General features: G+C 42.0%; 2 protein-coding genes and 1 pseudogene across 4 annotated transcripts; all 3 read right to left on the bottom strand.

The window, feature by feature from the left end:
- Positions 1-93,233: 93,233 nt before the first annotated feature.
- Positions 93,234-189,232, bottom strand: LOC148032335 (antitermination NusB domain-containing protein). 3 transcript variants are annotated; one of them, XR_015691610.1, is made up of 8 exons: positions 188,829-189,229; positions 188,167-188,246; positions 187,086-187,211; positions 151,493-151,547; positions 151,247-151,334; positions 150,625-150,720; positions 93,629-94,006; positions 93,234-93,495 (listed from the first exon to the last, which is right to left on the bottom strand). XR_015691610.1 is itself a non-coding variant. In XM_087682964.1 (8 exons), the coding sequence occupies exons 1-7, from the start codon at positions 189,137-189,139 to the stop codon at positions 108,992-108,994; spliced, it is 807 nt and encodes a 268-aa protein (XP_087539090.1). In that variant the 5' UTR covers positions 189,140-189,232; the 3' UTR covers positions 93,872-94,006; positions 108,950-108,991. The 3 variants fall into 3 exon arrangements, 2 of the variants coding, with proteins under 2 accessions (XP_087539089.1, XP_087539090.1); XM_087682964.1 differs by lacking the exon at positions 93,234-93,495 and adding an exon at positions 108,950-109,042 and having other exon boundaries at positions 93,872-94,006; positions 188,829-189,232; XM_087682963.1 differs by having other exon boundaries at positions 93,234-94,006.
- On the bottom strand, positions 144,580-147,893 carry LOC148032337 (uncharacterized). Its single transcript, XM_087683845.1, has 5 exons — positions 146,747-147,893; positions 146,601-146,668; positions 146,023-146,517; positions 145,534-145,924; positions 144,580-145,448 (listed from the first exon to the last, which is right to left on the bottom strand). The coding sequence occupies exons 1-5, from the start codon at positions 147,891-147,893 to the stop codon at positions 144,580-144,582; spliced, it is 2,970 nt and encodes a 989-aa protein (XP_087539971.1).
- On the bottom strand, positions 162,163-162,830 carry LOC148032336 (1-acyl-sn-glycerol-3-phosphate acyltransferase 2 pseudogene; annotated as a pseudogene).
- Positions 189,233-223,825: the final 34,593 nt, after the last annotated feature.

The following is a 223,825-nucleotide window of genomic DNA, read 5'->3' as shown; positions in this document are numbered from 1 at the left end:
CATTTGATAACAGAGGTAATGTCATTACCCCGTGGGACCGTCGTTACCTCCGTTTCAACCCCAAGCCAGCAGATATGCCGTCTACTTCCAAATTTGGTCCTCAGAACTCTTTTGCTGTGTTGGCGGATTTCTTGGACGAGGGAGTCCTGGATATTCTTGCTGACAAAGTCAAATCGAGGCAAGCTGTGCCTCGTACCTGATTTGGTTTTAACTACACATGAAAATAGCCACGTGGAATGTGCGAGGCATTTGTTCTCGCCACAAGCAACATGCCATGTGGACGGTATTGCATGAAAATCATTGGGATGTCCTGTGCGCTGTTGAGCATAAGAGTCACGGTGAAGCCAGAAAAGTAGTGGATTGCAATGGCTTTCGACTGTTCTATGCAGGGACACAGGCCATGCATTATTCCGGAGTGCTCATGATTGTACATGACAAATATCAGCCTATGCTTATTAAAAATGATGTTCATGGCCGCTTTTTGGTGATTGAAATTTTATTCGAAGGGGAAATCTTATGGTTACTTGGCCTCTAAGCTTTGAATGATTCGTTATCTCGTCGGGAGCTTTGGCAGACTTTGCAGACCTCCTTGTCACTTGGCAGACGAGGCTTCTTCATGGGGGATTTTAATGTGTGTGGATTCTTCCCAGTCCACATCGGAGCATTCGGTAATGGACGTGCCCGAAAGTCGTATGTGGCATGAGTTGGCTCTTGCTGTTCTCAAGCAAGATCTCTGGTCCTGGCTACACCCGTCTTCTACAGGGTTTACTTTCCATTCGGCTCAGTATGCAACAACATGGTCGCGACTGGATCGTATGTATATTTTGCAGAATGATGATTTTCTTCCCGAGATACTTGACATCAAAGTGTTGCAGCAATATGCTTTGTCAGACCATTTCCCTCCGCAGCTTGAGCTGCTTGCACAACCCATTGCACCTTTCAAGCGATTTCTGGACCGACTCCCTTTGCGCTTCAACTCATCTTACCTGAAGCATGCACTCTTTCAGGGCTATATGCAGCAATTGATTGACAGATTCGCCTTGGACGTCTCTTCCCAGGGCACTGCGTCTTTTGAAAGATTGCTCTCTAATGTGCAACGGGTCGCTCGGCAGTATGGGATTTATCATGCCTCTCTTTGTCGGCAGCGTCGCAAGGCAGCAGAGGATCTGCTGGCTTTGGTTCGTTCTCTGCTGGTCGACACTCCGGATGATGCATTTCTGCTTGCACTGGACATGCGGGTGGCTGATCTTATTAAAGCATTCCAGTTAAAATCATATCAGCAGGCCAAACTGCAACATCTGACGGAAACTTTGCAAGATAGTGCATGTCAGACGCATAAGTTCTTTCGAGCTCTCCATGCCTCTCCTGCTCGAGAAAATATGACCAGACTCGAGGATGCAGAAGGCCACCTTATCCTGGATCCGCAGACTATTGTGCATATGTGCACGAATTATTTTCGTGACCTTCTCGGTTCCACCTCTCCACCTTCGGCCCAAATTACTCAGGCCCGTTCGGCTTTTTATGACCTAGTCCGCAATCAGCTTCTGCAGGACATGCTAAGTACTATGGAGTCCGATATTTGTGAAGCAGAGGTTATGGACGTCTTGTTACACTTGCCTAAGGATAAAAGCCCGGGTTGGGATGGTCTCACTAATGAGTTCTTTGAAGCTTTTGCTACCCAACTGGTGAAACCTTTGCAGGCTTTGTTCCAGCAGGTGTGGGAAATGGGGATCATGCCCTCCTCATGGAAAGAAGGCCTCATTAAGCTGCTTCCAAAAGCTCCTTCGCCATCCAAGTTGACACAGTGGCGCCCAATTTCTTTGATGGGTTCAATGTACAAAATCTTTTCCAAAGTAATGGTGAATCGGCTCCATAAGCATCTCCCCGCCATTGTGCACCCTCTACAGTATGGTTTTATTAAGGGCCGAAATATCTTACACAATGTATTGAATGCTCAACTGGCAATTGATTATGCCAGGCATTCCAATCAAGAGGTCGTATTGATTCAACTGGACCTGGAAAAGGCGAGAGAGAGAGAGAGAGAGAAAGCCTCGTATGTCCCTATCTGTAGGTAGATGACAAGAGCAATGGTTTGCATAATAACAGTAGGGTTTTCTATATCGATAAGTTGGAGGGCCTCAAGGAGAGAAACTTACACCAGCTTGTTCGTGGATTATGGAAATATGTCCTGTCTTCTTTGCATTCAAATTATTCTTGCCTTTTCCATTTCTTTGGATGAATAACCTTGTGGCATATTTGGCATACCGGGAATGTCTTTATTTTTGATGCAGCATTGGGCATCCACGGGCATGTGGCCCGTGTTCATGGTTTAGTGCTATGGCAGATCTCTCCTATGATGTTAGTTGACCTAGTTCTTCCTGATGTTGTTGCTCCCTAGTTGGCTGTTGTTTGCTCTACTCCCAGTTGTCCTTTTTATGTGATTTATTAGTGCTACTCATGTAGTAGGTTTTTCCGATAGCTCGTTGGTTTTATTATAGTTGTTTCCATCCTATTTGGTTGGCCCAAAGGCGTGATGTAAATATCTCCATACATTAAGATATTCTTATTTATGAAAAAAAAATAACGATTTACACCCTCGTATCTATAAGTTGGAGGGCCACCAGGAGAGAGAGAGAGAGAGAGAGAGAGAGAGAGAGAGAGAGAGAGAGAGAGAGAGAGAGAGAGAGAGAGAGAGAGAGAGAGAGAGAGAGAGAGAGAGAGAGAGAGAGAGAGAGAGAGAGAGGCTAGCTATTGGCTTTTAAGTGAACTCATCGTTGCATGCATTAGCACATGGAAACTAGCTTTGGGAGTGGTTTTTAAAAACCAGATCATGCAAGTTGCAATGCATTATGGCCTTTGGTGCACCAAAAGGTCTTTAGCCTCCCCCAAAACAACTCCCAATGTTGCAAACAAGAGGCTTAGGTGGCGGTCAATATTCTCTGGAAGAAGGGCGTGCAATAGAGCATTGCCCTTTTGTTTTGTTTTGAGATATATTTGTTTATTTATATAAACTCTTCTTTCTTGAAACACAAGATATCCACATATTTCAAGTCTAAGTGGACTATTCAAATGAAGTTAAGAGTAGGTGATTTTTTCGGGACTTGCACCTCCTTGTTGCCACACCTTTGTATAAGCATATGTCCTAAATGGCAATGCCAATAAACAAATGTAACATGGATAGAAATCACTTGAAAAATAAATTGGCATGCTTAGTTAATGGACTCCAAAATGTCGCTCTCTCGTAAACATTAGGATATGAGGTGCAATTGCTTTGCGGAAGGCCTTGCTTCTTGTTTGACTATGGGTGTCACCCGTAGAAATGGTTCTCATTTAATATTATAGATTGCATCCCATCCTTGCAAGTTGAGATGTTGCTAGCTCATGGTGATTACCTAACTAGAATTCTAGACAAGTAGGAGTCATGATAGAATATGTTGAAATCATGTATGAAATTATATTTGTAGAATAAGAGTTTGGAAATACATGTTAGAGAACATGCTAAAGCATATAAGAAATGAGACTTGTAGAACAAGAGTTTGGACACTTGTGTGAAAAATGTCAGAAATAAAAATGATTCTCATCCTTTATAGATTGCATTTGTGGCCTTATAAGTGTTAATTTTGGTATTTCAATGTAGTCACCTAACTAGAACTAGACAAGTATCAAGTCATGATATAGCGTATTGGAAGTATATGAGAAACAAGATTTGTAAAATAAGAATGATGGGTATGCTCGTTTTTTTGGGGGGAGAAAGGCTTAAAAATTTGCAAGAAGCCTTGAGGTATATCCAAGGTTTGAACTCATGTACACGTACACATGCATACACTCAAAGCAGTTGAGCTACAATTGTAGCAATGTCGACTAAGATAGGATTTCTTCTTTTGGCTCAACCCCACAAGCTCTATAGAAAGCGCGGCATGGAGCAATTTGCCACATGATCTTACAGAGAGCCTTATTTGCCAACACTACTTTTCTTGCAAGTGATCATGTGAATGAGTTGCAATAAAGAAGCTTCTATTTGATGTTCAATATGAGCAACTCCCCTGTTATTTGGGTTGTTAGAACAAATGCTTTGAACGTGCCCACATCCCATCCAAATGAAAAATCCAAATTCTTAAGCTAATTATGCTTTGGGATGAGAAGTTCGATCCATTTATTCCTAGAAACCCATAATAATCAAGTGTGTGGAGTATGATCCTTCAAAAGCTTGATTTTCTATCAACTAGGATGAATTGTGATGCTCCTATGTTTTTTAGTCAAGGAAGAAATCGTAGCCTATACTAATAAAGGAATCAAGCTGGGGAAGCCAATAAAAGTATTGATGTATTCTCTATTGTTGCATCACTAACATCATTGTGTGCTCAAGCATGTAAAATGCAACACGTTCAAGCCACTATTGTAGAAAGCTAATTTTCACCATTGCACCCTTGATGAGAAACAAAACAATGAACTTCTTCTAGACATTATAGACTATTTCATGGGTTAATCACACTTTTTAGCAACTCATTGTCATTGATGGTGATTGTACTTTTATCTATTGTATCATCCAAAAATCACTCACTTTAGTACTCTAGAGATATAATCTTGTCTCTACTATTGCCGCGTTGTCTTATCAAAGCCATGGAACTTTAGAAATAGATTGGTGTTGAAACATTCATTAGATTAATGAAAGAGTCCTCAAGCCCCCAATGGTGATGTAGAAGAAGGTACTAGGGTAGCCTTCATTAAATGAAAGTGAATTGTTTTAGATAACTCATATAGTTAAAAATTCATCACATTGTAGCCATAAGTCACTATGCAAAATGGGTTATGGGGATCTCCAAGGTTAAACGATGAAAAGACAATGAGGTAAGCAACCATTGGCACCATGGATTGACTTGATTCACTTGAAGTTTGGCAAGTAAACCTCATGCCATATGTCGAACTTTCATTTTCCTTAAAATCAAAACTCACTTTAGTTGCTAGATTTCAGGAGAGTCCGGTCAAGCCCCAATGTGGCATCAACCTAAACAAGAGTGTTTTTTGAGGGACTCCCATTTACAAGCAAGCCTACGTAACAATTGTCAGAATGACTTTTATCTCAATGACACAAGCATGTTGATGTTGTTGTTGTGACTATGATGAAATTTTTGAGTTGAAATGCATCCAACCTTAGATGTTGTTGCGTAAACTATTATGTTTGATCATCCTTGTCTTTTTGAGTTGGAATTAACCCAAGCTATGAGAAATATTCCTTCTCTATGGCAGAACACTACTATTTTTTATGGTTATTGGAGCTAGATAGATATATGAGTTAAACTACTAACAAGGGTGCATGAGTGTGTGGAGTATTGCCGTTTTATTATCACCACTTTTCTTTGACAGTGGGAGAGTCAATTCAAGTTAACTAGGGGTAATCTTTCAAACAAGTCTCATACCTAATGATGATTCTAACATAATGTTCACAAAAAACCAAGGTCTAATGTAAAATGAATCGCAAAATTTTGAGAATCACCTTTAAACATATGGATAATAGGCTTAATGAATTTCTTAAAAAAGGAGACAAAAATTACTTGCATGTAAAAGAAGATTTAAAGCAGTAAATTAGAAAATATTGATTGGATACAATTTTGAATTATTAATAGATTCACAAAAGATATTTGAATGACATGGAGCATAATTACGATTATAGTAATTATACAAATGTAAATCTAGAAATAAATAATAAAGGCTTATGAGTCATGAGTTATAACCGTTCATAAAGTGGCTTGATAGGTGTAATGACTAAGAGAATGATAACAATTGGGAAAATATGGGGTGATAGTTGCAAAATATCTAAATGTATTAGGTAGTCATAGGTGCTAATGGCCCAATGAGTGGGCAATGGGGCAAGCATCTCTCTCTCTCTCTCTCTCTCTCTACCATTGCTTCTTCTTCAAACCTGTATATATATATATCTCTCTCTCCACCAGTGCTTCCTCTTCAAACCTGTATATATACCGCAGAAGCTGCAGCGTGCGTTCTTGTTGGCATGCAGACTTGGTGCAATCTAAGTGTCATATTGCTTTCATCTTCCTCTTCTTTTGTTGGTGGCGCGTGGGTAATGGAAGCTCTGATGCTGTATATAGTGTGCAGGGATGCATGCAGCAGAGTAGTGTGGGCTGATGCTGCTGCTGCTGTGGGAGTGCCATCTTCGTGTTGCGTTGTGCAGTGGCGTTGTGTGTAACCAGCCGGCAGGCAGAGTTGAGCACAGCTTAATTAAGGTATCAATACTAGTCTTTCTTCTGAAACCTACGTGCGTGCGTTTCTGGCAACTTGCATGCGGAAGGCTCTCACACGACAACGGCGGACTTTGTCGTTTTTCTCAAACCCACAAAGGCAGCTTTGGATTGGAGTAGAGTGTGTGCTTTACCCCTACATACTTGTCATGTGGTAGCAATGTGGCATACAAGTATGTGGCTACAATCTAATTAGTATGGTAAACATCTTCCTATGGTCACTCTGGCTATAGTACTCTCTTACTCTCATATCATGCTATGCTTCCAAAAATTTATCCCATTTTAGTGTGCATATATACATATATATGTATCATAGGCTAGCTCTCTTTCATTGTTGTGTTTTCTTTTTCTCTTGCACCATTGTCGCATGCGTATGCGTACATGCACGCTAAGTTATATTTAAACTGAAGAGAATGGAGATGCAGATGCTCAATGTTAGAGCAAAACGAAGTTGCAAGCTTTTAAAGTTCATCACTAAGAGCTCATTAGTACCAACGCTTAAACTTCATTAAAAAGAATCTAAAATGACTTCCTTAATCTTAATTAATTGCTTATTCTAATATTACTTTTCTAAACATAAAGTTAATATTGAGTATGGCCCATCATTGTTAGTTTATGAACTTGCTTTGGTATAAACATCATTAATGGATTTTTGTAAAGGTAAATTGTTGCCAATCGCAAATTAATCTAAGCAGAAGTAGAGTAACAAAACAAGCATTCCATGTAATAATTATTAATTTATTGAAAATTTGAATATCTAACAATCGTAATTTGTAAGTTAATTATGCTTTATTTTTTGTTGTATTCAATTTTGTGCTATCTTAAAGTTGGCTTATATAACTATTGCATATATTTGACATGGCCTAATGATTATTACTGAGAAATGGGATCATTTGGTATTACCGTGATTGAGATTCCACATCACCATGACTATAGGCCATGACCAATAGGACTACATAATTATAGGCCTAAAATTAAATTCCTTCCTATATTTTGAGGTGCTTGAACATGGTGTGCATTTCCTAGAGTATAAGTTCAAATCATACTTTGCGAAAGGATCTCCAAGAGTGAGTTTACCATCTTCTATGAGTGTTTTTTGTATTCCATTAGGCTTTTTTGGACTCAATCTTTAGGCCCTTGGAATACCATAATCCTTGGAATAATAAGGTCTTGGGGTAAAAGCCAATAGCCATTAGCTGTGTGGGTACTGCTTGTATATGTATATACTCTACAGTCATGTAAATGAAGATAACAAAAAATAAGGGTACCATTCCTTTCATGCCCACATAACTCTCTTGTATTCCTCCCTCTTGCACTCCATAGCTTCTACCTTGCATTCCATCATTGCTTCCCTCTTAACTAGTATCAAAGTGGAGTTTGGTGTTCATGGCAGTTGGTGTTTGGAGTGGGAAGTGCCATGGGTGAAACTTTGTTGCAAAGGTTAAGGATTCAGGCTTCTTTTTAGACATTGATGCTTGCTTTCCACACAATGATAGAGGTGCTATTCTCATCACCAGGTTCTCGATCTTATTCAAGTAGGTGCTTGAGCCGTTGAGGCTTGATTTGAGGCTACAATAACACAGTTTGGCATTGATTTGGCAGTGTTCGAAGCAAAAAAACTTGGCTTTGGATAGTCGAGAGCAGAGATCTTGATACATGGTTTTGATGCATGCAAGTGCATAGAGGCTATTTAAGCATCAGGAGGGCAATTTGTTTTTTGAAAGCAAGGGGTCTGCCTAGATCTAATAGGGGGTCTCTTAAGTTCTAGCTTTGCTTGTTTTGAAGTAGGGGGTTTTCTTGTGTCTATAGAGAAACATAAATAGAAAGAGACTTCATGACTTGTTGAGATAGTGATGTCTATGGGCTCTGTACTACTAATCTAGATGGTTGGGGAAGCTATTTATATTAAAAAAGGCCTATGTTGATACATTTTTATTAGTCGTGATACTCCACACATTTTTTTCACTATTGTGGAAGCTATTGGTCATCCATTTTACATAGAAACCTTTCTTGCACTAGAAAACTACTAGATTACTCTCAACTTAGGATTGCACACAGATTTTGATGAATTTTTCATCTTGGATGATTTCCAAGGTTGGTTTATGCTCAATTTGCAAAGTTATGCTAGTTGAAATTGATTTGTGAAGGCAATTTGCACATACTAGGTCTTTGGGGATTGTTTTATGCTAAAAAGATAGACAAAATACTAAGGTTAGCTTGAAGAAAATTCATATGCCTTTGGAAGTGCCAAAATATCATTTTTTCATAATATTTATGTTGGTTTCATATTTAGATAGCCATTGTTTGGCTTTGTAGGGCACTTCATTTTGTAGTGTGTTGGTTTATTTTAAGCTTGGAATTGGGTATACCTTGGTATTTTTGGTGTACATACACACTTTTGTCACGATGGCTTCTTCATCAAGTTCAGAGAATGGATTGTTATTGTTTTGATTGATAATGGTACTTTTTGAGATGTGTGGTAGAAACCCAATTTTGTTCATTTTTGTCTCTTCAGTATATTTTGAAATTTTGAAACAATGGGTCCCTTGAATAGCTTGTTTAATACAAATTTTCGATATGGGTAACAAGATTATCCCTCATAAAGTTACAAATTTTGCGAAAAAACTCCAAGTTTTGGGAAATTTTGTGAAAAACTCCAAAGGGTTTACTTTTTTAAATCCCCCAAAAAGATGTAGCTTTTTCACTTTGATATTATGCAACACATCAAGCCTAAAAGGCTTTATGTGAAAAGCTTAGCTTCTTCTCTTAAACATTATGCATCAAGTGTCATGTAAAATTGTCTACAACAGTTCTATATTGATGCATCATATCAAGGCTCATTTCAATGTTCTTCTTCAGTTATGCATTGGAATGAACAATACAATTGAATTATAATCTTAATACATTCCATCCATGATATAAGAATAAAATGTGTTAACACATTTATAAATTCCAGGCATTAATGGTGAGCTAAAGTGAGATCATTTTCCATTAGGTCATGTGTGGCCAATACTTCACCTTCCTATTTTCACCCCTCGCCATAGTGGATCATACTCTCTCCTTTCCATTGTGATAGTGATCACCTCCAATTAGAATGTTAAGAGCCACTAGGAAGATTCTTGGGAGTAGATTTTGTTTGCCAAGAGGAAACTAGAGGGTTGATTGAATTGTGGATGGTATCAGCACAATAGGGCTATGTGTCAAGCCCCATAAGGACTCATTATCCTAGTCCCTATATGCAAACAATCCTCAAAAATCCCACAAAGGCCTACTATTTGTCAAAGGTGTACCACTAGCTCTACCCCACCAAATCATTAACAACATGTGTCACCTAGAGGTGATGACAATCCTATAATAATTTCAAGTCCCCCAATCCCATAATAATTCACCTACCAAGTGACGTTCCAACCTATTATATGGAGGAGTCCCTCAAACAAGATTCTTGCATGAGTCCTTACATCTTGTATGACAAAGACGACAATGTAGTCCTTATGGACTATAGACCAATTCCATGAATGTCCTTGGATGCAAAGAGTTGATTCTAAGTAGGTTATAGTTCTCTATTTTGCACAAGACATATCTATTCTAGTTTGGATAGTAGGTTTGGACATTAACTTGTAATCTACTTGTTACAGATGGATTACCTGACCATATGAGGTGATTAATGTCTTATTTTGAAGCTTATTTAGTAGGAATAAGTAGATAAGGTGTTGTTCTACCTTCATTCAATTTTGGACCATTGATACTATTTTAGCCATCATTTTGGATGTGGAAGGCACTTCTATTATAGCTATTTGGTCTATTTTGAGCTTGCAGTTGAGGATACCTCAAATATTTGCCGTACATGACATATTGTTGCCATTGTGGCTCCTTCATCTCCTTTAGAAAATGCATTGTTCAATATTGAAAAGCTTGATGGTACTAACTTTTCATATTAGAAAGAGCAAATCTACAATATATCAATCCAAATGAAGTAGGTAAAGCCCATCAAATGCAATGGAGTTAAGCTTAGGGCATGGTTGTAGATGTATGGAAGGAATCAGATGAGTTGGCATGATTCTCTATTATGGTGACACTCTCAAAAGTCTATTTGATTATGATATTTGAATACAAAAATTTGACCAAACTCCTTACTTCCCCCTTACTATATTATATTGCAATACTTGAGTCTCCACCCACTTGATGCAATAGTCAATAGACACCAAAATGTACATGTTCTTTGTGTATTAAGTAGCTAGCTTAATCACTCCCATAACTTCTTGCATCTATCACAACACAATTCCAACTATTGCAAATGATTCTCTATTTTACCAAAGACAAAAAAAAATCTAAGAGTGACATTCTCAACAATAATTTTCTTTCTTGGATCAATAGACATATCTTCCTTTGTTGATGATATATATCTCAAAAGTACTCCTCTCTTAGCAGAGCAAACATAAATTGGAATGGTTAAAGGACATATTAAATTGCTTTGCATATCTGAAAACACAATCTCAACTATTGCGAATGATCCTATGTTCCCAAAGACAAAAAAAATCTATGCTACTCCCTAAAAAAAATTGGCATCCATTTTTCAATACAAAGTTCATAACCATACTGAGAAAATATCCCCATTCAATCATGAATGTTGTTTTATCAAGATCTTGTGAGGCATCATTATCGTAGTATAGCCTCAAAACCCATTCAAAAAGCTATTCATTTGATATTCAACCACATCACTTAACAAGTGAATTCGTAAACTAGATAGGGAATGGATGTGTAATGCTAATTATTTGAGGGATACTACACTTTTTATTCAAAATGATCTTATTAGTTGTACACAATATATTTCTCCTTGTCTTGGGTAAGCTAACCCCATTAAATCCCCAATCTTGCTTTAGTTTGTCTAATTTGAACCATGATCTACCCAACAACATTTAATAGTACTATCCAACCTCATTCATTCTCAAAATGACAAATGTCATTTTAAAAGTCATTCTTGCTAGTTTAATCCATTGATTCTTCAAGATCCCCTTAGTTGCAACCTCCTCTAATCTACCATTTTCACCTGAAAAGAAGTCGGTGATAGCTCAAAAATCTGATTATCCAAATGCTTTTTGGGAAATAATGTTGACTTTCAAACCTCCATCTAAAATCTTATCATTAAGAACTTTTCCAACATATTCTACTTGAATAGTAGGGACTTAGTAATCCACCACTTGACATTGAGTAGCAATGACATCTTAGTAATCTGGCAATACCGCAATGCTTCATTAAACATCTTCTATTATTGTGACTAAATTTTTCTCAAGAGCTTCTCCTTGAATCATAGAATTAAGTCGAGCATTTGTTACAAAGATAAGTGCAATGAAGGTTTGGCCAAATGGTTGAAATAATTCCTAAGACGACCCACTAACTTCTTGTATGCCTCAATACCTCGTCTTCCATTTCGCCATTCAATGGAGCATCCAATACATCTTCTTCATGTTGCAATACATTATGCTTTAATCTTTGAACCTTCTCCTTCTTTTTCATTTTACTCATCTACTTAAGAGCCTCACTCCTAATTCTTTCTCAAATTTCCCAAATTATTTTTGCTTTGGCTTTGCTCTTGTCATCACCAATACATCCACTTCATCCTTGCATTCCTAAATGGCCATACAACTTGAATAATCACACCTCTCATACATGCCATCCCCTAATCCTTGAATTTTTTATAGGCTTTTTAGGTTCCTTAGCCCACAATCTCCATAGTTTTGAATGGACTACAATGCTTTCCCTCCTTTGAGGATAACTCTGCTAGAACAATTGCAACTAGAGTTAGATTGGTTTGTTATCATTGTATTCCATTAGTCCATAACTCCTCCTTATCACTAGCCTACCCCTCTCAACTCTATGTTTACCTATAATTCACAACTTAATCGAATACAATGGCATTGATTCCCACAATAATGACACAGTCCTCCTTGCACATTCTACTATTCCCATGTCCTATTCCAAGGTTATCTAGGAGTAAAAATTCCTTCGTCGTTGAAATCTTGCTTGTCTTTTATTGTCGTGAAACATGTGATTTACTTGAATAAGCTCTTGCATTATCACTCTTGGAAACATCATTGATGTTGGCTACCTACTTCTAACATTTGGATTATACCACCATGATGTAGCCTCATGCCTATGTTTATGACATATGGTGAAACTTATCCTTCTTGGCTTGATTGTACTTCCAAGTCAGCAAATTCTCATTAAACTTCTTTTATAGCTTGCTTTTATCTTCAATGGCTTTTGCTTTTCTTCTTGTCCTTAGATGACTGCATGTTTTTCTTTGCTCTTCTTTGTTTTTTGCTTTTTTCTTCTTATTGTCTTCATCATATGAATATTTTGACTCCTCTTTCAATTTTGATTTGGAACTCGAGTCCTTGTCTTCATCCTAAATTTTTTGGATTTGATTAATCCTCAGATTTTGAATTTTTCTCCTTAACTTTCTTATGTGAATAGCCCAATAATTTTGATGACATAAATAAGTCATTGGAAATATTTGATCTGATAAGATCATGGCAAATAAGTTAAGAACAGTCAAAAGATTCGAACAAAAGGACATGTTGGTTTAGGACTATGTTGCAAAAGTTTTTGCATTTAATGAAGCTTGTCTCTATTCCACAACAAGCTTCATTAAATGCAAAAACTTTGGAGCATAGTCCTAAACCAACATGTCCTTTTGTTCAAATCTTTTGACTGTTCTTAACTTATTTGCCATGATCTTATCCAATCAAATATTTCCAATAACTTTTTATTTATGTCATCAAAATTAGTGTAGTGGTCTACTCCATAACCATTAAACTGGTCCATTGGCTCAACATTGGATGGAAACTATTGTTTCTTCACACACACACACACACACACACACACACTCTCTCTCTCTCTCTCTCTCTCTCTCTCTCTCTCTCTCTCTCTCTCTCTCATAAGTTTTTTAAATTGGATATATAAAATAGTGTGATAGTTTAATGGTTGAACATGTGCATGCAATGTGTACATACTCTAAAAACATCCACAAATGCACATACACTATGAAAAAAAGAGTTGATTTTTCTTTTTAATTGAACAAATGGGACATGTTCAAACCACACATAAATACACATAGGCTATTAACTGCATGCACATGTACATGTGCACAATATACAAACATACACATCCACAAACAAATATATATATGTACATATATATGTAATACATACATCTTGCATACACACATGTGAATACACATATATACACATGTATATGCAAGCGTACATATGAGGTGAAGAAAGGTGAGAGATAAGAGTAAGAAAAAGAAACGAGAAAAAATAAAAATGATACAAAGGAGAGAGGGCACACATTATGAGACCATACAAATAGATACACATATATTAAAAAAAAAAAAACACACACACACATGCTTACATGCACGCATGCACACACACATACAAAGCATATGAAAAAATAAAGAAAACAAAGGAAGAATGTGTGTGTGTGTGTGTGTGTGTGGTACATTAATGATATCAATTATTTACGATTAAATGTTAGTATCTAAATTATACTTAACCTATAATCGATATATATATGTAGAGTTAACCTTTATATTATGTTCTAATACTCAATTATTGTGTAAAATTATCATTAATTTATTATATAAATTAACTACAGTTACAATATATCTATTGTAATGATCAATATGCATTATATATATTTAGATACATAATACTTAATAGGTGCACATATAATGTGTATTATTATATTAAATAAAAATAATAATAAATCATTAAAATTTTAAGTATCATATAATTATATATTAATTTAATAATATATTTATTAATTATAATTAGTAATACATTAATATAATTGATTTTAAATATATACACATACACACATTAATATAATTAATAAGGTGTTAATCATTAATTATTAATAAAAGATGTATAATTGTATTAATATAATGAGAGAGAGAGAGAGAGAGAGAGAGAGAGAGAGAGAGAGAGAGAGAGAGAGAGAGAGAGAGAGAGAGAGAGAGAGAGAGAGAGAGAGAGAGAGAGAGAGAGAGAGAGAGAGAGAGAGAGAGAAATAAATTCTCAATATAGTTTATGGGTTGTTAGAATTAAATGATGTCGTAGGCTCAATATGTGAGGACAATATGCATGCCATGATAGGCTCAATGAGAATAGAAATAAGCATTAAATGTGTTTGTCTTTGAGAAACTTTGAGAAATAGTCATAAGGGTTCTTTGGAGATATAGTTTAGACTTGATCCTATTAATTGAAAGGTGGAGATCGAGTGGGAGCACATAAACAAAAGCAAGAGTGAAGGAAGAGCTATGGCGAGAGAGAGAGAGAGAGAGAGAGAGAGAGAGAGAGAGAGAGAGAGAGAGAGAGAGAGAGAGAGAGAGAGAGAGAGAGAGAGAGAGAGAGAGATCATGTGTGGAAACTCCAACAGTCACAATGTGCGATCGACCTTCCCTTATTCAATAGTCACTAAAAGAATAAAGAATGAACTGATATTGATACATGCCCACCAACTGTAATGTACATGTGTGTGGATATAGTGTACGACGAGTAAATATAGGCAGCTAGGCACAAGTACCTTTACCCCCAATGACATTTACCATCTTGTATACTCAAAGAAACATTTTCAATGTGAGTAATAGAATGAGCTATATCATCCTTGTCTCCACATAGCCTAGAGACTCTTGACTACACATCTCTCTAAACCACTCTCCATGTGAAGTCATGAGTTAGAGGCACTTGAGTCTATATATTATACATCATTCTTAGATGAACCATCCACAGACATAGTATTCATAAAATGTTACATCACAAATAGCTGTTAACTTCAATGATTTATTTATACTAGTAGAAATACAGTTGCCTTATTATCTTTTCCCATATCTAATTTCAGCCTTCTTTTGACAATGGCTCTTAGGAAGGTAGCTTTTCTCACCATAATGGCAATATTCCTTCTTATCACCAGAAATCTACTATTTGTTGTTGAAACCTGTAGTGTGCCCTCTTTGGCTCCTCCTTTCAAGGAGCTAGTCCCTTTTATTTCACTGTGCATCATAATATTGACTACGACCAATACCTTTGCCTCGGCCATAAGATCTCCTTCTCAAGTATCAATATAGAAATCAAATCTTAAAAGTCACAGATATCATCCATGGCATTCATAGAGGACTTAAAGCTCTTATATTCATATCTCCAAGTATATCTAAACATATACTCACAACACCATCATTATCAATTGCTAGATTGATAGATCCAATAGCATCCAAAATATTGATGATATTTATGTATAATCATTGGTGGAAAATTTTTCTCTTTTAACTTGATTTAGCTTTGACTTGAGTTACAAATTTTTGAGATTTGTGTTTATTTCAAAAAATATTAATAGATTCTTCCATACTATAGTAGGGATTTTAGAATCCTACAAATATCCCACCATGCTATTTGTGATACTCATAGATAACCAATATATTACTTTGTGTCTACTCCCAATCCTTCTTAGACTTTATTTATTCAATGATAGCATTTCACATAGTAACTTTGGGTACCACCACATTCTTTTTGTCTATGTAATTCCAACCAAATTTGTCCTTTAAGAATTTTGTCATTTTGAACTTTTATGTAGGATAATTTCTTGTATTAAGATTCTCACTAATAATAATGTGGTTAAAATTGTTAGACATTTTAGCAAGACAAGAAACTTTGCAAAACTTGCAATTTGCAAAACCAAGACAGCCAATATACTACCAAGTGTACTACAACTAAGCATATTTTCAAGTGATTCCACAACAATAACTACAATTTGCAATCTGAATGTAGATGCTCTCTTTGTCTATAGTGCACTAAACACCTAGAAAATTATAAAACTAAAATTTGTAACCTTTACATCTTTAAATAGTAAACACAATTGAAACTATGATATAAACTATTTTCAATTAACTTCTAAGGTCAAAATGAAAGCCGAAACTATCCCAAATGGCAAAAATCATAGTTGAAAAGCCCAAAAGGACATTATCTTTAGAGTATGCACTACTCTTCACGCTCACTAGGTTTCATTACAACCAGAGACTATAGCCTTACCAATCTCAAGGGCCTCTTGCAACTGTATTCCAATTGAAAAAGATGAAAGAGCTTCTTAAGTGTTATTTATTTTGTTACTTTCACACTTTGTTGCTTTCACCTTAGCCTTCAATCAAGTTTTGCATTGTTGTGGGATGGTTCTAATACCATGTAAACAAAAATATAGGAGAAAGATAAAACAATCAAGAGCACACACACATACACACAATGGAGACTCAAGTACATGGAGAAGTAGGCTGAAATCTTCTTCTCCTTCTTTCTTCTTCTTCCACACAAAAAAATCGTGTCTACAACATGATAAAAGACTAATATACAAGTACTCAAACATATATATGTGTGGTCACTAACTATAAATCTACCATGGATAGATGAATTGGCACAATGAATCTTCCATAACCAAGAGTAGACAATGTGGTTGTAGTCTAGCTATAGACTCATTAGCATATCCTCCTTGCCTATCACCTAATGTGCTAATGAGTAGAGTCCTCTTACATCATTGAGGCATGTAGTGAATGCCAAGTCATGTAGAGCTCAAATCACAACAATTTAAGGCTCAAAGGGGCATCCTACATGCATCTAAGGTGATTGAGCACTTAAAGTTGTGTGATATATGCAAGTTACAAATATGAGTATTTGCCAATTAGATGACATACTGAGGCAAAATTCTACCCTAGTTTGCAATGTGTATTTATTTGATTTGGAAGCTTCTGCATAGATATTTTTTCCTTTTGAAATATTTAAATGGATACATCATTGCATCCTTTTCTTCAAGGGGGCTATGCACTAGGCTTCATTCAACCCATACTAGACTTTATTACCTTCTAACTAAGTGATTGTTGGGGATAAAGGTACATGTGCCTAGTTGCCCACATTTACACACTATACATTGTACCTACATACCTATACACTGTAGGTGGCGGGTGTCCATCACTATCACTTTATTCTTTATTCTTTTAGTGACTATTGAATAAGGAAAGATCAATCACACATTGTGACTATTGGAGTTCCCACATACAATGTCACTATATTGGTTGAAGAAACTTGCAGACCTTCGCATGAAGGAAGGTACAAAAATGTCTACTTATTTGAAGGAGTCAGTTTGAAGATAATATCAAGTATATGTTCTTGCTTGTTATAGTGCCTGAGTCATGAAACACCTTTTGTACTACTATGAGTGCTCATCCTCTTGAGGGTGGTTTTAAATGTAATGATGTATGAGTGCTCATCCTCTGAGGGTGGTTTTAAATGTAATGATGTAGAGAGTATTCTGTTGACAGAAGTGATAAATAGGAAGAACATTGATGCAACTCGCACTTCTTATGCATTGACTTGTTAGAGGTAGAAATGGTGGTAATGACAATGAACAGTGGTAGAGATTGACAAACAAACAAGGACAAGGCTCAATCTTGTGGGCAAGCTCATAGTAAGTCCCATGGACATAAGTCCTCTTTTACATGTCATTGTTGTGGACAACAAGGTAATGCACAATGATAGGTGCAATGAGAAAGGCAACCGAAAAGTAGAGGATAATGCAAAGTCTAATTATCATAGCATTGTCCATAGTAAGTCCAACATGAAGATTGCAACGATAAATGGAATGTAGCCTAAGTCTGATGATGACCGTATCTTGGTTACTTCATCTCTTAATGCTACTCAGTTGGCCAATGCTTCATCTACTTACTCTTGGTATTGGCTACTTGATTTAGGGGTTTCTTTCCATGTTACCCTACATCGGGACTAGTTTCATATCTATCGCAACATTGTAGGCTCTATGAGACTAGGGAGTGACACTACATTAAATATCATTGGCATTGGGGATGTTAGACCACAATTTGCTTCAAGTAGCTTTTTTGTTTATACATATAACATATGTTTTGTACCAGCTTTGACCAAAAGCCTACTCTTTGTTACATAGTTAATTAATGTAGGATATCATGCTCTTTTGGTGATTCTACATGGAAGATCACCTATGGTCATCTTGTTTTTGCTCAAGGTGCCAAGGTTGGTAGCCTCTATTCTTTGTTTGTATCTAGGTATGTTGACCATGTATTGATTGTGCTGGACTTACTACATGTATCTTTGTGGCAGCATCACCTTGGACACATGTCTTTGAAAGAAAATAAAGTCTTAGCTTATTTGTAGGATCTTCTCTCTCTTGATTAGTTGTATTTTTTATTCATGTGACCATTCTCTTTATGGCAAGCAAAATTGTAACTCACATAAGAAGTCTAGTTTTATGCACATGGGTGAGTATCTGGCGCTTGTGCATTCCAATGTATATGGTCCCATGCCCTGTTAGTCATTGGGTGGTGTGAAGTACTTTGTAATATTTATTCATGATTATTTACATAGGGTTTGAGCTTATCCCATTAAGTAGAAATATGATGTTTTGGCTACATTTTAGAGCTCTGTTGCTCTGGTTGAGAATTAGTGTGGGTAAAGATTGAAATGCCTAAGGTCTAAAAATGGAAGTGAATATGTCTCTAAAGAATTTGAGAAATTGTGTGATAAATGGGCTATTAAGTGTTAGTTGACTACCCCATACACTCTACCCTATAATGGTATTGTTGAGCGCATGAACATGACTATTTAAGAAAGAGTCCATAGTATGCTTAGTCAAGTAGGCTTATTGCAGTACTTTTGGGTTAGGCAATTGCTACTGCCATTCATCTCATTAATAGATCCCCATGCACTACTCTTGGTTGTCAGGTTGTTGTAGAGGAGGTATGGTTTGGAAAACCTCCGTCATTTGTTCACTCATTATTACAACATTAAGTAAAGCTAGAGTAAGAGCATTGTTGAAATTAGAGGAGAGAGCATGCCACAAATTTTGGGATTACTTTTTGGATCACAAAATTATGTATGACCTTTGTGATGCTGTTGAATATCAAAGTTGTATTTTGTGTCAGTTTGGTCTAGATGATTCAAGTGATGAAGATGATATCATGAGTACTACACCACTTGAATTATAGAGAAGGCTTCAAAGTTTGATAGTTGGGATAAGAACGCTTTTGGGCCATCTTAGAACCTCTCATCAAAGGTTGAATATCAATCAGTTGCCACCATTGAAGAGAAGAAAGTAAATAACACTTAGCCACATTGCTCCAAACCCCAAAATTTAGGTAGCAAAGTTTTTAGGGGAGAGAGAGAGAGAGAGAGAGAGAGAGAGAGAGAGAGAGAGAGAGAGAGAGAGAGAGAGAGAGAGAGAGAGAGAGAGAGAGAGAGAGAGAGAGAGAGAGAGAGAGAGAGAGAGAGAGAGAGAGAGTAAAATTCTCACTCACCATTCAAGAAAAAGCCCTCTTTATTTCTTAATACCAAACTCCTTCTCCTTGTTCCACATAAGCTCGCGAGCCTTATGGTTGGTTATGATGCCCAAGGCAAAATTTTAAATAATATATATGATAGATTTCATACGTATTATGAAATTTCAAAAATTTATCCAATGTACTGTTAATCAGCATATGTGCATATAATGTTATAGTCATTTTAGTTCCCTTATGCATGAATGTTGGTTGTATACTAATGTATTTGACCCTCCTCTCCTTCAACATTACTAAGATCTCATATTCTTATGCATGAGTGACACTAAGTACTCGCTTTTAAAATTAGGGTACTACAAGAATAACTTTTTTCTTTTTCAATTACTTATTTTACATAAAGACGAGGTAGTTGTCTTTTACAAACTGCACTATAAATTATTTTTCCTTGATATTCCTTTCAAGTTGAGTGTGTTGCCCAAAAAAAGAGAGGAAAAAAGGTTTGTTGCTTTGTCCAAAATTTATGATTTTACTACAAGGAAATAGGCATGTTGACAAGTAAATAAACACATTTTATGAACCAATGAAAAAACTACCATGGATATGCATTTATACACACTTTTATAAACCTTTATCTACAACCACATAAAATTTGCACACAAGTAAGCATGCAAATAAACACACTTATAAACATGCTTATTTTTGCAATTTAATCATGCATATAAATACAAATGTAGGAGTGACCAACTCTAATACAAAAGTTAGGTGTTGAAAGTTGCAAAATTGTATACAAAATAATATGCATTTCTAAAACCAATAACATTTTTTAAAAACCATATATTTCATGTGTTATCGATTACAAAAATGAAGAGTTAATTTCATAATATTGAAAAAAATTAATAACAACTTGTAAAATTCCAAAATGATCCAATAGCAAGATGCGAGATTATATATATGTGTGTCACTATAATAAACATTGTATACATCAATTAGAAGCCAAAATTTTTTGTAATATAGGCAAATCAAATCTTAAACAAAAAGTAATCTAAAATGTATACATCACTTGGAAGCCATTTAGTGTAGTTTTTAGTACAAAAAAGCCACCTACCATATGCATCTCATATACTAGATTATAGCTCATCTAAGAAGCTACAATAATTAGCCCTTCCCTCCTTATGAAAAAATAATTAATGTATGTATCCCTATGGTTGTGGCTAATCAATCCTTCCCCCTATGAGTCACTACTTTATATGCCCTACGAAAAAAGAAGTTATAATAATAACAATTCTCCTAGGGTTGGGGATTTGGCCTATTCTCAATAAGAACAAAGTCAGAACACAATTGTTATCTGAATCTCTCTCATCCTTAAGAGAAAACCCACGCTCATGTCTATAGCTTGGCTAAACCTCGTGAGAGGGAAGCGATGGTGGGATGTGAGGTAGAAGCTATAGAGTGCAAAAGGATTGAGAGAGAGAGAAGAACACAAGAGAGTTGTCTGGGTGCAAAAATGAATCGTGCCATTATTATTTCTTATATTCACATATATATGATTTTATAGTCTCTCTATATATAAGGGATACCCACTCAAATATTAGCAATTGGCCTTTACCCCAACACCCTTCCCCTTAAAGGCTAATGTACCTTTATGGGAGTATAAGAACAAAGTGAAGATACTATTTACAGTGTGCAAGTGCTTAGAAGGTAAACTCTTTGCGAGAATATCTATAGGGTTATCCATATGGATCTTTACTTGCTCAATGCACTTTTCTCGAGTGTCTCCCTAATGAAGCAATTCTTCACCTCAATGTTCTTTGTCTTTGCATGAAATATAGGGTTTCATGCCAAGTGAACGTACTCTGCCTCAATGGTAGATAAAGTTGTACATGCCTACAATCAAGAGACCCAAGATATTGCACCACCTATGAAAATGAAGATAAAATATGTAACGTACTCTGTCCAATGGTAGATAAAGTTATACATGTATGTCCTCTTTATTAAGGTTCAAATATAGAGGCAATGAAACACTAATAGCCTTCCCCCTCTCCATATTGAAATGCTCAAATACCTTGCCAATGTATTTCTTTTGAGACAAATAGAGTATTTGTTTGTCTCGATCTCATAGGATGAGTATACCAAGAATGTGACCAACATTCCCCAAGTCCTTCATGTTAAAGGTTTCACGTAACCTTTTCTTTAAAGCATTCACATCCATAATGGACTTCTTAGCAATCAGCATGCCATCCACATATACAATCAAGATCATAGGGCTACCATCCCTAGCCTTCCTCTTATATAGACAATAATTAGTCTCACTCCTACTGCACCCTTGAGACCGCATAAAGGCATTGAACTTATGATAACATTCCATGGGAGCTTGTTTCAAACCATTTAAGCTCTTATGTAGCTTACACACAAATTTCTCCTTGCCTTTCACAACAAACCCCTCAGGCTACTACATGTACATATCCGCATGTGAGTCCCAATGCAAGAAAGTGGTATGTATATCCATTAGAATAAACTCCATATCCTTCCTAGCAACCAAAGCAAGGACTATATGAAGGGTAGTCATCTTGACTAACTAGTGAAAATCTCTCATCAAAGTCAATCCCCTTCTCTTTCTTAAACCCTCTGACCACCAATCTTGCCTTGTACTTAGGCAATGCATCAGAGATACCTTCAATGTGTAGATCTACTTGCATGGCAATACATGTTTACCCTTAGGCAAAGAAACTAACTCCCAATTAGAATTATTTTTGAAAGAATCCCTCTCCAACTACATAGCCTTCTTCCGTTTATGGTGACTGTCATCCCTAGTCATTGCATTGGTATAACAAGAAGGGTCACCACAAGTCGTGACCATGACATAGTCTAGAGATGGAGTGTATTTATGTGGTGGTTTAGAAACCCTCATAGACATGCATAAAATTGGCTCAATAGAAGCCTCTAGCTATCCCACCTATTTATCTTATAAGACATGAGATTGTCATCTTGTGGCATTACTACCTCAACATTAGCAGGTTATCCAAGCCCTACATCATGTGAAATAGTTTGTACAATCTGCTCATGTGATGGCTACCTATCTTGTTGAAATACCACTTTGTGGATCTCAATTATTTTGATAAGCTACTTATGACTCTTATCCTTATTCAAGATGATAGTATGGTTACATACCACCTTCTTTCATTTAGGAGCCCACAAGCGATAGCCCATTTCACCTAACTCTCCATAGCCAAGAAAAATGCATTATAACATTTAGAATAAAGCTTTTATTTTGCTTGTTTAGGTATATGCATAAATGCCTCACAACTAAAAACACATAAGTAATCCAATGGCTTGCTAGGAGACCCGTTGATCAAATGTATTACTATCTTTACAACCTTAGCCCAAAATCCATTAGTAACACTAGCATTAGAGAGAATACTATGAACCCTTTCCTGAATGGTCTTGTCCATCTTCTCATAGCCACACCATTTTGAGTAGGATTCTCAAGAGTTGTTAACTCTCTCTTAATATCATAGCTTGCACAAAAGTTCATAAAGGCATGTAAGGTGTATTCTCCACATAAGTAAGGTGTATTAGTCCTCAAGCACTTAAGCTTCTTGCCTGACTAATTCTTTACAAATGCCAAGAACTTTTGAAATGCATCCAATACATCACTCTTCTTACAAAGAGGATAAGCCCAAACCTTCCTTGTGGGATCATCTATAAAGGTGAAAAAGTACAAATCTCCACCCAATGAAACGGTGGAAATTGACCCATATAGATCACTATGAACCAAATTAAGATATTTTGATCTTCTACTCTCTTATGTGACATTTTTTTTTCTTTTAAAAGAGACAATGCTCACAGCAACCAAGATTAGAAAAATTTAAACAAAGAAAGATAGCTCAAATGGTACAAAGCTTTCATTCCAGTGATTGACATATGCCCCAAATGGTGATTTCATAAAGAAACAAATGATTATTCAGTGAGAGCTACAACATGGCCTTTAACACCAAAAACATGCAAAGGATACAAAGTACTGGATTTCATTCCTTTGGCCACAACAAGAGATACCTTGTAAATCTTCCATACATGATCACTAAAGATCACTCTATAACCACAGTCATTAAGCTGTTCTATATTACTGATCAAAATTTTTGTCGAGTCTGGAACATGTTGTACATTCTACAAGTTAAAAGAAGAACCATTTGGCAATGACAAGTGTATATTCCCAATGCCAATAATGTTGCATGCATAGTTGTTTCCAAGATGGACATATCCTCTTTTTCCAGCATCATGAGTAGAGAATTGCTCCCTATGTGGAGTAACATGGAATGATGCTCCAAAATCTATAAGCCAATTTTGAGACATGGCATTATCCATGGCAACAAAAAGTACATCACCAAAAGAGAATACAAACAAGATATCATCATCATCATCATCATCATTGCCACATGCATTAATCTTCTTAATTTTTACCTTACTTTTCTCTTTTCCATAAATTTTATTTGCCTTCTTACCTTTTTGCTTGTTCTTCCAGTTGTACAATGCTTTTTTGATGTGCCTCTTCTTATTATAGAAGTAGCATTCCATATCCCTTTTACTACGTGACTTGCTTCTTGATTCACCTCTCTCACGAGAGTTTCCCCTACCATTTGACCTTCCTCTCACCATAAGTTCTTTGGAGTAGTTTAATCCAAAATCATTCTTTCTATCCACCTCTTCTATGATTAAACTACTTTGCACATTAGCACTCATAAGACTACTTGGACATGTGGAGTTACTAATGATAGTATTGACAATATCCCAACTCTTAGCCAAGGTGACTAACAAGAACATGGCCTTCACTAAATCATTAAAGACAATCCTTTGAGATGTTAGTTGGTTCAAAATAGTATTGAACTCATTGAGCTTTGAGGCTGTAATTTCTTTTTCATAAACACCATCAAGCTTTTTCCATATACTATATGCACCTGTTGTATCTTTCACATTAAAGTACATGGACTTTGAGAGTGTCAATATAATAGTGGAGCATGCCAACTTATCCAATTCCTCCCATACATCGACATCCATGATTTCAGGGTTATTCCCACTACATTTGATCAGTTTTACCTACTTCTTTTAGACCAATACATTGTATATTTTTTGTTTCCAATATGAAAAGTTCGTACATCAAGCTTTTCAATATTGAACAATGCATTCCTTGAACTCGATGAAGAAGCCATAATGGAAAAATTATGTCTATACACAAAAAACAACAAGGTATACCCAACTACAAGCTCAAGATAGACCAATAGACTGCAAATGAAGTACCCCCACAAAGTCAAGCAATGACTATCCAAATATTAAACTAATATAAATATGATGTAAAAATGCTATTTTAGCACTCTTAAGGGCATATATAAAATAGTCATCATCGAAGACCAAGTACATGCAAATTGCCTTCACAAATCAATTTCAACTTGCATGATCTTTGCAAAGCGAGTATAATCTAGCAAGTGAAATCCTCCAAATTGAGAAATTCATCAAAATATTTGTGTAATCCAAAGCTAGGAGTAATTTGGGAGAGTGCATTATATTTGTGAGCTTTCATTTTCATTCTCTTGCTATCAAAATTGGAATTTTCAAGATTTATAGCAAGAAATTTGTTTCATCATGTGAATACTATGCTCTACAACACATTGGGCAGTTAAGAAAATCGTATGTGGATTTGTCACATGTTTTGGAAAAGGACAATTTACCAAGGTCAATAAAAAATAAAAAGATAATCAACATTTAAAGTATTCATTACCAATGTCAATATAAAAATAAATTGTCCAATTGTGAAGGAGAGAGAGAGGTTGGAATAACCAAGGTACACAATGGGAAAGAGTTAATTGTGGGAAGTATAGATGGGCACTAGCATTACTTCTTTGCAAAAGCTAGGGTGACCCCTCAAAAACTATCACAATCCTCGAAAGTTTTCTTTCTTGGAGGGAGCAAAAAAGTCAATGTGAATCCAAATTGGTTCGATTCAGATCTATTTCTAAAAAATAATTTCTGGAGGTAGAGAAACACTTCTCCAGAAGGAAGTTCAAAGAGATTTGGCCTGTGGAGAGAGATATGAAAGCTTTAAGCCGATAGGGTGTTGCTAGCTATGGCTGCAATGGAAGATTCATTGAAGGTAGGAATGCAAATGAAGTTGGAGATAGGGTCCAATACTCAAACTAAGCTGAGGAGAGATGGAAAGGAGATGAGAGGAGTGAAAGGAGAGTTGGGCCATGCTCAACTGAGCTTTGATACCATGTAAAAATATGCGAGATCTAAAGCATGGCTATGGTGGCTTGTAAGCATAGACTAAACTCATGATGACATTGACTGAAGACCGCAACTGTTAAACAAGTGAATTAGGTTCCAAGATGGAAGCTTGGACTCATAAACACAATCTTGTGTAGGACTGACAAGTACAAGACTGACACTAACTAATAAAGAAAAGCATAATCATGTATTCATTCATCTATCAAAAGTGGTAGTCAAGTACAGTGCTTTATAGTTGTTGGATGGGTACAGTTTTCCCTTTTTGTGCATATGGGATTCTTGCAGCCTGCATGTCTTAATCCCAAACTGCCTCATACAAAGAGGCTACATTAGATGTGATTGCTAATATTTCAACAAACATGTGTCCTAATAGAAAACCTAAAAGGACTCCACTCCCTCAAGGTGGATGCAAGGCTGTTAGGTCGAGGCTATTCATAATATGGTCTTTTGGAACTTTGGCTACTTTGTCATCCCACAAAGGACTTGTACATATTTTGGTTGAAATTTAATCTTACTATCATTTGCATTTCAAAAAAGATCCCTATTGTAGAAAGAAGTATACTAAGGATAAGTCATATCTAAATTTGGAAATGATCCCAATTTAGAGTGAACTTAGAAAATAGTCATAGTGGAAAGTTTAGAAGTAAGCAGGATAGATAAACTTTACTAAGAATAAAGAGATATTTAGGTTTGGGATTAATTTAATTCAAATTGATATAAGAGGATCTTAGTGACTTATAAGCATGGCTCTAGATAACATTTGCTAATCTTAAGTAATGGAAAAAATGATGCATATTTCACTAAAGTAGGAAGTGTTGTGTAAGAGAATATTAAACATTGTTAACCCCGAGTCAAGAAGGCAGAAGAATGAATGAAAAAGCAGGAAGAGAATGGAAAAATAGCAAAGACACAAAGGCGGCCTCTAAAGCTAAGCTGGGGACAAAAGCATAATTTTAAAAGAAAGGCACCTCAAAAAACTCCAAAAGCTCGTGTAAAAGAGTGCCAGGCTTCCTCCTGTGCCAATTGTAAAGTATTAGACGGGTGTAGGCTAGAGGCATAAGGCTAGAAGAGGGAAATAGAGAAAGGACCTTGCCACAATGGCCGGTTATGTAAAAGAAAGGGATGGGTGCCCATGAGAATTTAGGGCTTTGTATATAAAGTTCAAAAAGTGAATGGAAGCTCATTCTTTGGTGTGTGGCTAACAAGAGCTCTTCTCTTCTTCTCTTCTCCTTGCTTGTGTGTGCTCTTGAGAGAGGGAGTGTGAGAGTGTAAGAAAGTGAGTGTGTGGGAGTGAGGGATCAAGAGGGTGAAGCTCTTCACCATCTCCTCTTCTCTTCTTCTCTTCTCTTGCGCGCGCAGCTATGGTGGATGGAGCTTGGAGATGGAGGAGGCTTGAGGATGCTTGACCTAGCATCTAGAATCGTGGAGCTACCGGTGTGTGCGAGAGAGAAGGCAACTCATATCGGCATCAAGGTAAACTCACTATACTCGTAGGATCGATGGCGCGTCGGCTAGGTTAGAGATAGCCATTAGAGCTCACTTCGAACGCTTGAAAAAATAAGCTGTCCGTGGGTCTTTGCAGTTAAGCGAAAGCTCCAACATTTTGGTTCTGTTGCCAGGACCAATGGATTCCAGCTTGAGTGCTTGCGCATCTCATGTTGAGCATCGAAGTAAGGGATTCATCCCCGAAACAGAGCTTGAGATAGGTAGGAAGTTTGGGTGTTTTGAACTTCGAAACAAGTAAGTATTTTGGGTTAGTTAGTTTGTTTCATGATTGGAAAACATGGAGAAATCATTTCATTTGTTGCTTTCGATTCTTATTGCATTTAGCGTAGGATAGGATTAGGAAATCGAATCGGAAAAGAGTAGGGTTTACTATTGCAAAATAGGGCAAAACATGGCATAAATCATGCAAAAATTGGCAAAAAGCTTACTTGGGATGCTTAATGTCGGCAACTGAGTGATTGGGAGCATCAAAACCTTACCCAAGAGGGGATTTAAGAGCCAAGAGGCCAAGGGAGAGCTCATTTGCAACCATTGCAGTGAGAGAGTGAGAGAGAAAGAGAGAGAGAGAGCCCTCGCAAAGATTCGATTCGATCTCGTGATCGGAGAGCCTACCGCTCACCTCAGGTATACCAATCACCTCCCTTGGTACCTTAGTTAGGATCTAGAAGTTTGTGCTTGGAGTGATTGCCTAAGTTGTGAGATGTTAACCCCAAGCTGAGAAGGCAGAAGGACGAATGAAAAAGCAGAAAAAAGATGGAAAAGGAGCAAGGACATGCAGGCAGGCTCCAAAGCTAAGCCAAGGCCAAAAGGGTAGTTTTAAATAAAAGGTGCCTCAAAAACTCCAAAAACTCTTGTAAAAGAGTGCCAGGCTCCCTCCTGTGCCACCTGTAAAAGAATAGTCAAATATAGGCCTAGGGCATGAAGCAAAAAGAGAGAATTAGAAAAATGGACCTTGCCACAATGGCCGGTCATGTAAAAAAGGATGGGTGCCCATGGGGTTTTAGGGTTTGTATATATAAAGTTCAAAAAGTGAATGGAAGCTCATTCTTTGGTGTGTGCCCAACAAGAGCTCTTCTCTTCTTCTCTTCTTCTCCTCTCCTTGCTTGTGTGTGCTCTTGAGAGAGGGAGTGATTGTGAGAGTGAGGGAGGGAGCGAGTGGAAGTGAAGGATCAAGGGGATGAAGCTCTTCACCATCTTCTCTTCTCTCCTCTTCTCTTTCCTTCTTTTGTGCGCACAACTATGGCGATTGGAGCTTGGAGAAGGAGGAGGCTTAAGCATGCTTGAGCTAGCATCTAGGATCGTGGAGCTACCGGAGTGTGGAAGAGAGGAGGCAACTCATATCGGCATCAAGGTAAGCTCACTACACTCGTAGGATTGAGGGCGCGTCGGCTATGTGAGAGGTAGCCATTAGAGCTCGCTTGGAACGCTTGAAACAATAAGCGGTCCGTGGGTCTTGGCGGTTGAGAGAAAGCTCCCACATTTTGGTTCCGTTTGCCGGGACCAACGGATTCAAGCTTGCGCACCCCATATCAAGCATCGAAGTAAGGGATTCTCCCCCGGAACGGAGCTTGAGGTAGGTAGGAAGGTTGGGTGTTTTGATCTTCGAAACAAGTAAGTATTCTGGGTTAGTTAGTTAGTTTGATGATTGGAAAATAGGGAGAAATCATGTCATTTTGTTGCTTTCGATTCTCGTTGCATTTAGTGTAGGATAGCATTAGGAAATTGAACTGAGAAAGGGTAGGGTTTACTGTTACAAATAGGGCAAAATAGGGCACAAAACATGCAAAAAATGGCAAATAGCTAGCTTGGGATGCTAAATGTTGGCAAGTGAATGATTGAGAGTGTCAAAGCCCTGCCCGGGAAGGGGTTTAAGGGCCAAGAGGCCAAGGGAGAGCTTATTTGCAACCATTGCACAAAGAGAGAGAGAGAGAGAGAGAGAGAGAGAGAGAGAGAGAGAGAGAGAGAGAGAGAGAGAGAGAGAGAGAGAGAGAGCCCACAAAGATTCGATTTGATCATGTCGTCGGAGAGCCTACCGCTCACCCTAGGTATACCAATAACTTCCCTTGGTGCCTTAGCCAGAATCTGGAAGTTTATGCAGGGGATGATTGCCTGACTAGAGAGATTCGATCGAAATCGTCATTGTGCGGCATTCATCGCGCCGCGTTCGGCTCGTCCAAATGGCCCTTGTTAGGTCGAGTCCCAGACTCAGCCCTTAGACCCGCCCATTCGGGCCTCGACTCGAAAACCCTACTCGGCCCTCTAACCCGATACTCGATTAGTAGACGCCCTCCAAACAGTCTTCAGTGCCCAACAACAGGCCTTCCTCAACACGTTATTGGACACGACCTGGCCAGAGGGAAAGGAGTCGTTGGAGATGGTGCAAAAGAAACTGAGCATCGCACGCAGGGCCCTGCATGCAAGGCTACAGATGCCACCCCAACCTGTGGAGGTTAGGCTGGGCTTAGAAGAACAATGAAAGTACCTACTATTGGCTGACCTAACCCCCCAAGAGTTGGACGCACTCGGCTTTGAGGAAGGAGCGCAACTAAACAACCGGCAGGGGGAGGAGGCTGACATTGAATTCGTCATAAGGAGAACCAGCGAAGAAATAATCCCAGAACCCCCCTCGCCGCATGATCAAGAACAGTAACAGATTGACCCGCCCTCGGACAGAGACAAACCGCGCTCAGGGAGTGACAGAGGAAATTAGTTGAAGAAATCAGGAGGCAGTTAAGAGCCAAACCAATTGTGTGGCCATCCGCACCCCTCCCACCGTGCCCCGATGGCCTCTCGATGGGATTCCACGTGGAGCTGGTGATTTGGGAACGACAAGAAAATGAAAAGGACCCTTTCACCTTCAGCTTCGTCATGCCTATCAGCCTGAGAAGGGTCCTACGAATTAAGGTAATGGAGGAGGTGATCGCGATTGGCGACCGACTGGGCCAAAAATTGTTGGAAGAAAGAGTAAAGACCCCCACTCTGTGGGACATGGAGGAAGCGGAGTTTTGGCAAGACAAGGTGTTCGAAATACCACACATTGTACAAGGCTACAACTGCCAACCTCTTTGGAGGAGGTGAGTGTGCGATATTAGCATGCTCGCTTGGATGGTGTTTTGCAACACCTTACCCTACGAGAGAAACAACCCCACATTCATGGCGTATCCTCGTAGGGTAGGTGTGGATTTTGTTGCCATCCTCCATGGGCGGCATGATTTTCCCATCATCTGCAACTCCAACGCCACCTCCTTCGAGCATGCCCTCCTTTTTGACTTAGGAAGCCTAAATGATTCCTTGACGCGCTTTCTCGCAGACTTCTCCTCCTATCCTGGTCCCGCCTTTATAACTACTTGTAATTACCTTAGGCTACTTAAGCTATTACTCAAGTAGGACCCGACCCCGCAAGAGCGTGGCTTGCCCCCCCCCCCCCCCCCCTTTTTTGACCCCAATGCTATTGATAGCTGTGCCATAGTGCACCTAATGATGAGAGCTAGCCTTCTTCCCTCCTTTTGCCTAGCTCTCCTAGAAGATATGAACAACAGCCAATTTACTAGGTGCAATCATCCCTTCCTCTCCACCACCTCTCTCCATGTCTGCATGAACCTCAAAGGGTACATGCAAAGCTGTCAATTTTTTAGCAAGTCCATACGACCCCCTTCTCCGCCTCAATCAGACAAGGAAGATTAAGTACAAGCTATCATTCTCCTAGTATAGCACAAAAAAAAAAAAAAAAAACCGCACAGGTGGATCCTTACGCATGGAATAAACAAAACAACTCACTTCCACAATCATTTAGCACCACATAAAGCACAATCACTGCACCTAGGGATCCTCAAGTTAGGCGTGTCCTGTGGCTTCGGTCAGCTGGCTCCACTCCTAACCTCCTAGCCCTTTTTGCTCCCCCACTTCACGTTTAGGGCCCATCAAGGGCAGGACATACCTAGGAAGGCCACTCACCTATGGTTAGACTTGTCACCCTGAGCCACTCGCACTGCACACTAAGATAGACATCCCCCTCCTTAGGTGGAGCACCACCCCCTGTCCTTCCAAGCACCACCAGCACGACCACCCACTGACTTCGGAAACCCCCGTCAACATCTGTTACTTCTCCAACCAACCTTACTACCACGCTTCCACGAGCACCCGAGTCTACATGCTGCCCTGCCCTCACATGACTGCTCCACCAACTGCCTCTCAAAACACCAACAGTCAAGAAGAGTGCCATGGGACTGGCACCCATCTCGGAGGGGGTTAATGTTAATCCCAAGCCGAGAAGGCGGAAGGACGAATGAAAAAGCAAAAAGAAGATGGAAAAGGAGCAAGGACACACAGGCAGGCTCCAAAGCTAAGCCGGGGCCAAAAGCGTAGTTTTAAATAAAAGGCGTCTCAAAAACTCCAAAAACTCTTGTAAAAGAGCGCCAGGCTCCCTCCTGTGCCACTTGTAAAAGAATAGTCGAATATAGGCCTAGGGCATGAAGCAAAAAGAGGGAATTAGAAAAAGGGACCTTGCCACAATGGCCAATCATGTAAAAAAGGATGGGTGCCCATGGGGTTTTAGGATTTGTATATATAAAGTTCAAAAAGTGAATGGAAGCTCATTCTTTGGTGTGTGCCCAACAAGAGCTCTTCTCTTCTTCTCCTCTCCTTACTTGTGTGTGCTCTTGAGAGAGGGAGTGATTGTGAGAGTGAGGGAGGGAGTGAGTGGAAGTGAGGGATCAAGGGGGTGAAGCTCTTCACCATCTTCTCTTTCCTTCTTTTGCGCGCACGGCTATGGCGGTTGGAGCTTGGAGAAGTAGGAGGCTTGAGCATGCTTGAGCTAGCATCTAGGATCGTGGAGCTACCGGAGTGTGGAAGAGAGGAGGCAACTCATATCGGCATCAAGGTAAGCTCACTACACTCGTAGGATCGAAGGTGCGTCGGCTATGTGAGAGGTAGCCATTAGAGCTCGCTTGGAACACTTGAAACAATAAGCGGTCCGTGGGTCTTGGCGGTTGATCGAAAGCTCCCACATGAGATTTGATCGAAATCGTCATTGCGCGGCATTCATCGCGCCACGTTCAACCCGTTCGAGTGGTCATTTTTGGGCCGAGTCCCAAACCCGGCCCTCGGTCCCTGCCATTTGGCCAGCTCGACCCGAAAACCCTAATCGGCCCTAGGCCCATAGTCTACTCGGCCCGTCCGAGTGACAACACTCAGCCTGGAGTCCACTGGGCCCCATTTACCAGTTCGGCCCTTGGCCCAAGACCCAACTCGGCCCTCGGCCCAAGACCTGACTCGGCCCGTTCGAGTGACAGCACTCGGCCCTCGGCCCACAAAAACTTCGATCCTCGGACCAGTGTGATTCGGCCCGTCCGAGTCACCCACTCAACCCCCTACAATTCAGACTAGTTGGGCCGAGTGTGAATTTGTCTCAACTTTTCAAAAATTTGACCTGACCCTGCTGGAGCTCAGCAAAGCAAACTGGCGCAAGCCCTCCTGACGCTCAGGACTTGATTCTGGCACGCAGAATAGACAAAATCATAAGGTGCAGCCGCTTAGCAACTTGAGTGGGCTGTCACGAGACCTAGAGACCTAAAGACCTAGAGGCAACCCACTGAGCCATAAAACCCTAGTTGGACCCAAAAATAAGCACGGCAACGTAACTGAAAAGCCCTAAATGCCATCAAGACATCCAAAGAATTGATCGACAAATCCTATCAGACCCAAAACGAAGCGAGGGTGTGTAAGACGCTTGGACATTGTTTGCCGCACTCACCTTGAATTTTCGCGCTTGAAGTGCACTTAAGGAAAACTGAAAGCCTGATTGAGCACAAGTGCACTGGAAAGAACACACACACTGAGTGGAGATAAAATGAGGATTGTATTTAATAAGTCAAGGAACTCACTTAGATAAACCACTCAAGGAACCCACCAATAGGAAAGAACCCAAGCTTGACCTAGACAAACCATCAACACGCGAAGTAGGACCAAGCAAGCGGCGCCAACGAAGTGGATTTGACAAACCCACTCAACCTAATCGATAGCTTGGTGGAGCATGAGAACTCGACTATGGCAGAAGAAAGCTTAGACCGCATGTCTAACGAGGAACTCGACTTAGGCGTCTTCGTAGAGGCTATTCAGCAGTAGCTATGGTGAGCAACTACGATGTGCACGCCCGGTATGAGCATCGCGGCCGGATAGCAAATGCTATCATCGCAGACTTAGAAGAAGAGAGAAAGCTAGCCCACAAAGCATTGCAAAGCATAGTTGAATACAATAGAGACTAGCAGGCTAGGAGCCAAAGGCAAAGCAAGGAGTTACGTGAGGTGCAGCGCGAGTACTGAACTTAGCCGATAGAAACCGAACGGATCATGAGAGAGCCCTAGAAGGAGAATTAACACTGAGCGAGCTTCTCATGAAGCGACTGCTAGCCAACACTGCCAGCAGAGTAAAGTGCCGCAACATTGGCAACATCACTGCTGGCAAGATTAGGAGCAACCCAAGGCTCTAAGAGCTAGTATAAAATCCCAATAGTCGCAAAGCAGCTTGACAAGTACCAAACCCACGACGATCCATACAACTTTGTAGAGCAGTTCGAGCAAGTCTGCGAAGCCAACGGCCTCAGTGACCTAACTTAGCACTCTCAAGCGTTTGGGCTCTGCTTAGGTGACAAGGGCATGACTTGGTATATAAGCTTAGATGCCACAGAGCGAACCAATTTCAATGGCCTCAAGAATCTCTTCATCAAGAGATTTGCCGAGCCTGGATACTCTGATAATCTGCTAGTACGACTGATGAATGTCAAGCAGAAAGAGAAGGAGGACATTCGCAATTACGTAACCCACGTGAGGAGTCCCTTCAAGAGAATCCCTACGGGTGAATGATCGACTGAAAGAGCAGTTTCAATTGTATTCATCAGCGGAATTCAAAACAAGGAACTGTATAAGGCTTTGGCAGGCAACTCGAGCTTGCACTGAGATGCTCCAACTCAAAAGAAACCAACTCACGAAGTTTAGAGAAAGTGTCAGCCTCTAGTGAACGGCTAGCCCCATCATCCCAAGATAAGGAGAAAGCCATTGAGACAAACCAAGACTTGGGTGATGTCAAGATGGAGATAGCCAAGCTGCAAGACATGTGGAGACGACCAACGGGCCCACACATCCAATGTGTGTACTGTGGCGGAAACCATTTGCCGGCCGAGTGTCAAGACCCTCGATTGAGACCTTGCACTAACTGCGGCAGGTTCGGTCACGACATCATGCATTGCAGATTGCCGAGAAGACTTCCGTACTCTCAACCATACGACCAGCCTTACCTAGCGAACAAGCCGCAGCCACTCTTCAAAAGTGGAGCCCCATTGGCCCTTCCTACACCTAACGACATTAATCCAGCTATCCCTAGGGTGGATATAAACCCTGCAGGCATACCTAGACCGTTTGGTCCTTACGTAACCCATCCATCGAGTGATGCCCTAATCCACTACGTGGAAGAGCCTAATGAGGAAGAGACTTAGTTATACCCTTATGTCTCTCACGACGACGAGGGCAACGCAGTCCTTATGGACTATCGACCAGTACCAGTGATGGTGTTAGGGAGAGGACGAGGTAGAGGCCTAGGAGGGTAGATGCAGGATCCAATCATGTTGGACTTGTGGTCACCCAGGTCATGTCTCATCACATTGCCCTGAGAGGGAGCAGCAGAACAGAGACAAAGCTGACCTAAGGTGCATTGAGTGCAGAATCACCCACCTCTTCGTCGATTGCCCAAAGCAGAAACCTTCTTCAAGTTCAGCCAATGTACCATCTGTCCCATTGGGGATGTTTGGTGTCGAGAACCTTGATGGGGAGGCCACACTTATCCCATTGCGGGTCATGACCCGGGCCCAAACGAAACAGGCCGGCATATCACTACCCGGACCTAGCAACCTCAATACAGCCTCGATAGGGAAGAAGAGCCGCACGTAGAGAAAGAAGAGATCAGAAGCTAAGATTGCACTAAAAACTGAGAGTGCTACAACTCTACCTGTTGGAAAGAAGGTCACGGACGCAAAAGCAGAAACTTCAGCCCCCAAGACAACCAAAAAGGGAAGTGCCAAGGTAGGGGAATAACCGCATCCAAAGCGCCAAATCGGGGCCATAGAGAAAGTGAAGGACTGGGTGAAAGAGACCCAAGAGCACTTAAGGGACGTTGAGCCCATCCTAGAGGACGAGGTCGATGATCTCCCCAACATAAGCACGCCTCTCACCCCCTCAACCAAAGTCAAGAGATGCAACCGCACCATAAGCAGCTCTGCGTAGGCCAAGCCTTGATGCTGCAGGCCCGCAAATCAGTCACAGCCATTGGCCAGGACAATCTGGTTTAGGAGAGAGATGAGTAGCCAACGACCTCCTCACTTTGTTAGTGACCACCCCGGTGACGTTAAGCATGGGAGACCTGCTTAAGCAACATCCCACCCTATGGCAAGACCTAAAGCAATGGGTTGAGGGGTCACGAGAACAAGCTATTGATCTGCATGACCATGATGCAGAAACACAAATACCGAGTCTAACGCTGCACTCTGTGCCAAAATCCTTGCATGTTAACACCTTCTGGGAAGGCACCGAGATGAATGTAGTATTACCGGTCCTAGCCTTAGTAGGCGAAACAACAAGAAAGGGAATCATTGACACGGGAGCCAGGATTAATGTGCTGAGCCACGTAGTACTTCAGACTTGGGGAAACCCACCTATCGAGACCACTCAATTTAATGTCACATTAGCAAACGGCATGAGAGTGAAGCCATTCGGGGTACTTAAAAACTGGCCAGTGAAAATTGCAGGTGTCCAGTCCTCTATCGACTTTATAGTCATGAAGGGGGTGGACACGTGGAAGACCTTACTAGTTGACTTGGATGCCATCTCCGTGATGCTCAAGGATGACGCTTAAGTCAAGAAGTCTTATGGGCCCTTGACCAAGTATATCCCACGCCCAAAGGATGAGCAAGATTGGATGCATGTCCTTGCTACAGTCAACCTTCCATTCTTGGATCATGAGGCATATGAGCAAGCCATCAAGATGAGGGGCAAGTCTGACGGCACACCCTCCATACTAGTTTGCATGATGGTAGGAACCCTTCGTCGGAGACCTAAGCCTATCACCTTCCAAGTGCCAAACAACAAAAGGTAACTCCAGGAGATTTTGGAATACTTAGCGAAAAAACTAGCTGAAAACCTAGCAGCAAACTTCAAACCACTCCAAGATCTCTTAGGCGAATCCAAGTGGCAATGGACCAGGGTGCATAACTTAAACCTTGCATACAAGTGGGCCCTAGTCCCCGATCAACGACAAGAGATATACCAAGCCCTAGGAGACGATGAGCAGTAGTCTGACGCAGAGGACTCTGATAACAAGTACGAGGACTGCCAATCCTTCAGTGACGAAAGTGAGGGTGAGATAGACACTGTAGAATACAACACTGAGGGACATGAAATAGAACAAATACGTGCGGACTCCAAGCCACAGAAAAGGAGTGTCTTCAGGATAGAGTGAGGGGTGATGTGCATGGATTGTGATCATGCTTGATTAGAACACGTAGGAGCCATAGATCTTGAGCAAGCAAGCCTAGCCCAACTGGGAGCGACACCAATGCTTAGGACAAAATTACCAATCTGAACTACAACCACCAGGGGAGACCACCTCTTCTAGCGAAGACGGCGAGTTCGACTTTGAGTCAGAGGTAAGTTCGGATAGCGACCCAGAAATACCTAGGCCACCCAAGACCTGACACACCAACGGGGACCTACCCGCCCACCTGAGGCACAGACGATTGAAGCAAAAAAGGGCGAAACAACCCAAGGACATACGAACAGACGAACAGCAAAAACCGAGGGACCTCTCTAAAAGATTTATGAAATTCAAGAAAGTAGATAGGGTAGTGATCCTATTGGGAGCAAGGGCAAATGAGCAAATCAATCGAGGGACAAGCCAAGGTCGAGGTGAACCTAGCCCAGGAAGGGGAGACACCCCGACCAACCTTCATTGCCGATGATTTGACTGAGGAAGAAGAAACGAGTCTTGTCACTCTCTTACGAGAGTATGTAGATGTATTCACTTGGTCCTTGAAAGAACTTAAAGGGGTAGATTCGAGTGTAGTGACTCATAATATACCCATGACACCAGACGCAACGCCGGTGAAGCAGCGACCGTACCCAATGAATCCAAAACATGCTCATGCTGTCAAGGAAGAGATTGATAAGCTGATGAGAGGAGGATTCATTTACGAAATTGAGCACACGGACTGGGTATCACCCATAGTCATCATGATGAAGAAAAACGGAAAAATTAGAGTGTGCATCAATTACAAGAAGGTGAACGCTGCTACTAAAAAGGACAATTATCCATTGCCATACACCAAGCACATGCTCGAAAGAGTGGTGGGCAAGGAGGCCTACAGTTTTTTGGATGGCTTCTCAAGATACAATCAGGTGCAAGTGCATCCCACTGACAGGCATAAGACTGCCTTCGCTACCGAGTGGGGCGTCTTTGCTTACATAGTCATGCCTTTCAGGTTGACTAATGCCCCTACCACCTTCCAATGCCTCATGTGCACCATATTTAAAGACATGCTTCGCAAAGAGTTGGAAGTCTTTGTTGATGACCTCTGCGTTCACTCGACTTGGATGGAACATTTAGACAAACTCCAAGCAGTCCTTGAGTGGTATCACCTATATCATCTCTCCTTGAACCCCTTGAAATGCCAGTTTTGGGTGAAGCATGGATGCATCCTAGTCCATGTGGTGTCGAATAACGGCATTGCCCTTGACTTCTCGAAAGTCAAGGTTATTGTCGACCTTCCATCCCCAATCAACTATAAGGGAGTCCAATGCTTCTTAGGCCATACATGATACTATCGGCGGTTTGTGCTGAATTACGCATTGATAGCTAGACCTTTATACAAGCTGCTACTTGTCTTTGAATGAACTGAAGCATGCCAACGAGGATATGAAGAGTTGAAGAAGGCTCTAACCACAACACCAATTCTATGAGCCCCAGATTGGACCATTACCTTCCACGTGCATATCAATGCTTCTAAATTTGATGTGGGGGCAGTATTGTGCCAACCTAGCAAGCACAACCTAGACTATCCGCTGAGCTTTGCTAGAGCAGACAACTCACTGAGATGGAAATGAACTACTCAACGACAGAAAGAGAGGGCTTGGCCATGGTTTTTTCCGTGAAGAAGTTTCGGCATTATCTATTAGCTACGCCCTTTATCTTTTTTGTGGACCATAAAGCCTTGCTATATCTAGTGAATAAACCTTGCGCTACAGAGGATGCATAGCTCGGTGGCTCCTTCTGCTTTTGGAGTTTGACTTCTCCGTGGTTGTACAGAAGGGAAAACAACACTACATGGCTGACCATATGTCACGCATCCCCACAGGAGAAACCGCCTGGAGAAGGCATTGCCAATGAATTGCCAGACCCCCATCTCTTTAACCTTTCCAATGAGAGAGATTTGTTCAAGGGTGATCTAATGCCATATTAGACAGATAGCATAGTCCAAGTTCTTGAGCACAAACTACCCGAATGCCCGATAGAGAAGGCAAGACTGAGGCAACTCATTCTTAATATCCAACCCTGCTGATTGATAGCAGGCCAGCTGTATTGCCTAGGGCAAGATGGATCGTTGCACAGATGCATGTGCAAGCATGAGATGCACGACTTGCTCTCAGAGCCACATAGTGGAATTGCTGGTGGACACTTAAGCCGAGACATGACGGCCTGCAAGGTGCTACAGTCTCAACTATGGTGGCCAACACTGTTTTTTGATGCAGCACGATTTGTTAAGCATTGTGATGAGTGTCAGCGGGACGAGGTCCCAATTTGCAAGGATCAAATGGAGTTGACCCCAATCATTGCACGACAACCCTTTGAAAAATGGGAAATCGACTTCATAGGACCCATCAGCCCCGCTGCACAATATTTGCAGGCCAAATACATCATTGTGGCCACAAACTACCTAACGAAGTGGGTAGAGGCGAGAGCAACATGAAATTACCAAGTTCTTGTGGGAGTAGGTGATCTCACGATTCGGCTGCCCCATCGAACTAGTCAGTGACCAGGGCACACACTTCATCAATGAAGTGATAGCGCATCTCCTATCCACCTTCCTAATTATCCATCGAAAATCCTCTCCATACTACCCTCAAGTAAACAGCCAGGCAGAATCCACAAATAAGATTCTTGTCAATGTCCTAACCAAGGTAGTCTCTGCCTCGCACTGTGACTGGGATAACAAGTTGATGGCAACCTTGTGGACTTACCACACAGCTTATAAAACGGCTATCGGCCAGACCCCCTTTAGGTTGACATACGAAACCGAAGCAATTCTCCTTGTAGAATTCTTTGTGCCTAGCCTACGAATTGCACTTCAGGAGCGATGGGAAGGAAATGAGGCATGGAGGCAACGTCTAGTTGAACTTGAACGCCTCTCGGAGACTCACCTTCTAGCCACTCATACACTCATATGTGAGAAGGTACGATACAAGAGCTGGTTTGATAAGCATATCAAGCAACGCGACTTCGAACAGGGCGACTTAGTGCTCCTATACTCAGTTAAGGGGCATGAGCAAAAAATGAAGTTTAGAGGTCTTGGACCTTTCAAAGTCCGTGCAATCAGCCAAACGGGCAACGTCAAGCTTGAGACTCTAGACGGTGAGGGAATAGGCTTCTTCAATGGCAGTCGTGTCAAGAAGTACTATCCTCCCACGCATCCTTTGCATGAGCCACCAATGTTGGAACCGCCTATCAAAGTACAAGTAGCCACCATCACCAAAATCGATGATGAGGATGAGGAAGCTGTAGAGCCCGCATACCTACACATCACGGTCACTACCAAGCAAACATGCGTCTTCAATGCCTTGATCGATGAGGGAGCAGACTTCAATGTCTTGACTCGTGATCATTGGACCCAACTTGGCAAACCACCACTACAACCCACTAACACCAAATTAAGCCCATATGGGGGCCGCTCATACGCACTTCTCGACAAGTGCAGGGCTTCCGTTTCTATCGAGTCTGAGACTATACCAATGATCTTCTACATGTTGCCAAATGCCAAAGGCGCAGGCATGGAGTCACTGCTAGGGCCAACCTTCAAAAAGCAAACTCGTTGCACCGTTGATTATGAGTTACAGTGCATCCACCCCACCATAGGCAATGTTCACATTGTTACAGCTTTCAGCAAGGGCTGCGCGACCTCACCACAGTCCGTAAGGCCACCGGTAGAAATATTAGCAGCCAAATCTAAGGAGGGGGGTAGTGCTCAGCCACCACCCACCAACTCTCTAGAACTGCTGCTCATGGCAGCAAAAGCTAAGGCCCAACAGCCTAGGTTTCAATGGAAGCCTAAACAACCGCAACCGTCGCCTAGGAGTCGACGCACACATCCTCATAAGACCCGAAGCTCTAAACCTAGGAAACCAAGGCGCAGTTTGGTGCATGATCAAGCAAAGGTGGATCCCTAAAGCCCTCTTGCACGCGCAAGGCTACTATGAGGGGAATGCTTGGATATGGATCCCTAAAGCCCACACGGCCAAGGGCACCACTCGTAGGCCGCCCTCAAGCTTGATCACCCCAAGCCCCATAAAACCTCAAAACCATAAGCCGCAGTTCTTCCCAGACCCATACCCATCAAGCTCATCCATGCACATGCCCAAGAGAGTTGAACAAGCCTATCACCCCAAATGACAGACATCGTCACATGAGCCATCACCTGCTAGAGCCAATCCGACTACAATGATCCATTCTGAAGGCAATAGTCCATCAGATGTAGCTGCTACTTCCCTAGCCCTAATCCAGGAGGTCCAACCGCAACCTCAAGCACACCCGCAACCACAACTATTCATTGTCAAAGGCTCTAGTGCTATCAAACCCCAACCACCAGCACGTCTCCTATGAGCGAAAATCATTTTTGACACTGGCCTTAGATCTAGCCAAAGATACAGGGGATGTCGTGGTTGATTGCATTAGATGACTAGATGCCACTTTCAGAGAGCTAGCTTTGAGCTACGACCGCTTGGACTTAGGCTTGTTGCCCGAACCTTTTGCAACCGAAGTTCGTACGATACCTTGTTCTTGGGAGACGTTTGAACTTGCCTTCGCAAAAGTAGCTAACTTCGTTGCTGAATTGCTCAACAGAGAGATCTCTAAAGAGCAAGCCCTCAAACAACGCCTCATCATGTCATATGATCAGCGAACCACTTCTGCCATCACAGACTAAGAAATTGCAGAATTATCCAAACTTGCTGAGACTAAATCCCCGTTCTTGAGACACTAGTACACTCTTAGGTTGCAATGGGAAGTAGAAGGGTGCCAAGTCATGACAAACGCTGATCAGTGCCGCGCAATCAAAACAGCGGAGTATGACCCCACTTATGTTGCGCTAACCTCGTATTGAGTGTTAACCACTCTTCGTGGCCAACCCCTGGAAGAGCACATCAAAGGACACCCTTACCTCGATCGCCTACTGACTGAGGAAGAGCTACATATTGCTAGCTGCCTCGCTTCCGGTGACTTTCTAACAGATGTTCTCACTTACATCACACACATGGGCACTCGACCTTTTGATCTAGACTGCGAAGCTCAGTTAGAATACAACCCCGAATTCTACACTTGGTTCCTATGCTCGGTAACTCCTAGACCCATTGCACAATACCCCTGACCTCCTAACCTTCAATCCTAGGAAGGATTCTTCTCGAGTTGGAAGGGGAGGGAGGTGAGGTCAAAACGCATAAACACATAAACAACGAGCAGGGTAGGAAAAATGGCACGAGAACTTTGAAATAAAGGGCAAAAAGTTAAATCTTGAAGGGAAGATTCTATATTGGATTAAATTTTTATGTTTTCATTCAATAAACATATAGAGTCTTTCTTTTTAATTATGACTTTTCCAGCGAATTATTAATTTGGAAGCACTAAGGGAAACTTGGGATTATGATAGGAACAAAAGATGTCGCAGCAAGACTGTGCCCACCGACTTCCGTTCATGGAGGAGGAAAGAGCACAATACCGCATCACTCTTGAAAGCCACGCCTACAACCAGCTCATGTTCCGAACCATTCATAACATAGAGGGGGTGGTGGCCAAGGAGGAAGCGGCCAAGAGAGTCATCGAGCAATGCAACCTCACCAAGTACCTCGAGAAATTTGCAGAAGAACCTGACCACACGAAGTGTGTGGAGTTTCTCAGGACATATGACCCTGACAATGAGTATGGCACCATCACGGTGGGAAGGGGAGAAAATGCTAAACAAGTACAAGTTCACTTAAACTCAGCCTTGGTGGTTGGGACCGGAGCCAAAGATAGAGAAGAAGCAGAAGAGGGATGTGTATACCATGTTGAATATGAAAAGGATGTGCTAACTAATGACGACATCAGCATCCAGGACATTCCTGATGCGGAAGCTAGACTGCAAGTGAAGTTAGTGCACACGCTCTTCTCCAGCCAGTGCTACAATGCCTTAATGCATCGAATCAACATGTCTGTGTTGGAGAATGTAGCAACTCACACCTCGCATGAATTCTACTGGAACGGATATGTATGCAAAACCATTGGCTAGGTGGCTAAAGCACTAGCTTTAGGAAGTACACAAGCAGGAGGGGAGTCCCCAGATTCCAAGGCCACGGAAAGAAAGAAGGCCTTGTGCAAGGCTTGGTGTATTGCCTATGGAAGAATTTTGACTACACTCTGCGCTCATCCAGGAGGCAGTGAAGGAGACACAAGATGCAAAAGAAGGAGAAGGAGAAACTCCTGACATGTCACCCCCCCACCAGGACCAAGAGAGGTCTAGTGATAGGACCGAGAGTGATAAGGAAGGGCAGGAACAAGAAGAACAATCGGGCAAAAAGCAGGCCAAGAAACCCAAGAAGAAGACGACACAAAAGAAAAAGAAGCCAGATGAAGGCCGCAAGAAGAAGAAAGAGGATTTGGAAAAGGCAAAAAGAGAATCCCTCAAGGAGGCCGAGGAGAGGGAGAAGAAGAAGAAACAGGAAGAAGAAAAAGTAAAGGAAGAAGTCAACAAGGTTAAAAAGGTGTTGAAACAGGAGGCCGAGAAGAGAAAAATGAAAGAACATGAAGAAAAAGAGAAATTGGAGGAAAAGTACAGGAAAATTGAAGAAGAAAGGCAAAGAAGAGCTGCTGAGGAAGAAGAGGAAGTGAGAAGGAAGAAGGAGGAGGACTTGGCCGACGAAGCCACATGTCGGTCCATCAAGCAGCAAAGCAGGGCCAATGATCTAGGAGCGTAGAGCCCACTGAGGGAAGAAGGGCCTGGTTCTAGCACACAATTACGAGAAATCACGCCGCCCGCTGTCTTTGAAGGCAAATGCAAGGCCCTTATCCATCCTATCCCTACCCTCATGGTGCCTCCCACCAAACCAACCACCCTCACCCCTAGCATCCCCACTAGCGTAGAGATCTCCAACTTCATGGCATGGATGCAGTATTTTATCAATAAATAAATGGCCCAGGGAAAGAGCACGGCGACCACGGCCATGGGGCAAAAGAGACCAGCCACAGATGCTGAGTTGAGACAGGACGAGAAACATCAAAAGGTGGAGACCTCAACCACTCCAATCCACACAACAATGATGCCACCAGCCAATTACGATGAGCACATCACCGAGTTGCTCTACCAATTGGAGAAGGCTGAGGAAAAGAAGATGGATGTGGCTAAGTTGGTGGTAGAAAAGGAGTCGGTAGCTGCTTTCCAGCTCGAAAAGGCCCGCACAATAGCTATGCAACAACGAGAGATCTTTGATCTCAAACAGGAATTAAAGGCCAAGGAGGACATGGAGGAGAGCTACAAGCAGCGGATGGAGGATGAGAATCAGGAATTGGTGCAGATGCAGAGAGAGTATAAGCTCCTCCTGATGCAACATGGGGAATTGGAGGCGAAAATTGCCAACATCGAGCAAATGATGGTGGAATTGAATGCCAAAGAAGAGGAGAGAAAGCAAGAGAGGGAGCAACAGCAAAAGGAGATCAAATCTATGACCCATCAGCTACACTTGGGAAAGAAAGAGCAAGAGAACATGAGCAGGGAACTGAAAGATCAAGAGCAGAGGCTCGTAACCCTAATACAGAATCAGGGAGAGAGCATGGGAGAAATGAACAAGAGAGCAGAGGAATGGGTAGTGTAGAATGAAAAAAGGGTGAAGACACTGGCACTCGCCTCGCTTTGGTGGAGAAAGAAAAAATCCTCGCATAGAGTAAAGCAGAAGCCACCCAGACAGCCTTCAGTGCCTAGCAAAAGGCATTCATTAACACACTAATGGACACGACCCGCCCAGAGGAAAAGGATTCATCGAAGGTGGTACAGAAAAAACTGAGCATCGCACGCAGAGCTCTGCATATAGGGTTGAAGATGCCACCCCAACCTGCGGAGGTTAGACTGAGCCTAGAAGAGCAACGAAAATACTTGCTACTGGCCGGCCTAACCCCCCCAAGAAATTGACGCAATGGGCTTTGAAGAAGGAGCACAACAAGAAGACTAGCAGGGGGAGGAGGCTGAGCTTGAATTCGATATGGGGAGATTCAGAGAAGAGGTGATCCCACAACCCCCCTCGCCGCATGTCCAAGAGCAATAACAGGTTGATCCATTTGCGGAGAGACAAGCCGCACTCAGGGAGAGACAGAGAAAGTTAGTTGAAGAAACCAGGAAGCAACTAAGAGCCAAACCGATCATGCAGCCATCTGCACCCCTCCCACCGTGCCCCGATGACCTCCTCACTAGATTCCACGCGGAGCTAGTGATTTGGGAGCGGGAAGAAAGAGAAAAAGACCCATTCACCTTCAGCTTCCTCATGCCCAACAGCCTGTGGAGGGTCCTACCGCTCAAGGTGATGGAGGAGGTGATCACGATTGGTAGCTGACTGGGACAGAAGTGGTTGGAGGAAAGGGAGAGGACCCCCACTCTGTGGGGAAATGAAGAAGCTGAGGTTTGGCAAACAAGGTGTTCGAAGTACCACATATTGTACAAGGATATAACTACCAACCCCTATGGAGGAGGCGAGTGTGCGACATCAGCATGCTTGCCTGAATGGCTTTTTGCAACACCCTACCCTATGAGAGGAACGATCCCACGTTCATGGTGTACCCTCGTAGGGTAGGTGTGGATTTTGTTGCCACCCTCCATGGGCGTTATGATTTTCCTATCATCTACAACTCCAATGATGCCTCCTTTGAACATGCCTCCTCTTCGACTTCAGAAGCCTAAATGATTCCATGACGCGTTTCCTCGCGGATTTCTCTTCATGCCCCGATCCAGCCTTTGTAACTACTTGTAATTATCTTAGGTTACTTAAGTTATTACTCAAGCAGGAACCGACCCCACAAGAACGTGGCCTGCCTCCCCTCTTTTTTGACCCTAACACCATCGACAGATGTGCCATGGCACGTCTGATGATGAGGGTTAGCCTTCTCCCCTCTTTTTGCCTAGCTCTCCTAGAAGATATGAATGACAGTCAATTCACTAGATGCAATCATCCTTTCCTCTCCACCACCTCCCTCCACGTCCGCATGAATCTGAAAGGATACATGCAAAGCTATCAAATTTTGAGCAAATCCATCCGACCCCCTTCTCCGCCTAAATCACACGAGGAGGATTAGGTACCAGCTGTCATTCTACTAGTGTAATACTATTTCAGCAAAAAAAAAAAAAGAACAAGCATACAAGGAAAAGCAAGAGGAACATTACGCACGGAATGGACAAAACAACTCACTTACAGAAGCACTTAGCACCACATAAAGCACAATCATTGCACCTAGGAGTCCTCAAGTTAGGCATGCCCAGTGGCTTTGGTCGATTGGCTCTGCTCCTAACCCCCTAGCCCCTTTTGCTCCCCCACTTCATGCTTAGGGCCCACAAGGACAGGACATACCTAGGGGGTATCACTCGCCTATGGTTAGACCTGTCACCCTAAGCTACTTGCACTGCACCTCCCTTTGTACGAACGGGGTCCTCAAGTGTGGGACATCACCCAAGCTAGCATGTGGTTAGACCCAACTCCCCATTTCACTAGCACGAGCACAATACACTACTCAATAAGATCGACACCCCCTTAGGTAGAGCACCACACCTTTTCCTTCCAGGTATCACAAAGGCAACAAACCACTGACTTCGGAGGCCCCCGTCATCCACTTGCTATCCATTTGGCTTCTCCAACAAACCTTATTACCAAGCTTCCACGAGAACCCGAGTTTACACGTGGCCCTACCCTCACACGACTACTTGGCCAACTGCCTCTTAAACCCCAATAGCAGCCAAGCGTGCCATGGGATTGGCACCCGTCTCAGAGGGGGGTAATATTAACCCCAAGTTAAGAATGCGAAAGAATGAATGAAAAAGCAGGAAGAGGATGGAAAAAGAGCAAAGACATGCAAACGGCCTCTAAAGCTAAGCTGGGGCCAAAATCATAATTTTAAAAGAAAGGCACCTCAAAAAACTCCAAAAGCTCGTGTAAAAGAGCACCAGGCTCCCTCCTGTGCCAATTGTAAAGTGTTAGACGGGTGTAGGCTAGAGACATAAGGCTAGAAGAGGGAAATAGAGAAAGGACCTTGCCACAATGACCGGTCATGTAAAAGAAAGGGATGGGTGCCCATGATAATTTATGGTTTTGTATATAAAGTTCAAAAAGTAAATGGAAGCTCATTCTTTGGTGTGTGGCTAACAAGAGCTCTTCTCTTCTCCTTGCTTGTGTGTGCTTCTGAGAGAGGGAGTGTGAGAGTGTGAGAGAGTGAGTGTGTGGAAGTGAGGGATCAAGAGGGTGAAGCTCTTCACCATCTCCTCTTCTCTTCTCTTCTCTTCTCTTCTCTTCTCTTCTCTTCTCTTGCACACGCGGCTATAGTGGATGGAGCTTGGAGATGGAGGAGGCTTGACGATGCTTGAGCTAGCATCTAGAAGCATGGAGCTATCGATGTGTGCGAGAGAGAAGGCAACTCATATCGGCATCAAGGTAATCTCACTACACTCATAGGATCGACGGTGCGTCAGCTAGGTGAGAGATATCCATTAGAGCGCACTTGGAACACTTGAAACAATAAGCCGTCCATGGTCTTGGTGGTTGAGCAAAAGCTCCCACAAACATTGCCATTGTCTTCTTCTTCTTCTTCTTCTTCTTCTTCTTCTTCTTCTCCACACACACATTACCAAACACACACACACACACACACACACTCTCTCTCTCTCTCTCTCATGCATTATTTACTACTTTGGATACCCCACTAAGATTGTGAGTGACCAAGATTTGACTTTGTTACTTAAGTGAACATTTATCTATTATTAACATTCATGGTCATTCACATGAATTCGGAACCCTATTAACAACAAGCCAATGACCAAGCTGAGCTGAGAAATAAAGTCTTAATTTTCACCATGACTATTTTAGCCTCTCAAAGTGACTAGAATAACAAACTCATGGGAGCATTTAGGGTCTATCAAACAAGCTATAAGATTGAGAGAGGTCACACACCCTTCAAACTTATGGCACTAATGCCATTTTTCTTGTTGAGTTTTTGATCCCTTACCTCTAGCTATACAAGATTTATGAGGACAATAGTAAACCTTGGACCAAGCAACTTGAAAATTGTTGCCGCTCTCATGAGCAAACTGTTAAGATCCACGAATCGCTTATTGCTTCAAGTGTTTCAAGCTAAGAGCTATGGCTACCTCTCACATAGCCATGCACACTCTTCCACACATAAATGTGGTGAACTTACCTTTGAATTCAATCGAGTTGTCTCCTCCTAGGAATCCACCGGTAGCTCCACAATCCAAGATGTGCTCTTAGCCAAGCTCCATCTCCAAGCTCCAAGCCTTGACCTCCATAGACATGCGCATGAGAAAGGAGAAGGGAAGAAGAAGATGATGAAGAGAGGAGAAGAAGAGATTCTACATAGTCCCTCACTCACACACACACACTCTCTCCCTCTCTCATACTCCCTTTCTCATGTACAATAAGGAAGCAAGAGCAATAACCAAGAAGAGAACAAGTTTAGTCATACACCAAGAACGAGCTTCTTCATTCACTTTTTGACTTTTATACATGCCCTACCTCTTCCTTGGGTGGCCATCCCCTTTGTGGTGTCAATTCCTCCACTCTTTTTTCCTCCTTCTTCCTATTAGCATTGGCCTTAGCCCACGCATCTCATTCTTTACAACTTGCATGGGAGAGAGGTTAGTGCTCTTTTACAAAACAAATTACAATGCGCCTAGCACTCTTCTTGCTAAAATATTAGGGTGCACTTATTCTTGTGCGCTTCCTCTTGCATTTAGAATTTTTCTTATGCTTCGTATTTTCAGGATTTTTTTTTAGTGCGCCTTTGTTCTCCATCTTCCTCTTGCCTTAAGACTGTCTTCCACTTTCAATTTTCTAGATTTTTCTGTCTTGGTTTTCCAAGGGTTAACATTATGCCCCTCCTAGTTGAATGCCAATACCATGGCACTTGAGGGTACATGCTGAACATGTTGAGGGTCAATTTCGAATGGGCTTGGGACCTTTGGAGAGGTAGGTCATGTTGGGGATGCTTTGTGAAGTAGGTTTTGAAGGTTACCGATGTTGAAGATATATGGTTGGTTGAAGAAGGCCTTCATAGTTGTTGGCTTGCTATGCCACTTTATAATGTACATGAAAAGAAGAAGAGTTCACTTTCTAGGGGGTTGTGTCTACCTTACCATGCAATTCAGTGTGTAATTGATGGTGGAATTGGAAGATGGGTCGAACTAAGCCTAAGATGTTGTCTCACACTAAAAGACCCGGTTTGTGTAAAGGAAGGTACTGTGAGTGACTTAGGGATACCAGTTTATCAAAATGTCCTACCCTTGATGTGCCCTAAGTTATGAAGTAGGGGAGGGCTAGGGGGTCTCTAGGTATAGTTATTGTGATGCTCATAGAGTACAGATGGACGGATTTCATTTTTGTGTTTCTCTTCTTTTCTTTTCTTTTCTTTTTCTCTTCTTTTTCTTTTTCTTTTTCATTTTCTTTTCTTTTCTTCTTCTTCTCTTTTTTTAAAAAAATTTAAAAGGGGAGCACATTAAGTGACATCTCGTTCATGGGTAGGGGCCAAGCTATGCAAAGGCTTAAGGGATTTGCTTAAGTACTTTGCTTGTAGCCCTTCAAGTTAACTCTTACATTGAGGGACATAGATTACAAAAATAGATGGTCGCATCCAATGAACCTATTGTCACTCAAATCATGTGATAGACTTATAAAAAATGCTAGTAAGAGGGTGGCTCTCATCATGAGATGGACCATTGCACATTTATCTATTCTTACATTAATATAAAATCCACATGTCCATCATAGTTTGCATCCATAAAGCCAACAATATATGCCTTTTTCTTACCAAAGCAAATACACAAATCCTTTTCCCTTGAGGTATCTCATAATACTTGTGCCATGCTAACTTATTACATTTTTTAGTCTGACATTATGCTTTGTGGTTGGTTGTCTTGACACCATATCATTCAACTATATTATTGGCATGTGACTATATTGGTTTTTCTTTCCCTATCATAACTTTAGCCAAAGGATCACATGCATTAGGATATTTGATTTGGTTGGTTATGTTGAGAATATGCCATGTTGGTCTTGTTTTCTTGATGTGTGTTCATGTAAATACAAATTATCATGTTATTTTAGTAATAATGAAGAATTACAATTTTATTTTTATGCCATTTCATGTCTATAGTTTGGATGACTATGAATTAGTAATTGTGCTATGAATGTATGTATGCAAACCATGTATGATTGGTATGTTGCACAAAAAAACTCAAAAAAACGAGATTGATTACAAAAGAATCAAAATGAAAGCTCACAAAAATAAAATCCCCCCAGCCTTTAGTTGCTGCCAATGCAATGAGTGTTCTAATAGTTGCCATTTTAGGCACAAGGCTGAAAGTCTCCTCATAGTCAAGGCCGTACTACTGTGCATACCCTTTTACGACTAGCCTAGCCTTATAGCATTCCAATGACCCATCCATACAACCACTTGCAGTCAATGGGGACTTTGCCTTCAGGCAACTGAACCAAATCCCATGTTCCATTTTTAGCCAAAAAATACTCTTCATCCATGGCAGCACACCAGTTCTCATTTGCAACTACCTTATCAAACTTAGAGGGTTCTTTGAAACCTATCACCTTAGTCATATAACCATAATGACGGCGGGCTGAATATCCAGTGTATGTAAGTTTTTCAACAAGTCTTCTAACCCTCTCAAATCTCCTCACACTCTGAGCTTGCCTTTCATGAGGCAGTACATACTGATTTTGCCTTGCACCAGGCGTCATAACAGAAGGAATCCCCAACTCACTATCCAAGCTATCACTGCTAGATGACTCATAACTTGCAGTACATGGACCTGTTACATCCTCAAACATATTTTATTTTCCCTTATCCAATCTCCACCTCACTGGCATGTCTATGTCAGTAGACGTAGGATTACGATTCTGCAACCATTTTGACCAAGGACTCACTGTAGATGACACATCACCTGTCAAAACACTCATAGATATACTGACTGCAGGGGTATTTTTAGCATTGCTTGTGTTGGTTGATCCATCAGTAGCCACTACAATTGGATTCCCATCCCAAGAGGCCAAATCATCAAAGGCAACATATCTGCTTATCAACATCTCATGAGTAGACATCACATAGCATTTATAAGCTTTCATATCTTATGCATAACCCAAAAACATGCTCTTTGTAGCCTTAGGATCCAATTTCTTCCTCTTTTCATCAAGAATATGCACATATGCAATGTAGCCAAATACTTTAAGTGCCTAATGTCATGCTTATGACCATACAACCTCTCATAAGGTGTTACATCATGAATCCCTATTGTAGGGGTTCTATTCAGCACATATACAATAGTCACCACTACTTCAGCTCAATAAGCATTAGGTAAACACTTTTCATTCAGCATAGCTCTAGCTGACTCCATCAATACCCTATTTTTTCTCTCTGCTACATCGTTTTGCTACGGTGTATAGCTGCAAGTAAGCTGCCTTCTAATCCCATACTTTGCAAGATATGTGTCAAACTCTTTAGAGACATTTTCTTCGCCTCCATCTAATCTAAGACATGAGATATAGCAGCCTAACTCATTTTTAGCATGCTTATTGAAATCTCTGAACGCATCAAACATTTCATCTTTATGTTTCAATATGTGAACATCATGCCACCATGTTTGCCTCTAGCAATTAATTTGTAATCATTATCGTATTCTTCAATAAAGCATCCATCTTTATTGAATCTAACCTGCAGATTTTGTTCTACCATCTATCCCATTGACAAGAGATTCTTATTTATTGATGGTACATGCAATACATCATGCAGGCTCTTTTTTTTGCCATCAGGGATCATCAATGGAACAACTCCTGTGTGCTGAATGTCATGCTAGGTGTCATCCCCAGTACAAACATAACCATGTGAACCTACAACCAACTCATCAAACCACTCTCCATGGGGTGTCATATAGTTAGAAGGCCCAGAGTCAATGTACCATGTCTCATCTCTATTCTGCCTAGGTGCATTCTTGGACATATGCTACATGGCAAACAACCTATCACCCTACTTATCATGAGCACTGCTAGAAGATGCATAGTTCCCATGTTGTCTGCCCTTAACTTTCATATCTACCTACTTATTATGATAATCCTTTGCAATATGCCCATATCTGCCACAATAATGACAGTCCTTGTCCCTATTGGACTGATCATTTGACTGCCAGGATCCACCACCTCTACCTCGGGGTGATCTCCCCTTGCCTCTACTGCCAATTACTAAATTGTTGTTGTCCATAGGTGTTTCGAGTGTCTCCTCGACCTCAAAACAAGCCACGGCCTCTACTACTTATACCACACTGGCTAGAATAAAGGATAGTGTCTCTGCTTTGAGATGTACTAGAACCTGTGTTCAATCCAGGCTTTACTTCCTCATGCAATAGCAAACCAAGAAACTCATCCCAGTCAGGAGGTTCATATCTAATAGAAATAGATCTATCAAATGCTTTATATTCCTTGCCAAGTCCATTCAGAGTGATAGCAATCATATCATCCTCAGATACCTATGATCCAATAGTGGCAAGTTGGTCCGCTATGGTCTTAATCTTTGTCATGTAGGCCTAAATGTTTCTACCATTCCTAGACATGTTGTTGAATTGTTGTTTCAATTGAATCTTTTGTACATGTGTTACATTTCCATAGTCCTTCATGACTATGTCCCAAGCATCCTTCGGGGAATCACATCTAGTGATCTATATTTCCATAGCATCAGATATACATAAGGAAAACCAATGTAGCACTTTGTATGCTCTCTCTATCCACTGTTTATGAGCTCTTCTCTGATCATGTGTCAGCCATTTAGGCAATTCAAGTTCAACTTCATCACCAGTGCAAAGATCCCAATAGCCTCTGCCAACCAAAAAGTTCTTCATTCTAAATTTCCACAATGAAAAATTATTATTATCCAACTTCTCACCAACAATCTGGGTAATGTTGTCAGTGCCCTGTGCATTTGCCATGTTGCAATAGACAATGTCTCGACTCCCTACAAGCCAACAAGTCTCATTGACCAACTGCAATCTTTGATTGTTTATGATAGTTTTTTGCAACAAATTCACTATTAAAACCAGGGTATTTCATCCCATCAACAACTCAAAACCATCCACAAACATGTGACATAACCCGTAGGTACATCAGTCAATACATAGACCATGTAGTTGCTTTAACTCTATCTCATGCAACCTTACTGTCAAAGTACATACATGCAGTCTGAAATCTATAAATTGTCAGTGATCAGCAGTTGATTCACAACTAAAATTGAGATATCTACATGTCATACATGCTCCAAAACTTCATAGACATTTGCTAGTACATGTAGCAGTCCAAATATGACCATATGGGCACAAATCAATGTATGACCAATAAGTACAAGTTTCAAACCTCATGTTCACATGTTGTAGTCAAAAAATACTCAGCAACACAAGGTTTATGCAGCTCCAAAATTTCTTGAAATCACTTCATACATTTGCTTCAGTGTGTCGGGGTCAATACATGACCATACATACAACCATAGACACTTTGTCTTCAAGAAGCAATGTCATGGACTGCATTCCCTACTTGTAACTAGCCAAGACACTTAAAATGCATTTGTTTTCAGCTCTAGACTTCAGTTTTTAGTAGCATTCAATGCTTGTCCTAATGCTCCAAACATTCCTAGACATATCCCAAGCCATAATTTGACATGAACCAAGCAATTGCATGTAATGCTTCAAGTGCAAACAATGCTTGCTATCCACAAATTCATGACAGTTTTCCAACTATGTAAATGCTTTAGATCTCAATGTTTTGACCTCCAAATTTTAGCTCCAAGGCATAAGAACAAGTGCATATGTCCTTCTTGCATATGCCTATGCTTCAATGATGCCAGAGTACATGTTAGAGAGCTTCACTGTGTCAAACATGACTAAGTACATGTTATCCAGTCAATGTACATGTTAGAGAGCTTCACTGTGTCAAACAATAGTTCAGCCCTCATTCTAGATTTATAAAACTGTTCACACATCCCAATGATGAGCTCAACATCAAGCATTTGATGATTAGATGCCTTCAACACCTTCCAAAGGTGTGTGCACAAACAATAGAGCACTCCAAAAATCTTCCAATGTATGATTTGCACGCAAGACAGGAGGCTGCCTTAGTAGGCACAATCATGCAATTCAGGCCAGTATCTTATTCTTCTCGTTCTTGATGATGATGATGGTCATGAGTAGCACTATAGTGCTCAAATAGGCCTTGGAAAGTCCCCCCAACAAGCTTTGATCAACTATTGCATGAACGGAAGCCATATAAGTTTGATACATACCTTCACAAAATCTCAATGCACCTGCTCTTTCAAATGACACACATTATCTCCAAGATCTAGGGTTAGCTCAACTATTGCCATGCTCTAGAGATCCCATTGTGAAATACGCGGGATCTAGAGCATGGCAGATGCAGAAGCTATGGAGGTTGAAAGAGGAAAAAGAAACTCATGAAGACATTGACCCTGACTAGGACAAATTGTTACACAAGTGAATTAGGTTCCAAGATTGAGACTTGGACTCATAAACACAATCTTGTGTATTGACAGTGACATGACACTTTACTGGAAAGAAAAGAGTACTATCATTGCATTAGAAAAAGAGTGCAAGTACAATGCTTTATAGGAATTGAGTGGTGGTACTTTCTCCTACTGTGCATATGGGATTCTGGTCCTGAGCCCTCACTGCTTCTCACAAAGGGACTAAAGTAGGTGTGATTGCAAATATCTCAACACCCCTCCTCAATCACAACCAAAAGTACAAAGTCTGTAGAGGCTTTAGTGAAAGCAACACCTGCAAAGTATGGGCACACCATAAACATGGCAAAAACACCAGAGGCTGTCGCAAAAAAGGCTAAGTGTGGGTACCACAAACATGATGGACATCCAGAGGCTATAGCAGGGCTCATAAAGTGTACAAAAGCTGTAGTACAAGGATAACTGAGGAGTTTACAAGTTTATGTTTGAGGCATTAGGGCTAGGAAATACAAAACTAAAAAAGTCTATCTAAATAGAAGGACTGATGAGGTTTGTCCTTCTCCTGGTGGTCTTCTTCTTCTTCTTCTTCTTCTTCTTTCTTTGCTCTATTTTCTTCTTCTTCTTTGACTGCAACTAGATAGGCCTTTTGGAACCTCTTTCTGGCATGGCAGAACTTCTCGGTGTGTCCGGTCCTTTTGTAGAAGTCACAGAAGAGCTGATCCTTCTTGCCTTTGTACCTATTGCCAACATATAATGCATGCTCATCTCTAGAGGTACTTGGTTCTTCCTTAGTTTTTAGCTTCTTTTCCTCCTCTAACAGTGATGCTTGGATATCAACAAGTTCAAGATTTGGCATGTCGATTAAAGTTGTTGATACATTATTATATTCAGGAGGCAAACTCTTAAGTAGAACACCAATGCAAACATCTTCTTCCATTTTAATGTTGATTCCTGCAACTTGGGTTAGAAGTCCTTCCATGTAATTTAGATGTGTGGAAAGTGATGTACTGGACTTCATTTCAAGCCTGAAAAACTCAATTGGGAGACCATACTTTGATTATTTAGACTGTGCATCAAACAAGGTGTCAAGTCTCTTCCATGTATCCTATGAGGTCTCACAGTTATCCACATGGTGGATATAGCTATCATCTAGCTCCAGTTTGATAATGGCCTGAGCCTTATCATCGTTCTTTTGCCAAGTGACAACAAGATCCGCATCACGAGGCTTCTTTTGCAATGGTAATGGCCTAGAGGCCCTTCTTCATCAGGATCAATTTGATGCGGGTCTGCTAGGTATGAAACCCGACTCCTTTGAAACGGGCAGTTAGAGAATCTTTGCCCATGTTTGACTTGAGAGACCAGAAGCAAATTAGCTTCAAATGACTGAGAATAACCAAGAATGCGTTGATCTTTGTATGTGTCAAAAGACACAAGCAATGGCAGTGAAGTATCAAAAAATACTAGTTTGAAATTTGATGTTTGTTGCTTGAGTTTGACTCGATGATCTTCAAAAACTCTTCATAGTTTTTCCTCCTTGCTGATTTTATGGTTGAATACTTGCTGAAAACTTCATATTAGAGTGGCCTTGGCTTGGTTTAAGTGGTAGGAGAGAGAAAATGAAGGAAAAATGAGCTTAAAGGTAACTAGCTATGGCTATCCTGTCAAAACAGGGACCAACAACTGGTAAATGAGCTCCCACGCGCTCTATAGGTTGAATCTACTCAAACCCTTTGAAATGGAGGACCCTCACTAATGGGTCTAGCTCCCCTAAGATGGTTTGTACTCATTATGCTCGAGTTGAGAGATCTAAGCCTTCAAAGTGGTCGCTGTCAAAACTGCGCCCAGATTTGGAAAAATGCAAATGTCGGGCATGGTGTGCATCAATCTCCTTGATTTTTGTGCCAAGAAGTTGTGCCTTGACTTGAATAACAACTGTCGAGAAGAAATCTCGAAGAGATATGGCCTGGTTGATGAGATATGGCTGCTCCAACAGAGGTAGGTAGGTGCTGTCCCCAAACACAGTTATGGTAGCAACTCTAAAAAGAGGCAATGCTGAAGCTATAGTTGCCCAATCTCAATGATTGAGGTGCCAAGAAGGAGCTTTGGAAGTAGAGAAACACTTCTCCAAAAGGAAGTTCTGAGATATTTGGCCTGTGGAGAGAGATATGAAAGCTTCAAACTGACAGGGTGCTGTTGTCTATGGCTGCCATGGAAGCTTCATTGAAGGTAGGAATGCAAATGAAGTTGGAGATAGGGTCCAGTACTCAAACTGAGCTGAGAAGAGATGGAAAGGAGCTGAGAGGAGTGAAAGGAGAGTTGGGCCATGCTCAACTGAGCTCTGATACCATGTGAAATACGCGATATCTAGAGCATGCCAGATGCGGAAGCTATGGAGGTTGAAAGAGGAAAAAGAAACTCATGAAGACATTGACCCTGACTAGGACAAATTGTTACACAAGTGAATTAGGTTCCAAGATTGAGACTTGGACTCATAAACACAATCTTGTGTATTGATAGTGACATGGCACTTTACTGGAAAGAAAAGAGTACTATCATTGCATTAGAAAAAGAGTGCAAGTACAATGCTTTATAGGAATTGAGTGGTGGTACTTTCTCCTACTGTGCATATGGGATTCTGGTCCTGAGCCCTCACTACTTCTCACAAAGGGACTAAAGTAGGTGTGATTGCAAATATCTCAACACCCATCTTGCATGGCTCTGATACCATATTGGAAGAGAGGGAGAGACAGAGAGTAGAGTCATCAACAAAGCCTCAACTCATATTCTTCTTCTTCGTTATTCCATTCACTTAGTCTACTAAGTGAAAGAGAGAGTATTACACTAGGTTTCACTAACCATCATCTAACTATGGTTGAGTCCTGACTTATTGATGTCACACACATGTACAGCTATCTTCGGTCAGACACACACACAAATAAAATGACTGGAGCTTGATATTCTAACACCATTTACCTTCAACTTCATTTTTCTCCATGAATCTTGCCTCTTTCCAACAATGGACTGTGTAGAAGGCTTTTAGAAGTACAACAAGCTGCATACCATTTTGCCCTATCCTAGCGGTGCCACATCAACAGAAGAACAACCCGAAAATTGCATTGATTTTTTAGCCTTGTTCCTCATGGTTTATCCAGCTTTTGGATAGCGTTGATGCTTCTAAATGATCATTGGCACAACATACTTCAAGTCATTGATGTTTGGACTCCCAAATGAAGCTCTATTTCTCATCCTTTCATTCTCTTGAAACCCTAATAGAAGAATCCATGGACAACAATGAAAGCTTCAAGTCGAGCTTCAAATTCTTGAATATTCTTCATCATTTTAGCTTTGGGATTCATTTTAGTAAAGATTCTTGAAGAATTTGCAAGGATTGAGCAAGAATGTCCAAGGATTAAAGTTCAAGAGCTTCTATGGAGTCAAAATTTGGAGGAAATGGATTTAATACTTCAATCGTAAGTTTTGAAGCTTCAAGATTGCTTCCAAACATTAAATGCACAAGAATTGAAGATTATTTTAGTAACATTGGGCAACTGGAGGCTTCACCAAGCATTTGGGGATCAATCGAGCCTTCATCAAACATACAAAAGGTATTCCTCTTCAATTCTTAATCTCTCTCATTCATCCAATTGTTGGGCTTCATTCAATTGATTGAGAGATTAGAGAATTGTAAAATTTTCATTGAATTTCAATCAATCATTGATTAAATCATCTCATTTATGGAATGCAATGTTTACTTGATGCATATTGGATCCAATCAATGAATTAGAAGCTTTTAACTGAAATTCTAGCATTGCATTCAATCCAATTGATTAAGCCCCATTGATTAATAAGATTGTCTACTCTAATCATAGATTTGTTGATGATTGTTTATTCATGGAAAATTTTATCATAATCCATTGTAAAAGGGTAAGTTAGATTGACTGCATGGTAAGGCCCTCCATTCATTTTACCAAATTTCTATTCTTTTGCATTTCATGTAAAGAGCTGAATGAAAATTTCAATAATACATATCATGCTAATTGATTAGAGTAGTATGCCATTGCCATGTTAATATTCCCATTGAGGAAAAAGGTGGATCCCAAGGGAGATAGTGGGACAATAGAGAGGTGACCCTCCCCCACTATTAAAGATCCCGAAGAGGTGCAACCAACCGACCAGGGGAAAATTTGCCCACCTCCTAATGATTCAGAGGTTGTGCAAGGATCTTGTCCTACTATTTTATCTCTCACATTGGTATAGGGAGTTGAGAATTGAAGATTGAAGCACTTTGAAAGACTCAAATACCTTCAAGATCAAAACAGGATAAAACAGGGGATTTACATGACACCGCAAGGTACAAGTTATTACAAGTACCATCTTCATCATTGAACTACAGATGCAAGTACTATAGGATGCCCACAAGTCCTATCTAGCTTCTTACAAGATTTGGTAGCCATTAGGAACTACCACTTTTCTCTCATAGTAGGTGAAAATAGGGTACTTACATGTTAAAACAAGATGCAGGCCTAGACATTTTAGCCTTAGAGATTGAATTGCAAAATTTTCTGTCCTAAACCTATTATGACATGCTATAGCTCATCTTGGAGGGCATTGATGGCTTTGATTTGAATTTTAAAATTTGGGAGTCAAAGTTTTCTAGATCAAGTTATAGCCAAATTTCTAACAAGGGGTACTATAGGATTGCGCTACTATGGCAAGTCATAAAGGAAAGAGTAGGATGAGGATGCACAACAAATAAGAGATTCCATGCTAAAAAATACACCTCAAGTGGGCCCTGAAGAGCCTCAAATGAAAGGAGAAACTAGTGCACTCAATAGTATCATGTGTGAACACAAGAATAGACATGCTTGAAGGCATATGGAGCTGTTATCTAGGGTGGAGGAGATGATATTGTCTACTTATCAAATGAAGTCTTCCATTGAGAAGTTGGTGGGTTCCACTACCCAAATGAAGGCTTCAATTGAAAAATTAATATAATCCAATTCTCAAATAATGGCTCAGTTCTCCCCAATGGATACAAATGCAAATGCAAACCAAGAAAGCTAAAGGGAAAGCTCATTCAAACAGTGAATCTTCAGTCCCACTTTAGCCACCTAACCAAAATGGTCAAGATCATGGTATCATTGGATGAAGGGTTATTCACAATAGTCAATATGAAGTAGGTGATACTTCACAAAATTAGGGGTATTTCCAAGCTTATGGGCTGAATTCCATGCGTGAAGATCTTGTTGTTGCTCCTATTGTTTTCTTTCTGTGGTTCCATAAATTGATGAATAATATGCTTGTTGAGTAGACAAGGTAGACTTTATTATAGTTCTTTCCTCATGTTCTTGGTGTTCTCTCAAAAGCTCCAAAAATCTATGTTTGAATGTGAAAATTGCTCCATAAATTCACTCATATAGAGTGGTATGAATCTCTTTATATTCAAGCAGAACTTTAGGTGCCCACCCATGTGCTCTCTCGATCTCCTTCAATCATGTCTACTCCCTTGCTCTCTAGTGGTTTGATTGTCGCATTGTTAGCACAAGTTTGGATTGGCTAATTTTAGTCCAAGCATTATGTGTCAAAATATTGAAATCAAAGGTTTATGTATGAGAGAATTTGTGGTGTGCTCTCTCTTTGCAATCAATTTGACCTTAAGGTATTCTTGATGGAACTAGCTCTTCATCTTTGGGGTCAATTTTACTAGTTCTCATTGCTCTAACTATAGCATTAGGCAATGGCATGGGTGGCTTATATTGTGGATCTTCAGGCATGTAATATTTATAAATATGGGTGCCATTCAAGTAGTTGATTACATTGTTGTCTAGCAATTCAACTTTTCCATTAAATCAATACAAGGTCACCTTTGTTAAAGTCTTATTTCCTGACATTTTTATTGAACCAATAATTTCTACATGCATTTTCACGTGTTAAGGCATGCATGGCTAGTAGTCTCATTTCAATTGGTCTTTCTAAGTTTTTGTTAACCCTCAGAAGACCAAGTTGGAAAAATCTAGAAAATCAAAAGTGACAGACAATCCTAAGGCAAGAGGAAGATGAGGACTAATCTAACAAGAGGAAGATGAAGGACAAAGGTCAAAAGTGGCAGACTAATCTAACAATGCTCTGAAACTACCCTCAAACCGATGGTCAAACTGAAAGGGTTAACCAATGGGTGGAATTATACTTAAGACATTATTGTCATGACACGCAATCATCGTGGGACAATTGGCTGCACCTTGCTGAATTTTGCTACAACAACACATAGCATATGAGCATTGGGATGGCTCCTTTTGAAGTACTCTATGGATACAAGGTTCAAACTCTCTCAGCCATGTTTCATGAAGATGTGAATCCACAATTGAAGGATGAGTTAGAAAGAATGGAGATGCTTATGAAGTAATGTAAAGAAAACATATGAAAGGCACAAGATGTCATGAAGTCCTATATTGATGATAAATGGAGGCACATGGAGTTTGATGTTGGAGATTGGGTCTTCTTGAAGGTGTCCAAGACTCATTATGCATCCCTTAAGGGTGGAAATAACAAGTTGACTTGTAGATTTTATGGCCCATATTTGGTGTTGGAAAATATTGAAGAGCTTGCATATAAGCTCCAATTTCCTTCAACTACTCGCATACATGATGTTTTTCATGTATCACAATTGAAGAAGTATATTGGGCAGGATATACAAGTTATTGAAGAACTTCCACCACTTGATGAAGATGGATTGATTGTCTATGAACTTGAGAAGATGATTGGGAAGCATGAAAAGGTTCTTAGGAGCCGAACTCTCACTGAATTTTTTATCAAAATGGAAGGGGCTACTTATGGAAGAGTCCATTTGGCAACCCTCTTCTTATTTGGACACTTTTCCATGGCTTTTGCAAGATGAATGATGATAGTCTGTGTAGAGAGATATCTTGTTTTTTTAAAATAATGTTATTAATTAAATTGACTTAATGACATCAAAAAGTGGTCTTTATGGTATGGGATGATTCCTCAAGTTGTGTATTTCATGTCTACACTTCAAACACTAAATTCGGACACTCCAATCAAAAGTTATGGCAATTTTACTGATACAACCCCATTTGGACAACAAGTAGTCAATTCATTGTTTCAGGTTCATTGTGACACTTCTTCACACAAAGTACTTCCACATGCTTATGGATCTTCATTGACATAATTTGCTTCATTAACAACTTGCCTACTACCTCATTATTTTCAGTTTTGAGGACAAAACATCTCTAGGAGGGGATGATTTGTAATGAAGCAAATTATTAACATGAGAGTTGAAGCCTATTAAAATTATAAACCTTGTAAATACTCAATCAAGAGAGATGAGAGCTTTAGGGTTTAGTATAAAAAGGAAATAAGTGCTAATGTGGCATCATTCTTTGGCATTATCACAATTTTATCATTCTTGTCTTTCATCTTCTTGTACTTGGTTAGCAACTCATGGCTACATTGTGTTATGGTAATGGAAGATGTTCCATGGCATAGAGATGTTTGTAATTCAATCTGTTACATTTCTTGCTATGTGTAGCTTAGAATAATTTGATTTCTTGTTCATTTTCATTGTTAGATTAGTCCTTCTTTACATTGGTATTAGAGCATTAGTTTAGATCCTGTCAGAAGTCATTTTCATGTATTAGATCTAGTTGCAGTGACTAGGGAGTGAAAATCGCAGTTAAAGATTAGTCAGAGCAGTTAGTACTTCCATAACTGTGGTTTGACATAGAGATCTGTCAGAAACCGTGACTAAGATGAAGATTCTTGGTATGAACCAGTGGATGATGGTGGCTCCAGTCAATTTTAGCAGGTATTGGCTCCATTTTGGCCCAAAAATGAAGAGAGATGGACAAAATGTAGGTAACTTGGGTTGAGGTTGAGTTTATTGGGGGTTACTTTTGAGAAGGAAGGGTTTGCTTTCTAGACTTAGTCTTTCTCTCTCTTGTTTCAAGCTCACTTCATACTCCATAGCCAATCTCTTGCAAAAATGTTTCAACCATGACTCTTCCAACCACAATGGACTCCATAACTTGGTTCTTGACCTCTTGAGCAACCTATAGAGTAGTGATTTGGCTCATCTAGCCTATTCCTTTCTTCCTCAACTCGTGGACAGCAGGAGCATGAATTGGGCTTGATTCAAGGGATCCACCATATCTCCACAAAAATGAGCTCTATTTCTCAAGTAACTCATGCTTGAGACTTCTAATCTCTCTGGCAAAACTGGCCTTCTTCAAGCTTGGGCAAGATTTCTTCCTATTCTTGGACTCTTCTCTCTCCCATGAAACCCAATTCTTGATAGCTTTGGACATAAACAAAGAATTTCAGTTTTCTTGAAGCAATTGAAAGTAGTCTTTGTGGCAAATCACTCCTGGAGCTTGCTTATGCATGTGGCTTCAATTTATTGACAACATTGAAGCAACTTTGAAGAATCTTTGGGCATATATTAGTCTATGAAAGATTTGGACATCATGCATCTTCGATGTCACTGAAATCCTTGATTCTCTTCTCAATTTTTGGATTTTTCAATCTACATTGGAGTTGTTCATTATCATCTTTCAAGCTCTACATCAAATAGAAGAAGATTATACCTCCATCAACCATACTTGAAGCATTGGGGCAACAATAGAGTTCATAGGAGAAGAGTATGAAGCTGGGAGATTATGCTATATTGAAGCATGCTTAAATTGGGACTTCTTTGGATCTTTTGAAGTTAAAGATAGAGGCCATCTTTGTGAGAGATATCTACATCAACGACACTCTTCACTTATAAGCATAAGAGGTACTTTCAATCATCTTTAATCTCTCCCTTTTGAATCCAATTGCTAAGCTAATCCAATTGATGAAAGAGGGATTAAATGATTCAAAATTCCAATCATTTTCTTAAATGCACTTCATGAAAAATACATAGAGCTACCTTAGTGATTAATCACTAATTGGTCACTTACATTCACTAAAATAATCACTTACATTCATTGAAATAATCACTTTGAATGACTCTAATTCTCATCCATTTTGCTCTAACCTTGACATTGAATTGTTTGCCTCTTGTTTTCATTGCCATGAATGAAAATTTTTCCCAATGGTAAGTGAATTAAAAATTGTAAAGCAGCGAGTCACTACTACAGGTATTCCTTACCTATTCCCATTTGATTTTTCATCCCAATTCCATACAAGTTCTTGCATATCATGAAATGGCAATCAAATTCCTTTCAATACATGCATTTCATGTTGTCTTCTTAGCCTAGCCTTGATCTTCCATGTCTATACCCATGAGGAAAAGTGGATGTCGGGCGAGTTGGTAGGACAAAAGAGAGGTGACCCTCCCCTACTGACGACGACCTTGAAGGGGAGCATAACCCGGCTTGAGAGGAAAATTTGCACACCCCTTAAGTCTCGAATCCCACACATTTAAAGTTTGGGTGCATGTACCACTTCAAAGGCACAAGAATTCAGTCTACAGCATGATGTAATTGGTATTGGTTTCATGATGTAATGGCAAATGCATGTCAACCATTGAAAAAGGTAAATGTATGGTAGCATAATGCAATGCAATTGGCAATTGGGACAAAGCTATGCTAAGCAAGATGTATGCTACTTGTGACATTTGAAATTTGGGTTGGCAATAAAGAGTTGGAACAGGGTATGCAAACAAGGTTCCATTGATTGGATCGTTATTTTGCAATTTACAGTGGGATTATTCAATCCTTTGGTTACTTGCAGAGGTTATTCTCAGTTTTGTAGATATATGGAGTTCCTTTGCAAGTCCACATAGTTTGTACATGCATGAAATTGATGGTACAAGTCATTAAATGACCAAAACAGAGCATTCACAAGTTGCAAGAAATTCCAGATAGCTACATTAAATTATCTATAGAATTTTTTGTACTCAATAATTTTCAATACTTGATAGCTCATCTGAAAGGGGACATCCTAAACTTTATACAGAGCTAAAAATTTAGTCATTTGGATCACTAGAGCTCAAGATATTTGAGTTTTTCTTTTGTTGTACACCCAGGACAAGACATCACCTATGGCTAAAAATAAAAGAAAGAAACCCATTATGGATACCATCAATGAAGGTTTAAGGGACTATTAGCTAGATAAAGATCGTGAAGCTTCACAAGAGGCGATTTACCATGAGAACCATGATAATGAGGAGCTAGAGATAAGTTCAGTACATGCTGCAATAAACAAACAAGTGAATGGGGTTGGCATTACTCATATCTCTACCGATTCTAACATTTTGCAACAACTACATGAAGTCTGGCATTGACAAGCTTGTGGCTCTCTGGAGTGAAAGCATATTACCTACAGCAATTCCAAATGCTCCAAGTCCTCCCATTGTTCAAGAATAGCCCATGACCACAACTCCCAAGGTTGTTGGACACTATGAAGTTGGGGAGAACTATCAAGAGCTCATCCCTCTCATTTTCAGCCCCTAAATCAACCCAAGACCTCCACTAGCCCTCATGGACAAGATTTGGGAGATAAGACTCATGCTAACTCAAGGCTTGATGATGACACACATGGATGCCATCGTTTTTACAAGTCTTTTTATGGACAATAATCTACTATCCCTAAATCTACACATGAAGAGAAAGCTGAAGAATAAATATCTTATCGCAACATCAAGTCAACAATAATCATGTAAATAATCAGCCTTCTAAACAAGGTCCTCATTCAAATCAGTTTTGGCCTCATCAAATAAGAGGACAGCAACCACCAATGAATGCCACAATAAATATACATTCTCCAATGTATGGACATCAAGTCTATGGACATCCTCATGTTGTTGGCAACTCTCTCTTTTCGCCATAAGGACAATTTAATTAGCCAAATGGGTTTGTACATAATCATGGACAGCAACAACCATATGTTCATGGAGCATGGAGTAATGATGTTCAACAGTAAAATTCTTTTGGTCCAAACTTTAATGGATAGCAACACAATAATGGCCAATCTCATCAATATGAGCGGGAATACAAGGAGAAAATAACCATTTCTAATTTCAAGGGTGAAAATCCATCCCCTACTGAATTAGAAGAATGGTTTGACAAGCTTGAGATGTATTTTCTTTGTATCCTAGACCGGAGAATGCCAAGATTAAATTCGCATCCCTACATTTGGAGGGATATGCACACACTTGGTGGCGGTACATGTCAAGGATTGGTAATGAATTCTTCACATGGGATGCATTAAAGAGGGCAATGATCGAACTTTTCATGTCTCCTATTGAAAAAGAGAAGTTAGAGAAGAAGTGGTATGCTCTTGAGCAAAGGGGATTAATGGTTAGAGATTATTCTAACCAATTCCTTAACCTCTCCATGTATGTGGATGGAGTATCCCACAATGCCAAGCTGAATAAGTATATATTTGGGCTTGAATATTCTCTATCTTCAGAAGTGGGAGCTATGAAACCATCCTCTGTACAAGCTGCTATACAATTGGTGAAAGGTATGGTAAAAAATATATGAGTTTTCAGTAAAGAACATGGCAATATTTTCATCCAAACTAGTCCACTAGAACTACTGCAAATTCTAGGCAAACGAAGACTGAATTTCAACAAGGAGGAAAGAGAACCAATGCCTACAGCAAGATTTCTACATTTCCTTCTATTTATGGATCAAAATAGGGCAGTAATTTTAGATTTAATGCTAAAAATAGATCATATGGAAAGAGGATTGAAATAGGTGGCAAAAACTCAGCTCCTATGGTGCAAGGAAAGCATGTGTCTAATGACAAGCTGAAAGACTCGTATGCGAAAGGTCTATGCTTCAAATGTGGGGAGAAATGATCTCTCGACCACAAGACAAAATGCAAAGCCAAGAATGTCAAAGTGAGCATGATCTTTGAAGAGGAACTGGATGTTGAGACAAATGAAAGTAGTCTATCTCATCTTGAGTGCTTACCTACTCTTGAGGAGACCCATGACATGATGATGATTGCCATGAAGAATTTTATGACCCTATGGATGGTTTTCCATTCGACCTGGGTAGTTACTACATGGATGATCCTTGGACAAATTTGGATTCATTGAAGCTTTGTTCCATCTCCCATGATGCATAGAATGGTTCCAAAGGGGACAATACATTACGCCTTAAAGGATACATTAATGGAAGAATTGCTCATATTCTTATCGACACCGGGAGTACACATAGCTTTGTTAATACACGGTCTCTTAATGGGCTAAAGTTGTATACACAAGAAATGCCTTCATCACTAAGAATCCAAGTGGCAAATGAAGCTTATGAGAGCAGTAATCAGATTTATTCTAATGTTCCCATCACCTTATCATCATCTTGTACCACTTCGGTGAGTCTTATTGCCTTGGAGATGGGTCCCATTGATGTCATACTTGGCTGCAATTGGCTGAAAAGTATTGGTAGGTTTACCATGGATTTGAATAGGCTGCAAATGGAATTTCAATGGCATGGACAACAAGTTACTCTTCAAGGGATTGAGAAGAAGAAGCTAGAGGTGATTAGCCTAAAGAATATTAAGAGAGAGATCAATGAGAAGGCATGTATGTTTGCCCTTCTCTTGTCAAAGTTTGATGAGGATCAGCCCTCTACTCCTTCAAAAAGTATGGATCCTTTATCTTTGGAAATTGTTGAAAGAGTATGATGATTTATTTCAGCAACCTACCTCTCTTCCTCAAAAGCGTAAAGTGGATCACCCCATCGACTTGCTTCCAAATACCAAGCTATCAATAAGCCTCCATATCGCCTTTCAAAAGTGGAAAGAGAAGAAGTTGAGTGCCAAGCAAAGGAGCTACTTGAAATGGGTCTTATACAACCAAGTCAATGTCAATACTCAGAGTTTGCAGCAAGAAGGATATGCACAAGGGAGATGAGAGCTCAAAGTACAAGAACAAAATTGTGTTTACTAAGTTGCTTAGAGTACAACTTGGGTACACTCTCTCACATTGATAGTGACCCATAGGTTGTTTATATAGCCTCTACCAAGCTAGGGTTAGGGTTTCCCTTGCCCCTTAAGGTCATTCACATACATCTATCCTTATAGACCCTTGCTTAGGGTGGATTCCCATGCCTACATTCTAGCACCCCCCCTCAATGCCAGGGTAGCATTGCATCACAAGACATGTTAAAGTCCCTCTCCCCAATCAAATGGGATGCCTTTATAAATCAGGCTACAAGGATATTCATAGATAGAGGATGTTACAAGACTCAAAAGAGTCAATCATCTGTGGATTGGGAGGCAAAGTTGGCCTCCAATTCCTTAGTTACTTCTAGAACACTGAGACACTTACTGGTGATATGCCCGATCTTTTTGCATTTATTGCACTTCATTTTGTCAGGGTATTTCTTCAAGCAATTGCTTACAGTATGCCCTTTTTTGTGACAGAAGGAGCACTTAGTAGAAGTGGTATGGACTAACACTTGCTCATAGGAAGTGAATGCTGAAGTTCCTTTAGTATGGTTTCTCTTCTCTTCATCTAGGCTGTTGGGGGTAAAGGCGCCTCTGCCTAGCTGCCCGTGTATTACTACACTGACAGTCACCGCCACTGCACACTGCAGGTGGTAGGCACCCATCACCGTCACTTTATTCTTTGTTCTTTTAGTGATAATTTGAATAAAGGAATGCCCGATCACACATTGTGACTGTTGAAGTTCCCATTTCTAGTCTCTCCCTTTCTTGCTCTTGCTCTGCCGCCATAGCTCTCGAGTCCAACCTTCGATCCATCACTCCCTTTCAACTAGTATCAGAACTTTTCTTTCTGACTCTTGAGCTTGGTTCGTGGCATTCTCAGCATCCCATCGACTCCCTACTTGCATTGGGTCTCCTTCCCGGCAACCATATCCGACTCCTTCGAGCTCCCGTCACTCCCCGGCTTCCCGAGCACCTTCCCAGCATTGTTGGGCACCTTCAGGGCATTACATCAGAGGTATTTGATCGTTTTCTTCAGGGTTTACTTTAGTTCTCATGTCTCACAGGCTATAAAAAAGATTGGGGCAGCCACCATTGAAGCTCCCTTGCTTCATATCTCACTTGCCTTTGAACAAGACTTGATGGAGCTTGTTTGAGGCCTTCCTTGGCTTTAACCGGACCCCTCTGAAGCTTGGCCACCATTTTTTGTAGCCCCAAGACCAGCATTATAGTTGGCGGAATCGCGCAGCCCTCCCATATGTGTCTTTAGCATTGACAATCATAACAGCAACTCTCCCCCTCCATTGGCACTTGGAAAGGCTCCATTTTGGGCATATGAACATGTTTTGATGCTTGGTTTTTATGGTTGATGTGTTGGCATAGCATTTGGACTAATTTAACACTATTTTGGGACTGTCATAGTAGTCCACAGGCAGTTTATGACAGTGTTACACTGACATTTGATGCTACAGCTTGTTTTGCATTGTTATTTGATGCCCGATTGGTTCTGTTTGATGCCTGAATGTTAGGGGAATGTATGCCTGTTGTTTGGAAACCATTTGGAGCTGACTTTGGTGCTGAAATTCTCTGTTTTGAACAGTAAATCATTGCTGTACATAGTTGGGCTGAATCCATTTTACTCATGTATGCTTATGCCTATGCTTTTCGGGCTATGTTTTGGGCATATATGGTGATGTATTAACACTTGGGGCTCGACATAGGGCTTGGTTTTGATTCGGGATCATTGGTTGAGCTTGAGCTTGCTTTGCAAAGCATTTGGATGCTCCGCCTTGGATGTACTTATGGCATGTATGTTGCTTATGTCTGACCGGTCTTGACATGCTTAGCCTATGCCATTACTACATGCTAGTTACATTGTTTGGAGCCTATTGCTACTGGAGCTTGGTCTTGGCTTGACCCTGGATTCTCAGAGCTTACTTGAGCTATTTATTGGCTTGCCAAAGTTGTATCTTGGGATGTACTTGATGTCTTACATGCTTATGGATGCTACATACGGATGCTCTACCACCTACATGTTCGAGATGTACTATTGATGTATTGTCTTGGACTTATGTCATTGGCACTATGTCTTGCCTTGGCTTGAGCTCTTGAGCTCGTACATACGGCTTTTGTGCCATTGGGAGCATTCTTGGTGAATGCTTATCAGACATTGAGCAGGTGGTACTTTTATGCATTGAACCGTTACATGCTATTGAGCAGTTACAGACACTTGAGACTTTGGGACTTCTTACCTTTTGGGATGATACATCATATGTCTTGGTTCACTGTATGCTTATGAGCTAAGTCTCAATTTTGGATCCGTATCTTTGTCAACTGACACCTACTTGTGTCAAGTTTTGGTAGTGGCAGGAACACTTTGCCCCATTGCTTGGGGGGTGTGCCTACTCACTGGCAGATGTTTGTATGACATACTTGGGTGTTGGATTCATGCTTATCAACCGTCATATGCTTATGCTATGCCCACATGATGCTGGCTTTGGTCTTGGCAGTATCTGATTGCCTTGGGATCCAATTTTGGCACTATTAGCTCTCTTTTTACTGAAATCTAAAATTTATTACAGCAAGCATATATGTATTTTTCATGCTAAAACACTCTGAAATGATGTACTTTCACTAATACTTGGTGGGCAGTATCTTTTGTTCCACTTTCTTCGCCATTTTTCCTCGATTTTGGTGATTTTTTTGTCATTTTTTGCAGTAAACAACAAGCAGTTTTGAACTGTCTACAGTCTTCCAACCTGCATTATGGCGAGTTCGTCCACTGATCATGCTATTTTCAACATCACTAAGCTTGATGGTACGAATTACTCTTATTGGAAGAGCCAAATTTGGCAGGTGTTGGTGCAAAAATTGCAGATCAAACCTTTGAGGTTAAGCGGGCATCCGCCTGCAACTATGCCAGATGAGGAATGGCTTGAGCTTGATGAGTTATGCAAGTCCACTATTGTATTGTCTCTCACAGAACAGATTCACTATAATGTCTTTGAGGAAGAACAAAGTACATGGCAGTTGTGGAAAAAGATCAAAAATCTCTATGATAAGAAAAGTCCAGCGAGTCAGATGTATTGACTGAAGCAACTTATGGATCTGCACATGAAGGAGAATGTGACTATGTCTACTCACTTGAGCCAGTTCCATGCTATACTCAAGAACTTGACTTCGCAAGACATCACTTTTACAAAGGATGTCACTCCTCTTTCCTTGCTTGGTACTCTTAAAGAGTCATGGGGTGTATTCCGCACTGCATTATGTGCCTCTACTGCTACCTTGAAATTATCTAATGTTGAGAGTGCTCTTCTGCAGGAAGAGGTTAACCGTAAGAATTTGGATGCCTCTCATGTGTCTCATGCTATGACAATTAGAGGCAGGAATGATGGATATGGAAAGCATGGCAATGGTAGTGGCCATGGATGGGATTCTCAGAAATCTCAGTCCAAGTCTCGTGGGAAGTCACGTAGCAAATCTCGTGGCAGGAATGCAGATGTTACTTGTCACCATTGTGGGAAAAAGGGCCATATTAGGCCACAATGCCATGAATTGTGCAATGAAAGGAGCAAAGATAAGGGGAAAGACAAAGTGCAGGATAAGTCTTCTGATTGCAGCATAGTACCTGCAAAGTCCAATGTTAAAATTGAAGAGATCAATGTTATGCAACCTGAGAATGTTGATGATGATGATTATATCCTAACTGCTTCTTCTAGTGCTTCGCAGATGACAGAGATACACTCTATGTATGCACAGTGTTGGCTCTTGGACTCAGGTGTGTCCTTTCATGTGACACCTTGCCGAGAGAGTGGTTTCATTCATACCATGTGGGCATTGGTTATATTAGGCTGCAGTTTCCTTCTAGCAGCAGTTTTGTTATGCAGGATGTACGTCATGTACCTGCTTTGACATGCAGTCTCATGTCAGGTGGATAGCTTGATGGCGCAGGATAGCATGTATGTTTTGGAGACTCTACATAGAAAATCACTCATGGCAGACTTGTGATTGCGAGAGATGCCAAGGCTGGCAGCCTCTTTCTGGGTTCTATCCCACATGTATCTCTTTGGCATGCCCATTTGGGCCATATGTCTTTGAAGGGAATGAAAATGCTTTCTGGTTTGCAGTACTTACCGCCCCTTGATTATGCATGTTTTGATTCATGTGAGCATTGTCTTTATGGCAGGCAGACCAGGTCTACGCATAAGAAGTCTGGTAGGCCACGCATGATTGAGCCCTTGGCATTGGTACATTCGGATAACTGTGGGCCCATGCCTTGTCAGTCTATGGGTGGTGCAAAGTATTTTGTTACTTTCATAGATGATTTTTCACGAAAAGTTTGGGCTTATCCCATTAAGCTGAAATCCGATGTCTTGGCTTTGTTTCAGAGATGGCTTGCATTGCTTGAGAACCAGTCTGGGTATAGGCTAAAATGCCTAAGGACAGATAATGGGGGTGAGTGTGTCTCACGTGCTTTTGAGTAGTTATGTGATGAGAGGGGTATTAAGCGTCAGTTGACCGCTCCCTACACCCCCCCAGAATGGCTTGGCTGAGCGGATGAATAGAACCATCCAGGAGCGTGTACACAGTATGCTTAGCCATGTAGGCCTACCATAGAGCTTTTGGACTGAGGCAATTAGTACAGCTGTGCATGTCATAAACAGATCACCCTCTAGTGGTTTGGATTTCCAAGTTGCAGAGGAGGTATGGACTGAAAAACCTCCCTCTTATGCGCATCTCCATGTCTTTGGATGTGAGGCATTTTGCCATATGCCCAGGGACAAGAGAAGTAAGCTGGATCCCAAGAGTGTCAAATGCATTTTCCTTGGTTATGGGGATGCAGGCAAGATGGATTACCATCTCTAGGATCCGTAGGCGCAGAAAGTCATCCGCAGTCATGATGCAGTCTTCCATGAAGACAAAATGCATAGGCAGCCTGAGAGAGTTGTTGAGATCCGTAGGGTCATATTTTAGGAGGAGTCGAGAGCTCTTGCACAACCAGTTGGACAGCCTACAGCTCTGCAGTAGATGCTCATGGTCAGGGTGTTGGACAGGCAGCTGGGCAGGCAGCAGAGCCTGCCGGGAGACGGTCTACTAGAGACAGACGTCCACTTGATAGATTTCAGCCCTCGATGCATTATATCTTGGTTACAGATGCAAGAGAGCCTTTCACCTATGATGAGGCTATGCACAGGGGTGAGAGTTACTCCTGGGAGAGGGCTATGCAATCTGAGATAGACTCCCTACATAAGAATGACACTTGGGATTTGGTTTCCTTGCCTACGGGCAAGAAGGCTTTGCCATGCAAGTGGGTGTACAAGCTAAAAAGTACCCCTGGACACCCCAAGCCTGCAGACAATGCTATATTGGTAGCAAAGGGTTTTAAGCAGGAGCATGGTGTGGACTTTGACGAGGTCTTTTCCCCTGTGATTAAGATGACCACCCTGCACTTAGTCTTGGCTTTGGTTGCTCAACTTGACTTGGATTTATACCAGATGGATGTCAAGACGGCTTTCTTACATGGGGACTTGCATGATGAGATTTATATGGAGCAGCCTAAGGGCTTTACAGAACCTCGCAGGCAGCACCTAGTGTCCAAATTGAAGAAAAGTCTTTATGGCTTGAAACAGGCACCTAGAGAGGGAGTGGTATCATAAGTTTGATGCCTTTATGCAGTCACAGGGCTACAGCCGGAGTGCTATGGATGCGTGTCTTTACACGAAGAAAGCCCGTGATGGTTCTTTATTGATTTTGGTACTCTATGTGGATGATATGCTAATAGCAGGGAAAGCTCATGATGAGCTAGATGCTCTTAAGGCTCAGCTCAAGAAGAGCTTTGAGATGAAAGATCTGGGACAGGCCGCTCACATACTTGGTATGCACATTAGACACGACAGGCATTAGGGACTCCTCTACTTGTCACAGAGGGAGTACATTCATAAAGTCCTTGAGCGCTTCCACATGCAGGACATAAAGCCTATTGACTGTCCATTGCCTTCTTATGTGAAGGTATCACAGGCTGATTGTCCACAGATAGATGAGCAGAGGGCCGAGATGGCCGAGATTCCCTATGCATCCGCAGTGGGCAGTCTTATGTATGCCATGATAGCCACTCATCCAGATATTGCCTTTGCAGTTGGTGTTGTGGCACGCTATATGGCTACACCTTGCAAGAAGCATTGGGATGCCGTGAAGGGTATCATGAGGTACCTGAAGGGCACTGTAGATATATGCATATGCTATGGCAGCCATGATACAGGAGTCGTGGGATACACTGACTCTGATTATGCAGGACATGCAGATAGTAGGAAGTCCACTTCCGGCTATGTATTCACCTATGCTGGAGGTATTGTTTCTTAGATGTCTAGGGTGCAGAAATGCATGCCCTTTCTACTACAGAGGTCGAGTATGTTGCAGCCACTGAGGCTTGCAAGGAGGCCATTTGGTTGGGTCGTTTAGTTGCTGACCTTGGTATTGATGCTATCCCTACACTACATTCGGATTCTATGAGTGCTATTCAGTTAGCCAAGAATCCAGACTTCCATGCGAAGACGAAACACATTAAGGTGAGGTATCACTTCATATGTGGGGTCATTGATGACAAGTCTTTTGATCTTGTCAAGATCTCGGCTGACCAGAATCCTGCAGATCTGCTCACGAAAAGCCTCTCTATAGAGCGCTTTGCCTTTCTCAGGAGGTTGATGGGCGTGGGATGAGATGATGTCTTTCCTCATCCTGTTGTACATGTGTACATGTTGTACTTTCTTTTTTTCTTTTTCTTTCCACTCCTCATCGGGGCAAATTCACCTTTAAGTGGGAGGTTGTTGGGGGTAAAGGCGCCTCTGCCTAGCCGCCCGTGTATTACTACACTGACAGTCATCGCCACTGCACACTTCAGGTGGCATGCGCCCATCACCGTCACTTTATTCTTTATTCTTTTAGTGACAGTTTGAATAAAGGAATGCCTGGTAACACATTATGACTATTGGAGTTCCCATTTCTAGTCTCTCCCTTTCTTGCTCTTGCTCTCCCGCTATAGCTCTCGAGTCCAACCTTCAATCCGTCGCTCCCTTTCACATGCAAGATTAGAAGGTACTTACCAAGGTTGGATTTGGAATGTTAGTTAGGGTAGTCACATGGGTTGGAAAAACCTTCTTCACAGATTTCAGAAGGATGGCAATGGCATCTTCATCATGAATGGGTGCTTGAACGGAGGCAAGTTGTGCTATAAGCCCCTTCATAATATGTGAAATAAACTTGCTTAGATCTTCTCCCTGTTTGTATTCCAAGCTGAAAAACTCAATCTTTAGAAAGATCTTGGAGTTCTTTCCTGCAGCACCATAGAGCCTTTCAAGTTCATCCCACTTCTTCTTAGCAGTGGAGAGTTGGTCCATATGATGAATTAAAGATTCATCTAAATGAAGCATGATGATGGCCTGAGCTCTTTCATCATCTTCTACATCAAGGGGATTGGATGGGTCAATAACTTTGGTTCCTTTTAAGGGACAATAGCCTCTTTTCATCATTTTGTATTTTACCACAACTTGCCAAGGATGGAAATCTTTTCCATTGAACTTGCAAATTTGAGGCCTTACATTTGCATAGGCCATGGCCATTTTAGGAAGTTCTTACATATTTCCTTAAGCAATGACAGTGTCTATTCCTTTACATGTGGCCAAGTACAGCCGAATAGTAGAACTGTTAGCCAACTTTAAAGTTGTAGAGTTGAAAACGATTGGAAATCATACATATGCAATATCTCAAGATAGGATTTAGGAGGTCTTGTTCTTCGAACAACTCTTGATTTAAGCTTTACAGTTTTCATGGGTTTCAACGAGGTGAGCTTTGACTGGACTTCAAGCTCTTCCTGATAATGTGGCATGTTTGAGGAGTTCTTAGTAGAGCACGGCTTATCGAACAACTATATGCTCTTGGATGAATCAGAGGAGAGTATAATAACACTCATATCTCTGATGTACCAGCAAACTAATATTGGGATATGGTCTATGTGTTTATAGTTGTACACATAGCCTTACAACCAAGCAAGAAGAGATAACTGACATAAAGCACTTGATGGATTTACTTTTTTAATAAAAAAACCAGATTGAGTTAATATCTAGCTAGCAACATGATTGTAAAATGCAACATTAGTGCTTACAAGCACTCATATCAAAGTTTATGCCACTTGAGATGTAAGATGTGGGTTGTTTTATGAACTAAGGAGGTCCACCGAGGGTAAGAAACTTTGAAATAGAGCTTTCAAAGCTTCAATTGAATTTGGAGAAGATCAATCAGTGATTAGAATCACTATAGTGATAGGAGTATTGAAAAATTTGAAATTTGAAGCAAGCTTAACGTTTGGTTATGGCTGCCAGGAGATAGACAGTTAGGGTTTGCCTCTATGTGGCCAGCAGAGATGGAATTTTTCCAAACACTTTTAGGATTAGGAAGCCCACTTGGGGGGCTATCATTGCCCCAAGACACCCACCATTATTGTGTCTTCTACAAGCCGTGCCATGGTGATGAACAAGAGGCTGCAAATTTTGTGCCTAATTTGCGATTTCTTCAATGCTTCCCTCCATGACGCATAACGTTGCCCTCTAATGTGCCACACTAGGTCAGCTTGTGTTGGGGAAAAAGTCCTCAGTAGAAGTCAAGAGTTAAAATGCTCTCCTTTGGCTTCCCCAGGTCCTTCAAGGAGGGTCAAGGTTTGGCTATGGAGGTAAGAGGGAAAAGATGAAGATGATGGAAAATCACGTGCACTTAGTGAAGCTGAGGATAGAGGAAGCTGAAAGGATCAGAGGAAGCTCTGATACCATGTGAATACTCAGAGTTTGCAGCAAGAAGGATGTGCACAAGGGAGATGAGAGCTCAAAGTACAAGAACAAAATCTTGTTTACTAAGTTGCTTAGAGTACAACTTGGGCACACTCTCTCACACTGATAGTGACCCATAGGCTATTTATATAACCTCTGCCAAGCTAGGGTTAGGGTTTTCCCTGCCCCTTAAGGCCATTCACATACATCTACCCTTATAGACCCTTACTCAAGGTGGATTCCTATGCCTACATTCTAATAGTCAATCTCCCTTTGCTTCTCCCGTTCTCTTAGTCAAGAAGAAGGATGGTTCATTCTGCATGTGCATAGATTATCGGGACTTGAACAAGGCATCTATCAAAAATAGGTATCCAATACCAAGGATTGATGATCTCTTGGACGAATTGAAGGACGCCAATGCCTTTTCAAAGATTGATTTGAGATTGGATACCACCAAATACGCATGAAGGAGGGGGTGAATACAAGACTGCATTTAGAACAACCGAGAGGGGATTGTATCGTTTCATGGTTATGCTCTTTGGTCTTTCAAACGCTCCAGCCACATTCCAAGCTTTAATGAACAAAATTCTTCTGTCACTTTTTTTCAAGACAGTTTTGGTGTTCTTTGACAACATATTGATATATAGTAAAGACAAAGAAGAGCATTTACACCATGTTAAAGAAGTTTTTGACATATTGAGGAGTCACGAGTTGTTTGCTAAAGCAACCAAATGTACATTCATAGTCAAAGAAGTAGAATACTTGGGACATATTGTTGGAGAAAATGGCATCAAGGTTGACCCGAAAAAGGTCCAATGTGTGAAAGATTGGCCTACTCCAACAAATACCACTTCATTGAGGGGTTTTCTTGGTTTGTCTTCTTTCTACCAATGATTTATCCAGAATTATGCTCATGTGGCTGCACCATTGATTGATAGGTTAAAGAAAGAAGCTTTCTTTTGGGATGAAATAGGCGATAAAAGCTTCAATGAGCTAAAGCAACTCCTCATTTCAACACCCATATTGGTTTGTCCTGACTTTTCTAATGTCTTTGTGATCTATGTGGATGCTAGTGGGAGAGGATTGGGGGTTGTTTTAGCCCAAGAACATGGCATCATTGCATATGAGAGTAGAAACTTTGATGAAAAATAGAGGCAAATGCATGTATATGAGCAAGAGATGCTAACTATACTACATGCAATCAAAAAATGGCATTTTTACCTCTATGGAAGTCACTTTAAAGTGAAAAGTGACCATAGGGTGTTGAAATACTTCCTCTCACAGCCCAACTTGTATCCTAAGTAAAGAAGGTGGTTGGCAACTCTTCAATCATATGATATTGAGATAGCATACACAACTGGAAAAGACATGTAGTGGTGGACGCGCTATCTAGGATGTGGGCATGTAATGTATATACAGTCTCCACTATATATAAAGATTGGATAAATGATATACAAGAGGAATATATGATGGAGGAGCATGCTGCCATAATAATGCAAAAATTATAGCAAAGAGTAAATGAAGAATATCCAAACTTCAAATGCCATAATGAACTTTTATGGTACAAGGGAAAGGTCTACTTGATCCTCAAAGCAAATTTAGGCTAAAAGTCCTTCAAGAAATGCATTCTTTGCCCTTGGCTGGTCATCTTGGTCTCTTTAAGACTTTTGACAAAGTGCACAAGATTTTCTATTGGAAAGGCCTATCGCGGGATGTGAAGGAGTATGTTTCTCATTGCTTGGAATGTCAACAAAATAAAGCTTCTTCTTTATTACTAGCCAGTCTCCTTCAACCCTTGCCTATCCCACAAGGAAAATGAACCGACATTTCAATGGACTTCATCATTATGGGCCTTCCTACCACAAGGCATGGTTGCAATAGCATTTTTGTTGTGGTGGATAGACTTACCAAATCAGCCCATTTTATTCCAACCAAGACACAATTTTTAGCAAAACAAGTAGCCGATCAATTCATGGAAGGAATGTTCAAGCTACATAGTATGCCCTTGAGGATAGTGTCAAATAGAGACACTAGATTCATGGAAACTTTTTGGAAGGGTTTTTTTACTTCCATAGGCACCACTCTTGCCCCAAGTACGGCTTATCACCCTCAAATTGATGGTCAAACTGAAAGGGTTAACCAATGGGTGGAAGTATACTTAAGACATTATTGTCATGACACGCAATCATCTTAGGATAATTGGATGCACCTTGTTGAATTTTGCTACAACAACACATATCATATGAGCATTGGGATGGCTCCTTTTGAAGTACTCTATGGATACAAGGTTCAAATTCCCTCAGCCATGTTTCATGAAGACGTGAATCCACAAGCGAAGGATGAGTTAGAAAGAAAAGAGATGCTTATGAAGCAATGTAAAGAAAACATATGCAAGGCACAAGATGTCATGAAGTCCTATGTTGATGATAAAGGGAGGCACATGGAGTTTGATGTTGGAGATTGGGTCTTCTTGAAGGTGCCCAAGACTCATTATGCATCCCTTAAGGATGGAAATAACAAGTTGACTCGTAGATTTTATGGCCCATATTTGGTGTTGGAAAAGATTGAAGAGCTTGCATATAAGCTCCAATTGCCTTCAACTACTCGCATACATGATGTTTTTCATGTATCACAATTGAAGAAGTATATTGGGCAGGATATACAAGTTATTAAAGAGCTTCCACCACTTAATGAAGATGGATTAATTGTCTATGAACTTGAGAAGATTATTGGGAAGTGTGAAAAGGTTCTTAGGAATCAAACTCTCACTGAATTTTTGATCAAAATGGAAGGGACATTACCTATGGAAGAGTCCACTTGGCAACCCTCTTCTTATTTGGACACTTTTCCATGGCTTTTGCAAGATGAATGATGATAGTCTGTGCAGAGACAGCTTGCTATTTTAAAATAATATTATTAATTAAATTTCCTTAATGACATCAAAAAGTGGTCTTTATGGTATGGGATGATGCCTCAAGTTGTGTATATTTCATCTCTACACTACAAACACTAAATTCAGACACTCCAGTCAAAAGTTATGGCAATTTTATTAATGCAACCCCATTTAGACAGCAAGCAATCAATTCATTGTTTCAGGTTCATTGTGATGTTTCTTCGCACAAAGTACTTCCACATGCTTATGGATCTTCATTGACATAATTTTCTTCATTAACAACTTGCCTACTACCTCAATATTTTCAATTTTGAGGACAAAACATCTCTAGAAGGGGATGATTTGTAATGAAGCAAATTATTAACATGAGAGTTGAAGCCTATTAAAATTATAAACCTTGTAAATACTCAACCAAGAGAGATGAGAGATTTAGGGTTTTGTAGAAAAAGGCAAGAAGTGCTAATGTAGCATCATTCTTCGGCATTATCACAGTTTTATCTTGCTTGTCTTTCATCTTCTTGTACTTGGTTAACAACTCATGGCTACATTGTGTTATGGTAATAGAAGATGTTCCATGGCATAGCCATGTTTGTAATTCAGTTTGTTACATTTCTTGCTGTGTGTCGCTTAGAATAATTTGATTTCCTTTTCATTTCCATTGTTAGATTAGTCCTTCTTTACAAGGAGATAGGGCATGTATAAAAATCAAAAAGTGAATGAATAAGCTCATTCTTGGTGTGTGGCCAAACTTGTTCTCTTCTTACTTCCTTCTTGTGCATGAGAGAGGGGGAGAGGGAGTGTGAGAGAGGGCGAATGTGTGTGAGAGAGTGAGGGACTGCGGAGAAGCTCTTGTTCTCATCTCGTCATCTTCTTCTTCTTCTCTTCTCCTTTCTCATGCACATGGCTATGGAGATCGAGGCTTGGAGCTTGGAGATGGAGCTTGTTTGAGAGTGCATCTTAGATCATGGAGCTACTTGGGCAGATTCATGGGAGGAGGCAACTCGATCCGATTCAAAGGTAAGTTCACTACATTTGTGTGTGAAAGAGTGTGCACAGCTATGTGAGAGTAGCCATAGCTCTCGACTTGAAATGCTTGAAGCAATAAGAAGTCCATGGGTCTTCGTGATTTGCTCATGAGAGTGCAAACAAACCAATGGATTCAATATTGAGTACCTGCGCGCTCCAAATCGAGTGACAAAGTAAAAGTTGATCTCCAAAATAGTGTGCTTGGTTTTAGGTAGCAAGCGAGAGGGTCAAAGGACATTCGATCTCTCTTGTGGATTAGTTTAGGTTTAGAAAGCTTTTTGTGCATTGGTTAGAGTAGGAGAAGTGTATTTTGATCAAATTCGAGGCATTAAGGAGTGAAAAATAAGAAGAAAAGAAGAAAAAGATAAATCTCTGCATTTCCAAGAAAAAAGGGAACAGAGGAAGAAAGGAAAAAGATTTTAATGCATGGGCAAAAATAGGGATAGAGAAGAAAAAAAGAGGAACAAAAGGTGGAAAAGGGGAAAGAGAGAGCTCATTTGCACACCGAGAGATTGATAGAGAGAGCTATTGCGAGAGATAGAGAGCTACAGGTCAAGAGGTAGTAGCAACAGTAATCCTTGGCATTATCACATTCAAGCGCTCCACATATGTTTTGGGTCTCCCTTGATATTCATTGAATGAGGTTAGCACCCTAGGTGCATTAATAGGTAGTGTATTTGATTGATTTTATCCATTTCTCTCCATTCGGCATTTTTTTCCTCTACCTCTCAAGAGACCACAGGCCTTGAACAGCCAAATTCCCATCGGGCTTGGACATCTGAGTCACTTAAGTCCACTTGGACATCTAACTCAGACAAGAATCCACTCATGACTCAAACCATTTTTGGGCCTTGAATTGCCAAACCTCAAGCCTCGGACAGCCAACCCTCAGGCCTAGGATGGTTGACTCAAACGCTCGAACAAGCATCGCTCTTGTCCGAGTTCGCCTGACCACTCAAACGGTCATTTTCCTTAACATGCCTCTCAAACATCTGAATCTAGGACTTGAACAAGTTGTCCAAAATACCAATTTTGACCATTTTTTATCATTTCAAAACCTGTTAGGGCCTACAGCTAGCTATCCAACAATCCAGGTTGAAGTCTAGACCAACAGATGAGACCATAAAGATGTTTATACTCAACAATTTGACCTAATAGTCTAGGAGTGACTAAAATAACTGACCATCAACTGCTTACCCCTAGTAGAGACCTATGTTGACCATCTACATTGAACACCCATCGGGACCACCTATCAAGACCATGAAGGACCCAAAATCAACTACTAGGATTAATCATGATCCAGTGAAAAAGTTGCAACAGCATGAAACTGATTGGATGTGATTAACTTCATCTAAGGTTACACTATGTATTGTAGGCACTTAAGTGCATGTGAAAGCTGGAAAGCTTGATTTTGCACAATTCACATCGAGTCACACCACTCAAATTTATAAGTGTGTGTACATTTGTAGACTAGTTGCATTAACAAGGAACACTCTAAAAGGGATTAAGCTAAAACAAACCCACCAGTAGGAGTGCAACCCCAAGAAAACCAAATGAGTGACCCAAGACACCAGAAACAAAGATCTAGGGAAGACAAAACCATTAGATTGCTGAGGGAAGGAAGGATTAGCCAAGATTAAGGACACATCTTTAGCCAACTACCATGGCAGATACTAATGATCTCGACCTTGATCTTGACCTTAACGTGGTAGGATACCCGGACAACATCTAGCAAGTTATCACATAGTATGACCAATGGACAAGGATAGTGCATCATGGAAGACCTATAGCTGATATCATAGCTATTCTTGAGGAGGAGAGGAGGCTAGGATGAATCACACTAAAACACATAGCAAGCTATACCCAGGAGCAAAGGGCTTAGAGGTTGAACTAGGAGAGAGAGCTCAATGAGGTTCACTGGATCCTAGGCATCTCATGTAGAAACAGAATGGGAGGCAATGTTGATAGAGAGAGAGCTCAAGAAGCCGAACTTACATTGATGAGCAAGCTACTCACAAAATGATTGCTGGTGGACAAAGCAACACCAAGAAAAGTGGGATAGCCTTGGCAACATCATTGCTGGCCGGTGGGCTAGAAGTCCCCAAAATACCATGAGCCAAACGAAGATACCCATAGTGGCCAAGTAACTTGATAAAAGCAAGCAATGACCCCTACAATTAAGTCAAGTAGTTTGAGGTGGTGTGTAAGGCTAACAACATCATGGACCCCACTCAACGAGCACAAGCATTCAGTCTTTGCTTGGGAGACAAGGGATGACTTGGTTTATCAATCTAGATAATGTCCAACACAATAACTTCACCCATCTAAAGGATCTCTTTATTAAGAGATTCTCAAAGGCAGGATACTCCAAACCTCATTATTTAAGATGATGTATATCAACCAAAAAGACAAAGAGGATATATGAGACTACGACACACATGTGAGGAGTCTCTACAAGAGGATACGTGCAGCTCAGTGATCCAATGAGAGAGCAGTCTCCACTGTATTTATTCATAGGATTCACAATGAAGAACTCTATAAGGCCTTAGCAAGCAACTCAAACCTGCAAAGGGGTATGCTTGCAAGAGTCTTTGAGGAGGCCATTTGAGTAGATGACTTGCTCAGAGAGAGAAGCTCTAGGACTATGCAACAAGGGAGTGACATGTTTAAAAATGCCGAGAGAACTGCAGTACTTAGCAAATGTGTAGTCCCCCAACGAGCAAGATAAAGGAAAGAGTGTCGACCAGACCCAAGCGATAGCTGAGCTCAAGTCTAAGCTAACCAAACTACAAGAGTCAATACAAAGGCAAGTACGACCTCACATCTAGTGTGTGCATTGTGGAGGGAACCACTTCCCATCTGAATGTCTTAATCCTAGATCTTGGCCTTGTGCCAATTGCAGAAAATTTGGGCACAACGCCATGCAATGCCAAGACAATTACCATACTAGCAACCCCATGCTCAGCGATGCTATCCAAGAGATAGGCACCCTTACTTCGACAGCGGAGCCCCTTTGGCTCTACCCGCACCTAATGATTCAAAGCCAGTCGCTCACATGATCAACAAAAAGAGGATATGCGACTCTTAGATCTATGGAGCCAATGAAGTCATTGGTGGTTGGACTAGCCCCAAGGTCTAATGAGAATGCTGGAGTATTTGAGACAAACCCAAAAGGGCACTACTTGGTATCCAAGACCGAGAGCTAAGTGGTGAAAAAGGCTAAGCGTGTTATTGCTACATCATCTTAGGCGAAGGAACTTAGAGGTGTTTTGAGCTAGTAAATCCCTCTATGGCCTATGATAACAATGTAGAGCATTGTGAACCCCAACCTCCTGTTAGGAATGGATAATCTCGAATTCTAGTCAAGTGGTGGAATGACCTTGAGGGATGAGGAAGGTTCCCCATGGATGGGGACTCTCTCTCTCTCTCTCTCTCTCTCTCTCTCTCTCTCTCTCTCTCTCTCTCTCTCTCTCTCTCTCTCTCTCTCTCTCTCTCTCTCTCTCTCTCTCTCTCGTGTGTGTGTGTGTGTGTGTGTGTGTGTGTGTGTGTGTGTGTGTGTGTGTGTGTGTGTGTGTGTGTGTGTGTGTGTGTGTGTGTGTGTGTGTGTGTGTGTGTGTGTGTGTGTGTGTGTGTGTGTGTGTGTGTGTGTGTGTGTGTGTGTGTGTGTGTGTGTGTGTGTGTGTGTGTGTGTGTGTGTGTGTGTGTGTGTGTGTGTGTGTGTGTGTGATTCTCCAAGCCCTAAATTAGAGTTTTTTTTACAAGAGGTGGACAAAAAAAAGGCATAAAGAGATGTCTACATTGCATGTTGATCTATGTTACATTGGGAATATGCTCTCTTGTCTATGTATATTGAAATCACATGCACTTAAAATTAATGAGAAATGCCATGCTTACATGCTACTACTAATCATGATAGTCACAATGTTATCATATTGATTACTATGAGGCTTTCTAATATGACATGTTATTCTCTACATATGTTCAATTGATAGAATCAAAAAGTCTTGGGTTTTGATTCATGAAGGTTTATGTGTACGCATATTGGCATAAAAAGTGGCATTATATAGTAACATACATTGCATCATGTAAGAATTATGCATTTCAAACAATACTATATAACCAGGTAAGCTTGGTCCTAAAAATGTGGGGCATGGTACACTAGTCTTCTCTAACAAAAGGTACCTTGAGATTGCAAATTTTGGACTCACGGCACATGCACATACACACACACCCTCACACACTTACATATGTGCACACATTATGCATGCATACACACGCATTCTCATACACATGTATATATGAGAGTGTGCATGTACTTTGTGTGTGCATGTGCACGTGCGTGCGTGTGTGCGTGTGTGCGCATGCGTGCGTGCGTGCACGCATGTGTGTGTGTGTGTGTGTGTGTGTGTGTGTGTGTGTGTGTGTGTGTGTGTGTGTGTGTGTGTGTGTGTGTGTGTGTGTGTGTGTGTGTGTGTGTGTGTGTGTGTGTGTGTGTGTGTGTGTGTGTGTGTGTGTGTGTGTGTGTGTGTGTGTGTGTGTGTGTGTGTGTGTGTGTGTGTGTGTGTGTGTGTGTGTGTGTGTGTGTGTGTGTGTGTGTGTGTGTGTGTGTGTGTGTGTGTGTGTGTGTGTGTGATATAGCCAATATAATCACCTAATATGGAATCCAAACATGTAAATTGATTTTTGTTTAGATTCATACTCGATGGCGTATACCAACTAAAATAAGCAAATGAAAGAAGAATGTTATAAAGAGGCATCGCTAGAGTTGCCACTACATCAAGGATGTAAATGTACCCTAATCCCTAAACTCAATATCTCAGTTCATCCTTCAAACCTCCAACGAACTTGCTCTTTGATACAACCACCAGTCATTTCAAGGGGTATACTTATGAACCCATAAAAACTTTTCCCCTTATAAACTTCTTCAAAGCTAACTAGAGCACTTAATCCCTTTGGACACAATATGGAGTACATAAAATGATGATGAAGCAATATGTACAGGTTTAATATCAAAAGTCTCATGCATGACACACTAGGCATAACATAATAATAAGAGTATTATACATATGCGAGTACGTATGATACATATGTTCAACGTTGTGTACACCTTGCTAGCACATGTGGAGCTTGCTCTCTAGAAAGTGAACGTTGTGGAACAAGAGCACAAGAATCTCCTTGTTGCAAAGCATACAACTAGTACATGGTGCCACAAGGAGCCCTTCCAAGTCAAGGTTTCTCTCTATGCATCCTTGTAAAACCTACATAGTAGACATGAGAGACCTCTATAGAGAAGGATTTCTCCACTAACAATGTACAACAATAAATAAGCCTCCATCTACATATAGAAGACATTAAACACACATTAAAATTCATAACAATCATAAGCTAAGCCTACTAAAATGTTTTTTTAAAAGCTTGATTATGCGTACATCTTTTAATAAGAAAGAAATATAGTGATGAAGATGTTACATACCTCACAATTGGCTCGCATAGCAACATTGGCAAAACTACAATTGTTGAACTTTGGTCTAAAACAACAACCAAAAAATAGCTTCACTATTACCTAAGCTTCTAGCATGTCATGAATGCTCCACTATAGCCTAAATATTACAATTCGAAAACATTGCCAAGCATTTACTAACAAAACCAACTCAAAATAGCATCCAAATGTTTCTAGACTTGTCATATCAACATGAGAACTTCATGTCACCTTTAACTTTAACAATTCATTACAATAGAAACACTAAAACAGTTATTTTACTATATGCTAGGTCATTTCAAAAACCATCTAAAACCATAAATTCCATTGCACTTAGTAATCATTCAACCTTTTGCAAATGGCTACTTACCCTTTACATGTGGTCTTGACCTTTTGAAGGTTCTCTAAATGGATGGATTGATTTTAAGAAGCACCCATGAGGCATCATGATGCTGATCAAGGCTATCTTAGCTAGAATACTTGTGTCCATCTCCTCGAATTGGTCGTGATATGATGTCTCTACACATATTGTTGAGCTCTATGTTTTGCTAATGGATCTTTGTAATCAAAGGGGATGGCTTATGGATCATCAAGGGACTAGGCCCTTTTGAAACTTAAAGAGGATTCTCATGCTCAAGATCTTGACCATCTCCTCAACTATTGTTTTGAGCTTGTCTTCAATTCCCTTGACCCATCCTCTCACCTTTCTCCTGCGATTTTACTTTATATGTGGGTTCAAGGCCAATCTATACTTGTGAAGATCCTTTGCAATATCAAGAAATTTGGATTTCTCCTTTATAGAAGAGTATACTGCTATGACCTATTGGAAACTCATTGTTTATGATTTTCCTTTTGTCTTCATTAGTTCCAAACTATTGTAAAGGAGTATGAACCCTTAAGAAAATTAGTATTTTCTCAACTTAGTTGTCGTTGGATTTGAGGTTTTAGGAATGCAAGTACATTACTAGAAGAAGAGGAAGCTTGAGAGAGCACAACTCAAAGTTTATTGAGAGGTGTGAAAGAAGAATCTTTACAAGAGTAAGTATACCCTAAAGTGAATTGCCATATATACAAGGCCAAGGAAAAAAACCTCCTAAAGAGAAAAAAAAGTGTCCCAACAATCCTAAGTATGTTCACACACATCAATATAGAAATATGGTGACAAAATCCCCTTGGGAGTGATGCAGTGAACAAGAGCTAGCACTCATGTATAGGAAAGTGCATGTATCTTATCATACCAAGCCCGAGGTGCTTGCCATAAAATGCATTTTTCAATATGTACACTTTACTTTATTGTCCCTTCTACACAAAACCACAAGGTTGGAAAACATACACTTCCCCATGTAAATCACCATTCACAAATGTAATTTCGATATCCAAGTAATGTACATTCCAACAATTATGATCTATTAATGCACAAATGCTACAAATACTTATCATGAAATACATGGGATCAAAGGTCTCATCAAAATTAATGCCCTTCTACTGAGCATAACCTTTTGCCACAAGTCCAACTTTGTAGCAATCAATACTGCCATTTGGTATGCACTTTAACTTGTAAATCCACTAGGTGTGAATGGCATTCTTGCCATGAGGCAAATCAAATAAGAACCAAGTTCCATTTTTTACAACACTATCATACTCAAATTGTAGAGCAATCTTCCAATTTTTTGAACTTTGTGCCTCTACAAAAGACATAGGCTCATCCTCAACACACAAACTAGAAACAACCAATATATAACAATTTGATACATAAGAGAGGTACTATGAGAGCCTAAATAATACAACTAGCCAACAATTCATCCAACTTACTGTCACATAATGTTTGCACCAACCACTCTGGCATAGTCCTAGACTAAATCTCTACTCTCTCATCAAAAAGTGCATCATTTACATCTATGTCAAAATAGGTTAATATGTGTTATCATGAGAACTTGCATAGACTAAAAAACTATTTCATTTGGTACCGCATGGGACTACACACTACTAAAAAGAGGCAACAAAGTATCGTAGATATTTTATGAGTTACATTTGTCTCTTTCATACATGAAAGTAAAGGTTGAAAAGAAACTTCCATAAAGACAACATCACAGTTGGCCAAATACACTTACTTTGAGGATGGTATAACTTGTAACCTTTGCTTTCATTACTGTATCCAACAAAAAAACATTTACAACATTATCATCCAACTTCATGTATTGTTGCACTAGAACCAATGCATAAGCTAAGTGGCCAAAAACACACAAGTGAGCCACAAATGGCTTTTTGTCATGCCAAGCATCATAGGGAGTGATAGACTACAAATCTTTAGTGAGATATATGTTAAGTACATAGACTACACATAAAATAGCCTCAAGCCAAAAATTATGTGGCAAAGCTTGATTCTTAATCATACATCATGCCATCGCCATGAGTGAGTGATTTCTTCTCTCAACTACACCATTTTGTTGTGGTGTACACGGCACTATGCATTGGTATTTTATTTCATATTCTACCAGATATGCATTAAAATCCTTCGATATATACTCCCCCCCTCAATCTAAACAAAGAGTGTCCACTTTATATCCCAACAAATTTTTAGCCATGCTGACAAACTGTTTGAAGCACAAAAATACTTTGAACTTAACTTTCAAGCCATACACCTATGCATGCATGAAATAGTCATCATGAAAGTCACAAAGTACAAGTAGTTTCCAAAAGATGTTGTTTGCATTGGACCACAAACATCACTATGTACAAGCTAAATCTTGCAAATAGCTCTCACTAAACCACCTTTTGGAAATGAAGAATGCTAAATTTTTGCCCAATGTGAAACCTTCAAAAATGTATTTTTCACGTGCGTCTAGATTAGGCAATGAAGATACCATGTCAAGTTTTACAAGCATAACAAACTAGCAAAATTCAGATGATTAAAATATGCATGCCAAAGGTTTGTATCTAAAGTAGCCTATGAATCTACAACTATGGATGCCACATCTTCCACACATTTACCATAATGATTGAGCTCGTACCAGTTGCAATAATTGTATCGCCACAAGAGGGATCATGAACTGTGCATCTATCATCAACAAACTTCATGATCAAGCCAATCTTGGCAAGTGCAAAAATTGATAGAAAATTCTTTTTTATCTCAAGTACATACAAATAACAATTTTCCAACTCCTTTACCATGATGAGGAGTAATTGGCACATGCCACAGTACTGCCCTTAGGGGTAGGCTCAAGAGAAGTGGCCAAACTACATAAATAGTTAATATGCTTCATGCCACCACTATCAAGGTAGCGTACATTAGAATCAAAGAAGGATCGTAATTGCATTGTGCACAAAATCCCACTATGTATCATGTACAACCTTTGCATATCCTAATTTAGAAGGAGAGGCATCTACAATAGCCATACTAACCTCTTGCTTCTTAGCCTCTTTTGCAGCCAATTTAGAATAGTCCTTAATGACATGATCTTTTGCCTTACCATACATGCAAAACATCCAACTCTCTTTTTTCTTCTCATCCTGATATTAGCCTTCTTTGTCTATACAACAATTGCAGATTTTTGTTTACTAGCACAAAAGGAAGCTTTTCTTTACCTTTATGATTAGCCACAAAATCTTAATTTGCAACACACATAATGAACCTATTTTGCATAAATTATTCTTCTTGCATCAAAATAGAAACCAACTCGTCAAATGACAAAGAATTTAGATTGCATTTCATCATCAAATGAAGAGTAGATGCAAAACTATGATAAGGATTAGGAAGGCTATTGAGAACAATGTGCATAAGTGGACTTTCTACCAAAATCTCATCTATACCAATCACCTGATCCTTAAGGATCTTTGACCTTTGTCAAAAAACTAGACATGGGATCACCTTCATCCATATGTTCACTCTCTAAATGCTTATGCAAGTAAGCAACATAAGCCTCATTTCTTCCTTGATACAGACGTCCAAGTATATCCCAAGCATCCTTAATTGTCCTATATAAGTGAGTGTGTGGGATCATAGTACATTTAACAGATAATGCAATCAAAGCATGAGACTCTGCATATCTACCATTCCAACACATCTACTCAAGAGTAGGTGGTGATGATAGTGCTCTAACTAGAACAAAACCTACAATAGCTTCTATTTCTGTCCTTTCTTCTACACTTGCAACTTTTGAAATACGAATAGGACATCTTTGAATTCCATATACAATGTTTCAAAGCCCCTTTGCAACCAATACATGATCTGTCATATAAGCCCACATTTGATAGATGGTTCCATCCAACTTGTCCTCAACAACCAATATGTGTAATATATCATTGTTGCCATCCATGGCCATTCACTATACTTGATACAAAAGTTGTACGTATAGAGGAAAATATTAAGAAAACTAATATGTGCTATAAAGCACAGTATGAAGGAGATTGTAAGGGCTCTTACCTACAAAATTGATTGATGATAAAAATTATGCACAAAATGACAAAATAGCCCATGCAATACTGGCATTAGTGCTAACAAAGATCAAAACAAACCCGAATCAAAAATCTAATGACCCAAACCCCTTAAGGGCTAGCCACAATACATGTCCACTTGAGAATGCTTATCAAATCTCATCCCAATATGAGAAAATCAAGTGGAGGGTGTTGACAACTCTATCCAAGAGGTCGAAGTCCGCTCTACTACCAATTGTTGGATTTAGGGTTGCAAAAATGCAAGTACACAACTAGAAAAAGAGGAAGCTTGAGAGAGCACAACTCAAAGTGCATTGAGAGATATGGAAGAAGAAGATTTGCAAGACTAAGTACGCCCTGAAGTAAATATGGATATATACAAGAGTGAGGAAAAAAAACCTCCTAAAGAGAGAAAAAAGCGTCTCGGTGGTCCTAAGTGTGTCCATACTCATCACTATCAAAATATAGTAATAGTTGCGTGTGCGAGCGCGCCATAATTGGTCATTCTCTATCATTCTTAGAATGACCTTGAAAACTTATGGTAGAAACAACCCTGATATTCTCCATTTTGTTCCATGAACATAATACCTAGATTCATAAGTATACTAATGAAATTCGTGCATTGACTATAGGATACATGCATATGGGGGATCCTCACACTAAATGAGAACAAGTTGAGTAGAGAGCCCATATGGGATTTGTTGTAATCTATAGGTTGTTGACATAAAGTAGGGTTTTCCTCTTTAACCCATGCTCTTTGGATTGTACATGGATAAGATTTCTTGACTAATAGAAGATTGAGGGTCAAGAGCACCATTAGCAAAAGTGGTCTTGATTGCAAACAATATTGTTCTCATCTCTAATTCTTGTAAAGATTACAATGACATTACAATGCCATATAGATTCTTTCAATATTTTCCTTGAAGAGAGACCTTTACATTAAAGACCCTATGAAGACCAAGATCATGATGCTTAATACCTCCACAAAATGGGTCACCGATTCAACAACACGATTCAAATATCATGGCAATTTGATGGGAGTGATTACCCCCATATCTATAGCTTGCTATAAATTTCCTTAAACCCAAGGTTTTCCCATGAGAAAATTTATCATGCCTACACCCAATTGCAACTCCATGATCCTTACCATCCTAAGGAAATTATGCATGTATTAGAAGACAAGAACGTGTCTTTATAAAGGTAATGGAGAGACCACATGTTATGTTTGTTGTAGTTGAGGAACACTTTCAAAGGAGCAATATACATCCATAAAATACATGACACCATGGTTGGCACTATACTTTTCAAAGCAGATTATAACAAAAGGCAAGCGGTATTGATTTGAACATAGTAATGCATGATTCATGGACCATGGCCTCTAGAAGGATGGACTACTATTTGCTACTTAGCAAAGATGAGCCCACCATGTAGTTCACCCACATTGAGGATAAATCTAGCCACCATCATGTTTTAAAAGATGAGGCATCAAGGTGACCTGGAGGTGGAGATAGAGGAGCAATATGTATGCCAATACCTAGCTATTATATGTGTTACTATTGTTATTGTCTCTTTTGTGAACCACTAGGTGTTCTTTGATGAATCAAGGCAAGTCATTAATCATTGAGCCTCTATCTTAAAACACATATTCATTGATGCAATCCAAATTGAAGGTTGATGCATCAAATAGGATACATCACAAACTCACCCCAAATCCTTTCTATCCCCATAACTAGCAATTCCTCCACTAGTCCCACAAAAGCACTAGAAACGAATCACCTCAAGACATAATAATAGGCAAAACTAGGCATCCAAGGACGTAATACCAAGAAAACAAAAAACAACTGGGACTACATTAGAACCTAGCCATGAACTCCTATCACTACATGTGAAAATTCCAAAAAAAATTATGTAATACGAGAGCCAATAAAGAAAAAAACTTTGGAATTTAAACACATACAAGATAAAGTTAAAACATTAAAGCAATCAACATGTTTTGAGGAAACCAAAATGTGAATCACATATGAGCTTACACTCCAACAATTCAAAGCACAACCAAGTGAATTCGACAAGATTAAGTGGCACGAAAAGAAGGAAAATAGAGTTTACATAGACAACATAGCTATCATAGAGTTCAAAATGCCCAAGGTGCTTTAGGGTCATGATGCATTTCGGAACTCTTGCAGCTTTATCAATTAGGTTTTCTTGTATTTGTGCCAATGGCACCATTGCACAAGGTTTGTGCACACTATCAAGTTACAATCTAAATTGCAATGCACCTTTTTAGTTCATATTAATCACATTGAAGATGCCTTAATTACAACGATGGTATTATGAGTTGGGCTTAAATACAATGATGAAGATTGAGATGGTTCCCAACACTACAAGTAAAAATATGCATGCCAATAGTACAAGATTTACAACTGCAAACAAATTGCAAATTGCTAACCATTAGGATTCAAGAGTTTGTATACACCAAGAGAGGTTTCAAATGGTGGCAAGATGAAACAATCTTGAAATAGACAATCCTTGGAAGTGGGACTAAAACCAGAAAGCCTCCTAGAAATCCTTGAAAATAATCAAAATACCTTGGATAAAAGAGGTTAATTTGTAGAATAGTAACCATGATGACAATCCTAATCGTGTTCAAATGATTGCACCTTGCATAATAGGAGACAAATATGTGGAATTCAAGTCATGATGAGAGAGCCCTTGAAAGGGATTAAAATCATTTTCAATATGTATAACTTGAACTACTAGTTCTTGTCATGTTCTCCCTGCTTAGTCATCAGCCCTCAACACGGTGCACCAACCAAACATCTACAGACGACGAACATCTACATACCAGGGCCTGTTCGCACCATCAAATAGACTGTACAAAACCACCCTCATAGACTTCCAAGCATACACTCTTCAACACTAACTAGAATGGGCATAAGTGTCTTCTAAGGAAGGACATGTGGTGGTAACAGAATTAATCCTACAAAATGCATATGCAAACTATCAGTGGTCCTTGCCATTTGCCTAACAAGTTTAATCCTCAACATTTTCACAGAACAAAATCTCTCATGTTTATCAAGAGAATTATGGCCTGTATGTGATTCCCATTCTCCTTACAATCCATTCCACTCTCTCCTGGACAAAGTACTTTTTAGGAAAGAAATGCCATCTTTATCATTATCCTCTGCTGCAAAAGCAGGAAATTGAAACTCTTGACCAGCAGCAGTTTGCACAAACTATTCATGTTCTTTTACTTCTTGTCCTGTCTCTCAACTAGAAGGTACAAAATTTTAAAACTGTGATGTGTAAGCACATATTACACCAATATGCTTCAATTGAGGGTGCAATTGAGACTAACACCCAAAATCACCAAAGGAAGCAGCTTTCAGTAAATGCTCGGCAAAATTATTTTAGAGCCCTTTACCAAATGAAGTGAGCAGTGCCTGATAATGGAGCTTCATAATGATTCAGGCACAAGATATGATGCCCTGAGAGTAAGGACAGATAACAATTAGATGGAAATAGAGACATAAAAGTACAAAACAATGCATCACGAGCCGAGTGTCAAATGCCTGCTGTTGGCACACACGCAAGAACACAGATGATGTGTCTCACCATCACCTTGAGAGTTCTGAAGACAGGAATGGTGCTCTGTTACTGGAACTTTCATCCTTTGTAAGAAGTTCAATTTCAGCACATATCAGTGCATGACTACGTCCCATACTCGTGCACATGTGGAGGTGGTGATGAACAGAAGGCACACTTATCACCCTGCTCAGAGTCGTCGATTTCTTGTTCAATCAAAAGAGCTTATCCCAACAAAGCCATTGTCAGGTCATAAAATCACCATCATGATGCATAACCCTCTTTCATATCCACTTCATTTTTCTTCCTTGGCTGATTTTCTTCATAACATTGGCTGCGGACAAACTTTCCAAGGCACCCATTTATGGTACGTGCAGATCGTCCATCAGAAAAATGCTTAGCAAGTTCCACAGCCTGCAGAGAAATGAGTGAGCACTCCCTCTGTTTCCTCCCCCCCCCTCCCCCCCCCCCCCCCCCTCTCTCTCTCTCTCTCTCTACCCCCTGCCCCCCCCCAAAAAAAAAAAACCAAAAAGAGCAGGCCATCAGTTTACTGCTGCCAGGTTGCACAAAGGTTATGCGGCACTTGGAGCACTCCATGTGAAATGTGCATATATTTAATTCCAGGAAGAACCCCGGACTAAATACATTGGTTACCCCAGCCTTGTTATACAGATCCCAATATGGGGCCCATATCTTTGCGAAAAGACTTTGGAAGAATATTGAGAGGCCACTAGTGATGATGACCAATCACATGATATGGAGCAAATCATTGGTACCCCACGAGATTGTTAAAGCAGAGATAGGAGCAGCACCTTAGGTTACAGGCCTAACTTCAGTCAGTGAATTGTTTGCAGAGGATATGGAAGCTCCCTAGGTATAGAAATCCACACTTGGCATTGACTTCCACCAAACAGTTAGTAGAGACTAGAGAGACATTGCTAGTATTTAGAGATGCAACATGGTTTGGGGAAGAAGGATTACAAATGGATGCACTTCCATCACTACAGTTTGGTTTGAATTGCCGTCACTCAGATATCACTCCTACTGAACTGAATCAAGTTATCAGGTCAGATATTGTCAAGATTGATATGCGAATGGAAGCACCCCCCAAAGCTCCTCAGTACAAAGATGGCACAATACCAACAGCATTTCTTGAACACACCAGTGAAGTGATTCATTGTTAGACCACAATGCATGGATGTACACCTCTCCCACAAGATACCTAGTGCTGTAGGACAAATGAGGATTGAGACAAGATGGTATACACGTGTCTGAGGATGCAAGCATTTGCTAGCCTTACCACCTCGAGCGTGAGTCCGAGGAGCACTTTATTTGCAGATCTAATGTTCATTATGAGATCAAAGAGAGATTTCATTGCCTTTTCCACAATGGGTTTGTGCCTCTCTGTAGGTTGATGGAGTACGAGATCAAAGTGTTAGAGATTTAGTCATCCCCTGGACTGCTCGCATTGTCAGACCGCAGTTGTATAATTTGTTCTCTTGGGCACAGTTGGGCATTCCAGCAGTCACCAAGAGTGGGCACCTATTTCGGGCAGGTCGGACAGTTTGTGTGCACGTGATAGTGCCATGTGTTATAGCTGATCAAATCACTAATTTTTGTCATTATTTTACATGTCGGCCAATTTTAGCTAGTCAACCTCGTCAATTTTGTTGAGATGGCAAGCTCAACACGTGCAGACATTGATGATGGATCACCTAGTTAGATGAGTCCACATGTCTACACTTCGCACGTCGGTGGTCATTATGATCCTCACACGGCCACTGACTTATCACTTATTATATTTGGTTTATTGCACTCACCTACAGCTGGCATAGTTATAGCGCCAGTCAATTAGTATAGTTAGTTATGCACTATTTGACTTATTCATAGTTGCCTGAAACAGCATTTCCACCTACTCAAAACAGACATGTTATGATCCCAAAATGCATTTCGAGATGAGGGTTTCAGTGGACAAGGGTTTTGACCTAGTTTTAGGTTGCAGACTACATTACGCCTTCTTGCATGAGCATTCCACCTTCTTTCCCCTACTACCCACCCTCTTTTTCAGCTGATCACCCTCCCTACTTACTGTCTACTCCACATCCCAGCCCTTCCGCAAACCGTGACAAGTTGGGAATAAAGGACCATCGTGCCTTTTATATGTGCATGGGTGTGAACACACCCTTAGCACATTTGTACTTTCATATATATCTATCTAAAACCTAAAGGTACACATACAAAATTGTACCCAAGAACATTGTGCATCTCTCTCTCTACTCTTGCTTACATTTTGCTCTCTACCTGACATTTTCATCGCAGGACATTGCATCACCATTGCGCATCGCTCACTTCAAACTCGTATCAGAGCACATAGGTTGTGCGCATTTCACAAAGCTCATGACAAGCGAGCAGGAACTTCAAACATCAGCTATCAATGTTTGATACGTGCAGAAGATTGATACGTGCAGAAGAGATGGCAGGGGCAACAAGCTACAGACCAGGCAGCAGGTTCGACGGTACTTGACAGGTCATAGGCTATAGGAAACAGTCGCAAGCGACCAAGCTGCAGGTGAAGCGACCAGGCGCAGGAGAAACGGGCTGCAGGCCACAGCGCGCGATCGGACGGGATGGGCTTCAGCGGGCATCTGATAGGTCACACGTGAGGGCCATGACCAGGCAAGCCAACACGAACCTGACAGTCAACGTTTTTCTTTTTTTTTTATTTAAAAGAAAAAAAAGGAGGTTTCCTTTCCTTTCCCTACCGGACATTCGCGCGTACAAGCACAGAATACAAATCTGTGCACATTTGCTCCTCAAAAATTTGGGGCTTTTCCTGGATTTGGGGATTTTAATACAAAAGTGGACAATCTAACTCAGAAATTGCAAAATCATTGCACAATTGCCTGTTAAATTTTGGGATTTTTTCACATTTCAGTGAAATTTCTGCAATTTCAATGAAATTTGTGGACACCAAACCCGAAAAAAATTGGGGATTTGTCCAAATTTGAAGCAACAAGACACAATAGTGATATTTGTCTCAAAAATTGCATGAATTTATGACATTTTGCCTCCGACATTTGGGGCTTTTCATGTACATGCAAGAATTGGGCTGAAATTTACACAACTTCTCGACATTGATGCACATTGGACCCAGTAGAATTTGGGACTTTTGCTGTTTGGTCAAAATTTGTGCACCATTTGGTCATTTTCTGTACGTGCGGATTTAATTCCATGCAATTTGGACATCTAGCACTTGGAAAAATTTGGGGGTTTTGTTGAAATTGCTCTATTTTTGGGGGTTTTGTTGAAATTGCTCTATTTTGGCAAAATTGGCCTATTCTATACTTTGAGCACAAAAACTTTGGGGCTTTTGACCGTGCATGTCAAATTTTGTACCCGTGGGTGCGGGTGCATGTACAACAGATATTGCAGCTAAATTTGGGACATTTCATGTAATGTGATGTATTTGTCCTTGGAACAGCTATAATCAGTTGTGGAGTGCTGTAGAACAAGGTTTAGTGCTTCTAAAAATTTATTTGCAGATCTGACATTTCTGCTTTTACCTGGTTATTTATTGCTTGTTGGTACTTTTTATACCTTGGTCACTCGTGTCATAGTTTAGGCCTGCATTTGCTGAACTTTTTGGTCACATTTGGGCTGAAAATCATGGCTGGCAGCAATGACAGCAGTCATCTAATGCACATTAAGAAGCTTGAAGGAGCACATAACTTTGCAGTCTGGCAAAAACAGTGCTATAATATCCTATTGCAAAAGAAGCAGGCAAGGCCAATTAAGACCAAAGGGGCAAAACCCGCAGATATTGAATAGGAAGACTAGGATGAGTTAAATGAGCTTGCATGCTCAACCATCGAGCTATCGATTTCTGATGCCTTGCTCTTTAACATTGAAGGTTTGGATTTTGCCTATGCTATTTGGACTCGACTAGAAGAACTGTATGCCCAAAAGAGTATTGCAAGCAAAGTTTACTGGTTAAAAAAGCTTATGGATTTGCATATGAAAGAGGGTACAACAATGTCTACTCACTTGAGTGAGTTTAACACCATTTTCAGCCAGTTGGTTGCCTTGAAGTTAATGATTGATGAAGAATTTAAGGCTACGTTCTTGCTTTGCACTTTGCCAGAGAGTTGGGATACATTCAGGACTGCTATGAGAAATTCTAATGCGATGCTTTTGTATGCTGATGTAGAGAGTGCTCTACTCATGGAAGAAATGAATTAGCAGAACAATGCATCCAGTAAGTCTTCCAGTGCTTTGCATACTAGGGGCAGATCATAGCAGAAAGGCAAATCTGATAACAAGGGACGCACTAAATCACGTGGCAAAGACGTTGAATGCCATCATTGTGGCAAGAAGGGTCACTTTAAATGTGACTGCTACAAATGGAAGAAAGAGAAAAGAAAGGGCAAGAAGACAGATGATAGCAAGGAAGAGAAGAAAGAGGGTCAACCTAAGAAGAGCAGCGTCAAAATTGAAGAGGTGAATGTAGTCACTCGTGACAGTGACAGTGGGAATGACGTACTCTTTGTCTCTTCACACTTTGGTGCACATGCTTTACTTGCAGATATAGATGATAATATGCATACCTGGATTCTCAATTCAGGTGCTTCCTTTCGTGTCACCCTCATCATGAGTGGTTCTCTGCCTATACAAGGGGTCGACATGGTGTTGTCCATCTTGGGGACAACTACACATGTGACATTGCAGATATTGGAAGTGTGCAGTTGCAGTTTCAACATGGCTCTGTCTTCACACTTCAGCATGTACGGCATGTACCTCAGCTCAAGAAAAGCTTGATTAGCACAGGGTAGCTAGATGACGATGGATTACATACCACCTTTGGAGATGGAAACTGGAAGATCTATAAGGGATCTAGAGTGATTGCCAGAGGTTGTAAAAGTGATACCTTGTATCCTCACCATGTATCTAGTGTGAGTCACCATATTGTTGCCGTGACCGAGCAGCCAAGTGTTTCTTTGTGGCATGGCCAGTTGGGACACATAAGTCAAACTGGAATGAAAGTATTTTCTCATTTCGGTTACTTGCCTTGTCTTCGTTATGCTGATTTTGAGCATTGTGATCATTGTGTTTATGGTAAACATGCACGAACGTCTCATAAAAAGTCTCTTTCACTGAAATCTTCTCCTCTAGAGTTAGTACATTCCGATGTATGTCAAATGCCAGGATTATCTTTAGGGGAAAAGAAATATTTTGTCACCTTTGTCGATGATGCTACATGGAAGGTATGGGTTTACCCTATTCGTAACAAGGATAAAGTGCTTGACAAGTTTTAAAAATTCTTGGTTTTGGTTGAAAATCAAACTGATAAGACACTCAAGTGTCTTCGCCCTGACAATGGTGGGGAATATGTGTCCGAGGCCTTTCAGGCATTTTGTGACAACAAAGGGATAAAGAGGAAGCTCACTACCCCTCATAATCCACCCCAATGGCGTTGCAGAGCGTATGAATCGGACCGTACAGGATAAGGCCCGTACAATGATGTCTCATGCTGCATTATCCCATGGCTTTTGGGCAGAGGCTATAATGACATCCATACACTTGATAAATCGGTCACCAAACAGGTCTTTGAGAGGGGGGGGCGGGGGGTTCCCCAAGAAGCGTGGTCGGGAAAGCCACCTTCATATGCTCACTTGAAAGTGTTTGGCTGCGAGACTTTTGTGCACATTCATAAAGAAAAACGTAACAAACTTGAGCCAAAGTCCTGAAAATGCATTTTCCTAGGATATGGTGACGAGGGTGAAATGGGGTATAGATTATCGGATTCCGAGAAAAGGAAAATAGTACGCAGCAATGATGTTATCTTCCAGGAAGATCGCATGCATAAACAGCCCGAAAAGACTGAGGAGGTCCGTAGGGTTGTATTCCGGGAAGAAATACCTTTTGGACAGCAAAATGTGCCCGTTGTACAGCAACAAATACCTCCTGTAAATGAACCTACAAATGCAGAAAATAATGCTAGAAATTATCAGCCAGCTATTGCCCATGATAATGAGCCACTACATTGTATTCCGGGAAAAAACCCTACGGACCTCCTCAGTCCCGAAAATCCACTACATTGTATTCCGGAATACAACCCTACAGACCTACTTACTAAAAAGCATTGGGAAGCAATGAAAGGTATTATGAGATACCTCAAAGGCACAAAGGAGTTGTGCATCTACTTTGGAAAGCAAAAGGCATTTGTTGTTGGCTTTACGGATGCAGACTATGCTGGTCATGCGGATTGCAGAAAGTCCATTTCTGGGTATGTGTTTACCTTCACAGGAGGAGCAATCTCTTGGATCTCTAGGCTACAAAAGTGTGTTGCATTGTCTGCTACAGAGGCAGAGTATGTGGCTGCCATTGAGGAATGCAAGGAGACTTTATGGCTTTCACATCTGGTGGGAGAGCTTGGCATTACAGAGTTACATGTTCTCCATTACGAATGCAGACTATGTTGGTCATGTGGATTGCAAAAAGTCCATTTCTGGGTATGTGTTTAACTTCATAGGAGAAGCAATCTCTTGGATCTCCAGGCTACACAAGTGTGTTGCATTGTCTACTACAGCGGCAAAGTATGTGGCTGCCATTGAGGAATGCAAGGAGACTTTATGGCTTTCACGTCTCGTGGGAGAGCTTGGCATTACAGAGTTACATATTCTCCATTGTGATAGTCAAAGTGCTATCATGCTAGCACGGAATCCCATCTTTCATGCAAAGACGAAGCACATATACGTGAAGTACCACTTCATTAGAGATGTACTTGACAGCAAGAGCATTGAGCTTGTAAAGTGCATACAGATAATAATCCTACAGACCTTCTCACGAAGGGTCTCCCAGTAGAGCGGTTTGCTCATTGCCGACAAATGATAGGAGTTGGATAGATATATGTATTTCAACTTTATACATACCTAGACTTAGCTAATTCTTTTCTCCTCTTAAGGCACATTGCCTTTGGATGGGAGGTTGTTGGGGATAAAGGGCCATCGTACTCTTTTATATGTGCACGGGTATGAACACACCCGTAGCACTTGTACTTTCATATATATATATATATATATATATATATATATATATATATATAAACCTAAAGTGGTACACTCGTCATTGTACCCAAAAACCGTGTTCACTCTCTCCACTACTCTGCTCTCTCTCTCTGTCTCTCTCTGCTACTAACAATCCTTGTGTGTCTCAATCCTCGCACTCCCCATCACTACAAAGTTTGTGACAAAGAGACCTAGAGTGCATGCCATTTTTAGAGCAAACAATCATTTGGATCTTTTGAAGCCATCAACCACTCACCTCGCTTACATTTTTATTGTTGTGGAGAGACTTGTTAGAGTCCCTCAAGGCTTCTTAAGGACAATTGTCTCTAGAGAGTGGGTTGCATGGAATGAGAGGGAGCAACCTAAGGCTTTGACATTTATCAAAAATGTCATGGATGAGGCCTGTTGGGAGAATGCAACTGCATTGGTAAAATTTTTGACTCCCATTTATACACTCTTTGAGAATCACTGATATGAAGGGCAATACTCCAGTACATAGCTCTGATTGGAGAGATGCTTGACAAAAATATCTTCTTGTCTCGAGATAAGGAAGTGAATCACTAACCATTCATTCTTGTCTCGAGATATGTATGAATCTATGATCTATCATGATTCATAATGTATATTGCTATGTGGATAACAAGTTAACTTTTATATATGTTATAGAGAGCAAGACATTCATATAGTATGGAACAGGAGATAGCAGTGGTTTCATAAACCAATCCATGTTGTTGCACATTGCTTGCATCCTCTTTGGCACAGCGAGAATCAATATGCAAGTGGGGAGCTTGAAAAGGGGTTGCAAGATTATTTTAGTAAGTGGACTCGTGGAGACATAGCAGCAAAGAAATGTGTTTCTTTAAGTTTCAAACTTACGAAACACTTCTTAATGTAAGAGAAGTTTCTGATAGTAAAAACGTGGGGTTTTTTTTTTTAAGGAGGGACCCAAAAACATGGATTATGTTATAAAAACTACTGGAAAATGTTAAACTTGATCATGATGATGAGTAATGACTCGTGAGGACTCAAGATTTTGGATGATAGACTTACTCTTATGAAATTTTGTTTAGTGATTGGACTCTGTCAATCTAGTATCTAGATTCCATTCTTGTCTTGAGACTTGATTATCATACAACTTTAGTCTAATTTACGAGTTATTTATTATATATTATGATTCATTCTAGATTTTGACATTTTGCCAGGTTATTTTAAAATGAGAATCATGATGTTGCAACTTGACGCGGTCCATATTGTACATGAGCTATTTACATGTTTATTTCAATTTTCTTTGTGTAATATGTATAAATCATAATGTTTGATGTCTGAACCATAGTATAACTTGCTAACTTTGACATAAGTCAATAATGAATCATGGATATGTAACGTACTATTCTCAATTGACTCTCATGTATTATCACTCAAGCTTGATTGGCCTTTCTTTGTTTGAGAGAGAGTTCCCTAGAGGTTTAAAACCTCTTTCCCTAGTTAAAGCTATTTTTAAAAACCTATATAAAAAACCTGCGCTTCTTATTTTACCCCCTCTTGAAAGAAACTTACAAAACACATTTCTAATGTTGTACAATTTACTGTCTTGAATTGAATCATGACTCGTGTATACTTTAAACTTGTCAAATCTCGATTCTTTTCTAAGTTCTAACGTTATATTGTTGAGGAATTTAAGTGTTTTGATGAAAAAGTTCAACTAATAGGTGTGGTTACTCTATCGTATATTTTTAGTTATATTTATGACTATATATTTTTATTTTTATACCTATATTTCTTGGATTCTCATTTTTCCATTTTGAACCAAGGCCGAAACTCCATTTCACGACTCCGAAACATATTTTTGTTTCGCCGTTTCCGAAACTCCTAGCAACTATGGACTTGTAGACCATTTTCCTTTATGTTGTATCTTATCTATATCTTGTGAACATTGTATTGTGTAAAAGAAGAAAAAGAAAAACAAACCAACAAAAAAAAAAAAGTTTTGGTCTCCATCTCTCTTATTGTATTCTTGAGTGAGCTTCCTCTTGTGTATATGGTGTATGTTTGGCACAACAACTCAAGCAAGTGCCCCCACCATATGATTCGTAACATGATATCAAAGCAACACCATTGAGAGAGGCTGGTTTTGAAGGCTGAAGTGAAAAAGAAGAAGCAAAGCACGCAAGCAATGGGTAAGAAACCCTCCCATTCTTCCACTCTTTCTCTTGGATAGTATTTGTGCAAACATCGGAAGCAGGGCAGAGCAAAAATCTCAAATTGCTATGAGATTTGAGTGTGAGAGAAGTTGCTTTTTTGGCCACCTGATACTATGTCAGGCCTCGTTTTAAACCCGCAAGGTTGCGGACAACAATTTCAAGGTATACTGTGATTTCTATTGTGCCGATCGAAAGTGGATGCACAAGTTGCAAATTTCAAAATTGTAATTTTGAGGTGTTTTTTTAAAAGCAAACATAAGTTCTATCTGCTAACAGGTTGCAAATTACATGTACTATTGGACAATCAATGAAAAAGACTACTTAATATATTATTGTGCACTTGTTATAAAAGGTTGCAAAAGACTGACTTACTGTTTTGTATCAATTTTGTAATAATGGCAGACAACACTAAAAACTCCATCATTGAGAAGCTGAACAAGAACAACTACCCATCATGGAAGGTTCGTGTGACACTTTCTTATTGGAAAATGCCTCTATGAGTTTGTTTTAAGTGAAGAAAAGAAGCCACAGCTATGTAATCTTGCGAACTGCAAAAGAGTTAAAGTTTTAGAAAAAATGGAATGCAAAAGACCAAAAGGCGATGTATTGGCTATCTGCAATCATTGATAATTATATTGGAACATATCAAAAATGTAGAAACTTCACATGCAACTTAGACAATCTTCGAAAATATGTTTTCAGTAAATACAAAGGCATAGAAGATTCAACTCAAGCAAGAGTTGGATACCTTAAAGAAAGAAAATATATATGTAAATGAGTATGTTTGGAAGATAAAAAGTATTGCAATCTACAGATGCCTTAGTGACTGTCGATCCAATGCTTGATGATGATGATTTGGTTTCATTTACTTTAGGTGGTCTTAATAATGAGAAGGCTTAGAAATCACTTGTCACTTTTGTGTATGCACAAAAGCCATTTTCGATTTTTGATGAGTTGGTTTTTCTCATGATCACTGAAGAGATCAACATGCAGAGATCATATGAAAGAAGTCATAAACAAGTCCAAGTATTTTACTCAAGTTCAAGAAGGAAACGTGGCAAATCCTCTTCAAGCTGGTAATAACCAACAAAACAAGTTAAATCATCAGTTCAATGAAATGCAAGTTTCAAGAGGCCGTGGAAACTTAAGAGGCAAGTGGAACTCTAGATGAAGAGGTGCATGGCAAAACAGAGATTCTAGTAATTCTAGTATTGTTTGTCATTATTGCGGCAAAATAAGTTATATTTCAACCTAGTGTTATGCTAAGAATGATGATATCACAATGGTAAATTGCACCAAGAAAACTATGCATTGTCTTCATGACAAAATGAAGACAAAAATGAGCATCTATTTATTATGCAACATGTGATGAATGTTGTTACAAGAAATAAAACACATGATGATGTATAGTATGTTGATTCAAGTACATCTAATCATATAACCAACCATGTTTGATGGTTTGAAAAGATGTAGGATTTACAAAATCCAAGTTATGTACAAACAAGTGATGATTCATCCACCCAATGGTCAAAGAAAGAGTCCATCAAATGTATTACATGTGCCATGCATCACAAAGAATTTAATGTCTGTTGGCCAAATGGTATAGCAAGGGCTACAGGTTTAATTTAATGCAAATGTTATTTTATAGAAGACTTTAATGATAAGTACAGGTTGGTGCAAAAAGAAGTACAGTTGACCGCATGTTCACTTTGTTGAGCTAAAACATGCATTACTTGCTAATTAGCCTCTTAAACAGCCCCAAAACACAGTAAAAAATACTCTTTTAGAGTAAAACCCTAAAACAAGGAGCAGTTCAAGAGAGTTCAATGGAAACCCTAAAATGGGGAGCGGTTCGAGAGAGTTTAGTGGAAACCCTAATTTTTGGGGCACCCTTCCACATCTATAAATAGGCAAGCTGCCCCCATTCAACCTCATTCCATCTGTGCAGGTTTCTCACTCCATGTGCAGATTTCAGCCATCAGCCTCCTCCCACGTGGCTGTCCAGCCCTCGAGACTGCTACCACTCCATCCATGTTTGCTCCTGCTGCTGGTGCCTTCGTCCATGCTGACGTCAGTTGCTGGCGACATCATCATCTACTACGATCTGATCATCCAGTCATCGCCAGCCACATGAAACACTTTTTCAGCCTGTTGTTTGCAGCACACTGTGCATTTCACATGGTATCAGAGCTGGTGCTCTTATAAAGAGTATCCTGCGGATATTGTGGAGAGCTAGTCTTTGTGCAAGGCACACAATACAACTCGTAACCGAATCACAATGTTCCAAACACCCTCTTCTCCAGTTCCTATGATGTCTTATCAAGCTTCTCCATCATTGGAGACCCTGAGACAGCATTATGGACTCAGTGAGAAGGACGACACTGCACTTTCACCTTCACCTTCTTCTACCCCTATTCCAAATTTCATTAACATGACAAAGGAGAACTTTGAGGAGGACTATCGCAACAAGTACGGTGATGTTTGCAGCCTTCCTACTAGTTTTGCTACCACATCCGGACCGGTTGGTGAGGCTGGCCATCTCTCCGATCATGGAGGACATACGACATTCGGAACGTCCGGCGATCCATCTTCATCATCTCAGTCACGTCCAATGTCAGGTTTGTACAATTCTTTTGTGTTGCATGAATCGAAACCCTTGCCTGTTTCTTCTTTTGAGGTACAGGATCCGGATGGCTTTGCGTATGAGAACTTCAATAGAGGGGGCTCACGAAGCAGACGCAATCCAAGTACATCTACAGCTTCTGTTTCATTTGAGCATATCATACACACTTCTCACTTCCCTCCCATCCCACCCGCTTCTATATCACACCTCGATCACCTCTAATCATCTTTCCAAAACCTTGGATTATACTCCACATCTGTATCACACACCCTAGGGGTTGGATCTTCCATCTCCGCTCCTAGCACCTTTTCCTTCACCCCATTCTCTACCTCTTTGCACCATGGTACTTCGTTAGGGGGAATGCCACCCTTTCATACAGTGCATCTCACCGTTCAGCAAATGAGCACACTCATACCTCCTAGGTCGGCTGTGATGGAAATCCCCCTCACTATCCCCAACTTCACATCTCACATGACCACTCATACACAGGGGTTTCCATCCTCAGCTTATGGTGCATCTTCGCACTCTCCTTGGGTTACACCTACGCAGGGATTCCCATCTTATGCTCCCCGTGTTCCCATCCCACATCCTTGGGTTTCTCATGTGGCTACCATGCCCATGCCTAATCAGCCCATCCCTACCTATGGATCCACCTTGCACGCTATCCGCATGTCTGGTGGGCACTCTGGGGTCCATTCCCAAGTGTACTCCACTCCCCCACCCTACCCCCACTACAATTTTTCACACTATCCATCTCCAAGCACTACCACTCTTGTTGCAATAGCCAAGAATACCTTCACGGATAAGACACGTTTTAACGGGTCAAATTTCACCACTTGGTCTAATTTTATGCAACAAGTGCTTGAGTCTTAGGGTCTTTGGGACCTCATCAATGGTCTCAAGCCTATGCCGGACCCTTGACTAGCTCACCCTGATTACATCCGTCAATGGAAAGCCCGCAATGCCACAATCAATATTGAGCTGATGCAGGGATTGCTTCCTGAGTTTCACTCTCAGTTGCAACACTTCCCGCTCGCGTCAGAGTGTTGGAGTCACCTTCTCGACCACTATGTGGCTCGTGATCGTACTCGGCACATCAATCTCGACTTTTGAGCTTCAAGAGTTCTCTATTAAAGAAGGGGATGATCTAAAAGTCAAGCTAGCTGAATATAGGCGGTTACTTGCCGAGTTCACCACTACTAGCTCTCCAAAGTCAGATGACGATCAAGTTACATTCTTCTTGAATAAGTTGCCCGAAAAGTACTTCAATTTCATTCAACACATCATCTCCCAACCTAGATTGCCAACCTTCTACAAGTTTGACTACCAGTTCTTGCGTTACGCGAGGCTGCATAATCAAGTCCACGAGAAATCCTCATCCCAGCCTTATTTAGAGCAAAGGGGGTTGGTTGCCTCTTCTTCGAGAGGGAAAACCACCAGTGGCAAGAACCATGTGAAGAAAACTGCTAGGGTTTGCATTGAGAACACACAGAGATCAGGCCATGTGGACGAGGAGTGTCACTTCAAGGCCCAAGGTCTTCCACCTAAAAAGCCTCAGTAGACTGTTGCGACTGTACAGTCCAATGGGGCTACGCCTTCCGCTCTTGCTTCATCCGCTCCTTCAACATCCATTGTTGCTCCTGGACATGTGGCTCAAGTACAGCCTCAGCAGCCCATCTCTTTCACTACCCTGAGGGATTGGCTGATTGGTCTGCAGGTTCTGATCCCATTGCACTTCATGTATCTATCTCACCTTCCTCCCCACCTCGTCAAGCATTCCCCTAGTAGAGCCCTGCTACTGGACGTACGCGATGGTAGCCATCTTCTTAGACTTGCATGTCTCTAAGTCTTTTCGGATATCCTAGGTCAGTCTAGGATTCATTTTTCGCACTCTTAGAGTTGAGCCCATAGGATTCATTGTCCTTAGCTTTTTCATTATTTTGTCTTCCGCTGTATTTACTCACACATTCATTGCATTTATTTAGAGTTAGATTTTCTTTCTATTATGTTTTGCTTTGAAGCATCTCACCACTAACCTCTGTGTTTGCAGATTCTCATCTCTTTTGCAAGATTTCCTCTTTTAGTATAGGGCTAACTTGCAAATTGCTTTGGTCCTATTTGGGCTAGAGACATGGAGATGCACACCATTTCTTTCATGGTTTCATCATCCTCAGAGTGCTTGCTCTTCTTCCAGCATGGCGATTTCCCCTCCCGAGACAGATCGTGCAGTATCTCTCTTGATGCTATCATGGCGGTGACTTCTACCTTGCTCTTCTAACAGGGTGCTTCATCCACTTCCTCTTCTTTCATTCCTTATGGCTCTCAGCACCATACGAGGACCGACATCAGGCTGCTCTTTCTTCTTCGGCATCTACATCCAAGTTGAGAGGGGGATTTCTACCCTCCTTGGTATTCTACAGCAGGCTTCAGCACTTTGTCTTTGACATCGGCTTCTTCCCCCTTTTGTACCTTACCCTTTGCATTACATAATTTCATCATCTTTGTACTAGGGCGCTTGGACAAGTGAACAATTTCCCCAAGAGGGACACTGTCCAAGTGGCACCTGTTGCGTGAGAATTCTTCAACACGTAGCACACTTTGCATCTCATTATGCACAGCACCACTTGAGCGGATCCTAAGCTGTTTCCACCAACAACGGTTGTTACCACACCACCATTCTCCATCACATGGATACCTCATCACCTATTTTTCCTCGTCATCAACACCTTGAGTGGATGGGTTAGCTTGTTTTGTTTTGTGATGTGTTCGGTGTACCCTCCCTACTCTGGTCTTCTAGGTCACTATTACTCAATCGGTCGCATCCCATCAAAATTTACCTCACTTATTTCAACAAAAAAAAAAGTTCCATGTAGTTCCATCCGCCTTTGTAGGGCTTAGTAGGCCATTGGGCAGCCGACGTGCACCCTTTGTCCGATGCCCTGTCCTCTCTAGGGTGACTACTTGGATTCCTTTGGTAAGATAATCATTTGTAGTCTTGGTAAGCCACTAGGCAACTGCCGTGCACCCTTTGTCCGATGCCCTGGCTGCTTTGGGGTGAAACACCTTGGGGTCACTAAACATCACAATGGCTGGCCTAGCCTTTCGGTTCAGTTTTGGGCCTAATAGGGGGTGTTGAGCTAAAACATGCATTACTTGCTGATTAGCCTCTTAAACAACCCCAAAACACACTAAAAAATGCTCTTTTACAGTAAAACCCTAAAAACAAGGAGCGGTTTGAGAGAGTTCAAAGGAAACCCTGAAACAGGGAGCGGTTCGAGAGAGTTTAGTGGTAAACGCAACAATGTACCACTGATCAGGGGCTGGAAACTGTGCACAGTCTGCTATAAACAACAGGCTAAAACTTGTGCTTCCATGCACATAAAAAATAATAAATATTTATCAAGCGCTTCAATAAATAAGTATGCCTAAATAAATATTAGCACCATGCCTTTAATAATAAGACGCGCACCTATAAAAAATGATAATTTCTTCTAGATAATTTGAATACATGTTATTGCCTATTGCTTCCCAATGCCACCGCCGCGCCTATTCTACACATCAACTGAAGCATTTACAATTGTTAGAAACTAATAAAATTAAAACGACAAAAGTGAATTTCTAGCAGTCTTCAGCTACAAAATAAATAAATAGGTTTAAACTCTCTCGTAACCTTAATTTAATACGAGTGCACTCTAAACTCATAAACGTCCATTAATTTAAATATGTATTTTGCGGAATCACCTGCTGTGGAGTCACCCACGTACACATTAAATTAACATGATGCTCGAAAAGGATAGGCGTCCCTGTCAACTTCTTGCAGAAGGAATCCACTTTGTGTACAAGCCCCGGCAAATAAATATAGTTTTATGGAATCCACTACAAAACCTCACGGAATCCACCATGGAATATGCCTCCTGGCATCATACCCCCGGGGTGGGATAGCAATTAACCTCAATTGCTATTAGCTCAATGTGAAACGAGCAGTAAGAGATAAGCACTTAGGTCTCGGGCATGCATCCATTGGGCCTCTTCAACATGATGATTTTTAAAATTAACCAAATATCTAGAGTATCTACGGCCAGTTCTAGTGGTCATAAAGTTAGTGTCTAGAATAGTTTCGGGTTCAAGGATTTCAGTTTAAGGACGAGAAGTTCAAGCAAGATAAAGCCAAGGAGTGATGAGTCTACATGCCACATCTATGGCAAGACTGGTGTTAACCCCAGTGCAAAGAAGTAAAAAAGAAATTAAAAAGACGCAGGGCAAAGCGGAAAAAGACGGCCTGACTAAAAAAATAGGAGGAAAAAATGCCAAAAGTGCAAGGACAACATTAAAAGTTCAGGGCAAGTGCAAAAGAGGAAAGGTACATTCTAAATGCAAAGGTGCACTCTAAATTTTTATAAGAGAGCGCCATGCTCTATCCAGGGCAATTTGCAAATGTAGACAGGCATGGTTGAAGGCACAATGTAAATAGGAAGGGAATAGGAAAAGAGAACCTACACTAAAATGGCTGGTCATGTAAAAAATGGATGGGTGCCAAAGGGGATTAGTGCTTGTATAAAAGACAAAAAGTGAATGAAGAAGCTCATTCTTGTATGTGGCCAAAACCACCTCTCCTCTTCTTCTTCTTTTTCTTCTTGCTTGATTAAGCTTGTGTGTAAGAGAGGGAGTGTGAGGGAGCGAGGGAGTAAGTGTGTGAGGTGAGGGACCGTGGTGGAGAAACTCTCCATCTTCTCCTCTCTTCTTCTTCTCTTCTCTTGTCTCGCCCGCAGCAATGGAACATGGAGCTTGGAGCTTGGAGCTTGGGATCAAGCTTGCTTGAGCTTGCACCTTGGATCGTGGAGCTACCGGATGTTGAGAAACCCTTCACCCTTCACCCGTAGTTTTCGTTTTTGCGTTTCTCCATTTTGCGTTTAGGATTTGTGTTTAGGGTTTGCAGCCCCAAAAAGGGGTGCCACCCTAGACTGACTGTGCCTATTTATAGGCCACACTCTCACTCATTCTTTACAGTTGATTTATTCAGTCTGTCACCTCTTCTCTCCAACCTCTACACTGCCCTCACACCCCTTCAGGAGAACATTGCAATTCGTGGTTCGTGGCTATCTTCATCATCTTCCTTGTGCTACGGCACCCTTGTTCCCTTGTATCGCATTCACTCCATGATTCAGAACTTCATCATTCCATTCATCAGAGTTTCTTCTCTCTTCTCTTCTCCATGTTTCCCGAGTTCACTCTGTGTTCCTCCCCGCAAACCCTACTGTCTCGCTGGTACGTCATCTTTTAACATGGTATCAGAGCCGGATCTATTCAAACAGTGGCAAAGATCCTCCACTCCATTGAAGGCAAAGACTAGTGGTAGATTCGGCATCCACTTCTCTTCTTCTTCCGCTGTATCAATATCATAACTGGCGACTACTCCCTCCTGCATTTGCTATTTCCAGCCTTGCACCCCCAGTTTGCAACTCTTTACAACAGAGCGACTATTGTTGATCACTCTCCATTCAAAAAATAATCTCGTTTTTGCATATTTCAGGTATTTCAGCTTGTTGCTGACACCCCGGACGCGGAGGACATCGTGGTCCAAGCTGGCCATTGCTGTCTACAACAGTCTAGTGTCTGTTTCCAACCTATCACACACTATTGGGAGCTGATTTTAGCATGCTGACTGCTACTGCTGGTTTTTCCTGCGTTTTAGTCTTTCTCTCTCCTACAGCCTACGTTTTTAGTCTCTCTCTCTCTCTCTCTCTCTCTCTCTCTCTCTCTCTCTCTCTTGCAACCTGCGTTTTTAGTCTTTTTCTCTCCTCACTGCCGTCTACATTAGATCCAACTTCTCACTCTTGCATTTGTTGGTGTTCGACATCTAGAGGCTGCCTTGCTGCGATTCGGGATCCATTCAGAGTAGAATACACTCTCTAGCTCATTACCCATGCCCTAATCCTTAGGATACAGGAGTTTGAGGTTCAGTATTCATTCACTGCATAGTGTGTTTGTTGCATGAGCATTGTATATTCAGCAGTTATATCACTTCATTTATTTTCTGTGTTCATTGTCTTTGAGTTACCCTAACCCTAACTGAGTTCTTTTATCAGTCTGTGCTTTGTCGTACGATTGTTATTTGTGTTTGTATTTTAAAGTATTTCTTTATCAGAGAAGACAAAGACTGGTGGCGGGTTCGGCATCAACATTTGATTTCTCTATCATTTCCGCTGCGCATTCCGAGATATCCTTTTTCTCCCTCCCTTCTCCAGTTTGCCACATGGTACCATAGCGTCTCCACTGACAGATTGCCCTTCTATTGGGTGCTACTATTGCGGCACAAATGGTCATTCCACTGATGACTGTCAATATCAACCCTTGCTCCCCACCCCTCCGAAGTATATGCATCTTCCACTAGGCACTCCTTGTGCCACCTCTCCTTTCTAGGCCACATAGATCGTTCTGCATCGACTATCAGAGTATTATGCTCAAGGCAATAAGCCGCAACAGACGCGCACTAAGTCCTTTCGAGCACACTCAGGCTCTAAGACCTTAAGAGGCGATAAGCCCTCAAGGAGACCACCCCACTGTGCGGAGGTTTCCTCCGCCTACTTCCCGGTACAATGGCTTCCATGGGCCACATCTCCTCCACAGTCTACTCTCCTAACAGCTTGCAATTGTTCCCCACCCTTGGCTCATCCTGAGTCTCCTTCCCCACCCTCTTCCACTCAAATTCAAGAGGCCACTTCTAGGTGCTTTCCAACTTCTTCTTCCGGGCCCCAGATACCTTCTTCGGCATGACCGGCGGCACTTCCTTCGTCATCAAATGCTTCGCAGTTTATAAGCCATGAGTGGTTGGATTCCCTTTCTCTCTCAGACTAGGATTCAGAGGGGGATTTTCTTACTTTACCCTCAGAGGGGGCTTCCAGTTCTTCTTCGGCTTTAGAGGGGGCTCCTACTTCTACTCCTTCCGATTTAAAAAGGGACCCTATGTGCCATGAAGTTCTTCACGCACCACCACTTTTCACTTTCAAGTGGCTCTCCTTTGAGCAATCATTTCCTCTACTCATACCCAGGATCTAGAGGATCTACCTTGATCGAGGCCCTTGGGTCTTCAGCAGCGACTTGGTGGTTAGGCCTTTGTATTCCTTCCAACATGGAGTCACGGAGCTAGTGTCATCTCTCCCGAGGTTGAGTTTCGGGTTCTATAGCTCATCCAATCTCCTAGCTATCTTCAAAGGTCTCCTTTCAGGTGGTATTCTCAAATTACAGGGTGGATCTTCTTCGTCCCTTGGTCGACATGGAGCCTACTCCCAAGATGGAGTACGGGCATATCCTTATGGTTCTCGGCACCACACAAAGTGCAACATTCCTCCTATGAATTGCATGTTTTCATCATCTTTGTACTAGGGTGCTTGGGCAAGTGAACAATTTCTCCACGAGGGACGCTGTCCATGTGGCACCTGCTGCATGAGTAATGTAGCATTGCATCTCCACCTCACTCTTCTCTTCTTCCCCTTTTTGGGCCTGAGGTGTTGAGAAACCCTTCACTTCCTTCACCCACAATTTGCATTTTTGTGTTTTGCATTTAGGGTTTGCATCCCCAAAAAGGGGGCGCCACCCTAGACTGACTATGCCTATTTATAGACCACTCTCTCACTCATTCTTTACGGCTGATTCATTCAATCCGTCACCTCTTAATTCAAACTCTCCACTACCCTTACACTCCTTCAGGAGGACATTGCGGTTTGTGGTTCGTGGCTGTCTTCATCATCTTCCTTGTGCTACGGCACCCTTGTTCCCTTGTATCACATTCACTCCATGATTCAAAACTTCATCATTCCATTCATCAGAGTTTCTTCTCTCCTCTCCTCTTCTCTTCTCTTCTCTTCTCTTCTCTTCTCTTCTCTTCTCTTCTCCATGTTTGCCGAGTTCACTCCATGTTCCTCCTTGCAAACCCTACTGTCTCGCTCGTACGTCATCTTTTGACATCGGAGTGCTTGAGGGAGGAGGCAACTCGATCGAGGATGAAGGTAAGCTCTAAGTGTGCCTTCATGTTGGATAATTGCTTCCACGATCATAGTTGAGAGATTGATCAAGGCACGTGTGAGATTCGTCACAATTTTTGTCATTTTGGAACTTTCGGCAACGCGCTCGAACGGATTCATAGTCATCCAAGTCTCACTACAGCTCAGACAATCCGAGCTCTTAGTCCGCTCAGACGAACCATACCAGTGCAAGTGAACTCGGACAGCAACATTCGACCTCAGACAGACACTTGGACTCAAACAACGATACTCAGCCTCAAACGGCTAACCTCGACCTCAAACAACCAAGTGTCCATTCACTCGGACTGCTCGAACTCAAATAGTCCGAATCACACACTCGGACACTATCACTTGGACAAACTGTACAGAATCTAAATTCTAGCAAATTGGACCCACCCTAAATCCTCGACAGAGCCTAAGCCCAAGCTAGACGATACCCCCGTAGACCTCCACACACGTAGAGCGGCTCATAGGGCCACCAGACCTCCACACTCCACACTATCACTCAAACAAACTGTACAAAATCTAAATTCTAGCAAATTGGACCACCCCAGGGCCGACAGAGCCTAAGACCAAGCTAGACAACACCCCCCTAGACCGCCACACACGTAGAACGGCTCATAGGGCCATCAAACTCACGAATGCGACCCAACGGTCCAGAAAATGACTATGGTCACTGACCCTCAACTGTGTATCCCAATAGAGACTTGGACTAACGGACAGAACCTGCTACCCCTCAAACCACACGTCTAGAACGCCATGGAGACCAAAATGAACCAGCTAGAGGGACCGACACCCACACGAAAGGATCAAGAAAAGTGTGTGCTACACGGTATTGTTTTCATTGAATTCACACACTGCATCAATCAAACATTTAACATGCACCAGAAAAGCTGAAAGCCTAATTTTGCACAGCGTACATTGAGGAGCACCCCACTAGTATGTGAGTGAATGTAACATTGAGGATTATTTTAAATAACAAGGAATCCACGCAAGATAAGATAAGCTAAACGAACCCACTAGTAGAAGGAGACCCCCAAACATCGAATAGTAGCCAAGGACACCAATCACCGAATACTGCGAGACTTAAATCATTGAGCCACTTAGGGAGCAACAGTGACAAGCACAATTAGAAACGCAGCTCTACCCGACTTCATCAATTTGATCGACACCCTAGTTTCTCAAGAAACCTGTAACATGTCAGGAGCCAGCACCAACCCTAAAAATAACGAGCTTAACTTGGGATAACTCCGAGTTTACATCCAGCAAATGATAACCTGGTATGACCTGCAAACCAAAATGGAGCATCACGGTAGACCAGCCGAGAACATCATAGCCGATCTCAAGGAAGAGCGAAAGTTAGCAAGGAAAGCGTTGCAGGGCATAGCTGCCTATAACCAAGAGCAACGAGCTCAAAAGCTGAGACAAAACATAGAAATGTACAAAGTCCAACGCGTCTTAGCACTCGCCAACCGAAATAGGACTGAACTGAACGTTGAGAGGGAGAGAGCACTAGACGAAGTGACTCTTAGACAACACGGTTCCATAGCAAAAGGAAGCAACCGTGGCAACTAAATTGCCAATAGGACTAGGAATCACCCCGAATTCTAAGAACCAGACCAAGATACCTCTAGTTGCTAAGCAACTCAACAAGTATCAGCCCAAAAATGACCCATATAGCTTTGTGGAGCAGTTTGAGCAAGTATGCCAGGCGAACAAACTCATGTACCATGCTCAATGCACACAAGCTTTCGAACTTTGCCTAGAAGACAAAGGATAGACGTAGTACACTAGTCTAGACAATGCCAAACACAATAACTCCAATGACCTCAAAAGTCTCTTCATCAAGAGATTCTCTGAGGCGAGATACTCTAACAACCTCATCGTCAGGCTTATGAATGTCACTCAAAAGGACAAGGAGGATATCCGAGACTACGTCACCCATGTGCAAAGTCTCTTTGAGAGAATCCTAGCTGCAGAGCGACCTAGCAAACGAGCGGCCTCCACCGTGTTCATAAGAGAAATCCGAAGCGAATAGCTTTACAAGGCCTTAGTGAGCAACTCAAACCTGCAAAGAGACGTGCTACCTAGGGTCTTCAAAGAAGCCATACAAGTGGATGATTTGCTCAAGGAAAGAAGCTCAAGATCCATAAACCGAGATAGCATTGCCTCTAGAACCTCAGAAAAAGCTATGACCGTTAGTGAAAGATCTACCCAAAGCACCCAAGACAAGGAAAAGAGTATCGACTAGAGCCAAGAATTGGCGAACGTAAATCTAGAGTTAGCTCAGCTTCAAGAGATGATGAGAAGGCATGCACGACCTCACGTGCAATGCGTGCATTGGAGAGGAAACCACCGTCCGACCAAGTGCATGGATCCTAGATCCAGACCCTGTGCCAATTGCGGTAGGTTTGGCCATGATACAGTGCATTGCCAACTACCGAGGCGATTGCCATACTCACAGCCATACAATCAACCTTACTACCTTGGGAATAGACCGCCACATTTCGAAAGGGAAGCTCCACTAGCTCTCCCAGCACCTAATGATTCAAAGCCAGCTATCCCTAGGATGGATATCAACCCCACAGGGATACCTATACCACCTGAACCCATCATGAACCATCCACCGAGCAACGCTCTGATACATTAGGTAGAGGAGCTGAATGAGGACAAAGCATACGTAAATCCTTACGACTCATACGATGAAGAGGGTGATCCCATCTTGATGGATTTTAAACCAATGTCAGTGATGGTGTTGGGCAGGGGAAGAGGTAGATGTCTAGGAGGACAGAACCAAGAACCCATCACATACTCGACTTGTCACAGTGCAGCAGTGCGGAAGCGTAGGACCGAGAGAGAGAGAACGCAGAGAGAGAAGAGAGAGAAAGAGACAGTGGAAGATGAAGATCTGCTGTATAAAGTGTGCTGAATACAAAGATATGCAGAAATATACACGGGCGCAGTGCGCTGGACTGCATGTCTCCACCTCGACAATGCAACCTGCTGTTCACCTCGAAGTCCGCTGCAGTCTGCACTGTCTCCTGTCTGAAATCTGCGAACAGAGACGGAATCTGCACGTGCCACTGGTCTGTAATCTGCGAGCAGAGAAGTGTAGGAGACTGCTGAAAACCTCCGCTATTTATAGCCAGAAAAACAGGGCGCCAGAAAGAACCTGTCGGCTGCATTTAATGCAGCCGAGTGTCAGGACAGGTCGGACTGCCACGTGGCAGTCCGACTGTGCAGTCCGGACAGTAACTGTCCGACTGCACCTGGTCAGGAGATGAATCTCTAACACCCCCTCTCAGAGCCTGGGCAGGGCAGAAGCCTAAGGGATCTGGAATGTCTCCGAAGGAGGGCCTGGGGAAGGGCCTTCGTAAACAAATCTGCAAGATTGTCCTCCATCTTGCAGTACTCCACAGTGATGGTCTCATCCAGAAGCTTCTCTCTGATGAAGTGGTACTGGATCTCTATGTGCTTCGTCCGGGCATGAAAAACAGGATTCCGTGCCAAGGCAATGCAACTCTCATTGTCACATTGCAGCAAAGTAGGACGAGTCTGGGGACACCCAAGCTCCTCCAATAATCTCCGAAGCCAGACAGCCTCACATGTGGTGGAAGACACGGCCCGATACTCCGCCTCAGTAGACGAAAGGGCTACCGTGGGCTGCTTCTTGCTACTCCATGAGATAACACCTGCACCCAAGGTAAAACAGTAACCTGTAGTAGACCGCATGTGGTCCACATCACCGGCCCAATCCGAGTCGCTCCAACCTGCAAGTACAAGATCTGAACCATCTGTCCCTGCGGGATAGTGAATCCCTAAATCAGACATCCCCCTCAAATACCGAAGTATCCTCTGAGCAGCCTACCAATGCACCGTCTTAGGTTCACTCATAAACCCTGCCAAGAGCCCAACAGCAAAACAAAGATCAACACGAGTGTTGAGAAGCCAAATCAAGGATCCAATCAACTGACGATAGCGGAAAGCATCCGCCATTGGAGAAGCTGAATGGGAAGTGGCCTTCCAGTTCGGATCCATAGGAGTAGAAAGGGTCCGACAATCCTCCATCGCAAAAGACACCAAGAGCTCCTGTACATATCTTTGCTAAGAGATGAAGATCCCCCTCTGGGACTGATAAATCTCATGGCCCAAAAAGAAATGAAGTAGACCCAAGTCCATCATCTCGAACGTCCGATGTAAAGCTGACTTCGTCTCTTGGACCTGCTATGCATAATCACCTGTGACAATCAAATCATCAACATACAACACAAAAAGCACACAACCATCCTCGGAAGTGTGAACATAAATCTGCGGATCGGCCTTAGAACGCCGATATCCCAACTGAGACTGAAGGAATGAATCAATCTTCTCGTTCCATGCACGCGGAGCTTGCTTGAGGCCATACAAGGCCTTCTTCAACCTGTAGACTTTCCCATCTGAAGAGCCAAAGCCAGGAGGCTGCTCAACATAGATCTCCTCCTTCAAATCACCATTGAGGAAGGCCGACTTCACATCCAACTGGTAAACAGGCCATCTCCTATGGCCAACCAAGGCAAGAACAGCTCTAATGGTCGCCATACGAGCAGTGGGGGCAAAAGTATCATGACAATCAATCCCTGGGCGTTGTGCAAAACCTTTAGCAACAAGGCGAGCCTTGTGCTTATCCAAAGAACCATCGCTAAGGTATTTGGTCTTAAAGACCCATTTGACGCCAATCACCTTCTTATTCGGGGGGCGGGGCACGAGTGACCAAGTGCCATTCCTCTCAATAGCCTCCAACTCGGCTTCCATAGCTTTCTTCCATGGTGCGGACTGTAAAGCCTCCTTCACGGAGGTGGGCTCTCGATCCTGCATAACACGGGTCATCAAACAATAGTTAGAGCAAACAAGCTCCGTAGAATGTGCCTGGTGCCTCCGTGACCGCCGCGGACCATCCTGCAGTCCCCACTCCTCAGGAACCCCCTCGATCATTGAATCACGGAGTGTGTCACGGGCCCAACGAGGAGGAGGCCGAACCTCCCCTTGTCTCTCTCCATCAGCGGAAGACTCTAGAAGATCCACCGGTGGTAACTCCTCAAGGGTGACCGGTGGAACAGTAGACTCTGTGTCAGAAACAGAATCATAATCAAAAGATACGGGCTCCAATGGACCTGTAGCAGGAGCCCAACTCTCCCCTGGATCTCCACGAACGGGATGCTCCTCACCCGTTGATATAGTGGGAACCTCCACAAACCGCACATCGCGACTAGTGTACACATCCCGCTTGACGAGATCATACAGTCGATAGCCTTGGGACTGGGAGCTGTAGCCAACAAATACCTGTCTTCGGGAAGCTCCTTCAAATTTATCACGGTGAGCCTTGGGAATGTGAACATAGGCATCACATCCAAAGACCCTAAAGTAAGAAACATCGGGCTTAGTCCCAAAGTAAGCCTCAAAAGGGGTCATCCCATCAACGGCCGAAGTGGGGGATCAATTAAGGATGTGGACTGCAGTAGCCACAGCCTCAGCCCACATAACCTGAGGGGTCTGTCGGTGCTCCATCATGGTGCGCACCATCTCGATCACACTGCGGTTTTTCCGTTCAAGAATGCCATTTTCTTGAGGAGTGTTGATATTGGCAAACTCCTGGTGAATACCTTTATTTGCACAAAACCGAGCAAACTCATTAGAAACAAATTCACCACCCTTGTCGGATCGCAAGGTCTTCAACTTCCGGCCCGATCGGTTCTCCTCAAAGAGAAGCCAATCATTTTGAAGTGGGAGAAAGCTTCTGACTTTAATGCCAAGAAATAGGCCTATGTCATCCTGCTGTAATCATCTACGATCAACATGAAGTACGAGCGTCGAGCTCCCACGCAAGCACTCGTTCCTCATAGGGCCACATAGATCCGTAGATACAAGCTCCATCGGTGAAGTAGACCGCTACGAAGCTATGTGGGGAATGGCATCCCTATGCTGCTTCCCACGAATGCAGGAGACACATGGCTGCTGGCTCACCACTATATCCGGCAATCCTCGAACAAGCTGTCCACGTGACGCCCTCCGAAGATAATCATAATTGAGGTGACCAAACCGAGCATGCCATAACTCTGACTGTGTCTGAGAGGTAAGAAGAAGAGTAGAGAGGGCGGTGGAAGACTTCAATTTATAGATGCCGTTCTCCTCATATCCGGATGATAGAACCTTCCTTGACCCACGATCAAGGACTCGCACCGAAGTACTGTCAAACTCCACCAAAAGTCCAAGGGAGCAAATCTTATGAACTGACAGGAGATGATACCCTAATCCTGGTACATGCAAGACCTCTGAGGTATGGGTACCACCACGTCCATCTGGAATAAGCTGCATCTTACCCCGTCCTGCAATAGATACGGAAGAGCTATCTCCAATGAGAATCTACCCACGCGAGGGTCGCAACTGGGCAACACCATCTGAGGAAGGAGTCATGTGCCGGGAGGCACCACTATCAACGATCCACTCTCGAGCCTGGGGAGCCGTCATCGCAGCATCAGAAGCATTCGGTGAAGAGTCCTCAATGACAGCTAGATGAAGAAATGCAGCTGATGAGGGTGCAGCCGCCGCTCCAGAACCCTTCCTGTCCTTCTTGTTGGTGTCCTTCTTGTCTTTGTCAGGGCAATCCTTCTTCCAATGGCCAGTCTTTCCACGAATATGACATGTGGATTCTTTGTCCTTGTCCTTGTCCTTCTTTGACTTGTTATCCCCCTTCTTCTTCTTTTGGTCCTTCCCCTTCTTCTGAGAGGCTTAACCTGTCACTGCCTCCGACTTGGAAGCATTCTGTCCCTTTAATTGTTCCTCTTGATCCAAGACCATAGGAACCAACTCTTCCCACCGAAGAGTAGACTCCCGCCCCGAAGCAATAAGAGCGGAGTAGAATGTACCGAATTGTGGCGGCAACTGGGACAAGAGTGTGATCACCGTGTCTTCGGAGGAAATCGGCTTCTCCGCATTCTGAACCTGCATCTGAAGCTGTCTTAGCTTGTTGATGTGCTCCCGCAGCGAAGAAGACTTGTTTACGGACAAGGTCCGCATCTGAACCTCCAAAGAAACCCGCTTCATAAGGGTCATCCGATTGTACATCTGATCAAGCTCCAGCCATATCTCCCGAGCCACCGCCAAGTGCTCGATGTGAGCTATCACGGCTGTAGTACAAGATAGAAAAAGAAAGGAGCGAATCCTGGCATTCAGTTTGTCCCAATGAGACTGAGCCTTGGCCAACTCCGCACGAGCATCGGAAGAAAGTTTGGACTCATCTCTTACCGAGGGCCGGTCGATCGCCTCCTGTACAAGCTCCGCCAAATCATAGGACTCAAGGATGGTGACAGATGACTCAGAAGAAGACTATGAAGCCAGAAGAAAACAGTCGTGATGGTTGAGCACGAGTTATTCCTTTCACCTTCCAGCCTTGCCTAGTATATTGCTGGCCAGACCATCGTGATCCGATTGCCAGCCGTCAAACCTTGATGAGTCCTACTATTCTTGGACTCTCTTCAGTTCTAGGCTCCCTTCGGGCGCCCAAAAGGCCGGACGGTCATCCTCATGCATGTTCCCCTTGATTTACCTTAATGTCACATTCAATGTTTGTGATCTTAATGTCACATTAAATATCACTTTAATGTCACATTTCCTTCTACTTAAGAATCGGTTTCGTCCTCGAAAACGATACTTGGAAGGTCTAACTCTAAATCGGGAAACCTTTTCTTTAAAGTACTTACTCGCTCCTATGTTGAGCTTTCTTCTGAACAATCTTTCCACTTAACCAAACATTCTTGATTAATAGTATTCCTTGTTCGTCTATTACCAACATTTAATATTCTTTCTGGTTCATGTGGATTAGATTGGTCATTTAATAGCTCCTCAATATCATCATTTAGGATTAGATTATCCAAATCACCCAGCTTCTTCCTTAATTTACTTACATGAAAAACCGGATGTATTTTACTACCAATAGGTAGTTGGAGCTTGTAAGCCAATTCTCCCACCTTTTTAAGTATTATGAAAGGACCACAATACCTTGGTGAAAGCTTTGGACATTGTCCCTTTTTCATAGTTTTAGTTTGTTCAGGCACCTTAAGATAGACCAATTCTCCTTCTTCAAAGGAGATGTCTCTTCGGTGAGGATCTGCATATGCTCTAGCTTGATTTTGAGCCTTTTTAATATTTTCTTGAGCAAATTTTAACATATTATTCATATCCTCCAAAAAGTCTTTGGCTGCCTGAACCTTTTCCTTATGCAGTCCTACTACAAAAGGAGCTCTGGGTTGAAACCCATACATTAACATAAATGAACTATATCTAGTGGAAGAGTGCTTGGCACTATTATATGCAAACTCTGCTATTGGTAGATACTCTTCCCAATTAGTTTGCCTTTTACTTACATATGCCCTAAGCATATCTTCAAGAATTTGGTTAACCCTTTCAGTTTGCCCATCAGTTTGCGGACGATCCGCCATACTCGTGCTAAGTTTAGTATCTAATTTCCTAAATACCGCACGCCAAAATTGGCTATTAAATTTTCTATCCCGATCAGAAACTATATTTGCCGGAAGGCCATACAATCGGTATATGTTCTCTACGAACAATCTAGCCAATTCTGGTGTTTTAACATCAGTTGAAGTTGGAATGAACCTAGCCATTTTGGTTAACCTATCCACAATCACCCATACAGAGTCGTGCCCCCTCTGTATTCTGGGTAAAGCAACAATAAAGTCCATGGAGATACTCTCCCATTTTCCTGAAGGAATCTCTAGTGGATGGAGAAGTCCTCCCATTTTCAATCTTTCAGCTTCATTAACCTGGCATTTATTACATTTGACCACACAGTCAAGGACGTCCTTATTCATTCTAGGCCAATAGAACTACCTTTTAATAAGACTATAAGTCTTATTGACTTCTGGATGTCCCACGCTAGGGGTATCATGACACTCAAAGAGTATCTGGCGCCTAATATATGTATCTTTCGGGACACATACCCTACCCTTGTAGAGTAAATAATCATTATCAATGGTAAAATTCTTCCACTTGAATCCAGTTTGAGCAACCCCTGATGCTCCATTTCCTTGTTGAACATCCTCAGATATTCCTTCCTCAGTAGAAGCACTTTCATTTGGATCCCCATTTTTTATTGCTTCCCATATGTTGGAATATGCCGGATCAACCTAGCATTTCCCTTTTAAAGATTCAAGCAAGTTGGAAGTGAACTGAGTAAAACTCAATTCATTAATGATGGGCATTCTGCTGAGTGCATCAGCTACTATATTATACTTTCCTTTTCTATATCTTATCTCATAGTCGAACTCTTGGAGGAGTTCGGCCCATCTCGCTTTACGCCTGTGTAAATCCGGTTGATCGTTAAGCCACTTAATGCTTTCATGATCCGATAAAATCAAAAGTTTGGCACCGTACAAATAGTGCCTCCATTTCTTCATTGCATGTACTATTGCATATAGCTCCCTCTCATAAACAGAATAATTTTGTTTTGCACGGTCTAATTTCTTGCTTTCAAAAGCAACTAGTCGACCTTCTTGTAATAAGACTGCGCCTATCGCCTTATCACTGGCATCAGCTTCAACCACAAACGGTTTATTGGGATTCACAATTAATAGTACTGGAGCTGTAGCAATAGCTACCTTAAGTTTTTGAAAACTTTCATTTTGGTCTGTTCCCCAATTAAAACTTTTTCCTTTCCCTTTAAGTTGGTCAGTCATTGGAACAGCTATTTTGGCATAATCTCGAATGAATCTACGATAAAATCCAGATAAACCTAGGAAGATCTGCAGCTCTTCCAGGTTCCTTGGAGATGGCCATTCAATAATTGCCATTACTTTTTCTGGATCCATGTTGATTCCCTCTTTCGAGATAATATGCCCCAAATATTTGACCTCTTGTGCAAAGAATTCACATTTAGTTTTCTTCGCATAAAGGAAATGTGTTCTTAACAGTTGGAATACTAATCGTAAGTGTTCCAAATGTTCTTCTCTTGATTTACTAAAGATCAAGATATCATCCAAGAAGACTACTACAAAATGTCCTAGATAGGGCTGTAAAACACCATTCATCAGCTTCATAAAGGTAGCTGGTGCATTAGTGAGGCCAAAAGGCATCACCAAAAAATCATAATGCCCGTATCTAGTATGAAATGCTGTCTTGGAAACATCTTGTGCCTTAATTCTTACTTGGTGATAACCTGATCTTAAATCTATCTTTGTGAAGAATTTTGCCCCTTGTAATTGATCAAAAAGATCTTCCATTCTGGTCATAGGGAATTTATTCTTCACCGTTATTTTATTAAGTGCTCTATAGTCAACACAAAGTCGCATAGAACCATCTTTTTTCTTTACTAATAAAATTGGTGAAGCCCAAGGTGAATTACTGGGTTGTATAAACCCTTTATCAAGGTAATCCTTAATTTGTCTTTCAACTTATTGATGTTGTGTTTCACTTAACCTATACGGTGGTTTAGAAATAGGGTGTGTATCCTTATTTATGTCAATTGGGTGATTTATATCACCCCTATCTGGTGGAAGGCCACTTGGTAAATCAGAAGAAAACACATCTTTAAAATCATCTAACAAACTACTTAATTCATTATTAACATTCAACTCACAAACATAAGAAAATTGTTGCTTTATATTACAGAAAGTAAAAGTGTTCTGTACAGGAAGAGACCATAACATATATACCTCACAAACTTCCTTCTTTATCAACTTCTGAACTTCAGTAGAACACAGCAAAGGATTATCAGATACTTCATGTTCACCTTGAATAACAAAAATCTTACCATCCCTTTCAAATTCCAGTGTATTATGATGGTAACTACGTTTTAAGGATGGTTCCAATCCCCATAGCCACTCCCTCCCTAGAGCAATATCAGCTCTTTCCATGTTCATAATTTGGAAATCAAGTTTATCTTTATATCCTTGAATCTCAATTTCCAAATTGGATACCATTGTATCCCATATTTTATTGTCTTGGCCTTGCATCATACGAACAACATATTGATGCCCACTCTTTTGTTGGGGAAGTTTCAATTTTTTTACAAGTGCATAGTTTATAAAATTATGTGTAGCAGAGTCATCAATCATGACTCTAACTCTCTTTCCAGCTATCAATTCATATACTCTAACTAAATCATGTGGCCCAAAAGTAGGCTGCCACATAGAAGTTGACATACAACACTTGTGTTGTACATCCATGCGCAAGACCTCTAAAGATTTGTACTTTTCATGCCCCTTTAATTCTAAGGTCTGCACTACATGGATTTGTTTTTCTTTTCCTTTGCCCTTGTCCTTATCCTTTCCTTTGTCTTCCCCCTTTTTCTTTTGAGGGCAATTCCAAGCAGCATGGTTGGAGGATAGGCAATTGAAACACAACTTTTCTTTTTTGGCCTTATCAAAGTCATCAGGACTTAACTTTGGCCTCACATATGGTTTCTTTTCAAAAGGTTGTTTTTTACCCTTTAAAAATGGCATTTTCCTTTTAAATTTGCCCACAAATATTGAGGTTTCCAATTCCTTAGACTTGGGCTCCGTATCAGTGAGACTAGTGAGTGTACCTGGACGCACATTATCTTCATTGATTAATGCAAATTTAATTGCCTCTTCCAGCGTCTTAGGTGAACTCCTTTTTACTTCCTTTTTACAGGCTTTATCTAGTCCCCTAATGAATCCTCTTGTCTTTTGAAATTCATCTATTCCTTCCAATTTGAGGATTATCTCACGATATTCCTCCAAATATGTCTGCAGGGGTCTTCCCTTTTGTCTGACATAATCCCAATCTTCCCAATTTCTTTCCATTTCATTTTCAGGAAGGAATTCTTTTAAAAAGACGGATTCAAATTGAGCCCAAGTTTCAGGTATTTTATTTGCCTCCTTTAAAGTTCGCCACCACTTATATGCTTTGGGCCCCAAAGTTAAACTAGCCTCCAGTGCTTGGAGATGTGGTGGGGTATTTTTAAGTTTATGTAAATCTTCCCATTTTTGGAGGAAATTAAAGATTGTATCTTTATTTCTATCTTTTTCCTCCCCATGAAACTGAGGGGGTTTCATATCCTTTAAAACTGGATTATCCCTCAACTTATGGTGGGGTTCCTTAGAATCTCGCATAGTCACATCTAAATCTTTCGATGAAGATGGGACATCCGAAACTTCTATCTTATTCTAACAATAAAGTTAATTGAGATTTTATTTCAGTGAGTGTTTGGGTTAAAAATTCCATTTGAACCCCCTGAGCCTATACACGAGCAGCAAGATCATCAAATTGTTCTCGTGTAGCAAAAAATTATTCCCACTGTTCTTCTTGCATCTCTGGTTCATGGGGATCTACCATAGGGCGGTCCCCAGAACTAGAACCTTCCATTCCTCTCTCTTTCCCTTTTTCTGCCATTAATATACTAGAATTGGAAAGCAAAGATAAGAAATTTGCATACAAAGTAAAGTACTTCCCCTGGTTTTAATGGCAGGCAGGCAGTTGCTGGTTTGTAAATAAACCCGAAGAGTAAGGAACAAATTTTATAGTCCAAACAAAGTCGGTCACGCAGGAAATGGAGCTTCTTTGCAGAAACGACTAGTATTCAGCCCCCTTCTTAATAATCACGCAAGCCATCAATACACATTTCCTGAACTTGTTCTCTGCTGAGCTTGTACTTGTGATGCAAGTGCAGTCGGGGCTGGTGAGAGAAATTCCAGAGTGTGCAGTCGACTGATCACTCATGAACCAGAAAATAGCTTCAGTTTCACGAAACTGAAGGACCAGCCTGCGGAAAGGTGAACAAGACGTCAGGTCCGTTGATGCATTTACAGATGGGCTCCAGCCAGAATTCGTCGCGCGATCCAACATACAGGGTTCGATGTAAAAGATAGCTTCCCCGCCATAAAATACGTGACGTAGGTAATCGTCACGTCAAATTTTATGTGATGTGTCACCAGGCGCTTTAGACCAACGACTTCACGGGTCGACGAGACAAGACCCGTCGACTGAAATGACTAGTGGGACCCGTCGACTTTGCCTTTTCGTTGAAGAACTTCACAGATCCACACGACTAGACTCGTCAACTCTGATACCAATGACAGATGACTCAGAAGAAGACTATGAAGCCAGAAGAAAACAGTCGGGATGGATGAGCACGAGTTATTCCTTTCACCTCCCAGCCTTGCCTAGTATATTGCTGGCCAGACCATCGTGATCCGATTGCCAGCCGTCAAACCTTGATGAGTCCTACTATTCTTGGACTCTCTTCAGTTCTAGGCTCCCCTTAACCCCGTTCGGGCGCCCAAGAGCCCGGACGGTCATCCTCGTGCATGTTCCCCTTGATTTACCTTAATGTCACATTAAATGTCACTTTAATGTCACATTCAATGTTTGTGACCTTAATGTCACATTAATGTCACACATGGCCAACATCATGACGCGCCAGATGCGGTAGTTGTCGCCACGGTAGTTGTCGCCATCGAGCTTCTGATCTGCGGGAAGAGCCGGTAAGACAGGCACCTTCCGGTCCATAATCGTCTAGAACTCCAAGTCAATCTCTGTAGACATCTTCACCTGTAATGCCTTCACAAACGCAAAAGCAGCCCCCTCTGACTGTGAAAACTTAGCCTGCTAAGGCTCTTCCGCGTCCTGTAACTTCTTCACCCGCCGGAGGCGATGAAAAAGCAAAACCTGCACTTGAAAGCTGAAAACTCAAACTTCCTCCTCGTCAAACAGCAGTAAACAGCAGCAAATCCACCACCTAGACTCCTTTCCTGCACGCCCACGCTCGCTTCAGCCTTGTTCCGAGGCACAGCCCTCCTGCCTGCCCTCAAACGCTGAAAACGCAAATTTGTGTCGCGATAGAAACTCCTCTTCAGGTTGGTTCTGCGCTTAGTCAACCCTCTAACACTGCTCTGATACCATGTTAGAGTGCAGCAAGGTGGAAGCGTAGGACTGAGAGAGAGAGAACGCAGAGAGAGAAGAGAGAGAAAGAGATAGTGGAAGATGAAGATCTGCTGTATAAAGTGTGCTGAATACAAAGATATGCAGAAATATACACGGCCGCAATGCACTGGACTGCGTGTCTCCACCTCGATGATGCAACCTGCTGTTCATCTCGAAGTCCGCTGCAGTCTGCACTGTCTCCTGTCTGAAATCTGCGAACAGAGACGGAATCTGCGCGTGCCAACGGTCTGTAATCTGCGAGCAGAGAAGTGTAGGAGACTGCTGAAAACCTCGGCTATTTATAGCCAGAAAAACAGGGGCGCCAGAAAGAACCTGTTGGCTGCATTAAATGCAGCTGACTGTCAGGACAGGTCGGACTGCCACGCATGGACAGTAACTGTCCGACTGCACCTGGTCAGGCGATGAATCTCTAACACGACTTGCAATCACCCACAGCACATCTCATCTCGATGCTCCAAAAGGAAGCAAGCCAATTGAGACAAGGCCAATCTAAGATGCCCTAAGTATGGGATCACACACTTGTACATGGAGTGCCCTAGGTGAAAACCTTCCACTAGTTTGGCTATCGTGCCATCCGTATCACTGGGGCCGTTCGGAGTTGAGATACTTGATGGCGAAGCCACGCCAATTCCACTGATTGTCATGACCCGAGTACAGACAAAGTAGGTTGCTATTTCATTACCCGGACCTAGCAAACTCGACGCAACTTCAATAGAGAAGAAAAGCCATAGAAGGAGGAGAAAGAGGACTAAGACGAAGATTACACTTAAGACAAACAATGCCACCACGTTACCAAAGGGGAAGCAAGTCATGGACGCAGAAGCAGAGACATCTGCTCCTAAGACAGCAAAAAGGAAACTACCAAGATTGGAGAATATCCCGATCTGAGGCACCAATTATAAGTGGTTGATAAGGTCTAATGTCTTGACCTACATTACACACGTAGATGTTAGACCTCATGACATGGACTGTCACGCCCACTTGGAGTATAACCCAAACTTCTACGATTGGCTCATGACGAAGTAAAGCATAGCAAACATGCGCTTAATGCCCTTAACCCTTCATCCTCCAATCCTAGGAAGAATTTTCATCACTCCTGAGGAGGAGGGGGTAAGGTGAAAAAGAAGACACAACTTGAGCCTTAAACCGAATTTTAAAAGTAAAAAGGACAAATAAAAGTCAATTTGTGCTTAAGGAAAATTTTTGTGAAATTCTTGTTTGGACTGTGGACGGCTTGAAGCGAAAATTTTCATTTTGTACTAGAGCATTTCACCTTTCCATAGCATATATTCATGATCCTCTTATCTTTTTGCAAAAAATCATTTCAAGTGGACTAATAGTGAGCTATTGCATCATGTCAGTAACCTAAGACGGCAGGGAACGACAAAGGTAGCAAGCTTCCATTCACAGAAGAAAAGCAGGCCAAATACGGCCTAACGACGAAAACAAGGGCCTTTAATCAACTTAAGTTCAGAAGCATCCAGAACTTAGAAGACATAGCAATGTCAGAGCAAGTAAGCCATTGACTACAGCAAGTGCACGGAGTTCCTGCAAACTTTCGATACTAACAGGAACCGTGGCACCGTGACAATGAGGCAAGGAGAAGAGACTCGCAGAGTAGAAGTTGCGTTGAGTCCTGAAATTGTGGAAAGAGCTCTAGGGCTGGTCAACAAGCCCGAGAGGTGGCCCAAGAGAGATGTTTACAACCTACTAGGGATAGATAAGGCCGAAGTATACATGAATGATGGAGTCAGCTTAGCCGACATCCTCGACCCCAACATCAGGCTGTAGGCAAAGACAGTACATGCTCTATTCTCCGATCAAAGATACAATGCTTTGATGGGCAGAATTGGAGTGCCACTGCTTGAGAGCCTCGCGACTAAGTCTCTAGATGAAATCAATTGGAATGGCCATATGCGTAAGACTATTGAATCTTCAACGAAAGCGCTAGCCACAGGAGCTAGAGCGGCAGGTAGGGAGTCTCCAGTTTCCATAGCGGAGACGGCAAGGAAGAAGCTAGCAATCAAGGCCTCCAACATAGGTTTGGAGGTGTACTTAGTGCCATCATCCAAGAGGCCGTTGGAGACTTAAAAAGACAAGAAGTAGTGGAAGAAACCCTCGAGCGCATCCAAGAGGCCGTTGGAGACTTAAAAAGACAAGAAGTAGTGGAAGAAACCCTCGAGCGCTCACCGGCCCACAAATCGCATGTACAATCACCCATAAAGATGAGCCCCAATCTCTTTCTCGACTGGAAACTTGGGGGATGAAGAGGCCGCAAGAGTGCAAAAGGAAGAAGTGGAGCAAGCTGAAAAAAAGAAGCTCTACTCCTAGTCTAGCAGCAACAAGAGGCTTCGAGTGAGAAAACTGTTAGTGGGGAAGGGAAGGAGTGCTCAGTCCCATCGAACCAAGAAGAAAAAGGAAAAATCAAGTTGAACATTCCAAGGAAGAAGAAGAAAACCACAGCAGGAGACAAAGAATTAGAAGCCCCACAAAAGGAGTCGAAAGACCTAGAAGATGAACGGAAAAAGAAACAAGAAGAAAAAAAGCAACTAAGAAAGGTGGAAGAGGAGTCCAAAAGGACAGAAGAGGAACAAAAAAGTAAGTAAATAGAGGACCAGAAAAGCCTGAAAATAGAAGATGATGAGCAAATGGCCCTCGCCTTAAGATTGTCAGTAGAACAAGCCTCCCGCCCCAATGAGTTGACAAGGAGGAGCCCAGGTGATGAACCAGGCTGGAAGTGGTGACAATGTTATTATAAGAGTTGGCCCAAAGTCAAGGAAAAATGAGAAGGCCAAGGCCTGGGAAGAGAGAATTCTCGGAAGGATCAGAGACCTAGCCAAATACCTTGCCCTAGTAGAGGCCGGGAGAATCATAGCGGAAGCAAGGGCCAAAGCAGTGGAGGCATGGCTAGAAGTCCAACAACATGCCTTCTTGAACACAATGCTTCATGTAACTCAGGCTAGAGATGAGAACTCCATGGAAGGGCTAAAGAGAAAGCTAGAGATCTCAAGGAGAGCCATAAGGTATAGACTCCAAGAGCACACCTTGAGAACCAACATTAGCCCAAAGCTTGACGCAACAAAGGCAACTTCTGATGCAAGCAAGGCTCTTGAGGACAGAGTTAGAGCAACTTGGAATTGAAGAGCAAGAGCACCGAGAGCAGCCAACCACAACGGCACAATCAAAACCACCAAGGAAAGAAGGGCCCGACTTTAAGCAACTTGATGGCACTACGGGATAGCCCAGTGAACAGAGCCCACCCCTACCTCCAACAACAAAAGTAGAAGACCAAAACGAAGAAGATCCTACCACTACAGAAAGAATGATCGAGGTCAAAAGGAAACGCAAGGAGTTGGTTGAACTCATGAGGAGGAAGTTTAATGCCAGACCATAAGACATGCCCGATGTCCCAATGCTGCAAATCGAGCTATTATTGTGGCAAAACACGTCATATTACAGTCCATTGTTATGCTAAGAAGGATGATATGTGTAATGATAAATTGTAGCAAGGAAACTATGCATCATCTTTATGATAGAATGAAGACAAGAATAAGCGTATGTTTGTTATGTAGCATATGATGAATGTTGTTATAGGAAAGAAGACACGTGATGATGTATGGTATGTTGATTCAGGTTCATCTAATCATATGACTAGTCAATCGAATGGTTTGGAGAGATATAGGATTTATAAAATCTAAATTATGTGCAAACGGTGATGATTCATGCCATCCAATTTTACATCTTGGAAAGGCTTCCCTGTCCTTACATAATGGCCAAACGAAGAGTCTGTCAAATATATTACATGTGTCATCAATCACAAAGAATTTAGTGTCTACTGGCCAAATGCTAGAGTAAGGGTTGCAAGTTCGATTTGATGCAAAAGGTTGTTTTGTAGAAGACTTCAATGATAAGTACATGTTGGTCACAAAAGAAAGTAGAGTTGGCTGCATGTTCACTTTATATGCCAAAATTCTTGCTATGAATGCTGCTATGCATGCTAAAGGAAAAGGAGCAATTGTAGACATTGAAATATGGCATTAATATATTAGACATGCAAATGTACAAAGGCTGAAATTAATTCAATCCAAATGATTAGTTATAGGGTTGCCTGCTTTTAGAGTTGCAGAATTTCATAAAGTGTGTGAAGCACGTCAGTTTGGTAAGCAAGCAAAACAACCTTTTTCGCATGACAAAGATGTGAGCATAAATATATTTGATGTTGTGCATACATATATTTGGGATGTTACACAAAATATATCTCTTGGTGGCAACAAATACTTCATCACATTTATTGATGATTGTTTAAAAAAGCTATAGGTATATTTCATAAAGCAAAAGAGTAATGTATTTGAGCACATCAAAAATTTCAAGGCTATTGTTAAAACAAAAATAAACTTGAAAGTTAAGTACTAAAGATCAGATGGAGAGGGAGAGTATCTCACTAATGAGTTCAGTGGCTTCTTGAGGTCTCATGGGATAAAGAGACAATTTACTTGCAGGTATAAACCCATTGCAAAATGGGATCACAGAAAGAAAAAATAAGCATATTGCAAAAGTTGCACAAGCATTGATGGCTGAAAAGAATATACCAAAACATTTTTTGTCTCAAGCTACTCATACTGCTATCTATATTATAAACAGAACTCCCACAACTGCAGTTCATGAGATGACCCCCGAAGAATGCTTTACAGGCAAGAAGCCCGATGTATCACACTTGAAAGTGTTTGGCTGTATCGCATATATTCATGTGCCAAGTGAGTTGCGAAAAAGCTTGAAAATATATCTTTATTGGATACTCTTTAGAGCAAAAAGGGTATCATTGTTATGACCCTGTCATAGGTGAGTTTAAAGTGAGCAAGGATGTTATTTTTTATGAGATGAGTAGTTGGTGTGCATCTAGTGGTGATACATTAGATGATAATCATGATCATGATCATGATGGTTATATGCAAAAAGAAAAACAAGAATCACAGAATCTTAATGGACCAAAAATATCATCTAGTACTACATCTACAATTACCCTTGGTCTGGGAGACTAAAAAATAGCCCCACATCTTCAGATGGATCTATAAGTGTTACAAGTAAGAACAAAGAAAATAAAATAATTCTAGGAGATAATGATACATCTACTAGTCATTTGGGATTTGATAGAGATTCTAGTGGTTTAGAGAGTTTGGATGCAAGACACCAAGTGTACAAAGAGCACATGGTAATGTAAAGGCTCCATTAACTGATCCAGTGTCACGAGGATGTGAAAACTTGATGCTTTGCTTATATTTAATTGACATTTGATTAAAGGATTAATCAAATGTACAATTAAAAGATACACATGTGAGGTGCAAGCTACTTTTTCACAGTTGAAGGCCAAAGGACCCTATGAAAAAGATGGGTGTCAAAGGTAAAAGTTGTAACAAGTTACACTTGTTAGATTCTAGGTGAATTTTGGTGTCAGTTAGTTTGCCCCTAGGACCATTAATTGGCCATTAAGTGTCAATGGTGACACTAGGGACTAGGCATTAATTAATGGATTAATGCTTGTCCAAGGGTGAATTAATGCATGGGATCACTTTGGGTTGCAAATGGCCTAGCCAATTAATTTTTGGATGGGCACGGTCAATTTTCTAGGCGTGGATTAAGGGCTGAATTAATTTTCAGAATTAATTAATTTTGAAAATTAATTAAACGGCTGGAAATTGCTGAAAATGGATTAAGAAAGCTGCCACTTGGCAAAATTTTCCCATGCACGTGGGGGAAAGGCTAAATAGGGCTGAAGAGAGAGGAAAATCTCGTTTGTTCATTTTGTAGCTATTGAAAAGAAGTGTTAGACTGTTGCTGCCAGCTTTTGGGGCCAATTCCCAGCCATTGGAGACCATTTTGGTGATGGAGATTGCATATTCTTGACCTTGGGAAGCTGACAATTGCTGCTGATGCACTTTCTCCTGAAGATCACAGTCTCTAATGCTCCTATTGTTGTTGGTGCATCCATTTGGGACTGGTACAGCAGAGCAGTAACTAACTTTGATCAGTTTTTCACGACAAATCTCAAAATTTTCTCTCTTTACAGCATTCTCTCATCTCCTTCAGCCTATCTCCTTCAGCCTATGCTCAACCATTCTCAACCATCCTCGGCCATTTGGAGGAGATTTGAGCCATTTTTGGTGGGCTGATCTGTAATTTCTGCAATAAACCCTAATTTACAGCAGAAATTAGGGTTTAGCAATCACCTTGGGATCCGTGCCAAAGATTGGATGCTCAAGGGACTGATATCAGCAGAGCTAATAATTGAAGATTATCAAGGGAATTTAGGAGCCAGCCCATCCCAAATTGATTTTGGGCAGCTGCTGCCAAAGCAATCACACATCTAATAGTTGCCATCCTAGCAACTGGGCTGAATGTCTCTTCATAATCTATGCCATATGTTTGAGCATAGCTTTTTGCAACTAGCCTAGCCTTATACTTGCTAACCGGACCATTTGTATTATGCTTGGTTTTGTAAAACCACTTACAACCAATAGCTTTCTTGCCCTTAGGCAAGGTACCAAATCCCAAGTCTTATTGGCTTCTAATGTAGCCATCTCCTCATCCATAGCTGCATCCCAATGAGCATGACCAACAATATCCTTAAAACAAGTGGCTCAACATCCTCAACTACCTTTACCATATAAGCATAATGGTGAGTTGTATAACATTCGAAACCAAATCTTTTAACAAGCTATCTCACCTTGCTAGACGTGCGTATCACTGGATGAAACCAGCCTTCCTTCTTGGAATGGGTGGTGATAACCTGATTTAAGAGTTAATTACAGCAATAAATAAATGCACATAAAATGCTTTTTTTGTTTCTAATATTGACCACTTACTTTATGTAAGAAAGGAAAATGTAGGCTTGGTCATCATAGTCATCCATGTGGACCACTTGATTGTTACAAGTGACAGTGACAATGATATAGCTAAAGTTAAGGACTTTTTGAAGAAAAAGTTTGAGATGAAGGATTTGGGTAAGCTGAGACACTTTCTTGGTATTGAGGTGATCAAATATAATGATGGTATATGGCTATCCCAAAGGTAGTATGGCTTGAATATATTATCCAAGTATGGTATGACAGCATGTAAGCCTCTTTCAATGCCATTGGAGTAAAATGTAAAGTTGAGTACTGATGTTAGGGATAAGATAAAAGATCCTACTATATTCAAGAGGATAGTAGGGAGTTTGATTTACATGATTATCACAAGGCCAAACTTGAACTATGTTGTTGGCCTTGTCAATCAGTTTACGGAATGCTCAGAAAGCCTCATTTGAATGCAGTTAGATGCATATTGAGATATATAAAGTCAACTTTACATTATGGACTTTTTTATGAGGCGAGTAAGAATGTACAGGTGTTTGGATACACGAATACAGATTCGACTGGCAGCATGTCAAACAAAAGATCAACCAACGGATTCATGTTTCCCCTTGGTAGTGTAGCAGTCATATGGAGCGACAACAAGCATCCTGTAATTGCTTTATCAAGTACAAAGGCTGAGTATGAAGATGTTGCTATGGCAACATGTGAGGTGGTATGTTGCAAAAGTTATTGGGTGATTCAGATGTGCAAGAAGATGGTCCAATTGTCATTCACTGTGACGACATGAGCAGCATACAACTAGCTAGGAACTCAATGTTCCATGCTAGAACAAAATACATTGCGTGTTGAGATATCGAGCTCCACTCATGATATGTCCGGGTGACCGTTGTGCATTTATGTCACCGACTTGTCAGTTGCAGATGCGATTGGTACACCGCCCATGAATAATAGCTAGATGACAGCTATCCTTATCTACTCTAGTCCATGGCTCAGTTAGTATGCCATCTTAGTTAGTTGTTTTTGGTTTGAGACCCATATATAGGGTTCTTCTATTTCTTTGTATGAGAGTTCTTTTGGCTTACACAACTAAGAAGAGGAAAACTATTTTCAGACTCCACCTTTGTGTGTATTCCCCCATTGTGCAAGCAAGAAAGCTACAAGTGAGACTCCTTCTTTCTCTCCCACAATCTTGACATGGTATCAGAGCCTTGTTCGTGGTAAGGAGCTCAAGAAAGCAAGCCAAGTTCGCGGTGTTCTGGTAAGAGGAGCAGTGTTGCTTTCATTTTCTATTTTGGGAGCAGATCTCTGCAGGTAGCACAACCCGAAATTACAAGAGTGCATTGTCTCAGGTTGAGACGCCCTTCGCGGTGAAGCAACAGGGCAGTATATGCTACGGCGAGGGCTTTAGCCCTCGGTGACCCTGTTTTTTTTATTTGAGGCCATTTTGAGGCCTGTTTTGGAGGCGGAAGTTTTCTGCACGCACTCAGGAAAAGGCCCTGTTTTATGCTGTGCGACCACTGTTTTACAGGTCAATGAAAAGTTACCACAGAAATTGCATTGTATGCTTGTGTGCAAAGACATTGGAAGTTACAGAATCATCCTTGTTTCCTGTTTATGCAAAATCGTCACTAGAAAGTGATTGTGTGGTCAAATACCACTTTCGCCAGTTTTGCAGATTTGCCCTTGTGAGAGTGAAGCTGTGTTTTTTGCAGTGACAGAATTTTTTGCAGTATTCTGTAATGGCATCTGATTCTCTTTCACAGATTGTAACTGAAAAGCTTGACAAGAACAACTTCCAAGCATGGAAGTTTAGAATGACGAATTTCCTTATGGGAAAAGAATATTGGGAATTTGTTGCAGGAAATGAAGAAGAACTAGTTCTTCTTGATATTCCCAATCAACAGCAAATGCAGGCATTCAAAGCATGGCATGAGAGAGCCAAGAAAGTTATGTACTGGCTGTCTATCAATATTTCAGACTCTATGATTGTGCATATTCAGGATGCAAGTACGCCAAAGGAGGCATGGGATACTTTGTCAAAAATGTATAGCACAAATACGCAAGCCAAGAAAATGCAGCTCAAGCAAGAGTTGCAATATGTGCAAAGAGAAAGTATGAGCATCAATGACTACCACATGAAGGTGAAGAAGATTGCAGATGCACTTGCTTCCATTGGATCGCCAGTGGAAGATAATGATTTAGTTTCTGTGACCTTGAATGGTCTAGGAAAGGATTATGCACAGTTTCGGAAATCCATTTCAGTTCGTGAAAGATTTCCTAATTTTGAGGAGTTGATTGCTCTTCTAATTTCTAAGGAGCAAAGAAATGGTAGTGCATCTTCTTGAGGAGGAACTTCAAAAGAAACTGTCTTCTACTCAAATGCTGGAAGAGATAGAGGCAGAGGTAGAGGAGGCCGATTTGGAGGCCGTGGTAAAAATCAGAATATGCAGCAAACTCAAGAAAACCAGTCCTATGAAGGAGGACGTGGTAGCTCTAGAGGCAGGGGGGACCAAAGAGGTCGTGGTGGATGGCAAAGAGGCCAAAATGCAAACAGCAATGTTGAATGCTACTACTGTGGTAAAATGGGTCATATGGCTAAAGACTGCTATAAAAAGCAGAATGACATCATGAATGGAAAATTGCAACAAGGAAATTATGCATATTCTAGTAGACAGGGTGATGACAGAAATGAGCATTTGTTTATGGTGCAGCACATGAACAATTCTGTGACAAGTACAGAAGAAAGCAACGAAGTGTGGTATGTTGACTCAGGTGCATCAAACCACATGACAAGTCATGTAGAATGGATGCAGGATGCAAGAAAAATAGAAAAACCAGGATTTGTAGAGACTGGTGATGATACTACACATCTTATTGTGCAGATTGGAAATTTTCCTTTATCTATGCAGGATGGAAAAAAGAAATACCTGTCAGATGTATTTCATGTCCCGAATATCACCAAGAATCTAGTTTCTGTTGATCAAATGGTTGAGCAGGGCTTGCAGGTCAGATTTAATCCTCATGGATGCTTTGTTGAGGATATGAAAAATAAAGGTCGCTTGATAGCAAAAGGAAAGAAGAAGGGCAGAATGTTTACATTGGATGCAGGCATGCCTGAATTGAGTGCAGCAATGTTTGCACATGGGACCGGTGTAGTTGCAGATATTGATATCTGGCATAAACGCATTGGTCATGTTAATGTACAACGACTTAAATCAATACAAGCCCAAAATATTGTTGCAGGATTGCCTAAATTCAAGGTTGCAGAAATGCATAAGGTATGTGAAGCCTGTCAGTTTGGAAAACATGCAAGAAAACCATTTCCTAGACATGTTCAAGAGAGTAAGAAGCCATTGGAATTAATACACTCTGATGTGTGGACTACTAAAGCTGCATCTCTTGGAGGCTGTCATTATTTTGTTACTTTTATTGATGACTATAGTATAAAAGTTTGGGTGTATTTTATGAAAAAGAAAAGTGAAGTTTTTGGGCATTTCAAAACTCTTAAAGCTATGGTTGAAAAAGAAACAGGCCTGCAAATAAAATGCCTAAGGTCAGATGGAGGGGGAGAGTACCTCTCAAATGAGTCTGCAGGAGCATAGCATAAAGCAACAATATTCATGCAGTCATACCCCACAACAAAATGGAATTGCAGAAATGAAAAACAGACATATTGGAGAGGTATCTCGTGCCATGCTCAATGAAAAAGACCTACCAGATTTTTATTGGGCTGAGGCAGTTGCTACAGCAGTCTACATAATGAACAGAACTCCTACTGCAGCAATACATGGGATGACTCCAGAGGAGAGGTATACTGGTAGGAAACCAGATATTTCTCATTTGAAAATTTTTTGTTGCATAGCCTATATTCATGTGCCAGATGAGTTGAGATCCAAGTTGGATCCAAAAGCTGAGAAGTGCATCTTTATTGGTTACTCTTTGCAGCAGAAAGGGTATAGATGCTGTAACCCTTCTACTCGTAAGTTTACAGTGAGCAGAGATGTTTTTGATGAGATGAGTAGCTGGTATAAATCAGTAAATGTGATTGATAATGTAGATGCACAAAATGGTAATGCTGCACAGAATTCACAGCAGCAGTCACAAGATATTAGTGGACCTGGAGCGTCCTCTAGCAGTGGTTCACATTCTTCGCCATGGACAGGCAGATTGAGATCAGAAGAATCTTCTCAAAGCAATGCAGATAGTGGTATACAAGTATTACGGAAAGGAAAAGAGAAGGTAGATCAGCCCATGTTTGATGTGAATGCAAGTCACTCTTATGTGGATGGTGAATCCAGTGGCTCAGAACAGAGCATTGATGATGAATTGGGTATTCCTTCTATTGTTACACCTAGAGTAAGGAAGACCAGGGATGTTTTGAGAGCACCTGGAAGTGAGCCTACTTTGCATAGGTCTACCAGAGCTAGGTATCCTGTGGATAGGCTGAAATATGATGGATTTACAACCATTCACTATGCATATATAGTCAAAGTGATACAGGAATTAGAACCCACTTCTTTTGAGCAAGCCATGGAAAAAGAAAAATGAGAGAAAGCTATGGATAAAGAAATGGATGCCTTGGAAGCAAATGCTACATGGGAGTTGGTACCTTTGCCTAAAGATAAGAATGCAATTGGCTGTAAGTGGGTTTATAAGGTGAAGCACAACGCAGATGGTTCTGTGAACAGATACAAGGCAAGATTAGTAGTCAAGGGGTATGCACAAACATATGGCATTGACTATGAAGAAACATTCAGTCCGGTTGCAAGGATGGCAACCGTAAGAGCAGTCATTGCTATGGTTGCATCAAAGGGATGGTCTTTACATCAGATGGATGTAAAGAATGCCTTCTTGCATGGTGATTTGCAAGAAGAGATCTATATGGAGCAGCCACCAGGTTATGTGCATGCCGTTCATCCTGAGTTTGTTTGCAGGTTAAAGAAAGCCTTGTATGGCTTGAAGCAAGCACCTAGAGCATGGTCTAACAAGATAGGACAGTATCTTGTCACTATTGGCTTTCAGATTTCCAAGGCAGATTTCTCACTTTATGTGAGAAAAACAGAGAAAGGTATTATGCTGCTTGTCATTTATGTTGATGATTTGATTATCACAAGTGATAGTGATGAAGATATCCTTCATGTGAAAATGCTATTGAAGCAAAAGTTTGAGATGAAGTATTTGGGAGAGGTGCGTTATTTCTTGGGCATTGAGGTGATTAGATTACCAAGTGGGATATAGCTCTTGCAGAGGCAGTATGAATTGGACATGCTGTCCAAATATGGGATGATAGGCTGTAAGCCTATTTCAGTTTCTTTGGAGCAGAATGTGAAGTTAAGCACAGATACAGGTGAGCTTCTCAAAGACCCTACTATGTACAGACGCATAGTAGGAAGTTTGATTTATATGACTATTACCAGGCCAGATTTGAGCTATGTTGTTGGATTGGTAAGTCAGTTTATGTAGGCTCCAAGGAAACCACATTTGGATGCGGCTAGACGCATACTCAGATATGTGAAGTCCACATTGCAGTATGGACTATTTTATGAGACTGGGGTTCAGATACAGTTACATGGATACACTGATGCTGATTGGGATGGTAGTATTTCTGATAGACGATCTACCAGTGGATATGTGTTCTCTTTTGGGAGTGCTGCAGTCACTTGGAGCAGCAAGAAACAGCCTACAGTTGCCTTGTCGAGCACAGAGGCTGAGTACAGGGGTGCAGCAATGGCTGCATATGAGGTAGCTTGGTTGCATAAGCTACTTTATGATATGCATCAGCCTACAGATGGGCCACTTGTCATTTATTGTGACAACATGAGTAGTATACACTTGGCAAATAACCCAGTCTATCATGCTAGAACAAAGCACATTGAGGTGCATTATCACTATGTGCGGGAGAGGGTTTTACTAGGTCTTATAGATCTAGTTTATGTCAGCACAGAGGATCAGATAGCTGACATATTCACGAAGGCATTGGGCGCAGAGAAGCTGCGCAAGTTCAAAGACCTGCTTGGTGTGCAGGAATTGGGATTGAACTCGAGGGGGAGTGTTGAGATATCGAGCTCCACTCGTGATATGCCAGGGTGACCGTTATGCATTTATGTGACCGACTTGTCAGTTAAAGATGCGGTTGGTACACCGCCCATGAATAATAGCTAGATGATAGCTATCCTTATCTACTCTAGTTCGTGGCTCAGTTAGTATGCCACCTTAGTTAGTTGTCTTTGGTTTGAGACCCATATATAGGGTTTTTCTATTTCTTTGTATGAGAGTTCTTTTGGCTTACACAACTAAGAAGAGGAAAACTATTTTCAGCCTCCACCTTTGTGTGTATTCCCCCATTGTGCAAGCAAGAAAGCTACAAGTGAGACTCATTTCTTCTCTCCCACAATCTTGACATTGCGGTGCACTCCTCAGCACTATCTCCCACGGGGTCTTTATGACCTTGAGAAGTTGGGATCAACGGCTCCTCTTGACCCCGAAAAAAGGCACGCATCTGAGCCGCTACTTTATGCAGAAGTAAATCCAACCAGCAAATAGAAACCCAACTAGCCGGAAACTTGGATCTGACGCAGCAACGGCGTCTCGAAATTCGGGGATGTTCACTGCCACATGCAAAAGTAAACCCATCCAGGACTTTAAATGCACCGCCAGTCGTTGAAATTGATTGCATGGGCTGGCAGTAAAAAGATAGTAGATTCTGCGGGGCCCACTATCTCTAATACAAGTTTTTGAATCGTGGACTACAAGTAAACCCAGCCATTAAAGTAAACCCAGCCATTGAAGTAAACTGTGTTGACCTGGTACCGAAAGCCAAAAAGCTCTCGGTATTACCCACAGGAAAATCCTGCACACAGGACGCATTCGTGTGCTGTTGTGAACGGAGGTTGGGGCCCATATTCCAAGCGCATACAAGCTCACGAGATCATTGGGACAAAGGTTTGAGGTTCATATTGCGATTTCTTGCTCATGGCTTCCACTACAAGGTGCATATCTCTCTCTCTTTCTTCCTCTCATATTTGCATTGGATGCATTGTGACATTGGAATGATGTTTTGGTGATATATACGTATGTAGTCAACACGCATGGATTATGGAAAGCGACATTGAGATCGATGATCTCGACACGGATGAAGAGACATTAGATGGATCATCAAGCGACGAGGTTGAGATGCTTGATTTCTTAAGTGGAGACAATGATTCGGCACCACAAGAAATCACTATCAATGCACCAAGCCCAACTACCTATACCTCATCGAAGTACTTCTCTTTTAATAGAGAGACTTACAGCTTGATGGTCAGTGATTTGAGCGGGCAGAAGGCCATCACATTGGAGGTACTCATGCAACTCCACAGGAGGGAGTTGCTCGACTTGAAGAAGTGGAGAAGAATCAGAGAAGGTCTTTGCATTGGTAGAAATGGCGATGGACACATTACATTGGCCTTGAAATCGGAGCCATCATTGCACATTGCATGTATAGAGGAGTGGGAGAGCATATTCCTTGAAAATCACATAAACAAGGTTACAGGTGCTCACGAGGGTATCAATGTCACAATTGATTCCATCAAATCCACGTGGTGTACTGACTTGAGAAGGCATGGCATTCCTCTTGCGTATGTGAGAGATCTCATCAGTGGGTGTACTTGCAAGGTGTTCACAAGGCCCCATGGTTATAAAGCCCCATTTTTAGTTCATGGGAAGGTTCAAGAAAGAAGAGCTCCCATCTTGGAGCTTACTGTAGATAGATCTCTTGTTGAGCGGAGGCTTCAAGAAATCATGCTTGAACACAATGTTAGGTTGGGCAAGGTCCGCTCGACCAAAAAGCATGGTTTAGGGAAGACAATAGTGGAATATGCATGTCATCGCAGTGGTAGAGCAACTCGAAAGGGCTCCCAAATCCGCAGGTTGCGAACGTCGAAGAAATGTGGTTGCCCTTTCAAGGTGCAAATCGAGTACAAAGACGATCTCCATGATGTCACTATACGAGTCCATGGACCACACGAGGGTCATGTACCTGGATCTCGTGCCGACTTGTATCACTTGCCGGTGCATCCAACTGTGATTGATTGTTGCAAGGATGACCTGTTTGACGTTGGGACATGTCGGCACGTCACGAAGATGAGCCTTAGCAAGGAGCGGTTTCATTTGAAAAATGCCTCTCCATTGGATCGTGTCATTTATAGGTTCTTCATGATACCAAGGGAGGTACAGACACTATCATATCAAATTCGAACTGAAGGTATGTTACCTTCTAAGCCATTGTCTATGATATTAGGTTGCTTTGAGCGTCAATGTTCTACGTGTCATCCTGCTGCAGGTAAACTTTCGAAGGATGTTTGGACGGCAATGTATTTGGAGGCTCTCCGTCTACGAGATCAAAACAAGGTATTTTACATATTCTCATAAATGTTTATAAGCTGCGAAAATTAGTACATCTATTTGATACTATCATCTACATGGTCTTTTAGGTACTCTATTGCCAACCATACAATCCTCATGCCATAGAGGACAAGGACAAACCATTCGTACTGATAGTCCAGGACGAATGGATGTTGCAAATGAGTAAGAGGTTCTCAAAGAACAATGCTTGGGCAATCGATAGCACATTCAAGACCAATGTGTTTGGTCTTCCGCTTTATGCGGCGGTTTTACCAAACCAACATGGGGTGGGTATCCCTATTTGGTTTATGCTATACACTAGTGACAATGGGTCAAACCAAGAGATTATGGCTTTGCAAATCACCATGAGACTAGTCCTCTCTAGGATGGGAGATATTCGCCCTGCTGCCCTAGTGATTGATAAGTCCCAGCCAGAGCTGGAGACGCTCTCGAAGGTTGTTCTGGAAGACCCTCCTTGTTGGACCACTGACTACCTTGGTGGCAACAAACGTTAACGAGCATGCCATATTATTCTATGCTGGTTCCACACAAAGAAAGCATGGGTTGAAAATCTCTTGCCACAGGTACACCTTTTCAATACCATTTTACTTTTAAGCATTGCCTTTTTGTGAATTCCATGAGCTTGACAGTGAGTACTTCACATGTTCTTGCGTGAATCAAGGTCCCTACAGATGAGCGCGATCATGTGTATGCCTCTTTGTCCAATCTTATGCATTGCCCTACAGAGTCGCAGTTTGATGATATGTTTGAGCAATTGCTTCATCATTATTCCGCTCATCCAAACGTGGTCCGATACGTTACCAATGGATGGTGTGGGAAAGATTGTATTTGGCGTGCAAGATGGCCCAAGTTTGGTCGCATGTTTCCACATGGCAATGTCGACACAACCAACCTCATTGAGAGACTTTGGCAATATATCAAGTACACTCTATTTGATGCTAGGATCAACAGGTCCATTTTGGATCTACTGCACGCCCTTGTTGGTGACTCGTCGTCGGGTTCTAGAATGGGTGGATCGGCTTTGGAGTTTTTCAAGCAAAAGCAAGAGATAGGTAATGTGGTCAATTTCCTTTCTATTTGCACATTTGACCTTTCCTTGAAACGCATTGTTGTCTTATACATGTTTTTTATGCCAGTTGATTCTGAGCACTTCAAAGTCTATGGGTCAAGCAAGAGTCATACGGCTAGATTGGCAGCAGGGGAGAAGATTCTTCAGCGGTATGAGCAAGATCCCTCCTCTCTTCAAGTCATTAACGAGGGGACCATGTTGTTTAAAATAGCGAGCACAACCCAACATGCAAAATGGTATCATGTAAGTGTACAATCAAACTACTGTGATTGCCCTGATTGGTCGACTGACTGTAAACATCTTCATGGTTTGAGGCTCATCTTGAAGAGCTATTTTCCTTACCTTCACGAGGTTCTCCCCATCATCGATAGTGCGCATGCCTTTGATGACATAAAGGAAAGACCAGGTGGCGATGAAATCACAGGATTGGAGAGATCAGCTTCCGATGGTGGTGTGCAGGAAGGGGAACTCGTGTCCTCCATCGCAAACTTTAGAGGCCTCCTTCAAAGGATCGAGGATGGGATTCCATCCTACACAGCGGCACAGATGGATGCTTGTATGCGCCAACTGGAAAGTGCTAAAGAGTCTCTTGTTCACATGTTCACACCACAGGAGATTGAAATGCCTAAAAAGGGCGGGATCTATCAGATCCAGGAAAATGTCACACAGACACGCTTAGGGCATGGCAAGGATCATCGTCATCGTCCAAATGAGAGGGGGGAGTCCTCATCACAACCCAAGCGTCCATCTATTACAGGCGTGTTAAGGCGCAAGCATCAACGAGGGAGGGGTCGTGTAAGGTTTAGCCCAAAACCGCGGATATATTGTCCTCATTGCTGCACCAAAACATTTTTGGTGGACCCTCTCGCAGTGTATTCATGCAATACTTGCCATGGGTGCAGCAATGAAGACAATATATCCGCGGTTTTGGGCTAAACCTTACACGACCCCTCCCTCGTTGATGCTTGCGCCTTAACACGCCTGTAATAGATGGACGCTTGGGTTGTGATGAGGACTCCCCCCTCTCATTTGGACGATGACGATGATCCTTGCCATGCCCTAGGCGTGTCTGTGTGACATTTTCCTGGATCTGATAGATCCCGCCCTTTTTAGGCATGTCAATCTCCTGTGGTGTGAACATGTGAACAAGAGACTCTTTAGCACTTTCCAGTTGGCGCATACAAGCATCCATCTGTGCCGCTGTGTAGGATGGAATCCCATCCTCGATCCTTTGAAGGAGGCCTCTAAAGTCTGCGATGGAGGACACGAGTTCCCCTTCCTGCACACCACCATCGGAAGCTGATCTCTCCAATCCTGTGATTTCATCGCCACCTGGTCTTTCCTTTATGTCATCAAAGGCATGCGCACTATCGATGATGGGGAGAACCTCGTGAAGGTAAGGAAAATAGCTCTTCAAGATGAGCCTCAAACCATGAAGATGTTTACAGTCAGTCGACCAATCAGGGCAATCACAGTAGTTTGATTGTACACTTACATGATACCATTTTGCATGTTGGGTTGTGCTCGCTATTTTAAACAACATGGTCCCCTCGTTAATGACTTGAAGAGAGGAGGGATCTTGCTCATACCGCTGAAGAATCTTCTCCCCTGCTGCCAATCTAGCCGTATGACTCTTGCTTGACCCATAGACTTTGAAGTGCTCAGAATCAACTGGCATAAAAAACATGTATAAGACAACAATGCGTTTCAAGGAAAAGGTCAAATGTGCAAATAGAAAGGAAATTGACCACATTACCTATCTCTTGCTTTTGCTTGAAAAACTCCAAAGCCGATCCACCCATTCTAGAACCCGACGACGAGTCACCAACAAGGGCGTGCAATAGATCCAAAATGGACCTGTTGATCCTAGCATCAAATAGAGTGTACTTGATATATTGCCAAAGTCTCTCAATGAGGTTGGTTGTGTCGACATTGCCATGTGGAAACATGCGACCAAACTTGGGCCATCTTGCACGCCAAATACAATCTTTCCCACACCATCCATTGGTAACGTATTGGACCACGTTTGGATGAGCGGAATAATGATGAAGCAATTGCTCAAACATATCATCAAACTGCGACTCTGTAGGGCAATGCATAAGATTGGACAAAGAGGCATACACATGATCGCGCTCATCTGTAGGGACCTTGATTCACGCAAGAACATGTGAAGTACTCACTGTCAAGCTCATGGAATTCACAAAAAGACAATGCTTAAAAGTAAAATGGTATTGAAAAGGTGTACCTGTGGCAAGAGATTTTCAACCCATGCTTTCTTTGTGTGGAACCAGCATAGAATAATATGGCATGCTCGTTGACGTTTGTTGCCACCAAGGTAGTCAGTGGTCCAACAACGAGGGTCTTCCAGAACAACCTTCGAGAGCGCCTCCAACTTTGGCTGGGACTTATCAATCACCAGGGCAGCAGGGCGAATATCTCCCATCCTAGAGAGGACTAGTCTCATGGTGATTTGCAAAGCCATAATCTCTTGGTTTGACCCATTGTCACTAGTGCATAGCATAAACCAAATAGGGATACCCACCCCATGTTGGTTTGGTAAAACCGCCGCATAAAGCGGAAGACCAAACACATTGGTCTTGAATGTGCTATCGATTGCCCAAGCATTGTTCTTTGAGAACCTCTTACTCATTTGCAACATCCATTCGTCCTGGACTATCAGTACGAATGGTTTGTCCTTGTCCTCTATGGCATGAGGATTGTATAGTTGGCAATAGAGTACCTAAAAGACCATGTAGATGATAGTATCAAATAGATGTACTAATTTTCGCAGCTTATAAACATTTATGAGAATATGTAAAATACCTTGTTTTGATCTCGTAGACGGAGAGCCTCCAAATACATTGCCGTCCAAACATCCTTCGAAAGTTTGCCTGCAGCAGGATGACACGTAGAACATTGACGCTCAAAGCAACCTAATATCATAGACAATGGCTTAGAAGGTAACATACCTTCAGTTCGAATTTGATATGATAGTGTCTGTACCTCCCTTGGTATCATGAAGAACCTATAAATGACACGATCCAATGGAGAGGCATTTTTCAAATGAAACCGCTCCTTGCTAAGGCTCATCTTCGTGACGTGCCGACATGTCCCAACGTCAAACAGGTCATCCTTGCAACAATCAATCACAGTTGGATGCACCGGCAAGTGATACAAGTCGGCACGAGATCCAGGTACATGACCCTCGTGTGGTCCATGGACTCGTATAGTGACATCATGGAGATCGTCTTTGTACTCGATTTGCACCTTGAAAGGGCAACCACATTTCTTCGACGTTCGCAACCTGCGGATTTGGGAGCCCTTTCGAGTTGCTCTACCACTGCGATGACATGCATATTCCACTATTGTCTTCCCTAAACCATGCTTTTTGGTCGAGCGGACCTTGCCCAACCTAACATTGTGTTCAAGCATGATTTCTTGAAGCCTCCGCTCAACAAGAGATCTATCTACAGTAAGCTCCAAGATGGGAGCTCTTCTTTCTTGAACCTTCCCATGAACTAAAAATGGGGCTTTATAACCATGGGGCCTTGTGAACACCTTGCAAGTACACCCACTGATGAGATCTCTCACATACGCAAGAGGAATGCCATGCCTTCTCAAGTCAGTACACCACGTGGATTTGATGGAATCAATTGTGACATTGATACCCTCGTGAGCACCTGTAACCTTGTTTATGTGATTTTCAAGGAATATGCTCTCCCACTCCTCTATACATGCAATGTGCAATGATGGCTCCGATTTCAAGGCCAATGTAATGTGTCCATCGCCATTTCTACCAATGCAAAGACCTTCTCTGATTCTTCTCCACTTCTTCAAGTCGAGCAACTCCCTCCTGTGGAGTTGCATGAGCACCTCCAATGTGATGGCCTTCTGCCCGCTCAAATCACTGACCATCAAGCTGTAAGTCTCTCTATTAAAAGAGAAGTACTTCGATGAGGTATAGGTAGTTGGGCTTGGTGCATTGATAGTGATTTCTTGTGGTGCCGAATCATTGTCTCCACTTAAGAAATCAAGCATCTCAACCTCGTCGCTTGATGATCCATCTAATGTCTCTTCATCCGTGTCGAGATCATCGATCTCAATGTCGCTTTCCATAATCCATGCGTGTTGACTACATACGTATATATCACCAAAACATCATTCCAATGTCACAATGCATCCAATGCAAATATGAGAGGAAGAAAGAGAGAGAGATATGCACCTTGTAGTGGAAGCCATGAGCAAGAAATCGCAATATGAACCTCAAACCTTTGTCCCAATGATCTCGTGAGCTTGTATGCGCTTGGAATATGGGCCTCCAACCTCCGTTCACAACAGCACACGAATGCGCCCTGCGTGCAGGATTTTCCTGTGGGTAATACGGAGAGCTTTTCGACTTTCGGTACCAGGTCAACACAGTTTACTTCAATGGCTGGGTTTACTTGTAGTCCACGATTCAAAAACTTGTATTAGAGATAGTGGGCCCTTTAGAGATAGTGGGCCCCCGCAGAATCTACTATCTTCTTACTGCCAGCCCATGCAATCAATTTCAACGACTGGCGGTGCATTTAAAGTCCTGGATGGGTTTACTTTTGCATGTGGCAGTGAACATCCCCGAATTTCGAGACGTCGTTGCTCCGTCAGATCCAAGTTTCCGGCTGGTTGGGTTTCTATTTGCTGGTTGGGTTTACTTCTGCATAAAGTAGTGGCTCAGATGCGTGCCTTTTTTCGGGGTCAAGAGGAGCCGTTGATCCCAACTCCCCGAGGTCATAAAGACCCCGTGGGAGATAGTGCTGAGGCGGTGCACTACCACTTTATGAGAGAAAAGGTACTTGCAGGAGAGATTGACTTTGTATAAACCAATACACAAGATCAGATAGCTAACATTTTTACAAAGGCATTGGGTGCATAGAAACTTCGAAAGTTTCAAAGCTTACTTGGAGTTGCAGAGATATAGTTGAGCTTGAGGGGGAGTGTTGAGATGGCAAGCTCAACACGTGGGAACGTTGATGATGGACCACTTGGCCACTAACTTATCACTTATTATATTTAGTTTGTCGGCACCTACCTATAGCTAGTATAGTTATAACGCCAGACAATTAGTATAGCCAATTTGCACTGTTTGACTTAGTAGGCCACTTTTCTTTATGTTGTAACTTATCTATGTTTTATGTACATCGCATTATGTGTGGAAGAAGAAGAAGAAACCAGCAAGAAAACGTTTTGGCCTCCATCTCTCTTCTTATGTTCTTGAGTGAGCTTTCTCTTGTGTGTATGGTGTGTGTTTGGTGCAACAGCTCAAGCAAAACCCCCTACCACGTGATTCTTGACACCATGAGCCATTGCCATCTAACACCCAGCCTCGCATTGCCACTGCCCTACAACCTCGTGCTGCCCCACCCTCTACGTTGCCTCATCCACCACATTCCCCAACCTCCATGTTGCCTCTGTCACCTCCCTTACCCCACTTGCACTACCACCCACCATCCGCCCTCTATGTTGCCCTACTCCAGCCCGCCCCCCTTTGTATCACCATGCTACAAGCTGCACCTTGCACCCCCTATTCCAACCCACTGCCATGCACCCTCTACCCCCCTTTCAATGTCTGCATCGCCTACCCCATAGCCCCTACTCCAGCCCGTGCTGCCTCACCCACACCTCCAATCCATCGTTGTCTCCTCCTGCCACAAATCCAATACCTCACCTACGCTACCCTAGACTCCCCCTCCCCCCTCGCGCTCTCTCTCTCAGCTGAATAATAGAACACTTATCAACTGCTCCCTTCCTTTGCAATAGCATTTACTCATATTCTTCTTTAGTGTTTCTGAGTTTCTTCAACTCAATGTTTGCCATACACCATGCTTCTGCCCGGAAACCCTACCGTTTCTTGATATGGGGATCGTATGGTATAAGAGAATTACATGCCAATTATGATTGGTTACTACATGGCCAAGCTATATGCATGCATTCTAGAGCATAAGCTTAGTGTATGGGCATAGAGCCTAAGGTAGGCAGGCTTCAAGAGCACGTTTACTATGCTTGATCATATATTGACTCTGAGAGGTCTTAGAGAGGACAGTAGGGCACACATGAGGATTTATATTGTTGCTATGTGGATTTCTGCAAAGCATTTGGGAGAGAGTCTCAAGCCAAGCTCATCCAATGACTACAGGATGTTACACTCCAAAGGATCTGCAGTGGGGGATTTACACTTTGTATGAGTTTTACAAGGAGGGTCCATGCTCCACAAGGGCTTTCTGATATATTAGACAGTACTATTGGGTGTCGCATGCATTACTGCATCTACATCATCGCTGACTCCTTTACAATCACCTGGAAGGCCCATAGACAATTGGTCTTCTATGATACACGCCCCTTTAGTATATGCCATTCTAGCAAATCTTTGGTCCTCCATTATTTACTCCAATCAAGGGCACTAGAAGTAGCTCCAGGGGAAACTCCTCACATTGTCAAGAGCTTCAAGTCATATTCACATGTAGGCTCACTGTAGCTTGTTTTTCACACTATGGGATGTTAATCCTCAGCATTGCTACACATCCTCCCCCCCAAAAAAAGAAAAAAGAAACCTTGGCTTCATTTACCCATCCCCTAGGACCACTTTGTATACAAGTGGTGTAGATACTTTCTGCTCCACCCATGCTGTTAATTAAACCCATGTAATTCCATGTTTAACTTTCAATAATATCATCAAACACCATTAGTTTGCAAAAACTTAGCCCTAAAATAATCATGGCAGTATATGCATCTTACTGCTTAACATGCAGCCTCAAAACCATGAATCTTCACCAGCTAATGATCATATAAACTTTAAAAGCAATACACACACCTCATTAATCACAATTTTTGATGAAGTCCCCAGATGCAGCATTTCTGCCATGGCCATGTGAAGTATGCATTGCTGAACAACAGCCCCTCCTGGTTCCTGCAAAGGTAGACATTACGTTCTAGTTTGCCATTCTAGTAACACTTGAATAATTAACTTAGCACACCCTAAGTTTAAGACCATAACTCTGTAAACCTTTGAGAGCTCATGCTAGAAAGCTACTATATGGAGCTTGAATGATGATGACCCCTGAATTTATGTTGACTCTGTATATGCTAGACACAAAGTAGGTGATCTAACAACCTGCTAAGTTCCCTCAAGTCATTGATGTACACCCTGATTTCAACTCATGTCATTGAAACTTACCTGATCTTGGCATATATCCCACTTCCACATTAAGTTTATTACAGTTACTAAAGGAGAGAAAAGATCAAACAACAATGAAAGCTAGCAAACAAGGACATAGAAAAACTATGGAATAAAGTTGAGCTAGCATCCTACAATTTAAAGCCTGGTTGATTCCAACCTGAAGAGACACTCGCATGAAAATAGCAATGTTAAGAAATTGTTTACTTTCGTTAACCAATGTGAGCTACAGGAATCAAGAAGCAACTAAGAAACTTGCCTTCCACCTGACTGGAAGTAGATCTTCCAATATATCATCTTGCTGAGACCAACTGCTTGCAGTGACCTGGATAATATCCTGGGCCATTCTGTGCTCAGCACAATCAAATTGTGAGTTGAGTAAAAAGTGTGTCAAGGAAAATGTACGCAACAAGAAATTGAGAGTTAGATGCAAATAAGGATGTAGCAAACATCCTTGATACAAATTTGTGAGACTAACCTGCATTATCAAAACAATAAAGCTTACCTTAACACAAATTTATTGTAGACCAGAGGCAGTGGAGCTGTGAGAACAGCAGCTTCTGTTAAAAAAGAAAAAGAAAAAGAAAAGATTGTAGAAATTACAAGGGGCGCCCTGTCACACCACTCCCAACACATGAGGTTTCAGCTCTCTGTTAAAATGGAAGAAGAAACAGATGATTATGGAAAATAAAAGGGGCACATTTTGTAGAAAATACAAGGGGCACCCTGTTTCACCCTCCCAACACATAAGGTCTCAGCTTCCCAACATACATATAGCCTATATCTCCTACAATCATTGAAGGGGGTAGACATTGTAGGCCTAGTCTGAGTTCTAACCTTGTTGCAATATTCACGAGCTGGGCCTGCTGCCTCAGCCTCCAAACAATAGAACTACAGCAAATAGACACAACTCCACTTCCTTCCTTCCGCTCTCTCTAAATTCCATCATACCCACTAGATGAAGTTAGCCATTAGTGGTAGTCAATTCACCATGGCTGTACTCCTAGGACCTGTGGCATGCTAGATAGTTGACATGGGATGCATCTGACTAAGAATCTTTTTCTTTCCACTATCCATGACACTCAAAGACATGGACTTGTTGTATAATGATTAGTCTCATCAAGGACAATTCTCTCTCTCTTTTTTTTTCGTAAACAATTCTCTCTCTCTCTCTCTTTTTTCTTTTTTTTTCGTAAAAGGTAATTATATTAATTACGAAAAAAATACAAGATTACTGGATTACAAGATACATGATGACACAAAGCCATCATGTGAAGAGGTTTTCTCTTTCTCTCTCTCTCTCTTTTTTCTGATTACAAGATACACGAGGGCCCTCGGCCAACGTGTGGGGAAGCCCCATAGTAATGCACTGAAAAAGTTACACCAATCATGGCAACGACCCAGAGGCAATTGCCATATGCCACGGATGCAAATCCTCACGAGGGAGCAAGTCGGAGTGTCGGATGATATCCAGCTGCCAATGCAAGAGCCCTTTAAGCCTGGCAATATGTCGGGGTACATTAGAGGCCGAATCAAAGAGAAAAGCGTTGCGCGTGGTCCAAATGTGCCAGCATCCCCAATATCTGAAAAAGTGAAATAAGATCTTCTCATGCAACTGTGGCGGTGCGGAATACATCGGGCGCACAAAAACCCAATCGAAAGGAGTTAGTGAGGATCCCACCACCGCGCGCCAAATGTGCGACAAGAGTGACCAGATATTCTTGGCGAGCGGGCAAGAGAGAAAACGATGTCGGGCCGATTCCGCCGGTGTGGTACAGAAGAAACAATTGCCATTCGAGATGCGACGCTTGGCAAGGGCCGAGGCCAGAGGAAGACCACCAATCATTACCCGCCAAAGAAAAACCTTGCATTTGAAAGGTGTCTTATTTTGCCAGCCCTCCATCAGCGTTTTGTGCCACCATGACAGCGATTTCTGCAGTCCCCAAACAGTGTTAGCTTTCTCTCCCAGCCATTGGTGATCTTGAACAAGAAGATGATACACCTGATTAGTGGAGGCCTTTTCCAGACTCAGGCGGCCTGCAAGATCCCAGTCCTGCCAAGGGCGATCCACCGTCAAGGCAGGAAAGGGTTGCCGACCCTGAAGCTCCGACGAAAGCTGCTCCCACAAATCACGGTATCCACGCGGGATCTTAAAGAGTCGGCGAACAGTCCGAAATGAGACGAGGACATTGCGAGTAGCAAGGGTAGCATCCGCAACCGACATCACACCTAAACGGGCCATGCAATTAAATCTTGGTCTGAGTTGATGTTTATCTTCCCATGAAAGGAGTCTCGACACTGCCAACAATTCCAGCTGAAAGGAGTTAGTCTGCAAGCGGTCCCCCACTGGGTGCCAGCGGGCCTTTTGGAGCACCACTTTCCAAGAGGCGACCAAGTGCAGTAACAAAGAGGAAGAGGGACTGGAAACACGAGAGTCAGCATTAAGGACATGCCACCAGGAGGCCCGAAGCCGTGTGTTGCCATGGCGGAGCCCGCTGTCCTCAAGAAAATAACAGGCTATGATGGACCAAGGGTGGTGATCCACACACATGGCACGAAAAAGGGACCAACGGAGAGCTAACATATGAGTGTGTGCATCCAAAATCGCTCCGCCACCCATGCGCTTAGGGGTACATGCGTGTGACCAAGAAATCCAGGAAATGCCGGCCTGCAGTGAGTCCTTCTTCCATAGCATGAAACGGATGGGCTGAGTGAGGGCCTTCAAAGTAGTAGGAGTCCATGGCAACAATGGCAGGAAATACGTTAGCATTGGAAGCATGATTGTCTGGGCCACTTTGAGGCGGACATGGAATGGCCACGCTTGCGACTTCCAATACATAAACTTTGCTGCCAATTTTTGTGAAATCCACTCCAGCAGGGCTTTTGGCCGTACATCCACCCCCAATGGGTATCCAAGATGCCTGACAATGGAGCCACGGGAAACCACCCGGCCTTGCCAGCCTAAGGACTGCAAATCAGGCTCCGTACAACTGAGAAGGGCTGACTTAAGGGCATTGATGCGAAGCCCAGAGGCCTGACCAAAGAGTGTCCAAACATCTAATGCCCTTCGAATGTTGTCCCTGTCCGCCTGCAAAATCATAAAGGTGTCATCCGCCAAAGATTGGCTAACGAAGTGCTGACCCGACGGAAGAGACAGACCGGCCAGCTGGGCAGAGGCTGCCATGGAGGATAACATTGAAAGGACCGGGTGAGTCGCCAGGGCAAAGAAGAGAGGGCTCAAAGGACAACCCTGTCGGACCGAGCGTGCAAGGACAAATGGCTCTGTAACTCCACCATTAAGCATAACTCTGGAGGAAGCCTCAGCACTAATGGTGTAGATCAATCGGGACATTCGGGTACCAAAGCCCATAGCCGACATGAGGTCTGCAATGAAAGACCAGTCCACATAATCAAATGCCTTTTCCAAGTCCAATTGGATCAATACCACTTCCTGACCGGAGTGCCGCGCATAGTCAATGGCCATTTGCACATTTAAGATATTATGCAGAATGTTGCGGCCCTTAATGAAACCATATTGGAGAGGATGCACAATAGCTGGAAGGTGCTTGTGGAGCCGATTCGCCAGCACTTTGGAGTAGATTTTATACATGGAGCCCATCAAAGAGATTGGTCGCCAGTGTTGCAACTTTGACGGCGAAGGGACCTTTGGAATTAGTTTGATAAGGCCTTCTTTCCATGAGGAGGGCATGACCCCCGTTTCCCACACCTGCTGAAACATGGCCCTCCGCCCTCGTCAGCAGGCTCTGCACCCGTCCGCCATCGTCTGCAGGTCCGCCGCCTGCGTCTGCAGGCCCGCCGCCTGCGTCTGCAGGCCCCGCCTTCGTCAGCAGGCCCTCCGCCTGCGTCTGCTGGCCCCGCCCTCGTCTGCAGGCCCTCCGCCCTCGTCAGCAGGCCCCGCCGCCTGAGCCCCGTCGTCCTAGTCTGCAGGCCCCGTCTGCAGGCTCCGTCGCCCTCGGCTGCGTGCCTGATCTCCTGTCGCCCCTGCTTCGCAGCAACTCTGTGGCTGACGGTTCAGCAGAGAGAGAGTTCGTCCTCTGTGTGAAGACAGCAGTATGGCTGGCCTGGATTTGGATTTTCTTGATCGGACGGTGGCAGCCCTTGGCCCTGATTCCGATGCAGAGGAGCCGGAAGATATGGTGCCATGCACGGAGGAGTTGCCGCTGAGTTCGGAACAGCCGCCTGCCGGCAAACGCTCCAAGCCTACGCCTGATGAGCCCATGAGTCCTCCGGAACGCTCCTATGCGCAAGTGGCCTCTGATCCGGTGGATTCGCAGGAAATCGACTGGGAGCATTTGCTAGACTTCGCCAATACTCTGCTTGGAGATTATGTCCAGCATAATACCGAATCTTTTTCTGTTGCGGGAACGGACGATGTGCTGGAAGCCACGGTGGACCCCAAATCAGTCTTGCGATCCTTCTCCGTGTTCTATGACCGTGCAGTTATTCTTTTCTTCACTGGCAGGATCCCAATGCTTTCGCATATTCGCCAGTGGCTGCACCATCTATTGCAAGGGGAGTCGGTTGAGGAGATCTTCCTTGGACCTCGCGGGTTTTATGAGGTCCTGCTGAAATCGGAAACGCATCGCGCTGAGCTCCTGTCCAAGTTGCCGCTATTCTTTGATCGCCGCCTGGTTCATGTTGTGCCATGGCGCCCCATGGCCGACTTCCAGCGTCTGCTTCAACGCGAATGCCCGGTGTGGGTAGAGGTGGAAAACTGTCCGGCGGTCTATTGGCCCATGTTGAAGGATGCGATGGCAGTTGTGGGAACAGTGCTGGTTCCCCCAAGCCTCAGGGCGATGAACCGCAACCGTTTATGCATGCTATGGGACACGGCCAGGAAAAGGCCTGCGTGGCTTCGCCTCAATTGTTCGGGCATGCATCCTTTGTATTTTCGCTTAAAATGGGGCAACTTTGCGGGCCACTGCTTTTCATGTGGTAAATTGGGGCATTTCATGGCCGAATGCCCTGAAAAGCAATCGTCTTCGGATGATGCGCAGGTTGTGCTGCCCAAGGACGACATGGTGCTTGATGCCACGTCCCAGGAAGCCCTTCAGTCTCCTCATGTCATGGACAAAGGCAAACAACAGGTCCGAAGTGTGGATTCCCGTCGTACTGACTGGATTGAGGCACGTCCTCAAAAAGGCAAAAAGTTGGATGCAGGCCTGGCGGATCCTGGGCCTTCTGCTTCCCAGGATTCCGTGCGCACGTATACGCGCCGGAAAGAAATGGCCACTTTACAGCAGGCTCCGCGTCCTAGGGCCCCGTCGGGCCCCCGCAATCAGTCTCCAAGGAGAGCCTATACCGACGGCCCCAGAGGCCCACCTGCCAAGCTGGCGTTCGATGCCAAAGGAAATGTTATTACACCCTGGGATCGGCGTTATCCCCGCCCCTCTCCCAAGGCAGTGGATTGCCCTTCTACCTCCAACGCAGGTCGCCAGAATTCTTTTGCAGTATTGGCTGATTTTCTGGATGAGGGTGTCCTGGATGCTCTCGCGGAAAAGGTGAAATCGAGGCAGCAGGTGCCTCGTTCCTGACTTCCTTCTTTGAGGATACATGAAGATAGCCACGTGGAATGTGCGAGGCATTTGCTCTCGCCATAAGCAACATGCCATGTGGACCGTCTTGCATGAGAACCAGTGGGATGTATTGTGTGCAGTTGAGCACAAAAGTCACGGTGAAGCAGGAAAAGTGATGGATTGTCATGGATTCCGCCTGTTTTATGCAGGGACCCATGCTACGCACTATTCGGGCGTGCTGATGATTGTCCATGAGAAATATCAGCCTGTCCTTGTTAAAAATGATGTGCAGGGCCGCTTTCTGGTGATCGAAGTCTTATTTGAAGGCGAGATTTTATGGCTGTTGGGCCTCTATGCTCCGAATGATCCCGCATCCCGGCGGAATCTTTGGTCCACTTTGCAGGGCTCCATGTCACTCGGCCGAAGGGGATTCTTGATGGGAGATTTCAATATGTGTGTCGACTCTTCTCAGTCCACTTCAGGGCATTCGGTAATGGATACGCCGGAAAGCCGGGTGTGGAGTTCTTTTGCTATGCACGTGCTCAAGCAAGATCTTTGGTCGTGGCTTCACCCTTCTTTTTCAGGGTTTACTTTTCATTCCGCACAATATGCAACTACCTGGTCGCGGCTGGACAGAATGTATATCATGCAGGGCGATGACTTTCTTCCCGACATGCTGGAAATGAAGGTCTTGCGGCAATATGCGTTGTCGGACCATTTCCCCCTCCAACTTGAGATGCGGGCACACTCTATTGCACCTTTTGTGCAATTCCTGGATAGGCTCCCTTTACGTTTCAACTCCTCTTATCTGAAGCATTCAGTTTTCCAGGGCTATATGCAGCAGTTGATTGAGAGGTTCTTATTGGACTTCGCCTCTGAGGGCTGGCCTTCATTTGCACGGCTGCTCTCTAATGTGCAGCGGGTTGCTCGCCAGTATGGGATCCATCATGCCTCGCTTTGCCGCCGTCGTCGACATGCAGCAGAAGACTTACTGGCCTTGGTCCGTTCCTTGCTCCTGGATTCCCCTGATGATGATTTTCTGCTGTCTCTGGAGAGGCGGTTGGCCCATCTCATTCAAGTGTTTCAGCTGAAATCTTATCAACAAGCCAAGCTGCACAACTTGATGGACACAATGCAAGATAGCACCTGCCAGTCTCATAAGTTCTTTCGCGCCTTGCATGCATCTCCGCCCCGCGAAAATATGACCAGACTCCAGGATTCGGAAGGTCGCATGGTCACGGATCCGCAGACCATTGTCACTATGTGCAGAAACTATTTTATGGATCTTCTTGGTTCCTCTTCCTCGCCTTCTAGCCAAGTTACGCATGCCCGTGCGGTCTTCTATCATCTGGTCCGCCAGCAGGTTCCAGTTGATATGCAAGCCGCTTTGGAGACGGATATTTGCGAGGACGAGGTTATGGATGTTTTGTTGCACCTGCCAAATGATAAAAGCCCTCTCTCTCTCTCTCTCTCTCTCTCTCTCTCTCTCTCTCTCTCTCTCTCTCTCTCTCTCTCTCTCTCTCTCTCTCTCTCTCTCTCTCTCTCTCTCTCTGACATCAGTGAAATACTCAGTTACTACAGCAGATTGTGATAGCTTCCGGCACTAATGGAATGCACTGGCATATCACGAAGACAGCATAGGTGAAGCCAGGAGAGTATTGGCTCTACTTTCAATGAGAATATCCACTCTACATTAAACCATCATTGTTTTCTAAAAGATAAGTTCACAATAGTGAGAAGCAACCATGGCTGCCTTGCTCTCCACCACTCCACCAGAAATAGAAAAAATTTCAGAGCAATCACTTGGTTCCATTGACATCAGGTTTTTGGGCATTTGTACTTGTTAGCAATCATGTGTGTCTTGTGTGGTCATCTCCTGCGTGTGAGCCTCAATCTAACTTAGATGAGGACATTAGTAGTTCTGACATCGTATTTGTCTATCATTTTATGTGTTTTATACACGTTAGATGGAGGGCACATTAGTGCATTTCTTTTTGTGCACTTTTGGCTATTTTATTAGGGTTTGACCACATTTAGGGTTTTCCCTTCTGCTAGGTGGCAGTTGTTCTCTGTTAGGCAACATGTTTATAGGCGGACAGATTTCTTTCTTTACTGCATTCTCATACTGGCTAGTCTTTGCTAACCAGGGCGACCTCTTTTTGGTATTGGGCAGCCTCCATAGCATGCCAACATCAAGGCATATTTGCGTTTACTACAAGGACTTGCTTTCCAAGCACTCTGGGTCCTTTACCAGCCCCTGAATTAGCTATGTTTCCAAGTTGAAGCCCTGTTTACCTTTGCATTCACTGCTTCCTTTCTCTACCCAGTATTGTGTGTTCCCTTTGGCATCAGATACTTCCCGTCTACCTTGCCTCAATCAATTTTCTTCTGTACCGTGGCTTAACGGACCCCACTTATCCCGAGGACACCTCTTATTGGTCACCTTTATTCTAGTGGCGGCATCTTCTTTGTTTTCTTGCAAGTATTTCTTGAAGGACAGATATGGCTAACGTGTATGCTATGGGGGATTGCATGATTTGAGATCTTTCAGACCAACAACCATCTTATTACTATTTCCCATTACATTCTTTCGAGGCTTCTAGTTCCTAATTGGCATTAATGGCATCTCCTAAGTAGGTGCCACTCCTACCCTCTCTCTCCACATCCAACAAGCTGGATGGGACGAACTACCCTTTATAGTCGTGCCGCATGGAGTGCCTCCTCAATGACTTTGACCTTTAGGATTTTGTTATAGTCCTTGTACCCCGAGCTACCGTGGATCACCGTGATGGTGTGACCATGGATTCGGTTGCTTTATGGGATCAGTTGAATGCTTAAGTCCACTCTTCTCTCCTTTTGAGTTGTACATATTCTATGCTCATGCATGTTACACATATCCATATTGCTGCAAAGATTTGGGGGAGATTGGCATATCTCTTCCAAATCTAGACATTTGGACATCGATTATCTCGTGTTAAAGCTACAATAGCTTCACTACATGCCTTGGTGATGTGGCATGATATTATTCACTAGCGTGTTGGGTGACCAACATAAGGATACGCCAATGATTCTACAACTAGACTACACCCACATAGTCCATCCTTGGTTATGGCACACTTTATTGTGCCACCTCTTCTTTCTTAGCAGGTTCACACTTAGTGACCGCATGTACATATGCTGTGGTACTTTCATATTAGTCTTTTATCATGTTGTAAACTTAGTTCTTTTGTGGAAAAAAAAAAAAAATAAGAAGAAGATTTCAACCCTATCTCTCTGTGTGTTCAAGTCTCGATTGCTTTTGTGTCTGTATACTCTTGGGTGGGTGCTCACCTCTCTCCCCTTTTGTCTATTTTCATGGTATCAGAGCCATCACATGATTGTGCGGAGCTCAATTAAAGGCTGAGATAAAGGCGTTGGAGCAAGGAAGCAAGCAAGCAAGCAACAGGTAAGAAGCTCTTCCACCTTGCTCGATTTGCCTTAGGTTATAGCCATAAGAGGCTCCTGAGACTAGCAAAGCTACAGTCTCTGATTGCAATGAAACTTAGTAAGTAAGAAGAACGGTGTATATACTGCAAATAAGTCTTTTAGAGCTTGCCCACTGTGATTTTAGGCATTTGAGGTCATTTCGACCTTCGGTCTGGGCCTATAGGTAGTCCTAGCAGTAGTTTCTGGATATACATCGATTTCGGTTGTATCCGCTATTTACAAATGCATACGTTACAAATCTTGAATTTGTAAATATTTCAAGTATTTGTTGGGTTGTAGACACAACAGGGATTTGCATACAAATTGCAAATTGCAATTATTGTTATACAGTCAGTAAAAAAGACTGTGTGTTTAGTTGTGGTACACCTAGTATCAGCTTGCTTGTAGATTGCAAGTTATGCAAGGTTTTTAGTTTTGTCAAAATATCTAGCAACTTCGATCTGATTGTTAGTGAGAAGCTTGATAAGAATAATTATCCTATATGGAAGCTTAGCATGACAAATTTCTTAAAGGGTAAAGGTGTTCGGAATTACATTAAAGGAGACATGGCAATAGGATCTGAAGTTCCTACATGAAATGCTACTACAAAACAGTTAAAGGCTAAGAAAGATTGGAAGCAAACGCACAGTAAATTTATGCATTGGCTGTCCGTTAGTGTCACAGATAGCATAATGGGCTATTTGCAAAAATCTAAAACCCCTGCTATTGTATGGAAGAATCTAGCATGGCCGTTCGAAGTAAATACAAAGGCTAGAAAATTGCAACTCAAGTCAAAGCTGAACTAAGTAAAAAGAGAAAACCTGACTATTAATAATCATGCCTTCAAGATCAAGAGTATTGTGGAAGCTCTTGAATCTATCAATGTGGTAGTCAATAATGATGATGTTATGTGTGCATATTTAGATGGACTTGGAAATGAATACAAAAGCTTAAGGTCATCTATGAATACAAGGGATGGTATCCCTGATTTTGCAGGCTTGATTTCTATGCTAACACTTGAGGAAAAAAACATTGGCTTGGATTCCCCTTTTTCTCAAAGCAAAAACAAGTTTGAATAGGTGTTTTACTCTACTAGCAGAGGTAGAGGTCATGGCAGAGATCAAGGTGATGGTCGTGGTCAAGGTTATGATACACAGCAAAATAAAGAGGGACAATCTCAAGGAAGAGGGAGTCAAAGAGAGCAAGTTGCAGATTCTAATTGGCAACAAAATTCTGGTGCTTGTAGAGAGTACTAGCATTGTGGTCAAAAAGACCACATTTCTAAAAATTACTTCAAAAAGAAGGCTAAAATTAGAAATGAAAAAAAGTAATAAGCTAACTATGCATCTAGTAGCAGAAACAATGATGACAAAAGTGAACAATTGTTTGTTATGCAGCACTTTATGAAAACTATAACTGCTGATGGTTTATCAAAGAATAATATGTGGTATGTAGATTTAGGTGCCTCTAACCACAACTTCTCATGGAGAGTGGTTTAGAGAGATACGCAATCCAGAGTCTCCGGGCTATGTGGAGACAGGGGATGATACAACTCACCCCATTATTCATGTTGAAAATGTTCATTTGAGTATGCAAGATGGCAAATTTGACTAGAAACCAAGTGTATCATACATGGACCAAACACGTAGAGATACGTTACTATTTCATTCGAGAGCGAGTTCTAGCAAGTGATATTAACTTGGTTTATGTTAGCACAAAGGATCAAGTTGCTGACATTTTCACCAAGGCTTTGAGAGCTGAGAGGCTTCAACACTTCAGGACTATGCTTGGAGTTCACAAGCTCGTGCTAAGCTCGAGGAGAAGTGTTGAGATGTCAAGCTTTATATGAGTTGGCATCCACTAGGTACTTTGGTTATGTGGCACGATATTATTCACTAGTATATTGAGTGATTGACATAAGGATATACCAATGATTCTACAGCTAGACTACACCCACGTAGTCCATCCTTGGTTATGGCGTATTTATTGTGCCACCTCTTCTTTCCTAGAGGTTCACACTTAGTAACCACATATACATACGTTATGGTACTTTCATATTAGTCTTTTATCATGTTATAGACTTAAATCTTTTGTGGAAAAGATGAATAAAGAAGAAGAAAAATATTTCAGCCCTATCTCTCTATGTGCTCAAGTCTCTGTTTAACACATCATCCTAGAAAAACGCCTGCTTGCACCATTGTGCAAGATCCTCCTCTGTTTCTAACAGTTCCGATGTTGCGTAACACTTTGCATGTATATGAAGCACAGAAGATTGACCACTGAGGAGCCACTTCATGGTGGGTGAAGAAACTCCCATTGGGACTGCCACTGTTATGTCATAAACAGCAATTACAAATTAATGCAAGTTGGAAACAGCAAAGACAAATCCCTTTGTTCAAGGGATTAGCACATTTCTTGGAACTGGCAAGCCTGAAGCAGCAGTAAATTCTTGAACTGCTTGGAGCTTAGCTTCTGTGAAGCGAGTGCCCTCCACAAAAACTGCTAACCAAAAAGGCCATGGAAAACCTTGTACACTTTTGAGGCTTGCCTTTCGCATGGCTTCATCCTTAGCCCAGCTCCTTTCTAAAAAGGCATATTCTGAGGACTACATTGACCATCGCATCACTGGTAAAAGCTTGCTAGACGACTTCATCACTGCTCGTATGCTACCCAAACAGCCTACTTGCTGAGCTAACACCCAGCTTACGAGTCAATCAATGTCACTGCAATGATTTGAAGTTACAAGTGCATGCTCTTTACCCATATGGCTCCAAGTCTCAGATCCACATACAGGCAAGTCTGAACTCCTGCCCACCGATTCACCAAATGAACATTTTGCATTTTAAAAAAGTTTTACTAAGTCAACCCACCATCATTGTAGATTTCCACCAAGCTCTACCTTCCATAGACCCCACAAGAATCGCTCTTATCTATCAGCCATGCATCATCCTTGATAAGCAAATGATATATCTTATTAATAGATGCTCCCCCTTAGATCAGTTTATTATTAGTTCTACAATCCTACTAAGAGCATTCCAAGTCCAAGTTAGGAAAGGTTTGCCAAACAAGCAAAAGGTCTAAAATCATTGCCCATGAATCTGTTAGAATTCAGTGATTTCATACACTTCATCTCCTGGTTGTGAGCTCTGCCAAAGTCTGACAAAATAAAGGAGCTCTAACTCTCTATGCATCTGCATTTCAATTTCCAGCCCAGAATTCGTCCTGATCACATTAGTTTCCCGGCTGATGGCATTTCATCCCACCTTGTTCACACTGTTCACGGCATTTCAAGTCTGGCTGCATTGCAGATTTTGCCAAATGGCAAACAACAGGTTGACAAGTTGCTGCCATCACATTAAATGCTGGTTAGCCTGATTTTTCACCTCCATAGGCAGCAATCAGCCAGTTTTTGAGTAGCCTAGTTACACCACTGCCCATCATAAGGGTTGATCATTGCCAAATTGACACACCTCCATTCTCTCATCATGACCTGCAATTTTCAGTCTTCTTTCACACTCCAGTGCCCTCACATATGCAGATCAGCAACGTGCAGGGGCTGTCTATAGCAGCCTTGTAATCAGCATTCTTATTAAGTTCAGTACAGATCTGTTCCTTCCCTCAACTGCATTCTCTCTCTTTTCCTCTCTTCCCTTCTCTCTCTATGTTCATGATCTCCTTTTATTGTACACTCTCACATGGTTTCAGAGCCAAACGGGAGGAACCAGAGCTGCTATGAAGACAAACTGCTGCTATACACTCCTGAAAGAAATGTTTTCAGCCTAGAAACCTTCCTTCTGCTGGGCAATCAGAAAACACAGCCTTCCGTGCACAAGTTGCTTTCTCCACCACCAGAGACCCTTCTACAGCTAGCTGCCCATCCAACACAGCCTTTATAGCAGGCTTCTCAGCTTTCTGGAGCCCCAACATCAAAACACAGCATCTTTTTGTCTTTTCTTGTGCTTTTTCGCAGGTCTTTTAAGGATATCCATGCCTGACCAGTATAACTAGCAATACAAGGTGGATCATTAGTATGACAAAGACCATGAGGACCAAAGAAACAACAACCGGGATCATGAAGACTAGTGTTACAACTGCCAAGATCGAGAGAATCAACACAAAGACTGTCACCATTGTGGAGGTCGAAAGAATCAGCGTGAATACAAATGAGATTGGGCATCAGATCATGTTTCAAGCCGTGATCAAGCTCCCTCCCACCCACCATCTCTTCATGTTTTTTGCCCTTGATGGCACCAAGGGTCCTCGCTTTGATGTTATGGCACTCTCTGTGCAATTGTCTATCTTATCTTCCCCGATAAGGAAAATTTGGATGGCTCTCACTACACCTTGTGGTCATGCAAGGTGAAGTGCATCCTCAACACCTTCGATCAACATGATTTTTTCATTGCCCCCAACCCCCAACACCCCCCCCCCCCCTCCTGGGGCAATAGAAGTGGATCCCCATGTCAAATCCATAGCTAGTCAGGCAACTCTTTGGGACTATCTCAACTCTTGAGCTCAACCTTTCCTCTTCATGAGCAATCACCTTGCTCATGTACAAAGGATCCGCTCAGTAGTAGATATCTAGACCTAGCTTGCATCTTTCTATTAGGTTTGGACTTTCCTAGGAGCTAGCATTTCTCAACAAGAAGGTTTCTTCAAAGAGCATGGCTATGACCCTGTTGTCATATCTCTCATCCCTAAAATATGATGTCTTCTATACCAATGTTCTCACCTCCAATATTCAAGATACCAACAAATGGGAAAAGCTTGTGCCAATGAAATTGGAGCACAATGCCTCGCATAAGGAGATAGGTTTGGGTGGAGCAGGGACATTCACTCGTGCTTTTGGCATTGGCACATCTACAAGTGGCAATCAAAAGTAAAAAATAGGCAAGGAACTAAAGAAAGAACGGGATAAGAAGAAGGACCCTGAGATAAGAAAAAGAACAAGAAGTTCAAGGGTCATCCCAAGTGCTCATGCTCTGGGAAGATGACCCATTCAAAGGAGAAATGTTGGAAGAAATATCCCAACTTTGGCCTAGGGAGAAGGATAGAGCAAAGGATCCCAAAGCTACACCGACCATGACAACAAAATCAGTCTTTGTCAATCTCTCTGAGGTAATGAAAGTAGCCTTGCTTCTTCTCCAAAGAAGCCTTGGCTAGTGGACATGCCTTATGGTCTATCAACATGATTGAATACAAGATCTCCACAATAGAGGAGGCCCAATCATCATTGTTTGTTGGGAATTAAGGCCTCGTGCCTTTAAATGTGCTCGGGTGTGAACGCACCCTTAGCACCTCGTGCCTTTAAATGTGCTCGGATGTGAACGCACCCTTAGCACTTCTACTTACACATATATATCTATCTCAAAACCTAAAGGTACACACTCGTCATTGTACCTAAAAACGAGCTCACTCTCTACTCTACTCGCTCTTGCACTCTCTATGTCTCTCACTGCGCGTAGGACAATCTGTCTCGATCGTCGTGCTCAATCGGCCCCTACAAACTGGTATCAGAGCCAATGGCTCACTCAAGCTGTTGAGGGGTAGATCAACAGGTGTAACAATCTTGTGGACTGTTAAGAGGTGCACGCGACACATAGTGAGGAGACAAACATACAGTCGAGCTGCGAGACAAGTGACAGGCGACAATCGCCAGTCAGACAGAACGGGTAATTGCAGGCGTAATGGGCAAGCGACTGGTCGGGGGCCCAGTGTGGACCACAACGCCAACGGGCTTTGCTGACAGGCGATCACACGAACTATCGACCTGCTGCACGACAGGGGGCTCCACAATTGACTCGCGAACGGGCGACGGGGGGCGACTAGCTGACGCAACGTTTTTCTAATAGGTGATCTGACAACACGACGCGTGACGAGCGACAGGCAGGGGACCCACATAGTTTCTGACAAAATCAATTTCTTCTTGAAATCCCTTTTGCTCACTGAGTGACAGACGTTCACGCATGGAGGCACAACTTCCAAATTTCGTGCAATCTTGGCCCAAAAATTTGGGCTTGATGCAGGATAAGCAAATCTGTCTCAGAAATTGCAGGAATTTGTGACATTTTGTCCCGAAATTTGGAACTTTTAATGTACATGCGCAAATTGGACTGAAATTAACCCAATTTCTCAACATTGAGGCACATTGGACCCCGTGCAATTTGGGGCTTTTGCAGTTTGGGCAAAATTTGTGCAGCATTTGGTCATTTTATGTACATGCAGGTTGAATTCCGCGGAATTTGGACATCAACACTTTGTAAAATTTCGGGGTTTTACTGAAATTGCTTTATTTTGGCAAAATTGGACTGTCCTATGCGTGACAGAGAAAATGCAGATGTGTGTTCGATGCTTTGAGCACAAAATTTTGGGGCTTTTGACCGTTCGTGTCAAATTTTATGCCCATGGGTACATGTACAACAGAAATTGCAGCTGAAATTTTGGGATTTCTCATGTAATGTGATGCACATGCCCTTGGAACAGCTGTAATCAGTTGGATAATGCTGTAGCACATGGTTTGGTGCTTCTGAAAATTTAATTACAGATCTGTACTTCTATGTGGTCATTTATTGCTGATTGGTACTTGTTTGTACCTTGGTCAGTTGGGTGACAGTTTGGGCCTGCATTTGCTGGTTTTTTTTTGTCACATTTGGGCTGAAAATCATGGCTGGCAGCAATAACAGCAGTCATCTGATGCACATAAAGAAGCTTGAAGGCGCACATAATTTTGCAGTGTGGCAAAAATAGTGCTACAATATCCTGTTACAAAAGAAGCAGGCAAAGCCGATCAAAACCAAAGGAGCAAAACCTGCGGACATGGATGAGGACGATTGGGATGAGTTGAATGAGCTTGCACGCTCAACCATAGAGCTATTGATTTCTGATGCCTTGCTATTCAACATTGAAGATTTGGATTCTGCATATGTTTATGGACTAGACTGGAAGAACTGTATGCACAGAAGAGTGCTGCAAGCAAAGTGTATTGGCTAAAAAAGCTTATGGATTTGCGTATGAAAGAAGGTACAGCAATGTCTACTCACTTGAGTGAGTTTAACTCCATTTTCAGCCAGTTGGTTGCCTTGAAATTCATGATTGATGAGGAATTTAAGGCTACTTTCTTGCTTTGCACTCTACCAAAGAGTTGGGATACATTCAGGACTGCTATGAGCAATTCTAATGTGATCCTTTTGTATGCGGATGTAGAGAGTCCTCTACTTATGGAAGAGATGAATTGGCAGAACAATGCATCCAGTAAGTCTTCCAGTGCTTTGGATACTAGGGGCAGATCACAGCAAAAGGGCAAATATGATGGCAAGGGATGCAGTAAATCACGTGGCAAAGATGTTGAATGCCATCATTGTGGCAAGAAGGGTCACTTTAAACGTGACTGCTACAAATGGAAGAAAGAGAAACGAAAAGGCAAGAAGACAAATGATAGCAAGGAAGAGAAGAAGGCAGTCAGCCAAAGTGTAAAAATTGAAGAGGTGAATGTAGTCACTCATGACAGTGACAGTGGGAGTAACGTACTCTTTGTCTCTTCACACTTTCGTGCACATGCTTTACTTACAGATACAGATGATAATATGCATACCTGGATTCTTGATTCAAGGGCATCCTTTCATGTCACCCCTCATCGTGAGTGGTTTTCCGCCTATACAGGGGGTCGACATGGTGTTGTCCATCTTGGGGATAACTATGCATGTGATATTGCAGGTATTGGCAATGTGCAGTTACAGTTTCAGCACGGCTCTGTCTTTACACTTCAGCATGTACGACATGTACCTCAGCTCAATAAGAGCTTGATTAGCACAGGGCAGCTAGATGATGATGGTTTTCATACCACCTTTGGTGATGGAAAATGGAAGATCTGTAAGGGATATAGGGTTATTGCCAGAGGTAGCAAGAGTGATACTTTGTATCCACTTCATATATCTAGTGTGCGTGACCATGTTGTTGCAGTGACCGAGCAACCAAGCGTTTCTTTGTGGCATGGCCGGTTGGAACACATGAGTCAAACAGGAATGAAAGTGTTTTCTTGTTTGGGTTACTTGCCTTGTCTTCGTTATGCTGATTTTGAGCATTGTGATCATTGCATTTATGGCGAACATGCACAGACGTCACATAAAAAATCTCTTTCTTTGAAATCTTCTCCTCTAGAGTTAGTACATTCGGATGTATATCAAATAACAGAATTATCTTTAGGGGGAAAGAAATATTTTGTCACCTTTGTCGATGATGCTACACGGAAAATATGGGTTTACCCTATTCGTAGCAAGGATGAAGTGCTTGATAAGTTTAAAAAATTCTTGGTATTGGCAGAAAATCAAACAGATAAGACACTTAAGTGTCTTCGCTCTGACAATGGTGGGGAGTATGTGTCCAAGGCCTTTCAGGCATTTTGTGACAGCAAAGGGATGAAAAGCGAGCTCACTACCCCTCGTAATCCGCCCCAAAATGGAGTCGTAAAGCGTATGAATCAGACCATACAAGATAAGGTCCGTACCATGCTGTCTCATGCTACATTACCCCATGGTTTTTGGACAGAGGCTGTTATGACAGCCGTTCACTTGATTAATCGGTCACCAAACAGGTCTTTGGGGAGGGGAGTTCCCCAAGAAGCGTGGTCGGGCAAGCCACCTTCATATCCTCATCTGAAAGTGTTTGGCTGCGAGGCTTTTGTACACATTCGTAAAGAAAAACGCAGCAAACTTGAGCCAAAGTCTTGTAAATGCATTTTCCTAGGATATGGTGACGGGGGTGAAATGGGGTATAAATTGTGGGATCCCGAGAAAAGGAAAGTAGTACGCAGCAATGACATTATCTTCTGGGAAGATCGCACGCACAAACAACCCGAAAAGACTAAAGAGATCCATAGGGTTACATTCCGGGAAGAAATACCTTTTGGATAGTAAAATGTGCCCGCTGTACAGCAGCAAATACCTACTGTAAATGCAAGAAATAATGCTGGAAATGATCAGCCAGCTGTTGCCCATGAAAATGAGCCATTACATGTGCAAGAACAGCCAAGACAGCAAGCTGTTAATGCTAATTTGCAGGTTGAAATGCCAGGACAACATGCTGAATATGGAAATTTGTAGGAACAGCCGAAATTTGCAGGAACAGCCAGCAAACAATGACCATCAGGTTAGGATATCATCTAGGACTACTAGACAACCTGACAGGTTTTTTCCTGGTGCAATTAATATGGTTGATTATGTCATGTTGACAAATTGCGGTGAACCGTCTTGCTTCAAGGAAGCAATGGACAGACAGGACTGCAAAAAATGGTATAAAGCCATGCTGTCAGAGATGGAATCTCTTGAAAAAAATGGCACTTGGGACTTGGTGCAGTTGCCTAAAGGGCAGAAAACCCTTCCATGCAAATGGGTTTACAAGATGAAGGTCACTTCTGGTTCCTCACCAAAGTACAAAGCAAGATTGGTTGCAAAAGGATACAAGCAGAAGTATGGAATTGACTTTGATGAGATTTTCTCGCCTGTAGTCAAGATGACTACATTGAGAACCATTTTGGGCTTGGTTGCAGTTGAGGATATGGAGCTCATACAGATGGATGTAAAGACTGTGTTTTTACATGGTGATCTTCATGAAGACATATATATGCAGCAGCCTGAAGGGTTTGTTGAACAAGGGAAAGAAAAAATGGTATGTAAACTCAACAGGAGTTTGTATGGGCTGAAACAAGCACCAAGAGAATGGTATCATAAGTTTGATATATTCATGCAGTAGAAGTCAAGTGGATCACTGCTTGTACACCAAGAAGGCAACAGATAGCAGCCTGATTATCTTGGTTTTGTATGTTGATGACATGCTAATTGCTGGCAAGGATACTCATGCCTTGGATTCATTGAAGCAAAGTCTTCATGGCAGCTTTGACATGAAGGATCTTGGTGATGCAAATCACATTCTTGGCATGCGAATACTCAGAGATAGATCGAAAGGCTTACTCTATCTATCTCAGCAGGAGTATATCTCCAAAGTTTTGCAGCATTTCAATATGGAGGGGGTGAAAACAATTGGGGTTCCATTGCCTCCATATGTGAAACTTAGTGCAGAGGACAGCCCAACATCTGATGATGAGAAGGCTGAAATGGCCAAGATACCATATGCTTCAGCTATTGGCAGTTCGATGTATACTATGTTTGCTACACGTCCTAACATTGGCTTTGCAGTGGGAGTGGTTAGCAGATGCATGGCAACCCCTGGCAAGAAGCATTGGGATGCAGTGAAAGGTATTATGAGATACCTCAAAGGCACAAAGGAGTTGTGCATCTGCTTTGGAAAGCAGAAGGCATCTGTTGTTGGCTTTATGGATGCAGACTATCCTGGTCATGTAGATTGCAGAAAGTCCACTTCTGGGTATGTGTTTACTTTCATAGAAGGAGCAGTCTCTTGGATCTCTAGGCTACAAAGGTGTGTTGCATTGTCTACTACAGAGGCAGAGTATGTGGCTGCCACTGAGGCATGCAAGGAGGCTTTATGGCTTTCACGTCTGATGGGAGAGCTTGGCATCATAGAGTTACCTATTCTCCATTGTGACACTCAAAGTGCTATCATGTTAGCATGGAATCCTGTCTTTCATGCAAAGACGAAGCACATACTATCATGTTAGCACGGAATCATGTCTTTCATGCAAAAACGAAGCACATATAAGTGAAGTACCACTTCATTAGAGATGTACTTGATAGCAAGAGCATTGAGCTTGTTAAAGTGCATACAGATGATAATCTTGCAAGCCTTTTCACGAAGGGTCTTCCAACGGAGCAGTTTGCTCATTGCCGACAGATTATGGGAGTTGGATAGATATATGTTTTTCAGCTTTGTACATACCTAGACTTAGTTGATTCTTTTCTCTTCTTAAGACACATTGCCTTTAGATGGGAGGTTGTTGGGAATAAAGGCCCTCGTGCCTTTTTAATGTACTCAAGTGTGAACACACCCTTAGCACTTGTACTTACACATATATATCTATCTAAAAAACCTAAAGAGGTACACTCGTCATTGTACCCAAAATTGTGCACACTCTTTACTCTACTCTCTCTCACTCTCTCTATCTCTCCGCGCACAAACACCCACTGTCTCGATCTTTGTGCCTCCCCGATCACTACAATAAAGGCCCTCATGCCTTTTTAATGTGCTCGGGTGTGAACACAACCTTAGCACTTATACTTACACATATATATCTATCTAAAAACCTAAAGAGGTATACTCGTCATTGTACCCAAAATTGTGCACACTCTACTCTTCTCTCTTCCTCACTCTCTCTGTCTCTCCACACAATGAACACCTACTGTCTCGATCTTCGTGCCTCCCCAGTCACTACAATATCCATATGGCCGGCTTTGTGCCCCAAGCATCATGCCTATGTTGCCATACATGGGGTTAAGCATTCCACTTACATTACCCAAATACATTGGGTGTTGTGAGCCATGCATTGGCTATTGCATACCATAGGGATTTGTGCCATACATTCCCATATGCAATGTCTGTCCAACCATAGCATGAAAAATGGTACCACCACTAAAGTATCCTTGTTGTCCCATGCTTGCATGTGCATAATTGCCTTGCTTCCCATGTTCCCATGGATTGACACTACCAAGTTGGCCATGCACTTGCCCTTGCTGCCCCATGTGCTCGTTAGGCATTTTGGGCTCTTTTAATGAAAGCTTAGGCATTTTCTTCGGTTCTTGTGGCTGTCCCGAAGCTATAGAAGGTGTCTTCTTCTCTTTGCCTTTGTTATTCTTCTTTGGGGCATTCAAGAGTCGAGTAAACTGAGGATCCTTTGGCCAATTCAACAAAAAGTTTTGCTGTTGTACCCATTCGATCCTTGAAGCTATCATCAAATTCTTCAACCCTTGCTGGCCATCAGTCTCTTTATGCATTGAAGTGCCAACATTTGGGTCATTTCCCACATTTTCAGCATGCTGTCCATGCTGAGAACCATGCCCAACATCAGACATTGCATTTCCCCCTTCACCACGTGATTGACCAAGGAGTGATGTATCCTCTCCACTTGATCCCATATCATCATGTGAAGACATGCTTGCTGTAATTCACTGTTGAGAACAATTTCAACAATAATGCAATAGTCCCAAGTTGCAATCAAGTACCACGGGCCCAGCAATTCAAAGGATTTGATGGTGTCCCGGTAACGGAACCATGTAACCAACCTTCCTTCCATGGATGGGTGGTAATTCCCGAATTACAACTTAATTACAGCAGCAAACAATAAATGCAAATCTGAAAATACAAATTTACCTACTGATCTTGGACAATGCACATCCGATTGGCCCCAAAATTAGCACCCCTTTCGGTATTTCTTTAGCTTTATAGAAGAAGAAGTTGATTTACAATGGGATTCTCCCAATCCCCTTCGCAATCCAAACTCCCCTTGCTGTTCAAAGTGACCAGCAAGTCTTCAATCTATTTTGCCTCTTGATTCAGGCACTTAATTGGCCTTCACCCACTTCATGGACGATGGAAATGCCCCAAATTCAATGGCTGGCTAGTCCTCCACCTGAATTTAGCTGAAATTCACCTCCAACCCTGAAAAATCCAAGTCTTGGAGCTTCCAATTTTTGGCACGCTTCTCAAGGCTGCTCGTAAACCCTAATTTCTGATGTAAATTAGGGTTTACAGCAGAGATATCTACAATTTCTTAGCCTCCAAGGGTCCAAATGCTGAGATCTTCAGAGCAAGGCTATAAAATGGTTAGAAGATGAGAGAGAAAACTGTAGAGAGAAAATTCAGAGTTTTGTCGCGAAGGATGACTGAAAATCAGTCAAATGCAGCTGCTGCCCTACCACAACAGCTTGTAGATGCAAAGAACTGAAGAAAATGAGTCATTTACTGCTGCTGCCATGTCTCAACAGCCTATAGATACTGTCACTTGTTATTGATTGGTATTCTCCTGCCCCTAGCTGCCTCAGAAGAGGCTCCAATGGCTGCAAATCAGACCAGCAGCATCTCCTCCCTCTCTCTTGCAGGCTGAATATACTAAAAATGCCTCTCTCCAATCTCTAAAGATGTTTTTCAATCTTGCATGGGCATATTTGACAAGTGGCAATCTTCCCAAAGGGTTTTTCCAGTATTATCCATAATTAAATACTAATTTTCAATCTTTAAATACTGAAAATTAATCTAATAATTATTTTAGTGTCCTGAAAAATAATCTGACTGGCCAATAATTAAATTGGCTAGACATCTTCCACTCCCGAGTGTCTATGCGCCATCTTTGACCATCAAATTTTAGGTACCATTAAACGCCACTTCTCTAGTGTCACCAACTAACACTTATGGCCAAATGAATGACCTAGATCAACAACTGGCACCAAATACCACCAAGTACTTGTGCGGCATAACTGATAGCAACTTTTGCCTTTGACATCCCATGATTTCCTCAAGTCCCGAGCTCGTAAATTTACTCTAACTCTAGTTGCACCTCACATGTGCAACATTTACTTAATCATGTGATTAAAAATCAATCCACATGTTAAGTGAGGTTTCAAAAATGCATTTCCTCATAACACATCACAACCCTTAAGTGGAGTAATGAAAAACTCTTCGCTTGTCCACATATCCCTGTATATGTATCTAAAGCTTTCCAACGAATAGTGTGATGGGCTCTACATGGCCTTTACATGCCATTCCAACTTTCCCCATGGGTCCCATCTCATCCTCTCTGATGCCTAGACAAGCTACCATTTCAACAAATATGAAGTTGGCTTGTGCACCATTATCAAAGAAAAACAATACATGCTAATCCCTAATTTTACCCCGTGCTCTGCACAGCTTGGTAACATCATCATTCGACTAATTACTAACAACATCAGGCACCAATCCCATTGATGTTTTGGGCTTCTTTCCTTTTCAATCTCCCTAATTTTCTGATTTTCCAACTTGCTGCCTATTGGGACAATCCCTTGCGATGTGACCCTCTTGTTCACAAATAAAACATTTATATACAACCATCAATTCTCTATGTTATGCCAATGTATTCAAGCCCTTTCTTTGCTATTTTGGCCTCTTTATAGGCTAATTTTCAGACCTGCCCCTTTTGCAACATTCTTCTCTATCTTTGCAGTCTCTCCTCTTGTGTTGTGCAGTCTATTACAACACTTTTACATGCTTTCATTGCTGCACCCACTTCTCACATCGTATCAAATCTCCATGTTCTGGATCTTGATGTTGTTTTCTCTTGTTGCAGGTCTGACCTCACACTGCTACATTACTATCTGCTGCTAATTGACCAGTTTTCAGCCTCCTAAACCCAGCAACTGCATTTTGTCTTTCTGCAGTCTTCTCTTCCAGTCTGCCTGCATTTAATATTTCTATTGACTGCATTTTACCTTATGACATCAGCATTTCAGTGTTTCTTGTCCCTGCAGGCTGGGCAACTGCCTTTTCAAGCTCTGCTGCCTGCATTTGATTGGATTTTCCCTGTTTTAGCAGTCGTTTTGTGATCAGTTGTCTCTCCACTACATGGGAACTAGTGCAAATTGAAGTTTGTGTTGTGTTCTAGCTGTATTCTCTCTTTGTTTCTCTTCTTTGCTTTATCGTCCCATCCTACCCTCTCCACAAGGCAACTCCCAGCTGCTCAACTAATGACAAGCTTCATGGTCCTTAGTAACTTGAGTGCCATTATGAAAGCCTTGCATGTGCAAAAGAGCTTGTGATACATGCTTTTAGGAGCTATTGTGCAGCCCCAAATTCCAACTCCTCTTCCAAATGATTGTGATCGCAACATTTATGAGGAAGCTATGCTTATGTGGTTTACAAATGATGTTTCTGCATATTTCGCTCTTCTCTAATGCATTGAGTTGTGAGCTTCTATGGTTAGCTCCAATAGGTGAAATTCAAGTCTAAGGATACTATCTAGTCCTTCTTACTTTGTGTTACATAGGTGCAAAATCAGCTTTGGCACATGCAGTCTACTCTTCCATAAGCTCATCTTGTGGGGAATGTACTCTATAAGCTCTCCAAAGTTTGATGGAGTCACCAATGCTTTACGAGTCCAAACATCATCCAAACTAGTGAGATTCACTTATAAGTCCTCCACACTGGCTAGAGCATGAGGCATCCTTGAGGTTACACAAGAGGCTTCCATTTTGACACACTGGCCATTATGAGACATTTGCAGCTTTAGAGAGGGGTGACAAAGAGAAGACGACAAAGGCTCAATGTTGTTACTTTGAAAGAATGGACAATTAAGCAAGGATTGCAAGGACTTGTCAACATCACAAAAGAAGAAGGAGAAGCAAAGGAAGCAAGATATGCACTCATCTACTCAATTGTCATCCTCCTCCTCTGACTCCAATCCTCCAACCAAGGTGAAGGCCAAAGCCAAGAAGGGGTCCTTCTCTACCAAGAAGGGGAAGGGCATCGTTGCCCCTCCTACTACTTTCTAGTGTTGGTTATGTGATCATCCCTTAGGACTCTCTCGTGCCAGAGACAAGTGTAAGAGAGTAGTGAGAGTGTGGCAATTGAGCCTCATCTACACAAGTATATAGGTGCAAAGGATCCAAAGAGGGACTTCCCTTCCAAATCGACTACAGTCTAGCAGGTTTGAAATCCTAGAGTTCGGATTGACATCTAGGTTCAAGATGGGCTATTTGACAAAGAGCGGGTTTGGCTCCTAGTCCAAATTCACATGAGGGGACACTTTGATAGTTTGCAAGGAATCCATGAGTTCATATGCTCAAAGGCATTCATGATAGGATGGTCATATATGCTACTAGAGATACATTGCTGACAAACATAGAAAGCTGCTATGATTCTTCTCTATTTTCATGAGCTGATATGATTAACTCGACATCAAGTTCTCTTCAATCCCCCTTGGTGGTGGACTAGCCATATCAACTACTTGGGTATCCATGATCCATTCTGATGGTCATTGTTATATGTACTATAATGAGACATTCTCATTGTAGATTGTATTGTATCAAATCACCCATGATCTTAGAGAGGGTATTAGCAAATTAGTCAATTCATATGTGAGTCTGAATTTGTACAATGGCTTGTGGATTTCTTTTTCAATTTTAATAAGACGGTGCTGTGAAGAAATACTCTCAATGCAAAAAACACAAAGCCAATCGTATGACAAAGCACAGACTGATAAACACAAAACACAAATAGGATTAGAGTAACTCAAAGACAATGAACACAATGAATAATAAAGTGAATAACTACAAAATATACAGTGCTCATGCAGCAAACACACTAAGAAGTGAATATTAAACCTCGAACTCTCATATCTCTAGGATCAAGGCAAAAGTTATAAGCTAGGATAAGTGCTTAGGGATTCCTTTTGGAGAAAAGAGAGGGGGAGGGAAGAGGGGAAGGGGAGAGGGAGAGGGAGGGGTGTAAATCTTATGAGAAGAATATGTGGAGAGACAAGCAGACAACGTGGTAAGCAAATAGACCAAGCAAAGCCAACATGAAAACATAGGGAAAAACTTCCTTTGAAGACTACCATCTACAATACCATGAAACACAATAACTCTCTTGGATCGCATTTCTTTTTAAAATAAGATAGTTTCTTCATTAATTGTGCTTTGGGGTTGTTTAATCAGACTAATGCATTTTTAGCTCAACAGACACCAATTAATTTTATCTAGGATGTAGCTAACTTGTCATTTTCTGATCTGGCCAACTTTATTTTTGGGCCTTTTCAGCTTGTCAACTTTCCCCTAATTGTTGGCTATTTATTGATTGGATCCCTTCTCTATCATTCATGACCAACATGTTTTGGCATCTTCAGATATTGTTAGAGAGAGTGAGTCGATGCCGATGATCACACAATCATTGACTCACTATTGTATCCAACTATCTCATGTCTTAATATATGGATTTCATTTTCTAAGCATTTTTCCAAGTTCTCTTTGGAGTGTTCTTCTCTATCTTTGCAATCTCTCCTCTCTTATTTTGTGCAATCTATTATAGTAATTTCACGCGTTGCCATCCTCCACCCACTTTTGACAACCAAATATTTCTCCTCTCCTATAACTCCCCTCTTTAGTGCCAAGGACTTGAGAGACTAGAAAACCATTACTATGGCAGCCTCCACTACAAGGACAGCCACTTGTAATTCAGGTACAAGTATTGTGTCTAGCACTACCACATGTGACACAGGCAGGGGCTAAGCAAGCTAAGGAAGCTCAATCACTAATGGCCAAGAGAAGGGGGGTGCAAGCACAGCTATCACTGCCACCGTTGGTACTAAAGGTGTTGGTGCATCTAGCACTACCATAAGTGATCGAGCAAGCAATCCCTCAATCGTTGGCCTAGACGAAGCGTTTGGTTGCTACTCCAGTCCCTACCTCTCTCCCTCTCAGTAAAAATCCCTCCTGCATAAGCTAAATCAAACTGCTGTATAAATGTCAAAGCTTTTAGCTTATCTTGCATACCACTGAAGGTTTCAAACTTTATTGCCTGACCACCCTCTTTATAGTCTTTAGGCTTTGCACTTTTTTGTGTCAGGTTGTCATAGACAGGTGGCTCTAAAAAGGGGAGTTCCCTAGTTGCATTATCAGCATTCATTTCACCTATCTTAGCTGCCATATGCCCACTAGGCTGAGAAAAACCAGCGGCTGCATTTTGTACTCCAGGCATCAAATAAGGACTCTACAGAGTGTGATAACCGGGCTGTAAACCAATATTAGCATAAAGTGGGTTCATTGCCTCAATAGGCATCATTCCTAGTGGCCCTCTAGGCAAGTCTCCCTGATAACCCATGGGTAATCCAGCCATTGCTTGAAAAACTGACCCACCACCAAAGTAACCAGAATAAGTAGCAAACTGAGGAATAGTCTGTTGTGCCACTTGTGCATAACTGCCTTGACCATTCACTTCCTTATCCTATGCTTGTGCTTCTTGTTGCACTGGACCTGTCTCCATGTTTGGTGTCTTTTCCACATGCTCACGCACATTAGAGGTTTGCCTTTTTGAGTGCTCCATGGTATGATGTGATGACTCAGCCTAAAAATCCTCATTATGTGACTTCAAAAATTTTTGCATCCGAAGATTCTTGACCAACTGTTGGAAAGAGCCAACCATACTGAGGAGTTGTGCCATAAACAAGTCCTCCTGTTCTTGCTCCTCATCATGTGGTTCAATCTCGGTTCTAGAAGGTGCTGACACCTATGTATCAATACTCTCTCTTCGGTGTCTATGAGCAGAAGAAGAACTCTCTTCTTCATGGGGGAGTTTTCCTTTGCCTTTATCCATGTCTGCAATCTCTCTAGTCCAGTAATCTCTGTAAAACCTGTGTGTATGGCCTTTTCACCCAAAACTGTCCGAGCTTAAATTCTTACAAAAAAGAATTCAAATCCCGGGGATGGAACCATGCAACCGGTCTATGACTCACATAAAGCGGTAGTTCCTTCAATTAACACCTGGACTTTACATACACACACATAAACAGAGACCTCTCTCCCTCACTCAATACCAGATTGGCCCCGAAGACCGGCGCCACTCTTGATATTTCTTTATCAATTAAAAGATAGAAAATTACAAAAATGGTAATGTTCCAAAATACATAACCTGTGAACAGTTGGTTTTCATCTCTTCTAAATAAATCCCAGCTGCATAGGAACAGTACAGCATGTCTAGATCAACATCCCTTACTATCCAGCATGTGCAGAATTCACTGTTCTTATTCAGCATGAGCAGAGTTCATTGTTCTTATGATTCAGCATGTGCAGAGTTCACTGTTCTTATTCCGCATGAGCAGAATTCGCTGTTCTTTCGATTCAGCATGTGCAAAGTTCACTATTCTTTCGATTCAGCATGAGCAGAGTTCACTATTCTTACAATACAGCCTGTGCAGAATTCACTGTTTTATTCAGCATGAGCAGAGAAAACACCGAATTGTACCTTCGATGGAATCAATCCATCATGCAAAGCATTTTTTCTGAGAATAGAGAGAGAGATGATCAAAGGGAGCAAGCTCTACCTCCGTGCTTGAGTCAGAGACGTAGAAGTACTCTCCATGGCTGGTTTTCTTGCAGCAATCTGCCCTCAACTCCTCCAAACTTCATTCTCCCATCTTCCCCTTATGCCTATTACGTTTTTTTATGCTCTCTCTCTCTTTTAAAAATTTGTGCCACATGGCATACATGTAACAATTTTCCCGTTTAAACCTTCCGGTCTAAAATCCTCCATGATCGGTGCAAAATTTGACCTCGGCACAGACCAAAGAATTAATCCTCTGTGTAAAAACGAAGACAATGACGCAAATAGATTCTGGGGTCCAAAAATAGTAACTCCCTAAATTTTAGGGATGGTGACCCCTGCATTCCTCAAGTTGTTCTGTGCAACTTTTATCATTGCGACCACATCAAAAGTGTAATGTAGCTCAGTTACACTGACTTTTATTCCGTGAGCATTCTCACATGTGCATCTTCTATCTTGGCCAGGCTCATTGTCCTGCACCATCTCCAGTGGCTAAGCACACAGTCCCAAACCACTGGCATTCTATTATTTAGTGCCCATTCAATATGCAACTGGTCCTAAGGCTCAGACAAACCATTAGTCCAATTTGTCCCAATGGCTGCCTCTTCTGGCCATGCAAAGATCCCGCTTATTCCAAGAGAACTCTGGGGGTAAAAAGCAACAGCAACAAAAGAAAAGAAAAATCAAATATTTATATAAGTAAATAAGAAAAGCAACTGTAAAAAGTATCACCACTTGGTAACAATCTACCAATTCCAACCCTAGAGACTCCTACATATTGGTTTCCAGCCTGTTGCCCTTCCACTTTCTACATCATCTCGGCTCTAACAAGTGGTTACAATGCTCAAGATCTATCTTCAATAAAGTCACACTCCAACTATTCCCTCAGTCCGCTCCCACGAGAGCCATAAGGTATTGGACAGCTTTGCCCTTGAGGATTGCCCTTGAGAATCTCGTACACTCTTTTCTTCATTTACAGCATTATTCATTCACTTCAAAGTTATCTTCTCTGTTTGTGTTTGTTTTTACGTTTTGCGTTTTGGGTCCTTGATCTATCTATCAAAAAAGGCTATTGTACTTAGGTCATCCAATGGGCCAATGGAAAATGCCACCTCAAACTGGCCCAGAGTGTTGAAGCTGGCCATAAAACACCCCCTTCCTAGCAAAGTTTCACAACCCTCATAGGGGACTTCTAAGAGCTGCCTATATCATGCCCTTCAATGAGCAGACTCGAGGTCGATCACCGATCAGCAAGCACACCAAAGATGACACCTCCAAGGCCTCCACTCTGTCTCCAATGTCCAACTCTACATTGGGATCAAACCTGATCAGCAGGAAAGCATCCGCCGTGGAAGCTATCGGGGCTGCATTGGAGTCCCTTAAGGAGGAAGGGGGGCTGGCTACTATCTCACATATCAAGTTTCCTCCACCTTGCTGCTGCATGGGTTCCTGTGTCTCTAGAGTCTCTTAAGCCTTGATGATCTTGTGACATCATCACCTGAGGGGAGGGAAGCATTGAAGAGAGGGTGGAAGTGGTAGCGATCAGATTCAGATCCTATCGGAGTGCAGTCGGACTGCCACGTGGCAGTCCGACCTGTTACTGGACAGTCGGCTGCAGACCTGCATTTACTGGGCGCCTTTTTTGTGGCTATTTATAGCCGATATTCCAGCAGTCTTCTCCCACTTCTGTTCGCAGATTACAGGCTGGAGGCTCGTGCAGATTTCATCTCTGTTTGCAGATTTCAGGTTGGAGATCCTGCAGACTGCAGGGGACTTCGAGGTGAACAGCAGGTTGCATCGTCGAGGTGGAGATACGCAGTCCCGCGCACTGCGCCCGTGTACATATCTGCATTATCTTTGTATACAGCACACTTTATACAGCAGATCTTCATCTACCACTGTCTCTTTCTCTCTCTTCTCTCTACGTTCTCTCTCTCTCAGTCTTGGTCCCACGCTTCCGCATCGTTGCACTCTGACATGGTATCAGAGCAGTGTAGAAGGGCTGGCTGAGTGAAGAACCAACCTGAAGAGGAGTTTCCATCGCGACACAAGGCTGCGTCTCCAGCGTTTGAGGGTGAGCGGGAGGGCTACGCCTCGGAACAAGGCTGAAGCGAGCGTGGGCGCACGGGAAAGGAGTCCAGTTGGTGGATTTGCTGCTGTTTGTTGCTGTTTGAAGAGGAGGAAGGCTGATTTTTCAGCTTTCAAGTGCAGGTTTTGCTTTTTCATCGCCTCCGGCGGGTGAAGAAGGTACAGGACACAGAAGAAAGAGCCCTAGCAGGCTGCGTTTTCACAGTCAGAGGGGGCTGCTTTTGCGTTTGTCAAGGCATTACAGGTGAAGATGTCTACAGAGATTGACTTGGAGTTCCAGACGATCATGGACCGGAAGGTGCCTCTGTCTTACCGGCTCTTCCCGCAGATCAAAAGCTCGATGGTGACAATTACCGCATCTGGCGCGTGATGATGTTGGCCATCCTCGAGTCCTACGATTTGGCGGAGCTAGTACAGGAGGAGATCAACCGGCCCTCGGTGAGAGATGAGTCCAAACTCTCTTCCGATGCTCGTGCGGAGTTGGCCAAGGCACAATCTCACTAGGACAAACTGAATGTCCGGATTCGTTCTTTTCTTTTTCTGTCTTGTACTACAGCCATGATAGCCCACATCGAGCACTTGACGATGGCTCAAGAGATATGGCTGGAGCTTGATCACAGATGTATAACCGCATGACCCTTATGAAGCGGGTTTCTTTGGAGGTGCAGATGCGGACCTTGTCCGTAAACAAGTCTTCTTCGCTGCGGAAGCACATCAACAAGCTTAGACAGCTTCAGATGCAGGTTTAGCATGGCGATCACACTCTTGTCCCAGTTGCCGCCACGATTCGGTGCTTTCTACTCCGCCCTTATTGCTTCGGGGCGTGAGTCTACTCTTCGGTGGGAAGAGGTGATTCCTATGGTCTTGGACCAAGAGGAACAACTGAAGGGACAGCATGCTTCCAAGTCGGAAGCCTTGACAGGTCAAGCCTCTCAGAAAAAGGGGAAGGACCAAAAGAAGAAGAAGGAGGACAACAAGTCAAAGAAGAACAAGGACAAAGAATCCACATGCCATATTTGTAGAAAGACTGGCCATTGGAAGAAGGATTGCCCCGACAAAGACAAGAAGGACACCAACAAGAAGGACACGAAGGATTCTGGAGCAGTGGCTGCACCCTCATCAGCTGCGTTTCTTTATCTAGCTGTCATTGAGGACTCTACACCGAATGCTTCTGGCGCTGCAATAACAGCTCCCCAAGCTCGAGAGTGGATCGTTGACAGTGGTGCCTCCCGGCACATGACTCCTTCATCGGTTGGTATTGCCCAGTTGTGACCTTCGCGTGGGCCGATTCTCATCGGAGATAGCTCTTCGGTGTCTATTGCAGGACGGGGTGAGATGCAGCTTATTCCGAATGGACGTGGTGGTACCCATACCTCAGAGGTCTTGCATGTGCCAGGTTTAGGGTATCATCTACTTTCGGTTCATAAGATTTGTTCCCTTTGACTTTTGGTGGAGTTTGACAGTGATTTAGTGCGAGTCCTTGATCGTGGGTCAAGGAAGGTTCTCTCATCAGGATATGAGGAGAACAGCATCTACAAATTGACGTCTTCTACCGCCCTCCCTACTCTTCTTCTTACCTCTCAGACACAATCAGAGCTATGGCATGCTCGATTTAGTCACCTCAACTATGATTATCTTCGGAGGGCGTCACGTGGACAGCTTATTCGAGGGTTGCCGAACATAGTGGTGAGCCAGCAGCCATGCGTCTCCTACATTCATGGGAAACAGCATAGGGATGCGATTCCCAATAAAGCTTCGCGGCGGTCTACTTCACCGATGGAGCTTGTCTCTACGGATCTTTGTGGCCCAACGAGGAACGAGTCCTTGGGAGGAAGCTCGTACTTCATGTTGATCGTAGATGACTACAGCAGGATGACTTGGGCCTATTTCTTAGCGTTGAAGTCAGAAGCTTTCTCCCACTTCAAGGATTGGCTTCTCTTTGAGGAGAATCGATCAGGCCGGCGATTAAAGACCTTGCGATCCGACAAGGGTGGTGAATTTGTTTCTAATGAGTTTGCTCGTTTTTGTGCAGATAAAGGTATTCACCAGGAGTTTGCTAACACCAACACTCCTCAAGAAAATGGCATTCTTGAACGGAAGAACTGAAGTGTGATCGAGATGGCGCGCACCATAATGGAGCACCGACAAACACCTCAGTTTCTGTGGGCCGAGGCTGTGGCTACTGCAGTCCACATCCTTAACCGATCCCCCACTTCGGCCGTTGATGGGATGACACCTTTTGAGGCTTACTTTGGGACTAAGCCCGATATTTCTTATTTTAGGGTTTTTGGGTATGATGCCTATGTTCGCATTCCCAAGCCTCATCATGATAAATTTGAAGCAGCTTCCCGAAGACAGGTGTTTGTTGGCTACAGCTCTCAGTCCCAAGGCTATCGTTTGTATGATCCCGTCAAGCGGGATGTATACACCAGTCGAGATGTGCGGTTCGTGGAGGTTCTGGCTATAGCAGCGGGTGAGGAGCATCCCGTTCTTGGAGATCCACGGGAGAGTTGGGCTCCCGAGATAGTTCCTTTGGAGCCCGCGCCTTTTGATTCCGATTCTGTTTCCGATACGGAGTCTATTGTTCCACCGGTCACCCCTGAGGAGTTACCACCGGTGGATATCCCAGAGTCTTCAGCTGATGGAGAGAGACGAGGAGAGGTCCGGCCTCCTCCTCGTTGGGCCCGTGACACACTCCGCAATTCAGGGATCGAGGGGGTCCCTGAGGAGTGGGGACCACAGGATGGTCCGTGGCGGTCACAGAGGCACCAAGCACATTCTACGGAGCTTATTTGCTCTAACTATTGTTTGATGACTCGTGTTATGCAAGATCGAGAGCCCACCTCCGTGAAGGAGGCTTTACAGTCCGCACCATGGAAGAAAGCTATGGAAGCCGAGTTGGAGGCTATTGAGAGGAATGGCACTTGGTATCTCGTGCCTCGCCCCCCCAAATAAGAAGGTGATTGGCATCAAATGGGTCTTCAAGACCAAGTACCTTAGCGATGGTTCTTTGGACAAGCACAAGGCTCTACTTGTTGCTAAAGGTTTTGCACAGCGCCCAGGGATTGATTGTCATGACACTTTTGCCCCCACTGCTCGTATGGCGACTATTCGAGCTGTTCTTGCCTTGGCTGGCCATAGGAGATGGCCTGTCTACCAGTTGGATGTGAAGTCAGCCTTCCTCAATGGTGATTTGAAGGAGGAGATCTATGTAGAGCAGCCTCCTGGCTTTGAATCTTCAGATGGGAAAGTCTACAGGTTGAAGAAGGCTTTGTATGGCCTCAAGCAGGCTCCGCGTGCATGGAACGAGAAGATTGATTCGTTCCTTCAGTCACAATTGGGATATCGGCGTTCCAAGGCCGATCCGCAGCTTTATGTACACACTTCCGAGGCTAGTTGTGTGCTTTTTGTGTTGTATGTTGATGATTTGATTGTCACAAGTAATCATGCACAGAAGGTCAAAGAGACAAAGGCAACTTTACATCAGACGTTCGAGATGACGGATTTGAATCTACTCCATTTCTTCTTGGGCCATGAGATTTATCAGTCTCAGAGGGGGATTTTCATCTCTCAGCAAAGATATATACAGGAGCTCTTGGTTTCTTTTGCAATGGAGGATTGTCGGACCATTTCTACTCCTATGGATCCGAACTGGAACGCCACTTCACATTCAGCTTCTCCCATGGCGGATGCTTCCCGCTATCGTCAGTTGATTGGATCATTGATTTGACTCCTCAACACTCGTGTTGATCTTTGTTTTGTTGTTGGTCTCTTGGCGGGGTTCATGAGTGAACCTCAGACGGTGCATTGGCAAGCTGCCCAGAGGATACTTCGGTATTTGAGGGGGACATCTGATTTAGGGATTCATTATCCTGCAGGCACAGGTGGTTCAGATCTTGTACTTGTAGGTTGGAGCGACTCGGATTGGGTGATATGGACCATAGGCGGTCTACCACAGGTTATTGTTTTACCTTGGGTGCAGGTGTTATCTCATGGAGTAGCAAGAAGCAGTCCACGGTAGCCCTTTCGTCTACTGAAACGAAGTATCGGGCCGCGTCTTCCACCACATGTGAGGCTGAGTGGCTTCAGAGATTGTTGGAGAAGCCTGGCTACCCCCAAACTCGTCCTACTTTGCTGCAATGTGACAATGAGAGTTGCATTGCCTTGGCACGGAATCCTGTTTTCCATGCCCGGACGAAGCACATAGAAATCCAGTACCACTTCATCAAAGAGAAGCTTCTGGATGAGACCATTGCTGTGGAGTACTGCAAGACGGAGGACAATCTTGCAGATTTGTTTACTAAGGCACTTCCCCAGGCTCTACTTCGGAGACATGCCAGATCCATCAGGCTTCTGCCCCGCCCAGGCTCTAAGAGGGGGTGTTAGCGATTAGATTCAGATCCTGTCGGAGTGCAATCGGACTGCCCAGTCGGACTGCCACGTGACAGTCCGACCTGTTGCTGGACAGTTGGCTGCAGCCGACCTGCATTTACTGGGCGCCTATTTTGAGGCTATTTATAGCCGATATTCCAGCAGTCTTCTCCTACTTCTGTTCGCAGATTACAGGCTGGAGGCTCGTGCAGATTTCATCTCTGTTTGCAGATTTCAGGTTGGAGATCATGCAGATTGCAGCGGACTTCGAGGTGAACAACAGGTTGCATCGTCGAGGTGGAGACACGCAGTCCCACGCACTGCGCCTGTGTACATATCTGCATATCTTTGTATACAGCACACTTTATACAGCAGATCTTCATCTACCACTGTCTCTCTCTCTCTTCTCTCTGCGTTCTCTCTCTCTCAGTCTTGGTCCCACGCTTCCGCATCGCTGCACTCTGACAGGAAGGCACTACATGGAAGAGGGCTGCCAATGTAGAAGCTGTTGGCAAGGCAGAGAGAAAGTGGGCTGGAGACTGGGAGGCAGGGAGAGCAGGGCAGAAAACCAGCCAGCCAGTGTTAGCTGGCCAGGAGGCAGGCAGGAGGCAGTTGGGCAGAGGGCGGCAGTGGCAGTGCTTTCAGGCAGGGGAGCTGGGTGAGAAGGCAAGAAAAGCAGGCAGCGGGAGCAGCAGGGGGCAGGAGGCGAGAGAAAGGATAGGTAGTGGGAGCAGCAAGTATAGGGAGAGCAGCAGGTCATACAAGCAATGAATAGGCAGCTGGAGAAAGGGCAGGTGGTACGCAGAAAAAGGCAGCCAAAAGCTGGCAGAAGTCCCACGAGATGGTGCAGCTGAGCAACAGAAGCAGGTCAAACCTATAAGGTGAGTAGCTTTATTGACAATCAAAGGCTTTGAAAATGCTACATGTAAATAATGCCTCTTATGAATCAAGCATTGAACAGGAATGATGTATTCTTTGATCCTTGTATAAAGAAGAACTTGCTTTCTGTATCTATCATTGCTGCAATTCGAGATAGAGTGAGAAATCAATGCAAACACAAGGGAGTAATGGCCAGATTGCAAGCTTGTGAAGGTCCCTTCCACACACAGCTCATCTCATCATTTCCATCATAATCATGGTGAAAATGCATCAAGGTGGATACAGAAGAAATGAATCACAGATACCAAAGAGCAAGCAAACTGGACTTTGGGTTTCCATGCATCACACAGACTGTCCTCCCACACCCCCTTCCCTCCTTTCCCTGGTGGAGCCCAAAACCACCATACTTAACAAAAACGAGGGAGTAAGAGTAAAAGATGTAATCATACAGGAGAGAGGACACACACATGATGAGACCTTTAATCACTCACTTAAAATCGAGACCCTCCTATTATCACTTCCTATGGATGACAAATCACACCTTTGCATAATACAGCACCAATCCAAATGGTAGAGGTGGTAAAATGTGCATGACACCATGGCTACATATTCATGATTATGCACTATTTTGTAATGTTTCTCTGTACCTTTTGTAATGCTTCTTTACACAATAGCTGTTCAAAGCTTCTCTCAGTAATGCTTCTTACAAAATGGCTATTTAAAGCCTTTGTAAATCACAAGGAAAAAATGTAAGCATATTGGTCTGTTTCAGCACACAAAATAACATACCAAGTAATGAGTCCCTTTGTTGTTGCTGTTCCAAATCATTTTTACTTTGAAAATCTTCCACATAAATAGAATCCAAATCATCAGGAATATGATTGTAATTTGCCAAAAGATCTAAACTAAAGTCCCCTGCACAAGACAACCCAAAGGAAAAGAACAATTAGCTTGTGCATGGAAAGTGAAACAGACATCTGGTAGTGAGCCCCTAGCCATGTCCTCTCCCTTTTTATAACCCCCATCCGCTTTCCCCAATCTCCCTTCTACCCCCTCCCTCTAACCACAATCCCCCTCCCCCCAACCCTGCTTCATAACTTAGTTTTACAAAGATATTGTACATCAAGATTACATGTCAGATGCTGATGGAATTGGTCATACAAGAGGATTGGCCATGATCACAATGCTAGAATTAACAGCACCTCTGTATTGATTCCACCTCCTTGGACTCGAATCCAGCTGACCTCAGCACTCACTTTTACTTGACAATCATTGCTTACATCAATTGAGAGTGCCAGCACATGTTCTAAGGTTCTATGGTTTAATCTACCCTTGTTTCTCAACTACAAAGTCTTCAGCTACAGCATGGAGGGTCTAGTTTGAGACTCAAAACATCACTTGGATCATCAATTCTCAGAGTTAAATCTATGGGCTTTCATTGTGTGCTATTGCCATCTCTATACATAATAAGCCATTAAGGTTCAGCTTATTCTTATGGAATCACCTCTAGAACACAACCTCTTGGTTCACATGTTACTCTCCCAGCTCCAAGTTCTTTACAGCAGGCTGCCTAGATAACAAGATTAAATGTCCAAGCATAATTTTGTGCCCTGTTAACAAGCTAATGCTGTAAGATCTTGATCATACAGAATACTTTGCCTGATCCAGGAACAGTTGTAAGATTGGTGAGAATAATTTAGGCGTGAACAACTATGACAAGTAATAAATAACAAGCAGTAAGTAGAGAGTACATTACTGATATAAATAAGGATGACTAGAAGTTCAAGTGGATAACCAGTAATAATCAAATCAAATCTCTAGAATGAATATGCTGAATAACAAATGCAAACATTGAAATGTTAGTGGGTACCTCCGGAAGTTTGATTCAATCGCTCTCTGAAAACCCAAAGTGGTTTTTTCCCTGAAACATATCCTGAGTATAGCATCAATCTGCATGTGATTAAAGTGCACTGCCTGATTAAAGTGTATTTATTGAGAAAACACAAAATCCTAGCATTTAACAAGACTCCAAGTGGAAAAGAATAAGAAGACAAGTGGTTAGCTTGACAAAACCTAAGACTTTTTTCAGTGTCAGAAAGAATTGTCGATTCTATCATGTGTCAAAGGGTTAGACGTACAGGCTGCTCCATCTTTTCTTAAAGGAACTGGGTTTGGAACTACGGGTATAGTAAATGGGATTTATTCCTTCTTGCTCATGAAACGTTATTAATCAGTACTTACAGAAGGGAAAAGATTGTATGTAGTAATGCAATTCTATTTGCTTTTGTGCCTCATCTCTAAAACTAGTCCTGCCCCCGGTCAAAGCAACTTGAACTCTGGTATTGTGGCGCATGGCCAGGCGGCCCCATGGATGGCCATACCTTCTCAAATCTGAAGCATTTTGCACTCAGTGCGCACCGCATGGTAATGCATGACTTGCTAGAGGCAAAATTCTTAGCATCATCATTATATCAATGACTCTTGACTGCATTCTGTGCTCGCTGTGACGATGATGATGCAGCGATTACTCACAAGGCGAGTTCACGGGCAGCTCGGGGGCTACTGAGGCGGCCGTGTTTGTCTAATTTTGAGCCTCCAAATGCGGACGCCTTCCTCTGAGGGGATGAGACGGGAGCATCGTCCTGAGTGCGTTGGAGCTCATCTAACGAAGGAACTGCATGTGTCGCGAGCGCGGCTGCATGTGACACGAATACGCGAGAGAAGGGCCTCGGCTTCTTTTGCAGACCAACGACCTTGTTTGTGCATTGCGCCGGTAGAAGGCCATGAAGGCCACCGTCCGATGATGATACAGGAATAAGCGCTGCCTCACATAGTCCTAGCATTCTCTCTGTCAGAGACACACTCTCGTGCTGCACGTTAAAATCTCCTCTCTCGGAGTCCAAACATACTAATACTTCTAACTAAATCAGATAGAAGTGTGACAATATCTATCACTTGCACAAGAGACATATAGTCACTCTATCCAAATTGCACTTAGGCAGGTATTGGCCATGTCTTTTCCAAATAGTATTTACAAAAGGATACATGGCCTTTCAAAGTGTTGTAACTCGTCCACCCATTGTGTGGCAATTGGCCATTCCCCTAACAAGAGAGACATTGCACCTCTCATAGTCTAACCAATTGTACAACCATATCGGTGTCCTAAAAGCTAGGATGAAGTCCACTTCAAGCTAAGGTTCATATGGAAACTAATATTTGGATTACATCTTCCTATTGTGGGAACATTGTGGTGGCAAACATGCATTTGCTTGCTAAAGACAAGTTCTCGTAGCTTGTTGGCGTGCTTGTCACCGAGGTTTGCAACTTGCATATGAGTGGGAAAAGTGGACAACGTGGTGTCAGTTGGCTAAGAACTTGCTTGCCTTAGGATACATACACTTCATAAATTTGAGGGAACATGGGAAAGGGCAATCCTTCCAATTATATCAAGGGTTGTATTCCATGTGATCAGCTCCATTTTCCATATCTGGATCCACTTAGTTTCCATGGGCTCATCCAATCTAAATGTCATGAAGATGTTTGGCGAGTCCCATGTGTCCACCATGTTGATCAAGTCTTTCAAGGCCTTGTAGTGTCAAACGATTGATTGAGTAGTGATATCGGAAGGTTGTACCAGACGAATACCTGACAATATTCCTTATCACATCATGGTTGCTATGATTCTTGTTCAGTCTCTTATGCTTGTTGATGTCATGTGGGGCACCATTATATTTGTGTTGTTCGTGATCATAATGGCTTGCTTTAGTTGATACATCAATAGGAAATATGACTTGTACAATGTGTACAATGAGAACTAAGTGGATATTTGTAGCTCAGCTGCACCATCAAATTGGCAAGTGAGCACATATGTGAATTTGAATACAACTAATTGCTTCTTTGTGTTGCTCACCTTCCCATTGCTTATCCAAGAGATTATAAGATTGTGATCCAAGGACCTTCATTCGAACATGCCACATGTAATAGCATTCATCATCGAGCTCTTGCTAAATATGTCAATCATGCTAAGCAACTGTGTGGAGCTACGCTAAATAGAATATCCTCTGAATGCACTTAGCCACATGAATGATGACATAGGTTGCCTTTGTCAATGTATGCACTCCATCTAGTCTACACATTAGACCATTTTGCAACGTGAAACTATAGCATAGAAAAAGCTATGCAAGAGAAATCCTTATTGTGTCAATGTATCTGATGTTGTTTGTGAGAAAAGGCACTACACATCTTGGACAAATCTCAATATTATGGGCAAGATCCTAGCAGTGGATCTTGCAAATAGTCCATCAATTTCAAACCAGGGCACATCATATGGATACTAATGCTACTTAAGAGTATTTGCCACTCATATTATGTACATGCAATATTAACTATTCTATATGGTATCGATAAATGAGTATACTCAATGGTCATGCGGAAAGTTCTAGTTGTTATGAAGGTGTTGCTAGAGCATAAAGTTGAATATGATCATGCAATATAACAGTGTATTTGATAAACCATGACAATAATAAGTTTTGATGGAACAAAGTATCTTTGATACAATTAGGATGACAAGTGAAAATAGTATGCTATTGTACATCTACATCCCTTAACCCTTCAAAAAACATGATGATTTGCTAAATTTTTCAAAACCATAAACTTGAGAAAGATAATACCTTATATAAGTGGTGTGCTTCTCTATGCAATGGCCATTTGAAAAGTGTAGTGGAGAGGGGGCCAAATCTCTCCATCTAGGTTAATGCTACAAGCTCCTCTCAATTCACAAAAACTAAGGAGGCATCACCTCTTTTAGTGGGACTTCAGCCCATGTAAAACAAGGAGCTGCAACTCTCTTCGATCCAAGGAGACCACTTATTTGGATTGATGTTATGCTCACAATAGTTGCATGACTCCTTTTTATGAATAAGTATATAGCTTATTTCCCTCTCTTGGTTTTTTAGTCTCCCTAATCTTTTCAAGCATTAACTTTATTGGAGAGTTTACAAATTAGGATTGGATATGAGAGTGGTGTTCTCCCTCATTGCTCATTGTGCACGGCATTCTACAAAACATGCTTCAACACAATGTGTATCATGAATACGATGTCTTTGGTATAGAAGGATCATGTGCAAATCTTGTCCTTTCTTTCATGGAAATTCTATGCTTGAAAAGCCAACAAAGAGATAGAATGGTCGCTCATGAAAACTTCAAAATATGTAAGTGTATCACATGGGTTTAGAAGAAAAGAATTTCAAAATCTCTTTTTTTAGACAAATTCTACACGCTAAAGGGAAATCTTTATACCTAATTTCTCGCTTCACAACACTTATCAAAACCTGATCAACATTGCTAATTTGCTATAAAACCAATCAAGTCTCACATCTCCTATAGTCATGATGAAAGTTAAAGTGATTAATGAGTATGCACATGCCACATGTGATAGTAAATATTTGACAACTCACATGCATAACAATAGTAGTTTAGAGAAAAAATATAAGGCCAAACTCTCAATGTTCATATATCTAGAACTAGCATGTGATGACAAGGCATGCAATATAGCAAGTAAAAGTGGACAAGGGCAAATACTTGTAGGGGCCCTACCATCATGGACAAGGCTACCTAATTATTAGGAAATTACTAGAGAAAATGAGACCTCTAAAAGAGGATAGGAAGTGCTTGCTCCAAGTATTGAACCTAGAACCTATCAAATGACATGCAACCACACTATCATCATGTCCATGTGCACATTCTTGTCACAATGGTTATAGCTTTGAATTATATTTCTATTGTAGTGGAGAAAGTCCATGTGCCCAAACAATTGCTGCTCTAGTCATTGTGATTGACATGTACTGACCCATACTAGAATTTATCATCATCACCTAATATAAGTGATTAATAGCTCCTTTGAATAATGATCAACAACTACAAACTTTTGTTGATTCTTCAACCTTGCAATGGGTAGGTCAAGTCATAAAATGGATGCTTATACATGTAGTCATGTGGATTACCATGAGTAGGTAGTGCTTCTAGTCAACCAATATCATGGAACATGATAGCTAGTTTTGGAGCCATGCAAAAAGACTTTATATACATCAATGAGTAATATAAGTCCCAATCTAATCATGAACCCATTCAAGGTGTGGCTGCATTAAAATGTCAGATTGATCATCATGCCAAAAAGAGAATGCCATCCCCAATACTCATGATGATTGATACAATGACAAGTGACAAGGACTAGTTTGTGGAGATGCTACTACTACAAGCTCATTAGGTACTGCAAAGGTCTCCTTCCAAACTAAACTATGTACATCAAGGGCCCAATATTGATTCTACAATGATTTATGCCATCTCTCATCATCCTCTTTGCCAGTATGTGCCAAGCATTGTTTGTCTATTTTTTTACAACATCCATTGATGCTTGTCCACACTAGTTGATTCTAGTGGTGGAAGATTTTGTAAAATGGTTTGCAACATCTGCACCTTGATGTTTCATCTACACCTTGGTGCTTTTTCTTTTTATTGCAATTTTTACTTAGCCAACTCAATACAACATTGTGTTTTATAATATAAGGGGGATTTCACAATGGTCTAAACATATTTTAAAGATGTTTGCACCCACCAATCATATTTTAGGATAACAAGGTTTGCCATTTATACTCATTTGGAAATAGTAAAGAGCCAATGTGAAGTGGTTGTCTACATGTGCCCAAAATATAGGAAATATTGGATAGCTCGCAATGCTCACCCAAAATTTTCCCACAGAAATCGGATGTTCTAGCTACAATTCATCGATTTCTTGCTCTTATTGAGAGCTAGTCTGGGCATGGTTGAAATGCGTATGGTTTGACAATGGGGATGAATATGTCTCTAAGGCATTTGAGTAGTTTTTCAATGAATTGGGTATCAAGCATTAGTTCACTACCCCATAAACTCCACCCTAGAATGACACTACAAAGCACATGAATAAGACCATTCAAGAAAAAGTCCATAGTATGCTTAGTCAGGTAGGCTTACCTCTTTTTTTTTTTGACAAAGGTAGTTACTACTATCATGCATCTCATTAATAGATTCACATGCATTGCTCTTGGTTCTCAGGTCACAAAAGAGGTATGGTTTGAAAAACCTCCATCATATACTCATTTGAGGGCCTTTGGATGTAAGGCTTTTTGTCGTATTCCGAAAGACAAGTGCAATAAGTTGGCTTTGAAGTTTATCAAATATATGTTTCTTGGATATGGGGATGTAGATGAGATGGGCTATCGCCTTTGGGATCCACATGCTCAGAGGTTATCTATAGCCATGATGTGATTTTCCATGAGGAGAAGATGCATAAGCAACCTTAACAGGTAGTTGAGGTACATAGGGTGGTCTTTAGGAAGAGCCTAGTGTTACCATACATCCAGTCCCAATGAGAGAACCTCCTATAGTTATTGATGATGTAGTGGCCCATGATCCATATGCTATGTAGAATCATGTTGTTAGACAAAGAAGACATGTTGTACATGCTCCACAGTTAGCTTTAAGGTGTTGTGCTAGAGCTTCACATCCTCCTGATCTCTATGAGCCCTTTATGGATTATGTCATGGTGATGACAGACTCTATTGAGCCAATTATGTACGAGGCTATGTGCAGAGGTGATTCTCGTTCTTGTGAGAGGGCTATGCAGTTTGAGTATGATTTGTTGTAGAAGAATTGTATGTGGGACTTAGTTTCTTTGACTAATGTGAAACGTGCATTGCCATGCAAGTGGATATACAAGTTAGAGTACTTGGTCATCAACATCATATAAGGCTAAATTGGTTACAAAGGGTTTAAGTAGGAGCATGGTGTTGACTTTGATGAAGTCTTCTCCTATAGTCAAGATAATTACCCTATGCTTGGTCTTGGCCTTGGTTACTCAGTTAGATCTGGATCTTTATCAAATGGATGTTAAGATGGCTTTCTTACATGGCCTTGGTTACTTTGTTAGATTTGAATCTTTATCAAATGGATGTTAAGATGGCTTTCTTACGTAGGGACTTGTATGATGAGATTTATATGAAGTAGCCTAAGGGCTTTGTGGAGAAAGTTATGGAACACCTAGTATACAAATTGAAAAAGATTATTTATGGGCTTAAGCAAGCACCTAGGGAGTGATACCATAGGTTTGACGCTTTGATGCATTCGGAGAGGTATTCTCATAGCGAGAGAGATCTATGTTTATATATGAAAAAGGCCTATGATGGTCGCCTTATATGCTTATGGTTGGGAGTACTCGTGCTAAGCTAGATGCTTTAAAGACTCAGCTTGAGAAGATATTTGAGATGAAGGACATGGGACAAGCCTCACACAAACTTGGTATGCACATTATGCACAATCACTCCAAGAGACTTCTCTACTTGTCCTAGAAGGAGTATATTCACAAAGTACTTGAGTGATTCCATATGTAGGATGGTAAACCTATTGTATGTCCTTTACCTTCTCATGTGAAGGTTAGTTAGGTCGATTATCTACAATTAGATGATGAGAGGGCCAAGATAGGCAATGTTTCGTATGCATCCACACAATGGGCAGTTTGATGTGTTGGGGATAAAGGCGCCTCTGCCTAGCCGCCCATGTATTACTACACTGATAGAACCCATGCATGCACACTATAGGCAACGGGCGCCCATCACTGTCACTTCATTCTTTATTCTTTCAGTGATATTTGAATAAAGGAAAGGCCGGTCACACATTGTGATTGTTGGAATTCCCACATTGTGTATCTCTCTCTCTTGCTCTTGCTCTTGCTCCCACTCGTGCTTCCAATTTAGGGCTCGCCTCCCTTCAATTGGTATCAGAGCCTTCTTCTTCGTGAGCTCAAGCTTGGTCTAGTACACTTTCAACCTCCATTCAAATACCTACAACAATCATCTATTTGTTGGCAACCATAGCCACTCCGTTTGAGCTTCCTATCGGTTGCATTCTTCTTGGGAACTCTTTGAGCCTTCTCGAGTAAGTTGGAGCAGCCCCCATAGCCCTTACCTTGCTATTGCAGCATCATGTTCTGTGGAATAGGCCCTTTTTAAGTAGCAACTCATGTTTTTCATCTCTTATACCATATCTTCTTCATTGGGCAGCTATACAAGCACCTATACACTTGGTTTTGATGCTTCGCATTGATCATTCCACTCTTGGCATTCCATTTGAGTGTTAAGCTTCAATTTTGGACTATTATAATAGTCCATAGACTGTCATTAAATAGGGCAAAACTTATCTTTGATGTCTACACTCATTGCCATTGGTTGGGTGATACTCGACGACGGTTATGCCTAGTCGATACTTATATATTCTGGGATGCTATGTCATTGCTTAGAGTTGATTTTGGATTGCTTTAACCACTTCATTTACTCTGTTTTGGCTGAGATTTCCTGGCTGGAAATACACGTCAACACTCTATTTGATGCTTCTATGGTCAACTTTGTTGGTCCTATGATGCTTGGTTTTGTTGAAGTGATGTCTATATGTATGGGAATGCTATGCCCATATTATGGGTTGGATTTGGAGCTAATTTTGATACTAAAATAGCTTGTTTTGATAGTGTATTCATTCCTATATATAGCAGGACTGAACCTCTTTTAACAAGGATTTTTATGTGCCTATTGCTTCTGGCCATGATTCGAGTGTTCTATATGCACTCCTGATGTGTACTATTGATGCTAGTACATTGGTATATCATATGCCCATGATTTGAGGTGGCTTTGAGCTTCATTTGAGGATTGATTTACTCACTTTTGATAGTGAATTTATTGCTATAATAACTAGGGCTGAAGCCTATTTGGTCAGTGTATGCTCTATCTATTTGTCACAAGTGCTTCTCGGGTGACTCATATGACTACATGGATGAATATGAAGGTTGGCACATGTCTTGTATTGCTATGGAATGCCTTCTTTTGAGCTTCAATTAAACTCCGACTTGGTTGGCATTTGATTGACATTGATCTACAATGGCATGCTTTGTGATAGTAATTATGCATATGGTCTATGCTTGACCCTTTAGTACATTGCTTTGATGTATATGTCAAAAATGCATGCTCCTTACATTTTCTGTGTTTAATTGCCTTGGTTGCTTGATTGACATCAATCTTTTTACCAATGGGAGCTTCATTCTATATTGCAGATCTTGTGGTTTATGTAGTCGAGCTTCTTGAGTAGATGAGATTTAGATCTCTTACATGTCTATGCTCTTGATAGATACTTGTCTGCATTGGATGCTTTTGGGCTGAATTGATCTGTCTTCTCTTTGAGTATACACCGACTGTTGTCAGGTATTTGGGTGTTTGGCTCATGGTTCTTGGTTGCTACAGTGTTTGTTACATGCCCACTTCATGCAAGATCCTATCTAGTAGTCATACTTGACTTTGGATCACTATTAGCTCATTGTTTGCTCTCTTTTCCTCACTATTGTGATTTATTACAGCAAGCTATTTTATGCGGACTGTGATGTATTTACTAAGCTTAATCACGTCATTTTGATGTACTTTTGGTACTATTCGATGGACAACTGGTCATTTTAGCAGTTTCTCTTATTTTCAGCTTGTTTTGGTCGTGGTTTTGGCATTTTTATTGCTAATTATAGCAAGTTTTTTAATGCATATTTTGCCTCTGTTTGACTCATTATGGATGGACATCTCAAAGATAAGCTTTGTTTAACATTACCAAGTTGGATGGCACCAACTATGGCTATTGGAAGTCTCAAAAATGGCAAGTTTTGGTGTAGAAATTGTAGATTAAGCCACTAAGAAACAAACGTATTAAGCCGGAGAATATGGATGATGATGATTGGGCTAATTTAAATGCATTATGCAAGTCCACTATCATTTTATAACTCTCTGAAGAGGTCCATAATTATGTTGTTGAAGATGAAGATCAGAGTGCATGGAATCTATGGGAAAAGATTTAGGAACTTTATGCAAAGGAGAGCCCTGCTTCACATATGTGTTGGCTTAAACATTTGATGGATCTCTGCATGAACGAGGGGACTCCATTGCCTGCTCACTTTAGCCAGTTTCATTTTATCATGAAGAATCTGCTTCAATAAGGTATTGAATTTAGAATAATCTGCATCCTTTGTTTCTGTTTGGCACTTTACATGGGCTAAAATTGTAAGATGTAGAGAGTGTTCTTTTGACTGAAGAAATTAATAGGAAAAACAATGATGCTTCTCATAGTTCACATGCTTTATCCATTAGAGGTGGCAGAAGTGGTATTTATGGAATGGCTTCAAAGGTAACACTGAACAATCTCATATTGTATACCTTTAGAAAAGTTGACCCTCCCTTACGCATATCACACACTACTTTGCATAAGTGTGTATATCATTTAACAATATTGGCCACCATAAACTTGCTTGAAATATTTTTTGACTAGTAATTTTCTGTAATAAATGCCCATTAGAAATTCTTGTTTTGTCTAGTAATTTCTCTAGAAAAATGCCCACTCACTACAAGGATACAGAGACATAGCGACGGAGCTTTCCGACGCACATTAGCGGTGTCGCTATTTGCGTCGCAAATAGCAATGGTACTCGGGCGAAAAAACGCGGGTCGAAACCCGAGCGCGTCGTTTTGTGCGAACGAATGAAAGAGAGAGCGAAAGGGAGAGTGAACTCCATCTTGCATTTGAGAGGGAGAGGGAGAGAAATAGAAAAAGAGGGAGAAGGAAAGCTTCTCGCTGCCACCACCGCCGTTTGTGAAGAAGAGGAGGAAGTGTACGAAGGGCGAAGAGGAGCTGCTGAATCCATCCTCGGGACTTTGCGGTGAGTGCATTGTTCCCTCTTGCTTTGTTTTTGTTAAAAATCACATGTATTGAGAGAGAGAGAGGAAATGAGAGAGGAGAGGAAGAGAGAAAGTGAAAGAAGGAATGAGAGAGAGAGAGGAAATGAGAGAGGAGAGGAAGAGAGAAAGTGAAAGAAGGAATGAGAGAGAGAGGGAGAAAACATTAAACATAATAGGAAAAGAGAGAAAGAGAGGGAGAGGGAGGGAGGGAGGGAGGGAGAGGTTGTTGTTATTGTTGTTGTTGTTTTATTTATTCTTTTCTTTTTTTCTTGTTTGTTATTGTTGTGGTAGGAGTAGTAGCAGCAGCAGCAGCAGCCGTAGCAGTAGTTGTTGTTGTTTAATTTCTTATTTTCTTGTTTGTTGTTGTTGTGGTGGTCGTAGTAGTAGTAGTAGTAGTGGTAGTGGTAGTGATAGTAGTAGTTGTTGTTATTTAATTTCTTGTTTTCTTGTTTGTTGTTGTTGTGGTAGTCGTAGTCGTCGTAGTCGTGGTTGTAGTAGTAGTAGTAGTTTTCTTCTTTGTCGTTGTTGTAGTAGTAGTTTTTTTTCTTTTCTTTTTTATTATTGTTTAGTTTTCTTGTTTGTTCTTGTTGTTATTGTTGTTGCAGCAGGCAGTAGTAGTAGTAGTAGTAGCTGTAGCAGTAGTTGCTGTTGTTTAATTTCTTATTTTCTTGTTTGTTGTTGTTGTGGTAGTCATAGTAGTAGTAGTGGTAGCGGTAGTGATAGTAGTAGTTGTTGTTATTTAAATTCTTATTTTCTTGTTTGTTGTTGTTGTGGTAGTCGTAGTCGTGGTTGTAGTAGTAGTAGTAGTTTTCTTCTTTGTCATTGTTGTAGTAATAGATTTTTTTTCTTTTCTTGTTTATTGTTGTTTAGTTTTCTTGTTTGTTGTTGTTGCAGTAGTAGTAGTAGTAGTTTTTCTTTTCTTTTCTTGTTTATTGTAGTGGTAGTGGTAGTAGTTTATTGTTGTGGTAGTCATAGTCGTCGTAGTCGTGGTTGTAGTAGTAGTAGTTTTCTTGTTTATTGTTGTTGTTGTTTTTTTCTTTTCTTGTTTATTGTTATTTAGTTTTCTTGTTTGTTATTGTAGTGGTAGTGGTAGTGGTAGTGGTAGAGAGAGAGAGATGTTTTGTTAAAGAAAATTGGTAGTAGAGAGAGAGAGATGTTTTGTTAAAGGAAATGAGAGAGGGAGAGGGAGAGGAAGAGAAAAAGAAAGAAGGAACGAGGGAGAGGGAATAAACATACAACATAATAAAGAAAGAGAAAGAGAGAGAGAGATGGAAGGAGAGAAGAGAATGAATTGATAAAAAACCAAAGAGAGAGTGGTGGCGAGGTCCGGTGCAATACCACGAGACAGGAAACACTCTGATATACGTTAATTTGTGGGTGGGTGGAAACTTTACATACGTTAATTTTATTGAGTTACAAGAGAAGAAATCCCTTCTCAAACAATTTAAGAAAGAAAAAAAGAATGATAACAAAAACAAATTGTTTGTCGTAACGTAGACCAAATGGAAAATGATGAAGGTCGTGATGTTCAAGATCGCGAGGCGTATCTTAATTAGCATCCATGTCCTTGCTCTCAATATAAGTTGGCAATTAGACGAAAACGTCGATTGTCTATAGAACACGTACGACGCTTTGATGAGTTTCAATATGAGATCATTGATCAGGCGATCTCAGATTTTGAGCAAATGGTAAGACAAGTGTATATCAATCATGCATTGTATTCGCAAGCTAATTGAATACCGTATACCAAAAAATTGGGTGTGGCTAGCAAATTTTCTATATAGGGAGGTGACGTCTCATCCCAAGGAGGAGTACACCCTTTGCGACCGATTAGAAGAGTTCGTGGGCGTGCGATGGATGGAGTGCTTGAGCCAATCCACCACTTGGAAGGTACTACCCAATCTATACCGTCAATACCAGAGGAGACAAGTAGCCTTCCAGACTTACCTACAATCTTGGAGCCTAAGATGGAGGCAATGATCGATGCATTGATGCCCATGGATGTCGAGACTTCTGATCCGCTTAGAGAGGAAGCATCCATATCATTATATGATGGGTGCCGAGTATCTTGCCTGAAAACACTGCTTGCACTCCTAAGTGTGCAAGCAAAATGCGGGTGAAGCGATGCGCACGTGACCGAGTTGTTTAGGTACCTTGTACGTATGCTTCGTTGATTTCTTTTTGGCACTATCATAAAAAAACATTTGTACTTTTTCAAGGTATTTTATGATTTTTTTTTGTTACTGAAGTATCATATATTACCACTTGCAAATACCATGCTTGAGTCTCGTGATGATGTGCGACATGCTTTACGAAAGCTTGGCATGGACTACAGTATGCTATGGTCGTTGAAGGACGATGATAGACTAACCGGAGATGTGGTGGTTGAAAATAGGGTAGAAAAAATAATGGATGCTGCAATGGAGGAGAAAGTGAATTGCTTTTGTATGTTGCACCATGCCTCTATGGAGACATGGCTCTCTAGGTACCAGCAAGCTAGGAAAGATTGAGAGGAAGTGCACTCTGAATTTCGACGTAGTACGCGCCATCGACCGATTCGATATCTTGAGGGCATGGAGGAGATGCCAGGTTTATGTCAACGCAATGGTTGCATGGAGCTTTAACTGCAGCGTCTCGCGAAGGGGCGGAGGTCTCAACCGAGGAGTAGGAATTCTTGAGGGGATGTAGTCCAAAGGTGATGATATGTTTAGGGTTTGGTATCTATTTTTATATGCGACAACTAATTGAGTGTTTCAATATACAGTACAAAACATATAGTGCGGTGTGGTCATGCGGACGATATTTTCACATGGAGCGTATTGAAAAAATGCATTTCACAACAGATTGTGGTATCATGGCAAGGTTCGAGCAAGAGAGCCGACGACAAGCAATGGATCCAAACATGATTATAGATGAGATGGAGTATTTTGGGAACTTGCAAAGTATTGTCACGATGGATTATCGTAGCTTCTCCATGATCCTATTCGATGTGCAGTGGTTCAAAGTGGTACTTGAAGGAGCTGGAGCAATAGTTCGATGAGGTCCATCTGGATTTCTCGAAATAGATTCTGAAAAAAAATGGATGGATTTGCGTGACACGTTTGTATTGCTGGCCCATTGTGAACAGGTGCATGAACTCATTTGTTTTTTAATTGTATTACGACATGATACATGTCACAATAGTTAAATCTCTCTTGTACGTGATTGTAAACATGTAATTTTCAATCCAAACCCCCGACAACCTCGATAGTGGTACGTTATACCTTTAGCTTCCCGAAGTGCGAGAGTATATGATCAAAGCGATGTTACGAGCATAGATGAGGACAGTATGCAAATAGAGGAGTCGATATTGCAAGGGGTAGAGGCCACCGAAAGCTTGGAGCATGTAGAGGAGCTAGCATCGGGTAACAATTATGAAAATACCGGAGTCCAAGAATTCTTTGAGAACGATGTGGACTCATCCTTTTGTGGTGACATGTCTATCGACCTTCCAGTATATACGGAGTTGTGTCCGGAGATTGACATGGGACCATAGGGTACTTCATACTTGGAGCATCCACCTACTCAATTTGTTGACGAATTGCTTATAAGGGTACATAAGATATGCATTTTAAGTAAGATTATTTTTTAAAGATTTATATTATCGTGTTTTGTATGATTTATATTGATTATGCTACATTAATTTTTGTATGTGCAAGTGATCTTTGTGGATATTTAGATCATCACGATGAGTCAAGGGATGAGCGACGAGGAGCTACATGAGATCTTCACGCGTATGTCTCCAGATCAGATGGTGAGATTCAGAGATATGGCAGACCAGGAGCTGTCTCGGACACCATCAGGCCATTCTATTAGATCTACTTCGGCACGCTCTGATGTAGTAGTAGTATCTTGCCATGATTGTACCGGCCGCTTTCATTATGCGATCATGTATTTATTTAATGTATCAGTGTTATGATTCAAGTACACTTTGCCTTTATTTACACGAGCATTGTACACATTACTGAAACTATTTTATATGGCCCAAATAAAGCACATAGTGCCACAAATTTTTTTTCCATGTTACCATCGCTTTTCGCGTCGTAAAATGCATTGCAAAGCGTCGTTATCAGCGTTGCTATTTGCGTCGGTATCAACATTTATATCGATGCAAATAACGACGCTAATAACGATGCTAATATCGACTGTTCTATGGCATCGCCAATAACGACGTTTTTTGCGACGACGAGGGCAAATTTCTTTTTGAATATTTTTGTCGCTTTAAACGTCGGTATAAGGCCTATATCTTGTAGTAACTTGAATTTCTTACATGAGCTTCTTATAAGATTGTAGGCTTTTCAAATTTAGCTATGCATCTCTTGAGCACTCTAAATTAACTAAGCATCACTCCTTCCATCATAAATTACAATATCTAATCATAGTAAGAGTCTACATCAATAACTTTAGTCTGAAATAATTCAACGATCAAGTTGTTGATTAGTAATGGGTTCTCTAGAACCTTTCCCTTCAACCTGCTCAAGAAATCTACTATTGCATGCTTCTTTCCTAGCACATGAATGGTCTTATACTCAAATTCTTGTAAAAGTAATATACATTGATAAGACTTGTTGTAAGCTAAGGCTTCTTGACAAAAAATAATAGATCTCGATGATCCAAATTTTCTCTTTCAATTACATAATACTTCTTTTTTAGTGTGGATAATCACTAACATCATAGTGGACTTATCTAACCATCTTGGAATCTTTTCCTACATTAACACTATTGAAATAATAACATTTGAGGCATAGATAAAAATGTGGAATGGCAAATCCTATTGCAAGGGTTGCAGTATTAGGGCTAGTAGTGACATCCTTTTTAGCACCATGAAAACTTTATTCTATTTATATATCCATGCAAAATGTATGTCATTCTTTGTCAAGGTCATTAAAGGTGCACAAATATGACATAAGTACTTGAGATATTGACCCCTCCACTTCACAAACCTCATTACTTTATGTACATTCTTTGGTACATTAACTTTATAAACATCATTATATTTCTTTCTTAGATCAATATGCATCCCTTCCTCCTAATATTACATATATCAAAACTACTTCTCTCTTAGCAACAAACATAAACTTGAATGGGTTGAAGGACAAGTGATCATTATGGGAAGGACTCTCAGAAGTCTTGGTCTAAGTCACATGGATGTAGCAAGTCCTGTGGACATAAGTTTGATCTTACATGCCATTATTGTGGGAAAGCAGGACACATACAACTGCAGTGCCATAAGATGCGTGATGACAAGCACAAAGAAAAGGGAAAAGAAAAAGTGCACGAGAAATCCAATGATTGCAACATTATACATGCAAAGTCTAGCGTAAAGATTGAGGAGATAAATATCATGCAGCTTGAGGAGTCTGATGGTGACTACATCTTAGCAGCCTCTTCATGTGATGCCTCTCAGCTGAGTGAGGCTCACTCTATGCATGCACAGTGTTGGCTCTTGGATTCAGGTTCATCTTTTCATGTGATCCCCCTACCGTGAGTGATTTCATACCTATCATAGTATTTTTGGTACTGTGCACTTAGGTGATGATTGGTCTCTTGCTATTGTTGGCATTGATGATGCCTCTCTACAGTTTCCTACTGACAGCACTTTTATTCTACATCATGTACGCCATGTACCAACACTGACTAAAAGGGTAGCTTGATGATGCAGGTTATCATATATGCTTTGGTGATTCTACATGGAAGATAACTTGTGGCAGGCTTGTTCTTGCAAGAGGTGCCAAGTCTGGCAACCTCTACCCCTTGGTTGCATCTAGTACTATTGACCATGTTTTGTCAATGGGTTCTATCCCACGTGTATCTCTCTAGCATGCTCTTCTTGGGCATATGTCACTTAAGGGAATGAAAATGCTTTGTGCTTTGCAGTATCTTCCGCCTTTTGACTACTCACATTTTGAGTCATGTGATCATTGTTTATATGGCAGGCAGACTAGGAATTTGCATAAAAAGTCTGGTATTCCACGTATGGGTGAGCCTTTGGCTCTTGTGCATTCAGATGTATGTGGATCCATGCCCTGTCAATCATTAGGGGGTGAGAAATACTTTGTTACATTTATTGACGATTATTCACGTTAGGTTTGGGCTTATCCCATAAAGTAGAAATTTGATGTCTTGGTCATCTTTCAGCTTGGCTTGCTCTTGTCGAGAATCTCAGTCTGGGCATAGGTTGAAATGCCTAAGGATCGATAATGGGTCTGAGTATATCTCACGTGACTTTGAGCAGTTTTTGATTAGCGGGGTATTAAGCATTAGTTGATCGCCCCTTACACCCCTCCCTAGAATGGTATGGCGACTGAGTGTATGAATAGAGCTATCTAAGAGAGGGTCCGCAATATGCTTAGCCAAGCAGGCTTACCACATCATTTTTGGGCTGAGGAAGTCTCTACTGTCGTGCATCTCATTAATAGGTCACCTAGCAATGGTATTGACTTCCAGGTTGCAAAGGAGGTATGGACAGGAAAGCCTCCCTCATATGCTCATTTGCGTGTCTTTGGATGTGAGGCCTTCTGGCATGTGCCCAAGGAAAAATTCAATAAGTTGGATCCTAAAAGTGTGAAATGCATTTTCCTTGGCTATGGAGATGCATGTGAGATGGGATATCGTCTTTTGGGATCCACAGGTGCGAAAAGTGATTCACAGCCATGATGTTGCGTTCCATGAGGACAAAATGCATATGCAGCGTGAGAAAGTTGTTGAGATATGCAAGGTTATCTTTCAAGTGGAGCCGCTTGGTCCTGCACAGCCAGCTAGACATCTTGCACCAACAATGGATCCTCATGGCCAAGATGTTAGACAGAATGTTGGACAGGTAGCACAACCTGCATTGAGGCATTCTAGTAGAGATAGATGACCTCCTAACCGTTATGAGCCCTCCATAAATTATGTCTTGGTTACAGATGCAAGAGAGCCTCTCACCTATGATGAGGCTATGTGCATGGGTAATAGTCGCTCCTAGGAGAGGGCTATGCAATCTGAGATTGACTTGTTGCATGATAATCATACATGGAACTTGGTTTTTTGCCTAGTGGCAAGTGAGATTTGCCTTGTAAGTGGTTGTACAAGTTGAAAAGTACCCTTGGACACCCCATATCGGCATACAAGGCCAAATTGGTAGCAAAGGGTTTTGAAGCAGGAGCATGGTGTTGACTTTGATGAGGTCTTCTCTCCTATAGTTAAGATGACCACCCTATGCTTAGTCTTGGCTTTGGCTACACAACTTGACTTCGACTTGTATCAGTTGGATGTCAAGATGGCTTTCTTACATGGGGACTTGTATGATGTGATATACATGGAGCAACCTAAGGGCTTTCCAAAGCCTGGCAGGGATACCTAGTGTGGAAATTAAGGAAGAGTCTTTATAGCTTGAAGCATGTACCTGGGGAATGGTACCACAAATTTGATTCATTCATGCAATCATAGGGCTACAGCCGTAGTGCTATAGATTCATGCTTGTACACAAAGAAAGCTCGTGATAGTTCATTATTGATTTTGGTACTCTTTTTGGATAACTTACTTTTAGCAGGGAAAGCTCATGATGAGCTAAATGCTCTTAAGGCTCAGCTCAATAAGAGCTTTGAGATGAAAGATCTAGGAGAGGCCTCTCATATACTTGGTATATGCATTACGCGTGATAGGTCTCAAGTACTACTCTATCTATCGTAGAAGGAGTATATCCATAAAGTCTTTGAGCGCTTCCATATGCAGGATGTGAAGCCTATTGGCTGTTCATTGCCTTCTCATATGAAGTTATCATAGGCCAATTTTCCGTAGATAGATAAGTAGAGGGCTGAGATAGCCAAGACTCCCTATGCATCTGCAGTGGGCAGTCTTATGTATGCCATGATAGCCACCTGTCCATATATTGCATTTACAATTGGTGTTATGGCACGTTATATGGCTACACTTGGCAAGAGGCATTGGGATGCCGTGAAGGGTATCATGAGGTACCTGAAGGGCACTTCTGATATGTGCATATGTTATTGTAGCCATGAAATAGGAGTCGTAGGATACACTGACTTTGACTATGCAGGACATGCAGATAGTAGGAAGTCCACTTCTGGCTATGTGTTCACTTTTGCTAGAGTATTGTTTCATGGATGTCCAGGGTGCAGAAATGCATGGCTCTTTATACTACAGAGGCCGAGTATGTTGTAGCCAATGAGGCTTGCAAGGAGGCCATTTGGTTGGGTCGTTTGGTTGTTGACCTTGGTATTGTAGATGCTATCCCTACACTGCATTCGAATTCTATGAGTGCTATCCAGTTAGCCAAGAATCCGGTCTTCCATGCAAAGACAAAATACATTAAGGTGAGATATCACTTCATTCATGAGGTCATTGAGGGCAGGTCTGTTGATCTTGTAAAGATCTCAACTGACTAGAATCCTAAAGACTTGCTTATGAAAAGCATCTCTATAGAGCGCTTTGCCTTCCTTAGGAGGTTGATGGGCATTGGATGAAATGACATCTTTTCTCATCCTGTTGTATCTATGTATATCTTGTGCAGTCTTTTTTTTTCCCCTTTTCACTCCTCATTGAGGTAGATTCACCCTTAAGTGGGAGGTTGTTGGGGATAAAGGCGCCTCTACCTAGCCGCCCGTGTATTACTACAATGATAGTACTCGCATCTACACACTGCAGGCAGTGGGCGTCCATCACTATCATTTCATTCTTTATTATTTCAGTGACATTTGAATAAAGGGATGGCCGGTCACACATTGTGATTGTTGGAGTTCCCACATTGTGTGTCTCTCTCTCTTGCTCTTGCTCCTTCCACCATAGCTCTTGCTCCTGCTCGTGCTTCCACTTCAAGGGTCTCACCCCGCACTTGCACACTGCAGGCAGCGTGTGTCCATCACTATCACTTCATTCTTTATTCTTTCAGTGACATTTGAATAAAGGAAAGGCCGGTTACACATTGTGACTGTTAGAGTTTCCACATTGTGTGTGTCTCTCTCTTGCTTTTGCTCCTTCCACCATAGCTCTTGCTCCCACTTGTGCTTCCACTTCATAGCTCATCTCCCTTCATGATGTATGTTATGATAACCACTTGTCTCGACATAGCATTTGCAATGGGAGTTGTAGCATGTTATATAGCTACACTTGGTAGGTGACATTTGAATATCATAAAGGGTATCATGAGATACCTAAAAGGCATAACGGATATATGCGTTTACTATGGTGGCTAGGATACTACAGTCATGGGTTACATTAACTCCAACTATTAGGACATGCAGATAATAGGAAGTCCACCTCTAGGTAAGCCTTCACTTTTGCTAGAGGTGGTGTTTCTTAGATGTCTAGGGTGTAGAAATGTACAACCTTATTTACAACTGAGGCAAAGTATATTGTAGGCACCATTGAGGCTTGCAAGAAGGCCCTATGATTAGGCCATTTGGTGGTAGACCTTAGTACTACTATTACTCCTACATTGCATTCAAACTCGATGAGTTCCTTTCAGTTGGCTCGTAATATGATCTTCCATGCAAAGACTTAGCATATTGAGGTGTGCTATCATTTCATCAGAGAGGTGGTAGAGGACAAGTTTGTTGATCTTGTTGCCAAGATCTCGATTGATGAGAATCTTGCAGATTTACTCACTAAAAGTCTCTCAATGAATGTTTTGCCTTTCTTTAAGAGAATGATGGTTGTGAGATGAGATGATGTCTTTTATCATCCTGATGTACTCTATGTACATGTTATAGTTTTCTCTTTTTTTATAAAAACTCCTCACTATGGCACATTCACCTTTAAGTGGGAGATTGTTGGGGATAAATGTGTTTGTGTCTAATCACCCATATTTACTCACCATACATTGTACCCACATGCTTGTACATTGCAGTTGGTGGTCATGCATTAATATCACTTCATCTTTTATTCTTTTAGTGACTATTGAATAAGGGAAGGCTGATTGCACATTATGACTGCTAGAGTTTCCATATATGATCTCTCTCTCTCTCTCTCTCTCTCTCTCTCTCTCTCTCTCTCTCTCTCTCTCTCTCTCTCTCTCTCTCTCTCTCTCTCTCTCTCTCTCTCTCTCTCTCTCTCTCTCTCTCTCTCTCTTGCTTCCACTTATGTACTCTTACTTGAGCTCTACCTTTCAATTAATAGAATCAAGTTTAAACTATATCTCCAAAGAATCCTTATGACTATTTCTCAAAGTTTCTCAAAGACAACACATTTAATGCTAATTTCTATTCTCATTGAGTCTATCATGGCATCCATATTGTCCTCACATACTGAGCCTATAATATCATTTAATTCTGACAATCTATAAACTATATCGAGAATTTATTTTTCTTCTCCTTCTCTCTCTCTCTCTCACATAATTATTACAATTATACATATTTTATTAATAATTAAGTAATATATTAATAATTAATGATTAAAATCTAATCAATTATATTAAAATATTAATTATATATAATAATTATTAATATAACTAATATTTAAAGAATAATTATATATAATAAGTATTAGTTAAATAATACTATATTAATTAATATTATAAATTATAGTCACATATTAACTCCAACTATTAGGACATGCAGTTAGTAAGAAGTCCACCTCTAGGTATGTCTTCACTTTTGTTGGAGGTGGTGTTTCTTGGATTTTCAAGGTGTAGAAATGCAAGATTTTATTTACTACTGAGACAAAGTATATTGCAACTACAGAGGCTTGCAAGAAGGCTCTATGGCTAGGCTATCTAGTGGTAGGCTTTGGTACTATTGTTACTCCTATATTGCATTCAAATTCTAGGAGTGCCATTTAGTTGGGTCATAATTCGATCTTCCATGCAAAGACTAAGCATGTTGAGGTGTGTTATCACTTCATCAAAGAGGTGGTAGAGGACAAGCTTGTTGAGCTTGTCGTCAAGATCTTGACTAATGAGAATTTTGTAGATCTGCTCACGAAAAGTCTCTCAATGAAACGTTTTGCCTTCCTTTATGAGGTTGATGGTTGTAGGATGAGATGCTATCTTTCTTTCAATGTGACAAAGAAGACCTTACTAAAATATACGAAGATACCATCTGCATTGATTTGAAGATCAAAGACATAGGGGGACCATCAAGTTCTAGTGTAAGACTAGACAAAGTATGGCAACAATGTAAAGAAACACTAGCTAGAATGGCCTCACCACCACTAGTGCTTATTGATGTGACCATTAGGACATTGATCAAGAAGGATAAAGTGTGAGCTTATGCTTGACTGCCAAGACCCATGAAGGACCACTTATTGCTTCTTCAAGTGTTTCAAGCGAGCAACTAATGGCTATCTCTCACCTAGCTATGTGCGCTTTCTAGATCCTACACGTGTAGTGAGCTTTCCTTTATGCCCAATTGAGTAGCCTCCTCCTTCAAGCACTCCGGTAGCTCCACGATCTGAGATGTGAGCTCAAGCAACCTCAATCCTCTACCTTCAAGATCCATCCTCCATAGTTGCGTGCACGAGACGAGAAAAGAAGAGAAGAGGAGAAGAGAGGAGAAGATGGAGAGCTTCTCCACCATGATTCCTCACTCTCACACTCTCACACTCCCTCTCTCAAATACAAGCACAAGCACAAGTAAGGAGAAGAGAAGAAGAGAAGAAGAAGAGAGCCACTTTAGCCACACAATAAGAATGAGCTTCTCCATTTAGTTTTTGGTTTTTATACAAGTCCTTATCCCTTTGGGCACCCATCCCCTTTTTACATGACCGGGCATCTTGCCAAGTTCCTCTTTTCATATTTACATTATCCCTTCACTTATGCCCATCTACTCTTTAAAATTTACACAGGAGGGAGCCTGGTACTCTTTTATAAAATTTGGGGATGCCTTTGCATTTTAAAATGTGCATTTCCCCTTTGCCTTCTTTGAGGTTGCCTTTGCGCCTTTTTGACTTTTCTTCTCTTGTTTCCTTTGTTGGATCTGCATTTTTGAATTTTCATGGATTTATTTTTGCTTCCTTTTTCCTTGTTTTGCACTAGGGTTAACATTACCCCCTCCTAATCGAGTGCCAGTCCCATGGCACTTGTGGGTCTTTGGTGCTGAGGGCTCGGTGATTGAAGGGTTTTCATGTGGTTGCTGATGGGGCTCTTGTAGGGATTTAACATGGAAGAGAAGCATGCCAAAATGGTCAAGGCTTTGGAGAATGAGGGTATATTAAGTGGTTGACAGGGGCTTCCGAGGTCGATGGTTGGTCGCTTTCGTATTTACCTGAAAAGAAAAAGAAAAGTGCACTGCCTAGGGGTGTGTCTACCTTACCATGTGGTGCATTGTGTTTGTGCTAGTGGAACTAGGAGCTGGGTTGAGCCTGGGGTATTGTCCCACACTTGAGGACTGAGTTCATGCATATGGGAGGTGCGGTGGGTGTTGCTCAAAGAGATAGGTCTAAGCATGAAATCCCTAGGTATGTCTTATTGCCCTGATGTGCCCTAAGTGTGAAGTGGGGAACAAAAGAGGCTAGGAGGTTAGACAGACAGACTGAGGCCACCAAATGTGCAACTAACTTGAGGACCCCTAGGTGGAGTGATTGTGGCACTCATCAAGTGAGGTGTGTTTTCCCGTTTTCCATTTGATCTTCTTTTGCCTTCTTGCCCTTATCTTTTTGTTTTCTCTTTTCTTTCTCTTTTTCTTTTTTGTGTTTTCTTGTTCTCTAAAAAAAAATGTACGAGTATCTAATCCTTGGATTTCATATCGTGAGAGGAGGAGGCTGGGGGGTTAAGCAATCTACTAAGGAAGTTCCTACTTTTCATATAGTCTTTTAGGTTCATGTGCACATTCAAAGGAGTTGTTGACAACAATGGATGACTACACCTAGTGAATTGGCTGTCATTCATGTCCTCTATTAAGGCCATGCAAAATGATGGAAGGAGGATGGCTTGCATCATTAACCTAGCCATAGCGCAGCTATCTATGCTGGCATTTAGATCAAAAAATAGGGGTGATAGGCGGTATATTCGTGAGGGGTAGGCAGTTGCTTAATCAAAATCCTAAGTAAGCTAAGGTAGTTACAAGTTGTGATAAAGGCCGGATTAGCGCAAGAGGAGAATTTGCTAAGGAAGTGGGAGATTGAGGGTCCTAAGTCATTTTCAGAGAATACAAGAGCTACCTCTAGCTTAATAGCATTTATGTTGTAGATTTTAGGGAAGTCGTAGCAATCGTGGATGTCATGGTTAATTGCAAAATGACATCCATGCATCTATGTTCCCATCCTAGATTCTCCACCTCCATTTCAACTGTGATTTGTATCCTTTGACCAGTCATGGGCACCTCCATGACCTTGTCTTCCTAGTAGTCATGTGCCTCTGTCCCCCACAGTGTTGCATGTGTTTCTCTTTATGTGGTCCACTGCTCCCAAAGCCTTTTGCCCATGCTGATCACTTTCTCCACTAATTTAGGGGATAACAGCTTGCTTAGTGTGGGTGGGTATCGAAAAGTGAATTCGAAGGGCTTGCTCTTGTTCTCCCACTGCTCCCATACTGTGAGTTCTAGGTTCCAATTGACTGGAAATCATTCTTCTCTCTACGGAACGGGGGCTTTTGGGGCTGCTAAGGGTCATGCCTTTAGTCTTTGTTGTGCTTGCTCCATTAGCCTCTCCATCTTTTCCTGGCCTCTTCTTTTCTTTCAACTGTTACATCCTCAGGCTACACTTCCTGTTGGGGCTTCCGGTCTTGGAGAGGGTGGTTGGGGGACTTGTTCCTCATCTTGTTGCCTTAGTTCAAAATCTTGCCCCTCTTTTGGTGGCAGTACTTGCTGCTCTTCCTCTCTCATTGACTCTTGCTGTCCTTGTTCCTCCTTAAAGCCTAACAACTCCGCCTCTTAGACTATCAACCTTGTCATTAATAGATGCTCTCGTTGCTCCTATTGGCTCAAGCTGGTCCTCGCTCCTTGTGGTTGGACACACAGTCCATGCCTTATGGCTATGTAGGCAATTTCCAGCTTCCTCTTTAGAGTTTCAATAGCCTCCTCCTCTTCTGACTGTGTGATGTCCAAGATGGTATTGAGGAAGGCGCATTGTTGGGCTTCCAATCTCATGTTTGCAGCCTCTGCCCTGATTTTTGCTAACACTCTGTCACCTTGTGCACGAGCTTGCTAGGTCATTTACTTTTCCTTCACTCTAGGTCACCCATGGTTCGACCTTCTGTTTCATCTCCTCTAGGCTCGCACTTTGCTTTTTGGACCAATGCTGTTATCATTGGGTCTTGGTCTCTCCACTTTTGGGTCACTTTTTCCTTCTCCTCCTCCAAGTACTTGATTTCTCTTTCCAGCCTTTCTTGCTCCTCTATCTCCATTAGCAGTCTGTACCTCATTTCCTCCACCGCTCTTTGATTCTCTTCTCCTACCTAAGCTCTCTTTGCTTCTCTTGTTACAAGTTGATCCATGGCTTCTTGAGCCCTTCTCATCTACCCTATCAAGTCCTCGTGTTGCATGATGAGTAGCTTGTATTGCCTTTGTAATCCAATTAGCTATTGTGCTTCTTTTGTGAGCCTTTCTTGCCACATGTATTCATCTCTTTCTTTGGCATTGAGCTCTCCTTTAGCTCTTGTATCTCTTTTTGATAACCGTTCACTTGGTGAGTCCTCTCTAGTTGAAAGGCTACGAATGTTTCTCTTTTTGCTTCCAACTCAACCACTGCTATTTTCTTTTCTTCCTTATCCCTCTCTAGCTGTGAAATGAGCTCTTTAATGTACTCATTGTATCCCATGGATGGCGGCATTGCTATAGGAATGGATGTTGTGGATGCCTCTATTTTTTACTTCTTTGGGTCTTGTCTTGACTCTTGGCATCTGCAGCAGCTGTTGGTCTCTTTGTTCCAGTTGTCAGGGCTCCTCCACTTGAATTTGGGGCTACCTCTTGCACCTTGTCTACTAGGAATTGCACCCATGCCATGAGATTACTTCTATCCACCATGGTTGAGGTGCCTTGGGTTGATGTGGCAACTAGGGTAGTAGGCATGAGAACAATTGGGATTGGATATAACGGGCTCTTGCCCTTGCCTTATGTTGTTGGTGGTGTTGCGGTTTTTGGCACTTGGGCACTAGTGCTTGGGCCTTCTTCTTCTTGTGAGCTCATGGCAGCCAACTCCTATTGCCCTGGAGGGCTACTCTACCGACATGCGTATTGCTTGAGCACTATGTCTTCATATTCCTTTCTTTGTAGCTTGACTACTACCTCTTCTTTTGCTCTCCTCCTTCTTTCCTCTTCGGCTCTCTTAGAATCCTCTTATATCCTTTGCAATTTGGCTTCTTCTTCCTTTGTCTCTCTTCTTTAGCCTTCTTCGACTCTTTTTGTGCTTTCTCCAAGTCAGCCTTCTCTTTTTTCGTCATTCTCTCCTTGACTTCTTTTTTCGCTTTTGGGGAGTATTCTTTTTTGGTTTTTTAAGGCCTCCTCGACTGGATTGTATCTCCTATTCTTCTTTCTCACTTATTGTTCTTTTGCTAGACTATTTTTGCTCATGAGGCAATCCTCTTGGGTGTCTCTCTCCTACTTCTTCTTCACCTACCACCTCTCCTACTGGCTCTTGGATGAGGGCGATTAGTACTCCTCCGAACCCTATGAATGAAGCTTTTGAGGCAGGTTTCTTTCTTTCTATTTCATCTTTTGATGTTGGGGACTCTCCACTAGTTGACTTGCTCTATACACATAGCCATTCCAATCAATCTCATTGAGCAAATGGGTTGCCAAGCTCTCCAACAGAGGCACTCCAATCTTGTGCATGAGCGAGTTGTACCTCTGTCTTGAAAACAATGTGTGGATGACCTTGGCCTCTGGAGTCTCACTTCAGGGTTGGGGATATTCTAGATGTTGATGCCATCGTTTGTTAGGACTTGGTCCTTGTTCATGTTGAGCATGGCATAGACATCTCTTTTTGATCTCCTCTCCACCTTTTGTGCTAACTCCAGTGCCTTCTCCACTAAGGCCTTGCTTAGCTCTACTTGCACATGTTTGGCCTCTTTGTCTCTTCTCACCATCACAGGGCCACATGTTCTATTAGAGTTGTAGGTTCTCAAGAACTCTATGCATTGATTGTAGTCGGCCTCCTAGCCAAACTTCTCAATGTACTTTGCTAGGTTGAACTGTTCTATGATTCTTCTAGCTGCTTCCTCCTCGACCACCACCTTGTTGACATTATGGGTGGTCCTGAACTTCAATTGATTATAGGCCTGGTTCTCGAGGGTGATGTCGTATCGTCTTCTCTCTTCTTCCATGAACAGAAGTTGATGGGTGCGTCCTGCCATTTCTAGCTCCTGTTGTCCTAGCACAACAAGCTTCCATTAGTTCATTTGCAAGATCATTTTCCCCACAAGAAGACAAAGGGATTGCAACACAATTTTCACTTCAAGGGATTCATTTATTCCAAGCAAGCATTTCCTCCTTATTCTTTTTAAGTATAGAATCACTTCTCTCTTCTTTAGTATATAATCACTTCTCTCTTCTTTCTGCTTTTAGGTTTCAGTTTTGAGGTTCTCTTATTGTTTCTTTTTCCTTTTCGTACTTGTTTTGTTTACTTTTTGGTGTTTTGATTTCCAATTGGTTCCATCTTATCCCCTCCCCCTTGGGAATGATGTGAATCCTTCCAAGAATTATAGGCTGAAGGGTTAAGGGCATTCAACGCATGCTCAGGGTGCTTTACTTTTGCATGAGCAAGCATAGAATTGTGGGTTGTATTCCAAGTTAGCATAGTAGTCCATATCAAAAGATCGGATGCCTACTTGAGTAATGTAGGTGAGGACATTCATTAGAAAGTCATCGGAGTTAAGTCTATTGGCAATGTGTAGCTCTTCCTCTTAGTAAGGATGCGATCTAAACATGCTTTTTTAGAGGTTGGTTGTTGTGAGTAATGGCCAATACCCTATAGGAGGTGGGAGCTACATAAGTTGGGTCACACTTAGAGGTTTTGATTGTGTGTCCCTGCTCAGCATTGGTGGTCATAATTTGGCATCCCTCTTGCTCCCATTGAAGTCGGAGAATACCATTTTTGCAAGAAAGGAGAGTCGTTGTCAGCTATGTTTTTCAACTCTTCAATATATTGGTTTGTGAAAGAGACCATGATCTTGTCATAAGATGTGATGAGTCATTGTTTGCGCGCTTACTCGCGAGAAATTTTGTTGGCAATTAATGCTTCAGCTGTTGTGGGGGCCTTAATGAACATGAATTCTGATTCCTCCCAAGTGCAAGGTAGTATATGCACTTCTGCTGCTAAAGGCTCTTCTAAAAGGCCTAAGTCTGATTGATCATAGATTTTAGAAATCATGGTAAATGTAGCATCCAAACCTCAAATGCAAGTGACGAACTCATCCTGCGTATTTTCAGTTAAGTTAGAGGCCAATGTAAGGATGGATCACCGCTCATAAGAGGGTTTAAGGCTTGTAGGAGGTTGGGGTTTTAACTGGATAGATAGCTCAACAACTAGTGTCTATGACTTCGGTTTATCCTAAGGGCATGGCTTAGCCTCTTGTGCAATAGTAGGCATGGTCTGCAGTGCTGCTGATGTTGTGCTATTAGATGCTAGTGATGCCCTTGGGATACTAGCAACGCTAGGGTGAGGCAATTTGGAAGGAGCAAGCTATGGTTCTCATTTGTAGACTTGTTGAGGCTCTGTTGGAGTATCGATTTTGGGCTCTATTGGCTTCATAGCTTGAGTCTTGTGTGGTTTTGGTTCCTTAACTATTGTGCACTCTTGTGCAGACAAGTTTGAGGGTGGAGCTTGAGTGGTGCCCTTGGCCATCTTGGCTTTAGGTACCCACATCTAGGCATTTCCCTCATATTAGCCTTGTGCTTGCAATAGGGTTTTGGGGATCCATCGTGGCTTGATCGTTTGTCTATGCTTTTAATGTCTTCTTTGCCTCTTAGGCCTTGAGTATGAGCTTCTAACAACACAAGGTCATGTTTGCTTACTTCTAGGTGGAAGTCATTGGTGCTTAGGCATCCACTTCAACTTGGGTTAATTGGCCTTGGTTACATGCTCGGTGGTTTGCGGGCATTGACGCTTGGCATGTTGTGACAAGTCATGACCCCCTCCTTAGACTTAGTTGTAGATTCATCTATCGGTGGCTTTGGGGGCTTTGATGGAGCTACGCTGCCCTTGCTAAAAGCTATCACTATGCATATGTTGCCAATGGCAAGGTGAATGTGTTGTGACTCGTAATCGACATTGCAATATGCATGCTTCTTAAATACACGTCCTAATAGTGATTCCTTACCAATATCCTTTGTGTTTGGCAACACATAAAAGACCATGGGTATGCTCTCGGACTCGATAGAGATTACAAGCTTGCACTTTTTCCTCTTGCTGCTTGACATGCTTGTCAAACTAGCTCTTACGTCACACCTTTTCGAAAATTAGTGCATGGATAGCTAGAAGTCAAGTCTTGGATAGGCGTTCTAGCTCAACTAGGCATTCCGTCCATGCCTCCTTTCCATCCCATCTCTCTTGGATGGCTACTCTCCGGCGAGGGACAAAGAATTCCATTGGTAGAATGGCTTTAGTGCCATAGGTCAACTTAAAGGGAGTCTGTCTCATAGCTATTTTACAGGTTGTTCAGTATGCCCATAAGGCTGCCATCAACTTGTTGTCCTAGTCACTACGCGAAGCAAAGACTACCTTGGTTAGGATCTTCACTAAGATCTTATTTGTGGATTCAACCTAGCTGTTTTCTTGAGGGTATTAGGGTGAGTATTTTCTATGGATGATCAAGAAGGTAGATAGGAGGTGGGCAATCACTTTGTTGATGAAGTGCATGCCTTGGTTACTAACTAGTTCAATAGGGTAGCTGAATTGCGAGATCACCTGCTCCCTTGGCCATGGTCCTAGCATCATTCTTCCTAGTGGGTCGTGCTTCTGCCCACTTTGTGAGGTAGTATGTGGTGACTATGATATACTTGGCCTGCAAGTATTGTGTTATAGGACTAATTGGCCCAATGAAGTCAATCCCCCATTTTTTGAATGGTTGTCTTGTGATGATTGGGGTTAGCTCCATCCTATCCTTGCAAACAAGGACCTTGGTCTGTTGGCACTCATCACAGTGCTTCACAAATTGTGTTGCATCATGAAAAAGTGTGGGCCACTAGAGGTGACATTGCAGTACCTTGCACACTATCATGTCTCCCTAAAGTGTCCTCTAGCAATTCCGACATGTGCCTCTGCAAATATGTCATGCATCTCATGTTTACACACACATCCTCGTAGTAAGCCATCTTGCCCTAATCTATAGAGCTAGCTGACTACCTATCAAGTGATAGGGTTGTATCTTGAGGATAAGTTGCCTAAGCCGGCCCTTCTTGATAGGTCTTTCAAGTAGTTTGTGCTCTAGTAGTTGGACTATTTCATCTGCCCAATATGGTATTAAGTTAGCTCTAAATAAATCCTTCTCACTAGGCACGTTAAAAAGATGCGCATAATCTAATAAGTCATCCTACGATACCCTATCTACTAGCAACTTCTCCCGTGGGTATGTGGGACATGTGATCGGCCATGTAGTGCTACTTCCCCTTGCATACAACCATGGAGAAGAGTAGTGCAAGGTTTATTCACGAGATACAATAGAGCTTGATGGTCTACAAAGAAAGTGAAAGGCGTAGCTAAAAGATAATGCCAGAATTTCTTCACAGCAAACACCATGGCCAAACCTTCTCTCAATTGTGGAATAGTTTATCTTGGTATCCATTGCTAGCAAAGCTCACTAGGTAGTCTAGGTTGTGTTCACCAGGCTGGCACAAAATAACTCCCATGGCAAACTTCGAGGCATCAATATATACATGGAAGGTTATGGTCTAGTCTGGGCTCTTAGGATTGGTGCAGTTCTCAGAGTCTTCTTCAACTCTTCTTCATACATGCGTTGGCATTCCTTTGTCCATTTGAATGCTATCAGTAGTTTTGTAGAGTGGTCTCGTGATTAGTGCATAGTTCAACACAAATCGTCAATAGTACCCTGTACATCCCACGAAGCACTGAACTCCCTTGTAGTTGGTTGGTGGTGGAAGGTCGACAATAACCTTAACTTTCAAGAAGTTGGTGGCAATGCCGTTCTTAGACACCATGTGCCTAAGGATGCATCCATGTTTCACCCATAATTGACACTTCAGGGGGTTTAATGAGAGATGATACAATTTTCTTCGTTCAAAGACTGTGCGGAGTTTTGTCTGTGTATTCCCTCCAACTTGAGTGAACACACAGATCATTGATGAACGCTTCTAGCTCTCGCCTATGCATGTCTTTAAAGATGGCACACATGAGCTGTTAGAACATGGCTGGTGCATTTGTTAGCCCGAATGGCATGATTATGTAGGCAAAGACACCCCACTTGGTAGCAAATGCGGTCTTATGCCTATCATCAGGATGCACTTGCACCTGATTGTAAACTAAGAAGCTGTCCAAGAAACTGTAGGCTTCTTTGCCATCCACTCTCTCGAGCATATGCACAATGTATAGTAATGGATAGTTGTCTCTCTTCATAGCAACATTGACTTTCTTATAATTGACACACACTCCAATCTTTTGTTCTTCTTCAAGATGACTATGATGGGAAAAACCTAGTCCGTGTGCTCAATTTCATAGATGAATCCGGCTCTTAGCAACTTGTCTATCTCCTCCTTGATTGCATGAGCATGCTTGGGATATTCATTGGATATGGTCACTGCTTGACCGCCATTACGTCTGGTGTCATGGGAGTATTATGAGTTGCTACACTCGGATCTACCCCTTTGAGCTCATCGAGGGACCAAGTGAATATGTCTATGTACTCTTGTAGGAGTGCAATGAGATTTGCTTCTTCCAGCTTGGTCAAGTCGTCAACTATGAAGACATGTTGGGGCTTCTCCCCTTCCCTAGTCAGGTCAACCTCCTTGACTTTGGCAGGCCCTTCCATGGGTTCGTTTGCTTGTCCTTGCCTCTTGGCACCTAGTAAGATCACTACTCTATCACCTTTATTGAATTTTGTGAATCGCTTTGGTAGATCTTGTGCTTTTTTCTACTCCTCAGCTTTTGACTCCCTAGGTTGTATCTTCCTTTCCTCCCTCAACTGTCTACGCATTAGGTGGATTGGTAGGTCCCCCTTGGTGCATTTGGTCTTAGGTGGTCGAGGTATTTTAGAATCACTATCTAAGCTTACTTTCGACTTAGAATTGAACTCCTTGTCTTTACTAGAAGAGGGAGTCTCTCCTAGTGGTTGTTGCTTTGAAGGTGATTTTGTTCTAAATAGTAGTGCAGCATTTGGTTGGGTGAGCCCTGCTCATTTGTAATCAATTGCCCCAAGTATTCCAACCACGTGCAATTGCACTCCATTTGCATGATTCCTCTCTCAATTTTAAAGGTATTTCCCTTCCACGGTTTGGAATCTACTCATATTTGCTCAATTATGTGTCCATCACAGTGTCATACTATATTATGTTAATCTCTTCTTCACTCTCTTCTCACTAAGGGAACATCCTTCTTCGTATTTGTATTTGGAATTGTCCAAATCCAACTACTTGTCATCTCCTAGGTTTCTATACTCCTCTTATTTCTCATCCATGACTAAGGCCCAATTGTACATCAGGTTCAGATTATGTACCTTGGTCCACTTCCACTTGGGTTCATCCATGAGATCCTTGAGGGGTTTAAGGTTAGCGGCGGCTGGGTTACCAACTAGCTTGTCCATCAAGTACTCTTAGATCTCCTGGAGCTCTAGCTTGTTGTTCAAGACATGGAATGTAACAGGGGTGGGCTGACTACAAAAGCTTCTGGCCATCATGCACAATGGTACTGAGGGCTTATTCTTTGTAGGCTCATCGACTGTCTTAACATCTTACTCGTATTCCTCCTCATCCAAGAATGGCATATCAATGGTGGCTAGCATGTGCATCCAATCTCACTCATCCTTAGGGCTAGGGATATATTTCATTAGCAGCATGTAAGGTTTCCTAACTTGAGTATCACCCTTGAGCATAACGGAGATGGCATTCATGTCAATTGGCATAGTCTTCGAGGTGTCCATCTCTACTCTCACTGCTTCTGTCCGATTGCTCAAGAAGATCAGACTGTTTCCCCAATCTCTTATAACTTGTGCATTCCGCATCTGTGCCTAACAGGATGTTGTAGTCTACTCCCTTCATGATGATGAAGTCTACTGAAAATTAGACACCTGCAATCTTCAATGACCAATTGTTCAACACTCTGAATGGCCTAACTTTCGTCCCATTGGCTAATGTGACATTAAACCTAGCATTCTAAACAAGTAGGTTACCCCAAGCCTAGAGCACTATGTGGCTAAGTACACTGACTCTAGCTCTCCCGTGAGCTCCCATGTCCACAATCCCTTTCCTTGTAGCATCTCCTAGTGCTAAGACTGGCAAGATTGCATGCATCTCTGTGCCTTCCCAGAAAGCATTAACATATAAGGGCTTAATCAGCTGAGTGTAGTGTCAAGCTAGGTATCTGAGTCACTATGTCGTGGTCATGTGAGTCAGTTGCCCCTTGCTTGATTGGTCCTTCCACCCACTGCTTCAACTCTTGCCATAGTGTTGGGAGTTGCCTAAGCAGATCTCCTAAGCACAAAGTCACAGGGGTTGTCACTAGCGTCGTAAGAAGGTTGACAGTTGCTTGCTTTTCTCCTAATTCTATGCTTCTTAGCCAATGGCCTTGGCTAGTTTGGTAGCCTGTGCCACTTAAGCTTTGTCTATGTGGTACTATTTGAGGTGCAGATGCGTCTCTTGACTTCAGTTGCGTAAGTGAAATTGGTGTGCTCACACTAGAGAGCTCATCGATTCCATCTTCTAGGATGCACTCAACATCCTTCAAGTGCTCTTGGGCTTCTCTCACCCACTCCTTGACCTTATCCATGGCTTCTAGCTGGCAATTCAGGTTGGGGTACTCCTCAACCTTGGCACTCCCCTTTTCCGCAATCTTTGGAGCAAATGTTTCTACTTCTGCATCTGTGACTTTTTTCCTTGTAGTTATGTCGTGGCACTCTCCATCTTAAGCGTGATCTTTGCTTCAGTTCTCTTCCTCCTTTGCCTACATCTTTGTTTTCCTATTGAGGTTGCATCTAGGTTACTGGGCCCTAGCGGCTTGCTTGTTTGGGTCATAACATGCAACGGGATAGGCAGAGCCTCTCTATCAAGCATTTCAACTCCGAATAGACCCAATGGTACTGATGGCACGATCACCAAACTAGAGGGTGGTTTTCATCTAGGGCAATCAATAAATAGGTGGGTGATTCCACACTTTAGGTATCTAAGGCCAACCTTCTCTCGATTGGCTTGCTCCTCTTGAGGAAATGTGAAGAAATATACCCTAGGTGACCACAAATCCAACATGCAATCGGCTCTTAGGTCTACTCTCCTAGGCCTCTACCCTCCACCTTTGCCTAATGCCATCACCGACACACTAGTCGATAGTCCATGAGAATAGGACTATCCTCTTTATCGTACGAGGCGTAAGGGTTCATGTATGCTTCCTCATCCGCTCCTCCACGTAGTGGATTGTTAGTGAGTGGGTTATGAAAGGTCTAGGTGGCCTAGGTATGCTTGTGGGATTAATCTCCATTGTAGGGATGACTGGTTTCACATTGTTAGATGCTAGAAGAGCCAATGGGGCTCTCCTTTTGAAGAAGTTTGGTGGCCTACTTCGTAAGTATGGCTGGGCATACTGAAGTTTCCTTAGTAGTTTGCAATGCATAGCATCATGGCCGAACCTACCACAATTGGTATAAGGTCGGGACTGAGGGTCTTGACATTTTGCTGGAATCAACCGGTCTACCATGATGCTCCATCCTGGTTTGTAAGTCATATGTATTAACCATCTATTGGATATTGATTGGGAAATCTCCCAAATTGAGTAGGTCATTCTCACAGTTGGAGTTAGATCCTGACATGTCAGCAACTTCTTACTTCACTAGGCTATCAATCAGGCTAGTTAAGTTCATAGTGATGCATCTCCAATGGTGTTGGTCCATCTATGATCCTGATCCTTCAGTGTCTTGACTCTCTCTTTGTCCTACTAGTCCGGGTTCTTAATCACCCATCTAAGTTCGAGGGTCATCTTCTATTAGTGGGTTCAATCTGCTTATTATGTCTTGGTGTGTTCCTTTTCTTATTGCAAACAACCCTCAACTTATGTGTACTCAATGCACTGGTGCTCTTTTTCATACACGGTGCAAAATTATGCTTTTAGCTCTTTCAAGTGCACTTCAAGTGTCAAAAATAGTGTGAGGTGTGAATATTAGATGAACAATGCAACTCTCACTCTCCCCTCATTCCGGTTTCGGCCAAACATGGCTCTGGAGCATGATTTGCTAGCCGCTCTCAAGGGTTGGTTAGGGTCTCTACTATATCTCCCAGCTTGGTCAGGGTGTAATCAGGGTCTACGGGTCATTTTGGGCAACTAAGTGAGGGTGGACAGCTAACAAGCTAGCTAGGACTTGCTTTTGGGTCGTTAGGTCACCGTTTCTTCCATTTTTCATGTTTGGAAGCTGTTTAACTCGTCTATAAGGCTTCCAGATGTTTGCCAGTGTGGGTCTAGGTTTGTCACGGTCTGGGGATGCCAATTTTGCCTAAATTCACATTCGGCCTAAGCGGTCCAAATTGCAAAGGTCCAAGTCCTAGACTTAGCCGAATGGCCAAGTACAAATGGGCCGAGTGACAGCAGCCCGACTCAGACGGGGTACACGTTCAAGTGGCCAAATCAAAGTGGCCATTAGAATGGCCGAGTGTTTGAATGGCCGAATGGTTGAAAGGGTGCTCACTATGGCCATCCCAATCCTAGACTTGGACAAGCTGAGTGTGGCAACATTTTTTACTAGGAAGGACAAAAAATCGATGATTTGCTCATTTGATGCTTCTTACTCCTACTGACACTACTTGGGAGACTAAGCTCCTACACCCCCGAGACTGGTGTAACTCACCCGAAGCAAGGATGACCCTCACTCGCAATGATAGCAATGATTTTTTGTCTCTCACACTTGCAAAAAAACCTAGCTCTCTCTCTCTCTCTCTCTCTCTCTCACTGTTGCAAATGCAAATGAGCCTTCACCCCCTTCCCTTGGGTCCTAAACCCTTGATCTAGTGGCCAGTGTTGCCCCGTTCGTGCTCTTGCCTTGTTAATGGATTTCAACCCCCTTTTTTCCCTTATTTTTGTTGTGTTTTGGGCATGTTTACAATAGCAACCCTAAACTGATTTGCTTTGATTTCTTGGTCCTATCCTACTCTAAATGCAACAAAAATCACAATGCAAGTACTGAAATGAATTAATGTACTTGCCTACTCATTAAAAACTCAAAATACTTACTTGCTTTGAAGATTAAAGTCCCAAATCTCCTACCTATAACAAGCATCGGTTTTTTGGGGATGAAACCCTATTTCGATGCTCAATTTGAAATGCGCAAGTGCTGAAGCTTGAATCCATTGGTCCTAGCAAGAGAACCAAAATGAAGTGGGAGCTCACACTTGACTACCAAAACCCATGGAGGACCACTTATTGCTTCAAGCATTTCAAGCAAGCAACTAATGGCTATCTCTCACCTAGCCATGCACGCGATCTTGATCCTACGAGTGTAGTGAGCTTACCTCGATGCTTGATTGAGTAGCCTCATTCCTCAAGGACTCTGGTAGCTCCACGATCCGAGATACGAGCTCAATCCTCTACCTTCAAGCTCCATCCTCCATAGCTACATGCACGAGAGAAGAGAAGAGAAGAGAGGAGAGGAGAGGAGAGGAGAGGAGAGGAGAGGAGAGG

This window comes from Lygodium microphyllum, chromosome 8 (genome assembly GCF_053477565.2).
Source record: "Lygodium microphyllum isolate KBCC chromosome 8, Lygodium_microphyllum_v1.1.10, whole genome shotgun sequence".
NCBI lineage: Eukaryota > Viridiplantae > Streptophyta > Polypodiopsida > Schizaeales > Lygodiaceae > Lygodium > Lygodium microphyllum.
Note: the sequence above shows the minus strand (reverse complement) of the source record. Positions and strands in the feature narration are given on the sequence as shown.

Excerpts from the sequence above, each read along its gene's own strand:
- LOC148032337 (XM_087683845.1), bottom strand. The coding sequence starts at position 147,893 with ATGGAAAGCGACATTGAGATCGATGATCTCGACACGGATGAAGAGACA. Across the intron at positions 146,669-146,746 it reads ATATCAAATTCGAACTGAAG|GCAAACTTTCGAAGGATGTT; the intron begins GTATGTTACCTT and ends ATCCTGCTGCAG. Across the intron at positions 145,449-145,533 it reads CAAGCAAAAGCAAGAGATAG|TTGATTCTGAGCACTTCAAA; the intron begins GTAATGTGGTCA and ends TTTTTATGCCAG.
- LOC148032335 (XM_087682963.1), bottom strand. The coding sequence starts at position 189,139 with ATGCTAGGACTATGTGAGGCAGCGCTTATTCCTGTATCATCATCGGAC. Across the intron at positions 188,247-188,828 it reads GCTGCCCGTGAACTCGCCTT|ATTGATGCTATACTCAGGAT; the intron begins GTGAGTAATCGC and ends AATCACATGCAG. Across the intron at positions 187,212-188,166 it reads ATTGAATCAAACTTCCGGAG|GGGACTTTAGTTTAGATCTT; the intron begins GTACCCACTAAC and ends TGTCTTGTGCAG.